This window comes from Stegostoma tigrinum, chromosome 1 (genome assembly GCF_030684315.1).
Source record: "Stegostoma tigrinum isolate sSteTig4 chromosome 1, sSteTig4.hap1, whole genome shotgun sequence".
NCBI classification, from domain to species: domain Eukaryota; kingdom Metazoa; phylum Chordata; class Chondrichthyes; order Orectolobiformes; family Stegostomatidae; genus Stegostoma; species Stegostoma tigrinum.
In genome coordinates, this window is record NC_081354.1 from 162,712,315 (window position 1) to 163,000,672 (window position 288,358).

Below are 288,358 nucleotides of genomic sequence, written 5' to 3' on the forward strand. Positions count from 1 at the left end.
ATCAACACTTCAGGATTCCAGAGAGGAGCCGACACACATCTGTTATTTAAAGTACGATATCTGTCTATCTGGACACTGAGCTTAAACTCCAAAAAATTAACCTTAAAGTCTGCATTACTTACATCGTCTTCTAGAGGAAGTGAACTCCACATGCATTTTGTTTGAGGGGCGGAGGTTTTTTTTTATAAACCAGAAATTATGATTCAGTATAGTGTTAACAACTCACCTATTCCTGAACGAACAAGTCTCAACCTTGCAGGTAAACAGAAGATAGTTTAACATCACAATTAATTTTTAAAAAGTCAGTGCTTTTTTATGTTAATTGTGTCTACAAAGATTGGGCAGTACACCTGGTGAGAAGCAGGATCATTGATAACAGGATAATAACATCTCTTGCTCACTGACTCACCATGATTCACATTGCATTCTTTTTGCAACAGCCAGTTGAATGGAGAAGTTTAGAAAAGAATACATTAGTCCTCATTCATAAACTACTTGTTCAAATTCAGTATAATGAAATGTGAGGCTGGATGAACACAGCAGGCCCAGCAGCATCTCAGGAGCACAAAAGCTGACGTTTCGGGCCTAGACCCTTCATCAGAGACGGGGATGGGGTGAGGGTTCTGGAATAAATAGGGAGAGAGGGGGAGGCGGACCGAAGATGGAGAGAAAAGAAGATAGGTGGAGAGGAGAGTATAGGTGGGGAGGTAGGGAGGGGATAGGTCAGCCCAAGGAAGACGGACAGGTCAAGGTGGTGGGATGAGGTTGGTAGGTAGGAGATGGGGGTGCGGCTTGCGGTGGGAGGAAGGGATGGGTGAGAGGAAGAACAGGTTAGGGAGGCAGAGACAGCTTGGACTGGTTTTGGGATGCAGTGGGTGGAGGGGAAGAGCTGGGCTGGTTGTGTGGTGCAGTGGGGGGAGGGGACGAACTGGGCTGGTTTTGGGATGCGGTGCGGGAAGGGGAGATTTTGAAGCTGGTGAAGTCCACATTGATACCATTGGGCTGCAGGGTTCCCAAGCAGAATATGAATTGCTGTTCCTGCAAACTTCGGGTGGCACTGCAGGAGGCCCATGATGGACATGTCATCAAGAGAATGGGAGGGGGAGTGGAAATGGTTTGCGACTGGGAGGTGCAGTTGTTTATTGTGAACCGACCGGAGGTGTTCTGCAAAGCGGTCCCCAAGCCTCCGCTTGGTTTCCCCAATGTAGAGGAAGCCACACCGGGTACAGTGGATGCAGTATACCACATTGGCAGATGTGCAGGTGAACCTCTGCTTAATGTGGAAAGTCATCTTGGGGCCTGGGATAGGGGTGAGGGAGTAGGTGTGGGGGCAAGTGTAGCATTTCCTGCGGTTGCAGGGGAAGGTGCCGGGTGTTGTGGGGTTGGAGGAGTGTGTGGAGCGAACAAGGGAGTCACGGAGAGAGTTGTCTCTTCGGAAGGCAGACAGGGGTGGGATGGAAAAATGTCTTGGGTGGTGGGGTCGGATTGTAGATGGCAGAAGTGTCGGAGGATGATGCGTTGTATCCGGAGGTTGGTGGGGTGGTGTGTGAGAACGAGGGGGATCCTCTTTGGGCGGTTGTGGCGGTGGCGGGGGCAGGGTGTGAGGGATGTGTTGCGGGAAATGTGGGAGACGCAGTCAAGGGCATTCTCGACCACTGTGGGGGGAAAGTTGCGGTCCTTGAAGAACTTGGACATCTGGGATGTGTGGGAGTGGAATGCCTCATCGTGGGAGCAGATGCGGCGGAGGCGGAGGACTTGGGAATAGGGGATGGAATTTTTGCAGGAGGGTGGGTGGGAGGAGGTGTATTCTAGGTAGCTGTGGGAGTCGGTGGGCTTGAAATGGACATCAGTTACAAGCTGGTTGCCTGAGATGGAGACTGAGAGGTTCAAATTCAGTACCAACATCACTGCAACCAAAGAACAGATTGGTAAAACCCTATTACCTACCTACTTGCTCCTTTGTGTTTAAGGTGGAGCTATTAAATAGGTCATCTTTCATCCCAGCTGGAACAAAGATGAATGCATAGCCAAGTCGGAAAATAGCAGATAACAAGGTGTAGAGCTGAATGAAGACAACAAGCCAAGCAGCATCCATGGAGCAGGAAGGCTGACGTTTTGGGTCTAGATCCTTCATTTTCCGAAGAAGAGTCTAGGCCCGAAATGTCAGCTTCCCTGCTCCTCTGATGCTGCTTGGCCTGCTGTGTTCATCAGCTCTACACCTTGTTATCTCAGCTTCTCCATCATCTGCAGTTTCTACTATCTCTGAAACAATCATAATGGCACTTTGTTTTAAAATACCAATCATAGAATGTTGAGTCCTATTGAATCTGTACTGTCAAAGACACACTATGTCGACACTAAATCCACTTTTCCATAGCTGTTATGACACTTGAAGTGCTTGTCTGGTACCTTTTAAAGGTTGTGAGGTTGCCTGTATCAACTACCCTCCCAGGCAGTGTGTTCCAGACCCCCACCAATCTCTGGGTGAAAGAGGGTTTCTCTAAATCTCCTCCAAACATCTTGTCTTTCACCTTAAAATTATGCCCCCTTGTTATTGACCCTTCAACTAAAGGGAACAGATACTTTATATTCACCCTGTCGACGCGCTTCATAATTTTATACACCTCTATCACGTCATGGTCAAAAGGACTCCCAGTCGTCACAACTGTGACTGTTGTTTGCAACATTGTGAGTATATTCAAAACAGCTTATCCCTTGTTGGTAGTGAAACATATTGTTCCAAGAAACTGGATGAAAGCATTCTACAAATAATCTCCTGATGACCTGTACAATTTGTTTTGGTCCTAGTCTCTGAAAATTGAAGTCCTCTTCATTATTACATTGTCCTTTTGACAAGGTTGGGCTTTTTTTTTGTTTCAAGTCGTTAGGCCTATAATGTACATCTGCCATTTTCTGACCATTGCTATTTCTAATCTCCATCTGTATGGTTTCTACTTTCTGATAGTCTTGAGACAGTTGTGAGAATCTTGAATACAACAGCAGGAAAATACTGTTGAGGCAGAGTGAAGTTTTGGTCAGATTGCACTTGGAATATGGTGAGTAGTTTTGTTTCTAAAGAAGGATGTGCTGGCCTTGGAGTATGTCCAGAGGGCGCTCATAATGGTGATCCTTGGTCTGAAAGGCATCTCATAACAGGAGTGTTTGAGGACTCTGGGTCTGCATTTGATGGAGTTTAGAAGGATAAGGGGGGAAATCCCATTGAAACTGCCAGGATATGGAGACGCATAGAGAGTGTGGATATGGAGAAGATGTTTCCACTAGGAGCAGAGACTATGATCTGAAAGCACAGCCTCAGAGTGATGAATTGGGACTTCACAACCTTCTGCAGCAAAGTCACTGAGCATATTTAATGCAGAGACGGATAGGTTCTTCATTAGTAAGGGATAAAAGGGTTACGATGAGAAGTCAGGAGAATGTGGTTAAGAAATGAATCAGGAACAATCGAAAGGCAGACAGCAGACTCAATGGATCAAATGGCCAAATTCTATGCCTGTATATAATGGTCTTTTTTGTTATCCTTTCATACCAGGTTATGACCCCTCTTTTTACATTTGGCCTGTCTTTTCTAAATATGTTCCTGGGCTGTATTGCCTCCAACCATGGTCACCATCCCATCGTATGTCAGTAATCCTGATACATCAAATTAGTTTCTAGGTATTCATGGTTCTATCTTATTGTAAATGCCTTTTGTGTGTAGATAATAGGCTTTTAGCTTTTTTTAAGAAAGTACTATTTTATGTTAACTCAATTTACTGATGCAGTATTACCACTAAACTTTGGCTCATCCTGTTACACTTTGTTACATTCATACAAGTCTTCAGCATCTAAACAGGTCCTTTGGCCCAACTTGCCCATGTCACCCAGTTTTCAATTTAAACTAGTCACATTTGGCTGCATTTGGTCCATACGTATCCCATCCATGTACCTGTCTAACACTACCCGAGTTTCACAGCAGCAACTTTGCCTTGATTTGAGCATTTAGATCTCAACTTCCACTTTGTTTGATTTCTCCAATTCCACCAACACCCCTACCACCGCGCACTCCCCCCCCCACAAAGAATTGGTGTAGTACCCTATCCACACTTTTGATTTTGAAATTTGTCAGGACAACTAGATTAAATGCAGCCCAAACCAAAGCAGCAGTTGTCTCTTCCCCATTATTGGTGCAAATAGCTGATGCATCAAAATCCCTACTTCCCACCATTTTGAGGAATGCATTTGATTCTCTAGATTGTTTGCCTTGTTGTATTTAGCACGACTCAAGATGTTTAACTCTGCTTTAAGTTGTACCTTGTGTGCTCAAACTCTCTCAGCAGAACATCGTTCTAGTTTTCAAAAGCATAAGTTGTTGGAAAAGCTCAGCAGGCCTGGCAGCATGTGAAGAAAATAAAATCAGAGTTAATGTTAACTCTGAACATTTTTTCTTCACAGATGCTGCCAGGCCGGCTGAGCTCTTCCAGCAACTTTTGTTTTTGTTCCTGATTTACAGCATCCGGAGTTCTTTTGGATTTTAAAAAAAATCATTTCTAGGTTTACCAGGGGACTTGATGCATGTAGAAACTAGACTAGATTCCTGTTCTCCCACTTCAAATATCTTTTCAGTCATGAATATCTTTAATTTGGGAAGGCAACATTAACCTTAATTGGCCACTTGGTTGAAAAGCTGGCTACACTGTTCCCAATGATGATCACATTCCATTACATTGTCACAGAGATGTACAGCATGGAAACAGACCCTTCAGTCCAAATCATCCATGCCGACCAGATATCCTAAATTAATCTAGTCCCATTTGCTAGCATTTGCCCCAATCTCTCTAAAACCTTCCTATTCATATATCCATCCAGAAACCTTTTAATTGTTATGAGTACCAGCCTCCATCACTTCCTCGAGTGATCTCTTCCAGACATACACCTCCCTCTGCACGAAGAAGTTGCCTCTTAGTTCCCTTTTAAAGTTTTCCCCTCTCATCTTAAACTTATGCCCTCCCCTAGCAAGGAGAAAAGACCATCTCCCACTTGAATGGCTACCTGTACACTGGTGCTGTAGTCAGCTTCCACATCCATCGTACAGTCTCTTCTCATTTAAACACGTGATCTGGATGTGAATGTACAAGGCATGACGAGTAAGTTTGCAGATAATCCAAAATTTGGAGATATCGCCACAATAGTGAAGTTTATCAAAAATTAGAGGGATCTTGATCAGATGGGGAAGTTGGCTGAGGATTGGCAAATGCAATTCAATACAGATAACTATGAAATGTCACACTTTAGAAAGTCAAACCAAGGTAGGACTTATACATAAATTGTAAGGTCCTGAGGAGTGTTGTGGAACAGAGACATCTAGGAGTACAAGTAGATAGTTTGTTGAAATCAGGGTTATAGGGAGTTAGGGTGGTGGAGAAGGCATTTATCACGCTGGCCTTCATCTGTCGAGGCACTGAGTATAGGAGTTGGGATGTTATGTTACAGTTTTAGAAGCTGTTCGTGAGGCTGCACTTGGAGTATTGTGTACAGTTTTGGTCAGCCTGTTACAGGAAAGACATAGTTAAACTGGAAAGTGTGCAAAGAGATTTATGAGGATGTTGCCAGGACTAGTACACCTGAGTTTATAGGGAAAAGGTTGGCCAGGATAGGACTTTATTCCTTGGGATGTAGGAGAATGAGGGGTGACCTTAATGAGGTGCATAAAATCATGAGGGGCATTGATAGGACGAATGCAGTCTTTTTTCCTAGGGATGGGAAACTGAAAACTAGAGGGCATTGGTTTAAGATGAAAGGGGATTGATTTAAGAAGGACCTGACGGGCAACTTCTTCATGCTGAGTGGTGGGTGTATGGAACGGGCCGCTAAAGTAAGTGGTTGAGGCAGGTACAACAGTAACATTTGAACATCATTTGGATAGGTGCATGGCTGGGAAGGGTTTAGAGGGGTATGGACCAAATGTGGGCAGCTGCTCAGCATGGACCAGTTTGAGCTGAAGGGATTGTTTCCATGCTGTGTTACTCTATCACTCTCAGTAGCAACTGCCTCAGACAGCTTGGCCAAAGTAAAGGGCAAAACACCTCCATTCACTATCTAAGAAACAGATAGTCTCTTGAGCCTGACACAATGCGATCACAGCTCAGAGCACACATTCCTGATCACAGAATTACCTGTATGCTAATCAATAACCTAAGCTCAGTTGTAGGTAGATTTCTGATCTCATACCAACCTTAGCCAATTGAATACAAAATTGGCTGGAAGGTAGCAAATAGAGGGTGGTAGTAGAGGCTTGTTTTTCCAACTGGAGACCCATGACCAGTGGTATGCCACAAGGCTGGATGATGTGTCCACTGCTTTTTGTCATTTATATAAATGATTTTGATGCAAATGCAGGAGATGTAGTTATTAAGTTTGCAGTTGGTATCAAAATTGGTAGTGTACTGGACAGTGAAGATGATTTAATATGACAACCAAGGAATGGTAGATGGAGTTTAATTTAGATATGTGAGGTGTTGCATTTTGGTCGGACAAATGAGGGCAGGGCTTGCACACTTAATGGTGAGCGCTAGGGGCTATTGTCAAAAAGGAGACCTAGCAGTACTGGTGCATAGTTCCTTCAAAGTGGAGTTGCAGATAGACAGAGTGGTTGAAGGTGATGTCTGGTACACTTGCCTTCACTGGTCAGTGCATGGAGTATCGGAGTTTAGATTTCATCTTGCAGCTGCACAGGATATCGGTGAGGACATTTTCAGAACACTATGTTCAATCCCTGTCTCTCTGCTATAGGCAAGGCGTTGTTAATCTTGAAAGGGTTCAGAAAAGATTTACAAGGATGCCACCATCTTCCATTTCTCAAAGTTTCATCAACTCTCAGTGGACCCAACTTGGTTATCCTTTCCTCACATGGCAGCCCCTTAAATCCAGCAATCAAAATCATGAACCTCTCTAAGCTATGCTATGTCTTAAATAAGATAAACAAAATTGTAAATTGTAAAAGTAAATAAAATTTCCACAGTCCCGGAGGACCATCTGCTATCTTATTAGAGAGATTCCTGGTGGAGAGTTTAACCTGAGGATCAGCATGCCTTAGGCAAAGGCCCAGGTTCGAGAGACAGGACCTTCATGATGACTTCAGGTGCAGGGTTGAACCTGCACTGTTGGGGTCACTCTGCAATGCTAACTAGCTGTCCGGTCAATTGAGCTAACCAACCCTCAAATAGCATTTCTTTTGTAGTCTCACTAATGCCCTATACAGCTGCAGAAAGACATTTCTACTTGTATTCTTCATTCTCCCCTATAATAAAAGCTGACATTCTACTTTGTCTTCCTGATGATTTGCTGCTCCTTAATACTAACTTAATGATACATGATCAAGGGCATCCAGATTCCCTTGTACTATAGTATTTTGTAGTCTCCGCTTAAATGGTTTCAGTAATCGTCCCATCCAAGTAGATAACATTACATTTCTCACATTCTACTCCATCTGTTTCAAAGGTTTTGCACTTGCTTAACCTGCCAACAGCCTTTTGAAGACTACCTATACCTCAAATTTACCTTCTCATCAGTTTTTGCACCTCTGGCAAATTTGGCTACATATACTCTGTCCCCTCATCCAAGTCAATAGAATACTTTAGAAATATTCCAGTAGTTACAATTTGCCAATTTAGAATTGACCCATTTATCCCATCCATTTCCAAATTTGCCAATCCTCTACCAATGCTGTTATAATCTCTCAAGCTGTTCACTTGTGTAGTGACTTCTTTTTAAAATGTGGCACCTTATCAAAGACCTTTGGAAAGGTGAATCCTAATACTTGCCTATCTCGCAGTTATGCCATCTGTTCCTGACCACTGATACCTAGAGAAATGTCTGGGCAATGCTTCCATACCCACATTCCCAAATTCCCTGATGGCACCGTGTCTGGGGCTTGAACCCTATCTCAACAATTCACAGCTAAAGTGGGTTGAGCTGTAGGCAGAGAATGGAGATTTTCTGTTCTATTGCAATGCTGTCTGAAAAATTGCCCATGCTGCAGCCATGGCATACCATCTACCCTGTCACATCAAATGTGATTTATCTATTTGTTAACTTAGTGGAGCAATATCAATTTAGTTTCCTAGCTTGGAGTCATGGAATAAAAAGCAAGACCTCCTGCCTGCCCTGCACCAAATTCCCACAAGTTTCTGATTTAGCAATTTTTTCCCGAAGCATTCCTTTTTTAAAAACTCTCCACACAAGTAAGAATTCTTTCTTGCAAGTCTGGTTTTCTACAGCATTGAATACATCCTGCACAGTCCTCAGGCAAGTGAGCAAATTTGTCCTAGGATTCTGTCTGTGATTAATCAGGAGGCCCTCATATGAATTTTACAGACTCTAATTACTTTCCTCTAGTAAGAATACAGAAGTGTTTACCAACTACTTCAATAGAAAATGTATAATTTTCACTATTTCACACGTAATTGAAATCAATGAATCAAAGAAAAACTTAAGATTTGCTTGCTTGCTGAAATTACCCAAAAACAAATTGCAGAACATTTCCATTGGCCAAAACAGAGTGATGCCCTCTTTGCTTCCACTTCTCATCCATGCCACCATTCTGATAAATCTTTTCTGCACCCTTCAAAGGCCACTAAATCTTTCCCTAAAAGTGGTTCTAAAATTAGACAAAATACTCCACAAGTTCATCGAGGTTCAATAAAACGTCCTAGCTTCTATACTCTATGCTTCTATAAAAAGCAACGATCGTGTGTATACTTAAAGCATCCTGAACTTTCCCTGCCACCTTAGAAGTGTGCGCGCAAAATGTGCAAAACTTCCAAAGTATCTATTCCTGCAAAAGTTTTGTTGAGTACCATTAGTTTATATTGCCTTTCTAATTCTTCCCTTCAAAATGCATCACTTCATTTTTCTTCATATTGTTTTCTGCCCTATAACTGTCTACAAGAACTATGAGCAAACCTTTCAGCTCGCTGAGATTGCTCAGTCAATTAATACAATCATAGCTGATCTTTAGACTTTACATCCAGTTTTCTGCTCACTTTCTTCTTGGTTTCTCTGTGAATCTGTGCCCCACCCTGAAGTTCTAGATTCCCCAAAAGGGGAGAACGGCTGCTCAGTGTCAACCATATCCATTCATTTCAGAATCGTATGTTTTAACGAGATCAAATCTCATTCTTCTAAATTTCAGAGAATATTGGTCAAATTTATTCAGCAACATACGGTCATACTAGAAACAACTTAGTCAATCTTTGCTGTACTGCCTGCAATACAAGTGTGCCATTCCTGAAATGTAGAGATCAAAACTACACACTGCAGTTCAACAGGATCTGACCAAAAAAAGCTGAGACCCGAGGAAATTTTTTATTCTTGTACTCTATTCTCCTTGCAATAAACACTAACATGATTTTTGCCCTAAATGTTTGCTGAACCTGAAGCCACTGTCTCCTTGTAAAATGCATCCAAGTCACTCTGAACAAGAACGTTCACAAATTTCATACTTTTTAAAAATATTCTTGTTTCATTTTTCATAACTAAGTTAATGACCTCATACTTTACCTTAATGTGGTTCATTTGTCACACATTGCCCACTCACTGCTGTCTTGTAATCCCTGGTAATCATCCTCAGTTTATATTCTTGATAAGCTTCGCGGGCTCAACAAATCCAGACACACTTCTCTCTGCCTCTTTATCCAATTATGAATGTAATCTGTATATAGCTGAGATCTCATCACTGATCCTGTGCCACTCCTCTAATCACAGACTGCCAATTTGAAAATGTCCAATGTGCTTCTTGCCTGTTAAGTAATCCTTGACCCACTTCACGTGCCTTCATTGTATAACACCTACGACTGTCTTTTGGAAATCTATCCCATCTGTTAGTATGGAATCCTGAAGTCAAGTCGTACCCTTGCTATTTACTGCATTTCTTAGTCTGTAGATTTTGAAATGTGTACATAACAACAAGCCCTGGCCATTTATTATTAACAAGAGACAATCCTTGTACCAACATGTAGGGGGCATACCTTTATGGTTGAGTTTGCTCTCAGCCACAAAAGTAACATCGACATTTAAATGATGGGCTGCAAATCTAAGTAAGCAAATTTTTAATACAAAATTTCAAAAAAATAAAATCTTGAGGTGCACAGTGGAAAAAAAAAGCATACAGCAGCTTCAGTACGTAATGTCCCATCAATAAGACCATGAACTCAAGACACTTAGTTGTTGTCTGATTGCTTAGATTTAAACATTTATAAACCAGTTTAGAGATATTATAGTATATATTCAAGCTTAGCTGAATCAAGTGAACTTCAAATAAAATCCCAATAGTACCAATTTTGTAAAAGTCTAATTATCACAACAGTTTCAACACTAGGCTAAGTTCAAACATGTTAAATATAATGGGTGAAATTTGGTCTATTCAGTACATCGGACAGAACTCAGAGCTTAGTTTTTTGATAGCGGCTGACAACTTGAACATGTTTTACACTTCTGGCAAAAACCAATTTCACCCATAAGATCTTTCAGGGGAAACTCTTCTGGGCACATCAAATTAAGAATTGGCATTGTGCAAGCAGGAGGGACCCCCAAATGGGACTACTCTTTATTCTCGCATTCAAAGAAGTTTTCTGAAGGAACTCACTGTTACTTAGCAGCTGAAGAAACCTAAACAAGTAAAGTTTATTGCCTATCATGCTCATCGCTGTCCAATTTGTGCAAAAGGATCAGAAAGAGTTGTTAAACCTCATTTACTTATCTAGTGAACCTGACACCCGTTTTAGGCATCAAAATTGGTTCTCGATGCAAAATGTAATACCTGCTTTACATAAACTTCACCTCATAACATTTCTCTGAAAATTTACCTTTTAACTTCACAAGAAATAAAATATTTTCACCGATCAAACTGAAGTTACTGCAAACATAACTGCTTATGGCCTAAACTCAGTCACAAACCATTTTCAAATCCTGAGCAAAATCATACTGGAGTTATTCAATGCATCACCATGATTTAGCTGAGCATAAATTTTCTGTCCAATATCTATGAATAGTCAGCAATATAGTTATATTTGTCACATCGACAATGAATGCATATTTGATAGGAAGTACACACCCATTGTCATCTTAAGTTTGCATAAACAGTTACGTCTTCAGTTTCAAAAAAATCTGGTAGCCTGGCCAAGTGATAAAATATTGACTTTGAAAACCAGGCGTAGTTTACTTTTGGAGGCAAAAATCCTAACACTGCTAAAACCAATATTGTATAACAGGAGCTACTTGGTTGCTTTTATTCCAAAAATTAATTCCCTGTAATTGTATTGGCATCAATTCACTTAAAACAGGAGTCAAAAATTTGAAAAACTCTTCTTAAACAGCTTATTCAGTCTACTCTTATCTTGAAAATTCAAAACTGTTTTCAGTTCAGGATCCTGCTTTATACGGTTAGGGGTAAATTCTAAACACTATTATTTTCAGCCGACTAATGCATGCAGCACTTAATTCAGTCTCCCACAGTACTCCAATCACTATTAGTTGCTTCACGCTGCAAGTATAAACATCTTTTTTCAACAGTACAATTATTTTCTGCACTAAAACTAACTGTACACAGTTAGACTATTACAAGTACACAAAATTGTTAACGGTACCTCTCACAACCATCCAGAAAAGAAAAGCACCGTCCTGAGTATTTCCATAGGGGTGGATAATTAAACCAATCAATGTTGTTGGCTGAAAAGTGCACCATGGAATTGAAATCATAAGCCAGTTATTAATTTATGACTACTTTTGACAGGCTTGATTCCGAACAAAAAATAACTGCGCTATCAGATATTGTGGATAGAAAACAATTTGACCAATATGGACCCAAACAACAAAATAATCTAAGAGAGATGCTGTTCAACCTTGGAATGTTGCTTTAGATTAGTCATCTTCCTTACTGTCTAGGCAGACACTGTAGGTGGGAAAAGTTATGCTCCCTAACATAGATTACATGAATTGGCAGTTGTGGATCTTCGGTTTTGGCTTTGGCAACTGATATTTTGTGCTAAGTGAATTTGAATTGCCAGTGTCCCAAACCTCATCCAGAAAATTCAAATAAAAAAGTTTTACAGAATAGCACACTCTGATCTAAGCAATAATACAATGTGACAGCAACAGTGGAATAGTGTATAGAGTCAATGAGATGAAAAGTCATTCATCATTCAGTGATCCACCATATTTGGTTTTCATCTCACAACCTGCCAATGAATTTCATTTGTTGTCGTTAGAGAAAATCTCAAGCTGGCAGTCATGCAACACTAGTAAATTTGGTAGCTTTTCTGCTGCATAGTGGCTACTCTTAGACCCTTGAGAGAGTTACAAAAGTAGTTTGGGAATACACAGTACAAAAGTTAAGAAAAGTAGAGGCTAAACTCTACGAGCAGCTCTTAAAGGGTACAACACAATGATCTATAAACTGAGTTTCTTTCTCATAGGATGTTGCAACAACAAAAGTTGAGAAAGCTCTGAGAATCTCCAACTGGTGAATTTAAAAAAACAACAAAAAACAAACACTACTCTAAATTATTTTCAATTAAGGTGAACACGGTTCACAGGTTGGGACATAACTGATTAAACAAAATTCGCTATTATTACAATTGGTTTAAATAACTTGCCTGACCAGAGTTTTTCCAGTAAAATACCTACAATTTGCTGCATTTACTGGTTACAGTAATACAGTTTCAATCCCTGCAGCCACACAACTAAACAGTTCAAACAGCCCTGAACAGAAGGTATTTCAAAACACTAAACGAGTGATTATCTATGCACTGCAAAGAAGACCAGCAGAGTTACAAAAGATACTGAACTATTAATGTAAACTACACTAAGGCATACAAACACAATGAAGAGCAACTAATAGTGTCATTTTTTTCAGTATCGTATTTCTAACACTTTTAATGACTGATAAATGCTATTATTTTTTACTTTCACTTTGTATTTTGGTCTTTTAAATCTATCTCCTATTTTCAATATTTTATAGGAGGGACAGTTTCATGAAAGATTCCCAGTGTTGATATAATGCTGTGTAGTTTTGCTGTCCTGGATACTGTGAATTCTGGAGTCACAGTCTTGAATTATCAGTGCAGATGCAGTTAAGAACTGCTGGAGATGGCTCAGCAGAATCAAGAGTGCCTTTCCCTGCAAACAGTCCTTTGTATGACAAGTTGTGTTGAGTGCTTGTGATAGTATTCATCAATTAACATCAATTCCCAATAACGTCTACAGTTCAAGTAATTCACTGTGCTTTTTCAATTGGCGTATGATTGGTGGTTTTGGGATTCTTGGACTCTAACTTCACTGTCTCATTCTGAGAAGGATTGGTCTCCGGATTTTTGCATCGTTCCAGAGGTTCTGCCATGTTGCAGTGGTCATGTTCGCAGCAGCAAGCACGTCCATCAGTTGTGGACTTGAACATTGTTCCTCCCTCATGATCCTTGCAGAAAGAGTTAGGGCAGAATTGACAAAAAACTACAGAAGGTTTTCCACAGACATCACAGTGGTGCCACGGGCACTCCCATTTTCCTGAAACAACAGTAAATGATTAATTAGTAATGGTGCAACATAAAAAAATTTCTTGCTTAGTGTATTTCAATATTGTTTAAATAACTCAAGTAACTTGAATATCCATCCCACACTACTGGTCATTTCAAAGCAGAATTAAATATTTACTACCAAGAAAAATGCTTTTCCAATATAATACTTTTTTGATAAGAAGGGAACAGAGACAACTAAATTTATCTGTCCAACAGAAAAGTATTGCCACTGATGTAGATAGAAATCATTTTAGAACTCCAACAAGAAGGTTGCCAAAGGGGAAGAATCATCAAGAGAAAACAAAAATAGATCTGAAACAGAGAAGGAATGCCATACATCTGGCTAGTGAGAAACCTGCCTTTCTTAGGCAGTTATCAGGGAAAAAATAATTTTCCTGTAAACGAATTGCATGTCTGAAAGGATAAAAACAACTATATTTCTGTAATATTTCTCCAGAAATGTTAAAAGGAGATCCTGGAGGAAATTGGTGAAGTGTGCATAATATCAGGAATAACTAGACATTCGAAAGGCACTAATTGTCTGAAAACTGGACAATACTATGCCCATATTTGAAAAAAGAAAATTAAAACTGAGGCAACCACAGACCAACTGAGCATTCAACCTTAAAATCTAAACTATTAAGCCCATAAACAGGGAGAAATGTAGTTTCAGAAAGGGAGGTTTCTGTGCCAAGTATTTTATTGTATGAGGCACTGGATAAAAGTTTATTATGTAAAACAAAGTGAAAAGTCATGGATTTCCATGAATTCCTTTGCTATGGATATGAAATTTCATTGAAAAAAAAGGCAACAACATCCAATTGTTCAAGGTACTGCATTTATTAGGTGGTGTGGGAAGCCTTCAAAGTATGAAGTTGAAAAGTAAACTGAAAAGTAAAAACAGGATAAGCAAGTACTCCATGAATGATGTTGAGTCAAGATAAGGTTGAAGGAGACTTGGGTATCAGCAGACTTAGTGCCCAACAATGCAGAGTAGCAGCAATCAATAATTCTGCAAGAATGTTGAAATATACTGACAAAACAGTGTAATGCCAGGCAAAAGCAACCATGGCCGCCTGTGTAAAGTTCTGGTAGGTTCATTCCTTGAATAGTATGTCCATTTCTTATTACTGGGAGACCAAACGGTATTCAAGTGATGGAAGAAATGTGGAGAAGAGCAACATGGCTGATCATATGAAAGGGTATTTTTTTCTTTATGCTTGATTGGAATGTGGGCTGGAATTTGCTGCCAGTCTCTAATTGCTCTTTATTAAAAATTCATTCATTTGTGGGTGGTGCTGGCTGGCCAGTATTTATTACCTGCCCCTAGTTGCCCTTGAGATGGAGGTGGTGTGCTGCCAACTCGAATGTGCTGTAGATTGACCCATAATGCCCTTAGGGAGGGATTTCCAGATTTTGACCAAGCAACGGTGAAGGAACAGCAAAATATTTCAAAATCAGGAGGAGATCAGAAATCACATGACACCAGATCATAGTCCAACAGGTTTTTTCAAAAACACAAACTTTGACAGCCATGCTCCTCCTTCAGGTGTTAGAGAGAGATGGAATCAGACACAGAATTTATAAGCAAGGGTTCAAAGAGTCACATCACTGATGAGGAAGTATTAAACAAATCTAAGGTGTTATTAAATTTTTATTCAATTAGAAGATTTTAACTGATTAATATTTAAAAGCATTTTAGGTTTGTTTAATACAACCTCATCAGTGATGTGACCCTTTGATCTTATGAATTCTGCATCTGAGTCCACCTGTCTCCGCCAACACATAAAAGGCAAGAAATGGGAGTGAGATCACAATCTGAAGGTATTGAATTGAATATTAAGTCCATAAGATTGTAAAGTGCCTAGTATGAAGATGATATGTTGTCCCTCCAGTTTGTGCTGCTATCCGCTGGAGACTGTTTACAGTTTTGTAATCCACTGGGTCCTTTCCAGAATCAAGGAAATGTTGGATGGTATGGTTAAAGAGATTTATGTTATGAAGACTAGAAACACATAACTTTGCAAGGAGGCATCAAAAGACGCTCAAATGTAGCTATACATTATTAAAATGATCACGAAAAGGCAAAGTTTAAAGGCAGGTTTAAATTGCCTTGGATAGGTATGAATGATCTAAGTAGTAGATTTAATAGTGGTTCAAAGTCTGAGACAAGTCGGAGATTGTCTGCATGTAAGTTGTGACACAGCAACCTGATGGTGTAGAACTATTCAGTCTCGTCAAAAATATTTTATTTTCCACCCTTACATTATTGTTCCTGAGTAAAGGAATCACTCCTAGTACATAACATCTGCCTCCAGCTACCTATTTAAGGCTCCATTTTGTACATTCTCTCTACTGTCAAGCAAGACCAACAAGAGATTTCGTTATATTTCTGGTTTGCAACGTGAGAACATCTTTTGTCATTTTAAAAATACCTGTAACACTCCCATGACCTTATCTGAAATGCAACAGGATACATGAATTTTATGTAGTTAACTAATTTCAAGAATGAAGGCTTGAAATAACAAAGGCCATTCAGCCCTATGTCATTCTCTCACGAGTTGGAGTTGGTCTTCTAAAAGGTTATGCACTTGGGTTCGGAAGAAGAATCCAGCAGTACTATCATGTCTATAATCTTGAATCTACTTCAGATGTCTCACCTATTAAACAATCACTCTCGGGAATACTTTATGTTTATACACCATTTTGTGAGAAAAGCTTTCTAATCTCTAATATTAAATCAGGCTTGTGAACTGCCCACTTAATTTGGCTGCAGAAACAATTATGAAGTTTGCATACTTTTGGGAGTTAGTCAAAACTTCGGTCTAATATTCCACATTAAAGATCAGTGAACTGACTGGAAGTGCCACTAATTCCAACTGAAATATCAAAGCATTGGATGTTGTCACACTGAACATGAATAGCAGTGGGTCAATTAAACAGTTGACTTGGGAAGGAAATGATCACCACCTTCTTGTGAGCAGAGGACAGCAGAAGTCTGAAAGTTTTGTAATCATGCTCAAACAGAAATGCTGAGTGGATGAGGCTACTACCATCGGAGATGCCAATCTCCAGCGAGTGTGATTCACTACATGCAATATTTAAAAAAGGTCGAGGGTATTAAAAATAGCAAAGGCTTTGTATTGCAATTTTCAAGACTTAAAAGGTATGTGTGCTTTTAGCCAAGCTTTAATCTGGTACTGCAGGCAAGATGGGAGTGAGAACTCGTGACATCAGACAGCTATTAACTTAAAATGGCCTCTTGGAGCCCCTGTAAGACTAAAGCTAATGAAAACGAAGGAAAATGTTCCATTATAACAGAGTGTGAGACTGGATGAACACAGCAGGCCAAGCAGCATCTCAGGAGCACAAAAGCTGATGTTTTGGGCCGAGACCCTTCATCAGAGAGGATGTTGTTTGGAGTCATGCATAGCAAAGCAAGATGGTTGTCCTTGTTGGAGGCCAATCATTTTAGTCCCAGGGCATTGCTGCAGATATCCTTACGACATTGTTCCAGGCTCAACTATCCTTAGCTATTTCATCAATGACTTTCCCTCCCTCGTGAGGTCAGATGTGGGATGTGGTATTGCGTCCCATTCAGAACTCCTGAAATAACAAAGCAGCCTGTGATCACGTGCAACCAGAAATGCAACACATTGCAGAACTGCCAGCCAATGATCATCTTCAGCAAGAAGAATCTAACCACCTGCCTGTGACAATCAATCACACTACTATCACTGAATTTGCCACAGTCCACAGCATGAGAGCAGAAACTTAAATGGGTAAGCTAGGGGAGGCAATGGTCGAGTCATATTATCGCTGGACTGTTAATCCACAGACCCAGATAATGTCTGGGGTCTTGGGTTCGAATCCTACCGTGGCAGATGCTGGAACTTGAATTCAATAATTTTAAAAAAGTCTGGAATTAAGCATCTAATGTTGACCATGAATTCATTGTTGATTGACAGGGGAAAAATCCATCTGGTACATGACTGTCCTTTCGGAAAGGAAAATGTCATCTTTGCCTAGTCTGGCCAACATGTGAATACACAACCACAAGATGGTTGACTCTTAACAGCCTTCTGGCTAATTAGAGATGGGCAATAAATGCTGCCGAGCCTGTGAAACCCTCATCCCATGAATGAATAAATAATGAGTTAAATGCTGTGGCTACAAGAGAAGGTCAGAGGCTGACATTTCTGAACTAGGTGATTCAACCTGCTAATATATATAAAGCAGAAGAGTGAGATGGAATACTTCCACTTGGCCAGCTGAGTGGAGTGTCAAAAGCACTCAAAAAGTTCAACACCATTTACAACAAAGCCTGTCTTATCTATGCCCCATTCACTCCTTAAACATGCACTCTCTCCACCACCGTAGGTTTGAACAAAGAAAATTACAGCATAGGAAGAGGCCCTTCGGCCCTCCAAGTCTGCACTGATCGAGATCCTCTGTCTAACCTGTCATCTATTTTCTAAAGGTCTGTGTCCATTTGCTCCCCGCCCATCCATGTACCTGTCCTGATATATCTTAAAAGATGCTAACGTGTCTGTGTCTACCACCTCCGCTGTCAACGCGTTCCAGGCACCTATCACCCTCTGCGTAAAGAGCTTTCCATGCATATCTCGCTTAAACTTTCCTCCTCTCACTCTGAACTCATCACCCCTAGTAATTGAGTCCCCCACTCTGGGAAAAAGCTTCTTGCTATCCACCCTGTCTATACTCCTCATGAGTTTGTAGGCCTCTATCAGATTCCCCCTCAACCTCCATCTTTTTAATGATAATAATCCTAATCTACTCAACCTCTCTTCATTAGGTAGAGCCCTTCATACCAGGCAACATCCTGGTGAACCTCCTCTGCAAAAGCGTCCACATCCTTTAGGTAACGTGGCAACCAGAACTGGACACAGTACTCCAAATGTGGCCGAACCAAAGTCCCATACAACTGTAACATGACCTGCCAACTCTTGTACTCAATACCCCGTCCGATGAAGGAAAGCATGCCATATGCCTTCTTGGCCACCCTCTTGACCTGAGTTGGCACCTTCAAGGAACCATGGACCTGAACACCCAGATCTCTCTGTTCATCAATGTTCCCGAGGACTTTTCCATTTACTGTATAGTTCGCCCTTGAACTAGATCTTCCAAATTGCATCTCCTCACATTTGCCTGGATTGAACTCCATCTGCCATTTATCTGCCCAACTCTCCAGCCAATTTATATTCTGCTGTAATCTGACAGTTCCCTTCACTATCTGCTACTCCACCAATCTTAGTGTCATCTGTAAACTTGCTGATCAGGCCACCTACACCTTCTTCCAGATCATTTACGTATATCACAAACAACAGTGGTCCCAGCACAGATCCCTGTGGAACACCACTAGTCACAGGTCTCCAACTTGAGAAACTCCCTCCTATTACTACTCTGTCTCCTGTTGCCTAGCCAGTTTTTTTATCCATCTAGCTAGCACACTCTGACCTCATGTGGCTTCACTTTCTCCATCAGCCTGCCATGGGGAACCTTATCAAACGCCTTACTGAAGTCCATGTATATGACATCTGCAACCTTTCCCTCAATCAACTTTGTCACGTCCTCAAAGAATTCTACTAAGTTGGTAAGACGTGACCTTCCCTGCACAAAACCAGGTTGCCCATCACTGATAAGCCCATTTTCTTCCAAATGGGAATAGATCCTATCCCTCAGTATCCTCTCCAGTAGCTTCCCAACCACTGACATCAGGCTCACTGGTTGATAATTATCTGGACTATCCTTGCTACACTTCTGAAACAAGGGGACAACATTAGCAAGTCTCCAGTCCTCCCGGACCTCACCCACGTCTAAGAATGCTGCAAAGATATCTGTTAAGGTGCCGGCTACTTCCTCTCTCGCTTCCCTCGAACCTGGGATAGATCCCATCCGGACCTGGGGACTTGTCCACCTTAATGTCTTTTAGGATACTCAACACTTCCTCCTTCCTTATGTCAACTTGACCTAGAGTAAGCAAACATCTATCCCTAACCTCAACATCCGTCATGTCCCTCTCCTTGGTGAATACTGATGCAAAGTACTTGTTAAGAATGTCACCTATCTTCTCTGACTCAGCACATAACTTTCCTTCTTTCCCCTTAAGTGGGTCAATCCTTTCTCTAGTTACCCTCTTGCTCTTTATATATGAATAAAAGGCTTTGGGATTTTCCTTAACCACGTTTGCCAGCAATATCTCATGTCCTCTCTTAGCCCTCTTAATCCCTCCTTTCTACATTCCCCAGTTCCTGCGGAATCTTGGTATAGTTGGCCTTTCCCCAGTTTAGAACTCTTCCTTTAGGACCACTCCCATCCTTGTCCATGAATATTGTAAAACTCACGGAACTGTGGTCGCTATTTCCAAAGTAGTCCCCTACTGAAACTTCAGCCAACTGGCCGGGTTCATTCCCCAATACCAGGTCCAGTATGGCCCTTTCCCGAGTTGGACTATATACATACTGCTCTAGAAAACCCTCCTGGACACACCTTATAAATTCTGCTCCATCTTGACCCCTAACACTGAGTGAATCCCAGTCAATGGTGGGAAAATTAAAATCTCCCATCACCACCATCCTGTTTCTCCTATACCTTTCCATTATCTGTTTACATATTTGTACCTCTATCTCACGCTCGCTGTTGAAAGGCCTGTAGTACAGCCCCAGCATTGTTACTGCATCCTTCCTATTTCTGAGTTCTACCCATATTGCCTCACTGCTTGAGTCCTCCATGATGCCCTCCTTCAGCACAGCTGTGATATCATCTTTGACCAGTACTGCAACTCCTCCACCCCTTTTACCTCCCTCTCTATCCTGCCTGAAGCAGCAATATCCTGGGACAACTAGTTGCCAATCATGCCCTTCTCTCAACCAAGTCTCAGTCATAGCAATAACATCATACTTCCAGGTAATGATCCAAGCCCTAAGCTCACCTGCCTTATCTACTACACTTCTCTCATTAAAACAAATGCACCTCAGACCACCTGTCCCTTTGTGTTCATCATCTGCTCCCCGACTTCTATTCCCTTTAGTCATAGTGACTCCATTATCTAGTTCCCTACAGGCTGTCATTACTACCTCTTTTCTGTCCAATATTTGGTTCCCATCCCCCTGCCACGTTAGTTTAAACCCTCCCCCACAGCATTAGCAAAAGCACCCCCAAGGACATTGGTTCCACTCCAGCCCATGTGCAGACCGTCCAATTTGTAATAGTCGCACCTTCTCCAGAACCGGTTCCAATGTCCCAAAAATCTGAACCCCTCCTGCACCATCTCTCAAGCCACGCATTCATCTTGACTATTCTTTCATTTCTGTACTGACTAGCACGTGGCACTGGTAGCTATCCATAGGTTTAGTGAATAGTGTCTTCAAGGTGCACTGCAGTAATTTGCCAACACACCTCCCACTCCCCAAACCTTTGTAACTTAACTGAACAATAGCAGCAGGTGCATGAGAATACCACATCCAAGGCACATACCATCCTGACGGGGAAATAAACCTTTCCTTCATTGTCCCTGGGACAAAAATCCTGGAATTCCCTCCCTTGCAGCACTGTTGGTGTCGCTTTCTGGGATGGAATTTTGTGGATCAAGACAGCAGCTCACCACTATCTTCTGAGGAGCAACTGGGGTCAGGCAATAAAAGCCCAAACAATGCCCATAATCTGTGAATGAATGAAGAAGCTTGGATTCCTCACCTGAGTTTTGTGAACTAATTGTTTCCCCTCTAAAAGCAAGAAATAAACTTACTTCAAACTAAGTAATTTGCTGAGAAGAGACAAAGGAAACAGATTAGCACGAAGACTTGAAATTAGTCAAACTCTCAAAAGTTTCAGTTACCAAATGGAGGTTTTGTAAGACTGAGGCAGGATAGATGATATGACTTTGAACAAGTTTTTCTATCACAAAGTACAAGTTCTCCACCATCTCTGCACCGGAAGCATTCATCCTCATGCTCTTTTTTGCCATCACCCTTAGATTTCCGTTTCCGTATTTTCTTCCTCCCCCTTTTTCCTTTGTCATCGGAACCATTACTTGCATTCTGTAAAATTAAAAATTAGTGTTAGATAACATCTTGGGTCTTATTTTCTTGAAAAAACTGAATGCAACAATTTCTAAGTGCTTGTATATACAATTTATATAATTGTTATTTCCATTAATATTTGGCTAATCACTTTCATTACAACAGTAGCATACCATTTCTGTAAAAAAAAAACTGACTTACACACCCAGAATAATTTAAAATCTGGGGTGAAGGCTCCTTTTATTGCTAATTCTATTGGATTAAATGGACTTTTCTTTTCTATTCATTTGTGGGACGTGGGCATCACAGGCTGGCCAGCATTTCTTGCCCATCCCAAGTTGCCATTTGTTCCTCTAAAGGTTCTATACTGGCAAATAAAAGTAGTCAAATATAGTCTTCAAGAAGAATGAATGAGGTGTACTTAACAAATAAATAAAAACGGAAGAGAAACAAGGGTAACAATTATTGAATGCAACATTGAATTGGGCAGTATCATGACCAAGATGAAGACATGAAAGCACCTCCAAATAATAGAAATGCACTTTTGTACAAAATATTCCAAACTGAGGCCTCAGAAGTATTAGCCACTAACTGCAGGTAATGAAAGCTCATCACATCCTATTATTTCAAGCTGCATTAACATCAGCTGTCAGTTCAAGTGAAGAACCTTGCCCACACATGCAAATCACATCATTATGCCATACTGTGCGCGCGGCTGGTACAGTATATTGCTGAAGGAAGGGATTCATTCAGAGTATTCCCACTGACCTTACACATATTAATGCAGTGTTTTGACTCAACTTGTGACACGCTGGGAATATTGCATTAAAATGTTGATTTTATTATATAAAGTCTAGAATAAACTTCCAACCTTGCCAAACTTTATGGCATCTGTACGTTATTGCAATACGTTAACAGTCAGAGAGGTACAGCACAGAAACAGACCCTTCAGTCCAACTCATCCATGCTGGCCAGATATCCGAAATAAATCTAGTCGCATTTGCCGGCATTTGGCCCATATCCCTCCAAACCCTTCCTTATTCATATGCCCATCCAGGTGACTTTCAAATGTAACTGTGCCACTTTCCCTGGCAGCTCATTCCATATCCACACCACCCTCTACGTGAAAAAGTTGCCATTAAGGCCTGTTTAAATTTTTCCCCTCTCACCTCAAACTGATGCCATCTAGTTTTGGACTCCCCCACCACCGGGAAGAAACCTTGTCTATTTACCCTATAAAAGCCATGAAAGGCATGGATAAACATCTGTAAGGTCACCCCTCAACCTCTGACACTCCAGGAAAAATATTCCCAGCCTATTCAGCCTCCAATCCTGGCAACATCCTTGTAAATCTTTTCTGAACCCTTTTAAATTTCACAACATTCTTCCAATGGGATGGAGACCAGAACTGCAATCTGTACTCCAAACGTAGCCTAACCAATGTCCTGAACTGTCATAACATGACCTCCTGATTCCTATACTCAACGTACTGACCAATAAAGGCAAGTATACCAAATGCTGCCTTCACTATCCTGTCTACATGGGACTCCCCTTTCAAAGAACTAAGAACCTGCACTCTAAGGTCTCTTTTCACAACAACAGTTCCTAGGATCTTATGGCTAAGTGTATAAGTCCTGCCCTGAATTGCCTTTCCAAAATGCAGTACCTCACATTTGTTCGAATTAAATTCCATCTGTCACTCCTTGACCCATTGGTCTATCTGATCAAGATCCTGTTATACACTGTAGTAACATTCTTCGCCGTCCACTACAGTTCCAATTTTAGTGACAACCGCAAGCTTACTCTCCATACCTCCTATGTTCACATCCGAATCATTTGTGTAAATGACAAAAAGCAGTGGAACCTGCACCAATTCTTGAGGATCACCACTGGCCACAGGCCTTCAGTCTGAAAAGCATTCTGTTTTCTTCCTTTGAACCAGTTCTGTATCCAAATAGCTTGTTCTCGCCGTATTCCATGTGATCTAAACTTGCTAACCAGTCTACCATGAAGAACATTGTCGAATACATTACTCAAGTCCAAATCGATCATATCCACTGCTCTACCTTCAATCCTATTCATAACTTCTTCAAAAAAATCGCAATCAAGTTAGTGAGACACAATTTCCCATGCACAAAGCCATGTTACGATCCCTAATCAGTGCTTGCCTTTCCAAATACATGTAAATCCTGTCCCTCATGATTCCCTCCAACCATTTACCCACCACTGATATCAGGCTCACTGGTCTATAGTTCCCTGGCTTTTCTTTACTACCTTTCTTAAATGGTGACACCACGTTAGCCAACCCTCAACCTTCTGGCAACTCACCAGTGGCGACTGACGATACAAATATCTCAGCATGGGGCCCAGCAATCACTTCCCTAGCTTCCCACAGAGTTCTAGGGTATACCTGATCAGGTCCTGAGGATTCAGCCTGGAACCTTCAGCTGACATGCAATTGTTCATTGTAACCTATTACTGATATCCCAACTAATTCTAAAATAGACAGTACAACATAAGAAAAAGAAAATACCTTGTGATTGATGGATTGTTTGCATATCATATGGCTGCATTTCTGCGCATGTGGTACAATTAAACAGGTTTCAAACTGCTGAATGTTGAAGATATGCGTGTGTAAATGGCAATTTCATTACATCCATTTGGCTACATTTAAGTTTATTTAAAATTGCAGCAAGTGGTAATTTCCGAAGTCCAAGTAAAACAGCTTTAGCAGAACCAAAACATCCTCAAATTCAATAGTATGTTGATTAACAACCATGGGTAGTACCACAATGAACAATAGATAAAAACAAATGAATCCCTTTTACTACCAACGTAGCTGTAATTTTTCATGTTCCCGTGCAGACTAATTTCTCTCTACTGCAAAGCATGTGGATAAGCCATACTATCAGCATGCGAAAGATGCCTAAAATTAGTATTTTGGACAGCTAAGACTGAACATCAAGAAGTACAGATAAAATGCAGTCACTATTTATATATAGGATATATAGCAGCTAATATAACGTTACCAGAACATGATAATTTTCTCCAACTCCCAAATGTTCAGCTTTGGCAGTAAAACTTGGATAAATAACATTATATCACACAACTTATTCCTGGATGCTACAAATAATCATACCTTGGGTCTGACCCCGAGGAATCCACTGCAATTTGGTGCCCCACACCTACAGATGGTCTTCTCATTGCCAAGACAGTCAAGATTGTAATTGAAGGTCAGCTCAGTCCCTGAGGTTAAAAATAGTATTGCATTACACACATGTACCTGCCTTTTACGAATTAGCAACATTATACTGCCAATACGTGTAGTGTAAAGGTGTTTTGCCAAGGAAATGCTTAAAACATCATAGGCAAAATCAAATTAATGTGGATGCTGGAAATTTGGAATAAAAGAAGTGGCAAAATCCTGGAGAAACTCAGCAGGTCTGGCAGCTTCTGTGGTGAGAAACAGAGTCAATGTTTCAAGTTGCATGACTTTGGAACATTGAAGAAATACTCACATTGGACTCCAAAGTACATAGGATTAGGGTAGTGTGCTGACACGGATAGAGAACTGGCTGGCAGACACGATACAAAGAGTAGCAATAAACAAGTTGTTTTTTGAGTGGCAGCCAGGACTAATAGAATATCATAGGAATCAGTGCTTGGACCTCAGCTATTCATAATTAGTGTTAATGATTTGCACGAGGGAGCTAAATGTAATATCTCAAAGTTTGCAGATGGCACAAAGCTGAGTGGACTGTAAGAAAGACGCAGAGATGTTTCAGTGTGATTCAGACATGTTGAGTGAGTGGGCAAACTCATGGCAGATGAAACATATGTGGATAAACATAAATACCCACTTCAGCAGCAAGAACAGCAATAGTTTGGTAAAGGGAGACATGTAACAAGACTTTGGTATCCTCACAGTCACTTCAAGTATGCATGTGCAGCAGGTGGCAAATGCAGCAAATAGTATGTTTGCCTTCAAAGTGACAAGATTCAAGTCCAGGACTGGGAATGTCTCGCTGTACTCAAAAGGGTCATGGTGGGACCACACCCAGAGTATTGTTTGAAGTTTTGGTCTCCTTCTCCGAAGGAGGCTGTTCTACGTATGGAAAGAGCCACATTGAACTTTTGACACTGATTCCTTGGAGGTCAGGACTGAGATATGAAGTGGTTAGCCTTTGGAATACTCTGCCACAGAAATCTGTTAAGGTCAAAAGATTGAATGTTTTCAAAGAGGAGTAAGATATCATTCTTAGGGCTAAAAGGATCGAAGTGCATGAGGAGAAAACAGGAACAGGGTAATGAGTTAAATGATCAGCCATAATCATGAAGAATAGCAGAGCAAGCTCGAAGAGTTCAATGGCCAACTTCTGCTTCTACTTTCGATAGTCTAAGTTTCTCCAGCATTTTGTTTATATTCATAAAATATCACAATCTAAGCAGACAACTTTTAATTTCTGTTCAACTTGCGTCCTTCTTACAGTCCACCCAGCTTTGTGCCATCTGCAATCTTTGAGATATTACATTTAGCTCCCTCACGCAAATCATTAACACTTACTATGAATAGCTAAGGTCCAAGCACTGATTCCTATGATATTCTATTAGTCCTGGCTGCCACTCAAAAAACAACTTGTTTATTGCTACTCTTTGTATCGTGTCTGCCAGCCAGTTCTCTATCCGTGTCAGCACACTACCCTAATCCTATGTACTTTGGAGTCCAATGCGAGTATTTCTTCAATGTTCCAAAGGTCATGTACCTTGAAACACTGACTCTGTTTCTCACCACAGAAGCTGCCAGGCCTGCTGGGTTTCTCCAGCACCCATCTTTTACATGGTGTGCCCTACTGTAATCAACAAAACAATGTAATATCTTCATTCAACTTTGGGCAAAGTCAACCACTAATATTTTCTTCAACTGCTGCCTACCCTTACAGGGTTACCATGAAAATATTTCAATAGAGGCAAGCGTGAGATGTTACAAGTTGGTAGGAAGCTATAATGTGTGGAAAAGAATCCAGTTGAGGTACAGAAGTAAAAGGTTTTATGGCTATAAAATATTAAAGTAGTGATGCAGGTTAATAAAATTATAGAAAAAGAAAACCAAATAGGTTAATTTATAATAGCACAGAATTGAGAAGCAGATTCTAGTTATACTGAACAATTCTGTTCTCCATATTGTGGAAAGGACATACTGAGAACGTGCAAAAAAGATTTACAATGACAACTGGGTCATGAAAAAGACTGCAAGCTAATAAATTTCACAAACAATTCAGGAGAAGCTGCCTTACCCAAAAGAGTAATAAGGCTGTGAAACTCACTAAAAAGGAAGCTCACGAGGGACACAAATACTGAAACTGTCTAGATGAGGCCAAATGGCCTATGTGCACTGTAAATAAATTAAAATTACACTTATTTGTATCAGTTTAAGGTTAGAATGGTCAATGTTATTTTGTAAATTTCAGCACTTCCCCATACCTGCTGGGATATCACAAAGAGAAAACAACCCAACTCGCGTGTCTCCATTCACTGTCCATTTCTGTGTTTCACAATTGGGCTGACAACTGTGGTTCATAAATCGACAATAATTGCCTTTAGGCCCAGCATCAATTATTCTATCCTGAAATAGATAACATTCAAAGAAATAAATGTCTGGCAGGATTGGAAAATATTGGCAGATGTACTCAAAAGTCTGTTTATTGACAGAGAGACGAGCAACGCTATAGAATAAAAAGAACAGTGTATAAAAATAAAAAAGAACAAAATAACCTCAAAACATTAGCATAGTCCAAACATGTAGTGAAACATTTTCAAAGGAATGCAATTAATCAGCCAAACAGTCATGTTACTAATCATGAAGACAAACACATTCCACTTTTTCCAGTCATGTTTAAATTGGACAGTAATCCAAATAAATTTATTCAAGGATTATTAATCTGCCTCAGCTATGAACCAAGAGAATGGCAGATTGGTATCTCCAACTCCATTTGCTAATCTGTGTCTCAGATCCCTCCATATCCTTCCCTAATAAAAGTCCATTCATAGTGCTGATAATTTTCAACTGATCCAGCGCTCCCAGCATTTTTGGGTTAACCTGTGTGTGAAAATCTGCTTCAAGATTTCAGAGTGGCTTGACTCTACTTGTGACCTGTGACTTTTTTTCAGTTGATTGCTCATCACAGGAAACAGTTTCTTTGAAAACACAGTAAATGTATCAGAGGAAAAGACTCACATCAAAGCACTATTTTCACATGAAATATGAAACCAAGGCTCTATCTCATCAACTGGACGTAAAGACTACATGACAATTTTTTGATGAGCAGAGGAGTTATTCGTACCGTTTTGACCAATAGCTCTCCCTGAACTGACATCTCTGAAAAAAAAAATGAACTGGTTATATTTCCTTACATCACAGCAGTGTCGACACTTTAACAATACTTGATTAAGAGTAAAGCATTTTGGGTTGTTTGGAAGTCACGACATGTGCTGAAAGGTTTGGGTCCTTTCTGGAATTGAGTACAAGACACAGGCAAGATTTATACAACCTGCAGCATGACTCAAACTTTAAATTTATGTCAAAGTCATCGCAGGATCAGCACTTTCACACAACAATGAGAAGATGCTCTATCACATCAGTCCCATTTCTGATGTGACAACACCACTGGAGCAACCTTATTAGAATGGATGATCTGGTCTTGATCATTTCATTATTTGTAAGATATTGCACTGTGCAAATTGGCCAGTCTACACCAAAAAAGTGATTGTAACATTTGCAATATACCTCAATTATCAAGCTTGGGATCTGACAGAAACATTGTACGCAAAGAAATCTTTTTTGCACTTTTATGTTATTATTTTTTAAACTCCCTAATGGGACATGGACGTTAATGGCTGGCTAGCATTTAGCGCTTGTTCCTAGCTGTCCTTGAGAAGGTGATGGTGAGCTGCCTTCTTGAACCATCTATGTGCTCTGGGAAGGCCCACAATTCTGTGTGCATGCATGTGTGTGGAATTTCAAGATTCTGACTCAGCCACAGTGAGGGAACAGTGATCTTTTTCCAAGTCAGGATGCTGAATGTCTTGGAGGAGAACTTGCAGGTGGTGATGTTTCCATATATCTGCTGCCTTTGGACTTCTGAGTTGGCAGATGCTATTTAAGGATGTTTGGTGAATTTCTGGTAGATTGTACATACTGCTGCTACTGAGTGCTGAGAGTGAAATAAGTGGGCGCTTGTGGTGCCAATCAAGCAGACTTTGTCCTGGATGGTGTCAAGCTTCTTGAACGTTATTCGCGCTACATTCATACAGACATGCGACAGTATTCCATTTCACTCCTAACTTGTGCCTTGTAAATGGAGGACAGACTTCAGGGAATCAGGAGGAGAGTTACTTGCCACAGCACTCCTAGCCTCTGACTGCTTTTGCAGCCACTGTATTTGTGTAGCGAGTCCTGCTGAGTTTCTGGTCAATGGTAACTCCCAGGATGTTGACAGCAAAGTTCAGCGACAGTAACATTACAATTTCAGGGGGTGGTGGTTAGATTGTCTTTATTAGAGATAGCCATTACATAGCATTTATGTGACATGGATACTTCTTGCCACTTGTCAACCCAAGCCTGGTTATTATCCAAATCTTATTGCATTTGAACATGGGACTGCTTCCGTGTAAGGAGTTGCAAAAAGTCTAAACATTGTACAATCATCAGTTAACAACCCCAGTTCTAACCTTACAGTGAAGGCAAGGTCATTGGCAAAGCAACTGAAGATGGTTGGGCTAGTTAACGAGTTAAAGGCAATTCTGTGTGGGAATTGAATTTCAGCTAGGAAGGAAAAAAAGACCACGCTGCTGTAAAATTTGCTTCCATTCTCCACTCAGCAACACATTTTGACTATAATTTGTGCAAACAACTTGTGAATTCTATCAGGCCAAGAGTGATAGTTCGTTGAAGTCTATCGGTAATTTATTTTTTCACACATCCAATCATACAGAAAAGACAATAGAAGTAGTCACAACGCCAGAGTGCAAGAACCAACAATACAGGAGAAGATCTAAAAGGTCAATAAATAGCAGAGCAAGAGATGGCAAGTAAAATCTGTTTGCAGATTCACATTATTGCTGCTAGCACATGCATCAGCTCAGAAATACAAATGCAACAAAACTTATGCCACTAGTACATCTGGTAACAGGCATTTTTATTTCAGATGGCGAAACAAGTGCAGCCAGAAACAGAACAAGAATTAAAAACATTAATTCTTTTTTCTTAAAAATGGTCTTTTGGTACTTGCAATCTGCCACCTAGATTCATGATGTGGAGGTGCTGGTGAGGGACTGAGATGGACAAGGTCAGAAGTCACACAACACCAGATTAAAGTCCAACAGGTTTGTCTGAAATCACAAGCTTTCTAAGCACTGTTACTTCGTCAAGTGTTGCATATTAAATGGAACCAGTATTTGCAGTGCATGTCGGCAGTTCCATTTTAAGGTTCTTTGTGCCAGGTCTAACATGGAGTCATAGTCTCAATTACTACCATTTCAAAGTAGGCTTTCCCATTCTTACTGACCCTTAAGTTTATACATCACCACCAGGACCCTACAACATGAAGCTGCTTTCACTTCGAACAAGATCTTTCTGCAACTTGGTGCATATCTCCTAATGTTCAGGAATCACACATGGAGCTGGAAAAGTCAGCAGCAAATCCAAAAGGTAAATAGAGAGGGTGAACAGTTTAAGATTTTAATTTATTCTAAAACAGACACTTACTAATGTATCACTGCGAAGTGATTGAACTTACAGAGTACTGTATTTGAATATCCTCTTTTCCTCCAATGGGAAATATCCCACAGAACATAACTACAGCTTTAATATTAGCTGCAATGGGAGAATTCAATTAATTTTAACATTATTTTATTTGAAGTTGAACTTTTCAGAAACACGTCATCATGAAATGGTCTTAGTGAATAGCAAATAAAAGAGTACTTCAAATAATAATCGTATTTAAATGAATAACACTCAAACCTTTCTTTCCATTCCCCTTCAAAATGGGAATAAAAGATGTAATGAGTTAATCAGTGCAAGATTTAATTTTTACCTTATCAATTGTTAGCATGTAGAAGTTGGCAATGTTGTGCTCCTGGGCAAAGCGGATTCTTGCTCGGCACTCATCTTCATCGATTACCTCTCCCACGTACTCGTTAACAAATGTTCCCTGAACCAGACAAAATGTACAAAGTGGACAATGGAAACTCCTGCATCACTAAGCTTGTCAGATTTCTTTTTATTCTATTTCTGCTCTCTCACTAAAGTGGTGGATTGGAATCGCAACACAGAAGTTAATCTGATGTTTTACTGCTGCCTGACATAGTAGTTTGTCAACGAACTTGACAACTGCATTGTTTCAGGTTCATGCTATTTATTCCAACCATCACTTGTGCATGTACAACATTTTATTAAGCTAAGTGAACATAATTTTAATTGTGCTGTAAAGATCTTCGCTGTACAGTTAAACTGCAAAGTGATTATCATTCAGGTGTATAATGCTTAGATGCCATGACACAAGGACCACCACATGTGGGAGGCAGTGACGTGAACAGTCTTGCCACTGGACTAGTAATCCATGTCCCCATTAATCCAGTTTTCTTCTGCAAAGACCTCAGAGTTCCATTCACAGTGGTGACTTCTGAAACTAGAAACTGACGCTGGGAACAATACTGGCATGCTGATTAGCATGTAAGAAACCCCTGAGCAGCCGAGCAGCCTCATACATTAGGAGGAATATTTCTATCTATCTGGAGACCCAAGCTAATAATCTGGGAACATGTGACTGAATCCCACCTTGGCAGACATGAATCATGAAAATCTGGAATTAAAATTTGGTCTAATAGCAAATGTTGCTGTAAAAACTATTTGGTTCACTAATGTCCTTTTGGGAGAAAATTGGTCATTCTTATTTGGTTTGGCTTGCACGTGATTCCACACCCACTGCAAAGTGATTGATTCTGAAGTGCCCTGTGAAACGGCCCTAGCAACGTAGACAGTTCAAGCAGGGATCAGCAATAAATGTTGGCCCAGACAGCAATGCCTACATTCCTGGAACTAATTTTTTTAAAAAAATGGTACGTGAGTAAATAAATCCCACAAAATAATACTTGGGAAACTTAGTGTAATCCAGATACTGCAGAAGCTTATTATTCTGTTGTTAGGAGAAAATAACTACTGTAGTTAAAGTTTTCAAATTTGTTGGTTTTTAGTGTTGCTGCTTCAAAACTGGACCATTCCCGTGGAAACTAAATGAAAGCAGAATGTGCCATGAGGGCTACTTCAATGAATATCACAGATGAACGTGTTCACTATATTCTCACACAACTGAGAAATACAATTTTGTGATGTATTTGGATAATACGAGTCTTCAAAAGAGACAATTAAACATTGACAACTTCTACAATCACTACACCAAAGCCTGGAATTCTCTTGTTTTAACTTGTACTAACCCTCTTCAGTATCAGGGATACACTGCTCCAAGTAGGGTCTGATTCCTATAGTTTGGTAAATGACAGGCTTTCTGAAAGTTGGGAACTCTTAAAAAATTGGAATGAACAAAGCTTCCTCTTTATTAATTTCAAACCAATCTATTGAAATGACTTTTCAGTTTTTAACTGCTCATCATACCTCATCCTTGACCCTTCCTTGCATTTCTGCATACCTATTAGAAGTATTTCCATTTCAGTTACAGGACAAAAGCTTTGTTTTTAAAAGAACCTTTGTTCTATGAGAAGGAGCTTTTCTTGTCCAAGTACATTCTATCATTGGCACATCTATGGAGAGAAAAAGTTAACTTTTCCTAGTTACCATCAGTTCTGGAGAAGGGTCATTGAATCCGAAACGTTAACCCTGCTTTTTCTCCAGTTACTGCCACAGCAGTTGAGTTTTTCCAGGTATTTGCATTTATGATTTTCAGCATCTGTAGTTCTTTTGTTATTTTGTTTTGTATTCTTTGATGTTCTATACTGACACTAGCTGCAAACTAATACAGGCTTAGCCTTGATTTGTCCAATATGTACACAATTGAGCCACACACTGAGTCACCTTCAGTTAAATACTTTAACATACAAAAATGAGTACAAATGCAAGAGTAACGTACTTTTTTAATGTCAGTCTTTGAAATTAGGCCCCAGCCCTTTCCGGCAGTCTTGACTACCTGTGATTCAGGATACTGACGTTTGGTAAAACATTGGTTTTGGCATCGCACACCAGCAGGACACACAGCTGGATGACATTCATACATTAACATTCTGTTCAGGCACTCCGAATCCAAGCCACAAGGATGATCATCAGTAGGTTTACAGTTGCACCTCGAGATTTCCGAAATATCAGCTGTGTAAATCTGTGCTTTGCCATAAGGTTTATTGACCTTTTCAAAAAGCAGAACTTGATTAAAACTCCAAACCTAAACAAAACTGGTCAATTAATATGCCATAATTCATACTCTATTCTTCAGGCAGGCAGTATATATATGATTTCTAGTCTTTTGGAGGGCCACAGGCTGGAGAAAGTTTTTTTTGTCTAAGAATAGTTATTTAAAAATGACAGAATAAGCTAAATGATGGATCAGCATGTCTACTTTGGTTTTGTATAAAGCAACCAGCTTGAAAAGCTACAATTTCTCACAAAGCCAGGAAAGGTTGGACCAATAATCGATCAAGTTCAAAATGCTTCATATATTCATATTGTGGATAAATAGAGTTACAAATGGAAGTTGTACCGCAAGTATCAAGATTAAAACTTCACAAATTGAACTGCTTTTTATTCAACACTTCCTGATGATTTGATGGAACACACAGGCAGTGCTTGACTTGCGAACAGGCTCTGTTCTTGGGTTCATTTACAAGTCAATCTGTACACAAGTTGGAACACAATGCAGGACAATATAAAGTAGCTATTCATAAGTTCGCAAAATGATTGTATGTTGGATCATTTAAATTACACATTGAACGGGTTTATGTTCCTAAGAATGAGCATTTTTAAGTTCAACAATTGTAAATTAGGGACTCACTGTGTGTATAGATTGAAGCAGCAAGGGAGAAGCAAATAACGTAACACAGAAACATAGAAAATAGGAAAAGGAGTAAGCCATTCAGCCCTGCTCATGATGACATTCAATGTCATCATGGCTGATCATCCAACTTGGAATCAAATGGCAAAACTAAAAATGGTACTGTTAGCCCTCAGAACTAGGTCTCATTGGAATAAATAGCCTGTGGCTAGAAAGAGAGAATAATTCAATCAGTGATAATGGGAACTCAGTGTCAACTTGTATCCTACAGAAAAGATTCTGTAGGAACAAGGCTGTGTTTTCAGGGCAATCTTTAGTCACTACAATATACCCTTTAAACGATTAGACCATACAACTTTGCGTGAACTTTCTATACTTGATCCTGATTTTATTATTCAATATATTTTCTCCATTTTAGAAAAACCATCAACTCAAATATTTCAATAAAATTAATTTGACAGGTGGCCAAAAATGTAATAAATATTTTGTAAAAGTTTTAAGGTCAATATTTCATCTGTGTTAAGTCAATTTCAGAAGGACCAGCAGATTACAAAGAACAAAGAACGGTACAGCACAGAAACAGTCCCCTTGGCTCAACAAGACTGTGCCGACACGAGGCCTTTCTCATCTAAAAACCTTTTGTCTCTACGTGGTCCACATGCTTCTATTCCCTGCCTAGTCATATATCTGTCAAGATGCCTCTTCAATGCATTACTATTATTGTCCCCTCCACTACCTCCTACGCCAACACATTCTAGGTACTTTACAACCCTTTATGTATAAAACTTGCCCCTCACATCTCTTTAAACTAACCCCCTTTCATTGTAAACCTATGTCCCTTAGTAAGTGACATTACTACCCTTGGAAAAGGATGCTGACTTTCCGTGCCTCTCAAATTTGAAAACATCAATTAAGTCATCCTTTGTCCTTTGACGTTCAAGTGAAAACAAAAAAAGTTTCACCAATCTCTCCTCATAGCTATTATCCTCCAAACCAGGCAACATCCTGTTAAATCGTTTCTGCAGCCTCTCCAATGCCTCCACATCCTTCCGATAGTGTAATGACCAGAACTATACACAATATTCCAAACGTGGCCAAACTAAAAGTTCTAATTAGCTGCAACATGACTTGTCAATTTTTTCATGCTTTTTGCCCTGACTAAACATGCCGAATGCCTTCTTGACCACCTTGTCCACTGGATTTACAATTCCAGGGAATTTGGGACCTATATGCCGAGATCCCTCTGTATAATAATACTATTAAGGATATCGCTATTTACTGTACACTTCCCAAAATGCATCTTTTCACACTTCTCCCAAATAAACGCTACCTTGCTATCCTCCATCCAAGTCTACAGCCTACCTATACTCTGCTGTATCCTCTGGCAATCTTCTTGACTATCCACAGCTCCCTGAATCTTTGTGTCATTTGCAAACTTATCAGGCCAACTACATTCTTGTCCAAGATAAAGAAAGTGTGGAGCTGGATGAACACAGCAGGCCAAGCAACATCTCAGGGGCACAAAAGCTGGCATTTCGGGCCGAGACCCTTCTTCAGAAAAGGGGGATGGGGAGAGGATTCTGTAAATAAATAGTGAGAGAGGGAGAGGCGAACTGAAGATGGTTAGAGGAGAAGACAGGTGGAGAGGAAAGTACGGGTGGTGAGGTAGGGAGGGGATAAGTCAGTCTGGGAAGGATGGACAGGTCAAGGGGGTGGGATGAGGTTAGTAGGTAGGAAATGGAGGTGCGGCTTGAGGTGGGAGGAAGGGATGGGTGAGAGGAAGAACAGGTTAGGGAGGTGGGGATGAGCTAGGCTGGATTTGGGATGCAGTGGGGGGAGGGGAGATTTTGAAACTGGTGAAATCCACATTGTTACCATTGGGCTGCAGGGTTCCCAAGCGGAATATGAGTTGCTGTTCCTGCAACCTACCGGTGGCATCATTATGGCACTGCAGGAGGCCCATGATGGGCATGTCTTCTAAGGAATGGGAGGGGGAGTTGAAATGCTTTGTGACTGGGAGGTGCAGTTGTTCATTGCGAACTGAGCGTAGGTGTTCTGCAAAGTGGTCCCCAAGCCTCCGTTTGGTTTCCCCAATGTAGAGGGAGCCACATTGGCTACAGCGGATGCAGTATACCACACTGGCAGATGTGCAGGTTAACATCTGCTTAATATGGAAAGTCATCTTGGGGCCTGGGAGGGGGGTGAGGGAGGTGGTGTAGGGGCAAGTGTAGCACTTCCTACAGCTGCAGGGGAAAGTGCCGGGTGTGGTGGGGTTGGAGGGGAGTGTGGAGTGGACACAGGAATCGCGGAGAGAGTGGTGTCTCCAGAAGGCAGACAAGAGTGGGTTGGAAAAATGTCTTTAGTGGTGGGGTCGGTATGTAGATGGCGGAAGTGTCGGAGGATGATGTGTTGTATCCGGAGGTTGGTTGGGTGGTATGTGAGGAGTAGGGGGAAATTCTCTTTTGGCACTTATTGCGGGGGGCAGGGTGTGAGGGATTAGTTGCAGGATATGTGGGAGACACGGTCGAGGCTGTTCTTGACTACTGCATGGGCAAGTTGTGGTCCTTGAAAAATGAGGACATCTGGGATGTACGGGAGTGGAATGCCTCATCCTGGGAGCAGATGCGGCAGAGGCGAAAGAATTGGGAATAGGGGATGGAATTTTTGCAGGAAGGTAGGTGGGAGGTGGTGTATTCCAGGCAGCTGTGGGAGTCGGTGGGCTTTAAATGGACATCGGTTTCTAGGTGGTTGCCTGAGATGGAGACAGAGTGATCCAGGAAGATGAGGGATGTGTTGGAGATGGTCCAGGTCAACTTGAGATTGGGATGGAAGGTGTTGGTGAAGTGGGTGAACTGTTCGAGCTCCTCTTGGGAGCAAGAGGCGGCGCCGATACAGTCATCAACGTAATAGAGGAAGAGGTGGTGTTTAGGGCCACTGTAGGTGCAAAAGACGGACTGTTCCACATAACCAACAAAGAGGCAAGCACAGCTTAGGCCCATGCGGGTGCCCATGGCCACCCCCTTTGTCTGTGCCCACGGGTCCTAGTCTCCCCACCTAACGGAAACAACTTCCCCGTGTCCACACTTTCTAAGCCATGCATTATCTTGTAAGTTTCTATTAGATCTCGCCTCAACCTTCTAAACTCTAACGAATACAATCCCAGGATCCTCAGCCATTCATCGTACGTTAGGCCTACCACCCCCCTTGTCTGGGAAATGGGAGGAATCGAAAGAGAAGCTTTTGAGGGTGAGGACGAGTTCGGCTATGCGGATGAGGGTGTCAGTGGAGGGAGCTGGTTGGGTCTGCGGGACAGGAAGAAACGGAGGGCCTTTACGCCATCTGCATGGGGAATGCAGGTGTATAGGGACTGGACGTCCATGGTGAAAATGAGGTGTCGGGGACTGGGGAATTCTCCAAATTATGTACCTAATGTTACAAACAGAGGTCCCAGCACTGATCCCAATCGAACACCACTGGTCATGACTAACAAATTCTGGCCCTGTCACCATCAAAAGCTCTAACTCTACAGTTTAAAGCTGGTCAATACTTGTAAAGTTACACCCCATTTCTGAAGAAGTATTTTCAGTGCTTCTTGAGCAATCTTGGCATGATAAACTTGATCAGAAAGAAGGCCCATTGCCTCCTTGGTGCCTACAACCTCCAGCACTAACGGAAACAACTTCCCGGTGTCCACACTTTCTAAGCCATGCATTATCTTGTAAGTTTCTATTAGATCTTGCCTCAACCTTCTAAACTCTAATGAATACAATCCCAGGATCCTCAGCCATTCATCGTACGTTAGGCCTACCACTCCAGGGATCATCTGTGTGAATCTCCGCTGGACACACTCCAGTGCCAGTATGTCCTTCCTGAGGTGTGGGGCCCAAAATCAGACACAGTATTCTAAATGGGGCCAAACTAGAGCTTTATAAAGTCTCAGAAGTACATCGCTACTTTTATATTCCAACCCCCTTGAGCTAAGTGACAACATTACATTCACTTTCTTAATCATGGACTCAACCTGCAAGTTAACTTTTAGAGATTCCTGGACTAGCACTCCCAGATCCCTTTGTACTTCAGCTTTATGAATTTTTTCACTGTTTCGAAAATAGTCCATGCTTGTATTCTTTTTTCCAAAGTGAAATTCAACGTGAGCAAATGCGAGGTCTTGCATCAACCATTTCCTGAACCAATCTCCTAAACTGTCTAAATCTTTCTGCAGCCTTCCCACCTTCTCAGTACCACCTGCTTGTCCACCTAACCTCGCATCATCGGCAAACTTCGCCTGAATGCCCCCAGTCCCTTCATCCCGATCATTTTATATACAAAGTGAACAGCTGCTGCCCCAACACTGAACCCTGCCGGACACCACTTTTCACTGGGTGCCATTCCGAAAAAGAGCTTTTTATCCCAACTCTCTGCCTTCTGTCGGACAGCCAATCCTCAATCCATGCCTGTAGCTCACCTCGAATACCATGTGCCCTCACCTTCCTCAGCAACCTCCCGTGAGGCACCTTATCAAAGGCCTTTTGGAAGTCTAGATAGATAACTGGGTTTCCCTGGTCTAACCTACTTGCTACCTCTTCAATCAAAGAATTCTAACAGGTTTGTCAAGCACGAAATAAGTTTTAAGTGGCTGAAATATGTTTGTGTTGATAAATGCACATACATGGAATTATACTTTAGTACAAACATTCTTGTAGAAGGCAGAGAGCAAGAATACTGAAACAGGTTCGAATTCACACCTACCTTTATGTGTTTATATGGCGGAGGCTTTCTACCATTACGCTCGTTCTCCTGAGCTTCTCTCGTCTCCCGCTCAGCCTTGAGATCCTGAAAGCGTTCTGCCGCCTCATCTAAAGCTGAAGTGATTATGATAAACATAGACCGTATATCAGAAGATGCAGTTGCAAAATGAATATCTGTTTTGGTCAAATAATAGACTTACATTAAAACAACAAATTGACAATTGTTAGTTTAGGTGTTCCTTTGCATTTTTAATCTTGTGTTGTGAAAAGTAGATTACTCTTTCAAACTGGTATGAATCCCTGGGCTCACCAGAGGGATTTAACATTAAATAAGCAGTGCATGAAGTCTTTTTCATAGATGATTGTGAAGAAAGCTGTTGTGAAAATCACTTGTGGTATTGCACTGGCTTTTAGAACCCAGAGCACTTCTACAGTTGGGTGTACAGAACTTTTGCCTGTGTTTTCATAATAGTCTTTAGTTAAGACAGATACATCAATCAGTGCTGATGGTCAAACAATTCCACTGCGAATTGGCACAAAAAGGCGGTTCATTGACATATGATGTAAAGGTTGTGGAAGAGTTCACAGTTTCTTTGAAGCAAAAAGTTACAACATCCCATCCTTTACATTAACCGTAGAATGACCCTATTGATGGTGTCTAACCAGAGTGCTTCAAGCACCTTCTATTTTCAGTCCAGTCCCTTGCAATCTCTATCACAGTGTCAGTTTATAGAACCCTCTTTTACACAAACAGTCTAACAAAATACAGGCATTTCAATAATCAAAGACATTTGTTTACATGACCACTGCAACAATCTAGACTCAGTAAGAACAATCACATCTGAGTATATTCTTCCAGTTAAGATTTACCTATTTAAGTCACCCAGGTTACTTATGTAATGAAAAGGAACACTGATTTAACACAGTGGATGCCCATTCCAATAAAGTTCAATATCTTTACAAGTAGTAAAGATACCAGGTAGTTGTATTGGACGTGCCCAGAGACATTCCACACGTAGCATATGGTTTGAAGAGGCTTTGTCACATCTCAGTGGGCTGGAGCACTGGAAATCAAGTCCTGATATTTCAGGAATTGTCTCAAAAGTTAATCAAGGCATGCAAAAGCTGCCCAATTTAACTGTTTATATTCAGGTGAACAGAAAGCGTGGACCTACTTGGAAATGTAACAGGATTAATAATTAAGGAAGTAATACCAGCACATTTGAAAAATCAAACTAATCAAGCAGCGTCAACACGGTTTTACAAAAGGGAAATTGAGCTTGTTTGACTTAGACTTTTTAAGAGGAAATGTCAAACAGAGTAAATAGAGGGGAACCAGCAGACGTGTTGTTTTTGGACTACCAGAAGGCATTGAATAAGGTACCTCAAAAGGTTAAGTCTAAGGTAAGAGTCCACTGTGTTGGACACAGTACATTGGCACGGATTAGCTAACAGGAGTGGAGATAAGGGATTCTTTTTCCGGATGGAGACCCAAGACCAGTAGGGTTCCACAGGGATCAGTGCTGGACCACAACTGTTTAAAACATACACTAATGACTTGGAGGAAAAAAGTGAATACATCAAACTTACAGATGACACAGAAATAAGTAGACAGGCAAGTTGTGAGAGGGATACAAACAGTTTTACATAGACATATTTTGATAGGTTAAATAATTGGGGAAATGGTTGACAAATGGTGTATAATATAGGAAAATGTGAACTTGTTCATTCTGGAAGGCTAGAAGAAATTTCAACCCATCTTTATGCCTTATCCAAAGATGTTATTCCCAGAGTTTAGACTCAGTCAGGGGAAACATCTGACTAACATCAAACAAGAATCTTATAAGCTTCATTAAAGTCACCTCTCATTCTTCAAAACTCTGGAGAATACGGAAGCAATCTGCTCAACTTCGCCTTGTTAAACAAGCCAGCCCTCTAGGGATCAATCTGGTCAATCTCCGTTGCAAGCTTCCTACGGCAAGAGTATCGCTCACCAAAACTGTTCACAGTATTTCAGCTGAAGTCTCACCACAGCTCCATACCTGCAGCAAGGTATCTTTACCTTTGTACTCGAATCTCTTTACAACGAAGGCTAACATACACCATTTGGCTTTGTAACTTCTGGCTGTACCAGGATGCTACCTTTTAGGGTTCCCGTGAAAAAGGACACCCAGGACCCACCCTCTGAACACCCAAATTTCCCAACTTCTAACTGTTGAAGAATTTACAGCCTGCTCTCTTTTGTACCGATTCACCATTTCATCTTCATATTCCAGTTGGTTCATCGTAAAACTGTAAGATATAGGAGCAGAATTAAGCTTTTTGTAGAATTCCTACAGTGTGGAAACAGGCCCTTCAGCCCAACAAGTCCACACTGAGCCTTAGAGCATTCCAGTCAGACCCATCCCAATATAACCCTCCCTAATCTACACATCCCTGAATGCTACAGGCAATTTAGCATGGCCAACCCACTACACATCTTTGGATTGTGGGAGGAAACCGGAACATCCAGAGGAAACCCATGCAAACACGGGGAGAATATGCAAAATCCAAACAGACAGTCACCTGAGACTAGAATCGAACCTGGGTCCCTGGTGCTGTGATGCGGCAGTAAGCACTGTGCCACTGTGCCGCAAACTAGGCCACTGAGTTTGCTCCATCATTCAATCATAGCTGATATGTTTCACAACCCCTTCTCCTGCCTTCTCCCTCTATCCCTTGATCCCCTTACTCATCAAGAACCTATCTCTGACTTAAATACACTCAATAACATGGTCTCCACAGCTTTCTGTGGCAATGTGTTCCATAGATTCACCACCCTCTAACTGAAGAAATTCCTCCTCATCTCAGTTCTTTGCTCTAAGGTTGAGAGGTCAGGTATGACTTTCTTCTACCAGTGAAACTATCTTCTCCATGTCAACTCTACTGAAGCAAAGGGGAGACAATAGTCTAGTAGTATTATTGCTGGGCTGTTAAACCAGAGAACATAGATGATTTTCTGGGGACCTGGGTTTGAATCCTGCCACAGCAAATGGTTGAATTTGAATTCAATAAATATCTGGAATTAGGGCGGCGCAATGGCTCAGTGGTTAGCACTATTGTCTCACAGCACCAAGGACCAAGGTTCGATTCCAGCCTCGGGCAACTGTCTGTGTGAAGTTTGCAAGTCTCCCTGTGTCTGCACGGGTTTCCTCCCGCAGTCCAGCCATGTGTAGGATAGTTGGATTGGCCATGCTAAATTGCCCATAGCGTTTAAGGGTGTGTTGATTAGGGTTATAGGGGGATGAGTCTGGGCGGGATACTCCGAGGGTCAGTGTGGGCTCGTTGGGCTGAAGGGCCTGTTACCACACTGTAGGGATTCTATTAAAAAATTCTGTAAGAGTCTAATGATGACCATGAATCCACTGTTGACTGTCAGGAAAAACCCACCTGGTTCACTAATGTCCTTTAGGGAAAGAAACTACCACCCTTACCTGGTCTGGGTGACATGTGACTCCAGACCCACAGCAATGTGGTTGATCCTGAACTGCCCTCTACGCAATCAGAGATGGACAATAAATACTGCCTAGCCAGCAATACCCTCACCTCGTGAACGAATAAAAAAAACTTCAAGATTTCTTGCATTTTTCTCGTAAATTGCATGGGAATGTCTGTTCATCAACAAATTAGGAAATACAACATGCGCATATACAGTCCACAAATTCAAGTCGTTTATACAGATTCTTGCAGTATACAATAGAAGGGAAGCAAAGGCCTTGTTCCTTTTTCACTGGACTAGAAATCCAGAGGCCCAGGTAATATTCTGAGGACCTGGGTTCAGATCCCATCATGCCAGTGGAATTTGAAATCCATAAAAAAAATCTGGAAATTAAAGTTTAATAATGACCATGAAACCATTGTCAATTGTTTAAAAGGCCCATCTGGTTCATTTATGTCCTTGAGGGAAGGAAACTGCCATCTTTAGCTCGTCTACCAAAAGTAGCCATTTGATCCAAATGCTCGACCCATTGCAAGGTGGTTGACACTCAACTGCCCACTGAAATGGCTTTGCAAGCCATTCAATTGGACCAATAGTTACAAAGGGGGGAAAAAGGGGAATAAAACTGGATGGACCACCTGGCATCAACACAGATACTGGAAATGATCCTAACCTTTCTTTGTTCTCAATTCTGCCTCTTCCTTAAAAATAGTCTGCAGAATTCACACAAAAGAGGTGGCCTATCTAAAATCTTTCGAATTCTGAATTTTGAAAGATAACCATCAATGCATCAACGAACATTTGAGTTATCTTTTCAACATTCTGGGATGAAATTCGTCTGGTCCAGGGTAGTTATTAATCTTCAATCCAGTTAACATTTCAGGTACAACTTCTTTACTAATGCTGATTTATTTGAGTTCTTCAGTTTCACAAGCCCCTTGGTTGCCTAGTATGTTGCAGAGTTTTTTTCTGTATCTTCTTGTGTGAAGACAGTTGACAAGTAACTGATTAGGTTATCTACCATCTCCCCATCTCCACTGCTGTCCTCACCTGATAACAGGCCCATTTTCATCCCAGTGGGCTTTGGCACATACCTAAGAAGCTTTTATAGTCCACCTTTATGTTTTTTGCTTGTTTGTATTTTTTACTTCTCCAAGTTATTTTACTGGTTTCTAAATTACTCCTAATCCTCAGGTGGAACATTTTCTGTAATTCTTAAAGCCTCTTCCTTTGCTCTAATGCAATATCAAAGTTTGTTTTTGTTAACCATGGTCGATTCCCTTTGAGATTTTGAGCCTTCGAAGAAAATATATATTTGTTGTACACTTCTTTCATTATTAGTCACTGCCTGTCCACCAGCAAATCTTTGTGTGTATGTTCTCAATTCATCAGTGTCAACTTGCCCCTCAAACCTCACAATCTCCTTTCTTCAGATTTAAAACCTTAGTTTCATCATGAACAAAATTGCAATCAAAAACTTATTGTGAACTTCTATCATACCATGGTTACTATTTTCCAGAGGCTCTTTTACAGCAAGATTACCAATCAGCCCTTTCTCATGGCATAACATTAAAATCAAAAACCACTAAAATTCCTCGCTGGTTGCTGAATATACTGCTCCAGAAATCCATCTTATACAGGCTCCAGGAATTCAAATGCCACAATACAAATATTTCACTTTTACAGTAGTACCTTTTCTAAAAGCTTTGCTGAGGCTTTTGATTTTATTGTCTTTGCTTCCCCTATCACCTTCCATATAAGGAAATACGCGTGCCTGATGGGTCCAAAAGTAGTCATTTGATCCAAAGAAGTGAACTGGAAACTCGCCAATCTCATGCTTCATATTTTGAATATTTGTCGGAATGTTTCTTGGGTGACAAATCTCTGCAGGCCACCACCTGTGTTCGAACGAAAATAAAACCAGATTATTGCAACAAGTAATTTCAGTGTCATGAAATATGGAAGTAACATGAAAATAGATCCCAAATTATACTGTAAATATTCAATCCTATTCTCTGAAAATGATTAATCACTGTGAATTATACTCTAAGGAACATAAACGAAAACACAGCTGACAGGCTAAATTCAGTGAGTAGGTTTAATCAAATAGAGAAGGGTAGCCCTGGAAAAGGAGAAAATTAACTTCATCTTTGTATTTTGGATACATCAAAAAGGGAAAAGAAAGCTATTAAATATACCTGGGTGAAAACTGACAAGAGTAATAACAAAGGAATCATTGAGTCTTAGATTATCCAAGAATAACTTGGGAGAGGCATCACTTTATTCTTCATTTGAACGAACGAAGGAAATGCACGTGAATGGGAATGAAACCATCTTCGGCATCATTGTGCAAGAGTGAAGGAGAATACTTAAGCACTGAAACAAAATAGTACGTTTTTGTATTGAGAATATCCTGCTAAGTCTATCAAGTAATCACTCAGTACTTGCAAAGCAGAACATAAGGAACACAAATTAATATTACAAAGACAGAGCAAAGCTGCAAAATAAATGAGAAAGTCTAACAAGATGAGACAAAACCAGAAATAGGCTGCAATGAGCTGGAGGAAAGCCGACAAAAAATATGAGGGGGAAAAAAGCTATTTAAGTTCTTTTACCCCAGTTTTCACATTGGTGTTGGTTACTGTCATAAGACCATTAAAGAAAAGTTAATGGAGATGACCAAAGAGTAATAGCATCAAAGAAGCTAAACAATTTAAAAAAAAAACACAAATCACAAACACCAACACACAAATCACAAGTCCCAGATGATTTATTTTTGAGCCATTCAAGGGAAGCTACAAAACAACTAATGCTCCAATTACCTCTTCTATAATTAGCAGAAAATAAGATTTCTGAACAAACATTTGATTAATCGACAAAAAGCTGCAAATGCTATTTTCAGAAATGATTCGCTGGGATATTTCAAAACCTTGACACAAAGCTATGATTCCAATTAATTACTTGGATGTTGGGACTGAACCTATTAATAGTTTGTTAATGACACCAAGATTGGTAGGATTTGTGAAAGTGGCATAAATTGTCTTCAAAGGGATATGGTTAGATTCAGTGGGTAGGTAAAAATTCAGGGGAGTATAATTTGGGAAAATGTGAACTTTTCTACTTTGGCTGGAAGAATTAAAAAAAAACAACAGACTATTGAATTAAGGAGAGATTGTAGAACTCTGTGGTAGACAGAAGTCTGGGTATCCAGGGTGATGAATCACAATTGCATTTATGGCAAGGCAAACAACACATAAATGCAGGAATGTTTTGTTAGAGTTACAGGGGTAATGATGGGACCACATCTGGAGTGCTAGTCTAGTTTTGGAAGGAAATATACAATTATATTTGCAGCTGAGAGAAGGTTCACTCATTTGATTCCTGGCAAAGCGGTGGGGGGGGGGGGGGAGAGAGAGAGAGAGAGAGAGAGGAGGGGGTCTCTTATGAAGAAAGGTCAAGTCAGTTAGGTCTGTAACTGGAGTTTAGGAGAATGAGAAATGACCTTACTGAAACACTGAAGTACAGAGTGAGCCTGTCAAGGTGAATGCTGCAAGGGTGTTTCCCATGAGAGAAGGATCTAGAACTAGGCAACACAATTAAAGTACAGAATAGGAGAACGACTGAGATATTCTTGATTAACAAAGAGGTCACAGAGTCTCAAGGAAAAGTAGCAAAGTGGAATTTAAGCCACAAATCAGATTCGTCATGATCCAAATGAATGACAGAATTGGCTCAAAGATCAAAATGGTCAATTTTAGCTTCTTTCTCACACATTCATATGGTTAGCAAGTTAGGCCAGGGGTTAGCTGAGACAATAGGAGGTTCAGTATGCAGTGTAAAGTACTTTAGGAAGGGAGATAAAAAGAATAGGCAGGTAGCAGAAATAGTGACCGATAAAGCATACAGTTTTCTCGACATTATTATAGGGGAAAGAGTACAAAAGCAAGGAAACTACATTAAATCTGAATAGAACACTACAGTGGTTTCATGTTCAGATGATACACTTCAAAAAAAAAAGGGGAAGGTGTTAGCTCAGAAAGATTTGCCAAAAATGGATCCAACAAGGAGAAATGTCAGTTGCACAGAAAAGGTGAAAAGGCTGCACTGTTTAATTTGTAGAAGAGCAAGTTGTGATGAGATGACAGGAGATGTACAAAATAATGAGGGCTGGACAAAGCAGACAGAGGTAAAATGCTTCCTATTGGTGGAAGGTGGTGGGGCAGCTCCAAGAAACAATTATTTGTGATGGAATTAGTGGTCCTATAGCAAAAGGCAAGCGAGTAAGGAGGAAGTGTGAATTTCTAAACAGAGCGATTATGCTTCACTAACTTGCACCACGGTGCCCCATGCAAGCGCTACAAGGACCAACTGAAGCAACAGCTGTTTCAGGCCGGCATCACCTCAACAGAATGGCAAAACCTGGCCTCTGACGGGACGTATGGCGGAAGAAAACTACGACAGCGACGGAGCAGTTCGAATGTTCGAAGAGAGCAGCTGCAGAGGACAGGCAGAAACGCAGGAAGGAGCCCTCATCTCAAGCCCCGCTGTCTGGAGCATTCCCCTGCCCGCACTGCCCCAGGATCTGCAAGTCCAAATTAGGACTCTACAGCCACCAACAGTTGTGCCAACGAAATCGCTGACGAATGTCTTCCCAACTGATCTTCGCAAGCGAAGAATCTGCCTGATGATGATGATGAAGTTGCTAGTTTTTAGAAGAGGTAACTGAAAGGCTCACTGAGGGCAACTGTGTTGATGTACATGTGCATTAGAAGGTGTTTGATACAGTGCCACACAACAGAATTGTGAGGAAAGTACTACATATAAAACATAGTAGCAAAAGCATGAGTGATAGGCAAAAAGAAATGATCAATAGAGTGTTCGAGAGGAGTTCTCCAGGATTGGTATTGGAACACTTGCTTTTCCTGATATATTAATGATCTGGACCTTGATGAGCAGGAAAATTTCAAAGTGTCGCTCATGAGATGAAATTTGGAAAAATCGTAAACAGCAAAGAATGGTGTGGAACTCCAAAAGGGCATGGACATGCTAGCACAGTGGGAGGATAGGTGACAGATGAAGTTTATGTAGAAAAGTATGAGGTGATGTACAATGACAGGAAGGCCACTGAAAAACAAAATAAAATTAGAGTGGGACAATTATCAAGATGATGCAGGAGCAGAAGTATGAAGATTCACAGATGCACAGATCACTGAACTGGTAGGACAAGTGGAAAGGGTAGTTAATAAAGCATACAGTGTCCTCAGGTTTCTTCATGGGGCACAGAATACAAGAGCAAGGAGGTCACGTTGAAATTGTACAAGACTCATTTGACCTCAACTGGAGTGTTTTGTGCACTTATGGGTGCCACATTGTAGAAGCTAGTCATGAAAGTTAGGTTGCATGAGGTCCAGGGAAAGTGAACTAATTGGATTATAAAATTACGAAGGGCGGAGATAGGCTATATTCATACATCCTTTCTCCTGGGGATGGGAAATTGGAAACTAGAGGGCATAGGTTTGGGAGAGAGGGAAAAGATTTAAGGACCTGTGGGGCAACTTCTTCATGCAGAGTGGTGCGTACATGGAATGGGCTGCCAGAGAAATTAGTTGAGGCAGGTACAATAGCTTTTTAAATGTTACATTTGGGTAGGTGAATGGATGGGAGGGGTTGAGAGGGATGTTGATCAAATGTGGGCACCATGGTCAGTATGAACCAGTCTGGGCTGAAAGGCCTGTTTCCATGCTATGTTACTCTATGACTCAAATATGTTAGCACAGATAGAGACAATGCAGAAATGATTTACAATAACGGATCCAAGAATGAGAAACTTCAGTTATGAGGATAGATTGAGGAGGTTGGGACTGTTCTCCTTGGAGAGAAGGTGGTTGAGAGGAGATTTGATAGAAGTTTTCAAAATCATAAGCGGGTTAGATAGAGTAGGTAGTGAGAAGCTGTACCTGCTCATAAAGAGAATAAGAACAAGAAGGTATATATTTAAAGTGATGTGCAAATGAAGCAAGGATGATCAGTGAAAAAAGCTTCTTTCAAACAGCAAGTAATTTAGAATGCACTGCCCTGAAATGTGGCAGGCACAGATTCAGCTAAGACATTAAAAAGAGCATTGGATGTTTAGCTGGCCAGACACATTGAATAAGGATAAGTGGAAAAAAAGCAGGAGATTGACACCAGGGTAATGATGTTCGTTTGAAGAACCAGTAGAGGCACGATGGGAAAACAGCCTTCCATGTCGTACAAATTCTGCGATTGTGTGAAGTCGGAATGGTGAAAGAACTGAAGAACATTTTATAGGTGGTCATGTTCCTATGCACCTGTTGCCCTTGTCCATCCAGACTGTAAAAGTTGTAGTTTAGAAGATGAAATCACAGGAACCTTGTGAGTTACTGCAGTTCATCTTATATATGGTACACATTACTGCCATTGTGTATAGGTGCAAAGAAAATTCAGGTTAAAGGTGGCAGATGATATGCCAATCATGTAGGCTACATTGCCTTGAACGGTCAAGCTTCTTCACTGTTGGAGGAATTGCACTCACGCAGACAGAGAATATTCCATTATACTCCTGACTTTTGCCTTGTAGACAGTAGGTAGGCATTTTTTTGGGGGTGGGGGGGGGGGGGGGGGGAAAGAAGGGCACATTCTCAACACAGAATTTGATGTACATTTGATGGGAGGATGGCTAAATACCATAAATGAGGTCCAGGTAGATAAAACCATGAAAAGCAAAATCTTCTCTCATTTTATAAACAGGTAAAGAGTGCAAGTGAAAAGAGATTTTCTATGTTTATACAATGAGACTATTAGGTCGGAATACCATACTGTTTTGAGCATCCAGTTATTGCAAGGGCATTAAAGATGGAAAGCAAAGTAAGATAATGCCAGGGCAAATCTTTAGATACTAAGTCTAATTCTAGGAGACAGTAAAGGAGAGACTTAATTGACTTTAAAAAAAATCAAGGACTTTGACAAATGAACAGGAAAAGATGATTTCTATTCACTCTGATTTGGAAGCTGTTCATAAGAAATCCATTCAAAATTTCAGAAATAGTAGGAACTGCCGATGCTGGAGAATCTGAGATAACACGGTGTGAAGCTGGATGAACTCAGTAGGCCAAGCAGCATCAGAGGAGCAGGAAAGCTTGACGTTTTCAGGTTGGGATCTTTCTTCAGAAATGGGGGAGGGGAAGGGGGTTCTGAAATAAATAGGGAGACGGGGGAGGCAGATAGAAGATGGATAGAGAAAAATATAGGGTGAAAGGAGACAGACCGGTCAAACAGGCGGGGTGAGAGCCAGTGAAGATGAGTGTAGTTGGGGAGTTAGGGAGGGGATAGGCCAGTCCAGGGAGGACAGACAGGTCTGGGGAGGGGGAGGCAGGATGAGGTTAGTGGGTAGGGGATGGGGGTGGGGTTTGAGGTGGGAGGAATGGTTAGGGAGGCGGGGACTGGTTTTGTGATGAGGTCGGGGGAGGGGGGGGGGATTTTGAAGCTAGTGAAGTCTACATTGATAGCCTTGGGCTGCAGGGTTCCCAAGTGAGATATGAGATGCTGTTCCTGCATCTTTCGGGTGGCATTATTGTGACACTGCAGGAGGCCCAGGATGGACATGTCATCCGAGGAGTTGGGAAGGAATTGAAATGGTTCACGACTGGGAGGTGTAGTTGTTTGTTGCGAACTGAGCGTAGGGGTTCTGCAAAGCGGTCTCCAAGCCTCCATTTGGGTTTTTTTTAAGGTTGGGGAGGAAGGTGTTAGTGAAGTGGATGAACTGTTTGAACTCCTCGCGGGAACATGAGGTGGCGCCAAAACAGTCATCAATGTAACGGAGGAAGAGATGTGGGATAGGGCCAGTGTAGCTTTGGAAGAGGGATTGTTCCACGTACTCTACAAAGAGGCAGGCATAGCTTGGGCCCATGCAGGAACCCATGGCTACCCGCTTTGTCTGTAGGAAGTGGGAGGAATTAAAGGAGGAGAAGTTGTTGAGGGTGAAGACGAGTTCGAATAAGCAGAAGTTTTTAAGGTTGGGGTAGAAGGTGTTAATCAAATAGAGGCTTGGGGACCGTTTTGTGGAACACCTATGGTCAGTTCGCAACAAACAACTACAGCTCCCAGTCGCAAACCATTTCAATTCCCGCCCCCCGGACTCCTCCGATGACATGTCCATCCTGGGCCTCCTGCATTGCCACAATGATGCCACCCAAAAGATGCAGGAAAAGCATCTCATATTTCATTTGGAAACCCTGCAGCCCAAGGGTATCAATGTGGACTTCACAAGCTTCAAAATCTCCCCTCCCGCAACCGCATCCCAAAACCAGCCCAGCTAGCCCCCGCCTCCCTAACCATTCCTCCCACCTCACGCTCCACCCCGATCCCCTACCCACTAACCTCATCCCGCACCCACTGACTTGTTTGTCCTCCCTGGACTGACCTATCCCCTCCCTCACTCCCCACCTACACTCACCTTCACTAACCCTGCCTCTTTGACCTGTCTGTGTCCTCTCATCCTGGCTTCTCCTCAATCCATGTTCTATCCGCCTCTCCCTGTCTCCCTATTTATTCCAGAATCCCCTTCCCCTCCCCCATTTCTGAAGAAGGGTCCCGACCCGAAACGTCAAGCTTTCCTGCTCCTCTGATGCTGCTTGGCCTGCTGTGTTCATCCAGCTTTACAATGTGTTATCTCACTTAAAATTTCATATGGTTTTACTAAGATTTTCTCTCGTGGCCCTTTAATTTTTCTTTGTCATTCACAGGATGTGGGTGTCACTCATTTGGTCAACATTTATTCCCCTATTCCTGGCTGTCCTTGAGAAAGTAGTGGTGAACTGCATTTTTCAACCACCACAATCCATGGGATTGAGCTACACTCTCAAAGCTGTTAGGAACATTAGACACAGGAACAAGAGCAGTCCATCTAACCTATCAATCAAGTTTACTCTGACATTCAATACGATCACGAGTGATCAAACACTGCAATGCTGTTTAACCGCCTAATTCCCATAATCCTTTAGACCAACAATAACCGTCACACCCAAGAGAATTCCAATGATTCACAACTGTCTGAGCAAAAAGAATTCTCATCTACATCTTAAATGGCATCAGTGTTACATTGTGCCACCTTATTCTAGACTGGTCATGCCCAATCATAGAAACACCTTATCTGCAGTAACCCTGTCAATCCCTTTGAATATTTTGTAGGTTTAAATTAAATAGTTTCTTTCTTTGAAACTGTAGAGAATACTAGCCCACTTTGCTTCACCCTCTCTTTGCAGGAGTCCTGCCATCCTGGAAAGAAGACCGTTAAATCTTTGCTTCACTTCCTCTACAAAGAAGCAGTGCCAGAAATTTAACCCCGAGATACAGGAGAAATGTAGATATAGTTCCAGCTTAGCATGGTGTATGGCTTTGAAGGAACTTACATGGTCTGGTACACTTATCCTGATAAATGTTAGTGGTCATGCTTTGGAAAATGCGCCAAAAGAGCCTTGATGAGACGCTTCTGTGCATCTCGTAGATACACTGACACCATTGCAATGGAACAGGATGATACTCTGAGAAATGCTACCTGTTACTGCTGTACTAGCAATACAACCATAAATACAAATTGCTATTTTAAACTAGTATGTTTTATCAAAAATTGTTATTCCCTGGCTTGTATCAGTAGCTGCCACAATGGGTAACAAGTTGCCACTCCAATATCCTAACATCACTGTGGTTTGGGCGACCACAAAGCAAATGTTTTGAATGTCTTCCATTTCAAGTAAGTAGTTTCATTCCCAGGTTTAGGAATGGGGCGAGGTGAAGGCCCAATGAAAGAAAACATTTCTCTGCAATTCTTCGTGCTGAACAGTGTGTCAGAAATCTCTGGACTCAGATAACTCAAAACAGTTCGTAAGAATAGTTTCTCCCACAATACATCTAGAAGACGCAGCACCCAATTTACCTTATACTACAGAACAATTTTGTATTTCAAATTTCTTTCCAGCTTGGAAGTTCCATTAATTGTTCCATGCAATGCACTGATGTTAAAAATAAGATGAAAAACATATTTCTTAAAACATGCAAAATGTAAAACGACTTCTTTACTTGCACTGACCTGTAGCTGCCCAGTTTGACCCAGATAATGTCTTTGTAGCGTGGCTTCTTGCCTGCTTTGCAATCATTGCAATACCAACTTCCCTCTGGCATATCAATGTTGAGGCATTCTGGATGAAATGCTGCAGGGCAGGACTCACAGCACAAAAGGCTCCCCCCTACAAGAAATGAGCTAAAGTTAACATGGAAACAATTTTTATAGAAATTCACACTGTGTTTAAAATAAATAAAGGTGCAATTATATTGCATCTCATTAAAAATTTTAGACACTTGAAGAAGTTCAGTGAATGCTGGAGTCTGATAATGGGCATCATTAGTTGAGGACTGATTTGAAATTACTGATAAAGATTAACTGTCGAAAGGATCACAAGGAAACTGGTATTTCTCTAGAAAGAGAAAGAAAATATTTAACTGAAACTTCCTCTTCAGTTTTGATTACTTTATGCTTGGAGAATGTCAGGCAGACAAATGAAGAGTCTCAAAAAATCAGACTTCATCTTTATTTGCAACTACTAATACATAAACTTGTCCTGCAGCACTGAATATAGCTGATGACACTGAGTCAGGTAATACTTGTATAGAAATAAGCCAAGATCCCAGTACAGCCTAGAGGCAATTCATGTGCAACTTAGCTTATTCATAACCATCTTTAGCTGAACTGAACAAGGGATGCACAACTGAGCAGATACCTGTTCAATAGTCTGCCAGTTATCAGGAACAACATTCCAGTTAATGTGTTAATGAAAATGTTTGATGGTTTGTATGTTGCTAAATAAGGAGCACAACTCCAGGAAACAGATTATCAAGAAACAACACAAAAACAATGCGTAAATTAGTTACTGAAGTTTGGTAAGAACATGCAGCTAGTGACATCAAAGCAAGTGAAAAGAAGTTAACATTGGCGAGTGCGCAGGACTAACTGTAAATAAAAGCAAACTAAGATGATTTTCAGAAAATTTCCATTAAAAGCAAGAAAAAGGTGAAAGAATATACATCATTTAAAAGGCATTGTGTAAAGTGCAATAAATAGGAAAGCTTATAATACCTAGCCCCTGTGAAATAACAAAGTGTTGAAGTGTGGGGGGCAGACAGAGGGGGAGGGAGCGAGCAGGAGTGGGGTAGGGAGCGAGAGGCGGGGAGGGGAGCGAGCGAGAGGCGGGGAGGGGAGCGAGCGAGAGGCGGGGAGGGGAGCGAGCGAGAGGCGGGGAGGGGAGCGAGCGAGAGGCGGGGAGGGGAGCGAGCGAGAGGCGGGGAGGGGAGCGAGCGAGAGGCGGGGAGGGGAGCGAGCGAGAGGCGGGGAGGGGAGCGAGCGAGAGGCGGGGAGGGGAGCGAGCGAGAGGCGGGGAGGGGAGCGAGCGAGAGGCGGGGAGGGGAGCGAGCGAGAGGCGGGGAGGGGAGCGAGCGAGAGGCGGGGAGGGGAGCGAGCGAGAGGCGGGGGGGAGCGAGGGGAGGGGAGGGAGGGAGGGAGGGAGGGAGAGGGAGGGAGGGAGAGGGAGGGAGGGAGGGAGAGGGAGGGAGGGGAGGGAGGGAGTGAGCGAGCGAGCGAGAGGGAGGGAGCGAGAGAGAGGGAGCGAGAGAGCGAGAGGGAGGGAGGGAGGGAGAGGGAGGGAGGGAGGGAGGGAGGGAGTGAGCGAGAGAGAGGGAGGGAGCGAGAGAGAGGGAGGAAGGGAGGGAGGGAGGGAGCGAGAGAGAGGGAGGGAGCGAGAACGAGGGCGAGGGGGGGGGTGGAGAGAGACAAAGAAAGAGAATTGTTCAGTAGCTAAAATAATAAATTTTTCAATGAAGAAAATGAATCTCAAACTAACCTCGTGAACACACAAAGCACCAGCTAACATTGACATGAGCGTGATGACTGTAACCCTTTTTTGGAACAAAATGGTTGCTGCAAATAATACTGTTGGCTGTCAGTATCACAGACCCTGCTGCAATACAGGTCTCCCCTCCATGATAAGCCACAGGACAGCGGACACATCGCATCATTCGCCCTGCTAACAGAGAGGGTTTAGTGTCACCCTTTGAATAAAACTGGACAGTTTCTCAAAGCTCCCTCTCCAAATTTTCAATAAATTCAAACACATTTTAAAACAGATTCTGATCAAAAGATGTGACCTGAAAGTACAATGGCATTTAGCCAACGGAAACCCTTTACTCCCATGAACAGTATGTTTGAATGTTACCAATAAATCCTGTGTTCCCTAGAATTTTAAGCAACATAACTGAATATTTCTACCTTCAAATATTTCAAGAGATAAACGGAAACATACTTCATATTTAAAGTTGGCTGAAAAGATTTACATTGAAAACATTTTGCATAAATGCACATGTTTAGAAAATCAGTTTTTCATAGTTTCAGTTGGAAGACATTTGAAACAAAAAACAATCACTAGATTGTTCACCAGGTTGGTTTTGCAATTGATTCTTCAGTTAGATATTTATTTATCACAGACTCGAAGAATCTTCACGGTCATGAAGCTGGTGAACGCTAAAGACCATAAAGACAGGAGAAGTCAACTATTCAGTCCATCAAATCTGCTCCACCGTTCAATTAGATCTTGGCTGGTCTGATAACCCTGAATTCCATTTTCCTGCCTTTCCCCAGAACTCTTAATTCCCAACTGATTAAAATATCAACCTCAGCCTTGACTACATTTAACAACCCAGCTTGAACAGCACCCTGTGATAAAGAATACAGGTCAATACTGCTTTTTGCATTTGATTAATTGTATAGTGAAATGATACCAGAATTTCTTCAATTTAAAAAGCTACTTGATTGCATTTAAATGAAGGCCATTTTTCCCCAAATGTTTCAAAATTCTAGGGAATGCAGCTTTAAGTTGTAACAGATTTGCAGAATTGTACATCTACAGACAATATAAGACAGTAAGAACTGCCGACGTTGAAGTCAGAAATAACAAAGTGGAGGCGGGAGGAACACAGCAGGACAGGCAGCATCGGGAGGAGCAGGAAAGTTCATCCAACCCCTAACATCAACTTTCCTGCTCCTCTGATGTTGCCTAGATGCTGTGCTCCTCCAGGTCCACATTGTTATACAGACAATATGACTTGGCTTTCATGCTATTATTCCTACTTCCCTCAAGAAAAACTTGACAAAAAGTAAAGATAACGAAGATGCACAATTTGTTTCTAATTTACCTACTTTTCATACATTTGTCAAAACAAATCTTTGTAAGGTTTTGCAGTATTATAATTTAGTCATTATGCATCAAACCCCAAAAATGAGCTTGGTAACTCTTCAAATGATCTGGATGTAAACATCGGTGGTAAGATTAATAAGTCTGCAGACGACACCAAAATTGGAGGTGTAGTGGGCAATGAAGGAGGTTACTTCAGGGTACAATGGGATCTTGTTTAACTGGATCAATGGGCCAAGGAGTGGCAGATGGAATTTAGTTTAGATAAATGTGATGTTCTGCATTTTGGAAAAGTAAATCAGGGCAGGACTTATACACTTAATAGTAATGTTCTGGGGAGTGCTGCTGAACGAAGAGATCTTGGAGTGCAGGTTCAGAGTTCCTTGAATGTGGAATCCCAGGTAGACGGCCATTTGGTATGCTTGCTTTTATTGGTCAGAGCATTGTGTATGTGTGTTGGGAGGTCATGTTGTGGCTGTACAGGACATTGGTTAGGTCACTTTTGGGATACTGCATGCAATTCTGGTCTCTCTGCTATTGGAAGGATGTTGTGAAACTTGAAAAGGGTTCAGAGAAGATTTACAATGACATTGAAAAGTTGGAGGGTTTCAGCTATGCAGACAGGCTGAATAGGCTAGGGCTATTTTCCCTGGAACGTTTGAGGCTGAGGGGTGACCTTAATGAGATTTATAAAATCATGAGGGGCATGGATAGGGAAAATAGACAAGGTCTTTTGTCCCGGGTATGGGAGTCTAAAACTAGAAGTTTAAGGTCATAGGGGAATGATTTAAAAGGAACCAAAGGGCAACTTTTCCATGCAGAGCATGGTGCGTATATGGAATGAGCTGCCAGAGGAAGTGGTGGAGGCTGGTACAATTACAACATTTAAAAGTCATCGGGATGGGAATATGAATAGGAAGCGTTTAGAGGGATCTGGGCCAAGTGTTGGCAATTGGGACTATATTTATTTAGGGAATCTGGTCAACATGGACGAGTAGAACCAAAGGCTCTGTTTCCATGCTGTATATCTCAATGACTCTACGACCCAATTCAAACGCCTTTTTAAAATGACCTAGTGGCTTTCACCCTTACAACTTGTTTGATGTAGCTCAGTACATAACTCCACATGCAATTCACTGCTAGGGCTTCACATCAAAATCTGAAATATGCTCTACATCAAACTTGTGTTAACCAGCACCTTATGAAACAGCAATCATGATTAAACCATCAAAATATGATATAGTTCAAATACCAGAAAGTTTACTGTATTATTTCAATCTCTGTGATGTCTGAGGATTTAGTTGAGGGTGAGAGTGAGAAGGCTCAGTGCCAGTAAGTTTTACTTCAGGCAAAGTTGCATCATTATTTAAACCATTTATATGATAAATATACGTTTGATCACATGGTCCTCGATCAACTGGCACATTCCTGGTTCCATAGCTACTGGTTAGTAAAGTTTGCTGCGTTTAAAAAGTACAACCATCCACGTCCTGTTGAAAACCACGGTATTTTAGGGATTCTGACAAGAAAATGGCCAATAGTGTGGGTGAAACTAATATCCAACACTGAAATTTCCAGAAAGGAAAAGACACGGGCAGTCTGCAAAATGCAATAAAATAGGTGGCAACTAATGAAAGAAAAAGGTTGAGTTTTCTTTGCTTTTTAAGCTGGAGACTGTAAAATATCTACAAACGTCCCTCAGGCTAATTCCTAAATTCTAGTCCACTGGTAAAGAAATTGGACCTCCTCATATGAACCAGATGACTTATAGAGTATTCACCTCTTTGAGGGAGCTCTGTAATAATCTTGACAAATGACAACAACCAGCTGAACTCATCAAGAGATACTTCCTTTGAAAAAGACATCCTTCTTCAGTAGGCTCAGAGAGACTGCCTTCCTTAGCCAAGGATACACTTAATTTTCTTTGGCCTGTATTTTTTCCTCCTGTGTGCATGCACAAATGCTGAGTGATTTATGTCACTTGGACTCTGGGTGAGTGTTTAAATAACGTATAGTTGTTTTCAGCTCATAAACATACAGGATGAAAAATGACTGCCATGACATACCCAGAAGGTTGCAACATTTGAAATAAGTATCCTATTTTCAATTTCAGTCTTCCTCATCACTTTATCTGTCAAGTACCCATTCAATTTCTTCCTGCATGTGCTGATCTTGCCTGCATCCCTGAGCAGTCAGATTCCAATACTCACTTGAAGTCTAGTGACACTCCACTCTGTGCACCACAGAAACACCAACTGATCTTGAATCCAGGCACTCCATCTGCACAAAATCTCTCCAATGTTTCACCTCATTTCTCTGTCCCTTAGCCAATTAATTTTTTAAATACTTGTCAGCATCATGACATTAACTAGGTAAGAAATAAAAATATTAGTCAGTGGGAGTTCCCTCACTTTCTAGTTTACTATTTGTGACAGAACATTCTGGCCCCAATTCTGGCCATAAACTCTTAACTTGCCACACTTCTTCATACATGAACAAGCCTCATTAAAATAACCTAATTAACTGTGTATATATTTTGCATATATTTGTATATGTGAGAACATATGAATGCATTCATTTCTAAGAACATAACTTAGAATATGAGAAGACCATTATATTATACTCAGATGGTCGCAACATTTCAGATAACATACAAACTTAATCCTCATCATTTCACCTGCAAGGTATCCAGTGAATTTCCTCCTGTGCATCACCTTCTAGAGAACGGCAATTTAAATACAACCCATCTGTTCACATTCTGAGATCAAGACTGTATCATTTTGCTATGCTGGCAAATGCCACTATACTGCAGCTTAATGATCTCTTTATAACCCTCAAGAACTTGATTACTCAATAAGGTTAACTGAATATATTTAGTTTCTACAGCTTCTCCTCTAGCGTAGATACTTAATCAGGGTAATGTCAGTTCTCTTTTGGTATATCCAGTCCAATGCCAAGTTGTCAACAATGGGATACTGTGTCTTAAATCAAAGGGAATTCTTTATCCTTTCAATATGTATCAGTGAACTTAATACTTACTCTTTAGTTCTTAATTTCAAACAATTTACCTACAATGATAGTTACGATCCTGATGCACTCTTACAATTAATTTTACTTTTGGAAACCCACCATCCTGTAGCTTTCATACCCTTTAAATTTAAGAATCAATCAATGAACTGATGAAAGTTTTCGTACATTTCAAAAACAAAGAACGATAAAACTGTTAATATTGATTAAAAAGCAAGTTTTGAAAGTACACTGAAGAACTTACCTGACTCAGACTCCCATATAGACAATTACATATCAGTTTTAAAGCACAACTCCAACATGACATCTAAAGCCTATTTAAATTTTAAACAACATATGCACAAAACTACTTAAATGCATTTACACCTATCCTACTGAGTTTGCACCTTTTGTTATCCTGGGGTTAGAGGGGTTTGTGGCATGGCAGCTGATACAAGCATGCAGTGGGCATCGAAATCTCTTGTTTTCAAATACAGTTGGTGGGTACTTTCTCACACACTCCTCATGGTAGAATTTGCCACACAGAGGAACATTACAACGTTTAACATCAGGCCCCTTCTTCTTACACACAAAACATGAGTGAACGCCTGCACAAAATAAAGAAATAAAAAAAAACTAATAATCAAAATTCAATCATTTTTTCAAGTTCAATAATACAATATGGATGTGATAATAATAAATTTAAAAATCTAACACTCCTTTAAAAATATTAAATCATACATTAAATCATAGTCTATTGCCGCTTTCATATTATATGACTGTCTTTGGTCATCTTAGTACACGCAGTCTTGACCTGCTGCAGCCAATTGCTGTATATAGATCCATGGTGTTTGAATTCCAGAATTTTGACTGTATTTCAGTGAAAGAACGACTGTAGTTCCACGTCAGGATAGTTGTAGGTGTTGGTCCTATGACTCTGCTATATTTGTCCTAGGTTATAGAGATTGCAAGTTTGGGACTTGCTATAGAAAGAACTGAGTCTTGTAGATGATACACTCTGTTACTATGGCACTAGAGGCAGAGGGAGTGAATGGTTCAAACACAAATTGGCTGCTTTGACCTTAATTGTTTCAAACTTCTTTAGTCATGTTGGAGCTGCACCTATCGATGCAATTCAGCAAACCCACAAAAACCATCTAGAAGGACAAGGGCAGCAGATACGTGGGAACACCATCACTAATCACCATCCTAATTTGGAAATATATGGCCACTGGTGCTGGGACAAAATTCTGGAATTCCCCCCTTCCCTAACGACATTGTGGGTCAACCTAAATGATCCAGAATGCAGCAGTTCAAAGTCACAGCTCATCACCACCTTTCAAGGGCAATTAGAAACTGGCAATAAATGCTGGACAGCTACATTCCTACAAGTGAATTAAAAAAAACTTCTACCACCTAGAAGGGCAAGGGTGATAGAACACCATCTGTGTGTTTTCGTGTAAGACACACATGATACAATTTTCACTTGGAAATAATATTGCTGTTCCTTCATCAAAATCCTAACATACATTTGGACACCAGCAAGTGTCCCTACATGCAAAGGGCCAACCAGCTTCTCCACTGTAATTGGGAATAAGCAATAAAGCTGAAGCACAAAGGGTCGTGGAAGTCCAACTTCAGGATTCTCTTAAAGTTAACACACATGTTCAGCTGGCAGATAGGACGGCAAATGCAATGTTCGCATTTCAAGAGATCACAAATACAAGAACAGGGATGTACTGCTGGGGTTGTATAATAAACTGGTCAGACGACACTTGGAATATGCAGCAGCTGAGGACTCTGAAGGATTCATGGGGGAGAGGAGGGGGGTGCGCGGGGATTGGAATCTGATTGAAAGTGGATGTGAATTTGCTCGCTGAGCTGGAAGGTCAGTTTTCAGACGTTTCGTCACGATTCTAGGTAACATCATCAGTGAGCCTCCGACGAAGCGCTGGTGTTATGTCCTGCTTTCTATTTATCTGGTTAGGTTTCCTTGGGTTGGTGATGTCATTTCCTGTTCTTTTTCTCAGGGGATGGTAGATTGGCTCCAAATCAATGTGTTTGTTGATGGAGTTCCGGTTGGAATGCCAAAGACATTTCCGAAATGACTGCCAGACTACTCGGACCCTTGGCATCAGGGTAGCCCACAAACCCACCAACACACTAAAACAGCAGCTAATGAACTTAAAAGACCCTATACAGACAACAAATAAAACAAACGTCATCTACAAAATACCTTGCAAAAACTGTGACAAACACTACATTGGACAAACTGGCAGGAAGCTAGCCACCAGGATACATGAACATCAACTAGCCACAAAACGACATGACCCACTATCACTCGTATCCTTACATACAGGTAAGGAAGGACACCACTTTGATTGGGACAACACATCCATCCTTGGACAAGCCAAACAGAGACATGCACGAGCATTCCTAGAAGCATGGCATTCCAACCGGAACTCCATCAACAAACACATTGGCTCCAAATCAATCTACCATCCCCTGAGAAAAAGAACAGGAAATGACATCACCAACCCAAGGAAACCTAACCAGATAAATAGAAAGCGGGACATAACACCAGCGCTTCGTCGGAGGCTCACTGATGATGTTACCTAGAATGGTGACGAAACGTCTGAAAACTGACCTTCCAGCTCAGCGAGCAAACTCACATCCAGAACCTCAACCTGAGATACAAATCTTCTCAAAACTGATTGAAAGTTACAGAATACTGAGAGGCCTGGATGGACTGGACATGAAGATGGTGTTTCCATTAGCAAGACAGGTTAGGGCCTGAGTGCAGTCTCAAAGTGAAGAAAAAAAAGAGGAATTTCTTCAGGTAGAGGGTGATTAAATCGGTGTAACTCATTGACACAGAGACCTAGTTATTAAGTGTATTTAGGATAGAGGTAGGTAGATTCTGAATTAGTTAGGGGATTAGTGGTTACATGAGGAAAGATTTAAAAACGAAAGGATCTCAGGGTTACTTTTTTTCACATGGAAGGTGGTTTGCTTATGGAACAAGCTGCCAGAGGAAGTGATGCAGACAGACACATTGTAACATTTAAAAGACATCTAGATGGGTGTATGAATAGGAAGGGTTTCGAGGGATATGGGCCAAATAACAGCAAATGGGATTAGATTAATTTAGGCTATCTGATCGACATGGATGAGTTGGACCCAAGGGTCTGTTTCTGTGCTGTAAATCCTTATAATAATAGAAACTCAAGCTCTTATGCTTCATGTGATAGGTGAGAAGGTAAAAGAAAAGACTGCTGTTAAATTTAAGAAAAACAAATAATCTACGATGAAGATAATGCTGAATTTTTTTAAAAAAAAAGTCACTTTATGGCAAAATCCAGCTCTTCAACACTCCAAAGCTTACATCATCTTGTTGCTCTACTTTGTTCGCAATGATTATTGAACTATATCCTTTTTAAACGAACAGTTGTCTGTGTTGAAATAAAAATCATTTTGGCAAAGTAAGCTTGGCTGCGAAGTGTGTATTATTGAAGAAATGAAATGAGGTGGCAATTATGCAGCATGAAGCATTTTGAATAATAATGCATGTAGAAGATTCAAGCCAAGTGTATTTACAAAACTGAAAACTACTACTTGAACCATAAGCAGAATAAACTACTAATTCTAACAAAAAAGATGAAAAGCAGGAGAAATTCAGCAGGTTTGGTAGCATCTGCGCAAGGAGGAATAGAATTAATGTCTCAAAAAATCAAGAAGATTCTTATTCAGAACTGAACTTCAGATCTTAACAGTCATTTTGGAATTGCAATATTAACGCTACTTCTCTCCCCATATATGCGGCTAGAGTCAGAATTTCTCCAGCATTCTACACATTTGTTTCAGATTTCCAGCATCGGCGGTATTAATTTTATTAAACTGCTAACAGTTCTATTTTAGCAAGTGTATAAGAACACAATCAAACTGAATAACATTCCCATGGATGTCAAGACTTAGTCAACCATTTTACTCATTTTATTTTTAAATAAAGCTAGTTGTGATTGTTTGGATTTTGAGGCACATTTTAGAAGTAATTTGAATTGAAGTGCACAGATTTAAGTTTAAAATCCAAAGACAATAGTGCTGTCAACCTCACAATTCATTTTAAAAAGGGACCGGCTTCAACAGGATAAATGAAAATACATTACCTGATGTGCATTCTCTGCACATAAATTTGCCTTGAGGGAACTTAGACAGCCCAAGACAAGCCAAGTGGAACGTCCCACAACACTGTCCTTCACAAAGGAGCAGTTCACCGGAGTTCTCGCACATCTATAAACAAAAGAAAAGTCATGCATCAGCCTGTGAAAAAAAGGTTACCAAATGATCGAAAATGTTTATTTTGAAATACAAAGCCTCAAATTTTGCAAAAGTTTAGTTCTGACTGAAATGTGTATTGTATACTGCTCCTAAATTATTCAAATGTTGATACAGAAAATACACGAACGTCACTGAGAAATGAAAAGATCACTTTCTCTAGACTGCATCTCAGTGGCAGAATCACTTAAGGATTTTAAAAAAAATTGTATAGACCAAGAAGAAAGACAGATTGCTCACCTTTAGGTGCTGTATTCCTCATTCTTCAAATGAAGATTTGAAGTCCTCCACATACCTTGGGAGAGGTTCAGCATACCAACAGGAAAATCACTAGGGACGCCTGTCCCTTTAAGGGACTCAGCCAGAAACACACAACCGCCCCCTTCCCGTGCCCAAATATAGTAACCCCACGTGGCAATCTTCAGTTCTTTTCAACAAGAGAAGACAAGGCAGAAGAGGATAAGCAAGGAGACCAACAAGGAATCCATTGCCCTCTCATTGTTCAAACAGCTAAGAAACTTACTTATTGATGTTAATAAGTGTTGATCGTTTGAGGTGAATTCACATCGTTGTTTTTACAAATAATGTCCCACAAATTTAAACACATGTCACACAAGCTTAACAAGTGCATACACCCAAAGCTAATGAGCTCAAACTTGACTACATGATTATGCAAAAGACTAATTCTGATATGTGGAGATTAATTTAGAAAGTGGTACATTACTTCAGTATGCTGAAGGGAAGTAAGCCACTTCACATTATATTTAATTTTCCTTCACACACTATAGATGTTTCTTGTCAAAGACTGACTCCAGAAAAAGGAGGCATATTAAAATCCTTGACACAGGCACAGTTATCCCAAACAAACAGAACATCCTTATCATAAAGTGCAAATGGCATTTGGTAAATATGTAACAATCACTCAACATTGTTTCCTTGTGATATCATTCAGTGCAATGTGCATAAACCAGCCAATATAACAGCAATTACTTGTGTGAGATGCTGCTTAACAAAGAAATCCAGAAGTTTAGATTGTTTCTGCTCCATGATTGAAATGACTTGGTTAACATTCTTCATTTGTAATTTAATGTGGGAGGAAATGCGCTTTTAAGCTATATACAAGTAGTGTTGTGTTCAATCCACATTAAATGTAGAAACCGATATGCCACACACTGTAGACGAACATACAGAAAGTGTACTTTAATTCTGCAAGAACCACACTGTGAAGTATCTTCAAACTCTTCAGATATTAGATCATCACGAGTGAAGGTACCCATATCACTATCTAAATATAAAAAAAATTAAAACGCACACAAATAGGGAGCCAGTTTCTTTATTCGTAAGTCAAGCACATAAGAAAAATATCCAGCGATCAATAGTTTTTATCACAAGTCAGAAAGACAGATGGAATGCAGTCACATCTGCAGTACTCATGATTTTATATTTTCTTTCTTGCTCATGAAATAAATTGATCACGTGACCGAACAGCTCTATTTCTTTGTACTGTATGCATACTTGAAGTTCGTCTCACCTGACAAACTCCTTCTTTCTTAGCTGTACCATTGCCGCCTCGCTCTCCTTGGGATTTTTTGGATGAAACAGATGAAGCCTCTGTTGGAGTTTCATCTGCACTTTCATCTGCTGACTCCAGCTGTCCATCAAATGATGTCTGAACACAAGGGGCAAAACACAAAATTATATTTTAGTATAATTAGCCATAATGATGTAGCAACCTAAAGTGACATTCACCTACCAAAATTACCATTTATTACAAATCTACAAGAACAGTATCAAATGACCAGCTGAGGTCATGTTAATATTGGAGAATTTATGCAATTGCAATGCATTTCCAAAGTTTCAGTATACAAGCATAAAAGATTAAAAATTATTTAATTCAGCAGATTAACAGGCAGCACAAGAGAAAATAGGTGCTGACAACATAAAATACTGCTTACAAAGAATACATGCAGTCCTCAAAAAGATTGAGCTTGAAGCAAGTGATTGAAGATACTTTCCTCAACAGAAATGTGTACAACAGTAGCTTTTTCACAACATCGGGTTTTTGAAAAGTTATCAATGGTCTCCTACCAAGCTAACCATTTGAATGTCTAGTCAGGTACAATGTATGTGAAACACCTTATCATAACTTGTGCATGGAACTCAATTTAAGGCAAGTCAGTAAGCTTTCTAAAGCGGCTTCTGTTGATTAGATAGCAAATGAAATATCCATGTAAGCTAAAATGACTGAAGTATTAATGAAACAAAGCAACCAAGTTTGTTAAAGGCTCAAGTGCACATGTGAAATGGAATGGTCTTATGGGTCCCACATGAATTCGGAATCTTACAAAATCAAATTCCATTTTCTTGCAAACATCCCTTCACGACTGAAATAGTGACAGAAGAAATCAATGCGATTTAGCTAGAATATTTTGCACTGACATATCACAACAATACATTGATTAATACTTAAAGCAATAAACCCATCAAAGCTAAACAGACACTTTAAAGCAGAGCTTTGCCATCATAATGTACTTTCAAATAAGTTAATTTGAATACGGATTAAACAAGCAATTTAAAAGAAGTAAAATGGTTTCAAGTCGGCAACTCAGTGGTAATATCTGTCAACAAAATAAAATAAAACCTGGATAATGTGTGGAATCATTTACTACAATTCCCATTTTCTGCACTCTAAGTTTGGAATAATTTTTTTCTAAATTGGGATGTTATGCAAAAAGCAGTCATGATAAAAACACCCAAAAGCAGACAGGTCTGATAATCTGTTACAACAGAAAAATTAGCAAATCATACTTGTACCAGTTCACCATCACCAAAGGGAACGAATGTATGTCTCGTCAGCAAAGCCTATATTTGCTGAACAATACAGAAAACAAAAAACAAAATCACCCTTCATTTATTTTAGAACATAGAACATTACAGCACAGTGCAAGCCTTCGGCCCTTAATGTTGTGCCGACCTGTCATACCGATCTCAAGCCCATCTAACCTACACTATTCGATGTACGTCCATATGCTTATCCGATGACGACTTAAACGTACCTAAGGTTGGCGAATCTACTACTGTTGCAGGCAAAGCGTTCCATTCCCTTACTACTCTCTGAGTAAAGAAACTACCTCTGACATCTGTCCTATATCTTTCACCCCTCAATTTGAAGCTATGCCTCCTCGTGCTCGCCGTCATCATCCCAGGAAAAAGGCTCTCCCTATCCAACCCTCTGATTATTTTATATGTTTCAATTAAGTCAATTTAGTTACTCCCCATGATCATAATACCTCTTTTCATACAACCATCTATTCCTTCAAAAAAATGTCAATTTGATAATTCCAGATGTTAACCTTCTTCATTAAATTGTTTTCCCTAAACTAACTATTAATTTTTCTTGCAATCATTTTTATTAATACCCTTGTTGCAACCTCCAGTAGCACTTCATAATCCTAAAGATTTCGATCAAATCATCCCTTAATCTATCAACTCTACTGATGCAAGTCTCAGTTTTGAAAACCTCTCTTCAGCCTTGTACCATCTCCTTGATGCTACACAAAGTTCACACACTGTTAACACAGCAGGTAGCCAGAATACTACAAAATTTCAACTGGGGCAAACTAAGGTTTTGCACAGATTAAAAGGTTTAGCATTGCACTCTCCTACAAACTGAATCAAGTGCTTATTCCATTTGTATTTTTATGAGTTCCTTTCCTTGAGCTTTCATTCTTCCTCAATATCATCTCGCATCTTGACATCTACAGATGCATCTCCTGCCCCCTTTCACTCAAAATGTGGTTCTTGCAGTTTGTTTTTAAAAAAGCTGTAGCTTCAGAATAATCTGAACGTTCATCACACTTTCTCCAAATATCTTCCTTTTACTCATCCCCCAATGCAGGTATTGATTCCCTTCCAGAAGCCCGAAATTTCTGCCAAACAGCTAATCCTGTCTGGGCCTATAAATGCCAACAAAGTTGTGAATGCAGTAAACACACAGGAAATAGAACAGATGACAACAAAAAGAGTTTCAGGAGCAAGAGACAGTTGACGGGAGAACTGCTAAAGCCTTTAATGATCTGCCTCATTAGTAATATGCTGTGTGGAACTGTACAGCAGCAATCTATTAGGCTAGTACCATATCAGAGCAAACTGATACTTATTAGTAATTGAGTGCAGCCTTCAAAATGTCTGTCTGCCGGTAAATACTGTACAGTCCCATTTCCACAGTTTCGAATGCTTGTTCGCTCAGTCACTTTTCTCTTTTGTTATGGAGACGCATGACCGAAATCAGTTCAGTCACTGTTTTCCTTTCAAAATTACCTCATTTTCTGTAAATACAGTTAAAGGAGATGGATTCTTGCTGACAGCTGGTATCAGATTTTCTGCTGTTGATGCTCTGTTTCGCTTTTTCAGTGGTTTACATGCATCAGAAAGTTTGCTTATATCTGAAAAAGTGCATGAAAATAACATTTGATACAATGGTTTATTGTAGAAATGTTTTACGTAGAACATAGAACAGTACAGCACGGTACAGGCCTTTTGGCCCATGATGTGCTGACTATCATCCACATGCCTATCCAAGAGTCGCTTAAATGTCTCTTATGTATCCGAGTCCACTACCACAGCCAGCAGTGCATTCCACACACCCACCATTCTTTGTGAAAAGAACCTACCTTTGACATCTCCCCAAACCTTCCTCCAATCACCTTTAAATTGTGTCCCCTCATAATAGTCATTTCAGCCCTGGGGAAAAGTCTCTGGTTATCCACTCTATCTACACCTCTCATCCTTTTTTGCACCAATGAGAAAAAAAGCCCTACTTTTCCTCATAAGGCCTGCCCTCCATTTCAGGTAGCACCCTGGCAAATCTCCTCTACACCCTCTCTAAAGCTTCCACATCCTTCCTATAAATGAGGTGACCAGAACGGAAAACAATATTACAAGTGTGGTCTAACCGGGGTTTTATAGAGCTGCAACATAACCTCGTGGCTCTTAAATTCAATTCCCTTGCCAATGACAGCCAACACACCATACACCTTCTTTAGAAGCCTATCAACTTGGGTAGCAACTTTGAGGGATCTCTGGACGTGGACCCCAAGATCCCTTTGTTCCTCCACACTGCCAAGAATCCTGCCATTAACCCTGTATTCCTAATTCAGATTCGAACTTTAAGATGAATCACATCACACTTCTGTGGGTTGAATCCCATCTGCTACTTCTTTGCCCAGCTCTGCATCCTGTCAATGTCCCGTTGCAACCTACAACAGCCCTTGACACTTCCCACAAGTCCACCAACCTTTGTGTCATTGACTAACATACTAACCCATCCTTCCATTTCCTCATCCAAGTCACTTATAAAGATCACAAAAAGAGGTGTCCCAGAACAGATCCCTGCACAAAACCACTGGTCACCGAGCTCCAGGTTGAATATTTTCCATCTACTACCACCCTCTGTCTTCTATTGGACAGTCAATTCTGTATTCAGACAGCTAAATTTCCCTAGGTCCTATGCCTACTTTCTGAGTGAGCCTACCATGAGGAACCTTATCAAATGCCTTGCTAAAATCCACATCCACTGCTCTACCTTCATTAATGTGTTTTGTCGCATCCTCAAAGAATTCAATAAGGCTTGTGAGGCATGACCTGCCCCTCACAAAGCCATGCTGACTATTTCTAATCAAACTGTGCTTTTCCAAATAATCATAAATACTCTCGGAATCCTCACGAATAACTTACCCACCAAATATAACCCCATGGTGAAGCCTCTTCTGAGGATGCCTACCTTGAAGAAGTTGCCCTCCTCCCTCTGGAAAAACCTCAGTGGGTCTCTCTCCCACTGCAGCCCTCTTGCACTTGTCAGTCTCCTCTCCATCTTTCTTTTCCTTTATCCGGTCTTTTATCCACCTCCCCTTCTCTCCCTATTTATTTCAGAATCCCCTTCCCCTCCCCCATTTCTGAAGAAGGGTCTAGACCTGAAACGTCAGCTTTCCTGCTCCTCTGATGCTGCTTGGCCTGCTGTGTTCATCCATCTCTACACCTTGTTATCACACAAGACAGACTGACTGGTCTATAATTCCTAGGATTATCCTTATTCCCTTTCTTGAACAGGGAATGATATTTTCCACCCTCCAATCATCTGGAAGTACTCCAATGGACAAGAGGTCGCAAAGATCATCGCCAAAGGGGCAGCAATCCCTTCTCTCACTTCCCATCGTAACCTTGGGTATAGCCTATCTGGCCCAGGGGGCTTATGTATCCTCGTGTTTTTCAAAATTTCTAGCACAGCCTCCTTCCTAAAATCGTCCTGTTCGAACACATCAGCCTGTTTCACGCTGTCCTCACAAACTACAAGGTCTCTCTCACTGGTGAATACCAAAGAAACCTATTCATTAAGGACCTCCCCAACTTCTGACTCAATGCATAAGTTTCATCCACTACCCCTGATTGGCCCCTGGCAATCCTCATGTTCCTCACGTAAGTATAGAACGCCTTAGGGTTTTCCATGATCCTACTTGCCAGACCCCTTTCTAGCTCTCCTCAGTCCATTCTTCAGTTCCTTCCTGGCTACCTTGTAACGCTCTGGAGCCTTGTCCAATCCTTGCATCCTCAAACTTAAGTAGGCTTCCTTCTTCCTCTTGACTGGATGTTCCACATGTCTTGTCATCCAAAGGTTCCTTCACCTTACCACCCCTTCCTTGCCTCAGTGGAACAGACCTAGCCAGTGCTCCCTGAGCAACCTCCACATTTCTGACATGCATTTCCCTGAGAACATCTGTTCCCAATTTATGTTCTGCAGTTCTTGCGTAATAGCATTGTAATTCCCCCTCCCCCAATTAAATATTTTCCCATACCACCTGCTCCTATCCCTCTCCATGGTTATAGTAAAAGTCAGGAAGTTGTGATCACTATCACTGAAATGGTCTCCCATAAAGATCTGACACCTGGCCAGGATCGTTACCAAGCACTAAATCCAACATGCCCTCCCCTCGAGTTGGTCTATCTACATATCAACTCAGGAATCCTTCCTGGACACACCTGACAAAATCTACTCCATCCAAACTGTCTGCACTAAGGAGGTTGCAGTCGAAATTAGCGAAGTTGATCTGCCTCCCAATCTGTTCCTCTTACTATGGCAGGGTCTACAGAAAACTCCCAATGAAGTGATGGCTCCTTTCCTGTTTGATTTCCACCCGTACTGACTCAGTAGACAAATCCTCCTTAACAACCTCCCTTTCAGCAGCTGTGATACCATCCCTGTTTAACAATACCAGTCCCTCATCACTTTTACCTCCCACACAACATCCAACTGCCATACTTGCCCGTGTTATCCAAGTCTCTGTAATGGCCACAACATAATAGCTCAAAGTACTGATCCATGCTCTAAGCTCATCACCCTTATTCCTGACACCACTTACATAAAAATAGACATACTTCAATCTGTCACACTGACTACAACTTTGCCCTATCAACTGTCTATTTTTCCTCAAAGACTCTTTGCATGCTGTATTTGCCTGTGCACCAGCTCCCCATCCTCTGATCTGTAGCTCGGGTTCCCATCCCCCTGCCAAACTAATTTACCCCCTCCCAATGAGCTCTAGCAAACCTCCTGCCCAGTATATTGGTGCCCCTCCAGCTCAGGTGCAACCATTCCTCTTGTACAGGTCCCACCTTCCTCAAAGTATCCCAATGATCCACATATCTGAAGCCCTCCTCCCTACACCAGCTCTGTAGCCACGTGTTTAGCTGCACTTGCGCTCTATTCCTAGCCTCATCAACCTGTGGCACTGATAATAATCCTGAGATTACTGCTCTGCTTGTCCTGCCTTTTAGCTTCCAACCTAACACGCTATATTCACTTTTCAGTTCCTCAACTCTTTTCCTAGCTATGTCATTGGTACTGATGTGTACCACAACTTCTGGTTGCTCACCCTCCCCCTTAAGAATTCCGTCGACTCCCTGACCCTGGCACCCAGGAGGCTCACTAGGAGTCTCAGTCACGATCACAGAATCTCCTATCTGTTCCCCTAGACAGTGAATCTCCTATCACTATGGCTGTCCCATTCTCCCCCATTCCCTTTTGAGCCATGGTTTTGCAAGCACAACTTCACCATTTCAGGGTATGAATTAAAATTCATATTAAAATTGGGTCATCAAATGACTCCTGACTAACAGAATTAAACTGGAAGTTAAATCTTTACCTGACTGGCTGTTTCGGGATGCATTAGTAACATAAGATGTTTCTTCAGCTTCAACACCATCACCTCCACATGCCTCTGCCTGATCAGCATCGTTTAACTCATACTGTCCATAAAAGATAAAAATCAGTATTAAATACTCCAGCATCAAAGAAGAACATTTGAATACACTTACTTCTTAGGGCAGTATGGCAGCTCGGAGGGTTGGTGCGGGCTTGTTGGGCTGAAGGGCCTGTTTTCACTTTGTAGGGATTCTATGATTTTAATGAGGTGCACAAGATTTAGTACAATCCTCAAAACGTAGCAAGTTGAACTGTCACACAGAATATACAAATTCTACTGCACAATTATAGGTCGTCCATGTTAATAACGTTTCGAGCGTTCAGATATAGATGCAAACTTGAGAGGGGAGGAACTGGCTCTCAAACAAAATAATTTAGCAAAAGTTCCCCAATCATATCACTTCATTTGAATTTTATGAAAATCATAAACGGCAAAATTATTGAGAACTGGCAACCAAATCAAAGCACTTGAATGACCATTCAATCTCATTCACCTCTTCACGTGACATGAAAAAAAAATAGTGCAGACATTTTTGGCAAATCAATTTTTTTGTTCAGTATGCTTGGGTTGGCTGACAATTTCAAACCCACTAACTCCCATAACTACCTGAAATACACTTCCTCTTAACCACCTGCAAAAATGTTACCTCGAAAGTCCAATTATATCCTCCCCCACAACCCGCCTCATTGCACCCGCTCCCAGGATGTGTCGTCGCACTCCAGGACATCCCAGATAGTCTCTACTTTAGGGACCATAATTTCTCCCCCCTCTGTAATTAAGGATGCCCTCAACTGCATCTCCTCCATTTCTCGCACTTGTGCCCTCAAATCCCTCCCACCAACATCAAGGATAGAGTCCCCTTTGTCCTCATGTACCACTCCATCAACCTCCAGATCAGAGAATCATATCACAGAATCCCTACAGTGTGGAAATAGGCCCTTTGGCCCACAAATCCACACCAAGCCACTGAAGAGCATCCCACCCACAGCCATCAACCTACCCAGTTTCCCTGTGGCTCACCTAATTTACACATCCCTGAACACAATGGGCAATTTAGCATGGACAAACCACCTAGCCTGCACATCTTTGGACTGTGCAAGGAAACCACAGCACTCGGCAAAAAACCCACACAGGGAGAACGTGCAAACTCCACACAGTCGGCCGAGGTGGGAATTGAACCTGGATCCCTGGTACTGTGAGGTGAGCAGTGCTAACCACCAAGCCACTGTCTTGCCCCTAAAACACCATCCTTCAACATTTCCGCAGGAACCATTCGTTCTGCGGCTCCCCGTCAGCTCTACACTCCCCAAATCCTCCACTATACCTGCTATCTATCTCTGCAACTGCAAGAGGTGCAACATCTGCCCCACACCTCCCCTCTCAACTTCTGTTCAAGGCCCAAAACAATCGTTCTAGATCCAGCAGAGATTCACTTGCACTTCATGCAACCTTACCTATCGTTTCCATTGCTCCCAGTGTGGTCTTGTCTATACCGGGGAGACCAAACGCCGACTCAGGGACCAGCTCGTTGAATATCTGCACTCTGCACAAAACAACCTGACCTTCCAAATGCCAACCATTTTAAACCCCTTGCCACTCACCTTACAACATGGTCATACATGGTCTCCTCCCATGTCAGAATGAGGCCAAATGTAAACTTGAACAACACACTGGCTTCACTAGCTTCAAAATCCCTCCACCCCCAGTCTCATTCCACGTCCAGACCTCCCCCCTCCTGACCTGTCCTTACTTGTCCATCTTTCTATTGACATATCTGCTCCACCCTGTCCACGGACTAATCACAATAACCCCTTACCTGCATCCATCTATCACCACCTCTCCTGCCGTTCCCCCAGCCCCAGCCTCCTGCCTCTATTTATTTCTGAGTTCTCCTACTCCTCCCCAGTCCTGACAGAGGGTTCTGGCCCGAAACATTGACTTTCCTGCTCCTTGGTGCTGCCTGACCTGCTGTGTTTTTCCAGCCTCACACCTACAGACAATACAAACAGTGCTGGCAGTGGCACACATTTGAGAAGCTGCGTTATGTGCTGTGAACTGGAATGAGGGAAGAAAACTTAACTCTGCCCTGTAATTTAAATCGGAAGTGCACTTTTCAATTTTCAGGGTTCATTCTGTATTTTAGGAATCAAACTTAACAAAAGAAAACCGGCCGCAAGCATCAGTTATAGGTGCTGATGCAACAGAAGATACAAAAAAATTGAAAGAAATAAGCACAGCTTCCCCTCACTCAAACTACATTCAATTTATTCCCATTTTCACAACCTACCTTGATGCTTTCTGAATTCAAGGTCAGCAATAAATACAATCCATGTTTTATGTTGTAGGGATAACTTTTGAAAAATTGAGTCTCATAGATGGACAAATCCCAAGAAAAGAGAACCGAGGGAGATCAGGCAGTAGCCATTAAGCAACAGTGAACTTTGGTTTTAAAAATTCAACACTACAGGGAAGAGTGAGAGAGGACCAGTTTTTTTGTGGGGGGGGGGGTGAGTCAGTCAATCAATTATACATTGGAAATCAAGACAAAAATCAAAGAAAGGAAGAACTTTCTGGATGTTACATTCTTGTAAGTTACAAGAAATTTCAGCGAACACCTGCTCGAAACACTTGACGAAAGCGGGAAGGAAATTTCAACTCAGGGGCATAAGGTGGAGTTTTAATTTGTTCTCGAGTACAAGTCATGTAGGAAAACCTCAGACCTGAGCACAATGTTCAGGCTTTGCGGGTCTGGATTTTATGGAGGGCATGAGTTATTCAGAGAAGAAGTAGTGCTCTACACAAATCTAAAAAACGTTTCTTGGAAGGAACAATAGTATTTGGTGATAGATTAAGACAAATAAAAACAGAAGTTGCCTCAGTTGCTGGCAAACAATATTTTTCAGTTGAAGTTTAGGCCCAATGAAAATGAAGGATGTGAAGAATGGAACACTTAAGCATAAGTTCATGCACAGGATGGAATTTTAATCATACAACAGCAAGTAAAATCAAGTACTAGGTAAAACAGGTGTCCAATGAGCTTGCAACAGGTTTCCATGGAACAAATTAAGTACAAAATTACCTGAGTTTCCGACACCACGAGCATTCTCAGATCAAATCTCAAATGTCAGCATGAATTTATGCACAGAAAGTCATGTCTGACAAATTTTTTAGAGTTTTCCCAAGGAGTAACCAAAAGGGACAGATGAGGGAAGGGCAGTGGATGCTATCTATATGAATTTTAGTAAGGCCTTTGACATGGCCCCACATGGCAGGCTAGTCATGAAGGTTAGGTTGTATGGGATCAAGGGAAAACTAGCTAACTGGATTCAAAATTGTCATGATGGTAGAAGGTTGTTTCTCCTACTAGAGGCCTGTGACTAATAGTATGCCACAGGGGTCGGTGCTGGGACCTTGGTTATTTGTTATATACATAAATTACCTGGATGTGAATGAGCATGGCATGATTCCTAAATTTGTGGATGATATAAAATTAGGAGGTATTGTTGGTAGCGAGGAAGGTTATCAAAAATCACATAGGGATCTTGATCAGAGGGACACATGGGCTGAGGATTGGCAAATGCAATTCAACAGATAAGTGTGAGGTATTGCACATCGGAAAGTCAAACCAAGGTAGCATTTATATTGTAAATGGTAAGGTTCTGAGGAGTGTTGTGGAACAGAGGGACCTGGGAGTACAAGTGTATAGTTTGTTGAACCCAGGATCACAGATGTGGTGATCATGACAAGTGGTGAAGAAGACATTTAGTATGCTGGCCCTCACTGGTCAAAGCATTGGTATAGGAGTTACAATGTTATGGCACAGTTGGAAACGTTGATGAGGCCGCACTTGGAGTATTGTGTTCAGTTTTGGTCACCCTCTTATAGGAAAGACTCAGTTAAACTGGAAAGTGTGCAAACAAGACTTACAAGGATGTTGCCAAGTTTAGTCGGCCTCAGTCAAAGATAGAGGTTGGCTGGGGTAGGAATTTATTCCTTGCAATGTAGGAGAATGAGGGGTGACCTTATTGAGGTGTATAAAATCATGAGGGACATAGACAGGATTAGATTAGATTCCCTACTGTGTGGAAACAGACCCTTCGGCCCAACAAGTCCACACTGCGCCTTAAAGCATCCCACCCAGATCCATCCCCCTACAACCCACACACCCCGAAACACTATGGGCAATTTAGCATGGCCAATCCACCTAACCTGCACATCTTTGGACTGAGGGAGGAAACCGGAGCGCCTGGAGGAAACCCACGCAGACACGAGGAGAATGTGCAAACTCCACACAGACAGTTGCCCGAGGTGGGAATTGAACCTGGGTCTCTGGTGCTGTGAGGCTGCAGTGCTAACCACTGAGCCAACATGTCGCCTGTAAGTTAGTTGCCCATAGGATGAATATATACAGTCTTTTTCTCAAGGATGGGGATTTGAAAACTGGAGGGCACAGGTTTAAGGTGAGAGGGGATAGATTTAAAAGAACTTGAGGGGCAACTTCAGAGGATGGTGTGTAAACTGAATCGGCTGCCAGACAATGTACTTGAGGCAAGTACAGTAGCAACATTTAAAAAACATTTGGACAGGGACATGGATGGGAAGAGTTTCAAAGGGATATGGACCGAAAGCAGGCAATCAGAGCTTGCTGAGTGGGCACCATGGTCAGCATGGACCAGTTTGGGCTGAAGAGCCTGTTTCCACGCTGTATTACGCTATGATTCCATCAGTTGTGGGAAAGACAATTAATGACAATCAAATTCCTTCTAACTTACCTCAACGTTAGGAATTCTACTCTACTAAACTAGCATTTCATTCAATATCCATGACAGGTATCCAGTGGTCTCAAACTAATAGCAAATTCCTGACAAATGAGTGAAGGTTCAAGCTATGGAACCTTGAATGAAACAGCTCAAAAACAGGACGACATTTTCAAAGATCTGCTCAAACACAGATTTAATCAGATTGAGTTGGCTATCATTTTAACGCTCCAGTCCTGCTGTTTTTAGTTTTGGAGTCTGTGTGCTCAGTTTGAAAATCTATCAACGTAAGGTTATACAGTTATTTTTATTTACCATGCTCAGCAAGAGAAAAACCACATTATACCAATTTACCAGATGAACGATTAGCTGTTGGATTCTTTTGCTGCATCTACCAGAGGGATCCTTACTAATTACTTTTCAGACAATTTGGGATCTGCTTAAACTCTGCAGGTTGATAAGTCTGATCTAAGAATGCAGAAGCGCAAAGAATACCAGCATGTCAAAATAGGCATCACCGCTGCACATTTATTTATTTGTAACCTTTTACTTTTCTGAAATGGACTCTGCAAAATGCACATTCTGCACGAGAATTTTTGCAGGTTAAGTGTAAACGAGAGAACCTTTTCATCTATGTAGTAATTTCGTTTCAATCTCTTGCTGGTGCCAATTCGGTCTGGGGAGTCCTCCCTGTAATCGATTATTTTTCTTGATAGTCTTCTTTGCCTAGTTGATTCTGAACTAACTGTGAAGAAAACAAAGAACAGGTAACAACCAGTTACATACCAATTTCTTCCTAAGTGGAAGTGAAGGGAACAATCCCTAATTCACATTTCAGTATAACTTGCAATTCTTGGGAGTATTCCAATGACAGAGCTGCCATATTTTTGGATAATCTATTAAGCTAGATGCCCTGTGCACATGTTCAGGCAAATCTAAAAAAACTCCATAATATTAATCCAACAGTAAAATTCACCTGGTGTCCTGTTCATCATTTTTCCATTTTGACAGGCCATTAGCCAGTGCAAAACATTGAAATGGTTTAGAAATTCAAATGACCATCTGCTATATATATCAGCTTACTTTAAAACAAATTAGTTGTTGCTTTTACTCGTACAAATCAAGCAGTTCATTGACTGCATGTTGAGGATGATATAAACTATTTCCTCACTTGAAATAGACTGAATGAGCAAGTCATCTAAATAGGGTGGTGAAGTATCTGATTTTGGGTGCAATCCTGACTTGTCATGTATCAATCACCTTTGAATGTAATAACTTCCAACCAAAACAGACCTGCACTTCAACTTCCATGAATAGCAAATCTGCCTTCAGCGACACAATATAATTGGTTATGGGCTAGACCAAGCCTCCCCAAATTACATGATGATAGCCTGGGCCCCAACTATTTTAATTTTGCTGTTTTTATAGGGAAGTGAAAGGTGTTGCATTCCAGATGCAATTCCATTGGTCAAACTATCAGGCCTGTAGCAAAATACACTTTACAGTCTTACACTATAGTTAAAATACAAATAATTTTTTTTTCTTTATTCCTTCACAGGATGAGAGCTTCGCTGGCAAGGCAGCATTTATTGCCCATCCCTAATTGCCTAGAAGCCAGTCAAGAATCAACCACTTTGCTGTGGGTCTGAAGTCACATATAGGCCAGGCCAGATAAGGACGGCAATTTCCTTCCCTACAGGACATTCATGAACTAGATGGGTTTTTCCTCCTCAATTGACAATGGATTCATGATCATCATTGGACTGTTAATTCCAAATATTTATTGAATTCAAATTCCACCATCTGCCATAGCGGGATTCAAACCTGGGTCCCTAGAACATTATCTGGGTCTCTGGATTAACGGTATTAACAGATAATATCACTACACAATCACCTCCCTTGAGGGAAGAATCTTCTACAAAGAATTGGAATAACTTAACTATGTTGGAAAACTTAACAGAATAATAGATTATTTAATGACTAAAACAATGGCTGTTCCAAGACTGTAGCATCCCAATAACACACTCTTGGCAGCGGCAGTTTGAGTAAAATAGATGGTCCTAAATGCAACCTTTCTCTGGTCCAGGAGAAAAGAACATGAAGAAAATTGAGACAACTTAAGGGTTTTTCTGTAGTGTGACAAAATGTAGTGCAACTTCCTCACCCCAATACCTACTGAAAACTAAAACAAAATCTGTGGGAGATTTACCCCAGCTCTTCATGCTGTTGCTATTGCTCCAACTTCTTAAAAAAGCCTCTCAAGCAGTTTACTTTGTTCATATCAAACAGACCGCTCAGTGCCTCTGTCTCAACCTCTTTACAGAAAGAAAAGAGCAAAATACATGTCTTAAAGCCATAGCATCATCAGACTTTGTAGCCCCAATTTTCATGCAAACAATTTAAGTGCAGTTCATCTGACTGACTCTTAGAAAGATTTTCACCAGGAATTTGGCACTTAAACAATAGTGGGGAAAACGTCCTTGCACGTCTACCTTCTAAAGAGAATTCAGGATCTCATACATTTCAATCAAATCATCCCTAACTCATTTAAACTCCAGCAGTAACAAGCCTAGATTGTCCAACTTACTGTTATAAGACAAGCCATTCATACCAGGTATCAATCTAGTAAATAAAAACCAAAAGATGCTGTAAATCAGGAACAAAAACAGAAGTTTTGGAAAAGCTCAGCAGGTCTAGCAAAATCTGTGAAGAAAAATCAGAGTTAATGATTCGGATCTGGTGACCCTTTCATAAAAGCCAAAAGAACTCCAGATGCTGTAAATCAGGAACAAAAACAAAGTTGCTGGAAAAGCTCAGCAGGTCTGGCAGCACCTGTGGAGGAGAAAACAGAGTTAACGTTTCAGGTCCGGTGAACCTGCCACACATCCTTCCATTAAGTGTTCAATTCCCATCAATCTCCTAGATTACATGCCATATCTACACGCCAACTTGGCGACTCACACACCAGAACACCAAAATTCCCTTGGATCTCAAAATTCTGCATCTGTTCTACATGATTTTTCATTTTTCCTGCCAAATGAACATTACATTTTCCCAATCTTATACTCCGTCTGCCAGATTATTGCACAATCACTCAACCTATCTAGGTCTGTCGGCTACCTCCATATTTCTTCTTTGTAACATACTATCTCGCATATCTTGGAGTTATCTGTCTTCGCTCCCCTCATCCAAATCATGAATGTTAAATGTGAACCAGAGAGAGGGCTCCACCAGTCACATACTTCTCATTCAGAATAACTTCTGTTGTGTTGTGTGGCACTATCACAGTGCTCAATGGGAGAAACTTCAAACAGATCTAACAATTCAGTTCAGATTGAAAATCTATGAAGTGATGTGGGACATTGACAGCAGCAAAAGTATGCTCCGGCACAACTACAGCGTCTGCCTCATGGCCTGGCAAAGCCCGCACACGATGACAGCAGTGGAGGTGGAGGAGGTGGTGGCCCCCAGTAGTATTACCGCTGGAGTATTAATTCAGAGATGCAGACAATGTACTGGGTCCCAATTTCAAATCCTTCCATGGCAGACAATGGAATTTAAATTCAATTTTAAAAACATTTAATTAAGAGGCTAATGATGACCGTGAATCCATTGTTGATTGTTGGAAAAATCTACCAGATTCACTCATGTTCTTCAGGGAAGGAAACTGCCATCCTTACCTGGTATGGCATACACCCAACTCTAGACTCTCAGTAATATGGTTGACTTTAAACTGCCTTCTGGGCAATTAGGGATGGGCAAGAAGTGCCACCTAGCCAGTGACACCCTCATCCTAAGAATAAATTTTGAATAATGCATCTGTTATTATCAAGCTAGGGGATCAACCCTGGTTCAATGGAGTGTACAAAAAGGCATGTCAGTAGCACCAGGCATGCCTGAAAATGAGATATCAAGCTGGTGAAGCCATCAAACAGGGCTACTTGCACACCAAACAAGGAGGAAGTGACAGATCAAGCTAAACAAACAATCTCACAATCAACCGATCAAGATCTAAGCTCTGCAGTCTCGTCACATCCAGTTGTGAATGGTGGTGGGCAATTAAACAACTCATTGGACAAGGCGGCTCCACAAATTTCCCATCCTCCATGATGCAGGAGCTCAGCACATCAGCACAAAAGATAAAGCCGGAGTATTTACAGCAATCTTCGGCCAGAATTGCCCAGTGGATTATCCATACTGGCCTTCTCCAGCAGTCCCCAGCATTATAGATGCCAGCCTTCAGCCAATTTGATTCACTCCACGTGGTATCAAGAGTTGGAGACACTGGATACCACAAAGGCTACAGGCTGTGACATTCAGGCAAAAATATCGAAAACTTGTGCTCCAGAACTTGCCACTCCCTTAGCCAAGCTGTTCCAGTACAGTTAACAACACTGACATCTACCTGGCAATGTGGAAAAGTGCCTAGGTATGAACTGTAAATAAAAAACAGGACAAATCCTACTCGGCCAAATACCACCCCATCAGTCTACTCTCGGTCTTCAGAAAAGTGACGGAACATGTCATCAACAGTGCTCAGCAATAACCTGTTCAATGATGCCCACTTTGGGTTCCACCGGGGAACTCAGCTCCTGAGTCCATTTCAGCTTTGGCTCAAATCATGAACAGAAGAACTGAATTTCAGAGGTGAGATGAGAGTAACAGCCCTTGACATTAAGTCATTTGACTGAGTGCCGCATTAAGGAGCCACAGTGGAATCAATGGGGCTCGCAGGCAAACTCTCTGCTGGTTGGAGTCACAGCTGACACTTAGGAAGTCGGTGGCGGTTGCTGGAAGTCAGTCATCTCAGCTCCAGGCCATCTCTGCAGGAGTTCCTCAGGATACTATCCTAGACCCATCCATCTTCAGCTGCTTCATCAATGGCTTTCCCTCCATCATAGGGTCAGAATGGGGATGTTCACTCATGATTGCACAATGTTCCATGCCACTCGCAACTCCTCAGATACTGAAGCAGTCCATGTTCAAACGCAACAAGATCTGGACAGTATCAAAGCTTGGGCTGAAAAGTGGCAAGTAACAACTGCACCACATAAATGTCAGGCTATGACCATCACCAATAAGAGACACCCTAACTACCGCCCCTCAACTTTCAATGGTGTTACCATCACTGAATCCCCTACTATCAACATCCATAGGGTTATGTGAGACCAGAAACTCAACTGGGTTCAACACAAACAGTGGCTACAATAACAGGTCAGAAGCTAGGAATACTGTGGCAACTAACTCACCTTCTGATACTTAAAGCCTGTCCAGCATCTACATGGCACAAGTCAGCAGTGTGATGACCGATGTTATATACAAGATTCCCTGCACAGACTGTGACAAACACTACATCAGACAAACGAGAAGGAAATTAACAAGGGTTCACGAACTCCAATTGGCTACAAAAAGACCTGACCAATACTAACTCATGTCTATCCACATGGATAAGGAGAACCACCAATTTGATTGCGACAACAAGGCAAAAGACAGGCACGGGAGTTCCTAGAAGCCTGGTACTCCACGAAGAAAGCCATCAACAAACACACAGAGCTCAACCCCACTTACACTCCATTGTGAAGGAAAACTGGAAGGGAGGTAATCCAGCTCAACGGACACCAGAGGTAAAGTGTGGAGTTGGATGAACACAGCAGGCCAAGCAGCATCTTAGGAACATAAAAGCTGACGTTTCGGGCCTAGACCCGTCATCAGAAAAGGGGAAAGGGGAGAGGGTTGTGAAAAAAATTGGGAGGGGGGGGGATGCGGACTGAAGATGGATAGAGGAGAATATAGGTGGAGAGGAGACAGACAAGTTAAAGGGGTGGGGATGGAGCCTGTAGAAGTGAGTATAGGTGGGAAGGTAGGGAGGGGATAGGTCAGTTCGGGGAGGACGGACAGGTCAAGGGGGCGGGATGAGATTAGGAGGAAGGTAATGGAAGTGCAGCTTGAGGTGAGTGGAGGGGATAGGTGAGAGGAAGAACAGGTTAGGGAGGCGGGCACGAGCTGGGCTGGTTGTGGGATGCAGTGGGGGGAGGGGAGATTTTGAAGCTAGTGAAATCCACATTGATACCATTGGGCTGCAGGGTTCCTAAGTGGAACATGAGTTGCTGTTCCTGCAACCTTCGGGTGGCATCGTTGAGGCACTGTAGGAGGCCCAGGATGGACATGTTATCTAAGGAATGCGAGGGGGAGTTGAAATGGTTCGCGGCTGGGAGGTGCAGTCGTTTGTTGCGAACCGAGCATAGGTGTTCTGCAAAGCGGTCCCCAAGCCTCCGCTTGGTTTCACCAATGTAGAGGAGGCCACAACAAGTACTGCAGATGCACTATACCACATTGGCAGATGTGCAGGTAAACATTTTCTTGATGTGGAAAGTCATCTTGGGGCCTGGGATGTGGGTGAGGTGGTGGTGTGGGGACAAGTGTAGCACTTCCTGCGGTTGCAGGGAAAAGTGCTGGGTGTGGTGGCGTAGGATGGGAGGATGGAGCGGACAAGGGAGTCCCGGAGAGAGTGGTCTTTCCAGAAGGCAGGCAAGGGTGGGGATGGAAAAATGTCTTTGGTGGTGGGGTTGGATTGTAGATGGCGTAAGTGTCAGAGGATGATGCGTTGTATTCGGAGGTTGGTGGGGTGATGTGTGATCATGAGGGGGATTCTCTTTTGGCCGTTATTGCGGGACGGGGTGTGAAGGATGAGTTATGGGAAATGCGGGATACACAGTCGAGTGCATTCTCGACCACTGCGGGGGGGGGTGTTGCGGTCCTTGAAGAACAAGGACAGCTGGGATGTATGGGAGTGGAATGCCTCATCCAACGAGTTTGAATACCAGGCAGGAAAACATAACGCTGCTTCATTGGAGGCTGCACTGATGTTGTTACACAGCAGGGTAATGAAGCATCTGCAGAACAACAAACAGCCAGCTTGGCGAACCAACCATCCACAACCTGAGCTACAAATCTAGTCCAAAACGTTAGAAACGTGGTTGACTCTGAACTGCACTCTGGGCATTACGGATGAGCAATAAATGCTGCCTTGCTAACGACAACCTCATCCCACGAATGGGGGAGAAAACCCCCCCTCCCCGCCCAACAAAGGGTAACGAAGGGTGGGCAATAAATGCAGGCCAGCCAACAACACCTACATCCCACAAAATGAATTTTTAAAAAATCCTGCCAATCCGACAGAACCATTTATTCATTTGCTTCCTGCCAACCAACCAATTAACTATCCATTTTAATAAGCTCTACCCAACACGTGGGTTTTTAATTTCTTTTCATGTGCTACCTTATCAAATGATCTCTGGACATTCAAGTGTATTGCACTTACAGGCTCCTCTATCCCATCGCACGTTAGTCTTTCAAAAAACTCCAATAAACTGGTTAACACGATTTGCCTTTGACAAGATCATACTAAATCTTCCTGATTACGTGGAGTTTCTTGAAGTGTGCATTTAATGTGCATTTAAATGATTGACTCAAACATCTTCACCGTGACAAATGCCAAGCTAACTAACCTATAGTTTCCTGCCTCTCTTCTTTAAAAGGGGAAAAAAAAAATCTGAAAATACCAGCAAAAGCAAAAACACTGAAATAGTCTATATTTACACCCAATAAGTCACCTTCTGGAAAATACTCTTTCCTGGGAGTTACAGTCCCAAGTCAAGAACATTGAGCTCAATTTAGACTATATGGCTTGGGCCATAGTTTCTTTATCCAACATTTTTCCAGCAAATGGTATAGCTCCTCTAAACTGACTGTTGTCCGAGTTAAGAGCAATATGTCCCACAGCAAATACCAGACAGGAGCGCAAGCAGTCCTGCATGTAACTGCAGAGCAGGAAGAAAAAGAGAGAAGACAACTAAAAAGTTTCATGCACTAAGTCCAGTGAAAATACCACTAGGTCATCACCTCCCCTACCTGACAGCATTCCTACAACTGAACAAGCAACTAATATGATCAAGCAAAATATCAGCCAGTTATAAATTATAAAATTATTTTCATTATGCTGGCAAGTCTAGACAGGAAGTTCAACATTAGCTTTAAAACTTTCAACATAGTTGACAATCACATGCAAATCAAATAACTGTAGCAAGTGTATCCTTTGACCTACCACTAGATCTAGTTGTTCTTTTTGGAGATTCGTGTAGAATTTTGCATCTGGCTGGCCCAGGAGAACTAGCTGAAAAATCTATTGGAACAGTATGAGAGAAGAAAAATATACTGGTTTGAATACAAACATTCTGAACTCATACTTCAAGCTATTTGTTACCAACTTCCCACCATGATTAGCACCCAGTCACTTTTTACAGTGCAGAAAAAACCTTTCAGACAACAAGTAAAGCCATTAGTATGAGTAGGGTGCAGAGAGAAGAATAACTGAACTTTCATATGATATTTGTGTGCAGTAAATATCATCTTTAGGCTGCCAGCATACCCTTTTGGAGAGCTAACATAGAATTGCAGATACGATCCAGGACCTTTACATTGGGGTTGGTGTCAAGTGATATTTGGGCTCAATAACTGGAAGAGATTATGCAGTGTTTGCACACAAAACCTTTGCAGTTGTCCAACCTATCAGTAGTAGTCTGGACAGCAAAGAAATCAAGGCCTGCTTTCACAAGTGGAAGCCACAGAGTGCTAAGAGGCTGGGTTGGTAAGTATATTCAAGAAGGTAAGGGAAAGGTAGGCAAGTAGAGCTGAGGATTATCAGAGCAGCCACGATTTCTGAGCAGCAGAACAGATTTGCAACTTTTTTTTTTAAAATAAAAAGGAAAGAAACAGGAGTAGGTCATTCAACAGGATCATGGCAAGTATACCTCATGTCTATTTTCCTGCCCTTTCCCCTTGTGATACTAGGCCAGTTGACATGCTAAGAACGGTGGATGGAAACATGCATTTCCTTTGCACAAGTTGCACCAAGCCATGGTGACTTTTTGCAGTGAAGTCTGGATTAACGTTTTACATTTCACCCTGTTATTTTGATTATTGGCAATGGTGTTGAAGCCTTGAGACAGGCTTTCTGCCCAGTTCACCTCAGCAACTGGCAGCCACTTCAGCTCTTCCACAGTCATCTGGGCAACTCCCAAACCAATCAATACCCCAAAACCACCACCTTATATTTGAAGCAGTGCCCATCTCTTGCAGTGTAAGACCTCAGAGTTCAACTGATAGTTTACACTTACCTGAACTCAAAACAGGAGATTTATGTTCAGTTACGGGGGTTACGAGAGAGAACTTGGTATTGTAACGTGCTCGCTGTTTATCACTAAGCATAGCCCACTGAGATTCCAGCAGCTCTTCAATTTCCTCAGCAGAAGCATCTGGATGCTCCTCAGCCAGCTGCAAATGTAAAAGCAATTCAGAATATTTTATTCTGGATTGTAAACAATACAATCTTGATTGATAAAGATGATTTATGCCGATTACCCAAATAATGCAGAAACAAAAACATTTCTGGAAGTTTGAACAGTACAAATATACTTGTAAAATATCATTTGCAGGTAACATGTTGTTTCTAATCAATGCAGGGAACCAGAGTTTCACATGTGCTGCACAGTAATGACATTTCTCCATGAATTAACAGCCTTGATTTTAAAATACATTGGACAGGTAAAATGAACACCAGGCAGCAGCACACAGAGCTATAAACCAACCCATCAGCTGGTGAACAGCACCAGACCCAATAATACAGATGTATAAACAAAGTACAGAACAGGAGCCAAATTACTCAAAACAGAAAGGTTGAAGATGCCACTTCAAGTATGCATTGTCCCCAACAAAAGAGAAAGAATAAATTCAGACAGAAAGAAAGAAATTAACTGTGGTTTTCACTGCAGATCACCGAGCAAGAATCTTGGTGTAAAATACAGGTATCAGATTTATCTGTGATGACAGCCACTGTGAATCACTGTCTAGAATAGTGCCCAAGGAACAGTCACACTAGTAGTAATAACTAAATTTCTCAGCCTGTTTTGACGAGTAGAGAGAGAGAGAGAATTGGGAAAAGAAATCTATCTTGTAAGGTTAACCAGCCATCATAAAAGCCAAACTAAAATGGTAATTTCTTTGCTGACATCTTCAGTTTGCAATCTAAAGAACGGCAAGAATTAACATGAGGGACAGGAGGCATACAGCATGAATAAACACTACACTCAAAGCAATAGCATTAAGGACTCATTTCAGAAAAACACAAATCTTAGAAGTTTAGTGCTCAAGGAGAGGGAAGGTCAGCTGAGATTTTGTCATTTTACAAATATTTGCAGATCTTAGATTTGGAACTGAGGGTCAGATTTTTAACTTTCTCTCTAAACCAATTAATTTACACAAACCGAGCATCATATTTTTGGGAATTTAAAATTCATTTATATCAAACAACAGATTCATGCCTAAAAATTAAAAAGGATTTAACTTGATGATTTGGATTAATTAATTGTACAGCATTAAGCCAACCTCAGCTGATAAAAATGCTGGGGTACAGTTTAGAAGCACAACAGACTTAAAAAAACAAAACATAAAATATTCATAAAGCCTAAAACATACATTTAACTGCACCAAAGATCGAGGAAAACACAAAAGTTTCATTCTTAATTAATTCACCCAAATGTAATAAACCAAAGAATGAAAATACCTACTAGCTCTTGCTGCGTTGAGCTATCACTTTATTGTATAATATATGGAACAGCATAAACAGAAAAGATCATATACACAACCTTTCTTCATGATGAACTGAAGTTATGGAGAGCAATGGGAAACACAGACTAATTGTGCAATATTTATTTAGTTTCGTCTGTTATGGGATGAAGATATTGCTGGCAAGGTCAGCATTTGTTGCCCATTCCTAAGTGTCCTTCAACTAAGTGGCATGCTTTGCCATTTCAAAGAGTGAGCCAGAGGGTCTGGAGTCACTTGGAAGTCAGACCAATTAAGGACAGTAGATTTTCTTCCCTAAAGGGCATGAGTGAACCAGACTGGTATTTATCACAATTGACAGTGGTAACATGCTAGCTGTTAGACTTTACTTTAAAACAATTTTTTTGTGGAATGAATACCACGGTGGGATTCAAACCCATATTCTCAGAAGGCTAGTCTGGACCTTTGGAATACAAGTTGCATGTCATTATTAGTACACCACCGGCTCCACTTTAGTTTGATCATTTTGCTTAGAGTTTTGGATGAAAAAAGATGACTCTCTCAAAACATTGTCTAATTTCCCAGGGGAGGCAAGATTTCATTAAAATTGATTCGAATTGCAAAAACCATCTGATCCATCAAAATGTCATATCCTGAATTCCCAGACCTCCAACACCCAGCAATAAATCTACTGCAACAGTTAAACCCATTGGCCCATATCTCTCAATGTTAAAGACTTGCAACTATATAGTGTCTTTCACTACATCAGAATGCCCCACATGCTTTACAGTCAGTGGAGTATTTCTGAACTGAATTCTGACGACTGATGTCCGGCAAACTGACCTGTCGTTCCTGGTCTTGTTTCCCGCCTTACTTGAGGATTAGTGCTACAGTCACTGAAGTACGGAAAACATTTGTAGGAGTTGCTATGGGCCTCCAACAGTGGTGTTTAGATGGCAAATCCCACTAAATAGGAAATTACAGAAGCATGCAACAAGGGTAATACAGTAATCACAGATTATTTTAATCTGGAGATATGAGGCAAGCTACACTTGCAAAAACACTGACAGATGAGCTCCTGGAATGTGTGTAAATGTGTTTTGAAGACCAGTATGTTGAGGAACGAATGATGGAAACGGTTATCTTATATTTGGTTTCATTCACTGAGAAAAGGTTTATTATTGTTCTTCTTGAGTGTGGTCCTTTAGGAAAAGGAAACCATGACGTGATAGAATTCTTCACTGGGATAGAAAGTGAATAGCTCAATCTGAAGCCAAGAGATCAGTACTGGGGCTGCAACTGCCTACAATTCATATTAACTTAGAGGAACAAGGTCAACATACCGTAGCCAAACCAATCAAAAAGTGAAAAGTCAGGTTGCAAAATGGATGCAAACAGTTTACAGAGATATGCTGATAGGTTAAGTGAGTGGGCAAAAAGTTGGTAAATGGAACATACATGTGGGAAAATGCAAAGTTGTTTATTTTGGAAGAGAGGAAAAAAGAATAGGGGGAAGCAGTGGTCTGATAGTATTATCACTAAACTATTACTTCAGAGACTCTGGTAATGACTTGGAAAGAGGGGAACAGGAACGGGGACGGGGGATGTTGCATTTTGATCAAGGGTAGTTTCACAGCAGTTGTCAGAGATGAAATAACTGAGAGATCATCTAGTGAGGTTTTGTGAGTGGAGCTAAGAAATAAGAATGGGATGGTGATGTTATAGGGATTGTACTATAGGCCCCAAATAGTCAAAGGTAATTAGAAGAACAGAATGGAGGAAGGGTGGGGTGACTTGCAGGAGCAATAGGGTTATCGTAGCTGGTATCTGAATTTTCCTAACACAGACTGGGACTGTCATAGTGTTAAGGGCTCAGATGGGGTGGAAATGGTGAAGGGTGTAAAACAAAGTTTCCTATGGAGGGTCCTATGCAGGAAGGGGCAAAACTCAATATACTCTTGGGAAATAGGACAGAACAGGTGACTGAGATGACAGTGGGGGACCAGTGACCACAGTTCTATTAATTTTAAAATAGTATGGGAAAGGACAAAACTGGTCTGCAGGTTCAAGTTCTAAACTGGGGCAAGACAAATTTTGATGGAATTAGATAGTACCTTGCACGGGTTGACTGCAGTAGTTTGCAGGCAAAGGGACCTCAGGCAAGTGGGAGACCTTTAGAAGTGTGATAGCTAGAGTTCAAGGTCTCTCTGCTCCCGTTGAGGGGGAAGGGCAAGGTTGGCAGGAGTAGGGAATCCCAGGTGACGAGAGACATTGAGACTGTGATCAGAAAACAAGGAGGCTTGGCTCAAGTACAGGGAATCCCTGGAGGTATTTCGGGGACACAGGACTTTACTGAAGGAGGAAATCAGGAAGGCGAAAAATGGGCACAAGATAGTTTTGGCTGAGAAGATTAGGGTGAAACCATACAGATTCTTTCAGTATATTAATGGAAAAAGAATAACGAGAGAGAGAAGACGACCCCTCAAGGACCAAAATGGACATCTATGTGTGGAACTCCAGGAGATGGGAGAGGTCGTCAATTAATGTTTTTCCTCTGCATTTGCTGGGGAGGAACACATGAAGACTTGGGAACTTGTCAATTTAGTGGCCATATCTTGGGGACACTCCATATCACAGTAAAGATGGCGTTAAAAGTACCTCAATGTATGAAGGTGGATAAGTCTACTAGTCTTGACCAGACATATCCAAGAACCCTGTAAGAGGGTGGAGAAGAATTTGTGGGGGCCCTGGCTAATATATTTGCATCATCGTTAGCCACAGATGACTGGAGCGGAGTGAATGTTGTGCCCTTATTCAAGGAGGGCTGCAAAGAAAAACCTGGGAATTCTCGGCCAGTATGCTTAACACTTGTGGTAGATAAGTTACTTGAGAAAGTTGATTACGAATAGTCAGCATGGCTTTGTGCATGGGGGATCATGCCTCGCAAACTTGTTAAGAGTTTGTTTAAGAGGAGACCAGGAAGGTTGATGACAGCAAGGCAGTAGACGTGGTCTATATGGGTTTCAGTTAGGCTTTTGGGATGGTTCCACATGGTAGGCTGCTCTGGAAGGTTACATTGCATGCAGTTCAGGGACAGCTGCCAAATTGGATACACAATTGGCTTGATGGTAGGAAGCAATAAGTAATAGTGGAGGGATGCTTGTCAAACTGGAGGAGGCCTGTGACTAGTGGTGCCGCCTCAGGGGTCAGTGCTGGATCCATTCCTGTTTATTATCTAAATCAATGATTTAAGAGTCTACAGTAGATTCATAGCATGATACGGCATGGAAACAGATCCTTCAGCCCAAACTGGTCCATGCCGATAGTGGTGCCCACTCATCTAGTTCCAACTGCCCGCATTTTGTCCATATTCACCGAAACCCTTCCTTTCCATGTACCTATCCAAATGTTTTTCAAAAGTTGATATTGTACCTGCCTCGACCACTTTCTCTGGCAGCCCATTCCATACATGCACCGCTCTCTGTGTGGAAAAAGTTGCCCCTCGGGTCCTTCTTACATCTTTCCCCGCTCACCTTACACCTATGCCGTCTAGTTTTCAATTCCCCATCCATGGGAAAAAGGCTATATGCATTCATCCTGCCTATGTCCCTCATGATTTTATACACCTCAATAACATCACCCCTCATTCTCTTACATTCCAAGGAATAAAGTCCTATCCTGGCCAAGCTCACCCTATAACTCAGGTGTACAGGTTCTGGCAACATCCTCATAAATCTTCATTACATATTTTCCAGTTTAATTATGTCTTTCCTACAAGAGGGTGACCAAAACTGTTCACAATACTCCAAGCGTGGCCTCACCAACGACTCCTACAACTGTAACATAACATCCCAACTCCTGTACTCAATGCTTCAACTGATGAAGACCAGCATGCTAAATAGCTTCTTCACCACCCTGTCTACCTGTGACACCACTTTCAACAAACTATCTACTTGTAATCCTATGTCTCTCTGTTCTACAGCACTCCTCAAGACCTTACCATTTACTGATAAGTCCTACCTTGGTTTGACTTTCCAAAGTGCAATACCTCACACTTATCAGTGTTGAAATGCATTTATCAATCATCAGTCCGCTTACCTGTCTGATCAAGATCCCTCTAACTTTTGATAACCTTCCTCACTGTCAATGATACCTCCTACTTATGCATCAACCACAAACTTAGAGATCATGCATTGTACGTTCACATCCAGATCATTTATGTAAATAACAAATAACACAGGTCCCAGCACTGGCCCCTGTGGCACACCATCAGTCACAGACCTCCAATCCAGGAAACAACCTTCAACTATCATCCTCTTGAGGCTGGTACAATAGTGGTGCAGAGGTGAATAGAGAAGATGTTTCCATTGCTACGCAAGACTAGGGCCCAAGGTCACAGCTGTGGTGGTGGTGGTGGTAGTGATGGTTGGTTGGTGGTGGGGGTGGTGGGTGGTGAGGAGAGCGGGCAGAAGGACGACCTTTACAGCTGAGGTAAGAAGGAATTTCTTCAGCTCAAGGGTGATGACTTTGTGGAATTCACTGTTGCAGAGGGCTGTGGAGGCCAAGTATATTTGAGACAGAGATAGACATGCACTTGATTAATAAGGGGATCTATGCTAATGGGAGAAGCAGGGGAATGGAGTTGGACAATATAAGCTTATATAAGGTATAATAAGGTTAAGGATCAGGCTTGGTGGTTCAAATTGCCTAATTGTGCCCCTATTAGTTATGATCATCTATGACATTCCACCCACGCTTGCAATTTTAAATGCAACCGGTTAATCCTAATATTAACCAAATAGAAGCAACTTTTTACTGTAGTTTCTTTTTACCATTAAAAAGGAATGAGGTGCACTGCATCATCCATGTTACAAACTGAAACAAAATTTTGTACAATGAACAATCATTGTCAGGTCAAGTGACATCAGGAAGCATATTTTTGCAAAATACAACTTAGCTTTCTGATTGAAATTAACTTTTCGGGTAACAGCGTTTTCTTCACAATTCACCATATTTGTTGGTGCAGGCTTTAATCAAAGTGTGAAATATCATATATTTTGCCACTGCTTATCTACCTTTCACTGTCAATGCAGAAGTTTGCTCTAGAATTCAATGAGAAACCAGTTTGCACACAGTTATATAACTTCAGTTGCCAAGCAAGTTTTTAAAACACAAACCTCATCTCGGTGTTTCTGACAAAAAGCCATGAACTGAGCGAAGGCAGTGTCACATTTTCTTGTCCGCTGAGAGGAGGCTCCTTGTTTTCTCTTGGCCACAGGGGAACCAGCACCACTCTCAGAGTCTGATGATCTACAAGATGTCCTGTCAATTGACTGACTTGCAGCAGAATCATCAATACAATCTACAGTCCTATTTACACAGTGCCTTGTTGGGGTCTTCGGTTCAAACGGCTTTGAACATTGCCTTTTATTTTGTGCACTGTTGTTTCTTTTCCTCCGTCCTTTACTGTCAGCAAGATTTTCCTTGATACTTGGAAATGCTTCAGTTGGCCATTTTCGATCCTCTACAACTTCAACTGGAACCCCAGCTTCCTTTGCAACCTGAGGTGGTAGTAGTGGCCGATCATGATCGTAAACAAAGGTGTATTTAGCTTTTCGATCCTCAAGGGTCATTGTCAGTGCTTCTTTCGCTTGAGCGATCCCGACATCCCACTGACCACGGATTTTGGCAGGAATTGGTTTTAGGATCTAAAAAACAAGAGTTATTTCATTCTCAAAAGACATGCCATATTATCACATGACAAATAATTTCTTCAGATCTACTAGGGTGAAATGTGCACCTCTCAACTTAAATATGTTAACACTTTAACATGAATGATTATGCATTTAATTTCACAGCCATCTCTATGGAATTCAAAGTGCATATTTCAACACTAATTAAATATTACAGCAATAAACACACTGCAGCAAGAAAGGTGAGCATTTTCAACAATTAAAACAGAAAATTGTGGTGAATTATGTTTCAGACAAGACCAAAATGAGATATTTATAAAAAGAAGTTTAACACCAATTCTGGGCATTGTAACCAAGTTTGATCAATTATCCAGACTGGGTAATGTTAACAATCATTTCTTAAACTGCCAGTCAAGATAGGGACAAAAGGCTATACCAGTTAATGCTGCACTGGAGTTAAGACAAACAAACTCAGTGCTGGAAGCAAGGCAAAAAAGAACTGAGGAACATTAAAACACGAGGAATAAAGTTTGTTAAGAATTAATGCCCAATTCAGGAGATTAGATTTTCGTAAACAAGTTTTGTGCATAGTACAGTAAAGACGCATATTCAGAACGCAATTTAAAATATGTTCGAAAACAGAAATTGCTGGAAAAGCTCAACAGGTCTGACAATATCTGTGAAGAAAAATATCGGAGTTAAGTTTTCAGGTCCAGTGACCCTTCTTCAGAACCGTGAGGAGACCCGAAACGTTAACTCTTTGATGTTTTTCTTCATGGATGCTGCCAGACTGCTGAGATTTTCCAGCAACTTCTGTTTATGTTCCTGATTTACAGCATCCACAGTTCTTTCGTTTTTAAAATATGCTCAAAGGGATTTTCTACCTTATTTTTCTCTGCCTTGGAACTTGCATGTTTGGCACTTTCTTGGATTAACTCGTCGTACTGCTGAAAATTTTCAAAAGGTATCATGCTCTTTTCGAAGATCCAGGCCCTTTCTGGAGCTTCTCCAAAAAACTGGACATGGTATTGGCGACAAATGGCCCTATTCAGACCTGTTCAAGAAACAGAAATAGTTGTTTGCAAATTTTTCGGCAATAATACACAAGATTCAAGAATACAAAACTAACAAAATTATTTCTTACTGTATCATTGCGAGTCTTTGATTTCTAACAATATCCAAAATTACTGCACAATGCCATCATGAAAGCAACACTAACATTAAGAAACTTTGAATTTCTACAGCACTGTGATGCAAGCTGTGTATGATTTGTTTATAAAGTGCCATAACTTATGAATTTGATCCCATACAAGTGTGTCGTTTTGAAAAAATCAGGCATACCAGTGGTTTCTGTACTTATGAACTGTTATTATACACTGTTCTGCACAGATAGTAGCAACTGCTGATGCTGGAGAATCTGAGATAACACGGTGTGAAGCTGGATGAACACAGCAGGCGAAGCGGCATCACAGGAGCAGGGAACTTGCCTGCTCCTCTGATGCTGCTTGGCCTGCTGTGTTCATCCAGCTTCACACCTTGTTATATACTGTTCTGCATTGTGTTCTGACTAGTTTCCAACTGAAGTGAGAACAGGCTCAAGAATGGAACCAATTTGCAAGTCTGGGACTGACCATGTAATAGGTTAAGTTGAAAAGGAGGGACTATTTTATACATCGTGAGAAGAGAAGGCCGAACGATTGGCCATCATGAGCATGGAGGTGCAGCAAGAACAGTCAGTGGTGAATCCTAGCTCTCAGATCAGTCTGGTCGTGCGTTAACATGAATACGCAGAAATTAGCAGTCTTCATGACCCCATTTATCCCTGAAACAAGTGAAATATGCATATAGATCTCTTTTAATTACATAAAATTGGATTTTGCATCTAACATACATAGCTTATACTATGCACAAATGCAACACATTGTGAGCCCAATTGATAATTTTAAATTTGTTTCCACTGTGATTTGCAGTCTGGCTTGTGGGGTAAAAAAAATCTTAAAGAGTAGAATTGGCTCCAAATATGACATACTATTGAGGTTTGCAAGTATGAGTTGGTTCAGCAGGTGCCTGTGAATAATTTGATGCAGTTCACCAGTCATTAGCTGTCAGCCTTCATACCAGTCACCACACCATCATGAAAACTCATAATATGTCTTATTTGTGTAGCAAGCAAAATATTTTTCTGGTAGCATCTTGTTAGTACAGAAAGCCAAATGTGGGTTTACTGCAAAGCAGTAGCATGAGACAAACAGCTTCACCTGTCTAAATTTTTGGTTACCATCTCCTGACAGTGGAGCCAGGTTTAGACATAACACCATTCAGGGGCTAAAAGGTGATGAATGTGTAAAACCAGAGAAAGACATTTGCGCAGGACCCAGTCATTACACAGAATAGTTTTGATGCAGCCTCTAAGAGAATCAAGCCAACATAATTAGGACCTCATTAATGAGGTGGTCAATAGGATTGCTCTTGTATGACATGGAAGTGTGAACATCCCAATGAGTATACTGACCAGAGAATATTGGTTTTCAGAAGCTCGCAAGACAGGAAGCTATTGACAGATTTCTCAACTATTATGTTGAGGAAAGGTAGTTCAAGATCAGTGAATAAGGAAGACATTAACACTGTTTTCATTTCAGAAGAAACTAGGAGGAGCATGTTTTCTTAAAATTTAGTTCATAAGGACAGCAGTATTAAGTTTAGAAACAAATTAAGCTTCTCTCCCAGGAGTAGCTCAGAGGACAAATCACTTGGAAGAGTTTAGTTTACAAAACTCAAATGAGAATTTGGTCAGAAATCTGCAGACCTGACGATTTCAGATCATGGATTTGTGAAAAGTTCATGTTGCAGACCTAAAGGACTCAATCAATTGTCTGCATAGTCCATAGCACCACGACACAGTAAACCATTCAAAAGGAAGGAGAAAACAGAAATGTAGTTTTAACCCGGTACAGTATGGTCAGGGGAACAGCCTGTCCTCTGCGGTCAGAATCGAAACGCTGTGTTGTCTGCCAGGTGTATGGGTTTAGAATCTCTCTTCTGGGCTGCAGAGGAACTTGGAGTGAGGGGGATAAGATCCATGCAGGTGCCAAGCGAATAGGCAGAAAGTGTAAAGAGGTTCTGCTGGGAAATATGAGCAGCTAGGGGCTAAATTAAAAAGCAGAACTGGAAATAAAAATAGTCCCTGGATTACTACCTGAGCCACAGCAAAGTCGCTTAAAGTTAATAAGATTAAAGAGGTAAATGCACAGCTCAAAAGATTCATGTCAGAGAAGTGGATTCAAATTCATGGGACACTGGCACCGGTACTGGGAAAGGGGGACACTGTTCTGATGGGTCAACCTCCACCTCAATCATGCTGGTACCAGAGTCCTGGTACATTGTAAACAGTAGTCAGGGCTTTAAAATAACAGCAGAGCTTTGAGGGAGTAATGAAGGAAACTGCGACCCCCCGTGCAGAAATATTTGCGTCATCTATAAATATGGGTGAGGTACACTGGAGGGTGGCCAATCTTGTGCCTTTGTTTAAGGAAGGTTGGAAGGAGAAACTAAGGAACCTTACACCTGCAAGTCTGACTTCAGTTGTGGGTAAATTGTTGGAGATTATTATAAAAAAAGATAGAATTTATCAACATTTAGAGAGGCAAAAACTTATTAGGGATAGTCAGCATGGTTTTGTGAGGAAGACCATGTGTCACAAACTTGATTGAGTTTTTTGAGAAAGTTACTCAAGAGATTGATGATGGCAGAGCAGGACACTTCGTTTATTTGGATTTAAGTAAAGCCTTTGACAAGGTTCTGCATGGTAGAGTGGGGGAGTGGGTGAGAGGAGTGGAGAGGTTGAGGCGATTGTTTGTGGGCTACACGGTGGGTCAGTGGTTAGCATTGCAGCTTCACTGCACCAGGGACCCAGGTTAGACTCCAGCCTCGGGTAACTGTCTGCACATTCTTCCCTGTCTGCGAGGGTTTCCTCTGGGTGCTCCGGTTTCCTCCCACAGTCCAAAAACGTGCAGGCTAGGTGGATCGGCCCTGCTAAATTGCCCATAGTGTTCAGGGGTGAGTGGGTTATAGGGGGATGGGTCTGGGTGGGATGCTTCAAGGGGCGGTGTGGACTTGTTGGGCCGAAGGGCCTGTTTTCACACTGTAGGGAATCTAATCTCGATGGCAGTTGGAGATGAAGAGGTCGAGAGCAGCTAAGAGGCCTTGGGGTGGTGTCCAGGAGGAGGACTTGTGTTGGGGGCAGGTGAAGGGGTCAGTGGAGGGAGAGTTAGGCTCACAGTTAGAGAAGTAAGCCACGGAGGTGAAGGCCACGGAAAAACCGCTCGATATCCAAATGTGACTGGTATTCATTAAATGTGTGGGTGGAGGGGGACAAAGGTGAGCCCCTTATTAAGGACTGGCTGTTCGTCCTCAGTCAGGGGGAGGTCTGGGGTAATGATGAAAACTCGGAAGGGTTCAGCGTGGCTGTTGGCTGTGGACGGAGCGACGTTGGTGTCGGCTGTGGACGGGGTTCCGTTGGCAGCAGCTGTGGACGGGGTTGCGTCTGTGTCCGTGATGGGCAAAGCGGTGTTGGCGGCGGGCGGGGTAGGCAGCGGCAGTAGCGATGACGGTAATGTCTGTGGTGTTGGTTGCGGAGGTGGAAGTGGTGGCAACGGCAGTTCACTGTCCCGGAAGTGGTGTACCCGGTGGTGGCGGATGTGATGTCATCTGTGGGTTCTCCGGCAGTGGCCTCATGGCCAATGGCGGTGGGTACAATGTGGGGGAGGTGCAGGGTCAGGCTCGGGATTTGAGAGATGGAGGAATCCCATTTTGGGTGGCAGGGACCAGTGAGTGTTTTGTAATTACGGTTTTTAATGTCCAATAAAGCTGAGTAGAACCGAGTGTTCTGGTTGTGGATCCTACGGAAAATAAAAAAACAGGAGAGGTCCTTAGCAGGTCTGGGAGAGGGAGGCTCTGAGCTGGGGTAGGCTAGATTGCAGTGCCTGGAGATACCAGCGCATTGCTGCGAATGTGTTTCAGGACTCGCAGGGAGAAATGTTTCTGAAGGGTCTTCAAGTTCTGGATGTAGATATGGTCACGGTTAGGACCAAACTGGGAAGGCCTGAACGTGGACTGTAGTCCATTGGGAATGATCTGGTTCCGTAGACAGGTGCTGAGGGAGGTGATGTGGCTGTCATACCTGGTTTGCTTCAGGACATGGTCCAGCAGTTTCAAGACTGAAGATATTACAAGGGAGTTGCAGTGGGAGAGAGATCCCCTGAGGTTTGTCCGGAGGGAGGAGGGTAACTCCTTCAGGTTAGGCATCCCTGGAAGAGGCTTCGCAGTGAAGTTAAAACTGTATCGGAGATAATGGGAACTGCAGATGGAGAATCCAAGAAGACAAAGTATGGAGCTGGATGAACACAGCAGGCCAAGCAGCATCTTAGGAGTGAACACAGGATTCAGGGTGAGCTTGCCAACTGGACATATAATTAGCTGAGCAGGAGACAGACCGTGGTGGTGGAGGATTGCTTTTCGGACTGGAGGCTATTCACCAGCAGTATTCCTCAGGGATCGGTTCTCGATCCTTTTTTGTTTGTCATTTATATAATTAATATGTATGAGAATATAGAAGGCATGGTTAATAAGTTTACTGACATCAATATTTGTGACATATTAGATAATGAAGAAGGGTTTTCTAAGATTAAAAAGGGATTTTGATCAAACGGATCAAAGGGCTTAAAAATGGTAGATAAAGTTCAATTTGAATACATGCAAGGTAATACATTTTGGTACAACAAATAAGGCTAAGGCTTATACAATTTATTGCAGGCATGATGTGAAGGTGCCAGTGCTGCACTGGGATGGACAAAGTCAGAAATCACAGACACCAGGTTATAGCCCAACAGATTTTGCTGGAATCACAAGCTTTCGGAACATATCCCATTTGTCAGGTGAACTGTGAGAGAAATAGACAGAATACAGAATTTATTGGCAGAGAGATCAAAAGACTAAATAAGTGATATAAGTGGAGTGCCGGATCACCTGAAATGGCTTATTATTCGGCGCTCCATTCACTGGCAGGACAGGCCCAGCAGAGGTAGCGGCACAATTGTATACAGTCGACTGGGTATTGCTCTCCGAGTCCTGAACATTGACTTTGGGCCCCGTGAAGTCTCGTGGCTTCAGGCAAAACATCGACATAATTACTACGTATTGTCCTCCCTCAGTTGATCAATCACCTTCAATCCTTTGAGGAAGCACTGAGGATGGCAAGGACACAAAAGGTACTCTGGATGGGGGATTTCAATGACCACAAACAGTGGCTCGGCAGAAGTACTACTGATCAGGCTTGTCAAGTCCCAAAAGACTTAGTTGCTGGACGTGGCCTGTGGCAGGTGGTGAGGGAACCGACCAGAGGCAAAAACCTACTTGACTTCATCCTTACCAATGTGCCAGCTGCAGACATGTATCCACGGCAGTATTGGTAAAAGTGACCATTGCACAGTCCTTGTGGAGATGAAGTCCTACCTTCACTTTAAGCATACCCTCGTCTGTGTTGTGTGGCACAATCATCATGTTAAATAGGACAGACTTTGAATAGATCCAGCAACTCAACACTGAGCATCCATGAGACGCTGTGGGCCATCAACAGCAGCTGAAATGTACTCCAGAACACGGTATGTAATCTCATGGTGCAGCACATCCCCCACTCAACCATGACCATCAAGCCAGGGCATCAACTCTGGTTCAATGGAGAGTGCAGGAAGGCATGCCAGGAAAAGCACCAGGCATAACTAAAAATGAAGGGTCAACCTGGTGGAGCCAAACAGGATACTTGCATGCCAAACAACAGAAGCAACAAGTGACAGACGGAGCTAAGCGATCCCATAACCAACCTATCAAAACTAAGCTCTGCAGACCTGCCACATCCAGCTGTAAATGATACTGGTCAATTAAAAACTCACTGAAGGAGGAGGGTCCACAAATATCCCCATCCTCAATGATGGAAGAGCCCAGTACATCAGTGCAAATTATAAGGCTGAAGTATTCACAGCAATCTTCAGCCACAAGTGGTAAATGGATAATCCATCTCAGCGTCCTCTAGTGGTCCCCAGCATTACAGAGACCAGTCTTTAGCCAATTTGATTCACTCCTCGTTAAAGAGGGAGGCAGGCAGAAAATTATAGGCCAGTTAACCAGATCTTCGTCATTGCTAAGATTAGAGCTCATTACGAAGGATGAGATTGCAGGAATACTTGGAAGTACATGGTAAAATAGGGCTACGTCTTCATCATGCCTTCAAGGGAAGTCATGCCAGCCAAAGTGTTTATCGAGGAAATCTCAACTTCAGTGGATGAAGGGGAACAAGTAGAAGCGATGTATTTGGACTTCCAGAAGGCGTTTGAAAAGGTACCTCACGAAATATGTGGAATTTTAGAATTCAAAACATATGCAATTAACAATGTACATATGGCCATGACCATTGCCCATTGTCATAAAACCCATTTGGTTCATGAATGTCTTTCAGGGAAGGAAATGTGCCAACTTCACCCGGTCTGGCCTACATGTGATCACACAGCAATTTGGTTGACTCTCAACTGCCCCTGGAAGCCACTCAACTGCAACATCGCTGCGATGTCTGAGCAAAAGAACGAAACAGATTGGCCACCTGGCACTGATCTTGGTACCAGAAACGAAAACTATTAAATCAGCCCTGCAAAGTCTTGTTACTCACATGTGGGGGCTATTGCCAAAATCGGGCGAGCTGTCTCAGACTAATCAAGAGCCAGCATGACACAGTCATACTCTCAAAAAGTAGGGCAAATCCACCATTGGGAATCAGGCTAAACACTCCATTTGGAGTCATATCCCCCACACAGGAAGATAGTCATGACTGTTGACAGTTGCCTCAGCTCCAGCAGATCTCAACAGGAGTACTTCAGGATGATGTCTAGGTTTCATTGTATCTTTGGCTTTTTCATCAATAACCTCCCCCCAGTCACAAGGTCAGAAGTGGCAATGATTGCGCAGCGTTCAGCACCATTCACTACTTCTCAGATACTGAAACAGTCCATGTTCAAATGCAACATTTGGACAATATCCAGACTTGGGCTGACAAGTGGCAAGTAACACACAAATGCCATGCAATGGCCATCTCGAAAAGATGCAAACTAACCACCACCTCTTAACATTCAATGCTGTTACCATCAATGAATCTCCTAGTATCAACATCCTGGGGGTTACCACTGACTTGAAACTCAGCACATAAACAGTGGCTACAAAACCAGATCAGAAGTTAGGAATATTGCAGGCTGTAATTTGCTTCCTGACTCCACAAAGCCTGTCTCAGCTGCAATGCATAATTCACTTGCCTGGATGGGTGCAGCTCCAGCAACACAAGAGTTTCACACCATCCAGGACAAAGCAGCCCACTTGATTGGGACCACATTCATCAGCATCCACTCCTCCCATCACCGATGCTTAGTAGCAGCAATGTACACTATCCGTAAGAATCACAGCAGAAATTCTCCAACAATCTTTAGATAGCACCTTCCAGACCATGACCACTTCCACCCAGAAGTACAAAAGCAGCAGATACATGGAAACATCACCACATGCATGGCACTCCAAGCCACTCATCATCTTGACTTGGAAATACATTGCTGTTTGTTCACTGTTGCTGGGTCAACATCCTGGAATTCCTTCTTGCTCTTTTTGAACTAAGCCTGTCATGAGGTCAGGAGGTGAGTGGCCTTGGCAGCACCTAAATTAGGCATTATTGAGCATGTTATTGCTGAGCAGCTGTGAGTTGATAGCTTTGTTGTTGACACCTCCAATCACTTTACTGATGATCGAGAGTAGACCAATGGGGCAGTAACTGGCCAGGTTGGATTTGTCCTGCTTTTTGTGCACAGGACATTCCTGGGTCATTTTCCATACTGTCTGGTAGATGAGTGTTGTAACTGCACTGGAAGAACTTCACTGGGAAAGCAGGAAGTTCTGGAGCACAGGCCTTCAGTACTATTGCCACAAGGTTGTCAGTGCCCATAGGTTTTCCAATATCTAATGCCTCCCAACAATTTCTTGCTGTCATGTGAAGTAAATTTTAATTGCTGAAGACTGGTATCTGAAATGCTGGTGACCACTGAAGGAGGCTACCACTTGGCACCTGTTGCTGAAGGCTGCTGTGAAAGTTTCAGCCTTATTTTTTGCACTGATGTGCTGGGCTCTTCTGTCATTGAGGATGGGGATATTTGTGGAGCCTTCTCCTCCAGTGAGCTGTTTAATTGTCCATTAAAGACTTAATACGACACGACTGCAGAGCTCAGATCTGATCAGTTGTGGGCTTGCTTAGCTCTCTCACTTGCTGATTATGTTCTTTCGCATGCAAATAGTCCTGTTTGGTCACTTCACCAGGTTGACACCTGACTTTTAGACACGCCTGGTGATGCTCCCAGCATACCTTCCTGCACTCTTCATTGCTCCAGGACTGATCCACTCGCTTGATTGAAATGGTTAAGTGAAGGATATGCTGCTGTTGATGGTTCACAGCACCTCATGGATGCCCAGTCTTGAGTTGCTGGATCTATTCAAAGTCTGTCCTATTTGGCATGGTGATTGTGTCACATGACACGATCAAGGGTATGCTCAACTTGACGGTGGACTTCATCTCCACAAGGATTGTGCAGTCATCATTCTTACCGATATTGTCATGGACAGATATGTCTGCAGCTGGCAGACTGGTAAGGATGAGGTCAAGTATTTTATTTTCCCTCTTCTTGGTTCCCTCACCACCTGCCACAGGCCTAAACTGGTAGCTACGTCCCTTAGGACTTGACCAGCATGATCAGTAGCCACTCAAATCTCCCATCCAGTGTATATTTTGCACCCCTGCCACCGTCACAGCTTCCTTTAAGTGTTGTTCAATATGGAGGAGTACTAATTCATCAGATGAGGGAAGATGGTACATGGTAATCCGCAGGTTTCCTTGCCAATGTTAGACCTGAAACCATGAGACTTCATGGGGGTCTGGAGTCAAGGTGGGGAACTTACAGGGCAATTCCCATCTGACTGTTTATCACTGTTCTGCCCCCTGTGCTCGGTCTGACCTATCAGTGGGGCAGGTCATGTCCAGGGATGACGATGATGACGACGACGACGTCTGGGGCATTATCCGTGAACTACGATTTCGGGAGAATGACTGTGTCATGCTGCAAAGAAAGCTTGCCCAATTTTGACATTAGCCCCCAAATGTTGATAAGGAGGACTTTGCAGGTTCGGCAAGACTATTTCACCATGATCCTTTTTGCGACCAATGTTGATGCTCTGGTCAATCCAGTTTCTTTTATTCATTGTGACTTTGTAGAGATTGATACACTGCATAGCTTGCTCACCTTTTCAAAGAGCAACTGGGAGTCAACCAGATTGGCTCTCAAGCCATGTGAGGGCCACATCATACGAGAATGGCAAATTTCCTTCGCTGAAGGACTTCAGTGAGCCAGGTGCCCTTTTTCCAACATTTGACAATAGTTTCATGATCATCAGTAGATTCTTAATTGCATTTGTTTTTCACTAATCTCAAATGCCACCATCTGCCAAGATTCAAACCCGGGTCCCCCGAGCATTCGCTGTGTTTCTGGATGAGTAGCCTAGCAACAATACCACTCGGCCACTGACTCCTATAATAACTTATAAAATATCTTGCAATTCTTCTGAACTTTACCCACCAATGTATTTTTTGGGTGTCATGTGCTCTCTTTGCTCTCCTACTTGTTTTCTTAAGTTCCTTCCTGCACCATATATAAGGGTCTCCCTGATCTGCTCCCTCTACATTTGCTACAGGGTTATCCTTACCTTCTTATCAGCTGCCTAAATATTACTTGAAATCCTAAGTTCTCTGGGGTGGCACAGTGGCTCAGCAGTTAGCACCACTGCCTCACAGCACCAGGCCCTGGCTTTGATTCCACTCTTGGGCAACCATCTATGTGGAGTTTGTGCATTCTCTGGATGTTCCAGTTTTTCTTCCACAGTCCAAAGATGTGCATGTTGGATGGGTTGGCCATACTAATTTGTCCATAGTGTTCAAGGATGTGTAGGTTCGGTGGATTAGGCAAGACTTAGGATGCATTGGATGGGGAAGGAAACTGCAGGGGCTGGACACAATTGAAATGTGGAGCTTGTTCAAGGAACAGCTACTGTGCGATGAACGGTCTAGGCCCGAAACGTCAGCTTTTGTGCTCCTAAGATGCTGCTTGGCCTGCTGTGTTCATCCAGCTCCACACTTGGCTATCTCGGATTCTCCAACATCTGCAGTTCCCATTATCTCTGACAGCTACTGTGTGTCCTTGATAAGTATGTACCTGTCAGGCAGGGAGGAAGTGGTTGAGCAAGGGAAACGTGGTTTACTGAAGAAGTTGAATTTCTTGTCAAGAGGAAGAGGGAGGCTTACGTAAAGATGAGGCGTGAAGGCTCAGTTAGGGTGCTTGAGAGATGCAAATTAGCCAGGGAGGACCTAAAGAGAGAGCCAAGAAGAGCCAGGAGGGGGCATGAGAAGTCTTTGGCAGGTAGGATCAAGGAAAACCCTAAAGCTTTCTATAGGTATGTCAGGAATAAAAGAATGACTAGAGTAAGAATAGGGTCAGTCAAGGACAGTAGTGGGAAGTTGTGCGTGGAGTCCGAATAGATAGTAAAGGCGCTAAATGAATATTTTTTGTGGTAGTATCCAGAGATTACAACCTTGGGGGTTGTGCTTTGTAATCTACTACTCGTTTTTTGCCTTCATGATGCAAGACCTCACTCTTCACTCTACCTAAAGCATTGAGCACCTTGACTTTAACACATGACACTTCTACCTTGAGGATGTCCTGCACCCTTGTCCCAGGGAGGCACTTCACCACCCCAACATCAAATCTGCAGCCACAGCAACACCTGTCCGCACCTTAACTACCGAGTCACATACTGCTGTTGCCCTTGGGCTTTTGCTCCTCCTTGTTTATGCAATTGAGCCATCTGTGGTGCTGTGTTCCCCAGTGAAACACTCACTGTCATCATTTTCCAACATCTACAAATGGTCATTTTATGTCCTCTGGGGTTTTCCTGTTTACCTCACCGCTTTTCCTCTGCCTTAAATGATGCCCATGCACTATGAGATTTTAAAATAGAAACAAGATAAAAATCTTAAGTCCTAGGTTAGTGCAAGGCTGACACGTCAACTGTGGCTGGTTTGACACTGAAATAAGAATTACTATCTAGTGCTTATTGAAATTAAACAACCAGCAACAGACAAGTGGTACTATTTTAGGGTCCATTTTATGAAAAAGAATTATGATAATTGGACTCGTTAATTTACAGTAAAAGTAAACTTGTATCAATCCAAATCTCCGAAGTATTACAATAATGACAAGTCTAGAACAATGCAGAGTTGGAAACAAATCAAAGAGTCATTTAAAATACTTCGCCCTCTACATTAGAACCACAACCTGTGGTAGATTTACGAGCAAGAGTTATGCTTACATAAAAATGCACAAGTACTTAGATTAGGAAGTTCATTCTCAGCAGTGTGGATGTTGCAAGCAAGGTCAGCATTTATTACCCTTCCCAAATATCCTTTGAGAAATGGATAGTGAACCATCTTGTTGAATCATTGCAGTACATGTAATGAAGGCACTCCTGCAAGATGTTAAGCTGCGCGATCCAGTATTTACAAAAACAAGGGAAGTGTCAGTGGATATACAGGAATATGACATTACGGTTACAATTGGGTCAACCTATACATTGCAAGTGACAAAGCAGATTCAAGGGCTGAAAGGCCCACTGTTCCTCATTATTGAGTTCGTGCAGTTGGAGTCATTGTATTGTTCTGAGAGATTATGGCTGATTTGTTTCAATCACAGATCACAGAATCCCTACAATATGGAAACAGGCCCTTCAGCCCTACAAGTCCATGCCTCTTAACAGATAGATTTTGACTTCATAAAAATCTGGAATCAAGAGTCTCATGATGACCATGGTCCCCTGCTGATTGTTGGAAAATTCTACGTGGCTCACTGATGTCCTTTAGGGAAGGAAACGGCTGCTCTTGCCTGAGCTCAACTACACATGAATCCAGACCCACAGCAATGTGGTTGATGCTTAACTGCACTGCAACAGAGATGGGCGACAACTGTTGGCCACCCTCATCCATGAATAAATGAGTTAAAAAAATTCTTCTACCTTGACTTTGCATCCTTTTATCCTCATGTCTATTAATTTCAGATTTGCAATTATTAACAGACCTAGAATTCACATTTTACATAATCAATTCTACATTTCTCCCATCCTTTGTATCAATTCGTACTATTCAATTTCTGTCTTGAATATTTTGATTTTATTTTTAATTTTATGGCCGTGGTATCTTGAGTCTTGATAAAGTTTCTTTCCATCTACTCTTTCAGTTCTGTTCAAAATCCTAAAACCCTTAGTCCTTAACCTCTGTTAAGCCTTTTTGTGTGACCTTAATGGAATCCTTAACAGTTTGGTGGCTCTGCAATCCATTCCTTCGGATATTGGTCTACACTTTTTGAGATGCAGTCCCAGAACTGCACACACTAGTCCAGATGTCAGGGCTTTGTTGAGTAGAGTCAAAACTCGCTCTTTCATGCATTCTTGCCCGTTTGTTAAAAAGGCTAATACACGATGAACCCTTTTGATTACATTTTGTATACGACTGCTACTCTTTACTGCGCATGGAACCTACAACTCTTTGAATATCCTTTTGCCACCACTTCATCAATGGAGTAACTGAACACCTTGAAAACTTTCAGTGCATTAGAGAGAGCCAGTATGGATTTGTGTCAAGCCTGGCAAGCACAGAATTTTTTTTGAAGTTGTCTTGAAGGTAGTGGAAAGGGTAATGTTGATAGCTGTTGTTTATATGGATTCCCAGAAGGCTTCTGATAAACAGCCTTTCATGAACTATCAGGTCGCCCTTCAACTTCCGACATTTAAATTTGTCTAATCTCTGTGTGGCTCATACCCTCCAAACCAGGCAACATCATGGTAAATGACGTAACCAGAAATATACACAATATTCCAAAGGCGGCCTAAGAAAATACTGTACAGGTTGTTTACTCAAGTAAACACACTCCTTGCTGTGGGTCATGAACTATTTTCTTAAACATCCGCCACTGTTCTTCAACTATCTTTTCTGCTAAGCTTCTTTCTCAGTCCACTCCATCTCTCCCCTCATCCTTATGTGATTAGGCTCATTTAAGAAGATCCATGGAAATGAAGACAAATTACTGACAAAAACTGGGAAATTGGTTCAGTGACAAGAAAGTAGCAAAAATAGGCACATCCTCAAATTGGCAAGATGGGTATTTGGCCCTCAATTATTAACATTATTTATTAACAACCTGGATAATGGCACAGAAAGTTATATATCCAAATTTGCTGATGACACCAAGCTAGGCAGAATAGGATATCCTTTTCTAATTTTATGCAAAGTGAATGGGCAATTATGGCAAATGGATTTCAATGTAATTAAGTGACAGGTTATCTATTTTGGATGATGGATGGAAGTATAAAGACACAAGTTATGCTGCAGTTTGAACCTCACCAAATACTGAGAGCAGCTCAGGCTACCACACCTTAGGACGGATATATTGGCCTTGTAGACCAATGTTGTGTCTGCTCCAAGAATGAAACCAAGGTCAAATCAGTGGTTATGAGGAGACACTATATAAATTAGGCTTATTTTCTCGATAATTTTGAGGGTTAAACAGGTCCACAATTTGCTTGAAGTGGCAACAGAAGTGGAGAATGGTGTCAAGGTGGTGCATGGTATACTTGCCTCCATTCGTTGGGGCATAGAATATCGGAAAGTACAGTACTTTCTTAGGCCGCCTTTGGAATATTGCGTACATTTCTGGTTGCCTCATTAATCATGATGTTGCCTGGTTTGGAGGGTATTAGCCACACAGAGATTAGACAAATTTAAATGACGGAAGTTGAAGGGCAACCTGATAATTCATAAAGTTATGAGGGGCATGGGTTGAATGGATAGTCAGAGTCATTTTCCCAGGGTAAAATGTAAATTACTAGGAGACATAGTTTTAAGGTAAAAGGGGGAAAAATTTAAACAATTAAATTTTTTAATGTAGAGGGTGCTAAGTGCCTACAGTGTACTGCCAGAGGTGGTTAAAAGCAGATATAACTACTAAGTTTAAGCAGCATCTTGACAGAAACCTAAATATAGGCAAGGAACAGAGGGATACACAGTATAGATGCCGAAGGTTTTTAGTTTACAAAGACATGATGTGTCAGTGTAGGCTTGGTGGGCCAGAGGGCCTGCTCCTGTACTGGTTCTTTGTCATTTGTTATGGGTGCTCTGATGGAAGTCCTCAAGGTGATAAAAAGGAAAACTCCTTGGTTTTGGATGGGCAGTATCACCTTCCTAGAATCCATCTTCCACACTGGTTGCTCTCAGTTATGAACTACTTGCTTAAACATCTGCCGTTGTTCTTCAACTATCTTTTCTGCTATGCTCCTTTCTCAGTCCACTCCATCTCTCCCCTTATCCTTATGTAATTAGTCTCATTTAAGTTTCTGGCACAGTTGTTTCTGACTCAAGCTTCTCACCAAACTGAAACTTTATTTCTACAACATAAAGGTTACTGTTTCCTGGGGAATCTTACTCCAAGATCATTTCATAAACTTGTCTAATAACACATGAGAATCATAACAGTCTGAAAAGAAGTGGCCGAGATAGTTCAAGTTCAAGTTCTCCAAAAAATCCTTAAATTCTGGGAAGGTGCCATCATATTGTGAAGTAGCCCACATATCACCTTGATTCAATAAAAGGAGAAACTTAGAAAGTAGGGATCTAGAGGCTAGTTAGCTGAACATCTAGGTATTATGCTGGAAGATAGTATAACAGGACTCTAACTAAAGTTCAACATGCTTTCGTGAAAGTGAAATTGCATTTAATAAAGCTGTCTGGAAGATCAACATTCTGTGAACAAAGGGGACCCAGTGGATATACTGTACTTAGATTTCCAGAAGGCATTTAATAAGTCATCACAAAGGTTACTGTGGAAAATAAAACCTCCCGGAGGAGTGGGTTAAAAATTTAGCAAGGATACGAAACTCACAAGCTAATAGGAAACAACAGGCAAAAACGACTGATATGGTAGTTGTCAAAATGTTGAGTGGAATGTCACCTGGATCAGTACTAGGACTCAAAATTTCTACTAAATAAAAACCAAAAGAAAAGTGGATGCTGTGAATCAGGAACAAAAACAGGTGCTGCTGGAAATACTCAGTAGGTTTGGCAGCATCTGTGAAGAAAAGAAATCAGTTAACATTTTGGGTCCAGTGAATGAAGCAAGGTTCTGAGGAAGGGTCACCAGGCCAGAAACATTAACTCTGATTATTTTCTTCACAGATGCTGCCAGACCTGCTAAATATTTCTAGCGACTTCTGTTTTTGTTCTTGAAATTTTCACAATTTACAAATAAATGACTTGGATGAAGGAACAGAATACATGGCTACCAAATTTGCTGACAAGACAAAACTAGGTAGCAAAGTAAGCCGCTTGAATGATACAAGGTGGCTGAAAAAGGTATACAGATTCATTAAATAGGCAAAGATCTGGCAAATAGATTATAATATGGAGAAACGGAAAATGATCTATTTCGCTAAGAATAAAAATAACCACCTTATCTAAATGGAGAGAGACACTGCAGAGCTTCAGGATGCACAGGAATCTGGATTTCTTAGCACATTCATTGTAAAAAGGTTACAAGGCAAGTAACAAGCCCTTATAATGCCTCATAGAAAGTTACTGTTTATTGGAAGAGGAATTGATCATTCTTCAATTATACAAGACATCCTGAAACCACATCAGGATTAACGAGTACTGTTATCCTTACTGAAAGAAGAAAGTAAGTGTATTGGCAGCAGTTCAGAATGTTTATTACACTCATACCTGGAAGGTGTTTCATGAGGAAAGCTTGGATGTGCATCTGTTAGAGTTTAAAAGTAAGAAACTTGATTGGAAAATAGAGGACACAAAGGGTTTTGATCGGGTACACATGAAAATGATGTTACTTTTTGTAGGAGAATCTGGAACTCAGAATCGCTATCTAAAACTAAAATATCACCAATTTAAGGCAGTTTTTTTTCCCCTCAGAGGGTTGAGTCTTTGTGACTCTTCCTGAAAAGGCAATGGAATTATAATCTTGCAATTTTTTTTCAGACAAGGTGGTAAACAGATTCTTGCCAAGTAAGGAGTAAAGTGTCATCAGTAGGCAGGATTCGGAAGTGATCAGATGAGACATCACCTCACTGAATGGTAGAGCAGGTTCAAGGGTCTCAGCGGCCAATTCTTGATCCAAATTTTATGCATTTGTACATTTTCCGCCACCCACCCTGATCTGTAGCTCTTGAACAGGTGGACAATAAATTTATTACTTCACTCATTTCAAGTTTTCCTGGTTTGAACAGCTGACGAAATGCGCCTCTGCTGACAGGTTTAAAATTCTTTTCTACCTTCCTCCTCTCCTTCCTGACTCCACATGCAACATTCTTCATCTCACTAATCTCTTTGCAATAGCCTTGCCCCCACCCCTCATCTGCACCTGCCTTTGTTCCATTTCTACCTTCTAAACTTAAAACTGCCCCTATTCTCACTTGCATTCAATCCCAGTTATCCGGAAGATAGATTGTATTGGTTGATTAGCTTTCAAAAATCTATATAATCAACACTGGCCAAAAAATTTGACAGGAAGAGTATGACAAAACTGGAAGGGTAACATTCGCTGGAAAGATCAACGCAGAAGGAGGATGAAGCAGTCTGGGTACTAACTTGAACGTACTAAGTGTCACTAAGTACTAGGAAAGATCTTTAAACAAAAAAAAAAATCAGGAACTAACTGCAGGCTCATTTTATGGGAGTCAAACAAACAAATGCGTTGAATGTCTAGAAATGGTCAAGGATTGCAATTGTGCTATAGGCTTGGGAAACGAAAAATATGAAGAGATACGAGGGCAACAGAGAAAAACAAATTTTAAATTTAACCTGTTATTGTTTTAAATACCTTTTACTCTTGTGTGGGTATTCAACAGGGGATCTGAAGAAACCATGCAAGCCCACCAAGGATAGCCAGATACTTTGGACCACACCATATCCCCTACATGATATTTCACTGGGACATCCTTGTCCTTGGTTGCTTCGCATTTGGCTCCTTCATTGTCTTGATCTTCTTTAGGCTGTTGATATAAATTCATAGATGTACCAGAGTGAACTTAAACAGTTTTTGTCTTAAACCATGCAAAAATTATTACAGCCAGCTTTGACAAATTTCTACAACTAATTTCAAAGTATTGATGCATCAGTTTATACTTAAAGTGATTCACGGATTTTATATCTTTGGTGTCCAAAACAATGGAGTGGAATTAAATACAGTCAAGCTGAAATTGCAAAGTTTGCCTCCATGGTGGGTAACATAAATCGTTTAAAAATACAAAGTAAAAAAAAAATCACACGAGAGATCCTTTCATGAAACAAATCTATCAATGGTGCAATCTGTTCTCATTAATTTTCTCCTTCTCTTTGTATTCCCCTGTCCCGCAGTCAAATACACACATTAGATAAAATGAATTGTCCTGTGGCATAAATGGACAAATACAGAATTATTCTGGAGTTCGCCTGGATTACAGTTCAGAATTTAATTATTTCAACAGCAACTGCCTTCAGATTACACGACTGAGACAAAGACAGATTGCACAAGATCTGTGAAAGGAGTAGACTCAAATGAACTGAACAGCCCTTTTTTTTCCAATGCCCTCTCACAATTTAAAAGGCCATAGAAACTTATTTCGCCTCATTTGTAAATCAGCCAGATTGCTATCTTGGTTGTTATTTTGCCATATAATGATTCAGGCTGGAATTGCAAAGTTTTCAAAAGACACAGATGCAAATTAATATTGCATTAGCCAACACCTCCTGATCTGTGGCACTGTAAAATCACTATCGACACCGTACTATCCATTTAGAGCAAATAAATACTTTGACCGCCAACAGCTCTAAAACATAATTAAGATGTAACGGAAACAAAATTAAGGTTTAGTCAGGACATTTTTGGCCACTTAATATTCACCTCCCTGGCCCTCCTCCAAACGCATGAAGCCTCATTTTTCTTATGTTTCTTGTTGTTCTCCCTATCACAAGATATCAAGTCAGTCTTCCCCAATACAGATCTGATTGGCATTTACAACCTTACTGAACCTGAAGAATTAAGGCTGATTGTTTTACGTGCTGCAAAAGGCAGTAACAGCACTGAGTAATATCAGGTGGGTGTGACGGCAAGAGTGCAGATGATAAGCAGAACAGAAATTGGTCTGAATTCAATGTTGGCAATATGGTCATGACTTTCATGCTCTTTGGCCAAGATACTGAAATAAATATCTCTTGCTGCTTGCTGTTTACATTTAAAAAAACTCAATGGTAATTTAGCATAAGCATAGTTATATTTTACTGACAGGAATGAATACAAGCATTGATGTTTCAGCTTTCCTTAGTTTTAGTAACAGAGTTTTCTTCTTGGATCACACAGAAATTACAGAGTTCAGACAGCCACCATCACCTCATCCCGTGTTGAAGAATTCTACAGGTGCTTTGATTTATCAACAAGCAAAGCAGCTAGTGTAAATGCATTTCCTACTTTTTTTTTCAATGGAAGTAGAAAGATTTGATTTTTACGTATAGATTTCCAAAATGGATTAACGCTGAAAGGATATCAATTTCTCTTACGCACTGGATTTTAATTTACCTCACTGGCTTCAATCACTTCAGAGTTTAAAGCTCATCTAATGCCGACTTTGGTATCACCGTTCTTCGCCATAAAAATCCATGCAGTTCACTTATGACCTTTGGGGGAGCAAGTATGCCATCTTTACCCGGTCTGGCCCACATTTCACTTCAGGGTCACAGCAAATGTGACTGACCTGCAAGTGCCAATTTGGGATGGACATTTAGATAGGCAGGGATGCCCACATCCTAAGCAAACAAAGTAGAAGAAAAAAAAAGTGGAAGGAAGATTTCAAAGGAAGCAAAGAATCCAACTCTTTGATTTCTATATAATAATTCCCATCTGCATCATTGAAAAGCAGAAGTGAAATGCATCAAGACAAAGTAGAAGGGATAGAAATTGACAAGTGACAATTTTGAGCATACGAAAAAGACAATGAATTTACCAAATTATACTTGCAAGTAGATTCTCTCTCGCAAAACAGAAACACAACAGGCTAAACAAATAATCAATTAATAACTGTTAAAGGGATTCTGAATTTGGAAATGCAACTATTTGTGTTATATCCAATATTCCAAGCTTCACAGAGGCTTGTCAAAGAAATCACGTCTATTTGCTTACGAGATGAAGACCTGAGATAGATATCTTTGTCGGTATTTTCAAAAGGTATCTACTGGCAAAATAACACCAGCAATAACAGGGAATGACTGATTTTAATGCATGACACAGATCTTTTATAATGTTATGTTCCTTTTGTTAGTAAACAATGTTGATTCTGAACAAACTGGGCCAAGCAGCAGAGAAGCAGGAAAGTTGGCGTTTCAGGTTGGGACCCTTCTGCATTTCTGAAGAAGGGTCTCGACCAGAAACATCAACCTTCCTGCTCCTCTGATGCTACGTGGCCTGCCGTGTCCATCCAGCTTCGCACCTTGTTATCTCAGATTATCCAGCATCGGCAGTTCCTACTATCTCTTGATTCTGAACAACATTAGATCAGCACACAATTTGTATTCCTCTCACAAAGTGGCTATGTTAAATAAATGGGACAAGAAGAATGCTCGTAGCCAAAATTAAGATGCAATTCACTTTTAATCATAAAAAATTACTAAGTTGTTAACTGAGAATATAATACTGCCAGAGTTCTCACTTACATTGTTAATTTCAGGTGGCTTGTTGTCAGTGGCTACAAGAACAGCAAGCCCTTACCTCCGTGGAAATCGAAGAGAAGAAAAAAAAAAATCAGAAAGCAAATTTAAGGAGGAAATCTTATAGAAACAAATACTACAAAAAACCCTCAAAGATCTGCAGCTGCCGGAAATCAGCAAGAAAAATCAGAAACTGTTGGAAAAACTCGGGTCAGGTAACATCTCAGGAGAGAAAGCTTGGTCAAATTTTTAGGTTCAGCCTTCTTCAGAACTGACTGTAGCTAGGAAAAGGTTGATATAGATGCTCGAGAAGGGTGGGGGGGTGGGTGGGGAGAAATAAATGATCGGTGGAGATGGAGCTCAGAAACAGAAAAGCATTTGGGCATACAAAAAAAAAAAGAGTGGGCAAAGGTCAGTCTGCGAGAAGGAATAGTAGCCAATAGGGATCGTTAGTGGCAGCAGTCCATATGATAAGGCCTGGGGTGTGGGTAATGGGATATGTTACATGAGAAAAGATGCTCAGGCCCTAAAATGAGTGAACTCAATACTGAATCCAAAAGGTCACAGGGTTCCCCAGCTGAAAATGAGGTGTTGCTCTTCTAATTTGTGCCCAAGTTCACCAGAGCACTGTAGCAAGCCAGGGACAAATATCGTGGCTAGGAAACACAGTTGGGTGTTGAAATGGCAGGCAACTGGAAGCTCTGAGTCAATTTTCAGACTGAAATAAATACTTCACTGGGTGCTCAAAATCCTCTAAGTAGCTCTGCACTTTCACTTGATCAGACTTCATTTTGCGTCAGGAGAAAATTTAAACAATGCAGTGATAGATCCCAAAACAGATCAAGATAATGGATCAGAAGGAATGCACACAGACATTCAGAAAAATCATTACCAAAATGAAAATATGACCAACTTGATTGAAAACTGTTCATCAGTTTTACAATTACAATGGTTAAAAGACATTGAGATAAGTACATGAATAGGGAAGGTTTGAAGGGATATGGACTAGGAACAGGCAGGTAGGGCTAGTTCAGTTTGGGATTATGTTCAGAATGGACTGGTTGGATTGAAGGGTTTGTTCCCAGGCTCTACGACTATGACAAACTCCTCTCGTTCAAATCTCATACTTTTGTAATGCTACACTTTTAATCCTGTTTAATAGTACAAACACTCTGTTCTGTGAAGGACTGAGTAAGTTGAGGTGACCAGCCTTCAAATAAAAAGATGGCTCCAACAGCCTATTGAAATGACAAGGTGTAGAGCTAGATGTACACAACAGGCTAAACAGTATCAGAGGAGCAGGAAGGCTGACGTTTCAGGCCTAGACCTTTCTGAAGAGGAGACTAAGCCCAAAATGTCAGCCTTCCTGCTCCTCTGATGCTGCTTGGCCTGTGTTCATCCAGCTCTACACCTTGTTATCTCAGATGCTCCAGCATCTCAAGTTCCTACTATTTCCAACAGCTTATTCCTGTCTTTTATGCCTCTTAATAATGGATTAGAGCAGAACTTGTAAATATAATCACAATTTCTGGCCATAGCAAAAATCACGAAACAAACGAAGAATGAAAATAGGAAATTTTTTTATATGCGGGTATGGTATTGAATATGTTTTAGTGTACTGTCACTTGGACTCCTGTTTGGGATACTCATCATATTACAGATTTCCCCAAAGCAGTAGTTGTTTTCAGTGTACAATAGACCAACCTTTGTACAAGTACACGTATGGATAACCATGTACACTGGTCGTAAGTTGTCAATGCAGCTTTTTAAAATATATCACAAAATGAGACATTTAATGCCGACACATCTACAATATTCAACTTAATTACATATGTTAATGCATCACACTGTCTCTTATTTAGTTAAGTATCCTCAATAGTCAAAGTTTTCCAAGATATAAAAGGTACGAGTCAACTTTTGACATTTCTGAAGAAGTCTTGGCCAAGGCTGTTCTGCCACAATTCTTTACTGTAAAATCACCATTGACAAAACCATGAGTTTAGTAAGATGCACAAATCTGTCATAACATTAACAAACCAAACCTGAACTTTTAATTTAAAAATATCCCCTGTAACCTGGAAGTCATCCAAAATTGTGCACTTTTGTCTTCTGATTTATACCATGTTCATCACCTGTACGCCAAGAAGTGACTCCTGGCGAAGCAATGACTCAATTTTAAAATTATCATCCTTAAAATTCTCATCCTTTGAAGTCTCTTTCCAACTCTGTCATCTCCTCCAGGACCATAACCTTTATTGTACTCTTCAAATGTGTCCTCAATTTTAACTGTGCCTTCACCTACCCAGATCATCATCTCTGGATTCCTCCCCTAAATATCTCACTTCCACCTCCCTGTGCTCCCTTCAAGACACAATCATTGACTTTTCCAGTATGGAAGGAGGTCGTTCAACCCACTGTGTCTGTGCTGGCTTTCAAAAGAGCTACCCAACTAGTCCCACTCTCTAGCCCTATCTCCATAGCCATCTAACTTCATCCTGTTCAAATATATATCCAGCTGGATTTTGAAACTTCCTATGGAACCCACCTCCACCACTCTCCGAAACAGTGCATTCCAAATCTCTCCACATCCCACTCCAAGCTCTTTGACTGACAATCTTGAAATTGTGAACCCTAGTTACTGACAAACCAATTAGTGGAAATACAATATCTTCTTTACCCTGCTGTCAAAGTTATTTATAATTTTCAATACCTCAACAAGGTCATGTCTTGATCTTATCTGCTCCAAGGAAAATAAGGCCAATTTCCCTTCTTTCAGTTCTGATGAAAAGTCAGTGACCTGAAACATTATCCATTTCTCTCTAAGAGATGCTGCCTGAACCAGTGTATGGCTCCAATACTGAAAAACCAAAACAAAAATCTGTATTCAAACCCTGACCAAAGCAATAGCTCTGTTTCTGCTTTAGCCAAGCTGAGGCATCAAGCTCGGACATTTAGTCAAATTCTACTACCCACTAGAGAAGCCGTATATCGGAGATGAACTAACCAGGTTAGAATTTGACACTGCCATCATATGGCTAAAAGCAATGTGGGTTTGGTCAGTAACTTGCTGAGTTAACAACTCACGCACTTTTTAGTAACAAGATTTTGACCAGATTGAGAAAAAAAAAAAGTGTCTGCACGGCTTGCAAGACCAGTATTTATTTCATATAGCGAACTGCTTATTCAAAGCTGGTGCTGTTGGTCTTTCTTCAACTGCTACAACCAATAAAGTGAAATATTTGAAAGCAGCGAATTCCAGGATTGCTGTTTCTTCATTGCTGGATGACAATCTAATTCCAAAACAGAATATGGAAAGACTTGGAGGGGAATCCAAACATGGTTGTACGTCCCTCTACTACTGCACTTCCAGGAGAAAGTGGTCACAGGTTTGGAAAATTCTGTGGAAGGAAGCTTGGATAGTCACTGCTGTGCATTTTATAGATGGTGGGTACTGCAGCACTAGGGATCAAGGGACAGAACTTTTCAAGTGGTTTGGGATGCCAATGGTCTGGATGCGTCAAGCTATATTCATCCAGGCAATTCAAGTATAATTTCAGACAAGATGTTGAAATAATCTTGGAACCAAAACTTCATTCAAAAACAGGACAATTACTCCCTTTTTCTTCCTCCTTCCTAGTTTTGCTCTGTTTTCTTTGTGTTCTTTTCTTTACACTGGAGAGTGGCAGGTGAAGGAGGCAGCCACGTGAGGCAGCAATAGCAGGACAAGCTGGGCACTGCTCCACCCCAGCCTGGGTCTCCCGTCAAGCAACGAGCAGGTCCTAGGCTTACTTCTCTGGTCCTAACCCATCGGTGGGCTGAGGCTCCAGAGTCACAGCTAGGCCCAGGCACCTGAAGGAGCACAAGCATCAGCAAAAGGGATGAACAGTGCATCAGCGGCAGCACCTGAAGAAGTGTCAGATGGGGAAAAGGAGGCTTCTCCCAGCCCAGAGCTGAGGTGGCTTCCAGTGGCCTGGTGTGGTGGTCTTGGCCAGGCATAATGGTTTTCTACAGCAGAGGCTTCCAGCCCAATATTCCAGAGCATGGTGTGGTGGTCTCATTCCACTGTGGCACTCATCCTGGCTGTGTCTTCAGGATATTCCATCATTGCTTAAATTGGCTTCACCTGGGCCCAGGAGCCTTTAACCAAACTGTGATGGAAATTTTTTTTAAAGGTTTGACTTCTGTCACTAAAATAGGTGCAGTGATGTGGCAACTTATACATTTTTTCACTATTTTTCATGTAAAAGTACACGGGACAACGAATTTCTATTCTATTCCCAACAATCACAGTGATTTTTTGCATTCTGTAATTGGAAAGTAGGTATTTTCTTAGCAGAACAGCAGTACCTCTACTTTTAAGCCAAAGTAAATTCCATTAATACCTTGCATACAGCAAATAAATTGACTTTTTATGTCAACGTTTGAAAAAGAAATCTGTGCTTCAACTTTCTAATAGACAAACTCCAATTTATAATACCTATAATTTTAGTTTGACATTATGTAATTACAGCCACGGCACCTGACAAAAACCTAGAGCTTCTATCTTAGCTGTTCTCCGCTTAGTCCTGTGGCAATAATTTGCAAGAACTGCCCTTCAAAATTTATGCTAGACTTTGTGTTCTCAGCTCTTCTGTTGTTGAAACCTTCATCCATGCCTTTGCTTTCTTTAGGCTTGATTTGTCCTGTACACACCTGACTCTTCCCCTGCACTTAATTCTCCACAAACTTGTGGTCTTTTCCTTAAGTTGTAACAACATAGCATTCACTGACTGCACTGATTTCCAATAAAGCAATGCTTTGATTTTAAAGTTTCGTCTTCATTTTCAAATCATTTAGAATCTTGAAAATGGGTATCTCTGAAGTCTTCACCAAATATCACAACTTTTGTGGATATCTAACCTTGGGTACCCCCAAATTTAACTGTGCCACCACCAATGGCTTTACCTTTCGTTCCCAGACTACAAGCTCTGGAATTTCATCCATTTCTATCACTGTCTTCCTCTTTAAAATTTTATTTATTCATAGAATGTGGCCATTGCTAGCTAGGGTTCATGTTTATTGTTTGTTCCAAAAAATTTACTTTGGGCACTCGTTAATATGATATCTCATCCAATCAGCTCTTACTCAATGGATCTATCTTCACATGTGCCTTGGATTCATTTTTGGTTTTGCTACGCTTCAGAAAGAGCCTTGGGACATTAGCTTACATTGAAAACACAACAGTAACACAACTGATTTTGTTAAAGAAAATCCTGAAGAACTGCAGATGCTGGAAATCAGAAACAAAATGGATACTGTCTGAAAAATTGAGCACATCTAGCAACATCTGCGTGGAGAAAAGCATCTCAGCATTTTAGATCCAATGGCCTTTCTTTAGCACGGATTTTCTTCAAATTTATTTTTAGAATACAATTTAGCATCTGGATTCATTCACTTGTGGCCTCCTATGCTTCACCATGTTAGATCTACAAAGTAAGAGTCACAATTTGCTATCTTCCACAATGTACAATAGTAGCCAAAGTCAGTATTCCAGACTATGTCTTCTTCCCATGGCAATTGTTCACGTTCTGCACATAACAACCCGGTTTTAGAACAAAGTAATCACCCATCAATTCCAGATGAACTGTAATAAGAAGTGAAAGTTGCCATAGTCCCAAAGGACCATAAGCTGTGCTCTCATTACAAAGATGTCCGGTGGTGATTTAACTCGAGTCACCATGCCCCAGGTGAGGGAAGACATTGAGAAGACAAGGTCTTCATCGTAGCCTCAAGACAATATAGGAAAACTACCCACAGTGATCAGTCTGATCACTTGACAATGATTAAACTTTGGTAAATCATAACCTTGGAAGTCTTTTTTTTGTATCACTATCAAGTTAGTTTAAAAAGAAAAACACAATTCCTTTCAAATGCCTTTGCAAAGTTTTCAAAAAAAAAGTGCCAACAAGCTTCTATTCAACAAACTCTGAAAATCACACAATACTTCTACATATATAATGCAATCAAGTTGATCAGCAGGCAATAAATCATCCCTCGACCAATATCAAGAAAATTAATTATTTGGTTGTAACCTCACTGTCGTTTATGGGGCCCCCTTCTGCGTACAGTTGTTTTTGCACTTCGCCCATTAGAACACTATTATCCCAAAGCACTTATAAGACCATAAGACACAGGAGCAGAAATTAGGTCATTCGGCCCATCTGGTCTGCTCCGCCATTCAATCATGGCTGATAAGTTCCTCAAACCCATTCTCCCGCTCTCTCCCCGTAACCCTTGATCCCCTTGATAATCAAGAAGCTACCTATCTCAGTCTTAAATGTACTCAATGGCCTGGCCGCCACAGCCTTCTGTAGCAGTGAATTCCATAGATTCACCACTCCATGGCTGAAGAAGTTTCTCCTCAATTCTGTTCTAAAAAGTCTTCCCTTTACTCAAAGGCTGTGCCCTTGGGTCCTAGTCTCTCCTACCAATGAAGCATCCTCCCAACATCCACTCTGTCCGGGCCATTCAGTATTCTGCAAGTTTCAATTAAATCTCCCCCTCATCCTTCTAAACTCCAAACAGTATCGGCCCAGAGTCCTCAAAAGTTCCTCATATGTTAAGCTTTTCATTCCTGAGACCATTCTTGTGAACCTCCTCTGAACCCGTTCCGCTACATCCTTCCTGAGGTATGGGGCCCAAAACTGCACACAACACTCCATATGTGGCCTGGCAATTACTGAAGTGATAGAAGGTGCGATATCATGTCTTTCTTTTTATTGTGTTGGATACACTGAAGTACCAGAAAAAAAATGCCCGATTAAATCAAGCTAGGTTATAATTCCTGATCAATATCCATCGACTCTTACTGGCAATGTGTGTGCATACAACATGCGTTTGCCCATCAAAACTTAACCACCTACACTAAAACACAAGTAACTACCTGAAGTGAGAAAGCAAAAAAACTTCTTCTGCTAAACCACACATCAAAAGTTCAATGTCTCAAGAAGGATGTGGAATACAGGAAGAATATACGTGGAATTCAATCGCAAAATCGAATTATTGCAGTGACGAAGGAGGCCTTAATATGCTGTTTCTTTGCAAGAACAAATCAGCAAGTCCAAGTTGGGACATCTGTCCTTGAAGCTGTGCAATTATTTCTCACTGGGTCTTCTTCCAATGTTCCTTTGAAACTGAAAAAAACATGAATTCACCACAACATAACAGCAGACATTGAGAATGTAATATAAGTTTAAACAAAGTGAATTTAACTCACAAAAGACTACGAGCACAGATTGCATGTTGATAGTTTCCAACTGAAAGCTCCATGGTTTGCAACATCTCACTTTTTTCACTCAGTGTACAAAGGAATTTCTTGTTGTCTTGCAAGAATTGTACAAAACGCAGAGGAATGGGATAATTGTACAAAATGCGGAGGAATGGGATAATTGTACAAAATGCAGAGGAATGGAATTGTGGGAGATATAGCAGTTTGGATCAGAAATTGGCTTGCTGAAAGAAGACAGAGGGTGGTAGTTGATGGGAAATGTTCATCCTGGAGACCAGTTACTAGTGGTGTACCACAAGGGTCGGTCTTGGGTCCACTGCTGTTTGTCATTTTTATAAATGACCTGGATGAGGGTATAGAAGGATGGGTTAGTAAATTTGCAGGCGACATTAAGGTCGGTGGAGTTGTGGATAGTGACGAAGGATGCTGTAGGTTGCAGAGAGACATAGGTAAGCTGCAGAGCTGGGCTGAGAGGTGGCAAATGGAGTTTAATGCGGACAAGTGTGAGGTGATGCACCTTAGTAGGAGTAACCGGAATGCAAAGTACTGGGCTAATTGTAGGATTCTTGGTAGTGTAGATGAGTAGAGAGATCTCGGTGTCCATGTACACAGATCCTTGAAAGTTGCCACCCAGGTTGACAGCGCTGTTAAGAAGGCATACAGTGTTTTAGCTTTTATTAATAGAGGGATCAAGTTCCAGGACCAAAAGGTTATGCTGCAGCTGTACAAAACTCTGGTGCAGCCGCACTTGGAGTATGGCGTACAGTTCTGGTCACCGCATTATAAGAAGGATGTGGAAGCTTCGGAAAGAGTGCAGAGGAGATTAACTAGGATGTTGCCTGGTATGGAGGGAAGGTCTTACGAGGAAAGGCTGAGGGACTTGAGGCAGTTTTTGTTAGAGAGAAGAAGGTTGAGAGGTGACTTAATTGAGACATATAAAATAATCAGAGGGTTAGATAGGGTGGATAGGGAGAGCCTTTTTCCTAGGATGGTGACGGCGAGCACGAGCAGGCATAGCTTTAAATTGAGGGGTGAGAGATATAGGACAGATGTCAGAGGTAGTTTCTTTACTCAGAGAGTAGTAAGGGAATGGAATGCTTTGCCTGCAACGGTAGTAGATTCGCCAACTTTGGGTACATTTAAGTAGTCATCGGACAGGCATATGTATGTAAATGGAATAGTGTAGGTTAGATGGGCTTGAGATCGGTATGACAGGTTGGCACAACATCGAAGGCCGAAGGGCCTGTACTGTGCTGTAATGTTCTATGTTCTAACTAATCAGCTGAAATTTGGTCAATGGTGTAAGGTGCCAAACGCAAAAGAGAAACTGGCAAGCAAACTTAAGTGGCACTGGACCCTTTCTTGTCTCATGACATCAGATTCATTACGGGCAAGGAAACCTGGCGTTGACAATCATGTATCTTTCCCTTCCCAACCCCACCCCCTCATCTGATTAACCAGTTCTGCTTTGTACTGAGCACCACTTAGAGTGCGGCAAGGGTGCCGAAAATACTTGTTGTGGGAGACTTCAATGGGCATCAAGGATGGCTCAGAAACACCATGACTAACCAGGTCGAACTGAGTCCTACATGAACTAGTTGCTGGACTGGACCTGCTGCAAGTGCTGGAGGAACCCAAAGGGAAAAACATAATTAACTTCAAATACATCAATCGGCCTACTGCAGATGCAGCTGTCCATAACAATTTCATTAAAAGTGTGCACTAACGGCCACCTTGTGGAGCCTGGTAGAGGTAGAGTCCCTGCCCTGGATCAGGGCAGGCTGTGTCCTACCTACGCCAGAGAGGTATCATAACATCTTTTTGTTTTAAAGAGAATTCCTACAGTGTGGAAACATGCCCTTTGGCCCAACAAGTCCAGACTGACCCTCACAGCATCCTATCCAGACCTATCCCCTATAACCCACCTAACCTACTCATCCCTGAACACAATGGGCAATTTTAGCATGGCCAATCCACGTGGACTGCACATCTTTGGTTTCACCAACATAGATCCATCAGGTCTGAACTGGCTTTTGACCTCAGTTCTTGAACACAGAACATAGAACAATACAGTGCAGAATAGGCCCTTCAGCCCTTGATGTTGCACCGACCTGTGAACTAATCTAAGCCCATCCCCCTGCACTATCCCATCATCATCCATGAGCTTATCCAAGGGCTGTTTAAATGCCACTAATGTGCCTGAGTTAACTACATCAGCAGGCAGGGCATTCCACGCCCTTACCACTCTCCGAGGAAAGAATCTGCTTCTGACACCTGTCTTAAATCTATCACCCCTCAACTTGTAGCTATGCCCCCTTGTACAAACTCATGTCATCATCCTCGGAAAACGACTCTCACTGTCCACCCGATCAAATGCTCTGATCAACTTGAATGTCTCTATTAAATTCCCTCTTAGGACCTCACTGTCACAGGAGAGGCTATCTATGTCCTCCCTACGCTAATCCTCCTCTTTACTAGAACTACCCCTCAGTTTCCCATCTCCCTTCTGAGCTAGTTTAAATCCACTCGAATAGCACTCGCAAATTTCCCACCCAGGATATTAGTGCCCCTCTGGTTCAAGTGGAGGCCGTCCTGTCTGTAGAGGTCCCACCTTCCCCAGAATGAGCCCCAATTGCCCATGTACCTGAAGCCCTCCCTCCTGCACCATCCCTGCAGCCACGTGTTCAGCTGAAATCTCTCCCAGTTCTTTGCCTCGTTATCACTCGGCACGGGTAACAAACCAGAGATAACCACTCTGTTTGCTCTAGCTCTCAGCTTCCACCCCAGCTCCCTGAAAACCTGCCTGACATCCCTATCCCTCTTTCTACCTATGTCGTTGGTGCCTATGTGGACCATGACTTGGGGCTGGTCACCCTCTTCCTTCAGGACCCCAGAGATACGATCCGAGACATCACGGACCCTGGCATTTGTGAGGCAACCGTGAGCCTCTTTCGTTCCCAACAAACCTTCCATCGGTCCCTCTAACTACTGAGTCCCCAATGACCAACACTCTCTTCCTATCCCCCCTTCCCTTCTGTGCAAGAGGGACAGACTCTATGCCAGAGACCTGTACCCCAGTGCCCCTGGTAGGTCATTTCCCCGCAACAGTATCCAAAGCGGTATACTTGTTTTTCAGGGGAATGACCACAGGGGATCCCTGTACTGACTGCTTTTTCCCCCTTCTAACGTTACCCAGCTTTCTTCATGCTTAGGAATAACTACTTCCCTGTAACTCTTGTCTATCACTGACTCTGCCTCCCGAATGATCCGAAGTTCATCCAGCTCCCGTTCTTGAATGTTCTTGAAAAGAGTAGACAAACTATATCTCTTGCATAGACTGCAGCCTTTTCCACTACCATACTCACAGTTTGAGTTGACTCCTAGGAGATTACAGCTCAGTTTGTAGTGCATTTGCTTGTTTTTAGGGCTTGTACGTTTCCTTGGCAATTGATCAGGTGTGTAATTCCAGGGTGCGTCACTCCAGATAGTCATTGAATTTGCACCTGCAGTCATTTTGGTTTTTATCAGTTCTCTTTTTAATAATATAATCTATTGACATTGAATTCTGATATATTTATGGGGGGTTAAACTCTATTGACATGACTGAATCACAAGGTCAGCAATAGGAATGTTCACCAAGTGTATAATTCTGAGCACTATTTGAAACTCTGCAGATACTGATGCAGTCCCCGTCCAAATGCAGCCAGATGTGGACAATATCCAGATTTGGGCTTTGGGTGACTTTTATGTCTCACAAGTGCCAGGAAATGATCATCACTGACAAGGCAGGGTTTTAACCATCACGCATGGACACAAAATAGCATTACTTTCAGTAGCTCCCCACAGCCTGCTCACCATCTACAAGGCATAAGCAGCAAAATGGAATACATGCCACTTGCCTAGATGGGAATCGCACAAACAACACTCAACAAGCCACACACCATCTAGGCTAACCCAAAGATGTCCCAGCCAGCACCTTTCAAACACATGACTACTTCTTTCTCAAAGGAGAAAGGCAACAGATGCGTGAAAACACCACCAGCAGCAAACTGCACTCCAAGCACCGAGTCACCCTTACCCGGAAATATAAAGCTGTTCCTTCGCTGCCGTTTTGCCAAAAACCTGGCACTTCCATCCTAACTGCACTGGTGTGAACTCAAACCAAATGGATTGCAACAGTTCAAGAAGTCAACTCACCACCACTCCTCCAAGGCAATTAGGAATGGACAATAAGTGCTGGCACAGCTGATACCACATACCCTGAATAATAGAAAAAAGCTTCATGCCAAAAATGTGTGTCAAAATAACAAACTGCAAGAACTTGCAAAAATTCAAACAAGCTGATGAAAGACTGGAAACATCAAGATAATGGATATTTCCAATGAAATGCTCTAAATCATGAGCACAATTCTGTATGAAATCTCAGTACAAAAGGCAGTAATTTGGCCTGCCACATGCATGCTTCGTCTCTGCAGAAGTAATTGAACTAGTGTGCACTCTCTTGACCTTTCCCCCAAGCCCTAGGAACTCTTTCCTATTGTGTCAGAACAAGATTTAGTTATAACTGTCAATCTTGAGCAGTGCTTTCCAAACCTTACCCACTTGCTTCAGCAAATTATGACAACTCTTGTTACAAGTGGGAGGCAGTGGCAATGTGACCAGTAACTCTCTTCATCAGACAGTTCTTCCACACCTCATATCTGGCTCATGAATCTTCTCTGGACTACCCCAATGCCATATATCCATCTTTACTCAAATTAGGGGTCCAAGCTATTCAATGTTCCAACCGCAGTCTAAGTAGTGTCTTGTGTCGTTTTAGTCAAACTTCACGACGTTTATGCTCCACTCTCTTTGGAATAAAGGCCAACATTCCGTTTGCCTTAATTAGTAACTGCTGAACGTAGGTGCAAGCAGTTTGTGATTCACGGATAAAAACTCCAAAATCTGTCTGCCATAACTATCTGCAGTTGATCTTCAATTAACTAATATTCAACTCCTCTATTTTTCCTGCCGTAAAGTGCAAAACCTCGTATTTGCCTATACAATATTCCGTCTTCCAAGGATTTTCCCATTCACTTAGCCTATCTTTGTCCCTCTGCAGACTGGGTCATCCTTACCACTTGACTTCCCACCAAATTTGTGTGATCTGCAAACTTGGCTGCAGTACATTCGCCTTTCTCATTCAAATCACTGATTTATGTTGTGGCCCAGCAAAGATCCATTTCACATTGCTGCAAAAAAAACCTAAAATATATTCAAGCACAAAGTGAAGTACGATGCTGGAATTCTGAAATTTAAAACTGAAAATACTGAGCAAGTCAGATAACATCCGTCGACAGAGAAGCAGTTAACATTTCAAATCAGTTACTCGAGAAAAGGAAAAGGTAACAGACCTGAAATATAAACTGCTTATCTCTCCACAAATATTGCCAATTTGGCTGAGTATTTCTGTAATTGTTTTTAAGATCAGTGTACAATTGCACTTAAAATTAAAGCCAAAAAATAACAAGTTGAGGTCACAAAGCTTGCTCATCAAGCAGTATCCATGCATAACAGCCACATGGCATTTAATATGATTTCATAAGGGATGAATGTCCTTAGACTTGGAAATAATCTCAACGGCTTAGAAGAAAGTTGAGAAGTAGGGAACAGAAATAAGCCTAATCATAGTACAACAGAACAGAGGGAGGTCATTCGGCCTAGCATGCCAATATCTGTTCTTTGCATTGAGCAGTACAATTCATCCTATTCTGCTGCTCTTTCCAAAAGCATTTTGTTTCTCTTTTTCAAAAATGCATTCCATCACTTTTAAAAGCCTTCTCCCATAACCTTTAATCCACTAACCAATCAAGAACCTCTCTCTCATTACACTCAATGACTTGGCCTCCACAGCCTTCTGTGGCAATGAGTTCCACAGATTCACCACTCTCTGGCTGAAGAAATTCCTCCTCATCTCAACAACCTGATGTGTTGAAAAGAAAATATTCACGTGTCACCTTTGATTCTTTTGCCTATCAGTATAATTCTTACACCCGCCTTCCCTGGAAAACAATTCTCCTTATTTACTCCAAGTTGTTCATTTTGAACTTTTCAAATTGATTCTTAACCTTCCCATTCTTGTGTTAGCCATTTAGCACTGCTGCCTCACACCGCCAGGAACCCAGGCTCGATTCCAGCCTTGGGCAACTGTCTGTGGGGTGTCTGCATGCTCTCCCCTTCTCTGCGTGAATTTCCTCCGGGTGCTCCGGTTTCCTCCCATAGTCCAAAGGTGTGCGGGTTAGATGGATTGGCCATGCTAAATTGCCCGTAGTGTTCAGGGAGGTGTAGATGAGGTGGGTTACAGGGGGACGGGTCTGGGTGGGATGCCATGAGGTTCAACGCGGAGTTGTTAGGACTAAGGGCCTATTTCGATACTGTAGGGATTCTATGATTACTGGTAGCTTCAGTAAACTTATGTGGCCTCTGGAGCCTTGACAGTGGTTTCTAAAGCATGGTACCCAGAACAATGCTCCAGTGGCCTAACAAACTCTTCCTAAAACATTTTGTGTAATTTCCTTGTTTTCACGTGCTGTTTCCCCAATTATAAAAGTCACAAATCCCCTGTGCTGTTTTCTCACCAACAGCTTTTCCAACTTAAATTGTTACCTTCACAAGTGTGTATACAAACATCTCTCTTCTTGTGCCACTCTAGTATTTAGTTTGTATTGCGGCTCTTAATTATTCCTACAAAAACATTACTTCACACTTACCTACGATTACTTTCATCTGACAAACGTCTAGCCATAAATGGTATTACTCTGAGTGACAGACTAAAACAATTAGTGTCCCCAGGGTTCATTCTTACAGTCTCAGCTTTGCACTATTTTTATTAATAACTTACATGGAAGAAATGACTGAACCTGGAGATGACACTCGTCAACAGGCAACATTTTAAATCTAAAAGTGAGATCAAACAGATTAACTGCTCAATCTGGCAACTGCAAAGTCACCAAATAGGCATAAAAGATGAACTGTAGATGAATAGAGATCTGAATTTCCACAATCATGAAGCAGTACTGGACACGTACAAAGTGTTCATTAGTACTTATTTCAAACGATGGACTACGAAGCAGTCTTTTGGTTTAAAGGGTGGCCAGACCTAATCTGGAATAGCGAGTTCTGTTTTGGGCACTGCACCTCAGGAAGGGATTTTTTGCGAGGATGCAACACCGATTTACCTAATCAGACTAGATTTCAAGAGTCAAAATTCACGTAGGCCGCACAGCTCATAATCTTTTGATTACCATAAGACGTAGGATTGGAAGTAAGGCTATTCGGCCCATCAAGTCCACTCCGCCATTTAAATCATGGCTGATGGGCATTTCAACTCCACTTCCCTGCATTCTCCCTGTAGCCCTTGATTCCTTATGAGATCAAGAATTTGTCGATCTCTGTCTTGAAGGCATCCAACGTCCTGGCCTCCACTGCACTCCGTGGCAATGAATTCCCCAAGCCCACCACTCTCTGGCTGAAGAAATGTCATCTCATTTCAGTTTTAAATTTACCCCCTCTAATTTTAAGGCTGTGCCCACAGGTCCGAGACTCCACGCCTAACGGAAACAACTTCCTAGCGTCCAGCCCTTCTAAACCATACATTATCTTCTAAGTTTCTATTAGATCTCCACTCAACCTTCTAAACTCTCATGAGTACAATCCCAGGATCCTTAGCTGTTCATCGTACGCTAAACCTACAATTCCAGGGATCATCCGTGTGAATCGCCGCTGGACACGCTCCAGGGCTAGTATGTCCTTCCTGAGGTGTGGGGCCAAAAACTGGACACAGTATTCTAAATGGGGCCTAACTAGAGCTTTATAAAGCCTCAGAAGCACATCGCTGCTTTTATATTCCAACCCTCGAGATAAACGACAACATTACATTCGCTTTCTTAATTACGGGCTCTACCTGCATATTAAGCTTTAGAGAATCCTGGACCAACACTCCCAGATCCCTTTGTACTTCTGCTTTGCGAATTTTCTCACAATTTAGAAAATAGTCCATGCCGGTATTCTTTTTTCCAAAGTGCAAAACCTCACGTTTACTCTCATTGAATTTCATCAGCCATTTCCCGAACTGCTCTCCTAAACTGTCTAAATCTTTCTGCAGCTTCCCCACCTCCTCAGTACTACCTGCCTGTCCACCTATCTTCGTATCATCGGCAAATTTCGCCAGAACGCCCCCAGTCCCTTCATCCAGATCATTAATATATAAGGTGAACAGCTGCAGTCCCAACACTGAACCCTGTGGGACACCACTCGTCACTGGTTGCCATTCCGAAAAACAGCCTTTTATCCCAACTCTCTGCCTTCTGTCAGACTGCCAATCCTCAATTACAGCACACATCAAGGTGGAATTTCATTGAAACATTCTTGATCATAAAAGTATGTGATGGATTGAGAAAACATTATTTCCTCTCATGTCTGAAACTGATGACTAGCCTCCAACAACCACAACCATCTTCGTTTGCACCAGATGCGACTCCAACTGGCAAAGAATTTCTATCAATTCTCATAGACTCTAGCTTGGCTAGGACTTCTAAATGCCAAGTTTGGTCAAACACGGCTTTGATGGCAAAGACAGTCATTCTCTCGTCAACTCTGGAATTCAGCTCTTTTCTCCATGAGAATGCCAAGACTGTATGAGGTCAGAAACAGACTGACCCTAACGGAATCCAAACTGAATATCAGACAGCAGGTTATTGCTGAGCAAGTATTGCTTGGCAACAATGTTGATGGCACCTTCGATCACTTTGATGATCATCAACAGTAGACTGATGGGGCAGTAATTGGATAGGCTAGATATCTTGCTTTTTTGAGTTTGGACGTATCTGGGCAATTTTCCACATTGTCAGGTAGGTTCCAGTGTTGTAGACCATAGAGTCGCTACAGTGTGGAAACAGGCCCTTGGCCCAACAAGTCCACACCGACCCTCAGAGCATCCCACCCAGACCCATTCTACGATAACCCACCTAATCTATACATCTCTGAATATCACGGACAATTTAGCAAGGCCAATCCACTTAACTTGCATATCTTTGGACTGTAGGAGGAGACTAGTGCACCCGGCAGAAACCCATGCAGACATGGGGAGAAGGCTCCCCACAGAGAGTCGCCCAAGGCTGGAATCAAACCCAGGTCCTTGGCGCCGTGAGGCAGCAGTGCTAACCACTGAGCCACTGTGCCACCCTCTTGAAGACATACTGAAATTTCACAGAATTCATAGAATCCCGACAGTGTGGAAACAGGCCCTTCAGCCCAACAAGTCCACACCGACCCTCAGGCCATCCCACCCAACCTCATCTCCCTATAACCCCTCTAATCTACACATCCCTGAACACTACAGACAATTCAGCATGACCACTCCACCTAGCCTGCACATCTTTGGATTGTGCAGCACCAGGAGGAAACCCACATAGACATGGGGAGAATGTGCAAACTTCATACAAACAGTTGCCAGAGGTTGGAATTGAGCCTGGATCCCTGGTGGTGTGAGGCAACTGTGCTAACCACTGAGCCACCATGTTGCCCAACATGTGAAGTAACTTGTAATTTTTAAACCTATCTCCTTTCTCCTGTCTGGTCTTCCTTAATTGCCTGAGTACTTAGTGCATGAATGACATAGTGAAGCAACTCCCTCATATTTTTGAATAATATTTTGAATAATGTTAATTAGTAATGTCTCTGATTTAATCTCAAGGCTTTTGCTGTGGATTTTCCCCAAAAATTGGAATCAGGAAAACATGGTTTGGACAATTTATTTTGCTCCAGCTGATTAAGGGTCTAGAGTAAAAAGTGATAGGAGTAAATCAAACAAAACCTTGCTATCTCAGGCTTAGGAGGGAAATACAATCATAATTTAAATTCTCCTTATTCCCCTTTCATCTGTGAAAGCTATGTATGGCTCCAAATCCACAGCAACATGGTTGATTCCAATTGTGTTAAAGGACAATTATGAATGAAAACAGGTACCACTCGATCAGAAAATGAAAAAATTATCAACATTTTGCTTCTGGTCACAATTCAGCAAACTGTGTTGGAAATCTCATGTGAGCACCTAGAGTAAAAAAATTCAAGATTAATTCAAGTTCCCTGTCTGATTAGTTGAGCACAATCTGCACTTTTCCAAATCTGTGCGGCTGTCTTAATGAACTTAAATCTTTCCAATGCCTTACTCACAAATGATGTGAAATTAACAAGTCTGTACTTGTCAACTATCCAATGCTCGCCTCTTGCTCATATTTGTGGAAGGTTATAGCAAGTTCTCCTATTGTCTCCACCGTGATTTCCTTTTGCAACTTAAGTCCAGAGCAGTCAACTTCTCTTCTAAGCATAGTCGGACCTAACTCATAATGGATGATATAATGATTGGTGGAATTGCAGACAATGAGGAGGATTGTCAAAGGATTCAGCAGGATATAGGTCAGTTGGAGGCACAAACTGAAAAATGGCAGATGGAGTTTAATCTGGGAAAATGTGAGGTGATGCAACTTGGAAAGTCAAGTACAGGTCGAAATTATACAGTGAACGGTAGAACCCGTAGGAGTATTGATATACAGCGGGATCTGGGAGTGCAGGTCTACAGATCACCTAAGATGGCAGTGCAGGCAGGCTAGTTAGTTTAAAAAAAACACCTATGGTATGCTTGCGTTCATTGGAAGGGGCACTAGGCAAGGAATGCTGCGGCTTTATAGAATTTTAGTTAGGCCACACTGGGATATTATGTAAAGTTCTGGTCACCACACTACCAGAAGGATGTGGATGCTTTGGAGGGGGTACAAAAAAGGTTTAGCAGGATGTTGCTTGGTATGGGGGATTTCAGCCATGAAGAAAGGATAGATAGACTAGGCTGCTTCCACTGGAATGCAGGAGCTTGAGGGTCGACTTGATTGGAATTTCAAAGATTGTGAAGGGCATAGATAAAGTGGAAAGAATAAGACATTTTTCCATGGGTGGAAGGGTCAAGTATTGAGGTGACAATGATTCTTAGATTGTTTTTGGGCGGGGGAGGTGGCAGCGCTATAGATGCAGTTGAAAAGACATGTGCAAGGCACGTTTTTCCACACAGAGTGGTGAGTGCCTGGAACGCACGGCCAGTGGTTGGTGGAAGTAGACACGATAGCAGCACTCAAGAAACACCTTGACAAATACATGAATAGGAAGGAATAGAGGAGTATGGATCCTGCAAGCAGAGAAATTTTTTGTATGGAAGAGCCAAATGTGTTTGCATAGGCGCAGACGGCTGAAGGGCCTATTCCTGTGCTGTATTGTTCTTTTGTTCATAACCCTACCAGTAAAAATTGACCCTAGCAGTTTTCAGTCTATCAATTACCGCTACCCATTTTTTCAGATTCCTCTTTCTTAAGCATAAATGAAAAGCATTCAAATATTCTAGCACTACCCTGCACCTCTAAGCACGTTTCAAATTCTATGCTCCTTACAGGATCCACCACACATCTTATCATAACTTATAGCATATACACCAGTTGAAGACTTTTTGGTCTCCTTTTATGCATACATTCTACTTTCATTCTTTCTTCACAGTCATACTTTCTGATCCAACTGTTATTTCAACATGCTGTATTTGGCCTGATATGCATCATACGCTTTTTTTTCCCCAGTTATTTCCTATAACTCCCCCATCACCCAAGGAGCAATGGGTTTGATTATCTGATCTTTTGCCCTTTCTCCATGTACCTAGCCTGTATCTGAAGCATTTCTTCTTTCAAAATGATCCATTCTTCTGTTAAAGACTTCACTGTTAGTTTCTGGCTCCATTTTAGGTGCAGGCAATTTAGGCGTGAAAACCCAAAAGTATTTCTATCCTCAATTGCTATTAGAAATCTGGAATCCTTCCCCCAAAGGCTTCTTAAGACTGAGTTAATTAAACTATTTAAAGACTGCTTAACTTTAAAGTTTAACAGAAAAGTATTGAAGATTGGAACAGTAAACAAAAAATTCTGGTTTAGAATTTACGAACACACAAGAGGCAAGACCTTATCCAAATACATAACATTAATTTATAATAGAATGTTTTTCCTTCTATGCAAAACAAGCAAGAGATTGGTACAATACTTTTAAAAAAACTGCTCCAGGAATATCAAAGGAAGCAAGATGAAGTTTCTGTGACATTTTGATTTTGAAAATGGTTTCAAAATGATACTCCATTTTAAAAGGAACGACGAGAAAACTTAAACAATTTGCTGGTAAAGCTCAGCAGGTCTGGCAGCATTTGAAGAAAAATCAGAGTTAATGTTTTGGGTCTGGTAACCCTTCCTTAGAAGCTTATCCTGGTAAATCTATGCAAATTCAACATCTCATGCACAATTATTTAAAAATTTTCATGTGTCAAACAATGGGAATTTTAGGTAGCTGTTTGTAATACGGAACTTTGAACATTGTGCTAAAATACATTTGTAAGAATACGAATTCAAGGTGAAAAACCAAAAGTTTGTACTGCAGAAGGGGAGGTTGGCAAGAGAACCAATTTGGGGAGGTATCCACTGATGCTGAATGACAGTTAATTGCCAAGTATCTGCCTTAGAATTTTAAAACATGCACGTTGATTCTGATTGCTCAGAGACAAGCTATGTTGAATGAATCAGTGACTGGCTGCTGCTAATTTCATTCAGTAAAAAGGCACAGTGTATTTATGTTCTTTATTTGTCTTTAAACTGAGCCCTAAGTATCCGTGTACTTCACTGTCAATACATTCAAGTGAACAACACTTGAACCCAACAGGCAAGGCTAAATTGGTTGTCAGCACAGAAAGTAGAACATTTACAACACAGGAAGAGGACATTTAACATACTGTGTTCACGGTGGTGAAATAAACTAGCCGCCAACTTGAATCACGCTTACAAGCTTGCTGTCTGGACTTTGCAAGTTACAGCACTTCAGGTTCAGTCCCAGGTTCATTTTAAATCAGTTGAGCATTTCGACCTCAACCACCAAACTGAGCAGGGAATTCAATTCATCCATTCACATCAGAGTGAAAACATTTTTTCCTCATGCTTTTTCCAAACTTTCCACAAATTATGTTCATTCTGCACACCCTGATAATTGGGTCTCTCCAAGAGAGAAAGCAGTCTTCCCTATCTGTTCTAGCCAAGCCTTTGATTATTTTGTGCACCTTAAGTTGCCCCTCAGCCACCTTTATGTTCAGAAAAACAACTCAAGCTGACATAATCTTTTCTCATATAATTTTCAAACTTTGGAAACATTCATGACAATCTCTCATTTCTTTCTCCACATCAATTATGTCCTTCCTGTAATGTGGTGACCAAAACTATATATTATGCTCCAACCGTGGCCTGACTAGTACCCGCTATAAATCCAGCATTACATTTCGGTCTACGCATTCAATAACTTGCCAAGCATCCTCCTTTACTACCTTGTCTATCTTCCTGGTCACCTTCAAGAACCTGTTGACATACACTGAGTGACTTACTTCCTTCATTCTTCTCATTACCCTCATATGCATATTCCCTTGTTTTGTCTGTCTTCTCCAAAAGCATTATCTCACATCGCCATACTGAATTCCATTTGCCTCTTTTCTGTCAACACAGGGTGCACAGTGGTTAGCACTGCTGCACCCCAGCACCAGGGACCTGGGTTCAATTCCACCCTCGGACAACTGTCTGTGTGGATTTTCACATTCTTCCAGAGTCTGTGTGGGTTTCCTCCCAAAGTCCAAAGATGTGCAGGCTAGATGGATTGGCCATGCTAAATTGCCTGCAGTGTTTGGGGATGTGTAGATTAGGTGGGTAGAAGGAGGATGGGTCTGGGGGTTGCTCTGATGGTCGGTGTGGACTTATTGGGCTGAGGGCCTGTTTTCACACTGCATGAATTCTATAATCTACGATCAGTTCAACCATTGATATCTTGTGGCAGCTGACAGCTATCCTCTTTACTGTCAATTCATCAGTCAACTTTTGAATTGTCAGAAAATTTCCTAATCATGACTCCAACGTGTAAATCATTCATATATACCACAAAATACAAGGGAACCAAAACTGAGCCCAGAAGAACACCAGTTGAAAATGACCTTTTGTTCTCCATTTCAGCATCAGGTTTGTACAGTGAACAAATAGCGCTGGCCTCACTTAGAGGCTGCTGACAAGGCAAGTCTTAGAGCACATATAACAGTTGGAATCCTAACATATATACTTGCACATGTCGCTAAGTTTGTGGAAGACAGTTGCAGGAGAACCCCTGGCCAATATCTCAACTTGAATATAGAGCTATCCTGATCCCATCCACTCTCCATGTAGATCATGCAAATAAATGAATAGCCCTAAGGTGGTCACACTTTGCCCTAGAAGTATCCAGTCTAACTGAAGAGTAAAGCAAGGCATTTCAGAAGTTTGAACAGGTGAAATCTGCTGTTTCATGCTACAACTACGTAAAAGCTGAACTACTAGGGATCCTAACAGGCCGCTGCTGTCTGTATCAAGCCAAATAATCTATCAATAAGATGAGTCATAGGATATACATTTCAGTGCGAGTGAAATACCAGGTAAATAGGCCTTCCATGACGAAGGCCAGCAGAAAGTGTTGAAAGATCTTCAGTTATTCACAACAAGCAAGGTACCAACATACCCATCAGCCTGCACTGCAAAGCTCTGCAACAGTGTCCAATATTAGATGCGATTCTGCAACTGGACATCATTTGCCAGATAATCTTGAGCATGCAACGAATCGAGTTGACAGTCCATTTCATACTATCAGTGAGGTTGAACTATGACACAATTACACATACTGGGAACTACTTAAATTCCTGCTGAGGACCTTGCTCTTTAGAGACAGAAAGAATCTGTATACTCACTGTGATAATGGGAACTGCAGATGCTGCAGAATCCAAGATAATAAAATGTGAGGCTGGATGAACACAGCAGGCCCAGCAGCATCTCAGGAGCATAAAAGCTGACGTTTCGGGCCTAGACCCTTCATCAGAGAGGGGATGGGGTGAGCGTTCTGGAATAAATAGGGAGAGAGAGGGAGGCGGACCGAAGATGGAGAGAAAAGAAGATAGGTGGTACAAGAGAGTTGCAATGGGAGAGAGATTCCCCGAGGTTGGTCCGGAGGGTAACTTCTTCAGGTCAGGCATCCCTGGAAGAGGCTTCGCAGTGAGGTTAAAATTGTATCAGTGCATCTGCAGTTCCCATTATCACTGATACAATTTTAACCTCACTGCGAAGCCTCTTCCAGGGATGCCTAACCTGAAGAAGTTACCCTCCTCAGGGAATCTCTCTCCCATTGCAGCTCTCTTGTAATCTCTTTGGCCTTGAAACTGCTCGACCATGTCCTGAAGCAAACCAGGTACCACAGCCACATCACCTTCCTCAGCACCTGCCTCACCTCCATCTCCTACCTACTAACCTCATCTCACCTCCTTGACCTGTCTGTCTTCCCTGGACTGACCTATCCCCTCCCTACCTCCCCACCTATACTCTCCTCTCCACCTATCTTCTTTTCTCTCCATCTTCGGTCCGCCTCCCCCTCTCTCCCTATTTATTCCAGAACCCTCACCCCATCCCCCTCTCTGATGAAGGGTCTAGGCCCGAAACGTCAGCTTTTGTGCTCCTGAGATGCTGCTGGGCCTGCTGTGTTCATCCAGCCTCACGTTTCATTATCTTGTATACTCACTCTGACTGTTTCAACTCAACAACGCATGTGGCAGACATTTGCTAGTTCACTTCTCAGTCTAACCAATACAGTCATCCTGCCTGGTTTAAAATTTAAACAAGCAAAGGAGTTAAGTGGTAGTCAACATTAAAAGAGACATGCTCTATGATAATGTTGCTACTCCAGCCCACTCGCCAACCAGTTAGCTTTCCTCATAGTGGATAAAAGTCAACAGTTCCCTTGAATTGGTATTCTTGCAAACTGTTCTGCTAAATACAAGACAAAAATATTCCTTGACATGTGCCTTTTTCCAGCATGCAGGAGAATTCTCTCAAACAACATAAGAGAACCTGGTGTCAAACATCTAACAGGACAACAAAGGAATTCTTATGCTGCCAGTGACAAAAAAAATAAAACAGACCTGTGATGCCATTTAGAAAGACAAAAGCAGTTATTAGAGATATAAAAATGGATTGCATGCATTGTTACTTTTTCCACTTTTTAGTCTGTCATGATACACGGGCATTGTTGGCAAGTACACTACTTGCTCCCGATCCTTAATCGGCCTTGAAATGAGGAGCTTACTAGGCCATTTCAGAGGGCAGTTAAGAGTCATTCACAGTGCTGTGGGCCAAGAGTAGCATGCAGGCTGGACTGCTAAGGATGGTAGATTTCCTTGCTTAAAAGGATTAAACCAGCTGGCGACTAATAGAACAACTGACAATGATTTCAAGACTACCATTACAGAGACCATCTTCCAGTTGCAGAATTGTTTCAATTTAAATTTCACCAGCTGATGTGATAAGAGTTTGAATCCATGCCCCTGGACCATTCACCTAAACATCTGGATTATGAATGCAGTGATAGTGACAAGCACATCCTCCTTAATGACAACAACATAGCAACAAAGTAAGCTGCTGTCACGTCAATCCAACGAATTATCCTGCACCATGAAAAACATCTAAGGGAGATTTATGAAATCTGAACAAAAGCCTTCAATTCAATATGTAAAAGAAATTATGGAAATCAGTGGACAGGCAGTCCCTAGGTTGCAAAACAGGTTCCATTCTGGAGACCATACACAAATCAATTTGAACACAAGTCAGAACACAATGCAAGACAACAGAGAGGAACCATTCATAAATACTGGAATTGCTCATACATGGGATATTTAAAATTACATCCCTGCATGAGCCCACATTTTTAAGCTCAAGTGTTGGTAAATCAGGGATCTACTTTGAGATGTTAATGGGATAACATCCATTAATTTTTATGCTCCTTATCTTCTGGCACAGGAATATGTAGAAACTGTTCTAAACTTCTTGCCCAAATAGGATTGGGTGGGAAACATTTGTAAAGGTGTCAGACTTCTGTGATTCTGTAAAGGGGTGAAATTTCTGTAAAGGTATGAAAGTTCTGTCTCTACTGAAGTGGCCAGGTCAGTGACCTTTTGCTCAAGCCAGACACTTCGATGGCTTGAAATCGCATCCTGTCGTTATCAGTCACTTTGTGAAAGATCAATGCTGTGTCCTGTTCTCTTTATGTTTCAAGTGTAGTAATTGTTTTATGTATCAGCCAATTCATAGAGTATAAAAAGCAGGGACTGTCCGCTGTTCCGGGGGGGTTGTGGGGTGGGGCGGGGGAAAGAGTGGAGAAATTGCTTATGGAACTCAGCACTCTGTGCCAGGTTGAGTACAGCGATCCTCCACAGCTTGTACTTGCTTGATAATAAAGGATTGTGTTTTTGTAGCCAGGTCAGTGTCTTGCTATTGTATCAAGTTCATGAGGGTCTCCGAAAAACAAACTTAACAGCTTTGTTGTGTCTAAACAAAGCTTATGCTTAACTACTCTTCAGATGGTAACATGCGCTACAAACACGGTCCTTCTTCGGGCAAAACTTTTTTTAAAAAAAATCACCTCATAGCTTCCAATAAGTTTAAAATCAGAGATAACTCGCAATAAATCGCTTATATAATGTCCACAAAAATTATAGACACTCACCTTTACATGTTCTTCAGGAGAAATAGATGTCTTTGACGCAAACTTAACTTGAGCCAGACTTTGCTCAAGTAGAGCATCATACTTTACACTTCGCTTCCTTTTTCTTTTTTCTCTATCTTTTCCTTTGTCTTCTTCCTTTTCTTCTTCTTCCTGCTGTGCAGACTCGGGGTCACCTATCTGCAGATCTCCACAAAGTGAGGATTCAAAAAGTGGTTTTCCATTCAAGTAAGTTTTAGTAATCCTCAACTTAATCTCTGGAGAGCCACTCTTTTTAGGCGTTGTTCGGGGTGGTGTTTTGTTTCCTCTGTTTTCTGTGGAGCATTCAACTGGAGACACAGCATGCTGGGATGGTGAATCTTGAACTACATCTGATGCGCTGGAATCTCCATTTAACACAAGAGAAGTCAAATCCTTTAATTTGTCTGATGATCTGTAAGCAGAAGTTGCATCATGTCCATTTAATCGGTGTATCACACCATCCTGAAGAGCAGCTGATAACGGGGTGACAGCTTTGTCAGTTAGCACTGAGCGCTCAGAAGCCACGTCACCGTTTTGACTCTTCTTATTAGTCATACTAAGGATCTCAGGAACTTGTTTCATAGTTATGGGATTAAGTAACTCATGTGCCAGTGGCCGGGAACTCCCCATCATACTCTGTGGGTGCCGGTATGGTTGAGCCATGTCGTTCCAAAGTTAGCAGTCACAAAGAGCTTTAGGTAGGGAAAAGAAGAGATGATCTGATTAGAAAAAAAGCATTTCGGCAATCAAGGAAATTGCAGAGTAATATCATGAAGTTAAATACCTGGAAGTGTAATGTCAGCAAAACAATTGAGTATAAGAAAAGGGCCTGGACAATGTCATTTGGCCCTTTTACTTGCTCTGCAACATAATTAGATGTCTGGCCTTCTACTTGAACTCTACTTTCTCACCAGATCCTTACACTGTTTGAGTTCCTCAAAATCCAATAATTCAATTGCCCCAAATCTTGAAAATATTAATTGAGTGGGCAGCCAAAGGTTTTCTAAAAGAATTCCCAAAATTCATAACTTTCCCGTGAAACAATTACTCTCCATCTCACAATTAAATGTCTAACTCCTTACCTGGCAATTCCCCTAATTTTTAACTGCTCAGAGAAAACTACTTTCAACTTTGCCTGGCAAATTGTCTACGTACATTTTATAAATAATTTCAAAAGGAGATTACTTCTCATTCTTGTAAAATCAGAGAATATAGGCCCATTCTGCTTAATCTCTTTAAGCATACTCCTCTCATTCCAGCACAGCAATGAGAGAAACTTTGCTGCAACTCGTCAAAGACAATTACATCCTCTCTTAAGAATGACTAAGCAAGTCTCACCAAATGCCCTCCATAGCTGCAGTAAGGCTTCCTTGTTCTTATACTCCAAAGATCTTGGAATAACAGCTTGGGAATTATTTGGTATCTAATTGATGACATTACCTGCGAGTTAACTTTTATAATTTATGTATAAAGGGCCCACAAATCCTTCTGTGTACTATCATTTACGTCTAACATTTCAAAAATATTTTACCTTTCAATTCTTCAAAATAAGTGAATAGTTTCATGCTTTCCCAAATCATGCTCAAGCCTCTTGCTTATGGATTACTTGCCCACATAGCATTAAGAGGGAGCAAACTTGGCTACATTACACTTGGTTCCCTTATCTAAAGCATTACAATAGATTGCAACTGCTGAGGTCCAAGCACTGTCCCCAGCTGCTCTTCAAGTCACACAGCACAGAAACAGACATGTTGGTTCAACTTGTCCATGCCAACCATGTTTGCGAAACTAAACTAGTCCCATTTAACTGTGTTTGGCCTGTATCCCTCTCAACTTTTCCTAATCATGTACCTGTCCAAATGTCTTTTCAATTCAATTTGTAATTGTATCTGAATCTACCACTTCCCTGGCAGTTCATTCCACATATGAGCATATTCCACATATGTGTGAAAAGGTTGCCCCTCAGATCCCTTATAAATCTTTTTGCTCTCACCTTAAAACATATGCCCTCTAGTTTTGGGCTCCCCTACTCTGGGCAAAAGAACTTGGCTGTTCACCCTATCCATTTCCCTCATAATTTTATAAACCTCTAAGGTTACCCCTCAACCTCCTGACAAAGTCTCAGCCTATCCAGCCTCTCCTTATAACGCAAACCTCACCAATACCATCAACATCCTAGTAAATCTTTCTGAACACTCTCCATTTTAATAATACTCTTCCTGTAGCAGGACAACCAGAACTGTACACAGTAGTCCAAAAATGGTCTCATCAAATGTCATGTACAACCACAACATGATGTCCTAACTGCTACACTCAGTGGTCCAAGCAATAAAGGCAAGCATGCTAAATGCCTTCACCACTCTGTCCACTTGTGAAGCAACCTTCAAAGAACAATGTATCTGAATCCTTCAGTGTCTCTGATCGACAACACCACCTTTTATATTCCTGTCTATTATGCCTGAAACATCTAAACATGCAATGGCGAGCTGCCAGTCCTGCCCTTCTTTCAGCCAAGTTTCTGTAACGGCTGCAACATTGTAGTCCCATCTACCAATCCAAGCTCTAAACTTATCTGCTTTACCTGTAATACTCCTTGCAATAAAATGAACACACTTCAGACTGCTAGTCTCACTTAAACTGGCCCTGCCTGTTCTTCCGATTAGACTTATTTGATTTAATCCCTCTCTTCTATTCAAACTCTCCACTTGGTGACCCCACATCCTGGATGCTCCTGCCTTCAGTCCAGACAGAAAGTTAAAGAGCTCTTATCGATACCACTGAAAGATCCAGAAAAGACTTACTAGGGTGTTGCTGGGTCTGGAGGGTTTGCATTAAAAGGAGAATGCAGCTGGGACATTTTTCACCAGAGCATAAGAAGTTTTATAAAGCTTAGGGGTTTATAAAATCATGAGGGGTATAGATAAAGTGAACAACCAATAGATAAAGTGAATGGCCATCACAGCAGAATTCTGGGAGACTGCCACAGTTATCACAACTGTGGAGGAGATCTCTGCAGGACACCCTCTGCAAAATGGCATTGAAGAGCATTGAATCACAGGGCAACTGACAGTCATCACAATGGACCTCTGGGAGATATTGCCACAGTCATCATGACTGTATAGCAGGTCAGAGATAACCTGGTGTCAAGATGTGGTTAAACTTGAAAATTACATTGGTGTTTCCCACCTACCCTCTCTCCTTTGTCCAAAAAAAATTCTGAGGATAACTGGCAAGGGTCTAGGCCCGAAACATCAGCTTTCCCGCTCCTCGGCCTGCTGTGTTCATCCTTGTTATCTAAGATAAAGGAGTACAAGGGAGCTGCCATTAAGAGAGTGGGCCGGTGTTACAATGGAAGTGTGAAAGCCTTTGCTGGAGTGGTTTTGGTGTGAGGAGGCTGAGCAGAGATACAGATAAGGGCTTAAACTTTGCTTTCAGTGTAGAGAGAAAGAGTGAGGATGGCAGTTAGGACACAGACAATGCTCCTCTTGTAGATGTGGGAGATCAGGGAGACCTGAAGTGGCTACACCTGAGAGAACTGCATCTGGCTGCAGCTCCTCACAGACTGTACAGGAGAGTTGGAGCTGGGTGCACTCAGGATCATCTGGGGCGCAGACAGCACCATTGATAAGAACAATAGTGAAGTGGTCACTCCTAAGTGCAGGCTACATGTAACTGGGTGCCCACCAGAAGAGGTAAGGCAGATATTGAAGGACTCGCCACAGGGGAACACTGCAGCAACAAAAACTGATGAGGGAGGAAGGAGAAAGACCTTTGAGGAGTTAGTAGCAGCAATCTAGTCAATGGCGCTGTGGCCGGCTCTGAGGATCAGACAGAACAAAGACTCAGACGGACAGACAGGAGATTCTGGGGCTGCAACAGTAGACACTAGGATGGTGTGTTGCCTCCTGGATGCCAGGGTCAAGGATGGAGCTGAGCAACTGCAGAAGAATCTGAAGGGGGAAAGGTGTCGAGCCAGTTGTCACTGTCTACTTTTGTCATTTGTACCGATGTACACAAAGGGATGGGGTCCTGCTCAATGAGTATAGGGAGTTAGGTAAGAAGGTAAAAAGCAGAATCTCAAGCGTAGAGATCTCTGGATAATTCCTACTGCCACATGTTATTGAGGATTGAAATATAAACGATACGCCAGATGAATGTGTGGATCAGGAGCCGGTGTAAGGGGTGGGGTTTTCAGTCCTTGGATCATTGGGATCCCTTCTGGGATAGGGGTGACCTATATAAGAGGGATGGTTTGCACTTGAAACTGAGGAATTCCAATATCTTTACGGGGAGATTTGCTAGTGTCACCTGGGAAGGTTTAAACTAGTTTGGTGGGGGAGTGGGACTGAATGAGAGAGGGGTCATCGAGAAGTCAGGGGAAAATACACTAGACATTGAGGGCAAGTTTATTTTTCAGTATACCCGGGAGCACAGTAAAACAGCAAAAAGGCTTCTGGTTTAAAGTGCACTTATTTCAATGCACAAGGCCTGACTGGAAAGGCAGATGAGCTCCAAGCAACGGGTTGGCTCTGTGGACTGGGTATTATTAGCCAAAACTGAAACATGGCTGAGAGGGGGGGTAGGGTTGAGAGAAGGGCAGGCTGGCAGCTCAATGTTCTAGGATACAGAATCTACAGACATAACAGAAGTACAAGCAAATCTGGGGACGGGGAGAAGAGTTGCCCTTTTGATAAGGGAGGCCATAACAACAGTGCTTAGAGAGGATATTCTTAAGAGGTCATCAAATGACGCCATGTGGTTACAACTTAAAAACCAGATGGTCATTCTGTTGGGACTGTCTTCTACACTTCCAAATAGCCAGCAGGTACTAGAGGAGCAGATGCGTAGAGAGTCTGCAGATACCTGTACAAATAATAGAGTAGTACTAGTCGGAGATCTTGATTTCCCGTGTATTGGCTGGGCGACACAGAGTGTAAAAGGGCGAATGGGGTGGAATTTGTCAAATGTGTCCATGAAAGTTTCCGAAATCATTCCGCAGAGGGCCCTATTCGGGAGTGTGCAACACTGGACTACCTCTTACAAGACTAGGTCAGGCAAGTGACTGAAATCTCAATTGGAGAGCACTTTAAATCCAGCGACAGTTATGGAAAAAGATAGAACAGATCCGCAGGCTAAGGTGCTGAACTGGAGCAGGGCCAATTTTGGGGCTATTAGACCTAGCAGTGGTTGATTGGGTGAGTCTGTTTGAAGGAAAATGAACGATTGGGAAATGGCAGGCTTTTAAAAGTGTGATATCAAGAGTCAAGGGACAATATATGTCTATAATAGGGTGAAAACAAAAGCTGACAGGGTTAGGGATATTGAGGCTCTGGTCAGGAATTGAGATGTGTGAGGTTTTGTGCTTTGAAAAGTCAAACCAAAGTAGGACTTATCCAGTAAAATGGGAAGGTCCCGAGGAATGTTGCGAAACAGAGGGACCATGGAGTACAAGAATATTGTTCGTTGAAAGCAGTGTCCACAGGTGGACAGGGTGGTGAAGGCATTTAGCATGCTGGCCGTCATCTGTCGAGGCACTGAATACATGAGTTGGGATGTTGTTACAGTTGTAGAAGTCATTGGTGAGGCCACACTTGGCAGTATTGTGTACAGTTTTGGTCACCCTGTTATAGGAAAGACAGTTAAACTGGAAAGTGTGCAAAGAAGATTTGAGGATGTTGCCAGGACTAGTGGTCCTGAGTTATAAGGAAAGGTTAGCCAGAACAGGACTTTATTCCTTGGAACGTAGGAGAATGAGGGGTGATCTTATTGAGGTGTATTAAATCATGAGGGGCATAGGTAAGATGAATGCATATATTCTTTGACCCAGGGATAGGGAAGTGGAAATTGGATAGCATACATTTAAGGTGGGAGGGGACAGATTTAAAAAGAATCAGAGGGGCAAGTACTTCTCGCAGAGTGGTGTGTAAATAGAATGAACTTTCACAGGAAGTTGTTGAAGCAGGTACAATACTGACATTTAAACAACATGTGGATGGTACATGGGTGGGAAGGATTTAGGGGGATATGGGCCAAATTACAGGCAACTGGTATTGACTGGGCACCACTGTCAGCATGAACCAGTTTGGGCTAAAGTGCTTGTTTCAATGTTGTATTATTCTATGACCCTGCTGCACTAGTTTAACTCCTCCCTAATGGCACAAACAAACTTTCCTGCAAGAATTTGCTGTCCTTCCAGTTTAGATGCAACCCATCCGCCTTGTACAGGTGCCACTTGACCTGGAAGAGAGTTCCGGATGACCCAGATATCTCAATACCTCCCTTCTAAGCCATCTCTTCAGCCACACATTCAACTGTATTTTCCTATTTCTGGAATGTACCAGTGTATACAATCCTACAAGTCCTGCTTTTTGACTTCCTACCTAACTCCCTAAATTGCTTATGCAGAACTTCATCACTTTCTGCTTGTGGCATAGAGATTAATATCGACCATGACCTCTGTCTGCTCAGCCTTCTCCTTCAGGGGTTCCTAAACATGTTCAAAGACATCTTTGAACCTGGCATGTGGGAGCCAATACACCATCCTGGTGTTTCACTTGTGACCACAAATGCCAATCTGTGCTCCAGTACTATAGAGTCCCTTATCACTTGCACTGGCCTATACGTTGACCTTCCCTGCTCTACAACAGAACCAATGATGGTGTCACTGATCTGGCTGTTGCAATTGTTTGTCCGAGAGGACACCCCCATTTATTTAGTGATCACAACTCAACAATATGGTTAACCAAAAACCTTTCAATTATTTATTTTGCTTTCTTAACTAGCATGAAAATATCTATATATTTACAAAAGCTAATCTTTGATATTTATATCAGTTTGAGCTTCAAAAACAGACTCTTGCAGGCTGAATAACTTTTTTGGAATTATTTGTTTTTTTCTCCAATATATAGGTGGAATCAGTCAACTAATTTCAGCTCAACAACTGTTGGATCTGCTGTGATGACCGCCAGTCAAGCTCCTCAGCAAACAAGCATGCAGCAATAGCTGAATTAGCTTATCTCTTGAGCTCTCCGCCAACCATTAGTAATGCATCTAGCACAAGCAGGTAAAATGCAATGCTTAGCTGGCACTTTAGAACATAGACTGTCTAACTCAAAAAGATGCTCTAATGAAGGGTCTAGGCCCAAAACGTCAGCTTTTGTGCTCCTGGGATGCTGTTGGGCCTGCTGTGTTCATGAAGCCTCACATTTTATTAACTCAAAAAGAAATGTTACATGCAGTGCTGTTATAGGCTTGGAAATTTGACTAAAGTCTCAGGGTGAAAATCTGATCCTGCGAATCATCCTGCAAGCAACAACATTCAGCCAAGATTCACTGGAAACATTTTTTTGCTTTTTCTCTCCAGGACTGTACTGCCCCTTTTAAGTGGGTTTGAGGATTACTTTAAAAGGATATTTCAAGATCTAATTTTCTTTTAAAGATTATTAAAAGTATTTCAGGAGAGCCAGAACTGCCACATCCCATATTTTGTTACAACTGTAAAAAAGTTTGCAATGTAATCTCTTTTTATTTTAAAATGCTGTTGGCTGTGGTATCGACATGTAGGTAGAGCCCTTCTTGTTCTTTGAAAGAAGTTGCATCTTGTCAAAAAATGTAGGCTGTATCTGTCACCTGAATGGGGAAAAGGCAGGAGGTTAGGTTATCAGAGGGCATATGGCTACACAGTCTGTTCAAGACTATCATTCTTTGACCGTATGGTACTGTATTTCAGTGGCATTAGTGGACTGGCATCTTGTATTGCACATTGGGCAGCATGGTTGCTCCATGGGTAGCAACGCTGCTTCACAGCATCAGGGACCCAGGTTCGATTCCACCCTCGGGCAACTGTGTGTGTAGTTTGCACATTCTTCCTGTGCCTGCTTGGGTTTCTGCTGCGTCCTTTGGTTTCCTGCCACAGTCCAAAGATGTACAAGTATAGGTGGATTGGCCATGCTAAATAACCCATGGTGTTCAGGGATGTGTAGCTTAGGTTTGTTATCTGTTAGAAATGCAGGGGTGGGGTCCAAGTAGGATGTCCTTCAGAGGGTCGGCATGGAATTGTGGGTCGCATAACACGTTCCCACACTGAGGGGATTCTATGAACCACCTAGGACCCTACCATTAACTGTATAAGTCCTGCCCTTGTTTGTTTACCAAAATGCAATACTGAAAATTTAATTTGGATAAATACCATCTGCCACTCCTCAGCCAATTAATCAAGAATCCTCTGTAATCGTAGATAACCTTCTGCGCTGTCCACTTTTGGCATGGTGTCATCTGCAAGCTTACTAACCCTGCCTCCTAAATTCTTATTCAAATTGTTTACATAAACGACAAACAACAGTGGACCCAGCACCGATCCTCGAGAAACACTGCTACTCACAGGCCTCCAGTCTGATCACAAACAAATTCCACTCGCACGCTGTCTCCTTCCTTTAAGCTAATTTTGTTTCCCATTGGCAAGCTGTCCCTGAATCCCATGTGATCTAACTTTACCAATTAGCCTACCATGTGACAACTAGCCAACGGTTTCACTTAAGTCCATACAAACAACATCTACTGCTTGCCCTCATTGATCATTTTGGTTACATCCTTAAAAAAATCCATCAAGTGTGAGAGATAATGGGAACTGCAGATGCTGGAGAATCTGAGATAACAACATGTGGACCTGGATGAACACAGCAGACCAATTTTTTTGGCCTGCTGTGTTCATCCAGCTCCACACTTTGTTACATCAAGTGTGAGACATGATTTCTGACGTAAAAAGCTGTGTTGATGATCCCTGGTCAGTCCTTGCCTCTCCAAATACAAGTAAATCTTCTCTCAGAATCTTCAACAACTTACCACCACTGATGTCAGACTCATCAGTCTCAAGTTCTCAGGCTTCTTCTTCCAGCTCTTCTTAAAGGCACAACATTAGCCATCCTACAGTCTTCGGTATGTTACCCTTGACTATAGATGATACAAATATTTCAGCTAGAGGCCCTGCAATTTCATCCCTAACTTCCCACAGTGTCCTTGCATACACCTGATCAGATGCCAGAGATTTACCCACTTAGGTTTTTTAAGATCTCCAGCACCTCCTAGTCTGTTATGTGGACTGTCTAAGACATCAAAACCACATCTTGTTTTTTTCTTACACTCAACCAGTGAAAATGATGCATTTATTTCAAAATTTTTTTCTGCCTGTAAATCAAAGCTAATAACAGCTTATCTCATGAAGCCAACTTGGGGTGACGACCTTTTATGTGACATGTTATTGCATGCTTTCAGAAACTCCAACAACCACTGGTTCTCCCTTGCCTGTCTTTCTAGTTTTATTCTCAAAAATCTCCACACAGAGCCAGAGAAATGATACAGCACACAAAGAACCTTTTAGCTCATCTCCTCTCTGTCAACCCAGATGCACCGAGATGCCCTTTCTAATCCCATCTTCCTGCACACAGCCCTGCAGCTTACAGCACTTGAGTGCGCAGATCCAGTACTTTCTGGAAGCGTTTAGGGTCTCTGCCTCCACTATCACCTCAGGCAGGAAATTCCAGGCACCAACTAGTCTCTGTAAAAATGTTTTGCCTCATGTCTGTTTTAATCCTTCTTCCACTTGCTTTGAATCAATGAAACCCTGGTTTTGGAATTCCCAGCCAAGGAAAATAGGTTCTTCTGTCTGCAGCCCTCACGATTTTATATACCTCAAATCATGTCACCCCGAGTCTTCTCAGCTTCGGGCCCAGCCTCTCCAATCTCTCCTCGTAGCTACAATTCTCCATCCCTGGCACTGTTCCAGTAAATCTTCTCTGCACTCACTCCAGACCAATTTCATCCTTCCTATAATGTGGCAACCAGAACTTCAGACATTACTGGATCTCACCAGTATCTTAAACAATTTCACCACAGTATCCCTACTTTTAGATTCTGTATCTCTACCAGTGAACAAGAGCATTCCAAATGCTCTCTAGACAACCTTACCTACCTGTACTGCTATCTTTAGAAGCCTGTGCACTTTCATGCCAAAATCTCTCACTTCTTCAACCCGAATGCGTATTCACATTTGTTTTCGCTTTCACTGTTTGACTTCCCTAAATGCATTACCACAAATTTACCAGAATTGAACTCCACCTGCCACTTTCCTGCCCTCTCCACCAACCTACTTAGATCATTTATCATCCTCTACACTACCCTTTACAGAATCAATATTTGTGTTGCCTGCAAATTTCCAAATTGTGTCCCCTACTTTCAAGTCCAAATTATTAATGTTTCAAAAAAACAGCAGGGATCTCAACACTGAGCTCTACAGGACACCACTTAAAACAGCTTTTCATCCATAAGGGACATCAGCTTTTAAACAAGACTTCCAGTTCATAAAATTGTTAAGTCTGACAATTTACAACCATTTTTATAGATGCCCTGTTAACACTCACTCAAATTCTATCAATTGTCCTCTTTGCTTGCCTTCATGAACAACAGGGTTACACTTCTTTCTTCTAATTGACAGTGACCATTTGTAAGATCCAGAGAATTCAGGAAGATGAAAATCAACACAGCCACCATCTCAGATGTTGCCTCTTTAAAATCGTGGAGTACAAGTTATCAGGTCCAGGGCATTTGTTGACTTTGAGTCCTATTCATTTTTCCAGCACTTTTCCATGCTAATACTAATTACTTCTAAACTCTCACTGTCACTGAGCCCTTGGTTCTCCCCAATTCAGTATTTTATGCCTTTATTCTTAAAAAAACCCAAAATATTTGTTTAACATCTCTCCTATCTCCTTATTTGTAACAGAGATTTCTTGTCTCTGTCTCCAAGAAACTCACATGACAAAAAGTAAGTAATTTTTGAAATATTCAAATTTGATTCAAAAGATTTTAGGATTCTCATTAGTATGCTTAATTGTTTTCTCTCTCCAGCAATTTCTTGGTCATTTTTGATGATTTTTTAGTATCACCCCAGTTTTCAAGTTTACTAATAATAATTTTTGTAAATCATGGTAACACCCTTGTTTTAATCCAGTTGTAAACCTCTCTAATTAACAATAAAACGTGGTATGGCTTTGGCTATTTCTATTCAAAGGAACGTATATTCACTAAGGTCATTTCAGTCTTTTAGTCAATGTGCTGCTGAGACTTTTACAAGATTTCCAACAAAAATACATATGAACACATTAAAACTGTACATAACGCGCTTTTACACAAAAAGCCATGGACTAACAACCTTTATTGCTCAATGAACAAATACATTTATCCAATAAGGTACATGCTCATAGAGTCTAACAAGGTTTCAAGCTACACTGTTGTCAACAGATTTAAAAATATAACTGAGGTGTTAAAATGGCTTCAGAAATTCTAGACCAAGAAAGACTTTATGTTAACTCATGATCCTGATTGCCAAACAACCAACGTCCAGTTAACAGGATGCAAGTTGATTGCAGGTGAAGGCATATTGTGCTGCCAGGACAGTATGATACCCTGATGGTCAATTTAAAAAAAAGTGAACATTTATTATCTTATACCATACTTCATTCCACCTATATAAGAAAATAACCCGATGTTACAAAGAGTCACTTTAGAAGTGCATCACGGCTAGACTGCTATCCATCAAAATATAACTCAGCATGTGATATCTTAGGGAGACCATGGGTAATAAAACATCAATCCTAAACCTCTACCCTCATCTTGCATCAGACTTTCCTTCAAAATTTCCTTTCCTCCAAAAGAGAGGGGTTGGCACAGAAAAGGGGTCTTGGAGAAGGCAAAAGCTACACAAAATATTTTGTTCTGTATTTTTCTGGATTCTCCTTTATGATCTTATTGTGCAACAGCAACAAAGGCAGCATCAATACATTCAACAGGGTAAGTGAAAGGTAATTGTCTTTTTCTGTATAAAAGTGCTGACTTCATGTAGCACCATGCACACCAAAATGGCTCAGGCTTCAAACCCACCATGTGGCAGTAAATTATTTCTTGATCTATACTATTGGTGAGCATTATAGTAAGGTAATCAGATCAGAAGTCAATTTGTTGTAAACTCAGATCCCAAAATAATCTACAGCTATGTAGTATTGTGTTGTGTACTTGTTACTATGCGGAAAACATTTTAGCAGCCAATTTGTCAAAAACAAGGCCCCACAAAATTGTAATGTAATAATAAAGATGATTCTGTTACAGAAATGTTGTCCGAGATATTCGAATATTACAAGGAGCCCAGGCAAAACGCCACATCTTTTTCATAATAGTGCTACGAGATCAGTTACATCCACCTGAGGGGCAAAAAGATCTTTGTTTAAAGTGCCATCTGAAAGACAGCCTCATATCTGTGCTTAAGAATCTTGATCACATTCTCAACATTTCAAAAATAACTTCTCTGTGGCAACTTGAGTATGCAGTATCCCAATATCAACAGAAGACTTATCAAATTTTGCTGCCGCACGCTAATTCAAGAACAGCCTAGGAGATCAGCAAATATTATAAAATTACGTTAGTCCATTCTAGTCTTTTTCTACAATCAATGTTTGCTGACTTTTAAGTCTAAAAGTGCTTGATTTGTAACAGATAAGTAGAGACGACCAAAGCACAACCATGGCTAATAATATAATCTCACCACAATGTAGATAAATTTTCTGTCTTTTAGAAAACCTATCATATTCATATACAGAAGACATGGTTACTAAGTTTGTGGACGAACACCAAAATTAGTGGTATGCTGGACAGTGAAGGAGGCTAAGATTACAAAGTGATCTTGATCAAATGGGTCATGCTGAAGCATGTTAATTTGGATAAATGCTTGGCATTGCATTTTGGAACAAACAAAAAGCCAGGACTGATGCAAGTAAAAGTCAGGCCTTGTTTTAGAACAGAGGGAGACCTAGGAGTTCAGGTACATAAATCTTTTAAGTTTGCATCACACATAGATAAGGTGGTTAAGAAGGCAATTAGCACGCTTGTCCTCATTGCTCAGACCTTTGAATATAGGAGTCAGGATGTCGTGTTGAGGTTATACAAGACATTGGTCTTTTGGAGTACCATGTCCATTCTGGTTGTCCTGTTAAAGTAAGGATATCATTAAGGTGGAGAGGGTTCAAAAGAGATTTACCAGGATGTTGCCAGGGATAAAGGGTTTGAGTTAGAAGGACAGGTTGGATAAAAACTGAAAGAACTGCATGTGCTGTAAGTCAGGAACAAAAACAGAAGTCATCGGACCCGAACCGTTAACTCTGACTTTTTTTTCCCTTCTCAGATACTGCCAGAAGAGCTGAGCTATTCCAGCATCTTCTATTTTTGTTCCGGAATAGGCTGGAACTTTTCTCACTGGAACTTAGAAGGTTGAGGGGTGACTTAGAGGGTCTTAAAATCATGAGAGATAAAGACAAAGTGAATGGCAGCCGTCCTCTTCCTGCGACGGGGGATTTCAAGACTGCAGCCATATTTTTCCGGTGGCAGGAGAAAGATTTAAAACAGACACTATGGTCTTTTAAAAAAAAACAGACTGGTTCATGTGTGGAGTGAATTTCCAGAGGAAGAGGTGGATGTGGGTAGTTAGAATGTTTATAAAACATTGGGATAAGTACACTAACAAGACATATTCGGAGGGATATAGGCCAAGCGCAAACAAGTGGGATTAGTTTAGTTTGGGATTATGGTTGGCATGGACTGGTTGGGTCGAAAGGTCAGTTTCTGTGCTGTATGACTGTATGGCTCTTCAAAACCAAAACTTAAGATCCATCTGTTAGTTCTAGGGCTCTAGCACATTTTCAGTCACATTCAAAATGCAATTTACTTCCTCAAACTTAATTCTGTAATTTACAAGTACCATTTTTACTTCAGCAACTATTACCATGTTACAGGTCAATCTATTTCATGTGTGATTTAAATATTACTTTATTGTATAATGCAACACTATTGCTAAGAGCCAAATGTTCAATGTTCAAGGTTCAAAGGTCTAATTTCAAACTTCAATCTAGAAAACAAAATAGCTATCCTAGATGGGAAGATGTTTATCTAAACAACTGCGGACTAACAGAACCAACGGTTCAGAAAATTCTACTGTTTATAAACTAAACTGAAATGCTTGATTAGATCACGTTAAATTATAAAGTTCACTTAAGAGCCATAACAGAGAATTTCATCAATATTCAAGTATAATACCATAAAATAAAAGCAATCTCGACGTATTTTTCATTCATTCAAAACATGACGACATTATGCTGAAATTATCGCTCCATTCAAAGGGACTTTACCCAGTCATTTAATGTGTCCACTACTGTGGTGATTAATTTGGACCAGAAACATGCTTTTTATTCAGAACTGGAACACCATCCTAAACAATGACACAGTAAATCAGCTTGTAGAAATTAAATCAGCAACTTCGGCTAACCCCTCAATTCTGAGATGATCAGAGTTTTTTTTAATAGTAAAACAATAATCAATTTCACTAATGTCAAAACAGGAACTAACAAGTAATGCTGTATTGCGACAATACTATTAAAACTGTTCCGATTCATATACAGAATCACCCGTATTAACTGAAGATTCCGAAGTATTTTTTCGTGCAATCGTTCTCCCACCATTTTTACCATGAGGGATTAGCAACTTGCATCGAACACAGTTGTGTTAATTGTACTCAACAGCCAACACGTAACAAATACAACCGAAGTACTGCGTTGACAAAAAAGGATTTTTTTTACATTTCAGTGGTCCATTCCCTGCAGGTCTCCTGCTGGATGGAGCACATCTTACTTTTTTTGCAAAGAAATTGTGCCACAGTTTTGCAAATTCTCCACTGCATCTAAAACAAACCAGCACTGGTTGCTTTAAAACAAAACGAAAACACCTGTTGCAAAACTGAAATCAATTTTAAAACATCTCGGAAAAAATCAGCACGAAATTAAAAGACCAATCATAAAAATTTAACAAACATGGCTGCCCTCCATACATCCAGCAGGCAGCAGCAATGCAGATCCAACCTCACAGCAGCTTCTTTTAAAAAAAACAGCGCTCACCGTGCTTACAGACATCTACAATTATTAAATCACTCCAAGACTGCAAGGAGATATTAGACACTCGATCATTTAAATAGAAGATATACATACCCAAAAGACCTGTGTGGAAGTTAGAAATGTAAGGGGGAGGGGATAAAAGATATATTAAAATAACAAATTAATTCCCCGTTCAAGAGTGGCCAGCTTCTGATTGGACTACAAGAAGGGCCTAGTTCTCGCTCTAAGTCAGTGGCACCTTTTTTATTCAGCCTTTTTCTTTTCTCTTCTTCTCCCCGTTCCTTCTTTCCCTCTGGAACCGCTATGCGGTTTACTCTTGACATATTTTTTCAAAACTTAAAAAAAGGGGGAAATGGGAAAGCGATGAGATTGAAGGACAGGTAGATGCAGACAACTGAAGAAAAGCAGCGAACCTGTGAACCGGCGCATCTTTCCGAGCCGGAGAAGATACTGTATTTTGAATGAATACGGTCGGTCGGTCAGTCAGTCTTCGCTAACGGACTGATTGACTGACTGACTGACTCCCTCATCATTATTATTATCATCATCATCCTCCTCCTTCTTCTTCGTCCACCACCACCAGAACCACAGCGCGAAAACTCTCGCTTCCCATTGGTCGCGGCCGGCTCCAAGATGGGCGGGGGCAAGAGGAGAGGCAGCGCGAGGGAAAAAAACCGGGTTTTCTCTCATTTAATATCGCAGCATTCGATCCATATCTTTCATTCCTCTCCGCCTTTCTATTTAAAATTTGTAAATAAAGAAAGGGCCTTCATCCTTATTTCGTACTCTGAGGGGTTTCCGCGACCACCACCCCATCCAAAAAACTCGAACGTTGGATGCGCGTGACGTCACAGCCTCGGAAGCTCTTTTCATAAAAAATTGAGAAGTTTCAAAACATTTTTTACACGCGATCCCGGGCTTGAGAGTGACAATGTGTGTGTCTATCTATTGATGTTGAGAGGGAATTGCGGAGAAGAACCGCTGACCCTCCCATCTCTCCCCCACCCCCCGCCATGTCTTGCCGCGCGCTCGCGCGATTCCCGCTCACCATCAATCCCAACCGAACTTGTCTTTGAAAAGACAAGCAGATAGCTAGGTTTCCGCGAGGACCCACGTGACTAGGCCACTGTCGATTTTTTTTCACCATCCCGTCCGTCTTCAGAAGGTTCGCCGCCGGGCGGCTCAAGCGCCGCGCGCCATTTACGAAGGGCTAACCAATAAGCTGCCGTGCTGTCGTCTTCAGGGTTCGGAAGGGACGGGGCAGGGTTGGACCGGCCCCGTGTTACCGGGTAGAATGACGTGTGGAGCAGTCTTTTTTTTTGATTGGTGGCTGTTCCTGCGGCCAGAACCCGTGTTGTTGGAGCGGCGTGAGGATGAGGGGAGGGTTTACTTTTGGCGACGTCGCAGTGCAGCCCCTGTCGTCCGGTTGGCCTGCACGCCGGAGGAGGACGGATGTGGAAATCGGACTGGTGTTTTTAACACACAGGGAGGAAACCGCTTGGAAGGAGCAAGTGCCGTGGTGACGGATGACTCATTGAAGCGTGCGTTGACCTTTTATCTTTTTTTACACACCGAATGCTTACTTCCTTTGAGAAGAAGTCTACAGCTTTCGCTCCGACATTTTGTTTTCTGGTTGACGGGTGCCCGGGAGCGAAACGAAAATGACCTTCATGTTGTTCAGGAGCTGCCGGTCACCGGTATGGAAGACGCCCAACGTGGTGTGCCGAGGGATGCGGAAAGGTACGTGCCTTAGATAAACATCGAGTGAGAGGCGTTCAGACAAATGCTAGCAATGTTAATAACGTGAGCTGCATCCATCCACCCACCCCCTCCCCGACGGTACCGGTCATCGATGCAGATCAATCTCGTTTTCCATGAAACATAGCGTTCTTGTGTCCGTGGAAAAGAAGAACTTAGGAAAGGCGGGCGGACTTATTTCAGTGTAGTAGGCCCGAGTTTCAATGATCAAATATCAACCGTTAACACTTCGAGTGCCTCCTTAATTGAAACGCTGCCCGCCTGGGCCCAGGAACCTCGATTCTCTTTTTTTCCTCTTTCATTCTCGTATGATTTGAGGGCGGTCACTGTTGCTATGGTGTTGCTGCCCTTTTCAAAGGCGTCCCTTACAAGTCAAAATGTGTATTTAATGTATGAGTTACTTGTTTATTTATTAAAACAAAACCTCTGAGTGACCTAACATTTATATTCGATTAGACATCCGTGTTTACTGATCGATTTGTAGAAATTGAGTCTTTCCAGCTAAATTAGATTTCGGGGTGCAAGTATCCCCATTAAATGATTCGCATTCTTTTGGGTAAATACCTTTACGATATTGCGGATGCTGAAACTCTGAAATAAATGAAAACACAAAACGTTGGAAAGACTCGGATCGGCCAGTCTCTGTGTACATACGAACAGTTTAACACTTCGGCACGATGTCCTTTGGCCGCAGCTGTGAAGTGTTAAACGTACATAACGCGTTTTTAACTATAAAGATGTGTAGCATTGGAGGAACAAGGCAGAAAAGTTGACGTTTCCGGCCGGGACCCTCCTTCAGCAATGGAGAGGGAATGGAGTTCAGAAATAGAGGAGGGCTGGTGCTAGGGAAGGTAGGTGGGATGGTGATATCCGAGTGCAGGCAGGGAATCGAGTCAGTCATCTAGACTCGAAACGTTAGATTGCTCTCTCTGATAATAAAATGTGAGGCTGGATGAACACAGCAGGCCAAGCAGCATCTCAGGAGATTGCTCTCTCTCTTTTCTCTCTGCAAGTATGTTGCCTGACCCGCTGTGATCTCTACTGGTTGTTTTCAGTAGAGAGTCAGGGACTTGTTCGGCTGCTAAAGCTTTAAACTCTGGAACAGTTGTGTATGCCTACTTCCGCAACAGTATTAGTAGCTGGTATTTTTGAACAGTTTTTGGGAGGAAATTAAGAACGTTGTCTTGATAAATAACTGAATATGTCATTTAACTAATGTAGTTAAATTAGAATAATGGTTTGGGATAATTTTAAATTGATCTATGTCCTGGATTCACCAATATTTGTTCTTACTGGTATATGCTGCAGCTACGTAATGATCTTTCCTGAAAGAGTTGCAAAGGGTTATGAATGCCCAAGGTTACCTTTTACTGAATCTCTGATGCATTTCTGTACCAACACTTGGGGGAGGCAGTGGCCTAATGGTATTATCAGAGATAATGGGAACTGCAGATGCTGGAGATTCCAAGATAATAAAATGTGAGGCTGGATGAACACAGCAGGCCAAGCAGCATCTCAGGAGCACAAAAGCTGACGTTTCGCGCCTAGACCCTTCATCAGATGAAGGGTCTAGGCCCGAAACGTCAGCTTTTGTGCTCCTGAGATGCTGCTTGGCCTGCTGTGTTCATCCAGCCTCACATTTTATTATAATGGTATTATCACTCGACTGTGAATCCAGAGACTCACGTTAACTTCTGGGGGACCCAGGTTCAAATCATGTCATGGAACATGGTGGACTTTGTTAATTTCCAGAGTTTTTCTAAATTGGATTCACAGTCATCATTAGATTGAATTCAGTGTCGATTGTCAGAAAAACCCATCTGGGTCACTCATGTTCTTTAGTTAGCTGGTCTGGCATACATCCAGACCCACAGTAATGTGGTTGACTCTGGGCAATTAGGGATGGGCTATGAATGCTGCCTAGCCAGCGATGCCTTCATCTGATGAATGAATCAAGGAAAAGAAAATGCAATGCACTTTTTACAAATTGGAGGTTTGGGCAAGCTGGGCTGCTGCATAGCAACTGAGTTAGCTACTTGACCTACAGTGGAATTAAGAGTTCAGGCCACGATTATGTCTACCATGATTTTGCAGAATGTTGTAACGTGTTTGAAGCGGGAAAAAGGCTAACTCCCCTATAATCATTTGCTTGAATGTATAACAAATGTAAAAACGTGGAATAATTATTTTCATTGTTAGGTTTATCTTTGAATTTTACTTGGATTCATAGTTCCTGTGATAACTTCTTTGTGTCATAAAACAAAGAACTGCTGATGCTGGAGATCTGAAACAAAACAGAAATTGCAGGAGAACGCTCTGCATGTGGCAGCATTTGTGGGAAGAAAGTTCTGAAGAAGAGCCACTGGACTTGAAATGGTAACTTGTGATGTGAATAAGCTCAGCAATTAGAGGGCAGACAGTTGAAATTCTTGTGGTGCAGAGATACTGCCCCTAACTGTGAGCCAGGACTCCAGGGCTCAAGTTTCACTTGCTCCAGAGGTGCGTGTTTGAACTTGTTTGGCTGATATTTTCTGAAAGCATCACTAATGTGTTGTGCTGTTTTAGTGCACTGGTAGGATCTGGGCTAGGAGGTTCCTGCCTTACCTGCTCCAGAGGTGTGTAAGAATAGCTCTGAATGAGTTGGAGAAAACATCCAGACCAGTCTATTTAACTTTAGTGAGGAAGCTTCCAGAGACTGTTTTTCCATGAGACCATTAATTCTTTCCCAAAAAAACTATGAGGTGATTAGCAGAAGTTGGAATGAATTTCTAAAAGGCAATTTAACTAACCTGTGGAAATTTTTTGTCACGGTAACACAAAACATTGTGGAGGGTAATTTCATTGTGTGACCTGTACATTTCCAGAAGACATTTGATAGAGTGCAAAATTGGTTGAGTGATGGAAAGCATCGTGATGGTTTGTGGGAATATTTGTACTGCAGGTCCCACAGAGTGGTATCGTGGCCCCAGCTTTTCCAGATTTTTTTTTGTTCATGAATTAAATCTTGGTGTGCACAAGACAACTTCAAAATTTGTAGACAAAAGACATGTCGGAAGCATTGTAAATTATGAGGAGGACAGTGTCTATTTAAGAAGGATGTAGCTATGTTGTGACAAATGAACTTGAATGCAGACAAGTATGAGGTGATGCATTTTGGAGGGAAGAAAATGAAGACATGAGTAGAAGCAGGCCACTTGACCCAAGTCTGCCCTGTTAATCATTGAAATTGCAACTGATTTGATTATTCTCAACTCTACTTTCCTGCCCGTTTCCCCATAAACCCAGATTCCCTTGCTGATTCAAAATCTATATTTCCAGTCTTGATGATGTAGCCATTACACCTCCTGCAGTTAAGAATTCCACATGCTCTGGCTTCCGACACAGAAGCAATTTCTCCTCATCACGGTCTTAAATGGGTGACCGTCTTATTCAGATTATGATGTCTCATCTTAAGACTCTCTCCTATGAAGGGCAAGACCCTTTCAGTGTCATCCTTGTTAAGTGCTGTAAGAATCATCCATATTTCAGTGAGGTCTCATATCCTTCCATAATGTGCGATCAACTTGCTGAACCTTCTCCAAACTGGCAATGGAGTCAGTACATCTTTCCTTTGATAAGGGATCAGAACTGTTAACAGCATTCTGGGTGTGTTATGACTGATGCCATGTATAGTTTTAGCAAGATCTTCCTATTTTTAGACTTTAATCCCTTGGCAATCAAGGCCAGCATTGCATTTGCCTCCCATGTTAGCTGCTGAACTTGGATACTAGCTTTGTCATTTATGCACAATTATGAAATCCCTCTGACCCTCTGCTCTCTGCAGCCTATCTCTAATTATACAACATTCAGCTCCTTTATTCTTCCTGTCCAAGTGCATTACTCGCATTTACCCACATTATGTTCTGTCTGCACAGTTTTTGCCCATTCTGTCCTGCGCAGACTCTGTCCTCACCACTTGCCTTCACACGTATTTCTGTAACTTGCAACTTTTGCTGTCATACATTCACTCCCCTCATTGGTCTACAATTTGTATCGATAACTTCAATGTGGCCCCACCACCAATTCTTGTGGCACTCCGCTAGTAACAGGTTGCCATCCAGAAAATGCACTTGTTATCCCAACTTTGTCTTTTAGTCTGACAGTCTGTGTTAATATACAACCCAAAATGCCATGGGCTCTTGTATTACTAAGTAATCTTGTGTGCAATACTTTTGGCATTTGGACATAGCGTGCAATGTCAGGGTTACAGTTCTAAAAAAGGGGTAGAAACAGAGGGACCTGAGCGTATTTGTGTGCATATCGTTAAGGAAAGAGCAAGTAGTGAAACATACAGTATCTTGTGAGAGCCAGGAGTTGATTTGTTAGACACCAGCTGATGTCTGTGTGTTACTAGGTGCCATTTTAAGAGAAAGATCTGTGTGCAGAAGAAGTTTACAAGAATGGCTGCAAGGATGGGAAGCTTGAGGTATGATGCTGGATTGGAGAGGCTGGAATTGGTCTCCATGGAGAGAAGGCTGAGAAGAGGTGATAAAATTTTCAAAATTAAACAAAGAACATTTGAAAGGTTGCGGCAACCATTTACCACATTGGCCCCAGAGATCAGCATTTTATCTGTAAGACTGAAGCTGGTGTTGCTGTCCTTGGAACAAAGGAATGTGATGGGAAATTATAAAGAGGTGTGGAAGGTTATTAAGGATTGGTTAAAATAGCCAAAGATAAGTTGTCCCATGGGCAGCATGATGGCTCAGTGCTTAGCACTGCTGCATCTGCATCAGCGTCAGAGACCTGGGTTCACTTCCAGTCTTGGGCATTTACCCGTGTGGAGTTTGCACTTTCACCTGTTATCTGCATGGCTTTCAGCTGGGTGATTTGGTTTCCTTCCACAGTCCAAAGATGTGGAGGCTAGGTGGATTAGCCATGGTAAAATGAGAAGTTGCCCGGATAGCGTACAGTTGTAGTTTGGATGCATTTTTGGAGAGTCAGTGCAGACTCATTGAGCAAAGTGACCTCTTTGTGCACAATCAGGATTTTATCATTAGCTGATGGCACTAGAGCTAGGATACATGGTTATATGATTTTGGGTAAACTGTGTAGCAAAGGTTAAGACCATAAGAGATAGGAGCAGAATTAGGCCATCAGCCCATAGAGTCTGCTCCACCATTCAACCATGGCTGATTATTTTTCTTTAACACCATTCTCTTGCCTGCTGCCTGTATTCCATGATCCCGTTATGAATCACAACCTATCTATTTGTCTTAAATACACTCAATGATTTGGCCTCCACAGCCTTTTGTGGCAATGAGTTCCACAGATTCGCCACCCTGTGGCTGAAGAAATTCCTCCTCATCTCAGCTCTAAAGAGTTGTCCTTCACTCTGAGGTTGTGCCTCGAGTCATATTCTCTCTCTCTGGTGGGAGTATCTTCTCTACATTCTATCCAGGCCTTGAAGTATTCTGCAAGTTTCAGTCAGATGCCCCCCCATTGTTCTTCTAAACTCCATTGAGTACAGACCCAAATTTCTTAACTTCTCCTCGTGATAAGCCATTCATTATTGCAGTAATTCTTGTAAATGTCCTCTGGAACCCCTCCAGTAGCACATCCTTACTTAGGTATGGGCCCAAAGCTGGCCCAAGTGATTTATCTCTGTTCAGGTCTTTTAGGTATGCTACCACCAAGACTAACATTGACTGCAAATATCACTGACAGGCACCACAATTTCTTCCCTAGCTTGCCACAATGTCTTGGGATAGACCTGATCAGGTGCTGGGGATTTATTTACCTTTATGCATTTTAAGACTTCCAACACTTGCTTTTCTGTAATGTAGACTCTTTTCAAGACATTATTATTTATTTCCTTAAGTTCCCTAGTTCTGAAGAAGGGTCACCAGACCTAAAATGTTGACTTTTTTCCTTCACTGACGCTGCCAAACCTGCTGAGCTTTTCCAGAAACTTCTGTTTTTATTCCTGACATCGACTTTGCCTGAAGGGCCATCAACTTGGTGAAAGAAGCTTTTTGGTCTGCCTCAAACTGATTAGTCTTCCACTGTAATGAGTTGACCTCTGTAGACTGCTGCAGATTGGCACATTCCAAGATCCAGGGCTGAAGATTGGGGCACCTGCCACCAAGGCCCTGTGAGGTCTTTCTGCTTAAGTTTAGTGAAGGTCTGTTCAGTTGTTAGACACTTTTGGTGCATTAAAATGAACCTAAATAGTTTCTTACGTAAGTAGCAAATACTTATGCTTTGCAACCGTAGAGAAGCTCTGAGCACTGTCAAAATTTTAATGTTAGGTTTCCCTACAAAACTTTACAGAACTGTTTTAGAGCATTTGTACATACATATTTTTATGAATAAAGTATATTTTTGAAATGAGTTTAGAAGAATGGAAGTAATTTCATTGCCAGTTCCTCAAATAAATTCTTCAAGGGCTAGACTATAAATTCGGACAGGCTGTTTCCCTTGGCTGACAGTGAGGAACTCTGGGATCGGGGTGCAGTCTCAAAGCAATTATTGGGAATGAAATGAGCAATGTGTTGTTAAAACTGTCTTTTTGCTTTTTTACTTCTTAAAAGTATGTACTGAACAGAACTATTTTGGAACGAAAGGGTGGTTGCATGTTGGAAAGTCAGAGATTTCATACCTTTTGTGAAGCCTATTGATGTAGCCTTGGGTTCCAGTGATGTGCAGATGAATTAAAATGGAGGGATAGTTTGCAAATGAAGCTATTGGCTTGTGGACCAGGGGCCAGTTATTTATACAAAGGTCCTCTGCCAGCCAACAGCAAGGTAATTGGTTGTCATGTAGCTCAACAGCTTATGCTGCGAATAAGACAGGGACAACTAAAAAATATTAAATGTTAAAAATTAAATACGTGAAAAGGAAGAGAGGTCTCGAAGCGAGCATAAACCCCTCAAAATGAAGCTAGGGAGATGGTTTTGGAGAACAATAAAATGGCAGAGGAGGTAAACACATATTTTGCCACAGTCTTTAATGTGGCAAACACTTTGAACATCCCATGAATACTAAATATGGGGCAGTAGTTAAGTGCCATCACTAGAGAAGTCCTATTAGACAAACTAATGGGGGTAAAGGCAGATAACTCCCCTGGCCCTATGATTTGCATTCTAGAATCCTAAAAGAGGTATTTACAGAGATAATGGATGCTTTGAATGTCATTTTTCAAAACTTGTTGCTTCCTGGAAGAGTACCAGAGGACTTAGGCATCACAGTAGCATTTTCTATGTTCAAAGGGGGAAGACACAAAAATGGGTGACTAATTGGCTGATTGGCCTCACATCAGTTGTTGGGAAAAGTTGGAATAAATTATTATGGAAGTAATAGCAGCACATTTTGAAAGTCATAATTTAATCAAGCAAAGTCAGCGTGGCTTCTCAAAACTGTGATTGCGTGTGCCTGACTTAAGAGCGTTTTATGGATCTGTCAACTAACGTAGAGGGGGACCAGTGGTTGTGTTGAATTTGGACCTCCAGAAGGCGTTTGACAAATGCTTCCCAAAAGGCTAAGTCGTAAAATAATCCAAGATGACAAGGGTCTTTTCCCTAGGGTGGGGAAGTTCAAAACTGTGTTTTTAAGGTGAGAGGAGTAAGATTGTAGAAGGACACCAGGATCAACTGATTTTACATAGCGGTTTGTGTGTGGAATGAACTGCCAAAGAAAGTGGTGGATGCCATTTGGATAAGCACGTGAACAGAAAAGTTTTGGAAGGACGTGGGCCAAGTATAGGCCGATGGGACCAATTTAGTTTGAGTACGTGGCCGGCGTGGACTGGTGGCACCAAAGGGTCTGTTTGCACAGCAGGTAATTAGGGAAAATGCATGAAAGCGGACATTAAGCATGTCTGACCCACCACTGAATAAGTGAATGATGGAGCAAGCTTGAGGGGCTGAATGGCCTAGTCTTGTTGTTATTTCTTACAGTCACTCTCAAATCCTCGTTTTTCATTCCAATTCTCTTGCATCTCCCACAAATCTAGGGACAACTGTAAGATTATGACAAGCCTTTCTGTTATTTCCACCCCTAATTTCTTTAGTCACTTGAGGTACAAGCTGCCTGGGGTGAGATTACGTATCTGCCCTTGGGAATTTCTTATTTTATGCCTTTGGGATGTTTACAACTAGCAAGGGAGCTTCTTGAGTTGGCCTGAAGGTGTTGAGTCAAGTCACGATGTCAGAGACTGGAATCAAACTGACTGGTTCCTTTCCCTGAAGTAAATTAATGAAACAGGTGGATTTTATGGCAATTAGTCCTGTAGTTTCCATGAGTGCTAGGCCTGACAGCAGGAAAAACATTATAACAAGTTTGCTGAATTCATTTTCATCACCTGGCATGGATGTGAAACACTGAGAATCCAAGATAACAAAGTGTGAAGCTGAAAGAACACAGCAGGCCAAGCAGCATCTCAGGAGCACAAAAGCTGACGTTTCGGGCGTAGACCCTTCATCAGAGGCTCTCTGATGAAGGGTCTAGGCCCGAAACGTCAGCTTTTGTGCTCCTGAGATGCTGCTTGGCCTGCTGTGTTCATCCAGCTTCACACTTTGTTATCTTGGATTCTCCAGCATCTGCAGTTCCCATTAACTATGAGAAGGCAGTTCTTCCAGTACTGTAACTAATTAGCTTTCATACTTCGTTAAGGACATTTTCTCTGTTAGCTTAAATATCCAGACAGAATAACATTACAAAAGCAATATTTTTCAAGGCTACTAAGAGGTTTTAATTTTTAAAGCAACAAACTTGATGTTTTATGATGTCATGTCACATAAGGAAGCTTTTGTGAGATCACAGTGGTATTTCCACTGTGCGTAGTGAAGCCTCAGATTAAACCTTATTTCTAGTTTAAACTTAATTTGATCAGGATCTTGATCAATCAACGTTATGTAAGATTGCTAAGTTTAGCGGTGTGTTTGGTGTAGCTCTAATATTACTAATTATAGTAATACCTACTTATTATTTGAATATATTTGCTAGACAGATTTTAAGCATTCTGGCTGCAAGAAAAAAATCGCTCAAAATCAATGATCGAAGAATAATTTTTAGTTACCGCATGGTACAAAAAGGTCAGGAATTCTCCAGAGCTCATGAGATGATACAATCACAAGTCACTGCTGTTAGGCGTTCATAAGAAATCTTGCTACATTTGTAATTAACTCATTAACCTATCGAACACTATAGATAAACAATCAATTTAATTTAGGTTTTTTCATAAACTGTTTTTGGGGCAGTAGAATAACACTGCATGAGTGGAAAACTGCCAGGCAAGGTCTTCCACAATTTCCATCCACTGCTATTTTTACGAGATAGAAACACCAGCTATTATTGCAGAAGTTGAACTTTAAAACTGAAGATGTACACCTATGATATTGAGATGTAAAAAAAATTAATGGGATATCGTCCCTGATGTTTTCTAGCAACTTGAACTTTTGCAGTAGACGAACAATGCCCTTAGTGAGTGAATTTGAGAATTTTGACTAAGCAAGATTCAGGATGGTGTGTGATTTGGAAGTGAGCTTGCAAATGGTGGCATTTTCACCTGTCTGCTGTCTTTGTGTTTCTGGATCGTAGTTGTGGGTTTGGATGGTGTTGTCTCAGGAGCCTTGGTGAATTTATGCGGTACACACTGCTACTGCTAAATGTAGTTGGAGGGACTGAATGTTTGGGGATATGCTAGTTATGCATTTGGCTTTGTTCTGGGTGGTGTCGAGCTTCGTTTGTGATACTGGCACTGCATGCTTTCTGGCATTGGGAAATATTTCGTCACATTTACTGACTGCTGGCTTTGAAGAATCAGAAAGTGAGTTAATCACCTGAAGCATCCCAAATCTCTGACCTGCTGTTGTGACCACAGGATTTAAATGGATGGCCTTGTTCAATTTCTAGTTAGTGGCATCCTTCAGGATGTTGTTCGTGGATAATTCTTCAATGGCCAGGTAAATGAACAAATTAGTGGGACACAAATCTTGTGTCTTCTAGCTGAAGTATTTATGCAAATACATGAATGCACAGCTGACCCCCCCCCCCCCCCCCCCCCCGATTCAGCCTAAACTATGGGTTAAGTACGTGGATGATACTTTCATGATTATTAAGCAAAGTTAGAAGAAACACAGCACCTTATTAACAGCATATTCACCAGGGAAGAGGAGAACAAAATCAACTCCTAATTGTAGACATCATGGTGGAATGAACAGGAACAGTGTGTACAGAAAGATTACACACACACACCAAATCCTGAATTACAACATTAACCACCCCAGCGTCCACAAGCACAGCTGTGTCAAGACTGTTTAAACAAGTGATACCACTCTGCAACACCCTAGAGCTACGCAAAAAGAGGGGAACATCTATACAAACAATGGGTATCCTAACAGCTTCATCTGCTGATGCCTGTTAAATGAACAATGCCAATAAGACATTTTACGCCCAACATGCTGGTCACCCTACCCCTATATTCGAAGCATATTGGAACTGACTACAAGACTTCTACGATCTCTTAGGATAACGATAGCACACAAACTAACGGTCACACTTTGCCAACTACTCTCAAAGACAAAAGACCGTATAATCCACAATGAGCAGGGCAAATGTGATATACAATACATAGGACACACAAGAAGGAAACTTGCCACCAGGATACACTGACACCAACTCTCAGCAAAATGTCATGACCAACTCCCCCTCACTTCTATTCACTCCGACAAAGAAGGACATCGGTTTAACTTCGGCACATAACAATACTCGGACATGCAAAACAAAGACAAACATGACAACTCCCTGATGAAGGGCCTAGGCCCGAAACGTCCGCTTTTGTGCTCCTGAGATGCTGCTTGGCCTGCTGTGTTCATCGAGCTTCACACTTTATTATCTGAGAACTCCTGGAAGCCTGTTTTTCAATCACAGATACCATAAACAAACATTTCAAGATAGACCCCATCTTTATATCACTGTGGAGCTAAACCGGAAACAACTACCCACCACAACAGACCTGACCATATAAATTCAGAATGGAACAGAAAAATAGTGCTTCAACAGAAGTTAGACAGCACTGAAGATGTCACCTAGAAGGGGGCCGAACCAACAATTCCAGTAGGGGATTCTATTATGATGTCCCTGAAGGTCAGAGGATGAAGGCTCATTTTTCCTGTTTCTCTTGTTCTTACTTGGAACTTAGTTGGCGCAAATTGTCCAGGCTTTGTTCCGTTTGGACAATGTCTGTCTGTTTTTGCAGAGTTGCAAATGATGCTGAATATGTAATCATTTGCAAGCATCCCCACTTCAGACCTCTAGAGTCTAGGTTGTTGCGAGATTTGGACTGGACAGCCCTGGGGTACTACCTTGAGGAGCAAATGCAGATATCTCCTGGAGCTGAGATGTCTGACCACCAACAACTGTGACCACCTTCCTTTGTGTGAGAAGTGATTCCAAGGGAGACTTTAATTCACTTGGCTCTAGTTTCTCGAGGTGCCTTGATAGCTCACTCAGCCAAATGCAGTGTTGATATCGAAGTCACCACTCTGAACTCACCTTTGGGGCTCATCTCTTCTCCGTGTTTGAACCATGGTTGTAATGAGATTAGGAATTGGATGTCTGTGGCAGAACCCAAACTGAGTCAGTGGGTTTTTGTTGCACAAGTGTTGCTTGATAGCACTGTCAATAACATGTTCTATTACCTGACAGATGATGGAGAATATATCATAGAATCCCTATAGTGTGGAAACAGGCCCTTCAGCCCAGCAAGCCCATGTAGACAGGTGAGGTTATAATTATTTGTATCTGAGATGTACCTGGGTAATGTTCACATTTTCGGCTCCTTTCCCCTAATTGTGTGTGTGACCTCCTAAGCAGCTGCATGATCAAGCAGCTTAGAGGCGACATTGATTTTCGGGTAGGTGTCAGAGTTGTAACAGTATTGGAACAGCGTGCCAAGTTCTGGAGCACCTGATAGCGAGAATGTTACCCCATAGCCTGTGCAGTATTCAGGGCCTGCAGCCGTTTCTTATATCAGATGGAGTGAATAAAATTAAGACCATAAGACATAGGAGCAGAAGTGGGCTGTTCAGCACATTGAGTCTGCTCTGCCATTTAGTAAGAACATGGCTGATCTGATGATCCAGTACTCTGTCCTGCTTTTTCCACGTAACCCTTGATTTCCATACTGATTTGCGTCTGTGAAGCTGGAGGCCTCTGGCAGAGGTGAAGGTGGCTCTGTTTATCCATTGTTGATTTATTCTTAAGTGATCCTAAATGGGACTAATTTGTACCACAGTTTGTTTTCCAAGGTAACCTGGATATCTCAGCAGGTCTGGCAGCATCTGTGGAGAGGAAGCAGCATTAACTGATGAAGGGTCACTGGACCCAAAATATTAACTGATTTCTCCCCAAAGATGCTGCCAGACCTGCTGAGCTTTTCCAGCAACTTCTGTTATTGTTTCTGATTTCCAGCATCCGCGGTTCTTTTGGTTTTTATTCACGTGGATTTCTTTTGGATCTTGGAATTGTCCCAAGATGATGGAATCCTTTGCTGGCAAACCCAAACCCGCCGTACTTCCAAAATGTGATTTGTACCAGGCCCAGGATCAGGCCCACCAGTGGGTTATCTTGTCTGCTTGATTTTATATACACTGGGTCACTAGACTTATGGAATGCGTGTGGCATGTGATCCACAACTTACAAAATGGCCACCTCAGACAAGGAAGTAGACTTGTAGATCTAGCACTGTACATAAAGCAAGTGGCTTAAACAGATTTTGATGTCCGCATGCAACTGTCTATCTTAAGCTCCAGTAAACTGATTAAATATGCAGGTCCCAATAAATACATTTCATGGTGCTTGTGGATTGAAACACCATTTCAGCTAATGTATTGCCTATTATACCCATTGTAGAAATTACAATATTATTTCATCTTTCACATTTGTAAGTGGGATGAATTTTTGAGCAAAATTGTGTATTTGAGGCGTGTAGTCAATTAGTAAAGAAATTTTTGTGACAAGATGTGCTGGTTTTATTGAGAATTTAAGTGTCTCTTGTTAAATGTACCTGATCATATTTGAAGTTTTAGGAAATATGTAGCCCTTCAAAACCAGCGAAGCCTCACTTGCCGTATATTTTTTGAAACCGTGTTACTGCTAACAAAGGTCTACGTTTAACTTGATAGCTGTTCTGTCATCACTCTAAGACAGTTGAAAAAATGAAGATGAAAAGTCGTCATGTTTTGCCTTGACAGTTCTAGAGCTTTACCTCACTGATATATGACAAGACATCTTGCCATGCATCTATTTTAAGTTAATTGGATGTAACCATTTGCTGACATACTTATCTCTTGGGTTTTAATTCCACCTCGAATGAAGCGCAGACATAAGCTTTATTTTCACCTGTAATTGACATCATATCTAGGCTAGACCGTAACCTTCTGCAGCATCTATTTCACGCACATTTGTGGCACAGTTATTCGTCAGATGGGGGAAAATGAACAGAAACAGAATCTCTTCTGGTATTGTGGAATGAAGATGTCCAAATGTTTTGTTACCTTCCTTGATCAGGAACCTAAAATTTACTGCTGTCCTTCTACTTCATCACAAACTTCTTCCCTATTGTTGTAATGTGTGGTTAATGAATTTGCTGTTTTTTTGGAAAGATAAATTCTGCTGGCCTTGTACAAATTCTGTAGCTTAGTTGAACCAAGGAATGTATGTATGCCCTATTTATCCTTTTATTTGCTTTTGTTTTTGTAGCTTGTCTTGGTGAAGTTGCCTGTCTCAAGTGTACAGCACTGAGGTTAACCAATCACAGGTAAGATAACTAGTTATTGTCAGACGGTTGCGGTTTTCTACAAGAATGCAAACCAGCAAAACTACTTCACGTTGAGTGTATATTTTCCAAGTTAACCTTGTTCATTTCATGGAGATATTCTTTAAAACAATATTGTTTGGATACAGGCCAATACTCCCTCAACCTTTAAATGTTTCATAGTGTGTTGGAAATGGAGTGATTATTTTGGCTGGATTGTTCACTATTCTAAATTATCTGAAACCGTTCAACTGGTACTGAAAATTAATTGTCTTCATTCTCCCATTTCAAATATTCGTCCAGTTTTCCTTTCACCTTTCCATACCGTTGACCTTTCAGGCAGTCCGTTCCACATGTTCACTACTTGAGGAAAATAGTTCAAGTTTAAACTGTATGCACTTTTTCCCCAGACTTGAGCTTCTGCCCTTTGTTTGTAGTTTTCGTGACAGTCTTGAACTTAATATTTATTGCAGTTCCTGAACATAGATTACTTAAGTTTTGCTGAGACAGCAAGAACCGTAGATGCTGGAGGAACACGACAGACCAGGTAACATCAGGAACAGGAAAGCTGGTGTTTCAGGTTGGAATCCTTCTTCAGAAAAAGAAAGGTCCTGACCCGAAATGCCAGCTTTCCTGTCCCTCTGATGCTGCCTGGCCTTCTGTTTCTCCAGCTGCACACTTGGTATAACAGAAGTTTCACTTGCCGTGTCAAATGGTCTGAAAATTGCTTTGTTTCAATTAATCAGAGTTGTACGGCATGGAAGTAGGCCCTTTGGTCCAACTTGTCTGCTGAACAGGTAGTCTACATTAATCTAGTCCCATTTAGCAGCATTTGGCCTGTATCTGTCCAAACCCTTCCTATTCATATACCCATTTAGATGCCTAGGTGCCTTTAAATATTGTAACCTTAAGTTTGCTTGTTTATTTCTAAGGTGTTTTTAGTACATAAAGTCTTTCTATTAATTATGTGTAGGGTGAGTGGCGTTCATTTTCATCCATCAAGGATGAGAGAATTTATTTTTGAGCCATTGTTGGGCATAATTACATGACAAGATAAACTGTCGATCAGACACTGAGAAAGTACTGTCTGAATTTGTAGCTGGATGCTAATGTTCCTGGGTTCAGGACTGAAACCCTAAACTAGTTCGTTCTAAAGAGAGATTAGGCCAAGAAATCTATGAATTGCAATTTTTCATAATTTTTTAAAAACATGTTACTGTCACTTTCTGGTTAATAAGTAGTTATTTTGAATATAATACTACTGGGCGTCAGTGAGCACTGTTGGCTGGATGGCTGGTTTGTGATGCAGAGTGATGCCAACAGTGTGAGTTCAATTCCTACATTGGCTGAGGACTCCTTCTCAACCTCTGCACTTGTGTGGTGATTCTCCATTAAACCTACACGTTTCTTGAATGAGAGCGCGTCCCTATGGTCTGCTAAGACTGTAGTGACTTTATCTTTACTCAAATTGCTTTGTTCATTTCAACCTATTAAACTGTGGCTCATCCATGAGTAAAGCCAATTTGAATTTATTTAATGCTCATTGTTCCGTCACTGATAGACTAAATCTATAGTAACATGCATGAGAAACCAGTTCCCTGCTTTTGAAGGCACATGCCATTGGTGGACAACAGTATTGCAACTGCTGGGCTTGCAGTCACCCTTATTGGTGTTTTAGTATTCTTTTTCGTAATGGGAAATATTGCTGCTAATGCCCATTGAGACCATGTTCTGTCCAAGCATGCACTTTCTCCAACATTTTTCACTAGATAATTATTGGGTTCAGATACATAAGCAGTTTTACAAACACTGGTTTGGCAAATCAAAGAGTCGTTCTCTCCTTTATCTTCCCTGGCAGAGCTCAGTGTATGTTGATGAACCTGAGAGTTCAGTTGCCATGTTCCTGATCTTTAATATGCTGCTTGCACCTATGAGTACTTGACTGATAGTGTTGTAACAACTTTTACTGTATCATGCCACTTCAATGTCAAAAACATATCCAAATGTCTTAATCGGTTTGAAAGATCCTGTTTTACAGTCATCTCTGCCTATGTACTCCATCTTAATGAGAATCAGAATGAAAACACATAGTTGTTTGCACAGTATAGTCTTCCAGTTCCAAAGTTCAACTTTTGACTTGATATAAAAAGTCAGCGATTTTTTTTTTTCCCCGCCCCTTCCCCCCCATCCCACAAAAATTGTTCTTGTCAAGTCCCCCAATAATTGAAAACACCTTTGTAACTGAAACATTAAAAAAGTCAAGATTATAATCAGAAGAACAAGTAAATTAACATGCATGTTAAGAGCAGAAATAACTTCTATCAACTTTTTCAAGATGCATCTTCTTCTAATTTGAAGGTATTTTTTAAGCACGAATGGTCTTCTAAAACTGTCATTTCTGCCTTACAGTAAGCAATTCAACAAAATATTATGTACAGAGGTATATTTATCTTCCATATCTAACTACTTTGGATAATTTGCCCTAAATTCTTTCAGGTGACATTGGTCTTCAATGTTTTCATTTGTGTAATATGGATTAAGTAAATTTCATAGGTACATTTTAATATTTTGTGCATAATAATGCCATTGGATTTATTTTAGAAACATGTAGAAATACATGTTAGTAATGCATCTTAAGCAGTTTGTAAGATCAGATTTGAGTGTTTTGGCGTTTATGTAATTTTTATCAAGTGTCTACTCTTTTTTGTTATGTTTCCCACATGTTTTTTTTTGTCAAAGTCAATATTTAGTTCTAAGAGTTGGATTGAATTTAACCTATTTGTGACTAAACTAAACTTAAATGACTCTAATGCACAACGTTCTTAAGTTGATGGAAGTTATATCTGTCTCAGACAAAAAACCTGAAGAGAAGTGTCTATTTTGCGTGTCTCTTTGAAGTCAGCATTAGTGGAAGCAAATAGCAATGACTTAGGGGGCAATTAGCAAGTTCAACACAGGGTAAAAAGAAAATACACATATTCCTTTTACGACATCTTGCTGTCATTGTCATTTTCAGTGAAACAACTGGCATATTTCGTTTCACTGATGAGAAATAGTGTATGGCTACTACTTGTTCTGGGAGGGCGTTATATAGTTGGAATTAGAAAAGCTCAAATGAAAACCATTCTATCCGGGTGTTTGCAAGGGTGGTTCAGTTTCTTCCACTCTTTTACCCATAGCTGTGAAAATATTTCCTCTTCAGATAATTACCCAATTTTCATTAGAAAGCCACAATTGCCTGAAACTTTGGAAACCATTTCAGTGATTTCCAGATCCTAACCACCAGGTCACCAGACCCTAAATGTTTGGTTTCTTTTTCCTTCCTAGATGCTGCCAGACTTCTCCAGCAACTTTTTGTTTTTGTTCCTAACCCCACAATATGGCTATAGCCCTGATGAGGGAAAGTGGCACGAGTGTAGCTGATAGGGTATTTTTTATGGTATGGATCTGTAAAGGCTTCATCTGTAATGTATGATTCAATGATGATACATAAGGTAGGTTTTTCTCTGCCACCTTTTTGCTTTTGTCCCTTTCGCATTATGTTGATGCTCTTCTGAGATGGTCAACAGTGCAGCTAGTCAGAGTCTCCGTGCATGCTGATCACATCATGGGCTCATTGACCTCTGCTTCCAGATGCCTCTTCAGAGTGTGCACAGCAGAAAGGAAAATTTGAGTGAATGTTGACTCCAAGCCCAGCACTTGGGCAAGATTGGTTGACCAGATGTAAACAGCAGGATGCCACAGAGTTTGGTACTTGGGCCCCAGCTAGTTACAATCTAGACTAACAACTTGGCTGCAGGGATTGAAGGTCCAAAGAAAATGACTCAGTAAAGCAATTGGGAAAGTAAGTTGCCATGAAGAAATAAGAAATTTACAAATGGATATGGATTAGTTTGGTTTGGGAGAAAGAGCTTAACATGGATAAGTGAGGTTATTTGTTTTGGTCAGAAGAAGAATAACTTATTATTTGAATGGAAAGAAACCAGGGTGCTTTGCACAGAGGAATTAGAGGTCCTTTTGCGTGAATCACAGAAAATGTGCATACAGGTATAGCAGGTAATTAGGAAGGCAAATGGAATTCTGGCATTAATTGCCAGAAAAACAGTAAAGAATTAAGCAATTGTATAAGGTAGTAGTGAGACTACAGCTGGTGTATTGTGTACAATTTTATTTGCGTTACTTGAGGAGGAATGTTGAATTGGAGGCAATTCAGAGGAAGGTCACGAAGTTGGTTCCAGAAATACGGTGTTTGTCCTGCGAAGAGAAATTGAGCAGTTTAGGACAAAGATACTGGATTATAATGAGACCACAAGGTGTAGAGCTGAATGAACACAGCAGGCCAAGCAGCATCAGAGGAGCAGGGAGGCTGACGGTTCGGGCCTAGACCCTCCTCCAGAAAATGAATCAGATTTTCTGAAGAGGGGTCTAGGCCCGAAACGTAAGCCTTTCTGCTCTCTGCTGCTTGGCCTGCTGTGTTCATTCAGCTCTACACCTTGTGGTCTCAGATTCACCAGCATCTGCAGTTCCTACTATTTCTGGATTATAATGAGAGAAAGTTTTTATATCACATATACCCAGCTGAAGTATATAAGATGCAAATGGGGATTGACAAAGTAGATGAGAGGATTTTTTCCTCTTCTGGGGCAATCAAGAATGAGAAGTTATAGCCTACCCATAGACTGTCTCCAAATGGTTGCCTAAATCTGAAGAGCCCTTGGCCCTCCCTTCTGGCAGGAACAGTTTTTTTTTCCTTTTTACTGTATTCAGACCCATCATGATTTTGAGATCCTCTGTCAAATATCCTGTCAAATTTCTTGAAGGTGAAGAGTTTTACTATGTTTTCCAGGTTTGATCCTTCAACCACCCTTTATGAGGACCAAAAGAACTGCAGATACTGTAAATCAGGAACAAAAAAGTTGCTGGAAAAGCTCAGCAGCTCTGGCAGCATCTGAGGGGGAGAAAACAGAGTAAACGTTTTGGGTCCAAAACTCTGTTCTGAGGAAGGGTCACTAGACCTGAAACGTTTACTCTGTTTTCTCCTTCACAGATGCTGCCAGATCCGGTGAACTTTCCCAGCAACCTTGTTTTTGTTCCTTTTATTATGAAGACTTACTTAAAGAATGTGATTTCTGAATGGTTTGGATTTCTAACTTAAACATTATGTCTCCCAACCTAAACTTCTCCCCTTACAAGTAGAAAATACTTCTAAATCACCTTCAGAATCATAAAATATTTAATCATATTGCCCAACCCTTAATATTTCAGGGAATAATAGCTGACTTTGTAACCTCTTCTCACAGTTTAACCCTTGGACCCTTGCTAATACTCTGGTTAATCTGTGTCTGATTCATTACAGGATGATAATCCCTTTTTATAACTTTGTTCTCCAGACCTGTAGTGTTCTAGATTTGGGCTAACCATGCACTTTGCATATATGTGACAAAACTTCCACTGTCCTCTTCACTTCTTCACTAATAACCTATTTCATGTTTTTCTTGTTATACTACGATAGACATTTACAGGTTTATTTATTGAACTTAGACCAGAATTTTAAATTTTAAATGAGTTCTAATTTTAGAGGTGCAATTGTGTGTGTGCAAATGAATCACCACGGCCATTTTTGCATTCAAAACCAATACCTTGTTTCCAGAAACTGCAATACTTTGTTTTGTCTACATTTGGTTTATGAACAATGAATTCCTGCAAGTTTAGTTTGCAAAACACCATTGATAGATGGAACGATTACTTAATTGCATATATAAAATTGACAATACCTTTTAATATTTGCCATTGGCGATCTTTACTAATGGCTTTGTGTTAGGCTTTCCAAGGCACTCATGAATCAAGTGAATGGTTGAAAGATTAATTTTGTGAGGCTTCACCAGACACCTCAAAGCTAAGATTATCTACAACTACCTAGCCAAGTCAATAGTTATATTTCAGCTCTATTACATGAAGTCTAAACTAACGGTTGCTTCTTGAGAAACTTATTAGATAGCTTCGAGAAGTTTTTAAGTTTGTACACAAAAAAATGATTATCTCCTACACGAGTTACTTCCTCAAAAGTTCACTTCTTAGTTTTTGACATGATCTGCTCTTCACAAATCCGTGTTCTCTCATTGTGTAGAGCTCAAATTATCAGGGGTTTACCATTTTGCTCTCCTTTGATTCCAACAACATTGACACAACAGAAAGCAGATTCAGAGATCTCTCTCCCACTGCAACACTCTCTTGCCCTCCGGACAAACCTCAGGGGATCTCTCTCCCGCTGCAACTTTCTTGTCCTATCCATCTATCTTCTCTATCCATCTTCGATCCACCTCCCCCTCTCGCCCTATTTATTTCAGTACCCTCTCCCCATCCCCCTTTTCTGATGAAGGGCCAGGTTTGAAAAGTCAGCTTTTGTGCTCCTCTGATGCTGCTTGGCCTGCTGTGTTCATCCAGCTCCACACTTTGTTACCTCTAATTGTCTATGTTATCTTGGTTTCTCTGCGTCCATAATGACCTGCCCATTTTGTGCAGCTTTGCCATCTTTACTCCTCTTTCTTTCCAGCAGTGTTTTCTCCATGGCCTTGCTTTCTTGTGCTTGAGTTCTCTCCACCTTACCAAGTTTTTATGATGCTATTTGTCATCTTTGAGTGATTTGCAGAGGAAACTGTCACGTGACTTATTTCGGTGTTGAGCAGGTTGCATTATGTAGTTCTAACAGTTAAGCTTCAGTAAGTCCAGCATAAAATATATTCCACCTTGATGCCAATCTACGTATAGCTGTTCTGATGAAGGGTCACTCAACCTCGAACATTCACTCAGATTTGTCTCCGCAGATGCTACCAGACCTGCTGAGCTTTTCCAGTTATTTCTGTTATAGCTGTTTTAGACTGTATTACCTTTTGCTAGACTTCAAATCAGGATTTATCCACAAGAATGCAAGTGGTTTAATGCAGCAAATTATCTGATTTGCTATGTTTCATAAATTTGAAGTTTTAAAATAATTCTTTGATTTTTTTTCAGAAATGTTTGTTTCAGAAGTTGCAGCACAGTGTCTACAATCAACAATCCTTTGCACTTAAAAGATCATTATAATAATTGGACAAAAGGGCCAAAACGTATGTACTGTAGTGTGGTGGGTGCTCCTCTACCATGCACTTCTACCGAAATGAGTTTTATTGGAACCCGTTGCATTCCGGTAAGATGGTGGCATTCTACACGTCACCTATATGATGATTCCAAGGTAGAAAAATCTCTGAAGTCTTTAAAGGATAAGAATAAGCGACTGGAAGAAGGTGGCCCTGTGTATAGTCCAGTAGAACCTGAAGTCCGCAAGTCCCTTGGTCAGAAGATTGTAGATGAAGTAAAACACTATTATCATGGCTTCAGATTGTTGTGGATTGACACAAAAATAGCAGGCAGAATGCTTTGGCGGATCCTTAATGGATATACTCTTTCAAGGAGAGAGCATAGGCAGGTAAGTTAGCTGAAAATTGTGGACAACTTTCTAGATTTGAATTCTGAGGGTTAGCAGACTTTTCAGTTTTATCAGAAACTTAATAAGTCTTGCCGCATTCATTCCAAATGAAGATGATCATTGACTAATTATCCTTCATAGATAGGAGAGAGGAAAAACTGCTGAATGCATACTCTGAGTTCCGTCTCTGCCACCCATCTCTTTCTCAAATGTAATTTGCCGTAAATTCTCCTCCCCTTTTTCAAATCTACAAAAGATTTTTATTTTACTAATTCCTTTTTGAGTGATTACTCACCGTATTGTTGTGAACCAATATCAGCCCCCACTATGTGATTATGTGAAATGCTGCATGAGAGTTTGGGAAATTCTGAGGCCAAGAGTTAAAACCCACAATTACAGCTGGTGAGATTCAAATATAATTAGCAAATCTATAATGTATGTTTTGAAAGGAGGGGGGGAAAAAAAAGCTAGTTGTACAAATGGTGACCATGCAGCAGTCATCTATTTTCATAAAAATCCAACTGGCTTACTCATGACTTGTTTAAAAGAAGAAAATATGCCATGCTTAACTGCAATAGCCTGTCAAGACAATTGATTGAAATGCAATTGGTGGTGGACAACAAATGCTGGTCTTACTGCTGAAGCCTACAACCCGTGAAAAACTAAAAAGAAAATGGCCTCCCCTGTCTATAGTCACTGCAAGTTTTGAAGTTTGGTTCCTTTTTAAAACATCTTCCTTGGGTCTCAAATATAATGAAGTTGCTGTGTTGGTCTTATCTCCAGTCTGATGCTGTTCAGCATTTGCCTGGGCTGTTGACATGCTGATTTCACCCCCCCCCCCCCCCGCCAATTTCAGGTGTATTATGAGACAGTTTGACCCTTAGTTGAGCCGACTTGCAAACAGCAGGGTAACTTCACAGAATTATTACATTTATCAGAGTGAGGGATTCATCATGGCAGTCTTTGTATCTCTCCCTTTCTACTTACATCCTCTGTTCCCTTTTCTCCCTTGCTTAACCTCTTCAAGGATTTATGTTATTGAGGGCTTTGAGCATGTGTTCTTAGTCACTCCCTGTTAGAATGATCAGCTTTAATGTGATGTTGATCACAGTACAGGCAAGAGTGCCAGTACACTTCCATTGCTGGGCATGGCCATGATCATGACCACAGAAGTACGCAGTACAGAGGGAAGGCATTGGCTGGCCACATTTGTGCCAACTATCGGAAGAACTGTCCAATTACTTGTACTCCACTTCAGACACAGCTCAAAATATATTCCTGTAAGTATTTATCTAAATAGTTTAGACTTTGCTGTGAGTTTTGTTTAGGCTAAAACATCATTATTATAAAGCCTTGCAAAACTTTCAAGTAGATTCTCCATTTCCTTTTGAAAGACCTAAGGGTACTTGCATAAGGGTGTAAGGATCTAACAGTTACCCTTAACATTCAATGACGTTACCATAATTGAATGTCCCAAATCAACATAGTCTTATCAATGGCAGGAACTAAACTGGATCAGCCATCTAAATGTGGCTATAAGTTCAGCTCAGAGGTTAAGAATTCTGCAGCAAGTAGCCCACCTCCCGATTCCCCAATCCAGCAAGTCACAAGTCAGGCGTGTGATGGCAGATTCACCAGTTGCCTGGGTGAAAACAGCTTCATCAACATTTTGAACTTGACACCATACAGGACAAAGCAACTTGTTGGCTGGCACCCTGCCCACAATCTTCAATGTTTGCACCTTCACCATTGACACAGTGGCAGTGGTATGTACCATTTGCAAGGTGCAATGCAATTACCAAGGCTCCAGAAACATAGCCACTGCCACAGAGAAGAGTAAAGATAGCAGACGTGGGAACACCACCACATGCGAGTATGCTTTCAAGTCTTGTACCATTGTGACTTGAGACTATATATTGTTGTTCCTACACTTGCTAGGGCGAGATCCTAGAGCTCCATTCACAAGAACACTTTCAGTGCCCCTATGCCCCAAGGCCTCATTTTTGATTAGATTAGATTAGATTCCCTACAGTGTTGAAACAGGCCCTTCGGCCCAACAAGTCCATACCGTCCACTGGGGGGTCCCACCCAGACCCATTCCCCCTATAACCCACGCACCCCTGAACACCCCGGGCAATTTTAGCATGGCCAATCCACCTAACCTGCACATGTCTGGACTATGGGAGGAAGCCAGAGCACCCGGAGAAAACCCACGCAGACACAGGGACAATGTGCAAACTCCGCGTAGACAGTTGCCCGAGGCTGGAATCGAACCATGTCCCTGGCGCAGTGAAGCTGCAGTGCTAGCCACTGTGCCACCCCAAGAATGCAGCTTGCCACCACCTTGTGTGCGGCATTTGAGGAAGGGTAGTGAATGCTGGCTTGGACAGCACTCCCCACATTCCATGACACGCAAAAAGAAAAAGGTGTAGGGAGAAAGGAGCTGCAACTAGTTTGGAGGTCAAAGGGCTTGCAAGAGTGGTAGCCATGACTGGTTTTCTTGAGAGGCATTTTATTGCCATGCTTTCTGGTCTCTGTGAACCAATATGACCTTGCTCTTGATGCTTATCTTCCCTTGATTAATGCTAGAATCCAAGTTGAATGCAATTGCCTTATCATTGGACATGGAATTTAAAAGCTAATTTACTAGGGACAGTAATTTGAATTCCAGTACAGAAATTAGTAGAATTTAAATTCCATTTTAAGTTAAATGCCATTCTCAAAAATGAAGCCATGAACCTAATATTGTTGTAAAAACCCACTAACATCCTTTTTAGAAAGGAAATTTGTTGTCCTGGCTGGCCTCCATTTCTCTCCATACTTGTAATAATGCGGTTGCCTTTCAGCTGCCCTTTGAAGTAGTCTAGCAATTCATTCAGTTGTTCCACACTATTACGGAAACATCAGAAAGGAACCAAATTGGATGAACCACCTGGTATTTGACAAAGGGAAATATTTTTATTCACTCGTGCATAGGCATCACTGGTTGACCAGCATTTATTGTTCATCCCTAGCGTGCCTTGAACTGAGTGGCTTGCAAGGCATTTCAGAGGGCTGTTGAGAGTCAATCACATTACTGTGGGTCTACAGTCACATTGGGACCAGGCCAATTGAGGATGGCAAATCTCCTTCCCTGAAGGACGTAGATGAACCAGATGACATCTGGTTCTCTCAATAGACTATGGTTCATTGTGTCTGAAATTCAGCATTTGTATCCATGTTATAAGCAAGGCCCTAACGATGTCAGGAGTGGAGTGGTCATAGTTGAACTCAAATGGGACCTCACTGAGCAAAGTAAGAAAGTAAGTATTAAGTTGAGTAAGTAGGAAAGATTGTTGCACAATCCTGTCTTCACAGTGACCATGCCATCAATCATGTGTCACTACTACTGTGCAAAATGGTCTTCTATTCAGATTAGATCGAACAGCTTAGAGGTTGAGCAGGGAGGTTACACTGGGACTGTGTAACATGTTGATTAGGCCACAGCAGTATTGTGTGCTTTTCTGGAATCCTCATGATAGGAGAGATATTATTGCAGTGAAGAGGATGTGGAGGAAATTTGCCAGAATGTTGCCTGGGCTCGAAAGTTTGAGGGGAGATTGGACAGATTGGAGTTGTTTTCTTTGGAGTAGAGAAGACTGAGGGAGGACATAATTGATACATACACATTTGGGAAGGGCCAAGATAGAATCATAGAATCCCTACAGTGTGGAAACAGGCCATTCAGCCCAACAGGTTCATACTGACACTTCAGTGTATCCTACCCAAACTCATCCCACCCAACTTATCGCCGTAACCCATGGCTAATCTATTTAACCTATATATCACTGAACACAACGGGGTAATTTAGCATGGACAGTCCACCTAACCCGCACATCTTTGGACGTTGGGTAGGAACTGGAGCACCCAGAGGAAACCTGCACAGACACAGGGCTTCTGAGAGAAGCGATTTTTCTTCCTAACTCCCTAACCCTTGTTCACCATCTGCATGGCATAGGTAAGCATAATGGCGTACTTGTAGCGTGGGTGAGTGCTGCTCCATCCAAACGATGAAAACCTAGCAGTATGCTTATTGGATGCCCATCCATTAGGCTAAACATCCATTCCATCCAGCCCCAACACACAGTGGCAGCAGAGTGTTAGAAGTGTGCTGTAGCTCACCAAGAATCCTTCAGTGGCTTGCAAACTCACAATATCCACCATTAGAACACAATTATCCCAAAGCACTTTATAAGACCATAAGACATACTTAGGACAAGGGCAGCAGCTGCAGTTAAACACTACCACATGCAAGTTCTCCTCCTAGCCCCTCCCACTGTCTTGACTTGGAATTATGGTGAGTACTGGCATTCCTTTGCTGTTGTAAAATCAAAATATTGTTAAAGCCTTCGGGGGTTTGCCTCCACCAGATGGACTAGTTCAAGAAGGCTGTACCACCAACTTGAGGGCAGTTAGTGATAAGTAAATATGTAGACATTTCCAATGGTACTCTCCCCATCCCAGGAAAAATAAATTTAACAATTACCACAACTTCATAACCAAAGAACAGGAAAGCACAATTTCACCTGTCAAATGTATCCTAACATTGAGATAGCTACTGATCTGCAATCCAAATCCCTTTTTTCACCATTGACTTACATCCTTGGATTATTTATATCTGATTAAATTATGTATTTCCATCTGTTTTGCAATAACAATTGATTAAGCATGTTTGTGGAAGTCAGTTCAAAACATCAAACACCCTTTGCATGTAAAATTCTTTGCCTTTGCTGCAGCCACACCCTTGAAGTAGAATTCATGTTTGCCTTTTTCCGGAGTTGCCAAGCAGTGAAAATTCCAGTGCAATAGGTGTCACATTTTTCCCAAAGCATAACATTGCAATCTGAAATACTTCAATATGTCTTCAATAATTAGAAAACACATTCCATGGAAAGCATGCAGCCCAAAGGGTTCTACAGTTTCTAGTCTCTAGGTATACAAGAACTGGGGTAGCAAATTTTCCCTTTGGCATTTCTGCAGTGACCGCCACAAGCTTTCATCCTTCCCTCAGCGTGTAGCGAACTTTAGTCTCTGATACTCAATTGAGAATAATTTCTTACTTTGGAAGATAAGCAACTTATGGGCAGACTGAATGTCTTTCAGATGGTCCTCCAGGCATTGTTGATATTTATTTCAGTGGGTATCTTTGAAAATGGCCACAGAATGCAATGTCTCATGTCATGTAGTTGCGTGGGATGGACTTACACAAAAACTACATTTCGATTACCTTGTGAAACTGGAAAATTTATTTTGAACTTGCTACTTGTGCAAGATTTGTATTTTGTGCGTTAGTGTCAGTAATATCGCAGTGAAATGGTAGCCATGAGCTCCACAGTGAAGCTTTAACATTTCTGACCAATTTATGAAGCCAAAATCATAATCATTTATCGTTGATTGATTGCTTGAGTAATCTTGTCGAGGATCCCACACAAGTATCAAGTTGTTTCTTGTCAGCGCATTATCGACGTAGTCTGGTTTGTGCAATCCACCATCTGGAAATTCAGTAATTTATGTTGTAATTTCTGTGCTTAAGTTAATGCACAAATCAAAATTCTCTCTAACTCCAGCATGTTCTGTGCCATGAGTTTGTGTATGACCAGTTTTGCTTCGGGCCTGATCATGAGTATAATGAGAGTTTCTGATGAGGAAGAGAACAATGATGAAAGCTAATGTGTTATGTCACTGCTTACCAGAAGGTCTTGTTAAAATGTGATATTCTAGTCAGAATATCCTTTTGTTTTGATTATCTTAGGCTCAGCATTTTATTTTGAAAGAATGAATTAAAAACTATGTAGAATGTTCTGAGTAACTTGCCTATACATGGGTAAATGTGTTTTTAATTTTTTACTAGAGAGCAAGTCTTTAGATTTTTGGATGAAACCTTTGCAGAAGCAGTGATTTCCTAAGTAGATTAAGTCATCTTTGCAATTCATTCCAACACAAACCTGACTACAGATATGAGGCTATTGTGCTGTAGTTTCCTCTTTTCACACTCCCTCCTTTCTCCTGTGTCAATTTGCTTGTTACAATCTGCCAGGACTGTTGCTAAATCTAGTGAATTTTGGGAAATTATCATCAGCATATATCCTAAGTTGCAGTGTTTTGCTTTTCCAAGCCAGGGACCAACCCTGCCTCAGTGAAGAGTGCAGGAAGCCATCCCAGGAGCAGCACCAGATCCACTTGAAAATGAGGTGTCTTTGTAGTGAGCTATGATAGCTATATGTCATGCTTCATTTTATTCCATGTATACCCAACATGGAAACAGTGATAGGACAAACCAAGCCAACAAACAATGGATGAGATCTAAGTTTTGCAGTTCTGCCAGGTACAGTAATGAATGGTGGTGAAAAACGTGAGCAACCAATGCTAGTAGTGCTATTGCTGGATTGTTAATTTGGAGAGCCAGGTAATGTTCTGGAAACCTGGGCTTGAATCCTGTCACAGTAGATAGAATTTGATGCCAATCAGCACAATAGTTAAGTGGTGAGGTCACAGTAATTTACTGTATGTGTTAAAGACTTGGGTGCGAGGTTGTTTCCCCTTGAGAGTGTCCAGATCCAGAGGGTGTAAGGTGTTGCAGATTGAGAAGAATTTTGTTCCGAGAGTAGTGAATCTGAGATTGTTTACTGCAGACAGCTGTTAACGCTGGGCCATTAAGTATATTTAAGAATGGGACAGGCAGATTTTCAATAGTAAGAGAATCTTGACTATGGGGGAAAAGACAGGCAAGTGGGATTGAAGATCATCAGATCAGTCCTGATCTCTCAAATGGCAGGGAAGACTTGATGGACTGAATGGCCTACCTTTCTCTCAGTGGGAAAAGACACAGTATTATCTTTTGGAAATGAGTTGAACAATTTCTTGGAGGGAATTTTCAAGTGCCAATGAAAAGTCAAGGGAGTGGGACTGATTTAAATAGCTAGAGCAGAGAACTGGTGTTGACCTAATGGGCTGTGTCACTTATGCTTTCATGCTACAAGCATTGGTTCATATTATATTGTTGGATACTTCTGAATTACCTGTCCAGTAACTTTACACTGTCATGTCCTCTTTGTCCTGATACAGTCCACCAGTTCAAAGTTTAATCAACCAAATCTGCTTATCACTGTTGTCAATTGTCAAAAATTAAGTCAAATTGAAGGAACTGCTTTTGAATTTCAATTTTTTTAATCTCCTAACAGTTTCTGAGGACATGTGCTGACCTCTTCCGCCTGGTGCCCTTCCTGGTTTTCATCATTGTTCCATTCATGGAGTTTCTTCTTCCTGTTGTTCTTAAACTTTTCCCTAACATGCTTCCTTCAACCTTTGAGACCAAGTCAAAGAAGGTGAGTATGAATTCGGACTGTTTTAGCATGCACTGTAATATCTCCAGTCTGGAATTCCCAGGACTGAAGTCACTTCCCGATTTTTGGATATTTCTGGATTAATGATATGTCATTAGAATGTCTAATAACCAGTATGTGAACCAGAACAAAACATGGACATAAATATTTGGATGAAGCCGAAAGCATTATTAAAGCACATTAAAAAAAATTCATTCCTTTATCTACTAAATATTTGATTCCGCTCTCCAAGTGTTCTAATATGATATTGTGATATGCATGGGTGTACTTTAAAATGCAAAATGCTTCCATACTGGTGTATCCCAACTATAGATTTTGTCCCTGGAGAGTTCATAGTATATTTGAATGTTAAAGCAATACTTGTCAAATTTTGTTTGTTAACTGCTCAAGTTGAACGATGTTTGGTTTAATCCCAATTGTTAAGAACCTCCAGCACTTTTTGTCTGAAAATTCTGCAAGTATATTGACTTGTAGTTTAATGTGTTTTTCAAAATATAAGACAAGTGTCATCTGGATTCAGAAGTTCAAGCTTTGGTCTAAATTCTGCTCTTTTTGTGCCATTGGAACTAGAAATGAAGGTTTAAAAATAAGCCTTCAGGCATTTTCAATTGGTTTCACTTAATCAGGTTTAGTATGTGCACCAAATGCAAAAACTGCTGCACTTGTACTCTAATTTTTTTAAAAGACCATTAATAAAACACTTTTTAAATAGATTAACAGCAATCAAAATGGAACATGTTTACAAACCAAAATTTGACTTTCAGTGGAACTTGATTTAAAGAAAAAATTGCCCTCAAATAATCAAAACATTGATTTCTTCCTTGAACCTGTAAAGTTTTTTTTAAAAATATTTTCTCCTCTCTGAAATGCTAATCACATGTGAGCCTAGATTGACAAGTTAATGGCCTAATACTTGATCACTGGGCTGTGATAGCTATCCCTTTGTTCCCTTCCCTGCTCTGATTCACCTCAAGTTTCAACTTTTTACCAAGTTGACAAGTTAATTAAGTTTGTTCAGTTTAGATTGAATATCTTGTTAATCTCTGTAGAGCTCATCTATGTGAATAAAGTCACTGAACGGGTTCCCAGTTTTGTCTAATTTGTTCGATTTATAAATATTCACTATTTTCTGCTGCCATCCCTACATTAACCATTTTCCTCCATTATAGGGTAAAAGTTGGAATAATATTTGGGGCTACATTTTATCACTGGTACATGGGTGAAGAGGCAAAAGCCAGCAAAACAGGCTGACTTGAACTTGAGTAGAAAAATTAATTGCTGAAACCTGTCAAACAGCCTATAAAATTGTGCTGGACATGAATACTGAAAATTTGTATTTTTTTTGACGCATCTAATGTGCTTGAAAGCTAAAGGATATTCATTTTTCTTTAGGAAGAAAGGTTGAAAAAAGAGCTGAGAGTGAAACTTGAAATGGCAAAATTTCTTCAAGATACAATTGAAGAGATTGCCCTAAGAAATAAAGCAGCTAAGGGTGATGTCACAAAAGACTTTTCTACATTCTTCCAGAAGGTAATATTTAGACTTGAGTTGCACATTTGGATTGTTGCCAATATTAAATGCACAAGTGAAAATGACAGTTGTCTAATTTTTATTTTTAGTACTGACTTTGTCTCTTTTACTTTTCTTAAACATCTGCTTTAGTTCTGAGATAGCCGACTGCGATTGATCTCAATCACTTTGAATTAGTGCTAATTCTTTTGATTTAGTAACCACTAATTGTTACAAAGTACAAATATGTATTTGCATCTACAGGACAGTATCTGATAACTTGGTGCTTTTGCTGCTTATACTTGCTCTGGAGAATGGTAATTGAGGGCTATTGATGTCCTTGGACTTAGCTCTGCCTTATTCATTGGCTGCGGGAGTGAGACAGTTGGGAGAAATACAAGAGCTAATATTTCCTGCTTTGGTGGATTCACATTTGATTATTTTTAAACTGTGGAAGCACTTGTTTGGAGGGAAATCAAGTTCATCCAAGTAGATTGAAACAAATTTAATTATTCCTCATCTGTGACACTTAGTTCCTCTTACAAGCAGCTTGTTTTTACCTGTAGTTTCTGGCATAAAGTTGAAGAAGCACTCATTACTTGTTGAAAGTGGTAACATTGCAATGCTTTTGCGCATCACCCAACTGGTTATAAATCATGCTCAAGCAGCAGACATGTACTGCAAACAATTTGCACCCATGTGGTCCGATACGTATAAGTACTCCCTTGACACAAGGATGGTGCATGCTCATGCCAAGAATGAATCATGGAATCTTTGAATGCAGGGAGGCTGTCATGCTCCACCTACCACGTGGTTCTGGTCTGGTCATACAGAAACTTTTTGCTCTTTATTGCCTGTCATAGGCATATCAGAAGGGTTTACAACTAAGTAATTGATCTGTTCAGTTGTGTTACCCCACACCTTTCATAGCCATCAAATTCTGAGGCGGGACTTGAATCTGGCTGCCTCAAGGCCCATTGCATTTCTTACTCTACCGGTTGAATGTTCCTCCTGCAGAATGTTGGAGGTAAGGGTCACCACTAGTGTCCCTGCTGACTACATCTGTGGGAAGTGCACCCAACTCCAGCTCCTTGAAAACCGCGTTAGGGAACTGGAACTGGAGCTGGAGCTGGATGAACTTCGGATCATTCGGGAGGCAGAGGGGGTTTTTGAGACGAGTTACAGCGAGTTAGCCACTCCTCAGGTACAAGAAAAGGGCAGATGGGTTACAGTCAGGGGACGGAAAGTGAACCAACAGGCAGTGCAGGGATCCCCCGTGGCCATTCCCTTCAACAATAAGTATACCGTTTTGGATGCTGCTGGGGGGGGAACGACTTACCAGGGGAAAGCAGTGGGGCACAGGTCTCTGGCACAGAGTCCGTCCCTGCTGCTCAGAAGGGAAGGGGGAAGAAGAGCAGAGCAGTAGTCGTTGGGGACTCCATAGTTCGGGGGATAGATAGGAGGTTCTGTGGGGATGAGAGAGACTCACGGTTGGTGTGTTGCTTCCCAGGTGCCAGGGTGCATGATGTCTCTGATCGTGTTTTTGGGATCCTTAAGGGGGAGGGGGAGCAGCCCCAAGTCGTGGTCCACATTGGCACCAATGACATAGGTAGGAAGAGAGAAGGGGATTTAAGGCAGAAATTCAGGGAGCTAGGGTGGAAGCTGAGAGCTAGGATGAACAGTGTTGTTGTCTCTGGTTTGTTGCCCATGCCACGTGCTAGGGAGAGAGAGGAGTTGAACACGTGGCTTCAAGGATGGTGCAGGAGGGAAGGTTTTGGATTCTTGGATAATTGAGGCTCTTTGGGGTAGGTGGGACCTCTACAAGCAAGATGGTCTTCACCTGAACCAGAGGGGTACCGATATCCTGGGGGGGGAAGTTTGTTTAGGCTATTCGGGTGGGTTTAAACTATTTCAGCAGGGGGATGATTGTAGTTGATTGAAATTGTAGTTCGAGTATAGAAAAGGTTTAGAGTAGGGTGGTCCGAAATAAAGTTTCAGGGGACGCAGGATGGCACCGGCAAGCAAGAAGTTGGTTTGAAGCGTGTCTACTTCAATGCCAGGAGCGTCTGGAATAAGGTGGGTGATCTTGCAGCATGGGTTAGTACCTGGGTCTTCGATGTTGTGGCCATTTCGGAGACATGGATAGAGCAGGGACAGGAATGGTTGTTGCAGGTCCCGGGATTTAGATGTTTCGGTAAGAACAGAGAAGATGGTAAAAGGGGAGGAGGTGTGGCATTGTTGGTCAAGGACCGTATTACTGTTGCAGAAAAGATGTTGGGGGACTCATCAACTGAGGTAGTATGGGCTGAGGTTAGAAACAGGAAAGGAGAGGTCACCCTGTTGGGAGTTTTCTATAGGCCTCCGAATAGTTCCAGCGATGTAGAGGAAAGGATAGCAAAGATGATTTTCGATAGGACTGAGAGAGACAGGGTAGTTGTCATGGGGGACTTCAACTTTCCAGATATTGACTGGGAACACTATAGTTCCAGTACTATATGATGGGTCAGTTTTTGTCCAGTGTGTGCAGGAGGGCTTCCTGACACAGTATGTAGATAGGCCAACAAGGGGCGAAGCCACATTAGATTTGGTACTGGGTAATGAGCCCAGCCGGGTGTTAGATTTGGAAGTAGGTGAGCACTTTGGTGATAGCGGTCACAATTCTGTTATGTTTACTTTAGTGATGGAAAGGAATAGGTGTATACCACTGGGCAAGAGTTATAGCTGGGGGAAAGGCAATTACGATGAGATTAGGCAAGCTTTAGGGAGCATAGAATGGGGAAGGAAACTGCAGGGGATGGGCACATTAGAAATGTGGAGCTTATTCAAGGAAAAGCTCCTGTGTGTCCTAGATAAGTATGTACCTGTCAGGCTAGGAGGAAGCTGTAGAGCGTGGGAGCCGTGGTTCACGAAGGAGGTGGAATCTCTGGCCAAGAGGAAGAAGAAGGCTTGTGTTAGGATGAGATGTGCGGGCTCAGTTAGGGTGCTTGAGGGCTACGAGGTAGCCAGGAAAGACCTAAAGAGAGAGCTCGGAAGAGCCAGGAGGAGACATGAGAATTTGTTGGCGGATAGGATCAGGGTAAACCCTGAGGCTTTCTATAGGTATTTAAGGAATAAAAGAATGACGAAAGTAAGATTAGGGCCAATCAAGGATAGTAGTGGTAAGTTGTGTGTGGAATCAGATGAGATAGGGGAAGTGCTAAATGAATATTTTTCAACAGTATTCACTCTAGAAAATGACAATGTTGTCGAGGAGAATACTGAGATACAGGCTAGTAGACTAGGTGGGATTGAGTTTCACAAGGAAGAGGTATTCGAAATCCTACAGAGTGTGAAGATAGATAAGTCCCCTTGGCCGGATGGGATTTATCCTAGGATCCTCTGGGAAGCCAGGGAGGAGATTGCCGAGCCTTTGGCATTGATCTTTAACTCGTCATTGTGTACAGGAATAGTGCCAGATGACTGGAGGATAGCAAATGTGGTTTCCCTGTTCAAGAAGGGGAGTAGAGACAACCCTGGTAATTATAGACCAGTGAGCCTTACCTCAGTTGTTGGTAAGGTGTTGGAAAAGGTTATAAGGGATAGGATTTATAATCCTCTAGAAAAGAATAAATTGATGAGGGATAGTCAGCACAGTTTTGTGAAGGGTAGGTCATGCCTCGCAAATCTTATTGAGTTCTTTGAGAAGGTGACCAAACAGGTAGATGAGAGTAAACCGGTTGATGTGGTGTATATGGATTTCAGCAAGGTGTTCGGTAAGGTTCCCCACAATAGGCTATTGTACAAAATGCGGAGGGATGGAATTGTGGGAGATATAGCAGTTTGGATCGGAAATTGGCTTGCTGAAAGAAGACAGAGGGTGGTAGTCGATGGGAAATGTTCATCCTGGAGACCAGTTACTAGTGGTGTACCGCAAGGGTCGGTGTTGGGTCCACTGCTGTTTGTCATTTTTTATAAATGATCTGGATGAGGGCGTAGAAGGATGGGTTAGTAAATTTGCAGGCGACACTAAGGTCGGTGGAGTTGTGGATAGTGACGAAGGATGCTGTAGGTTGCAGAGAGACAATGGTAAGCTGCAGAGCTGGGCTGAGAGGTGGCAAATGGAGTTTAATGCAGACAAGTGTGAGGTGATGCACTCTGGTAGGAGTAACCAGAAGGCAAAGTACAGGGCTAATGGTAAGATTCTTAGTAGTGCAGATGAGCAGAGAGATCTCGGTGTCCATGTACACAGATCCTTGAAAGTTGCCACCCAGGTTGACAGGGCTGTTGAGAAGGCATACAGTGTTTTAGCTTTTATTAATAGTGGAATCGAGTTCCGGAACCAAGAGGTTATGGTGAAGCTGTACAAAACTCTGGTGCAACCACACTTGGAGTATTGTGTACAGTTCTGGTCGCCGCATTATAAGAAGGATGTGGAAGCTTTGGAAAGGGTGCAGAGGAGATTTACTAGGATGTTGCCTGGTATGGAGAGAAGGTCTTAGGAAAGGCTGAGGGACTTGAGGCTGTTTTCGTTAGAGAGAAGGTAGTTGAGAGGTGACTTAACTGAAACATATAAAAAATAATCAGACGGTTAGATAGGGTGGATAGGGAGAGCCTTTTTCCTAGGATGGTGACGGTGAGCACGAGGGGGCGTAGCTTTAAATTGAGGGGTGAAAGATGCAGGACAGATGTCAGAGGTGGTTTCTTTACTCAGAGTAGTAAGGGAATGGAACGCTTTGCCTGCAATGGTAGTAGATTCGCCAACTTTGGGTACATGTAAGACATCATTGGATAAGCATACGGACGTACATGGAATAGTGTAGGTTAGATGGGCTTGAGATCGGTATGACAGGTCAGCACAACATCGAGGGCCGAAGGGCCTGTACTGTGCTGTAATGTTCTGTATGTTCTACCATTGTGGTTAATGTAATGATTTGGATTGTGTTGAGAATAATGGTGGGCAATTAAATAAGTAACTGATCAAAAGCCTTATGAATTCTATCCACCAAAATTCTGGTGGACCCTAGGATGTAGATGTTTACTAATCAACCAGTCTGGAAATGTTGGGGTCTGAAACAGGTGGGACTTGTGAGCTCTCCTAGCTACCATTGTGCCTCAGGAGCTTTCTGGCATCGCATGTAACAAACAAGGATATCGGTTTCTAGGTGGTTGCCGACTGCCCCCCAAGCAGTGGTCGAAAACTCCCCTGACCGCATTTTCCGCAACTCATCCCTCACACCCCGTCCCTGCAATAACAACCAAAAAAAATCCCCCTCATCCTCACGTACCACCCCACCAACCTCCGGATCCAATGCATCATCCTCTGATGCTTCCGCCAGCTGCAGTCTGACCCCAGCACCAAAGACATTATTCCCTCCCCACCCTTGTCTGCTTTCTGGAGGGACCACTCTCTGTGACTCCCTTGTCTGCTCCACACTCCCCTCCAGCCCCACCACACCTGGCACTTTTCCCTGCTACCGCAGAAAGTGCTGCACCTGCCCCTTGACCACCTCCCTCACCCCCATCCCAGACTCCAAGAAGACTTCCCTCATCATCATGATGTTCACCTGCACATCTGCTAATGTGGTATACTGCATCTGCTGTACCCTTTGTGGCCTCCTTTACATCAGGGAAACCAAGTGGAGGCTTGGGGACCGTTTTGCAGAACACCTAGGCTCGGTTTGCAATAAACAACTGCACCTCCCAGTCTTGAACCATTTCAACTCCCCCTCCCAATCATCAGGCGACATGCCCATCCTGGGCCTCCTGCAGTGCCACAACGATGCCAACCAAAGGTTGCAGGAATGGCAACTGATTTTCCACTTTGATACCATTGGCTGCAGGGTTCCTAAGTGGATTTCACAAGCTTCAAAGTCTCCCCTATCGCTACTGCATCCCAAAACCAGCCAAACTCGTACCTGCCTCCTTAACCCGTTCTTCCTTTTCACCTATTCGCGCCCCCCCCACCTCAAACTGCACCTCCATTTCCTACCTACTGACTTTATCCCATCCCCTTGACCTGTCCGTCCTCCCTATCTCTGCACCTGTACTCATCTTTTACTGGCTCCATCCCCGCACCTTTAACTTGTCTGTCTCCTCTCCACCTATCTTCTCCTCTGTCCATCTTTGATCTGCCTCCCCCTCTCTCCCTATTTATTTCAGAACCCCCTTCCCCTCCCCTATTTCTGATGAAGGGTTGAGGCCCGAAACATCACCTTTCCTGCTCCTAAGATGCTGTTTGGCCTGCTGTATTCACCCAGCTCTACACCTTATGTTCTGAGGTATTGGCACCTGTTTTCAACTGCGTGTGGCAAGTGGATGAGCCATGATCATCGAAAAAACTGATGATCTCAAAAGTCAAATAAAACAACTTTATTTGTTCCTTTTGTTTCAAGAAGCGCCTGCATGTGCAGGTTACAACAAAAATAATTGGACGACAAACATCTTGGTTATAATGCTGAAGACTTATTTTCTTGAACTGTAACCACATCATGAAACGAACTACTTCACTGACTTCCGGATATTTTTCAACAACTGTTAAAGAATTTTATAGCAAATCTTGAACTAGCTGAGAGTGAGGGCGCTACAACTGCACTGCAAGAGTCGTTAACACTGGTATCAGCCTCATGAATTGGATTATTATATAAATCTTCTGTCACAATCTGCTGAAACACTACCCTGTTAGTCAATCACCTACTAAGTGATGGAAGACATATAGACAATGCTTCCGAGTGGGACTTACTCTCCAATATCTTGCACCATGACCACTCAGCTCCGGATCTCATTCCAGCCTTGGCTGAAGTTTGGACAAGAGAGATTAATTTGGTGAGGTGAAGTTGACTGCATAAAGGTGGCATTTGACAGTGGCATGAAGAAGCCCTAATAAAATTGACGTGGGAATTGATTCAGCAGTAGAGTGTTGAGTAGATGGATGCTGTCCATTAGCTGGGATCCTCTGTATGCAAAGAAGGATTGCCCTCTTATACGTAGACTGTCAGCTCAGCCCCTAACATTGCTACAAGTTTGCCTCTTGACAGTGCCCTGGACTCAGCCATCTTCAGGTGCTTCTTTCCAACCTACAACTGGAAACGGAAATGTTGGCAGCGGATAATAGTGTTTAGTATCTTTTACAACACCAGGTGCTGAAGCATATTGGTGATATCGTAGCTACAGGAGCAGGTGAGGGGCTGGCTTTCGTTGTCTTCTCAAAGACACAAGTCAGGAATATGATGGAGTACATCACTAGTGTGATGCAATTGAAGATGTTGCAGAGGAGATTTACCTGCATGCTACCTGGGCTAGACAGTTTTTAGTTAGATTGCTTAGACTGCGGTTGTTTTCCTTGAAGCACCAGATATTATTAAGATGTATATAATTGAGGGACATAGACAGGAAGGAATGTTTCCCTTTGGAGGGTCAATGACTGGAACATAGGTTTAAGTTAAAGACAGGAGATTCAGAGGGAATTGTGAGGAGATCTTTTTCTATCAAGAGAGTGAACTCACTGCATGCAAGGGTTGTAGAGGCAGAAATCCTAATAACATTCAAGTAGTATTTAGATGTGCACTTGTAATGCTAAGGCATATGAGAATCTGGGCCAGGTGATGCAATGTGGAGGTAGAATAGTTCGTTTGTTGTCTTTGACTGGCACTTGGCCTAATGTGCCAGAGGACCTTATTAATGTTGTAGACATCTGACTTGAACATTGTCATCTGCAGTACATTTTTTCAAAAACTTTACAAGGACCCTTCAACAGCACTTGTGAAATCTATGATCTTTTACAGTCTGGAAAAAGCAAGACAGTAGGCAGCAGGTTCTTGAGAACGTTTAGCTATCCAAGCTCCATTCCAACGTGCCCAGCAACCTCACTTAAAATGATATTGCTATTCCTTCAATATTTGAGTCACAATTTTGGATTACCTGCCTAAAGGTGCCAAACGTACCACCTTCACATGGTAATGTCTCTGGACATGTCATCCAGAACCCCAGGCCAGTACTCTGGCAATAAGACCATAAGACATAGGAGTGGAAGTAAGGCCGTTTGGCCCATCAGGTCCACTCCGCCATTTAGATCATGGCTGATGGGCATTTCAACTCCAGTTCCCTGCACTCTCCCCATAGCCCTTGATTCCATGTGAGATCAAGAATTTGTTTATCTCTGCCTTGAAGGCATCTAATGTCCCGGCCTCCACTGCACTCTGGCAATGTATTCCACAAGCCCACCACTCTCTCGCTGAAGAAATGTCGTTTCATTTCCGTTTTAAATTTACCCCCTCTAATTTTAAGGCTGTGCCCACGGGTCCTAGTCTCCCCGCCTAACAGTAACAGCTTCCCAGCATCCACCCCTTCCGAGCCATCCATTATCTTGTAAGTTTCTGTTAGATCTCCCCTCAACCTTCTAAACTCTCATGAGTACAATCCCAGGATCCTTAGCCGTTCATGGTACGTTAAACCTACCATTCCAGGGGTCATCCGTGTGAATCTCCACTGGATGCGTTCCAGGGCTAGTATGTCCTTCGAGGTGTGGGGCCCAAAATTGGACACAATGTGGGTACAAACCCCCATGTGGCAGATGGTGAAATTTGAATACAGTAAATAATGAGTTTTAAAAGAAAGTTATCTGGCAACCATTTCATTCATGTCTTCAAGGGAAGGAAATCTGTCATCCTTACCTGGTCTGGTCTACATGTAATTCCCAGACCCATAACATTATGGCTGACTCTTAACTGCCCTCTCTAAAGTGAGCCAAGCAAGCACTTAAGGTCATTTCGAAATGCTTTGGTACTGCAGCATGAGGTGAATTTCGCAAAGCCATCAGAGAGCTCCTATTCTGTTAATTAGAACAGAAGTTTGAGCACTTGTGAATGGAAACCAGCTGAAAATGTCAAAGCAGCGTGTAAGGTATGCCGCCCTATGACATTATCTGAGAGAAAATGCAGGTGTTGAAGATGAGAAATTTTTCCAAATGCTGAAAATGTACAGCATCATTGCTGTAAATGCACGCCATGGGGAAATCAACCTAGATTTGGTCCTGTCAAGATGGTGTCATAGTCAGCAGTTGCCATTATTCCACTTTTTTTAGCAACTTTTATTTTCTCTTCAAGTACACATGTAGATATGGAAATCAGGACATTGCTGTCAACTAATCTGACGTAGGTTGTCAAGATCCCTTTTCTCAAAAAGAATTAATTCCTTTGAATAAAAATCAAAAGAACTGGAGATGCTGTAAATCTGGTTTTAAAGGCCCCCGGACCCGAAACGTTAACTGTTTTCTCCTCCACAGATGCTGCCAGACTTGCTGAGCTTTTCCAGCAACTTTGTTTTTGTTCCTTAATTCCTTCAAACCTTGTTTTCTGTCAATGACGATGCTTCTTTGGAAGACAGATCAGGTTTATAGTTAGCCTTTAAATTGTGTAGATGTTTAAAAAGATAATTTGTTTCTGTTTAGGTTCGAGATTCTGGAGAGCGACCGAGCAATGAGGAGATCATGCGTTTTTCTAAACTGTTTGAGGATGAGTTAACTCTGGATAACTTAACTCGACCTCAGCTTGTTGCACTTTGCAAATTGTTGGAGCTGCAGTCAATAGGAACCAATAATTTTCTACGGTTTCAACTGATTATGAAGCTGCGCAGCATTCGTGCAGATGACCAGGTAACATTTGTACAGTGCAAAGAAAAAAAAATGTCAGACCAAAGATGGTCCACTGATATTGAGTACTTTAATTTCTCAAAATATGCTGTCTCAATCCTACAGCTCATTAAATCAGTGAGCACTTAATTTGTTAGTTTGAATTTACTTAGCTGATCCCTGTAAAACTTCAGGGTTCGCTTCCACTTATGGCAGGAGGTGACAGAGTGAATCTGAAGGCTTAATCAGTATGATAGTAATAAGACCCATTCCAGAAGTAAGGATGATTTCAAAAGTTTCACAGTGCTATCAACTTTATCCGAAAAATTATAAAATCAGTGATTCATTTCTTAGCTGTGTTGGAATGCTAGTTTGTGATGCTGGCTGACTGAACGCAGGTCTCTCGTTCTATTTTGCTGTTTGAAGTTCTTCTGTCTTCAATATTTCTTCCTTGTACAACAAACCAGAAGAACCAGGCTGCCTTAACTCAATTACTGCTACGTGAAGTAGCATGATCAGAGACACACTGAACTCTATTATTAGTGCATGATTGGTTTCTTTCGAAGTAGTAGTCGTCAAAGTGGCATCATTTTTTGCTCTTTGGTTCCCTCTGATGATAATTCATGAAACTACCCCTTCTTTGTGTTTTTTTTTCTGTAAATTTTAAGATATGTCATTATTTCAGGGTAGGGTGTGCTAAACTATGCATGTAAAAGACATACTATGATGTGAGCCTGCTTATTCAGGCTCTAAAAGGCTGCAATTTCTTGTTCTCTGATATAAAGCTAAGTGCAGGAGAGCTTCTCTCCCCAGAGCAAACACTGAAGTGAGTCAAGAGGTGTGTAAGTATCCTACAGTGGTGACCATTAAACAGAATTCATTTTAATTCCTCACTTATTTAATCAATCAAAATTAACCATAATTTATAAAACTGAACTTTATCAATAGACTCCTGTATGTCAGCTTCACCTTCATGAACTTCTCCTGAAATGTGAGGGATTCAAGTAGTCCAGCATCCAGACTTTATTTGACAGAACAGTCATATTTCTATGTTCTCAATTTTGATATAACTGATATTTTCAAACATTTGAGTGTTGATTGGAGGATTTACTTTCTGCATATCTCTCCTCTACTCCTAAGTCCTTACTTGGGGTACCATCAATTCCAGTAAATATCTTAAATTAATAAGATAGATTGAAAACACAATATTAGCAGGAGTCTGAGATAATAGGAACTGCAGATGCTGGAGAATCCAAGATAATAAAGTGTGAAGCTGGATGAACAGATTAGGCCAAGCAGCATCTCAGGACCACAAAAGCTTTTGTGCTCCTGAGATGCTGCTTGGCCTGCTGTGTTCATCCAGCTTCACACTTTAGCAGGAGTCAGTTGTTCGGTAGCATCTGCAGAGTGAGTGAGTGTTAATGGTTCAAGTTGATGAACTTTATTCTAACCCCGTTACCCACTCAGCCCTTTCACTGTCCTTGTGTTGATTTAGCTTTATGTTGCTGTTCAGTTAGATTTATTTTGCTTGTTTATGGATTGTTTGTTTAAACTGGAGAATATCAATTTCTTTTGCCTACAGTTGATTGCAGCAGAAGGAGTAACTACACTGAATGTAAATGAGCTGCAGGCAGCTTGCCGGACCCGGGGTATGAGAGCATTAGGGGTGACTGAAGCACGCTTACAAGAGCAACTTAAGCAAGTAGGCAAATGCAAGTTGTTATTTTTAATTCGAAGTAATGATGTGATGCTTGTAATCCGAGACTGTTGTGGAAAAGTAACCAAAAATTAGCAATGTGAAATTTCTCTAATCATGGACTCCACCCTCTCAATTATACTCCTTTTTCCTGAAGGGAAATACTATACACTGATCCTCAATAGTAACTGAGCAAATGTCCAGAGTGTTTTTCTTCTGTGCACTTGCACCAGTTACCTACAGCACAATTTTCATAAAGAAGGAAGTTACCATGATCCTAGAAACTACAAATAAATGAAGAGACCTACTACTAAAATTAAAGAAGGCTGTGAGGATCATGAGAGTAATAAAGAAGCTAAAGGGAAGTAAGGTAATTGAGTGCAATTAACAAAAGCTAACTGAAACTTGAGAAAAAAGTTTTGATAAAACATCAAACACGTGTTTGGCAAATTCACTCAGAAATAATTCTTTAAAATTAGATTATCTTCAAAAGGAGATAAGCCCCTTCCTTGCTATGCCTATTCAAAATTGAACTGTAGGTCAAAAGGTTCACTTGAGAAATTAATGGGACAGAGAGCTCTGAAAATATCTTAAAACTAACCTACTATGTTTTGATTCTCAATCTTCACTTTTTAAATTTGGCACCCACATAGAATGTTGTAAAATTTCATATGTGTCAATCATGCAGACACAATTTTCTAACTATTTTAAAAACTATCAGGCTTCTGTAAATAAAAATGAATTTGAGCATACACAAAAAAATCGCCTTTTTATTGTGAAAGAAGGAAGTAAATGTTGAAGCCATACAATTCAGAATTGTGGCATAAGAAATTAGACACAATGCATTAATTGTTGCATTTCTACTCTTTAATATTGGACCCTTTCAAGTAACTCATTGAGAAATGTACTAAATAATACTCAGGTTTATTATGTTTAAAATGTTCCTGTGTTCCACCTAAATACTGCTGTCTTTTACTTGCAGTGGTTGGAGCTACATTTGAACCAGCAGATTCCAACGTCGCTTTTGCTTTTGTCCAGGGCTATGTTCCTTCCAGATACCCTTTCACCGGCTGATCAGCTTACAACAACTCTACAGACATTGCCAGATAGCGTGGTAAGTAGTTTGCCCAAGTTAGAACTGCACATTTAAGCAGTTATTCAATACTACGTCTTCAAGTAGTCGTTGACTGTTTTTGTGCTTACAATGAGTTGGGTTTTATTAAATTATAAATATCATATTGTGTTGTTCTGCTTTAAACTTTTATTAAAGCAGCATTGATGATACAGTCTACCATCCAATGCACCTAAGTTTTTATATATGTGGGTATTCAAGGAGCTTTTGGTATTTAAACAGTAACAAAACAGTTAGAAGTGTGAACCTTGAAAGATTCAAATACCTTGCCATTATTCCCTACGATCAGTTCTTCAAAGCAGCTGAGTGAAAATGAGCACTTGACTGAGCCCTGAGTAGCAGTCATCAGTGAAATTAGTAAGCTTTATTTATTCAAGCCGGAGAGGGTAGTGGAGTCGGCCTCATTAAGGGCATTTAAGCAGCTGTTAGATAGACATATGAATGATAGTATAAGGTAGCAGTGGAGGTTAGATAGACCTTGGGTTTTGGGTGCAAGTTCCGCACAACATCATGGGCTGAAGGGCATGTTCTGTGCTGTACTGTTGTATGTTCTATGTACACCTCCAGCAGAGTTTGACTGTGGACCTACACCCTGACTTTTGTGTCCTCACCCTGTGTCAAAATGTTTTTAATATTGCGAATAGGAGACATTAGAAGTTGAAGTTGTCATCTTGCATTCATCACAATTATGATGCAAGAAACAATGGTGGGCAGGTGAGGAGAGGAAAGAGAATTTCATACAGGATGAGACTATTGTTTGAATTGCACTAGAAATCAAATTAAGATCATTAGCTGGACGTACAGTGTGATGCTTTTGCATTTGCTAGAATCCACATAGCTAGGTACTCAGGACTCTGTCAGCGAAAGAAATTTGCGTAGGTGTTGCACCATTTCCTAAAAAAAATGCATGGAGATGGTGCATCTCCATGGCACTGCCATGGATCGTCATAATCTACTGGCCAAGCCGGGCCTGAAAATTAAGATGGCTCATTGTTCTTGCTGTATCTCCATGCCAATGATGCCCAAACAATCAGCACCCTTTTGTCTCATGCTGTACGAAATGGTATCTGTCCTTTCAATTTTGTTTCATGTGTCTGAGTGCATCTTAACACAGTGCCCTGCTCAAGTGCCCATTTGTTTTTCCTGGGCGTGCTGGAGTGTTCCAGTGAAGCGCAGCGCAAACTAGAGGAACAACATCTCATCGTCTTGCTTCTACGCTTTGCAGCCTTCTGGACGTAATATTGAGTTTCTTCCCTCTCTTTTAGCTTGTTACGTTCTGTTAATCATGAACTCTCCTCAACTTATCCCCCATTCGAGTAGGATTGTCTATCCTTTCAAGTCTAGCAGGAGACACACCATTGTTCTGCCATTCTCACATTCTGATTATTTAATCTGAGCAATCAACATCTGTTCTCCACCAGCACCCTATACCCACTATCCCCATACTACCCTCCCCCCAAACTATAAGCATAAATGCTGTCCCTTCCACACTTCACTTCAGCTCTGAGTCATCTAGACTTGAAACTTTAGCTTGCTGTCTATCCATGGATGCTGTTTCACCTGTTGTGATCTCCAGCATTATTGTTTTTTAGTACAGATTCAAGCATCTGCAGTAACTTGCTTCCTCATCAGAGTAATTTGGTTCATGCTTAATTGTGCTCTGTAATGGTCTATTAAGGATGTACTAAGAAATGATGGCCTTGTCTTTTGAAGTCTATGTCCATTTGATTAATAAAAAAAAACTTTAGATGCTTCTCATTGTTCCCAATGAATTTCAACATGTTCCACTTCCATCCATTCTCCCCCCCCCCCCCCCCCCCCCCCAAAACCCGGTAATGACTGCCAATTTCATTGGTCTGTCAATGTAGTGCTGAAGTTAGATTTCATTTGTCTGTCCATGTAGTCCTGAAGTTAGTTGCTGCCCTCCTGACTGTGTCTTTTTATTAAGGCCTGAGCTTTTGTCATCACCATGCTTGCACATTGTTCCTTCTTCATGAAGTCCAAGTCATTTAATACTGTAGATGCAAGTGTGTAATTTCAAATTACAAACCTGCAGCCCCAATTGTCTAGAAGATGGAAAAGGACTATAAACAAAAGGGAACACCGCCACCAGCAAGTTCCTCTTCCCAGCCCCACACTGTCATGAATTTGAACTACCACCATTTGTTCACAGCTGGGTAAAATTTCCTCGAGCTCCCTCTTGAACAGCATCTTGCCTGACCACCTTTTAACTACCCCTCTCCAATGGATTCCAGCAGTTCAAGAAGGCAACTCACCTGCCCTCTCAGGCAGTTAGGGAATGGCAGTGAACACTGGCTTAGTCAGTGGTGCCAGTGTCTGCAGACAAGTAAGGAAGACTTAAAAACAGACCTTTTGAGGCGTTGCAAATTGCTCCAGAACTGGTGGTTGATCTATACATTACTTGTAAAATAAAAGCCAAAAGAACTGCAGATGCTGTAAATCAGGAACAAAAACAGGAGTTGCTGGAGAAGCTCAGCAGGTTGGACAGCATTCAGTGAAGAAAAAAAATCAGTGTTAACATTTTGGATCAGAACTGAGGAAGGGTCGCCGGATGTGAAATGTTAACTCGAACTTTGCTGATGCTGCCATTCCTGCTGAGCTTTTCCAATGATTCCTGTTGTTGTTATAAATTACTTGTTCAGCCTGTGGGATAAATAAAACTTGAACTGGATCTTCTGGCTCAGAGATAGGGACATTACCACTATAACTCCAGAGCCTTAATTGTTAATTTTAGATATCTTTAATCAGCCTGCTCAGTCATGTTATGACATACCTTTGGAGGAGGTGGGGCCTGAACTCGAGCCTCCTGGCCTAGAGAAATATTGAGTACAACGGTGAGCCAGCTGTTTGTCATTTTGAAATGTTATCATGATTCTGCACTGTGTGTGTGAGAGATATACAGACACACACATTTTTAAAATGTGTTTGGGTATATATTATGCATATTATCTCCATCTCAGTCGGAGGTAGGGTCTTTACTCAGACAGTGATAGTGGTGTGGAATGCATTGCTAGAGAGGGTAGTGGAGTCGGCCTCATTAGGGGCATTTAAGCAGCGATTACATGGATGATAGTATAAGTTAGCGGTGGAGGTCAGATAGACCTTGGGTTTCAGGCAAAGGTTTGGCACAACATTGTGGGCTGAAGGCCCTGTATTGTTCTATGTTGTATGTTCTGCGTTTTACCTCTATATATCATTAAGAACGCTACCCTGATTCCTGACTCTTAGAGGCAGTACTATGTGCTTGCACGGAGTCTGCAAAATATTTGTTCATCACTCTGCTTTCTGTTCATTTAGTGAATTTTACACCCAGGCAGCTGATGCTGCTTTAGTCCTGTTGGATTATTTGAATGTTGTTTCAAAATCCTTGCATTGTACTAAGTGTTATTGTAGCATATGAAACATCTTGCTGATTGGTCCAACTTGTTTTGTCAAAATGCATTTGGATTTTGTATTTAAGCCTTATTATAGTTGTATTTTAGTCATTGCAGTGGAAGAATTGTTCATTCCAATCTGCAGATGAATTGGAGTAACTTCCATGCTCCTGAGTATTGAGCTATTCATCTGTTACTACTCTAAGTTAATTTCTATGACTAGATTTAAAATGTTTGAGTTCCTCCTTCTGCAATATTTTGTGTGTAGATATTGTGCTGATTTTGATTTTATTTTTACTCTTTCATCAATTTTAGTTTGGAACTAGGAACAGGAATTGAGGTGAATGTGATTTGTGGACTTGTGAAACAGCTTGTGGTAAAAGGAAAGGAACAGATCATGTGAGCTTTTGTTTGTTTGAGGGGCCAGGCCGAAGGGTTAAATGCATGCTGAGTCTTGATTAACCATGACTCCAGGAAAAGTATTGTATTTAAAGCAGCAGAAGTTGGGTTATTTACAAAATCCGTACCTAGGAATTGGTTCCAGCAGGTCTGAAAAAGACCTTGTAATGAAGCAAATGGCAAATGTTGAATGACAATTGAGGCCTTGGGAAAAGACAGTCAGGCTCAGAGTGGAACCAGAGCTGCGGTTGTTTTTTTAATAAACTTTTTTTTCTGGGAGAAGATTTTGGCTGTTGCTGACACAGCATGAAGAGTCGAAAGCTCTCTGCCTAATCTCCCTGATAGTAAAATGTGAGGCTGGATGAACACAGCAGGCCAAGCAGCATCTCAGGAGCACAAAAGCTGACGTTTCGGGCCTAGACCCTTCATCAGAGAGCTCTCTGATGAAGGGTCTAGGCCCGAAACGTCAGCTTTTGTGCTCCTGAGATGCTGCTTGGCCTGCTGTGTTCATCCAGCCTCACATTTTATTATCTTGGAATTCTCCAGCATCTGCAGTTCCCATTATCTCTGCCTAATCTCTCTTACCAGCTTTCAGAAGCCAAAAGCTGGGCTAGATGTATGTGCCTTTAGCTGATTGAACTGAAAAGGTGACCTGATGTTTCCAAAAAAAGCGACCAAGCAACAGATGTTTTGGGCTTAAAGTAAAGAAATGAATTAGATTACATTGTTTGATTTTATTTTCTGTCTGCTAAAGTTGTTCTCTTGTGGTGCAGTGATAGTGACTCTGCCCTAGAGATAATGGGAACTGCAGATGCTGGAGAATCCAAGATAATAAAATCTGAGGCTGGATGAACACAGCAGGCCAAGCAGCATCTCAGGAGCACAAAAGCTGACGTTTCGGGCCTAGACCCTTCATCAGAGAGGGGGATGGGGTGAGGGTTCTGGAATAAATAGGGAGAGAGGGGGAGGCGGACCGAAGATGGAGAGAAAAGAAGATAGGTGGAGAGGAGAGTGTAGGTGGGGAGGTAGGGAGGGGATAGGTCAGTCCAGGGAATACAGACAGGTCAAGGAGGTGGGATGAGGTTAGTCGGTAGGAGATGGGGGTGTGGCTTGGGGTGGGAGGAAGGGATGGGTGAGAGGAAGAACAGGTTAGGGAGGCAAAGACAGGTTGGACTGGTTTTGGGATGCAGTGGGTGGATGGGAAGAGCTGGGCTGGTTGTGTGGTGCAGTGGGGGGAGGGGACGAACTGGGCTGGTTTAGGGATACGGTGGGCGAGGGGGAGATTTTGAAGCTGGTGGAGTCCGCATTGATACCATTAGGCTGCGGGGTTCCCAAGCGGAATATGAGTTGCTGTTCCTGCAACCTTCGGGTGGCATCATTGTGGCACTGCAGGAGGCGCATGATGGACGTGTCATCTAAAGAATGGGAGGGGGAGTGGAAATGGTTTGCGACTGGGAGGTGCAGTTGTTTGTTGCGAACCGAGCGGAGATGTTCTGCAAAGCGGTCCCCAAGCCTCCGCTTGGTTTCCCCAATGTAGAGGAAGCCACACCGGGTACAGTGGATGCAGTATACCACATTGGCAGATGTGCATGTGAACCTCTGCTTAATGTGGAATGTCATCTTGGGGCCTGGGATAGGGGTGAGGGAGGAGGTGTGGGGGCAAGTGTAGCATTTCCTGCAGTTGCAGGGGAAGGTGCTGGGTGTGGTGGGGTTGGAGGGCAGTGTGGAGCGAACAAGGGAGTCACGGAGAGAGTGGTCTCTCCGGAAAGCAGACAAGGGTGGGGATGGAAAAGCGTCTTGGGTGGTGGGGTCGGATTGTAGATGGCGGAAGTGTCGGAGGATGATGCGTTGTATCCGGAGGTTGGTGGGGTGGTGTGTGAGAACGAGGGAGATCCTCTTTGGGCGGTTGTGGCGGGGGGGTGGGTGTGAGGGATGTGTTGCGGGAGACGCGGTCAAGGGTGTTCTCGATCGTTTTGGGGGGAAAGCTGCGGTCCTTGAAGAACTTGGACATTTGGGATGTGCGGGAGTGGAATGTCTTATCGTGGGAGCAGATGCGGTGGAGGCGGAGGAATTGGGAAGAGGGGATGGAATTTTTGCAGGAGGGTGGGTGGGAGGTGGTGTATTCTAGGTAGCTGTGGGAGTCGGTGGGCTTGAAATGGATATCGGTTAAAAGCTGGTTGCCTGAGATGGAGACTGAGAGATCCAGGAAGGTGAGGGATGTGCTGGAGATGGCCCAGGTGAACTGAAGGTTGGGGTGGAAGGTGTTGGTGAATTGGATGAACTGTTCGAGCTCCTCTGGGGAGCAAGAGGCGGCGCCGATACAGTCATCAATGTAATGGAGGAAGAGGTGGGGTTTGGGCCGGTGTAGGTGCGGAAGAGGGACTGTTCCACGTAACCTACAAGGAGGCAGGCATAGCTGGGGCCCATGCGGGTGCCCGTGGCCACCACCTTAATCTGTAGGGAGTGGGAGGAGTTGAAAGAGAAGTTGTTGAGGGTGAGGACGAGTTCGGCTAGGCGGATGAGGGTGTCGGTGGAGGGGGACTGGTCGGGCCTGCAGGACAGGAAGAAGTGGAGGGCCTTGAGGCCATCTGCATGCGGAATGCAGGTGTATAGGGACTGGACGTCCATGGTGAAAATGAGGTGTTGGGGGCCAGGGAATTGGACGTCCTATTCCCAATTCCTCCGCCTCTGCCACATCTGCTCCCACGATAAGACATTCCACTCCCGCACATGCCAGATGTCCAAGTTCTTCAAGGACCGCAGCTTTCCCCCCACAACGATCGAGAATGCCCTTGACCGCGTCTCCCGCATTTCCTGCAACACATCCCTCACACCCCGCCCCCGCCACAACCACCCAAAGAGGATCCCCCTCGTTCTCACACACCACCCCCACCAACCTCCGGATACAACGCATCATCCTTCAACACTTCCGCCATCTACAATCCGACCCCACCACCCAAGACGTTTTTCCATCCCCACCCTTGTCTGCTTTCCGGAGAGACCACTCTCTCCGTGACTCCCTTGTTCGCTCCACACTGCCCTCCAACCCCACCACACACCCGGCACCTTCCCCTGCAACCGCAGGAAATGCTACACTTGCCCCCACACCTCCTCGCTCACCCCTATCCCCGGCTCCAAGATGACATTCCACATTAAGCAGAGGTTCACCTGCACATCTGCCAATGTGGTATACTGCATCCACTGTACCCGGTGTGGCTTCCTCTACATTGGGGAAACCAAGCGGAGGCTCGGGGACCGCTTTGCAGAACATCTCCGCTGGGTTCGCAACAAACAACTGCACCTCCCAGTCGCAAACCATTTCCACTCCCCCTCCCATTCTTTTTAGATGACATGTCCATCATGGGCCTCCTGCAGTGCCACAGTGATGCCACCCGAAGGTTGCAGGAACAGCAACTCCTATTCCGCTTGGGAACCCTGCAGCCTAATGGTATCATTGTGGACTTCACCAGCTTCAAAATCTCCCCTTCCCCTACCGCATCCCTAAACCAGCCCAGTTCGTCCCGTCCCCCTACTGCACCACACAACCAGCCCAGCTCTTCCCCTCCACCCACTGCATCCCAAAACCAGTCCAACCTGTCTCTGCCTCCCTAACCTGTTCTTCCTCTCACCCATCCTTTCCTCCCACCCCAAGCCGCACCCCCATCTCCTACCGACTAACCTCATCCCACCTCTTTGACCTGTCCGTCTTCCCTGGGCTGACCTATCCCCTCCCTACCTCCCCACCTATACTCTCTCCACCTATCTTCTTTTCTCTCCATCTTCGGTCCGCCTCCCCCTCTCTCCCTATTTATTCCAGAACCCTCACCCCATCCCCTTTGTCTGATGAAGGGTCTAGGCCCGAAATGCCAGCTTTTGTGCTGCTGAGATGCTGCTTGGCCTGCTGTGTTCATCCAGCCTCACATTTTATTATCTGTGACTCTACCCTAGACTGGGAGGCCCAGGTTCAAGTCTCACCTGTTCTGTAGATGTAATAACAGATTGATTAGAAAAATAGGCTAAAGTTATTGTACATTTAATAAATAAAGCCACCTTCATTTACAAAACCAGTGCTTGGACTAAATTATTCTCAAAGTCTGAGCTACTGTATTCAAAAAAACTGTGGAGTAACAAATCAGAATCTTTGAAGGTCTTAATTTTACTGTGTTGTGAATACAGAGATAGAAAGGATGATTTGGTTCAGCTGTATGTCTCTGTCATAACAGTTTAAAGTAGTGGAATAAATTTTTGACCAAAGGTTTTCACTCACTCATCAGATACAGATGCAAAGCTGAGCAGTTGGGTCAGATAGGAGTGAGGGGACAAATTGGACTCAGTAGGGGAAGGGGAGAGGGAAGAGCTGAATTGTATGATATGCTTGAGAGGAAGGAAAGTTTGAGTGAATGGCTGGTGATAAGGATGTTCTGTTGGGCTGGCATGTGGTGGCCTGCCTGGAGGTTCCAGAGTCTGCAGAGGGAGGGAGTCAGATTGGGAAGGTGGTGTCAAGGGAAGGTGAGCTGCCTCAGTGTCTGAGGATGGAGGGAGAGGGGCTATTGAGTCTTCTGTTACCAGTGAATGTGCAAAGCTTGACTGATATCCAAAATGGGTGTAAAATAATCTTTCAGTACTTTATAAACAGATTTCAGTTATTGTGTTTTGAGCATTGTATTGTTGTATGTGGATCTTCAATTTCCGAGCTTCAGTTAAATTTAAATGCAGTATGTTACTTTATGAACTTAAATACAAATTTCGTGCACCACTCGGACATTTTGAGCTTGCTCCACCATTTGATAAGATTGTGGCTGATTTGATTGTGTCCGCAGGGTGGCTTCTGCTCTTTGATTCAGTGCTTTTCCAGTCGACTTCCCAGTATTCATAGCTTGAGAGATGTCAAGGCATTCAGTCTAATTTCATCCTTAAAAATATTTGCTGCCCTGTTTCCACTGCTGTCTTGGGAAAAAATTTCACAGATCAATGATGCTGTGAGGGAGAGTTGCTACTTTCCACTTCTAAGTGGGATACACCCTTATTAGTGGTGCTTTTGCTGACTACTGGAGTCACAGAAATTTTCAAAAGTTTGATTTTGTTTTTAGAATGTAGGCATCAGCCAAGTACAGGGTTTGTCACTAATTCCAGATTGCCTTTGAGAAGGATGGTGCATTGGGTTACTTTGAAAAATACTTTGAAGCACTGCCATGGTCCTTTGCTTCACGCATACGTAATCCAACAAAGTTGTGTGTATGGATTTTATTATGAATTTCCTGCTGTGACTGCATTGAATCCAGAAGTCACATTCATGATATAATACAAATGGACAGACTTGATGAAAATAAAAGTGGAGAAAAGGTAGAAATAAAATTTCTATCCTTTGGATGTTTAATGATTCGAATAATTTCACCTGTTTGAAGTGACACAAAGCATTTAGTTGCATTTCATGACATCAGAAATAATTCCTTGTCAAGGGAAGTGTTCAAACTTTGTTTGGCCATTCCCACCCTGAATGAATTTAGGTATTAATTTTCCACTTTAAGGAATGGTCTAGTTGTTACCTTGTGGAGAAGAATGAGATGGAATACTATTGTTCATATACAATCAAATGGAGAATGTGTTCAAACACTTCACAGTAATAAGATCACTTTGATATGGTGGTTGAAGTATTTTGTCATTCTATATAATCAGCTCAATAAATACTGTTAGAAAGGAAGTGAGTTAGTTTTCTTTGATTTATGGGAGCAAGGACTTCTGTCCAATTTGCTGGAGTTGATTTGATTAAATGATAGACCTTAGTCACGATAGAAGCATCGTGAGGCTGAAGGTGCTCATTTGGCACACAAAACTGCTTGGTGAGATCAAAATGAACTCTGGATGAAATGAAACATCAATCAGTAGGTAATTTCTCATGTGAAAGAGATGAACATGCTGTACAAGAATGCGCTACCCTTTTTCAGGCGTTTTGGTCAATTTGCTTTTTCTGTTCCTAGTGCAAGCACAATCTGAAGCACTTGAGAATTGCAAGAGGGGCGACCACTTGACTCCTTTCATTTGATATTCCAGGCAAAGGAAGCACAAGTCAAAGTAGCGGAGGTTGAATGTGTCAAAGTGGATAATAAAACTAAATTGGAAGCAACCTTGCAAGAAGAGGCAGCCATCAAGAAGGAGAACCAGGAGCGGGAGATGGAACGTATGGCAGAAGCTGCAGAAAAAGCTAAAGAAAGCTTACAGGTTGAAGCCAGGGTAAGTGTTAAATTTTTATAATCTGAACATGCTTTAGATTTAGCTTAATGTTGCGAGTGAGGACTTCCCAAGTTCTCAGCAATTCAAACTTGCCATCGCCTCCTGTGGGTGACCCAAGTTCTACAAATAGTGAGAAAATAGAAAATGTATAAATGAACACTAAATATAAAATCAGATGGTAAAAGCTTCTACAACAATGCAAAAAGATAAATTTCACAAATTGACTTGTGTATCACAGAGGCTGAAACGCCAGTGATTCCAATTGGAACTAAATAAGTGGCAGGAATGTTAAAACAAGCATTGTTTGTCTTCACAGAATATGATAGAAAAAAAATAGAAATAGTGGAGAGTCTAATGAGAGTGACGAGCTTTAGATAATCCGAATAAATTAATCCGTTGAGTTGAAGGGAATAGATGTGATGTTAGTCAAATGGGTTAGTTTGTCCTGGATGGTGTCTACCTCAGAGATAATGGGAACTGCAGATGCTGGAGATTCCAAGATAATAAAATGTGAGGCTGGATGAACACAGCAGGCCAAGCAGCATCTCAGGAGCACAAAAGCTGACGTTTCGGGCCTAGACCCTTGAAGAGTCTAGGCCCGAAACGTCAGCTTTTGTGCTCCTGAGATGCTGCTTGGCCTGCTGTGTTCATCCAGCCTCACATTTTATTATCTTGGTGTCTACCTCCTTGTGTTTTGCCAGCCCCATCCAGACATTTGGCAAGTATTCCAACAAACATATGAAACATGCCTTGCACCTTGCAGTTGTTGGATAGACAACTTCTTGTGGCAGAATTCATAGCCTCTGTCTGCCATTGTCGCTGGAATATTTATAAGGCTGAGAGTAAGTTAGCTTAGTTGGCTGTGCAGCTGGTTTGCAATGCAGAATGATGCCAACAGCATGTGCTCACTTTCTATTTCAGCTGTTGCTACCATGAAGGACTCACCTTCTCAACGTCTCCCCTTGCCTGAGGCTTGGTGACCCTCGCGTTAAACCACCGCTTGCCATCTCTTTTGACATAGTTGCTCACCCTTTGCTTTTCCCTTTACCTATTTATAAGTCTGGTTAAATGCAGTTCTTGGCCAAGGGTGTTAATGGTGGGGGATTCAGCAACCAGCATGCTATTCGCTGTCAACGTTGCCTGATTTTGGAGATGGTGTTTCCCTGGCACTTGTATTGACTGAATGCTAGTTGATACTATTAGCTGCAAGCTTAAATGTTATATCGGTCTTCAATGTGCAAATTACTTCAGTATCTGAGGAGTAGCAAATGATACTGAACAGGGTGTCAACCTCAACAACCATCCCCACATCTGACCTTGATGTGGAGAAGAACTTTGAAGCAGCTGGAGATAGTTTGGCCTTGGACACTACCCAGAAAAAAACTCCTGTAGTGACACTGTTCAGATGTGGTGATTGGCCTGTAATAAGTACAACCATGTTTCTTTGTGCTAGGTGTGGCTGCAACCAATGGAAAACTTTCCCTTAATTTCTATTGACATCAGCTTTAATAGGCTCCTTACTATCACATTTCGTAAATGCTGAGGCAGTCAATGTCACCTCAACTCTAGAATCCAGCTCTTCTTGTCTTTGCTTGAACCAAGACTATGCTGAGATCTGGAACTACTGGTAATAATGACTGAAGTGCATAATTACAAATGTTTAGTCTGCCATGAATGTAAGTACAAGTGTTCTTTCTCTTAATTCTTTGTCCCAGAAGGAAATTGAATCAGCAGTGGATCTGGAAGCAGCAGCTGTCAATGTCAAGCAAAGCCAGATTGCTGTTGATGCAGAACAGGAATTGGCTAAAGTAGACTTGACGATGCATTCGGAAACCTTGAAGGATACAGCCCCAGTATTAGAAGGAATCAAGGTATGTTTGAATGTCAGGGTCATTGATCTTCACTTACATTTGCTTTACTGCTGTTAATGGGGCAGGTTAACATAGTGTCCTGGTCACAATTTGGTTTGTGTTTTCCAATCTGAAATCTCTCGAGGTTTTGTTGGCATGAGCCCACGAAGCAAGTTTAACATGCAATTCCTTCAGTTCAGTTAATATTTTGAAACAAAAAATATGCCAACTACAACCACCAACTGTGTCATGAACGTCTCTGGGCTTAGATGCATAATTACTGATAGTACTTTTTATTGAGCTTAAGGTTTTCACTGTTCATTTTTTAGTGCACAGTTTACTGAGATGAGAAACTGCATTAGGCTTCTACTGTTGCTATTTACATGACTTTGAAAGGACCTTAATACCTTGTGAGAGTAGTATGAGTTTAACAAACATTTTTCTTAGTCATTCTTTTCTTTACCCAAGCTAGATTGTTAACCAGCCAAATCAGTTGACTGCAGTGTTTTAATTATAATTTAAGTAAGTAAAATACAAAGTATATGCTGTTTATTTTTCTGAAAACAAAACCTTACAAGGCAATCTAAGGCTTTTTTTAAACCACTTGGTCTGAGTTTTGGAATTAAGAGGCATTTGTTATTAGAGAACAAGTGTTACTGCTTAGTAATGCAGCAGCCAGGGCTAATGCTTGGTGGTAAGGGCACAAACTCTGGTGTAGCTGCTGCTGGAATTGAAATGTAATTAATAAATTTAGAATGAGCGCTAATTTTGTACTAGTGATGATGAAAGTCTGTCATTACTTTTAAAACCGATCGGGCCTACAAATGTCTTTGAGGAATGGAAACCTGCCAATATTTCGTGATCTAGACTACATGTGTTTCCACAATCTTGGCTATCAGCTTGGTAGACGGACAAGAGCCTGGAAGAACACAGCAGGCCAGGCAGCATCTGGAGGAGGGGAGCAGTCAGTATTTCTGGTATTACCCTCCTTCAGGACTCCAGCAGTGTGGCAGTGAGAAAGACTCATTGAGTTCAAGTTTGAGGGAATGGCAAACTTCTTCAAAGTGGGCATCCTTTGATGAGACTTTGCAGTGGTAAAACTTGGTAAGAGACAAAAAAGAACTGCAAATGCTGGAATCCAAGGTAGACAAATAGGAGGCTGGAAGAACGCAGCCGGCCAGGCAGCATCTGGATTAAAGAAGCAGTCAACATTTTGGGTATTACGCTTCTTCAGGACTGGCAGTGACTGTTCCTTTCCTCCAGATGCTGCCTGTCTATGTCTTTTCCAGTCTCTCTAGTTTTTCTACTTTGGATTCCTGCATTTGCATCTCTTTATCAGCTTTCTGCTTAAGTGACTTGTGAAATAGGCTGACAAATTGCTTGATTGTATTACACTGCTAGAGAAAACTCAAATAAAAATAAAAATGGGCAGATCAATTGGCATTGTTTTGGCAATCTGTTCATTTAATGTACCCTCACTACAATTCTGCTTAAAATTACCATGCTAACTTAGCCAGAATCAATCATGGATTGACCTTTAGATTCATTGTGGTAATGTTGTGGCTTTGAGAAGTTTATTTTTGTCCGGTTCGTTTCTTTTCTTGAAGAGAGATTGTAGGGTAGAGGTACAGAGCAGTCTATGAACATGACTAGAGTAAACAGCTTGTGAGACGTTGGTTTTATTTTAAGTTGGAACTGTGGAGGCAGCCTGGCTGTGTGTGCCCAGCTCTCTCAGACCAAGTTTTCTAGGTTTTTTTTTAAGCTTGTAGATTTAGCTTCAAGCAGTCATTGTTGTGGGCTTGAAGAGGTAGAAGCTATCTTTACCCTCACTGAGCTCCAGTTTGAAGCTGGGATTTCTCTCTGGTGGTTTACCTGTGGGAAGAATTTGTTTTTTTGAATTTGCCTTTTTGCCAAAGGGTATGTCTGTCGGATGTTACTGTATTGGAATAGTTGATGATAGTTACTGTATCTATTACTCTTTAAGTTTTCCTGTAAAATTATTCTAAATTTCTCTTTCTTTGGTTATGTTTTAATCACAATGTTTAAATTATGTTTTGCTTAATGTCGAGTAGCTTCCAGTCAAATTGCATCTGAACACAGCAGATTACATCTGCTTTTAAAATAAGGAAAAGATAAGGTGTAGGTTACCATTTTACAACATTTTGAGGGGGCATGATCTGGTCCATAACACAATGCAGAGATGAGCTGGAATAACATTAAACTTAATTTTAAAAAAGAATCTATTGCAGGACGTATTGTTTTTAAAAAAAAAAAGTTGCACTCACAAATAAAATGCCACTTAATGTATTTGTACTTGTTCAATTACATAATGCCTTTATAACCAAAAATATTTTCATTTGCGTGCAGTCCTTTTTCAGCAGCAGGCACTGGAGTCATCACCCCCTTCAAAGTCTAAAACCCCTTGGAAATGTCAAATTGAAATGACCAACACCTCATTTTGATAATAACCAGTTACGAGATTAGTCACTCAATCCAAAAGTGGAAACCCTCTGGCTTATGTCTAAGATGAATGAAATTACAAGCAATGAGTTTGTTTCAAAGATGTAAAAGGTAGAATTTTTAAGTCTCTTGACAGGTCCTCTTCACTACTTTGTTGTTTTAACAGTTACTTTTGAGCAGTTTGGACAGTTGAGCATTTCAATGAGCTTGACAATTCATAACTTTGTGCAATTTTTAATGCACATTCATGCATACTTATAACAATTCCAGAAGGCATCTTTGCCTTTTCCAAAGATGAGCTGTGACTGTAATCAAAGAGGCACCTTACCTCTCCATGTATTCGACCCAAAAAAAGCACAAGGTTGAGACCTGCTCTTACTAGATTGGCACTGCAGACTTTAAGTTTCACATTCCGCGGGTGCCGAAATCCAGCTTCAGTAGAGGCTGCCGATCATGCGAATGGTCAAGTGCTTTTAACATCCATACTGGCATGAAAGGCATCCAGATCACTTAAAAGTGAGGAAATTCCATACAAAGGGGTGGGAAATCATCTTCCATTTTTTTTTGCCACAATAGACAGGTTTTCCGTCATGGTGGAAACACTTTCCACAGTAATGCTACATAAATTGTTTCTCATCTGATGTCATATACATCTGTCAGTCAGAGCAAATGGCCTGCAAGTCCTCAATGTTGACCTTGGAGACTAGCCTTTGAAAGCCTCATGGCGTCCAGTCAAACATCAGCATGTAACTTTTTACTGATTTGTCATTTACTTGACCTCTCTCAGCTTATTAACCAAGATTGCTCCTTGATGAAAATTTTAGAACAAAACCTGATCTAAGAGATCTCATGAAGTTTAGATCGGATCAAAGCCCTGCTGCTTCCAGTATTTCCAGTGCAAGTAAATAACTAATTGAAGGTGACTCCAGAATAATGCTTGTCAAAGATGGCAGGGACCGTCTGACCAGTATCACATTGCTGTTTGTGGAAACTTCCTATGTTGCATTTTCTAATTCATGCAATGACTGCACTTCAGACATACTTAGTTGACTGTGAAGTGATTTGGGACTTCCAGTGGTCGTGGAAGATAATGTTTAAAAGCAAGTCTTTTTTTCTCACTGCTTTTATGTTATACAATACGATGGAATATTAGTGACAGCTTTTGTGATGCAGTAATGACCATTGCCTGAAAACACGTTGTGCTGAATTTGAAAAGATCAGTTCTGGATCCCTGCATCATATCCCATGCACAAAAAAGACAATAAATCCAACTTATCAAACTGTTTGATCAGCCTACTCTCAATCATCAACGCAGTGTTAGAAGCTGTTGTTGACAGTGCCGTTAAATGGCACTTATTCAAGAATAGCCTGCTTGCTGATACCCACTTTGGGTTTCGCTGTGACCACTCAGTCACTGATCTCCTTAAGACCTTGGTTCAAACATGGACAAAACCTGAATTCCCAACTGGAAGCGAGAGTGACTACACTTAATGCTAAGGCAATTTTGACTACGTAGTGTTAAGAAACCCTAGCAAAATTGGAGCCATTGTGAATTGAGGGGAAAGCTCACTATCGGTTTGAGTAATATGTAGCACAAAGGCAGATGCCTCCAAAAATTGATACCAACCATCTGTCATCAGACATCACTGTCAGAGTTCCTCCGCGGTACTGTCCTATTCTCAACCATTCATGAACCTTGCCTCCAATGTAAGAGCACAAGTTAGGATGTTTGCTGATTGCACGATATTCGATACAATTTGTAAGTCTTCAGAGATTGAAACAGCTTCTGTCTAAATGCAGAAAAACCTGCATAATATCAGGCTTGGGTGATACAGAGCAAGTAACGTCACGCTATAGAAGGGCCAGGTAATGACAGTTTCGAACAAGAGCGAACCCAATCACCTTGCCTTGACGTTAAAGATGTTACCATGGCTGAATCCTCCACTATCAACATTCTGATGGTTACTGTTGACCAGAAGTTGAACTAGGCCAACTGCATAGATGTATAAGAACTGAAAGAACTGCGATGCTAAAAATCAGAAATGAAAACAGAAATTGTTGGAAAAGCTCAGCAGGTCTGGCAGAATATGTGGAGAGAAAACAGAATTAATGTTTTGAGTTGAGTGACCCTTCCTCAGACCCTCAGTTCTCCGGGTTTGTTGCATAGATGTTGTGGTTGCAAAAGCAGATCAGAGACCGTGAATTTTGCAGCAATTAATTCTCTCAAGTACTCAGTCAGTCCACCAGTTTACAAGATACAATTCAGGAGTTTTGATGGAGTATTGTCTAATTGCTTGGATGAGTGCAGATCCAACAGCATTCTAAAAACTTGATGCCAGCGAGGACAAAGCAGCCTGCTTCATTGGCATCCACCTTTTGACATTCGCTGTCTTCCAGTGTGCTTTGGTTGCGAAATGTACCATCCATAAGATACACAGGAACAACTCATGCTGCTTAGGCAGCATCTTACAAACCAACTACCTGTACCAGCTAGAAATTCAAGAGCTGCAGAGGGGAACCCTACCACATACAAGTTCCTCTCTAAGCCCCACATCATCCTGACTTGGAACCATGTCGCTATTCTTCTATCAGGGGGTGAAAATCTGAAAGCCTACCTTGACCAGCACTTTTTTTTTCCCTCAAGAAGGGTCTAGACCTAAAACGTCAGCTTTCCTGCTCCTCTGCTGCTTGGCCTGCTGCGTTCATCCAGCTCTACACCTTGTTATATTTGACCAGCATTGAGTGTGTTTACACCACATAAACAGCAGCAGGCATTCAAGGCATCTCACCACAACTTTCTTGAGGTAATTCAAGATGGTTAGTGAATGCTGACCTGGCCATGGCTGCTCACGCCCTAGCAATTTTTTTTATTTTGATAAGTATGCATCACAACGAGAGGTTTAATTTACTGCTCCCATGTTCTGTGAACTGTCTTGATCCCCATATTGAACAAAACATATTGTTTTATTGGGGGCAGTTCGTAGAAGTTTTGAGAGTATGATCCTCAGAATGACGGATTGCCTTATGAGCACAGACTGAACAGGTTGGGACTGTACTTACTGGAGTTTAGAAAAATGAGAGGTGATCTCATTGAAACATAAGGGCCTTGACAAGGCAAATGCTGAGAGGATGTTTCTCTTAATGGGAGAATTTAGTATCAGAGAGCATAGTCTCTGAACAAAGAAGCACCAGTTTTGAGGTGAGGGATTTCATCTTTGAGAGTTGTTAGTCTTTGGAACTCATTGCTCTGGAAAGCTCAGGGGATAGAGTCCTTATGTAATATTTAAGGCTGAGATAGATTCTTGATCAGTCAGGGTTACGAGGAAAGTGAAAGTGATGAATGTCAAAATAGCATACTAAATGGTGGAGCAAGCTCAAGAGTTCACTTCCTGTTCCTATCTCTTATGGTCATTATCAGCTGCTGTGTCCAGGGGCATATAGTGCTCATGAGTATACAAAGCCCCTGTCTGTCACAGTTCATTTCAATGCCACATGTGTAAACCCATGGATGTTCAGAGGATGTAGGCTTGTCGAAGAGAGATAATTATTGCTCTGGTTGATGACAACTCTGTATCCCAGCCTGTTGCTCTCCTTCACTTTCAATTATTTCATGTATGCGCCAGGCAAGTCATTAAGTGCCTGGACAGGTCAACACAACTATTCTATGTCTGGACTGTGACCAAAAGGGGTGCATAAAAGCAACAGATCCTGTTTCTCAGTTGCTAGTGCCAAATGATGAATGAAGCTGTAGAAAGCTTTGTTTTGAGAGGGCTGTGTTTAACACACTGACGTTTACTCATAAATTGCACTGCAGATCGAAACAAAAGGAACCAAAATCCCCACAATGCTTTATTTAAAAGAATTCATGACTTTGAACAGTGAATTGTTATAAGTAAATACAAAACTTGTCTGAAAAGTTTGAACAATACTGAAGTTCTTAAATATTTAAAATTTTTACCATACATTTAAGTTAATTGAGTTTACTGTAATATTAAATACTGACCTGATTTGTTTGCAAGGTTATACCTTCGATCAATAATATACTTCCATGCTTTGAAACAATATTTAAATTAGCAGAAAAAGCATCACAAACTAAAAGCTTCGGTTGTATGGCATTCCTATTTGGCCATGTATTTTAGTTGTTTAGTTTGAGAAACAACAAAACACCGAAACTATAATAATAGACGTGCAAAATTTATTAGCATTGAGCATTTCAGCCACTTTTCTCATTTGTTTTTCCATGCTGTTGCAGTTTGAGAAATGGCAAAGATATATCTGCACATCAAGGTTGGGTGTAAACCTCTCTGTATTTTTGGTATTTTGGATAATGTATATGTGCAAATTTGTTTAAGTAAACCCCTTATGCCTAAATTATCTGTTTTCTAAAATTAATCTGCTGTTCATAATCTTAGCACTGGTCTTTTCCAGTCCAAAATACTGTGTAGATACTGCTGAGTAAATATCCTTACTATAGTTGTCTGCTGAAAGCTTCTTTGGTGCTACATCTAGAGATGCTAAACACCGTCTTGCTTATTTGTGTTCTTCATCAGTTCTGCCTCTTCAATGACATGGCTGACATGAGGAAATCTCTGGAGAGATTTGAGTACTGCATAACACAATGGGCAATAATTTAAAAAGCGATAGAATATTGGAATACAAAAAGATGCAAATTATGCTACAGTTATGTATGGCTGAGGTTAGACCTCATGTCAAATACTGCATACAGTTTTGGGCACTGCACTTTAGGAATGCTGTGGAATACTTGCTTCTCCTAATTGTTCTAGTAATCTCCCTCTTATGCTTTCTTGTTGCGTATTCACCCAAAGTTAATAAATCCCCCCCACCCCAACAATTTCCTTTCAATACGTTTTTGCAAACTTTCTCCACATCTCTGCAGCGGAAGTACCTTAATTTATTTGAGCCATTCTTCATGAGCCAGTTTTTGCTGTGAACAATATGCGTTGTTATTGACATGCCACAATCAGCCAGTAACATGGAGATTAAGGTGCAGTGCAAGTTACAGTTTCTGTAATTTGCCCCAACTGATGCCTCACACAATGACACATTGCCTTTTAGCTACTCAATTTTCTTACAACTGAATGCATTTGTATATAAATTGTCCAGTGATCTTGCTAGAAAAATGTTAAATCTTGTCATATGCTTGTCCTTACAGTAAATTAATTGTTAAAACATATGTCAAATGAAGTCTGGCCTGAAAAGGAGCAATTTAGTGTTTGTCTGATTCCTGCATATTATAAATTTGTTGAGATTTTGTTAGTGGTTTTTTTTCTCATTTCATTCTCATTTGGTGCTTTATTTATTTCTAATCCATTCATTTCAATTCTCTCCCCTTTGCATCTTGTTTAATTTTCAGTCCCCTTCAACAGTTAAGGAGGTATGCTACTTGGGCCCATTTTACCCAAGTCCCAGTTGCCTGATTGGCTTCACTGTTCATACTCTAAGTTATTTTTCTTTTAGGTTTTGAATTGAAGGACTCGGTAAAAGTCTATAATTGGCCTCGAGGCATTTTAATTCAACAAAACCATTAATATTTCAAACATAGAACTGTCCTAAAACTGTAAGTTATAATTCACTCTGATTCACTGCCTTACTTTTAGGGTGAAGAGATTACAAAGGAAGAAATAGATATGATTAGTGATGCTTGTACCAAGTTGAAGGAACAGAAGAAACTACTCACTAAAGAGAAGGAAGAGCTAGAGGAATTGAAGGGAGATGTACAAGAGTATAATGAGGTAAGAAAATATTTGATTTCATCAAAATTAAATATTCATATCTATTTGCTGAATTTATGTTGAGTTTTGCTTTACTTAAAGGAACATGAGTGTACAAATTAGAGCAGTTTCTGACTAGACTGGCCACTTCACAAAATGAAATGGAATAATCATTAAATTACCGAGGTCCACTGAGGTACTTTTGCCTCAAGCTTATAATGCTAAATTCATTGTAAACGTATCCCGGTCTTTGCTCAGTGTGCTGTGACATTGTTTTCCAAATGTCATTTGAATGACATGAATGTGTGACTTTAACTTTAGCAGTTTTGCCACAGGTGGCAGATTATGTCAAAGTGATTGTTCAGTGTTTCATTATTTTCCATTCCAGGATTTAGAAGAGATTAAGAAGGAATTTTCCAAAACTGGAAAGGAAACAACTGTAGAAGAGTCCAAAGCTAGCAAACTATTAACAAAGAGAGTAAACCGAATGATCGGCCGAATTGACACACTCATTGTTGAGTTGGAGAAAGGCAAAGAGGCGCTGGATGATCGACTGGATAGTGACGCGACATCCCACACTGGGTATTATGCCTCATAAATAGTTTATTTTACTTATGTTGGTAATGTAAAATACTTTCTATCTGAATTGTGGACCTAAAAGAAATTCTAATATTTCAATCTTTAGAGTCATAGAAATGTACCCTTCAGTCGAACTTGTCTATGCCAACTAGATATCCTAAATTAATCTACTTCCATTTACGGGCATTTAGTCCTGATCATCCTCAAACCCTACCTAATCATATTTGCGTACAGATGCCTTTTAAATGTTGCAATAGTACTGGCCCCCTCCACTTTCTCAGACAGTTCATTCCATACACACGCCACCTTCTACGTGAAAACATTGTCGCTGAGGTCCCTTTTAATTCTTTCCCCTTTACCTTAAACCCACACCCTCTCTAGTTTTGAACTCCCCTACCCTGGAGGGAAAAAACTTTTTTGACTATTCACCTTATGCATGCCTCTGTCATTTTATAAACATCTATAAGGTCACCCCTCAATCTCTGATGCTGTAGAGAAAATAGCCCCAGCCTATCCAGCCTCTGCCTTTAGCTCAAACCCTCCAACCATGGCAACACTCTCTTGTAAATGTTTCTGAATCCTTTCAGTTTTCACAATGCCTTTGCTATAGCAGGGAGACCAGAATTGAACACCCTCAGCAATGTCCTGTACAGTCACAACGTGACCTCCTAACTCCTGTACTGAATGCACTGACCAGTAAAGGTAAGAGTACCAAATGCCTCCTTCACTATCCTGTCTACCTGTGACTCTTTCAAGGAACTATGAACCTGTATTCCAAGGTCTCTTTGTTCGGCAACACTCCCCAGGACCTCACCATTTAGTGTTTAAGTCCTACCCTGATTTGTTCTACCAAAATGTAGCACATCCTGTTTTATCTAGATTAAACTTCACCTGATCGGGGTCCCGTTCTTCCTTCAAGGTAACATCCTTTGTTGTCGACTACACTTCCGATTTTGCCGTTATGTGCAAACATACTAACCGTACCTCCTATATTCACATCCAAATCATTTATATAAATTACAAAAAGCAGTGGGCACAGTACCGATCCTTGCAGCTCACCGCTGGTCACAGCCTTCTAGTCTGAAAAGCCACCTCCTTCACCAACCCCTGTCAAACCAATTTTGTATTCAAATGGCTTCTTCTCCCTGTATTCAGTGTGATCTAACATTGTTAAGTAATCTACTGTGCGGAAACTTGTTGAATGCCTTATTGAAGTCTGTATAGACAACGATCACCATTTTGCATTCTTTCTCATGCACAAAGCCATGTTGACTATCCCTAATCAGTCTTTGCCCTTCCAAATACATGTAAATCCTATCCCTCAGATTCCCTTACCCACCACTAACATCAGGCTCACTGGTCTATAGGTCCCTGGCTTTTCCTTACCACTTTTCATAAATAATGGCACCATGTTAGCCAACCTGCAGTCTTCTGACACTTCACCTCAATTATAGTAAGTCCACACCAGTCACCCTTGATCTTTTTTGTTGCAAGAAACTGTCTCCCTCCTCCCTGGAAAATATATACTGTTTTGGCCTCAACCACTTTTTGTGGTCATGAATTCCACAGGTTCACTACTCTCCTCAATCTGAAAAGGTTTACCCTTTATCCTCTTAAATATAACTTCTGGTTTTGGGCTCCCCTCGTCATCAAGAACGTGCTTCCTGCATCAAACCTGTCTAGTCCTCTTAGAATTTCGTAGGTTTCTATGACCCACCACCATCAGCATAAAACATCCTTGGGTAAGGAGGCACAGAGTATTCCAGATGTGGCCTCATCAAAGGCCTTACATTTGCAGTAAGACATCCATCTTCCTGTACTCTCGGTATTAAGGCCCATTTACAGTTTGTAGACTTTACTGCCTGCTGCATCTGCGAGCTTGCTTTCAGCAACTGGTGCACAAGAACACAAAGGTCTTGTTGAACATTCCCCTCTCTCAATTTGCAGCCATTCAAATAGTAATCTGCCTTTATATTTTTGCTACCTAATCTCACATTTATCCACAATTATTCATCTGAAAGAGTTGAAAGTGCTATTTCCAGGAATATTCTTCTAGTTTAATCTTTCTGAGCCATTCAAATTATGTTGGAAAACTGATGAAGTTTTGATTGAATGTAATATTAGTGCATTTTCAGACCAGTGATATCAATCAATAGAATTATGGCAGCTGCAAGTACAATGTCAGAATTGAACTGTTGAAAAATGATATAGCTTCATGTCCACTTTATGCTCTGATTTTTTTGGTGCATTTAAACAAATTATCCAGAGAGATGTTTTGTCCTCTAAATGTCTTGAGAATAGTAAAGCTTTTAAGCTGCACCTTAATTAAAATTTAGAAGCTTGCAGCACGATAAGTTATTTGGCATGTGTCTCCTGTGTTTTATGCTGCCAGTTGTCCTGTATCTTACCTTCAAACATCAGTTAGCTTTTTTGCTTTAAAAACATACAATTGTTTTTGCCTTAACTTGCTGTCACAACGTAATGGAATAACCAAGATTACAATTATGGAGAAGCTGGCTGTCTGCCTAAAAATAGAGAATTAATAGATTTTGAAATCAGTGAAAGGTTAGGATAGAGCACATCAAGAGAAATTATTTGCAGTGGCTGAAGTGTCAATAAAAGGAGGTTGCAACCTTAAGATTATTGGGAAATGGTGATATGGAGGTGCCAGTGTTGGACTGGAGTGGAAAAATCAGAAGTCGCACAAGACCAGGTTATTGTCCGATAGCTTTATATGAAAGCTTGAGCTTTCAAAGCACTGCTCCTTCATCAGGCAAACCTGTGGTTTGTGCTCTGAAACCTTGTGATTTCAAAAAGCTTTTAGACAATAACCTGGTGACGTGTGACTTCTGACATTGGAAAAAGAACCAGAGATGACATGGATTTGCAACACACTGCCAATTGTAACATAATTAAGTTGGTGATTTGACAGTTGCCTCAAAAAAGAAATTGGTTAAACATTCAAGAATTGCAAGGGTACAGAGCAAGAGCAGAGAAATAGAACTAAGTGAATTGTTTTTTAAAGGAGACTTGACAGTCAGTATGCTGCTCTATGATCGCATTCTCCGTACACTTACATACGATTTCAGGGTTGAAAATATGCTAAGTTGTTCCTTTCCAATTTGACATGCTAGCTTTAAAAATCAAATGTTGTTGCTTTCTCCTCCTATTGGGTGAAACCAGGTGCACCCCATTGATAGCAATGACCGCAAGCCATTGATTATCATAAAGTAACATTTTACACTTTCTGAGCCACAAACAGTTGTCTTATCATGCATTTCTGCCAGTACTTCAACATTATTCTCTGAATTAGCTATCAAACAAGTATGATACAACAGCTGACTAATCTGACACTTGAGAACAGCAAGCACCTTGAATAAATATTTTAAACACATTTGTAACACAATTAATTTTCATCAAAGCTTTTTGACCTAAAATGTAATGAAAAATCCACGAAGTTATTTGTTTAGATTGATGCTCAGCAATTAGGCTTTCATTTTGCCACAACTCCCAGCTTCTTTGCCACATTCCAATAAATTTCCACTGAGTGCTCACCAAGCTGTCAAAGAGATTATTTGCTGCTGTTGCCTTTCATCAGCACCAGTGTTGATAACTCTTCTGTTATGCACAGGTTTGGATGAACTCCAAGAATGCTCGCAGAATCCATGCAATCATATCAACTTTTTCATCAATGTCATTTGAAATGGCTGTGAAAGTCTTTGGTGTTTATTGTTCAAGTTCCCAACTCAATGATTCTTTAAGCAGTTCTATCTCTGGAGGAGTAAATTCGTGTTGCTTACCTAGGCATGCATTTTTCATGGAAATCTGCAAACAAAATCTCAACATCTGTCATTGAATGGGCAACCATGTAGTTCACCTTGATCAAAACATTATTTGTGGAAAGTTACTAGTAAATATTGCCACATTTCCTAATTGTGCAGATTTGAAATGTTTGTTTTTGCAACTTTCTCACAAAGGTTTGCTTTGCAATATTGTTTAATGTTATCTTTTGGCAGGGTTGCCTATTACATACAAATCAAACTCATGCTAATTTTAAATCTGAGATTTTTTTTTTAAGTGAAGGTGTTCAGGGCTATGGTCCAAAGGCAAGTTTCTGGATGTGAGTTTGCTTGCTGAGCTGGAAGGTTAGTTTTCAGACGTTTCGTCACCATTCTAGGTAACATCATCAGTGAGCCTCCGAAGTGCTGGTGTTATGTCCCGCTTTCTATTTATCTGTTTAGGTTTCCTTGGGTTGGTGATGTCATTTCCTGTTCTTTTTCTCAGAGGGTGGTAAATAGGCTCCAAATCCATGTGTTTGTTGATGGAGTTCCGGTTGGAATGCCATGCTTCTAGGAATTCTCGTGCATGTCTCTGTTTGGCTTGTCCTAGGATGGATGTGTTGTCCCAATCAAAGTGGTGTCCTTCCTCATCTGTATGCAAGGATACGAGTGATAGTGGGTCATGTCATTTTGTGGCTAGTTGATGTTCATGTATCCTGGTGGCTAGATTTCTGCCTGTTTGTCGAATGTAGTGTTACAGACAATAAGCAAAATGAACATCATCTACAAACATCCACTTCACCAACACCTTGCACCCCAACCTTCAGTTCACCTGGGCCATCTCCAGCACATCCCTCACCTTCCTGGACACCTCAGTCTCCATCTCAGGCAACCAGCTTGTAACTGATGTCCATTTCAAGCCCACCGACTCCCATAGCTACCTAGAACACACCTCCTCTCACCCAACATCCTGCAAAAATTCCATCCCCTATTCCCAATTCCTCCGCCTCCGCCGCATCTGCTCCCACGATGAGACATTCCACTCCCGCACATCCCAGATGTCCAAGTTCTTCAAGGACTGCAACTTTCCCCCCACAGTGATCAAGAACGCCCTTGACCGCGTCCCCCGTATTTCCCGCAACACATCCCTCACACACACACGCCGCCCCCCCCCTCACAACCGCCCAAAGAGGATCCCCCTCGTTCTCTCACACCACCCTACCAACCTCCGGATACAACGCATCATCCTCCGACACTTCCGCCATTTACAATCCGACCCCACCAGCCAAGACATTTTTCCATCCCCACCCCTGTCTGCTTTCCGGAGAGACCACTCTCTCCGTGACTCCCTTGTTCGCTCCACAATACCCTCCAACCCCACCACACCCGGAACCTTCCCCTGCAACCGCAGGAAATGCTACACTTGCCCCCACACCACCTCCCTCACCCCCATCCCAGGCCCCAAGATGACATTCCACATTAAGCAGAGGTTCACCTGCACATCTGCCAATGTGGTATACTGCATCCACTGTACCCGGTGTGGCCTCCTCTACATTGGGGAAACCAAGCGGAGGCTTGGAGACCGCTTTGCAGAACACCTCCGCTCAGTTCGCAACAAACAACTGCACCTCCCAGTTGCAAACCATTTCCACTCCCCCTCCCATTCTCGAGATGACATGTCCGTCATGGGCCTCCTGCAGTGCCACAATGATACCACCTGAAGGTTGCAGGAACAGCAACTCATATTCCGCCTGGGAACCCTGCAGCCTAATGGTATCAATGTGGACTTCACCAGTTTCAAAATCTCCCCTTCCCCTACTGCATCCCAAAACCAGCCCAGTTCGTCCCCTCCCCCCACAGCACCACACAACCAGCCCAGCTCTTCTCTCCCCCCCCCCGAAATGTCAGCTTTTGTGCTCCTGAGATGCTGCTTGGCCTGCTGTGTTCATCCAGCCTCACATTTTATCATCTACAAAATACCTTGCAAGAACTGTGACAAACACTACATTGGACAAACAGGCAGAAAGCTAGCCACCAGGATACATGAACATCAACTAGCCACAAAACGACATGACCCACTATCACTCGTATCCTTACATACAGATGATCCTTACATACCAAAATTTTTTCTGAAGGGTCCAGACCTGAAATGTCAGCTTTCCTGCCCCTCTGCTGCTTGTGCTGCTGTGTTCATCCAGTTCTACGCCTTGTTACCTCAGATTCTCCAGCATCTGCAGTTCCTATTATCTTTGAAGAAGTTAAAAATTAATATGTTGACTTTTTCTTGCAAGAAAACCACAGTACAGCAAGAAGAAAAAGGTGAACTTTTGACGTTCATAATCTAAGGAAGGGTGCACTATCTGTTTTGAAGATAGTACAGCAAAAATTTGCTGGTTTGCTTCCTGAAATTATAGGGTTTATCCTGCCAGAACGGACTGATATGAATTGGGTCAATGCTGTCCGAAATTTAGAATGTAAGAGGCGAATTCATTGAAGGATATAAGATTCTGAAAGGCTTAACGGGGAAAACATAGTTTGTTTCACTTGGGGAAATTGAGAGCAGAAGGGCACACTCAAAGTTAGGAACTGAGGGTTACAATATTAGCCCTGACCTCATTGAATAGCAAAGCAGACTCCTAAACCAGCCCAGCTCGTCCCCTCCCTGCACTGCATCCCAAAACCAGCCCAGCCTGTCTCTGCCTCCCTAACCTGTTCTTCCTCTCACCCATCCCTTCCTCCCACCTCAAGCCGCACCTCCATTTCCTACCTACTAACCTCATCCCGCCTCCTTGACTTGTCCGTCCTCCCCGGACTGACCTATCTCCTCCCCACCTATACTCTCCTCTCCACCTATCTTCTTTTCTCTCCATCTTCGGTCCACCTCCACCCCCCCCCCCCCGCCCCCACCCATCTCCCTATTTATTCCAGAACCCCCCCCTCCATCCCTCTCTCTGATGAAGAGGGGGGGATGGAGAGGGGGTTCTGGAAGCTTTTGTGCTCGTGAGATGCTGCTTGGCCTGCTCTGTTCATCCAGCTTCACACTTCGTTATCTTAAACATGTAATCTTGAGTTATCATTTAAAACTGAGATGAGAAATTCCTTCACTGGATCTTTTTGAATCCTCACTGCCAGAGGGTTGTGGATATTTTGTTGATCATATTTAAGATTGGCTAGGTTAATTCACTGAGATTAATATTTAAGGATAAGGTAACAGCTAAGAAAATTGAGCTGAATGAGAAGATCAGTCATGATTGTGTTGAATAGCAAGAAACGTCAAGGGGCCATGTGGTCCATCCTCCTTGTATGCTTTTATGTTTACAATGATTTTTAACAGTTGAGATTTTTCATTATGAAGGCTAAGCTGTTGGTCCAGGTTTCTATAAGTAAAGAAGGGAGTATAAATGTCCAGTTTCTGAAAGGAATACATTTGATGTCAATGACAATCGAAACCTGAATGTGATGTATGTAGTAATTAAATATGATTTAAAACAAATTGAAAAGTTTACTTTGAGGAGATTAATTGTGATTTTTGTTTTGTTCAGTCACTTAACGTCCTGATGTATTCGGCAATTATTCAAGACATCGGTCAAATGTAGCAAAATTGTGGTATTCATTCTATTAACAATGAGCGTTTTTGGCTGAGAACTCCATTTTAATTATATCAGATGGGCATTTGTGAGAATGTGGTCACCGAATGCAGGGTTAAAACTATTTGGGAAGTGCCTGAAAACATAACTACTTTAGCTTGGTGCATTGATTACTGTGTATGTGGTTGATTAGCTGCCTGGTTTGGCTATTGTGAACTAATTGGCATAAATTGTATTGCTATTTTAACCAAATCATTCATTGACAAAATTCAGCAAGGTCGTCATCAACCTATAAGTCTGTTTATAATATGTTTAACAGTTTTGTGATGTGGGTAAATGTAGTTTTAATGCTGTTTACGTTGTGTTTTCCGTGCTGTATAACTATGTCTCTATGCTCAAATCTAGTTTAAGACACAATTTTTAACACACTATTACTATTACTGAGGCAGTGCAATATCTCCAGATCGTGCAAGGTTACATCAATCTGGAGCCCATTGCATAAGTCACAAGTTCTAACATTGAAACCTTGTTTTACTAATTAGCCTTGTGTTGCTCACTGACAAGAAATCTTATTTTCAACTCTAATAAATCTGTCTCGTGATTGTTAGCTTGAGCAGCCAACTGATGCAATGTATGGTTTTCGTCCTGTCAAAAGTAATGAGAAGCATATACTTGGGTTAGAGTTCTTTCTCAACCTTTGTCGTGTGAGGGGTCATGTAGCAGAATAAGGAGACATTAATTTAAGACTGCAATGTGAAGGAATTTCTTCTTCCAGAAGGTGGTGATTGTCTATAAATTCTATATCCCAGAAGGTTATGGAGGCTAGATCACAAAGTATTTAAAGAGGAGGTAAATGTTTACAATATTTGAGTTGAGGCTTATGAGAAGCTGGATAAGGAAGAGGACTTGAGATATGGGGCAGATTAGCCATGGCCTTATAAGTGAAAGAGTGGATTTGAGGGGCTGAATGGCCTACTCCTGATCTTTGTATCTTGTATTCTTTCCTATCTTACATTTTATCTAGTTATTGCATAAGGTAAAATAAGCTCTTTTAAGAGGGGAAAAAAAAATCTGATCCAGGAGTGACAGTTCATATTGGGATTCATGGGAGTATCCTGTGTAGAAACCCCAAAGGCAGGAGAATGTAGATTCTTGATCACCAAGGGGATGAAAGATTATTGGGGATATGGAGTATTCTAGACTTAAGGTTAAATTCATATCATGGAGTGGGCTTGGCGCGAATTCTTGTACCTTGTTTGTGTGTTCATAAAATTGTTACCTTGTCATATCTGTATTCAGGAAAAAGAACCTAGTTAAAGTAGAAGTAGGTCATTCAGCTTATTGTGTCTGCTCCTCCACGTTCCTGCCCTTTCCCTATAATCCTTGATTCCCCTACTGATTCAAATCTGTCCATTTCAGCCTTGGATACACTTAATAATAACCAAGCCTCGATAGCCCTATACTGCAAATGATTCCTCAGATTCACTACCCTCAGAAGAAATTCCTGTTTGTATACCTCTAGCAAAACCTCCCTACTTTTATACTCCATGCCCTTGGAATTCATTTGCCTTCCCTGTAATCTGCTGAATTCAGATGCTAGCTTTTACTGATTAATTAATGAGGATATGCAAATCCCTCTGTTTTGTAGATTTTCTCCATTTAAATAATATTCATTTTCTCTATTCTTCTTTCCAAAATGCATAACTTCACACTTTCCCACAATATTTTCTATCTTGCAAGATTTTTCACCCGCTGTCTTAATCTGGCTATATCCCTTGACTGACTTTAATCCTCACCATTTGCCTTCCCGCTTATTTTTGTCATCCACAAATTAGGTTATAGTACATTGACTTTCCTCATCCTGATCATTAATATATAGTGCAAATAATTGTGGTTTCTGTGGCACTGTGTTAATTACAGTTTGCCATCCTGAAAATGCCCTCCTATTCTAGCTTTATCTTTTATTAGTTACTGGATCCTCTAGCCATGCTAATGTATTACTCCCAAAACCAAAGGTTCTTATTGTATTGAACAGCCTAATGAGTGGTGCTTTATCAAACACCTTCTGCAAATCCAATTTTTTTTTTATATCCACTGATTCCCTTTATTTATCCTGCTTATTACCTCAAAGAATTCTAATAAATTTATCTGGTGTAATTTCCCTGACATGAAGGCATGCAGAGTCTGCTTGACCATATTGTGTACCTCTAAATGCACTGCTGTTGCGTTCTTTATAATAGTCTCTAACGTTTTCTCAAGAACAGACATTAAGCCAACTGGCCTGTCATTGTGAGCTAACAAGGTGTCTAGGCCTGAAACGTCAGCCTTCCTGCTCCTCTGATGCTGCTTGGCCTGCTGTGTTCATCCAACTCTACACTTTGTTATGTAAGATTCTTCAGCATCTGCAGTTCCTGCTATCTGTGGCCTGTCATTGTGTTGTTTTCTATGCTTTCTTTTTTTTTAATAAGACATTCCAGTTGTAGTTTTCCAATTTTCTTGGACTATTCCAGAATCTAAGGAGTCTTGGAAGATTACTAACAGTGCAGTCATTATCACTGTAGCAATTTCCTTTAATTTCCTCAGGTGGATCCCACAGGTCGAGGGAACTTAAGTCTTTAGTCTCATTAGTTTCCCTTGTACCTCTTGTCTAGTGATGGTGTGTTCTACTGTGAAGAAATATGCAAAATATTTAGTCAACAATTCTGCCCATTTTTGGTTTCCCGTTATTATTTCTTTAGCCTCACTTCCCTAAGAGGCCTACGTTTATTTTGGCTTATCGCTTTGTGCATTTAAAGAAGCTGTCACTATTCATCTTAATGTTGCTTGAAGTTTCCCTTCAAAGTTTATCCTCTCCCTCTTTTTGTTTGTGTTTTTTTAATTTGGTTTGTAAACATCCCTAGTTCTCTGTCCTGTCCTTGTTACACTTACTTTTATTTCAATTTAATGCTATCCTTTACTTCCCTAATAAACCATTGTTAGCTATCTCCTTCCTAGAATCCTCGTTTTTTGAGATACACCTTTAATGTGTTGGAATCATTTTCTTAAATATCTGTTGTATTTGAACCATCTTTGCTGCTGAACCCCTTTCCCAGCCCACTGTAGCTAACTCTGACCTCTAATCCTTTTGTAATTACCCTTCTGTAGTCTTGGGATAGTTTAATTTATCAAATTAAATGATACATTTAGGCATGTTATTGTCACTGTTTCCTGGAGCTCTTTTGCACTGACATCATTAAACCAAATTTCAATGCACATCTTCAGATGTAAAATGGCCTGATACCTGTTGGATCTATGATACCTTGTTCTCGGAAAATTACCTGAATACCCGCTTTGAATGTTTCCTCATGGCTACCTATGCCAATTCAACTACCTGTCTCAATTTACGTGAAGATTAAACTCACCCATGATTAAAGTACTACCTGACTTGCATACTGTTGTTGTCTCCCGATCTCTCTCCTGCTCCACCATCTAGCTACTATTTTAATTTGGGGGATGGTGTGTTGGCAAGAGACAACTACTACAGTGTCATCTTCCTCTATTAGTTTCTTGCCTCCACCCATTTGGATTCTATGTCTCCTGATCCAAGATTATTTCCTGCTATTGCACTTATTCCATCCTGGACCAACAATGCTACCCCGCCACCCCTCTTCTGCTTATCCATGACAATGAAACCATTGTCAAATATGGGACCAACCCATCTGGTTCACTCCTTTTTGGGATAATAACTGCATTTCTTTTATGGATAGTAAATGAAGGCCTCATCAATGAAGCTCTCATTCCCATGAGCAAAAATAACAAGTCCTGGATTTTTAGTGCCTTTTAACCATATCTCCCTAATGACTATAAGATCTGTATTAATATGAATTTGTATCATTGATTTATTTTGTCTTGAATACTCTGTACAGACAAGTAAAGAGCTGGTAATCTTGCATTTTTAACCATTCTTCCCACTCCGACCATATTTTATTGTCTCTCTGTGTCTCTCTGTGTCTCTCTGTGTCTCTCTGTGTCTCTCTGTGTCTCTCTGTGTCTCTCTGTGTCTCTCTGTGTCTCTGTGTCTCTGTGTCTCTGTGTCTCTGTGTCTCTGTGTCTCTGTGTCTCTGTGTCTCTGTCTCTCTGTCTCTCTGTCTCTCTGTCTCTCTGTCTCTCTGTCTCTCTGTCTCTCTGTCTCTCTGTGTCTCTGTGTCTCTGTGTCTCTGTGTCTCTGTGTCTCTGTGTCTCTCTGTCTCTCTGTCTCTCTGTGTCTCTGTGTCTCTGTGTCTCTGTGTCTCTGTGTCTCTGTGTCTCTGTGTCTCTGTGTCTCTCTGTCTCTCTCTGTCTCTCTCTGTCTCTCTCTGTCTCTCTCTGTCTCTCTCTGTCTCTCTGTGTCTCTCTGTGTCTCTCTGTGTCTCTCTGTGTCTCTCTGTGTGTCTCTGTGTCTCTGTGTCTCTGTGTCTCTGTGTCTCTGTGTCTCTGTGTCTCTGTGTCTCTGTGTCTCTGTGTCTCTGTGTCTCTGTGTCTCTGTGTCTCTGTGTCTCTCTGTCTCTCTGTCTCTATTTAATTACAGTAGTTAAAGAACTGTAACTCACTCAATTATCGATTAGAAATTGATGTTAGGCTAGCTTCCACTTTGCAGTGTACATGATATTCTGGTCAAATGCATGTCAATATTTTTTCTAGAGACTCAATAGGATAATTTGCAAATCTGAAATTTTGGATTCTGCTGCATGGCCGCTTGTCCACTCTTCATGATAAGTTGCAATTAACTTTAATTTTTTCCTATATACAGTTTGTATTTCACCTTTAGGGAAAATATCATCAGCATCAACGAACTAATCAGTGCAATGAAGCAGATCCAGAATATCCCACAGCACAAATTACAGAAGATTGCTGAATCTCTGGATGAAAACAAGGATGGAAGAATTGATATCAATGATGTTATAAAAGTGAGTTTGAAATAAATTATAAAATGCAAACTTCTGATACTGTGCTAGACTTCAATAAAGTGGCCCTAGCAAACTTTAAGGAAACTGATTTAGTTTTGCAATTTTTTTTCCTCTTCCATCTCTTATAAGTTCAAACAATCATTTAACTGAAAAACTATTTAGCAGTCTGTAAGGTTTTGGAGTAGATCTGTAGCTCGGGTTGTGGCTGTTGAGGTTGGTTGGCTCGCCGAGCTGGATTGTTGATCCGCAGACATTTTGTTACTGTGCTTGGTGACATCCTCAGTGCAGCCTCTGATGTAACATCAGATGTGTTTTCCCGCCTGGTTTTTAAACTCTGGGGTCCATTGCTATGGATTGCCTCACTTGCAGGTTTCCTCCATAGTGGAATGTTTATGGGTTCGAGTTTAATGTGTTTATTAATAGCATGCTTCGTGCTGTGCCATGCTTCCTGGAATTCTCGTGCTTGTCTCTGCCTAGCCTGCCCCAGGATCTTGTGTTGCCCAGTCGGAGTTATGGCTCTCCTTGTACATGTGGATTGAGATGAATGCGTGTTGGTAGTGTCTTTTTGTAGCCAGTTGGTGTTCATGTACTGTTGTTGTTAGTTTCTTTCCTGTTTGTCGGATGTAGTGTTTCTCACATTGTCTGCAGGGGATCTTGTAGATGACGTTGGTCCTGTCCATGGTGGGGAGTGGGTCTAGTTAGGCCCCATTTAGAATACTGTGCCCAATTTTGGGCCCCACACCTCAGGAAGGACATACTAGCCCTGGAGCGTGTCCAGCGGAGATTCACACGGATGATCCCTGGAATGGTAGGTTTAACGTATGATGAACGGCTAAGGATCTTAGGATTGTACTTATTAGAGTTTAGAAGGTTGAGGGGAGATCTTATAGAAACTTCTAAGATAATGTATGGCTTAGAAGGGGTGGATGCTGGGAAGTTGTTTCCATTAGGTGGGGAGACTAGGACCCATGGACACAGCCTTAAAATTAGAGGGGGTAAATTTAAACGGAAATGAGAACATTTCTTCAGCCAGAGAGTGGTGGGCTTGTGGAATTCATTGCCATGGAGTGCAGTGGAGGCCGGGACGTTAGACGCCTTCAAGGCAGAGATCGACCAATTCTTGATCTCACATGGAATCAAGGGCTACGGGGAGAGTGCAGGGAAGTGAAGTTTTAATGCCCATCAGCCACTATTTAAATGGCGGAGTGGACTTGATGGGCCGATTGGCCTTACTTCCACTCCAATGTCTTATGGTCTTTAGTTCGGGTGAGCACTTGTCATAGGGTTGACATGGGCTTGTGTGCCACTCTGATGCCCAGCGGTTGTAGAAGCCTTGTGGTGAGTTCTGACGTGTTCCTGATGTAGCGGAGTGTGATGACTGAGTCGGGGCACATAGAATCTTTCTGATGTTGTTCCTGTAAGCATCTCCTCACCCAGTTCTTTGGATGTTCATTATCTTCGACCATTTGGAAGAAGTATTCCTCCTCCTCTTGGCGTAGCTCTGTGTTGCTGCAGTGTGTTGTTGCCCTTTTAAATAGTGTTCGCACGCGGTTTTGTTTGTGTGTGTTAGGGTGGCTACTATTAGAGTTCAATACCTGGTCTGTGTGTGCGCCTTTTTGGTGTACTTTCGTTTGCTGTTCCCCGTTTGTCTTGCGTTCTACCATGACGTCCAGGAATGGGAGTTGTTCGTTCTTCTGTCTGGTGAATTTTATTCCGGTGAGGGTGTTGTGTATGAGTTTGTGTGTCTGTTCTAATTTGGTCCATTTAATGATGACAAAGGTGTCGTCTACGTAGCGTATCCATTGTTTCGGTTGGATTTGCGGAAGGGCAGTCCATTCCAGTCTTTGCATCATTGCTTCTGCTATGAGTCCGGAGATAGGCGATCTCGTGGGTGTCCAGTTGATTTGCTTGTATGTTCGGCCGTCGAAGGTGAAGTGGGTGGCCAGGCATTGGTGCGGTAGTTTAAGCATGTTGTCCTTGGAGATGGTTTCACTGGGGTCGTGTTCAGGTAGTATCATTGTTTCCCTTGCTAGTGGTATGTCTATCGATGTGAATAGGGTGGTGACATCAAACGATATCACGGTCTCTTCGTCCTGTATCTTTGTGTCTTTGGAGTTGAGGAATTCTTCGGCTGAGTGGATGGAGTGGGATGATTTGTTGTCTAGGTGCTCGAGTCTTCTTTGTAGTTCTCTGGCTAATCTGTGCGATGGAGTGCCTGGCAGGGAGACAAGCCGGAAGTCGCCCTCAGACCCACAGTCTCCCTGCCAGGCACTCCATCGCACAGATTAGCCAGAGAACTACAAAGAAGACTCGAGCACCTAGACAACAAATCATCCCACTCCATCCACTCAGCCGAAGAATTCCTCCACTCCAAAGACACAAAGATACAGGACGAAGAGACCGTGATATCGTTTGATGTCATCACCCTATTCACATCGATAGACATACCACTGGCAAGGGAAACAATGATACTACCTGAACACGACCTCAGTGAAACCATCTCCAAGGACAACATGCTTAAACTACCGCACCAATGCCTGACCACCCACTTCACCTTCAACGGCCAAACATACGAGCAAATCAACAGGACACCCACAGGATCGCCTGACTCTGGATTCATAGCAGAAGCAGTGATGCAAAGACTGGAAAGGACTGCCCTTCTGCAAATCCAACCTAAACTATGGATATGCTACGTAGACGACACCTTTTGTCATCATTAAATGGACCAAATTAGAAGAGAGACACAAACTCATAAACGACACTCTCACCGGAATAACATTCACCAGAGAGCAGGAGAAGGACAAACAATTCCCATTCCTGGACATCATGGTAGAGCTCAAGACAAACGGGGAACTGCAAACAAAAGTACACTGAAAAGCCACACACACAGACCAGGTATTGAACGTCAATAGCAACCATCCCAACACACAAACAAAGCTGTGTGCGAACACTATTTAGAAGGGCAGCAACACGGAGCTATGCCAAGAGGAGGAGGAATACTTCTTCCAAGTGTTCAGGGATAATGAATATCCAAAGAACTGGGTCAGGAGATGCTTACAGGAACAGCATCAGAAAGATTCTACATGCCCCAACACACTCATCGCACTCCTTACGTCAGGAACAGTCAGAACTCACCACAAGACTTTTACGACCACTGGGCATCAGAGTGGCACACAAGCCCACATCAACCCTATGACAAATGCTCACCCGAACTAAAGACCCACTCCCCGCCATGGACGGGACCAATGTCATCTACAAGATCCCCTGCAGACAATGCGAGAAACACTATCAGACAAACAGGAAGGAAACTGACAACAGTACATGAACACCAACTGGCTACAAAAAGACACTATCAACACTCATTCATCTCAATCCACATGCACAAGGAGAGCCACGACTCTGACTGGGACCACACCAAGATACTGGGACAGGCTAGGCAGAGACAAGCACGAGAATGCCTGGAAGCGTGGCACTCCACGAAGCATGCTATTAATAAACACATTGATCTCGACCCCATAAACATTCCACTATGGAGGAAACCCGGAAGTGAGGCAACCCATAGCAACAGACTCCAGAGTTTAAAAATCAGGCGGGAAAACACACCAATGCTTCATCAGAGGCTATACTGAGGATGTTACCAAGCACAGTAACGAAACGTCTGCAGGACAACAAACCAGCTCAGTGAGCCAACCAACCTCAACACTATTTAGCAGTGTTCAGTAGAGGTCTGATATGTACAAAGGTAAACACATGAAACAGATTCAATTTTTCAGGTACGTAAATTTTTACATTGCTATCCAGTACGCTAATGGTGGCTAATATCTGACATCAGTTATGACTGCAATGGGCACCAATTGGGGATGCAGTTGCCTGGTGGTATTTTCACTGGACTGTTAATCCAGAGACCCAGATAATGTTCTGGGGACTTGGGTTTGAATCCCGCCACGCAAATGTTAGAATTTGAATTCAATAAATATCTTGAGTTAAGAATCGAATGACAATCATGAATCCATTGTTGATTGTCAGAAAAACCCATCTGGTTCAATAATCTTTAGAGAAGGAAAGTGCTATTCTTATCTGGCCTACACGTGACTCCAGACCTACAGCAATGTGATTGACTTGTAACTGCTAACTGGGTAATAAGGATGTGCAATAAATGCCGCCAAGCTAGCGATGCCCTCATCCCGTGAATGAATGAAGGAATCTGGAAACACTGCATCGCGTTCAATTCCATGAAATCAGGTGCAGAAAAGTAGTGTGCTATTGAAACCGTTCACTTGTGCGAGAGAGGATGAGGGAAAGCAATGAACATTAGATAACTGAGCATCACCTCCCCCACTTGCCCACCTCTTCTCTGCCACATCTCTCTTCCCCCTTCCTCATCTTTTTCTCACTCTGCCCTGTCTTGCGCTCCTCACCTTCACCCTTTTGTCCTCAATACCATCAACAGCTTTGCTCTCATTCATGCCGTTTTGTGTGAATTCTTCATAATCAAACTCCTTTTTACTATCTAATCTCTAAATCTGCCCTGTATTATACACTTGCACTTTTGGATACCATATATGCTTATTGTTATGTAAATATTGGATTTTATTCAACAAATGCAAGTTTTCATGGCCATCATAGTTTGTTAAATATTTCCGCTGTTTTTTCCCTCATTATTCTGTGTCGAAATATTTCTAATGTTTTAATTTCTGTGAAAACGTTACAATGTTCATTACATCATACTATATAAGGATTTGCAGTTTCATCAGTGCTATTCGTTGCTTGATTGAAATGCTGTTGTATGAATTCATGAGACAAAATGTACCAATTCTTGAACTTGGTTTATGGAGTCAAGATTGACTGTCGAAAGTTTAAAAAATAAAATGGTTTGTAGAACCATTGATTTTCTAACTTGTTTTGTGTCTGCAGGTGGTGAAGTTAATTGATAAAGAGGATATAGACATCTCTACCAGCCAGGTTGCAGAGATTTTAGAACTGTTGCGCAAGGAAGAGAAGGTTGTCGAACACCAAAAAGCAAAAGAAAAATCAGAGAAGGAACAAGTGGCAGAAGTCCAGAATTAAACAGCTTCATCTAATAAAACACTCATGATATCAAATTCATCTAACTTAGTTTCATTTTTGAAGTTTATTGTAAATATGCCAAGAGGAATCGAGCAGAGTGCTGCAGAGGAATTCTAGATTGTCTTGTGCTGCAGGAATGGAATAATGGTTTCTGTTATGCCAAGAATCCCACCATTCCAGAAGCTTGGAAACAATATGAAAGAAATGTTTGCTTGAAAATGCAGTTATGAAAAATGTTATTGTGATGTGACAAGCTCTAGAACTGTTTTTATAAATGAACAAAGCAACAGAAAAACATAGCCTCAGAGATGATCAGACTGTTCTCTAAAGTGCTTCCAAGTCAGTTTATGGGAATTGGTGTTACCGTACTACTTTGAAGTATTTGCATTACCACAAATCTATAATCCTGGACCACTTGATCTTGAAATCTTTCAATTAGGCTTATTTTCAAATCTCAATCTTGTCGTATCCAGTAAAACTGATTTCGATTAAACTCTAGGAGGTGCGCTATTAGTGAAATTAGATAAATGCATCAAACCAAAGAACATTTTTTAGCTCATTTTGGATGCACTAAATCCCTTTTGCATCTGGGTGGTTATTATGGTCCTTAAGGTGTCAAATCTGTCATATAGTGCATCTTATTTATAACAGGCATTTTTAATAAATACTATGGATGATAGACTACTTTGGTATTGTTTAGTCGTGCATCCCACCCAAACAGGTTATGCTTTACTCTGTTGTGTTTGTTTACATATGTGGATCAGATTTTAGGAATACACTCAGGTATTGCTAAGTTTATTTTTAAGTGGCTAAATTAAAAAGAGAAAGCTTGTCCCATCCTTCAGATTATATCCTTGTATTTATATTGTGGTGGTTGCAGCACTTGATATGTTTATCTGTGCAAGATTGTGCTATACTAATGGGTAATGATGTAGCTAATGAAATTTGAATGTTAGCTACACTTCCACCACAGAATATTTTAGTGTTCATTTGTCTTGCAATGGAAACAATGGATTCAGTGTGTGTAAAAAATTTTTTTCATAATTGGATCACGTTCAAAATAAACTTACACATGAACAAGATGGAAAAACCTGTGGATTGTACACAATTCTGGTTTCCATGTGATTCCAGATTAAGTGAAGTATATATTGATTCTTAAATATTTTTTCACTACTTGTACAAAACTAATGACAGGTCATTAATTATCTAACATTTGTGCATAATCTGTACTGTACTTGCACTGTTGGCTTGTATATGATTTATTTTATGTTCTCGTTTTAGATTTGCCATTGATTATTTAACTAAAGCTAGTATTAGTCTCACTGATCATAGTGACAAAGTGTATGCATGTTTTGATGGCATTTATCATGAAAGCTGCATATTTTGGGTTGTAATTGTTTTGGATTTTTTCTCCAAACCCAATTAGGAAAGTTAACTTTCATGGTTGTTTTAGTCCTTTTTATATATTTTCTGATTTTTGTTTTTGCATGACCTTAGCCTGCTTTCTGATTCTTCACTGAAACTTTCAAATTCAGATTTATTATTCTCGTCTAGTTATTTCTAATAAGGAACAATACACAGCATCAAACTGACTATTTAAGAATGAACTGTTTATGGTTTAGATGATTATGCTGTAGAAATAAGATCTGTAAAACTTTAATGATTTTCACCAGCTTCAGAGGTAACATCAGACCAGCTTATGTGTACATTAAACTCATCAGGCTGAGAAAGGACTCTCCCTAAATTTGTTTCTAACATTGAAATCAATTGGGTTGCGCAGTATGCTGCATCAAGAGTTTGCAATTTCTGCATCATTCTCAACAGCCCACTAGGTTCACACTTGCGAAATCATCATTAGTTTCCATAAAGTATTTTGTTGCAACACCAAATGTGGAGAAACCTTGGTTTGGAATTTTATTTCCTCCTCAAACCTGTTCTCAAGTCCCTGGACAGCCCTTCCAATTATTGTGTAATAATATCAGTGGATTGCAATACTTGGTGGTATACAGAATATTATCCTTTTTCACTTCAGGCCTGGATTCAAATCAAGCCAGAAATGATATGTTTGATAATGAATTTAATGCAACTTTAAATCATTATCTAACTGACGTTATAAACAAGATGTAGCTGGTGCAGAGAATGTAAAATGTCACAGCATTTAAATTACAGTTTGCTGCTTGGTGGTTTGGAGCTGAGTTAGAGAGAGTTTTTCTTTGCATTTGGCTGTATTATACCCAGAGTGGAGCTATCTAATTATGACACCCAGTAACATGAAATATGTTTTGATGGAGAACGATAGAAAGAAAAATTGAAAGTGACGGACATCTCACCTTTTAAAGAAAAGGCACAAGAAACTAGGCAGTCTGAAAATTTGAGAATGATATGATGGACTTCACTTAGTAACTGCAATAATTAATTTTCTCCTGTAGAGTAAAGTAGAAATACTAATCTTTCTACATACTGTTATGAAATTTAATGGGGAAAGTATTAATTTCACAGCCAAAATGATTTTTTTTGGCCTGTTGAAAATGTCCCTTTCTGAGGTGATGAACTGAGTGATAGTTATGGTATAAAATACTGAAATGTTGTATGTTTTAGGCTGTAGATCATTGTCTTAGTAAGTACAGGCTATGACCCTGCTTTAATAACTTTTTCCTGCTAAAACATGAATGTGTGCAGAAATGTTGCACTGATCTTTGGAAAATATAAAACATTTTTAGAAGTGTATGAAAACAATAGACTGGATTTGGAAGCAGTTAAGTTGAAAGAAATTCAGTATTTGTGTATAAAAATTGGAAAATGAATTAAAGTGCACAAAGATTTAAATCCTTACAAATCTTCCTTTATTTTTCTGACCATTATTCCATTTCTTCTCTTCTTCCCCCCCACCATCCCAACAATTCAATATTTCTTCTTCCAACCACCCAAGATTTCTCTGCCAACTGGCCAGAAACTAGCAACGATCTTAGAATTGAGTTTTTAAGAAAGTAACTGAGAAGGTTGAGGCCAGCGCGGTCACGTTGTTTACTTGGACTTTAGTAAAGCCTTTGACAAATTTCTGCATGGTGGATTAATTAGTAAAGTTAGACCACATGGAATTCAGGGTAAGCTTGCAAATTGGATACAAAATTGGCTTAATGGCAGGAGGTGAAGTGGTGTGTTTTTTAGGCAGGAGGCTGTTACCAACGGTGTTTTACAGGGATCAGTACTGGGTCCACTTCTGTCTGTCATTTATGGAAATGATTTGGATGACCATATAGAAGGCGTTGTTAGTAAGTTTGTGGATGGCACCACAATTTGTGGTATAGTGGACAGTGAAGCAGGTTGTCTAAGAGTATAAAGAAGGCCTTGATCAATTAGATCAATCTGCTGAGTAGCAGGTGGACTGCCATATGATGAAATGCAAGGTATTGTGTTTTGGTAAAGCAAGCAAAGACAGGTCTTGTATAATTTAAAATTGGGGCCTTGAGTATTGTTGTAGTGCAGAGACACCGAGGGGTTCAGGTACATAATTCTTTTGAGGTTTGCGCCACATAGAGACAGGGTGGTTAGGAATGCATTTAGCTCACTTGCCTTCATTGCTTAGACAGAGTATAGGAGTTGGGACATAATGTTATGGTTGTACAGGACATTGGTGTGGCCTTTTCTGGAGGACTGTTTTGGTAGCCTTGTTATAGGAAGGATACTTTTAAGCTGGAGAGGGCTCCAGGAGGATTCTGAGAAAGGATCACTTGACCCAAAATGTTAACTCCCAACTCCAATTCTGTCTGCAGATGCTGCCAGACCAGCTGAGCTTTCCCAGCAATTTGTTTTTGCCTCAAAAGATTTTTCAGGATGTTGTTGAGAATGGAGTGTTGAGTTATAAGGAGAGGGTTGGACAGGCTAGGATGCTTTTCAATGGAGCGTAGGATGTTGAGGGGTGACCTTTTTATTGAGGTTTATAAAATCATGAGTATAGATAAGATAAATGGCTGATGTCTTTTCCCTAGTTTAGGTGATTTCAAGACTGGGGGACATAGTTTAAGGTGCTGTGAAAGATTTAAATAAAGATGAGGGGCAAGTCTCTTTTTTTTACAGTGTGTGGGGAATGAACTTCCAGAAGTGGTGGTGAATACAGGTACAGTTGAAACATTTTATTTTAAAACACTGGATAAGCACATAAATAAGAAATGTTGGGAGGGATATGGGCCAAGCACAGGCAGATGGGTTTGAGCAGTTTAGTTTGAGATTATGAACAGCAGTTTAGTTTGAGATTATGGTTGGCATGAACTGGTTGGACTAACCGGTCTGTTTTTGTGCTGTATGGCTCTGGTGTCTCAAAACAGCTGTGCCATGAATGCTGTCTCACTCTGCGAACCCAATTACCATCATTTGAGGTAGTTGGTGTAGCAACAGTATTAAAACAGGTAAGCTTCAAGCAATATTACTAGTTCTGGATGATTATGGTATGCATTTAGATCAAGTGGCATATCAATTCTGATCAGGACACATCACCATTGTTGACATATGCAATTCAGTCTCTGCTACTCTGCTTTCAAAAGTGCCTCTCTGAAAAAGTTTTCAGTTGCAGGTTTGCTTCTGAATCATTGCATGTAGTAGTATATACATAATCTCGGATGCAATCTCCCTAACCTTGGAGACATTCTATTTCTCGAAGACATTCTCTAAGAACTGAGATCAACTGGGCAATAATGTATTAGAATATTAAAAACATAATGAGGAAGACCGCAACAAAATTTAAAAACAAATGGTATAGGAAAACTGCCTTGAATCTGGTCCAGTTCTGAGGAAGGACCATTGGACCCGAAAAGTTAACTGATTTTTTTTTTTCCTTCATAGATGCTGCCAGACCTGCTGAGTTTTTCCAGCAACTTTGTTTTACGTTCCTGATTTACAGCATCTGCAGTTATTTCAGTTTTTATTTGAATCTGGACAGATAAGGTACTGCATTTTCGTTAGAATCATGTGGCCACTTAATGGTTAGGAAATAGATACGCAAGCATAAAGTAATTGCCATATGTATGTGGACTATTGCCTTTGAATTGAGTAGCCTGCTAGGCCATGTTAGAAACTATTATTAATTAAGTTATGGCAGGGGCTTGGATAATGTCAAGGTAATTGGGCAGAGCTGATGACATTTTGTGGGAGGGAAATCACGTTTGTCCAACCTGTTGGAGTTCTTTAGGGATAAAGGGGGATGGGTGAATGTATTGTTTATGTTTTCCAAAGGCATTTCAGAAGGTGGCACATTTAAAGGTCATTGTAGGAAACATAAATACATGGGAACGCCACTGCTTATCAGCCTGACTTGGAATAATATTGCTGCTCCTTCAGTGTCATTGGGCCAGTCTTGGCACTTGCTTTTTAACAGCAGTAAGAGTCTATCTATAGCACATCAACTGCAAATTCTCAAGAAGGCAGCTTATCACCACCACCTTCTCAAGGGCAAATAGGAACTGGCAATAAATGTTGGCCCAGCCAGTGACGCCCCATGCCCAATGTGTGTATTTTTTTTTAAAAAATGCTCGTGGCATAGGAAGTGGCAGTTTGGCATGGAATAATTGTAGTCTGGTTAATAGGAAACAGTAGGAATAATTGTATCAGTGATAATGGGAACTGCAGATGCTGAAGAATCCATAAAACCTTCCATTCCCAGTAATATCTTGGTAAATTTCTTCTGAATGCTCTCCAGCTTGATAATATCCTTCCTATAACGGAGTGACCAGAACTGGACACAGTATTCCAGAAGAGACCTCACCAAACTCCTGTATAATCTCAATGTACTGTCCCAAATGCCGTACTCTAAGGACTGGGCATTTAAGGCAATCCAAACCAATGCCTTTTTAACCATCTTGTCTGTGATGCAAGTTTCGAAGTACCTGCACCCTTTTGTTGTACAACACCACCCAAGGCCCTACTGTTAATTGTGTAAGGCTTACCCTTGTTGTACCAAAATGCAATACCTCGTATTTATCCGGATTGAACTCCGTCTGCCAATTTTCGGCCCATTGACCCATTTGATCAAGATCTCTTTGTAATGTTAGAAAACCTTCACTCGACCATGCCTCCAATTTTTGTCATCTGCAAACTTACTAACCATGACTTCTGTATTCTCACCCAAGTCATTTATATAAATGACTAACAGCTGTTAGCTCACCAAGCTGGTTGTTCTTTGTGCAGATGTTTCATTACCCTTCTATGCAACATCGTCGGTGAGACTTCTAATTGAAGTAATAGTATTCTGTTTCCTTTCTGATTTATATGATCCTCTGGTATGATGGTCTTGTCATTTCCGGTTTTCTTGTTTCTGCAGCAGTCTATATATGGGGTCTGTTTGTGTTTGTTAATGGAGTCCCATGTTGAGAATGAGGCTTCCAGAAATTCCCTTGCATGCCTGGTTTCTCTTGTCCTGGTGTGGTCACTTTGTCCCAGTTGAACTGATGGCCCTCATTGTTGGTCTCTGTGTATTGAGACAAGTGAATATTGATTTTCTCTTTTTTTACTGCTGGCTAATGAGAAAGTCAAGAATTAGAGCCAAGTCTAGTGTTTCCTCTGAGAGAATATTCTGATTTTTAGTATTATGAAGTATACAACTAGAGATTCAGTCCTAAAATGACAAATCTCCCTAAAGATTTCAGGGTATGAGACAGAGGTGTATACTATTAATAAATGTGACCAGAAGAAGTGTTTTTAAAATTCATTCACCCGGTATGATTAGCACTGGCTAGACCAATGCTTATTATGCTTGAGAATGTGATGGTGAGCAGCTTCCTCAAATTACTGCAGTTCTTGTGGCGTAGAGGCACCTACAGTACTCTTACGAGGGAAGTGAGTGTGAAACAACTGCACGATGTAATTTCAAATTGGGATTCTGTGGGGTGGAGGGGAAGATTTTGGCACTGACATTCTCTTGCATGCACTGCTCGTCTTCTAGGTGGTAGGGGTCACACGTTGGGAGTGTAATGTTGAAGGAACCATGATGAGTTGCTGTTGTATATCTTGACGACAGTACAGTGTACTATGGAGCATTGGTGATAGGGTGCCAATTGAGCAGGCTGTTTTGACCTGGAAAGTATCAAACTTGACTGGAGCTTTCTTCACGCAGGCAAGCGGAGAGCATTCCATCGTGCTCCTGACTTGTGCCTTGTAAACAGTGAACAGGTATTTGGAAACAAGTGCGTTACTTCCTCTGTAGTCACAGTATGTACATTGCTGGTCCAATCAGTTCCTGGTAATTGGTAATTCCCCAGGATGTTAAGGGATGTGTTAATGGTAATGCCATAGAGTGTCAAGGTGAGGTGACTAGATTCTTTGGTTTGCAGTAGCAATTGCCTGGCACTTGCGATGTGCAAGTGTTTCTGTTGCTTATCACTCTAAACCTGGATGTTTTCTAACTTTTGCTAAATATGGATGGTGGCTGCTTCACCTGTCTGAGCTGTAATGTATAGTGCTGAACACTGCAACCGTTGGTGGACACCTTTTTACTTCTGATTTTGGATAATGTAATTAAGCAGCTGTAGGTGATTGGGCCTGGCATCCTAACAGTCCACAAAACTTCATGAGATTAATTTAATTGGGTATTGAGGAACTTTGTGATTCAGTAGGTTGGGCCTGTACTAATGGGAGCTTAGAATAAGAAATGAATGGTTTGAAAAATAGAAGATTCAGGGGCACTTGAGAGTAGATGCTGGGGTAATTCCCCGAGAGGGAGAGTCCAGGACCGGAGAGCATAATCAGAGGGGGGTTGACCACTTAAGGAATTTCTTTGGAGGCTGTTGCATCTGTGGAATTCTTAACTGTGCAAGTCCTGTTCGTCTTAACAAAAATCCAAATGGAGCGTACTGTAGAGGCTGGTTTGTAATGCGTATTCAGGTTTGAGAGAAACACATTTTTAATCAGTGAGGGAATCGGGTGTTATAGAGCAAAGCCAAGTGAGTGAGTGAAATTGATTTTGATTTATTATTATCACATGTACCTAGTACAGTGGAAGTTTTGTTCTGCATGGAGTATAGGCAGTTCATACCAGAGTGCATAAGGCTAATAGAAAGGAATGAGCAATACAATGTCACAACTGCGGGGAAGGCGCAAAGAGGTCAGCTTTAAATTTGAAAGGTCTCTTCAGAAGAATGAAAACAATGAGCACGGTGGCTCAGAGGTTAGCACTGCAGCCTCACAGCTCCAAGGACCCGGGTTCGATTCCAGGCTCTGGCGACTGTCTGTGTGGAGTTTGCGCGTTCTCCCCGTGTCTGCGTGGGTTTCCTCCGGGTGCTCCGGTTTCCTCCCACAGTCCGGGCATGTGCGGGCTGGGTGGGTTGGCCATGCTGAATTGCCCGTAGTGTTCAGGGGTGTGTGGTTTATAGGTGAATGGGTCTGGGTGGGATGTTTCAAGGGGCGGTGTGGACTTGTTGGGCTGAATGGCCTGTTTCCACACTGTAGGGAATCTAATCTAATCTAATCATAAAGTGTGAAGCTGGATGAACACAGCAGGCCAAGCAGCATCTCAGGAGCACAAAAGCTGACGTTTTGGGCCTAGACCCTTCATCAGAGAGACCCTTCACACTCTCTGATGAAGGGTCTAGGCCCGAAACGTCAGCTTTTGTTTTCCTGAGATGCTGCTTGGCCTGCTCTGTTCATCCAGCTTCACACTTTGTTATCTTTAGTGGGAATAATTGGTTCTTTTTCAGATTGGCAAGTTGTAATGATTGGTGTTGGGACCTCAACTGACTACAGTACATATACATGAATGACTTAGATGAAGGAATGGAAGGTACTATTGCCAATTTTGCTGACAACAAAAATGATGGGGAGGAAAGTAAGTTGTGCGGTGGTCATAAGGAAGTTATAAGAGATATATGTAGGTAAAATGAGCAGAGAAATATATGGAAAATGGAGTAAAATTTGGAAAAAAACAAAATTGCCCATTTTGTCAGGGGTAATAAAAGGTATGGTGTTATGAAGTTGGGTAGAGTATTTGTGAAGGGGAAGGCAGGAAATTAGAATTTGTTGATTTTTAAAAATCAGATCATTGGTGGGGGGGGGAAAAAGAGTGCCATGGTCACTTTTGAGTTTGTGCTTTACCAGCATAATACCTATCTTTATAAATGCAGGTGTACAGTGACCAAATGGAAATATGTTGTATTTTTAGGGTTCCCTCTCATCTTTCTCTGCTCTGAAGAAAACCCAATCTTATCTAGCTTCGCTTCTTGCTGAAATTCTGCATCCCCGGCAATGTCTGAGTGAAACGCCTCTGTACCCTATCCAGTGTGATCTATAGTGTGACAAACAGAACTGTGTTCAGTACTCCAGCTGTGGCATAATCAAAATTTTGTTCAGCTCCAACATAACCCATCTGCTGTTATAATTGATGCTATCCTGATATAGGCGGTTTGACTTTAAAACTCCCTTCCCAAAAAGGTGGTGGAGACGGAGTGCTTTAATATTTTAAAGGATATTGCAGATAGAGTCTTTTATTCTTTTACTTAACAAGACTACCGGCGGTTCTATAGTTCTGTGATACTTGTTCCTGTGCAACGTTGCATGAGAGAAAATTGCATGTAGAAAAACCGGGCCTATAGGGAAAGGAGGGTTAGGGGCTGACTAGCAAAAAAAAATCGCTCAAAAAGCCGTCAAAAGCCTAACCCAAAGGATGGCACAGTTTGAATAAAGGTTTAATTCATATGTCCTAATGAAATAAAATTAAATTTAATACCTTATCTTGGAAAATTTGTCAAGATGATTTGATGGGCAGGAAGTTTTGAGGTTGCTCTTGCTATTGCAGGGGCTGAGGCTTGTGGTGGGGTCGTTGTCATCATTATTTCTGGTTGCAGAGTTAGGGTGACAAATAGTTAATCTAGAAGTGCGTGGCTGAGTTTGATTGTCTCCTGACTCTTTACACAAACTATGTAAAGTTCTAGCTTCTCTTCTAGTGTTATAGCTTTTCTTTTATGTTCGCCACCAGCAATTTTATCACCAGGATGCTTCTTGCTAATGTTATTGTCACTTTGCCCTTGCATTTTTGTGGACAACAGGGCAAAACTTGCAAAAAATAACAAAAATCACAGAGTACTTTTATCCACATGTTCCCAGGACATCAACCTGGTCCCCTGGACTAAAGTGCCACAGCAACTGTGCATTCGTTGTTTAGTATCACTAGAGCTAATGTTGATTGGAAGAGGACACAGCACAGATAGAACTTTTCATTTGTTTATTTTAGGTTTGGAACCTAAAATACATTATATGAAAAATGTTAATATGGAAGATAAATACTTAAGGAATGGAAATTAAAAGGATATTGGGAAATTGAGTTATAGACAAAAGGCAGGAAAGTGGAGTTGAGAATTAACAGATCACCTATGACCTCATTGGAGAGTCACTGGGCTGAATATCCTACATCTGCCCCATATGTTATGAGAACCAAGTGAGCATATAGAATAAGACAACTACTAATGTGGAGTAGTGAACTCCTGTTTCTGTGTTGTAGGTTGGAATTCACTGGTACCCTCGGGGTAGCACTGTTGGGACAAAATGTGGGTTTTGATCCTCGGCTCCATTAGGCTGCTCCCAGGACCAATGCTCTGTTAAAGATGATCGCCTCCCTGTCTGAACTATTGCCTGAATCTCAGGGCTGGCCAATTGGCAATGTTGACAGAGGTGACTGGGGTGACCTGATTGAAGTCTTCAAAGTATTTAACAGGAAAATGGTGTAGATAAAGACAAACGATTTCCACTGCTTGAGGATTCTTAAAATTATAGGGAGCATAGTCTAAGAATATGGGCCTCACTGTTCAAAAGAGATATTAGCCAGCATTTCTTCACACAAAGGATGGTGGGCATTTGAAACTCTATTCCACCAGTGGCAGTATAAATTGGATCCATTGATTATTTTAAACCTGTGATAGATTTTGTTCAGCAAAAGTATTAAAGGTTACAAGCCAAAGGCAAGATGTATGGAGTTAGGCCACAGATGAGTCATGATCTCACTGAATGGTGGGGCCGGTTCAAGGGTCTGAATGGCCTACTCCTGTTCCTATGATGTTGCTAGATTAGCAATCCAAATGCCCGCACTAATACTCAACAGACAATTTAAAACTTCATCGTGACATTACAGATTTTTTAAATGAATTTATAATGAAAAATGGATTCCTTCAAGGGACAGCTTCAGTAAGCTGAGTAAAAAGGATTGTATTATATTTATGCTCTATAGTGACACCAATACCAGATGTGGAATCGGCTAACAGGATGGGAAGTATATTTGTGGTATATGTATTGAAAGGAGCTAAATTTGAGAGCTGAGTACAGGGGGACTGAAAAATTAAGCTATATGCAAGAGATTGTTGAGGTAAATGATCTCTGAAGCAAATAAGACCAAATTGGGGAGGGTGGAAGCCAAAACCAAAGACTGCAGTAGAAGAGAATACCACTCAGATAACAGCAGTGCCTGTCACATGCCATTATTGCTAGTAAATGAAGAATCACTGTGACCTAAATATATAACCACCTTAATTGAATCTGGTATTTCAACAAATGCTCAATGATGTATGTTAAACCTACAGGGTCAAGAGTCATTTTTTTTTCTAAAATTGAATTCGTTTGAGAAAAAGTTTGAAGCATTGAACTCACAGTTGAAATTAATCTTGATTTAGGTGAAGATATCCAAAATGTGTATTGCAGAAATATGTTGTAATTTAAATTCATGCATTCCAAATCCACTGCAACATCACATAATTGTAATTTGAGTTAAATCTTAAATTCAGAAAGTAATGACAACCAAAGTTAGGACAAAATGTTTAAAAATTAATTTCTCAAAGTATACACAGGGCCAGGAAAACCCTTGATTTGGATGTCAAATGTTTTCCTGCAATTTAGTTTGGGAAGATGTACCATGTCACACCCTTTAAAAGTAAAATTAAACTGAAGGTGGTGATTTTTTAGCTGAAAGAGAAATCATTTGCCTTTGTCTCCAGTAGATGGGGCAATGAAACAACAACTGCACTTATTGGATGGTTCATTCACCACCAACAATTTACATCAACAGATCATCCTAAGCATTAGAAACAGAAGTGAGCTTCTTTTTACTATTCTCTGGATTTTTACAAGAAAATGTGAACAGAGTGGTGTGACAGGAGATAAGTGTAATGCTTAATGGATATATGTTCCATATGAAAAGGCTGGAAGGCACTATAATTACATAGAACATAGAACAGTACAGCACAGAACAGGCCCTTCAGCCCACGATGTTGTGCCGACCATTGAACCTCATGTATGCACCCTCAAATTTCTGTGACCATATACATGTCCAGCAGTCTCTTAAATGTCCCCAATGACCTTGCTTCCACAACTGCTGCTGGCAACGCATTCCATGCTCTCACAACAATTGTTATATTAAAATATACTTGTTCATGAGGGACTTGGATATGGTGTTCATGTGTTCTCGTTAACATTGTAGGATTTTAAACTTGTATGTTCTTTATAATTATATGGAGGTGAACAAAGTTAGGATAGCTTGTTTTCAAGAATCCGAATTTGAAATAAGGAATGAGCGAGTCCTAAATCTTGGAGAAGATTCAGGAGCAGCTATTTGGTCAAAAAGACAATGATCTCTCTGTTAATCCAATTTTGTTTATGGGTTGCTTCACATCAAAAGCCTTTTCTCTTCTTTGAAATCTGGCCTTTTCTGGAGCTTATCAGTGCTCTCACTGAAACTAGAGAGAGAGATTTATGGATCTGCTACTTCAGGAGGCAGCAGTCCAGAAAACATTAGTGAATGAGAAATGGTCAGGACTGTCCATAGGATGTAAGACAGTCACATTTATTATTAGTCCCTGTTTATCCTGAGTGCATTATGTCAAATGTTTTGTGGGACTGGTGTCACAGTTGGATCAAACTAGATAAGAGTGATAAATATTTCATTTGAAAGATTAGTGCAAAGTTAAAGAAAAGTTGAATGAAATTCTATAAACTCCTATGAGGAGATTATTGGAGTTCACAATGCCTGGGCTGTTTGTCCACTGCTATAGCCACCACACTAATATATTGGTCCATCAAAACAAGAATAAAATTGTATTTGTGCACCATCTTTCCAATCAGCATCTAGCCTGAGATATTCACATGAAATTCTGTTCACCCTTCTACTGGCTTACATCAGCTTGCTATCTGGCAACACGTTGATTTTAAAATTCTCAGCCTGGTTTTTCAATTTCCTCCCAATCAATATCTATAATTTTTTTTTCACAAGAGAGCAGAAATTGCTGGAAAAGCTCAGCAGGTCTGGCAGCATCTGTGGAGAGAAATCGGCATTAACATTTGGGGTCGAGTGACCTTTCATTAGAACTGATGTTAGCTAGGAAAAAGTTGCTTTATGTGCAGAAGATAGGGTGGGGGAAGGTGGTAAGGAGTAAGTGAAAGATGGGTATAGAGCCCAAAGAGAGAGATGAACAGTTGGACAGACAAAGGAGTGGACAACAATCTGACTATGAGGGTGAATAGCTACTAATGGGGACTGTTACTGGCTATAATAATGTGTTGTTCGTAATAGCAGATTATGTGAGAACAAGGTCAGGGATGTGGGAGTTAGGGTAAGGAAATGGGAGATTTCAAATACTAAAGTTATTGAACTTGATATTGAATTCTGAAGGCTGCAGGGTCCCTGAGCAGAAAATGAGGTGCTGTTCTTCCAGCTTGTCCTGAGTTTCACTGGAAAACTGCAGAAAGCCTGAGATAGACATAATGGTGGGAGAACAGAATGGTGTAAAGATGTGACAGGCAACTGAAAGCTCAGGGCCTTTGTTGCTGACAGAAATTTTTCCCTTAATTCCACCCTCCTGAGCTCCGTCTTTAGTTGTGTGACCTTTTATTCACTTCCTCTTTTAGTCGCTTCACCAATAGGTAAAGAAAAATCCAAAACCACTTATGTATATTCAGGGCATGTGCGTAACGAGAGATGGTGACAGACACTAGCTTTAGGGATGTGGTTACACTACAGGTCCAGACAGGTGGGTGAATGCCAGGAGAAGCGGGCAGGTAGTGCAGGAGTCTGCTGTGGATATTCCCCTCTCTCACAGGCATACCATTATGGATACTGTTGGGAGGTATAGCCTCTCAGGTAACAGTACAAGCAGCAGCCAGGCCTGTGCCCACCACAACTGGTTCTGCTGTTGAGCAGGGTAGGGAAAAGTCCTGGTGAGCGATAGCAGTAAGTAGTTCAATAGTCAGGGGTGCAGAAAGGCATTTCTATGGCTGTGACTGAGACCCTAGGATGGTGTGTTGACTGCCTGGTGCCAGAGTCCTGGACATCTTGGAGCAGGTACAGGGCATCCTGAAACAGGAGGGAAAACAGGCAGAAGTCATTGTCCACATTGGCACTAATGACACAGGTAGGAAGTGGAAAGATGCCCTGCAAGGACGATCCAGGGAGTTAGGTAGGGAGCTAAAAAGCAGGACTACCAGGCTAATAATCTCAGGATTACTACCTGTACCGTGGGCTAGAGAGGCTAGGACCACAAAGAGTGCAGTTGAACAAACAGCTACAGAACTTGCATAGGAGGAAGGGCTTTGGATATATTGATCAGTGGGATTTCTTCTGGGGAATGTGGGACCTGTGCAGGAAGGACGGGTTGCACCTGAACTGGAGGGGCATCAATGTCCTGGGCGGAAGGTTTGCTAGAACTCTAGCCAGTGGGAGGGTTTAAACTAGTGTGGTAGTGGGGTGGGAACTGGAACAACAGACCAGTAAGTGCAGGGTCTGAGGACGAAAGTGAGACTGAGATATGAATAGCACAGAGAGAGAGCCGGCACACACAAGTCGTGGGGCTCAGAGGGACTGGAGGACTGGAATGCAATCGCTTCAATGCAAGAAGTATAGCAGGTAAATCAGATGAACTAAGAGCATGGATTACTGCATGGACTTATGATGTTATTGCCGTTGCAGAGACTCTGCTAAAGGAGGGACAGGACTGGCAGCTTAACATTCCTGGATATCACTGTTTCAAACAGGACAGAAAGGAAAACAAAAGGGGTGGTGAAGTTGCATTGCTAATTAGGGATCACATCACAGTTGTGTTGAGGGAGGACACTGCGGAGGGATCTTGCACTGAGGCATTATGGGCGGAGCTCAGGAATAGGAAGGGTGACATCACAACGTTGGGAGTTTTCTATTGACCTTCCAACTGCCCAGGGGAGACAGGGGATCTGATATGTAGTCAGCCACTGGAAAAGTGTGAAAAGAGCAGTGCAGTTGTGGTGGGTTACTTCAACTTTCCTCTTATTGACTGGGAATCCCTTAGAGCCAGAGGCGCGGATGGAGAGTAATTTGTTAGATGTTTCCAGGAGGGCTTTACGAGGCAGTATGCTGACAATCCAGTTAGAAAGGAGGCCGAGATAGCAAAGTGTGAAGCTGGATGAACACAGGCCAAGCAGCATCTTAGGAGCACAAAAGTTGATGTTTCGGGCCTAGACCCTTCATCAGAGAGGGGGATGGGGAGAGGGTTCTGGAATAAAGAGGGAGAGGCAGACCAAAGATGGATAGAGGAGAAGATGGGTGGGGAGGTAGGGAGGGGATATGTCAGCCCGGGGAGTGCGACAAGTCAAGGAGGTGGGATGAGGTTAGTAGGTGGGAAATGGAGGCGTGGCTTGAGGTGGGATGAGGGGATAGGTGAGAGGAAGAACAAGTTAGGGAGGCGGGGATGAGCTGGGCTGGTTTTGGGATGCAATGGGGGGAGGGGACGAGCTGGGCTGGTTTTGGGATGCAGTGGGGGGAGGGGACGAGCTGGGCTGGTTTTGGGATGCAGGGGGGGAAAGGGGTGATTTTGAAGCTTATGAAGTCCCCATTGATACCATTGGGCTGCAGGGTTTCCAAGTGGAATATGAGTTGCTGTTCCTGCAACCGTCGGGTGGCATCATTATGGCACTGCAGGAGGCCCAGAATGGACATGTCGTCTAAGGAATGGGAGGGGTTTGGTTAACTGGGCTTGGTTCTAGGGAATGATTCAGGACAGGTGTTCGATGTTTCAGTAGGAGATCAGTTTGGGCTCAGTGACCATAGCTCCATAAGATTGGGCAAGATCCAATTACACCCAAATTAGACAGTAACTGGAGAATGTGGATTGGGAGCAGTTATTTGAGGGTTAATCTATGTCTGGCATGTGGGAGCCTTTTAAAGACCAGTTGATTAAAATGCAGGACATGCACGTCTCTGCAAAACTAAAGAATAGGAATGGCAGGATTCAGGAACTATGGATGACAAGTGAAATTGTAAACTTGGTCAAAAGGATAACAGGAACATACAATAGGTCTAGGTAGCTACAAACTGATGAAACCTGGAGGAATACAGAGAAATTAGGAAGGAACTTAAATGCATAATTAGGAAGACTGAAAGGGGTCATGAAATATCTTTAGCAAACAGGATCAAGGAGAATCCCAAGACTTTTTATGCTTATGTTATGGAAAGGAGGGTAACAAGGGAAAGAGTAGGTCCCCTCAAGGTCAAAGGAGGGAAGTTATACATGGAGCCCAGATGTGGGAAAGATCCTTTAATATGTATTTTGTATCGGTCTTCACTGAGGAGAAGGACATGACTGATGTTGAGGTCTGTGATGAGTGTGTGAATACTCTAGAGAATGTCAATATATTACAGGATGAAATTTTGGGTATCTTAAATTTCAATGCAAGTCCCCAGAGCCAGATGGGATCTATCCAAGGTTACTGTAAGAAACAAGGGAAGAAAATTGAACTTTGCTTTGTAGCCTGTTATGTCGTGTAATCCTTGCTTCAAATGATAGGTATCTGTGTGGTTGGTCTGGGTCTAAGCTTGGTTTGATATTACCTCTTGGTGTCTAGGATGATCTTATAAAAGATATACCTGGATTTCCTGTGTAGGGCAGGGCACGCTGCTTCTGAACAGTGGAGCTGTCTAGAAGGGCGGTATGCCCTTAGAATCATAGAATCCCTACAGCGTGGAAGCAGGCCATTTGACCCATCGAGTCCACACTGACCTTCTGAAAAGGATCCCACCCACTCCCACACCCTTACCCTGTCCCTATAACGCTGCATTTCCCATGGTTAATCTACCTAACCTGCACATCTTTGGACTGTGGGAGGAAACTGGAGCACTTGGAGGAAACCCACGCAGACACGGGGAGAATGTACAAATTCCACACAGACAGTCGCCCGAGGCCGGAATTGAACCCAGGTCCCTGGTGATGTAAGACAGTGGTGCTAATGACTGAGCCACTTTGCTGCCCCAATCTACTGCTCCTACCCCAATTGGTGGGTCCTTTATTAATCAGAAGTGAGAAAGAAACAGGAAAGGCAGCAGAGGCAGGAGAGAACTGCACAGGAATGGGGACACTAAAATTCTGTGGCTGGTGATTTACCTGACTGCAAACTCAACTCCACTTCTGATGTGTTAGTACCCGCTACAGCCTGGGGCTTTACCTCTTCATTGAGACCTGTCAATGTGGCAATCAGCCTGCTATAATTTCTCAGCTTGCAAGATGGAATGTAATGTGGGAAAATATGATGTTATGCCCTTTGTCAAGAAAAATAGAAGAGCTAATTATTATGAAGTAAATCAAGTTATTTACATATAGCACAAGTTGAATGATTTTAAAACACAAGGTAAAAATGCAATTTCGTTTATCCCAACACTATAACTTCACAGTACTCAAAAACCAGGGAGAGCCGCTTCACTGTCACATCTATAAGCTTTCTTACCTGTTGCTTTTAATCCCTGATTTTAAGAACTTTATAGTCTTTTTCTTGATTATTCACACAATTTAGTTCACGCATCCTCTACTTTTAAGTAACCCCTTCAAGATTGAAGCAAACGTTTCAGAACTATCTTCTGAAGAAAGCTCACTGGATCAGAAACGTTGACTCTAATTTTTCTCCATAGATGCTGCCAGACCTGCTGAGCTTTTCCAGCAACTTCTGTTTTTGTTTTGGATTTCCAACATCCACATTTCTTTCAGCTTTAAAAGTTTTATTTTCAATATGTTATCTTATGCTCTGTCTATGCTGCCTCCAACACAATGTCTCTAATCTTATTAATTAGCCTAGTGTGTGCTACCTTATCAAACTCGTTTTGAAATCCAAACACATTGCATTCACTTCTCCTTTATCTATCCTGCTTGTTATCCTCTCAAATAATTCTCATAAATTACTTGAGGCTATGCTGACATTTTTTGATCAAGTTACGTATTTCCAAATGCTCTGCTATTACATCCTTTATAAAAACCATGTGTTCTGAGGAAGGGCCACTGGACCCGAAACGTTAACCCTGATTTTTTTTCTTCACAGATGCTGCCAGACATGCTGAGTTTTTCCAGCAACTTCTGTTTTTATTACGTCCTTCATAATAGACTCTGCACTTCTTCCCAATGTCAAACATTAAGTTGACTGACACATAATTTCTTGGGGTTTTTTTTTTGTCTTCCTCTCCTTAAATAAAGGTGTTACAATGCACTTGCATCTTCGACTAAGGCAGATAAGTCACCAGGACTTTGGCTTCTATGCAAGAGTTTTGTAGGAAGTGGCTGTAGAGATAGTGAAGGTATTGGTTGGTATGTTGCAGAACTCAATGGGTTGAAAAACTGACATCCCTGGATGATAGAAAGCAAGAAACTACAGGACAGTTAGCTGAATATCTGTCATCAAGAAAATGATTATACCTTTTTGATTGTGCCCAGATGATTGTGGTGAAGGAGAGAGGTTGTGTTTATGAGAGAGGCAGGCAGAATACTGAAGGAGCCTCAGTTCCCGAGCTTGTCTGACAGAGTTGAAATTCTTGCTTCCTGTGTGGATGAGAGTGGGAGCTGTAGGGAAGATGAGCAAACTGACCTTAGTACCATGGTACACGGACCCATTTAAAAAGAGGGGGAGAAATAAGAAATGTAGCTGTAATCAGAAACAGTGTGGTCAGGAGACTACATTCTCTGTGGTCAGGATTGAGAGTCCTGAAAGCTGTGTAGCCTGCCCGGTGCCCAGGTTCAGGATACCTCATCAGGGCTGCAGAAGAACCCAGAGTGGGAGGGAAACATCCAGTTGTCTTGGTCCGCGTGTGTCCCAGTGACATAGGTAGAAAGAGGTTCTGTTGAGGGAACGTGAGCAGATAGGGGCTAAATTGTTTATTACTTTTGTTCTGCAAAAAGCAGAAATTTGATAACAAGTACAATCACAAAGGTTTCGTAACTAAATGCACAAAGGCTTCAGAATAAAGATGAACTGGCAGAGCAAATTGTTGTAAATGAATGTGATCTCATTGCCACTTTGGAAACATAGTTAGGAGGAGGTCAAAACTGGGGGGCTTAGCATTCAAGGATATTTGACCTTTCAGAGAGACCAGAGAACTAGAAAAGGTTGTGAAGATAAAGTGAAGACAGTTGTGAGAGATGACGAGGGCTAGGTGATGCAGCAAGATAAAACAACGAGAAAGAAGAGATCGGTAGGAGTAGTGTGCAGACCATGGGGGACATTGGCCTAGTGATATTTATCGCTGGACTGTTAATCCAGAGACCAAGATAACATTCCAGGTTTCAATCCCACCATGACAGATGGTGGAATTTGAACTCAATAATGAAATATCTGGAATTAAGACTCTAGTGATAACCATGAATCCATTGTTGATTGTTAGATAAATGCACCTGGTTCATTAATGTCCCTCAGGGAAGGAAACTGCCATCTTTACCTGGTCTGGCCTACGTGTGACTCCAGACCCACAGCACTGTGGTTGACTCTCAACTGCCCTCTGAACAATAAGGGATGGGCAATAAATGCTGCCCAAAAGTGACACCCTCATCCTGTGAGTGATTAAAGAAAAAAAAAGGAGTGCATAAAAAAAAACAGGAGTAGGTTAAAAAAAGCAATACAGCAGTTATGGGTGACTTCAATCTTCGTGTTGACTGCGTCAATCAAATTGAAAGGGTAGCTATGACAAAAACGCCAGAGACTGCATTAGGGAAAGTTTCCTGGAGCAGTAGGCCATGGAGCCAACAGGGAATAGGCTATCCTGGATCTGTTGTATGGGTAATGAGGCAGGTATAATAAATGACCTCAAAGTAAAATATTCCCTAGGAATTGAATAGAATAATACAATAGAATTTAATATTCAGTTTGAGAGTGAGAATCCTGATTTGGAAACAGCTGTGTATAAATAAAGGAAATTACAATGAAATGAGGATTCAGTTAAGCTGGTGAACTGGGTGGACAGATCAGCAACAATGACAGTAAGCAAATAGTGGTGGATGTTTAAGGAAATAATTCATGGCTCTCAGCAAAACACATCCCAGTAAGGAGGAAAAATTCGAAGAGCGAGATAAACCAACCATGGCTAACCAAGTAACTTAAGGAGAATATCAGAGATAATGGGAACTGCAGATGCTGGAGAATCCAAGATAATAAAATGTGAGGCTGGATGAACACAGCAGGCCAAGCAGCTGCGTGGCCTGCTGTGTTCATCCAGCCTCACATTTTATTAACTTAAGGAGAGTGCTGAGTTGCAAACAAAATAGACATAAGGAAGTCAAAGTCAGTCAGAGCCCTGATGACTGGGATAAATTCAGAATTCAGCGAAGGAGAATTAAAAAGATAGTAAAGGCAGAGAAAATAAACTGAGGCCAAACGGGTGAGGGTGGAAGGTAGGATCGAGAGCTTGCAAGATGTCTAAGAGACAGACCATTGTACAGGAGCACAGCGTGTGAGTTTCCAACGTGGGGGTCTGAACACTCCTGCTGATGATGGGGTAAAATTGGAAGAGTTTGCATTGCTAAAAACATATTACTGGAAAAGAATGCAGAGACATGATGGGGTAGAAGGCCATAGAGGGGTTTGTAAAAATGAGGGTGAGACTTCAGGTAATACTGAACAAAAGGCTGAAACTCGACCTCTTTTATGTTAGGATTTATTCCTAGGATTTTCTTGACTTCTGTAACCCAGGAAGTTTTCAGCTACTGTGGAGGGATTTCTAATTCCGCCACCAGGAGGTGCCCTGGATTCAATTTTAAAACCAACATTCAAAAGTAAGTGGAGAAAACTAATGGGCCAAAAATTCCTGCCCATTTCATTTTGACAATATTTTGTGTTCTTAGCTATGGTGTTGCTCTGACACTGTTTTAGTTTCTAGATCTAAAATTAAAGAGCTGGAAAGGTACAACATTTAAATCTTGTTCAAGGAGACCCGTTCTGACGATGTTAAAATTCACTGCCTGAACTCAGCTGTATTGGAAATGTTAAGCTTTTTGTGATCAGGAATAACTGCTGGCAAGATTCATGTACTGATATTACTTTCTCCTTCATCCTGCACATCTAGCAGTTCCATCAAGTATCTGTCGCATTGTGCAGTTCACATTTTACAGAAACAATGTTGTACCCACACCATCTTTTCAAAACAAGCCATCGCTTCCAAGTCCCTCCTTTAGGTGCTCAATGTAAGACCTCAACATCATTCTAGTTTAACACCTCTATGTCTCCATAATCTATGGAAAATATCTTGAAGTATCTGGTTGAGTTCCAGTCAGTATCCTAGATAGTCAGTATTGTTTAAAAACCTGCCTGTGCCCATGCTTCACTCTGCCTCAGCAACCTTCTCTGGAAGTACATGTTTCTCTCTCTGGATGTTTCAGTCAATGTTCCTCTTCAAATCAGCATCATGAAGTCTGATTATCTGGCTATGTACAGCACTGACGTCTGTGGGACCTTCCAATGTGCAAATAAGTTGCCATTTTTCTCCTTCTTGACCACAGTAACACTTCAAAAGTGGCTGTGGAAAGTGTTGTATCATCACAAGTTTCTGCTTCCTGTTCTCTTGTCCCCTGGCTTCATTTGACACAGTCACAAGGATACTCTGCTCCAGTCCACCCTCAACAGAGTGTCTGCTCTCCCATGAAAACCGTTCCCCTCACACACCACCTCTACTTTAAGACATTGCCTTAGAAAATATTTTAAGATATTTCTTAATATTTTAAGAAATGTGTGGGGTGCTCCTTGAATTGCTCTGAAATCACAGAGATATCTTCCACTGACTGAGTAAGTCAGAGTTCACACCGGGTCTAGGCCCGAAACGTCAGCTTTTGTGCTCCTGAGATGCTGCTTGGCCTGCTGTGTTCATCCAGCCTCACATTTTATTAACCAGATTATGGTCCAACAGGTTTCTTTGAAATCACAAGCTTTCAAAGCCTTGCTCCTCCTTCAGAGCCTTGCTCCTTGTTCAGATGAAGTGAGAGGGAAGCACAGAAACATAGAATTTATAGGCAAAGGGATCAATGGGCAGAGAGATCAAAAGACCATACAAATGGTGTGAGTGGAGTGTTGAATAATAAGTCTCTACAGGTGTTCAAAAGTGTCAGATGGTGTGACTAAAGTGTCAAGCATCTGAATAACAAGTGAAGGGATGGTCTATGTACCAATTAAATGAGGCAGAGAGATAATTACAAAAAACTAAACATAAGGTGGTGCTAGCGACAAGCTAAATAACTGAAATAACATGATAGGTACAAGAGTTGTGTGCTGAGGGTCTAACCAAAATCACTTCTCCTGATGAAGGGGCTGTAGTCTGAAAGTTCATGATTTCAAATAAACCTGTTGAACTATAACCTAGTGTCGTGTGACTTCGACTTTGTCCATTCCAGTCCAACACCGGCACCTCCACATCATGGCAGAATAAGGTAAGCCATGCAGAAATTCACCCTGAGATACTTTGCATTTTATTTCAGATTGCTGCTTATTAATATTCATTGCAAACCTACCGACTCCCACAGCTACTTGGACTATACATCCTCACACCCCACTTCCAGTAAAGACTACATCCCATTCTCTCAATTCCTCTGTCTCTGTCACATATGTTCAGGTGAGACCAACTTCGACAAGGGAGCCTCCAAAATATCCGCACTCTTCCTCAACTGAGGATTCCCAGTTCTGTTGTTGACAGGGCATCTAATCGCGTCCGACCCATTTCCCGCACTTCCGCCCTTACCACTTCTCTTCCCTCCCGCAATAGCGATAGGGTCCTCCTTATCCTCACCTACCATCCTACCAGCATCCCAATCCAGAAGATCATCAGATGCCATTTCCGTCACCTCCAGCAAGATGCCACCATCAGACACATATTCCCCTCCCCTCCCTTGTCCGCCTTCTGTAGGGACTGTTCACTCTAGGACACCCTGGTCCACACTTCCTTCACCTCCAACACCTCCCCACAGTCCTACGGCACCTTCCCCTGTAACCGGTGAAGGTGCAACACCTGACCATTTACCTCCTCCCTCCCCAGTATCCAAGGGCCCAAACATACCTTCCAAGTGAAGCAACACTTCACCTGCACTTCCCAGAATCTAGTCTACTGCATTCGCTGCTCACAATGTGGTCTCCCCTACACTGGGGAAATGAAGCGTAACTTGGCGACCGATTCGCAGAGCATCTACATTCTGCTCACAAAAAAGACTCTGAACTACCTGTTGTCTGCCACTTCAATGCACCACCCTGCTCCCTGGCCAACATCTCTGTCTCTGGCTTTGCTACAGTGTTTCAGTGAAGCCTAGCGCAAGCTGGAGGAACAACACCACCTGTTCTGCTTGGGGACCCTACAGCCCTCCGGACACAATATTGAGTTCAATGATTTTCGGCCCTAAACTCTCCCATGTCCCAGCCCCCCACCCACCAGGCCTTGTTATCACATAGCCTGCCACTACACACCACCTGTTGTTAGTCACTAATAGTCTCCATTAACAACTACTTGCCCTCCCAGCCTGATCATTAACAACTCCTTTGTCTGTCCAACTGCCTTTCTCTCTGTTTACATCTCTGAATGGCTTGTAGGGTATTGGAGCGAGAGGGGGAGGATCCAGTTGTTATGGTCACGTTGGGCCTAACAACATGGGCAAGGCTAGGATTGAGGACCTCTTTGGGGATTATCAAGCACTCGGAATGAAATTAAGGAACAGGTCCTCGAGGGTCATAATCTCTGGATTACTGCCTGAACAACATGCAAATTGGTTTAGGGATAAGAAAATTAGGGAAGTGAACATGTGGCTAAAGGAGTGGTGTGCAAAGAAGGGTTCCACTTCATAGGGCATTGGCAGCAGTTTTGGAACCGGGGGGATCTGTGCCGATGGGATGGTCTCCACCTGAACCGATCTGGAACCAGTGTTCTAGCAAAAAGGATAAATAGGATGGTCACCAGGACTTTAAACTAGTCAGTCGGGGAAAAGGGAAAAACGACAAGGTGTAAATGAAAAGGTAAGCAGCAGGTTAGCAATATGTGCAGGAGGGTTTAAGTTCAAGCAGATTATGAAAGAAGCAAAAAGGAAGGATAACGCAGGAGATATTATTAGAGATGTTGCAAATCATGAGGGTAAGAAAGCTAGCACAAAGGCACTTTACCCGAATGCTTGTAGCATTTGTAACAAGGTTGATGAGTTAACGGCACAAATCATCATGAATGAATATGATTTGGTAGCCATTACTGAGACATGGTTACAGGATGGTCACGACTGGGAGTTAAATATCCAGAGGTAGCAAGCTATTTGGAGGGAAAGACAGGAAGGTAAGGGAGGTGGTGTAGCTCTGATATTCAAGGACGACACCCGGGCGCTGCTGAGAGATGATATAGGTTTTATGGGGAATGAGGTAGAATCCATTTGGGTGGAAATTAGAAATTCTAAGAGGAAAAAGTCACTGATAGGTGTAGTCTATAGGCCACCAAATAATAACATCACATTGGGGCAGGCAATAAACAAAGAAGTAACTAATATCTGTAAAAATGGTACGGCAATTATCACGGGGGATTTTAATCTACATGTTGATTGGTCGAACCAGCTCAGTCGGGGTAGCCTTTAGGAATTTATTGAGTGTATCTGTGATGGGTTTCTGGAACAGCATGTAATAATCGACCAGGGAGCAAGCTATCCTAGATTGATCCTGTGTAGTGAAACAGGAATAATTAATAATCTCATAGTTAGGGATCTTCTTGGAAGGGGTGATCACAGTATGGTTGAATTTAGAATATAGTTGGAGAGTGTGAAGATAAAATCCAATACCAGGGTCCTGTGCTTGAACAAGGGGGACTACAACAGAATGAGGGAGGGCTTGGCTAAAGTAGACTGAAAACAAAGATTTTATGGTGGGATAGCTGATGAGCAGTGGAGGATTTTCAAATCAATTTTTCAAAGTGCTCAGCAAAAGTATATTCCAGTGAAAAGGAAGGACTGTGAGAAAAAGGGTAATACATACAATTGACTGTACCTTCTAAGATCTGAAACAAGTCTTGCCAGCCTTAACAGTGGCTGTGCAATAAAGAAATTATGGGATACGGTGAGAGCACAGGTAAGTGGATCTGAGACCACAAATAGATCAGCCATGATCTTATTGAATGGCGGAGCAGGCTCGAAGGGCCGAATGTCCTACTCCTGCTCCTAGTTCTTATGTTCTTATGATATCACTGTCTTATGTTTTCTTAGAGACATCAGTGTCTCACAATCCGAAAGAGATATCACTCTCTCACAACCTGAAAAAATCACTCTCACACAATCTGATAGAGACATCACACTCTCACACAATCCAATAGAGACATCATTCTCACAATCCGGTAGAGACATCAGTCTTTCACTCTCCAATAGAGGCGTCACTCTCACATTCTGAGAGAGACATTGCTCTCACACAATCCCACAGAGACATCACACTCTCACACAATCTGATAGAGACACAACTCTCACACTGCACGGAAGAGATGTCACTCTCACACAATCTCATAGAGACATCACTCTCACATGACCCGATACAGGCATCACCACAATTTGATAGAGACATCATTCTCTCACTCTCCAGTAGAGTCATCACTTTTGCAATCAACAGAAACTGAACTGGATTAGCCACAGAAAGAAACTGGCTACAAGATCAGGTCAGAGGCTTGGTGTACTGCGGTGAGTAACTCATCTCCTGACTCCCTGAACCCTGCCCACCATCTACAAGGCACAAGTCAGGAGTGTGATTAAATACTCCCGCCTTGCCTGGATGAGTGCAGCTCCCACAACACTCAAGGAGCTTGGCACCATCCAGGACAAAGCAGCCCGCTTGATTAACACCTCATTCACAAGTACCCACTCCCTCCACCATCGAAGTACACACTGCTGCTGCTGAACCATCTACAAGATGCACTGCAGAAATTCACCAAAGATCTTCAGACAGCACCTTCCAAATCTATGGCCATCTCCTTCTAAAAGGACAAGAGCAGCAGATACATGGAAACAGCGATGGCAAGTTCCTGGCAAGTGAATTAGAAATATATCGCCGTTCCTTCACTATCGCTAGTTCTAAATTCCCTCCCTAATGGCATTGTGGGTCAACCCACAGCAGGTGACTACAAAGGTTCAAGGAAACAGCTAAAGTCCCAAGAATAATGGGAAAAAACTCTCCCAGTGCCATGTGCTGGTGAGTCTAGGAATCATAGACTCCCCATAGTGTGGAAGCAGCCATTCAGCAATTGAGTCCACACTGACCCTCTGAACAGCATCCCACCGAGACCTATCTGATCCCTATAACCCTACATTTAGCATGGTCAATCCACCTAGCCTGCACATCTTTGGACTGTGGGAGGAAACCCACGCAGACACGGGGAGAATGTGCAAACTCTATACAGACAATTGCCCGCAGGTGGGCGATCCTGAGGTTGAACAGAAACATTAATTAATTGACCACGTGGCTGGCCAATTGGTGTAGGAAGCAGGGCATCAGATTTCTGAGGAATAGGGTGGGTTCTGGGGCAGGTGATTTATACAACCTGTTTCAGATCTGCACAGCCACTATTACAACTGGCAGTGATAATGGGAACTGCAGATGCTGGAGAATCCAAGATAATAAAATGTGAGGCTGGATGAACACAGCAGGCCAAGCAGCATCTCAGGAGCACAAAAGCTGACGTTTCGGGCCTAGACCCTTCATCAGGGAGGGGAATGGGGAGGGGGTTCTGGAATAAATAGGGAGAGAGGGAGAGGCGGACCGAAGACGGAGAGAAAAGAAGATAGGTGGAGAGGAGAATATAGATGGGGAGGTAGGGAGGGGATAGGTCAGTCCAGGGAAGACGGACAGGTCAAGGAGGTGGGATGAGGTTAGTAGGTAGGAACTGGACGACCGGCTTGAGATGGGAGGAAGGGATGGGTGAGAGGAAGAGAGATAATGGGAACTGCAGATGCTGGAGATTCCAAGATAATAAAATGTGAGGCTGGATGAACACAGCGGGCCAAGCAGCATCTCAGGAGCACAAAAGCTGACGTTTCGGGCCTAGACCCTTCATCAGAGAGGGGGATGGGGGGAGGGTTCATCCCCTCCCCCCACTGCTACACACAACCAGCCCAGCTCTTCCCCCCCACCCACTGCATCCCAAAACCAGTCCAACCTGTCTCTGCCTCCCTAACAGGTTCTTCCTCTCACCCATCCCTTCCTCCCACCCCAAGCCGCACCCCCAGCTACCTACTAACCTCATCCCACCTCCTTGACCTGTCCGTCTTCCCTGGACTGACCTATCCCCTCCCTACCTCCCCACCTACACCCTCTCCACCTATCTTCTTTACTCTCCATCTTCAGTCCGCCTCCCCCTCTCTCCCCATTTATTCCAGTTCCCTCCCCCCATCCCCCTCTCTGATGAAGGGTCTAGGCCCGAAACGTCAGCTTTTGTGCTCCTGAGATGCTGCTTGGCCCGCTGTGTTCATCCAGCCTCACATTTTATTATCTGGGTGAGAGGAAGAACAGGTTAGGGAGGCAGAGACAGGCTGGGCTGGTTTTGGGATGCAGTGGGGGGAGGGGATGAGCTGGTTGTGTGATGCCGCGGGGGGAGGGGATGAACTGGGCTGGTTGTGGGATGCGGTGGGGGAAGGGGAGATTTTGAAACTGGTGAAGTCCACATTGATACCATATGGCTGCAGGGTTCCCAAGTGGAATATGAGTTGCTGTTCCTGCAACCTTCGTGTGGCATCCTTGTGGCACTGCAGGAGGCCCATGATGGACATGTCGTCTGAAGAATGGGAGGGGGAGTTAAAATGGTTCGCGACTGGGAGGTGCAGTTGTTTGTTGCGAACCGAGCGGAGATGTTCTGCAAAGCGGTCCCCAAGCCTCCGCTTGGTTTCCCCAATGTAGAGGAAGCCACACCGGGTACAATGGTTACAGTATACAACACTGGCAGATGTGCAGGTGAACCTCTGCTTAATACGGAAAGTCATCTTGGGGCCTGGGATAGGGGTGAGGGAGGAGGTGTGGGGGCAGGTGTAGCACTTCCTGCGGTTGCAGGGGAAGGTGCCGGGTGTGGTGGGGTTGGAGGGCGTCACGGAGAGAGTGGTCTCTCCGGAAGGCAGACAGGGGTGGGGATGGAAAAATGTCTTGGGTGGTGGGATTGGATTGTAGATGGCGGAAGTGTCGGAGGATGATGCGTTGTATCTGGAGGTTGGTGGGGTGGTGTGTGAGAACGAGGGGGATCCTCTTGGGGCGGTTGTGGGGTGTGAGGGATGTGTTACGGGAAATGCGGGAGACACGGTCAAGGGCGTTCTCGACCACTGCGGGGGGTGGAGGGAAGTTGCGGTCCTTGAAGAACTTGGACATCTGGGATGTGCGGGAGTAGAATGCCTCATCCTGGGAGCAGATGCGGCGGAGGCAGAGGAATTGGGAATAGGGGATGGAATTTTTGCAGGATGGTGGGTGGGAGGAGGTGTATTCTAGGTAGCTGTGGGAGTCGGTAGGCTTGAAATGGACATCAGTAACTAGCTGGTTGCCTGAGATGGAGACTGAGAGGTCCAGGAAGGTGAGGGATGTGTTGGAGATGTCCCAGATGAACTAGAGGTTGAGGTGGAAGGTGTTGGTGAAGTGGATGAACTGTTCGAGCTCCTCTGGGGAGCAAGAGGTGGCGCCGATACAGTCATCAATGTAATGGAGGAAGAGGTGGGGTTTGGGGCCTGTGTAGGTGCGGAAGAGGGACTGCACCACATAGCCTACAAAGATGCAGGCATAGCTGGGGCCCATGCGGGTGCCCATGGCCACACACTTTGTCTGTAGGAAGTGGGAGGAATCGAAAGAGAAGTTGTTGAGTGTGAGGACGAGTTCGGCTAGGCAGATGAGGGTGTTGGTGGAGGGGGACTGGTCGGGCCTGCGGGACAGGAAGAAGCGGAGGGCCTTGAGGCCATCTGCATGAGGAATACAGGTGTATAGGGACTGGACATCCGTGGTGAAATGAGGTGTAGGGGGCCAGGGAATTGAAAGTTCTGGAGGAGGTGAAGGGCGTGGGTGGTGTCACGGACGTAGGTAGGGAGTTCCTGGACCAAAGGGGAGAAAATGGATTCCAGATAGGTGGAGATGAGTTCGGTGGGGCAGGAGCAGGCTGAGACGATGGGTCGACCAGGGCAGGCAGGTTTGTGGATTTTGGGAAGGAGATAGAAATGGGCCGTGCGGGGTTGGGGATTAATAAGGTTGGAGGCTGTGGGTGGGAGGTCCCCTGAGGTGATGAGGTCATGAATGGTGTTGGAGATGATGGTTTGGTGCTCGGGGGTGGGGTCGTGATCAAGGGGGCGGTAGGAGGTGGTGTCGGAGAGTTGGCGTCTGGCCTCTGCGATGTAGAGGTCAGTGCGCCATACTACCACTGCGCCACCCTTGTCTACGGGTTTGATGGTGAGGTTGGGGTTGGAGCGGGGGGAGCAGAGGGCTGTCCGTTCTGCGGGGAAGAGGTTGGAGTGGGTGAGAGGGGTGGAGAGGTTGAGGCGGTTAATGTCTCTACGGCAGTTGGAGATGAAGAGGTTGAGGGAGGGTAGGAGGCCTGGGGGTGGTGTCCAGGAGGAGGACTTGTGTTGGAGGCGGGTGAAGGGGTCAGTGGAGGGAGGGTTAGGCTCCCGGTTGAAGAAGTACACTTGGAGGCGAAGACGGCGGAAAAACTGCTCTATGCCCAAACGTGACTGGTATTCGTTGATGTGTGGTTGTAGGGGGACAAAGATGAGCCCCTTGCTTAGGACTGACCGTTCGTCCTCAGTCAGTGGGAGGTCTGGGGGTATGGTGAAGATTCGGCAGGGCTCAGTGTGGCTGTCTCCTCTGGGGTTACTGGCTGTGGAGGTTGTGGGCGGAGCGATGAAGTCGTCGGCTGTGGGCGGGGTTCCGTCCGCCCAGCCTGTCTGTGCCTCCCTAACCTGTTCTTCCTCTCACCCATCCCTTCCTCCCACCCCAAGCCGCACCTCCATCTCCTGCCTACTAACCTCATCCCACCTCCTTGACCTGTCCGTCTTCCCTGGACTGACCTATCCCCTCCCCACCCCCCCACCTAGACTCTCCTCTCCACCTATCTTCTTTTCTCTTCATCTTCGGTCCGCCTCCCCCTCTCTCCCTATTTATTCCAGAACCCTCTCCCCATCCCCCTCTCTGATGAAGGGTCTAGGCCTGAAACGTCAGCTCATTAGAGCTGGCAGGATTTGTTTCAGATCTTAGAAGGTACAGTCAATTGTACCAGCTCAGAGTATTTTCACTACAAATAAGTAGCACAGCCTTCATTACCTTGAAATAGCCACAATCATCTGAAGCTGCATTCCTGAACCGATATTCTACCAATTCATGTCCTACTATGGGCAAGACAAACTGGCCATCTTTGTTCAACATAAGTTGTTTAAGGTGCAAACTAAAATGTAAGAGAAGGTGCACCGCCTGTAATTTTTTTCAGCATTAAAAGTGGCAATGTTCAAAGTGTATACACCAGAAAACAATTCTATATCTGAACCATTCTGATTTTTAAAAAATGTCTTTTCACATTAGAAAACATTTATGTTCAAACAGTGCGCGATCAGCAAGAACTCCTCGTTTTGCTCTGGGTGAAATGGGCTGATTGAATAACTGGTGGGAGGTGACCAAGAGAGCAGTTTACAGAGTCTTAATAAGCAGCAACAAAATCAAAGTTGCTGGAAAAGCTCAGCAGGTCTGGCAGCATCTGTGGAGGAGAAAACAGAGTTAACGTTTCGGGTCCAGTGACCCTTCCTCAGAGATGATGGCAGCTGGGAAAACGTCAGTATATATGCAGAAAATAGGGAGGTGGGTGACACAGGGAGTAACTGATAGGATAGAGCCCCCTGCCCCCTGGCACTGGGCAGGCAACACTCCGTGCGGGACTCCTGATCCGGCTTGCAAAGGATACTATCTATCCCCCTAACTATAGACTCCCCTATAACTACCACTTGTCTTTTTGCTCCCCCCTCTTGAATGGCCTTCTGCACCATGGTGCCATGGTGAGCTGGCTCATCCGCCCTGCAGCCCTTTTCCTCATCCACACAGGGAGCATGTATCTCATACCTGTTGGATAAGGTCAAAAGCTGATTCTCCTCCACTCCTGAGCTCAGGATCCCCCTGCCTGCCTCACTTGCAGTCACACCCGTTGTCCCTGATCACTAACTGAATTTGAATTACTTAATCTACCAGGTGTGACTGCCTCCTGACACAAAGCGTCCAGGTAACTCTCCCCCTCCTGCATGTGCCGCAGTGTTTGAAGCACAGATTCCAGATCATCAACTCTGAGCCAGACCCTCTATCAGAATGTGTGAGAATAAGATCTCATGCTCCTCTGCCACTCAACTGCCCATCTGACCAATCTGTTTATATCTTCCTGTAACCTAAGACCCTATTCCTCACTGCTACTTAGCATTAACTTTGTGTCATCAGGAAACTTACCGTCTCCCTCTCGTTCTCAACTCTATTGTTCATATTTGTCACAAGCAGTAAGGGACTCAGCACTGACCGCCGTGATATGCCAATGGATGCCGGCCTCCAGTCACGTGAGCAGCCTTCTACCACCACTTTCTGTTTCCTACCACTGTGCCAATTTTGGACATAACTTGTCAAGTTACCCTGGATCCCATGTGCTTTGATGTTATTCATCAGTCTCCCATGTGTGATGTGGTCAAAGACTTTGCTGAAATCCATACAAACTACATCAAACACACTACCGTCTTCAACACATTACACTATCCTCATCTACTCTTTAGCAGATTCTGTGAGAATGAAGATTTTGTTCGTGATGTCCCAATCAGATTGCTTGAGAATGACAGGGAAAAGGACAAGCAGTCTGGCCTATTGAGTGTGAACAGAAAGCCTTTACTTATAGGAACATAAATGATTGAAAAGGAAACACAGGAGAATTTTGGGGAAAAGATTGCTGAATCACTCTTTCGTACTGAGGGTGCATTTCTTTGATCAGAACTGTAACTTGAGGGTAGCTGCTGCCTACATTATACAGGCCCAAGCTGCTGTGAAACTGGCATGAACCTCCCCTGTGTACAAAGTGGAAAACTGTTTAGTCCCCATTTCAAGACAATAAAATGTGAGGCTGGATGAACACAGCAGGCCCAGCAGCATCTCAGGAGCACAAAAGCTGACGTTTCGGGCCTAGACCCTTCATCAGAGATGGGGATGGGGTGAGGGTTCTGGAATAAATAGGGAGAGAGGGGGAGGCGGACCGAAGATGGAGAGAAAAGAAGATAGGTGGAGAGGAGAGTATAGGTGGGGAGGTAGGGAGGGGATAGGTCAGTCCAGGGAAGACGGACAGGTCAAGGAGGTGGGATGAGGTTAGTAGGTAGGAACTGGACGACCGGCTTGAGATGGGAGGAAGGGATGGGTGAGAGGAAGAACAGGTTAGGGAGGCAGAGACAGGTTGGACTGGTTTTGGGATGCAGTGGGTGGAGGGGAAGAGCTGGGCTGGTTGTGTGGTGCAGTGGGGGGAGCGGACGAACTGGGCTGGTTTTGGGATGCGGTGGGGGAAGGGGAGATTTTGAAGCTGGTGAAGTCCACATTGATACCATTAGGCTGCAGGGTTCCCAAGCGGAATATGAGTTGCTGTTCCTGAAACCTTCGGGTGGCATCATTGTGGCACTGCAGGAGGCCCATGATGGACATATCATCTAAAGAATGGGAGGGGGAGTGGAAATGGTTTGCGACTGGGAGGTGCAGTTGTTTATTGCAGTTTCTCACTTGAACATATTCATAATAATAGCAGGCAAAGCACATAGGAGCTGTGTGATGTTCAAAAGAAAAGCAAGTTAAAGAGGAAGAGTGGTGTTCCTTGGGGCAACATTTTGGAAATCCATCATTAAACAGAATACAGTATCTACAGAATCCAGGGGCCAGTGTGAAAGGTAAAAAGAATAGCAAATAAGGTTCTGAAATTAACCGCTTTAATCATCATGTCTCTGGAATAAAAATACATCAAATTAAAGTGAAATTAAATGGAGCCTGAAATGGGATTAATGATTCAAAACCTCAAAGTGATGGATTCATTTTCATTAAAATTAGATTTTCTAATTAACAGGACATATCTTGCATATCACAATGTTCATTTCCACTCTATCCCCCCTCCCCTTCAAATGCTGCAGTGATCAAACCGCCTCATCCAACATTTCTTTGTGTGTAACTGACTGCAGTTGTCCCTGTCCACATCCTCCTGAGGGCCACTGGATACTTCAAGCAAACTTGTGTATTTCTAAGAAACATTTCATTTGTTGGACTTGAGAGACTGCTTGGCTTCTTGTGCTGATGAGAGGAATCTTATCTCCCACTTCTGACTGACTAAGCTGAGGGTTTTATTTCTGAAACCATTCAGTTCCTCTTATCTTCTCCTCCAATGAAGATATTGACTCTCTCGCCATAACGCATAAATTGTGTGAACTTTGGGCTGTGAATGTAGACAACATTGAGAGGTAGGGTTACAGGAATGGTGGATATCAGAATATGTATCAGACTAGTACTATCTAATAAGAGAGATAACACAGTGTGGAGCTGGAGGAACACAGCAGGCCAGGCAGCATCAGAGGAGCAGGAAAGTTGACATTTTGGCTTGGGACCCTTCTTCAGGGTGCAGGAGCATAGGTCAAATTTGTGCAGGGCTAGTGGCCTGCTGTGTTCCTCCAGCTCCACATTGTGTTATCTCTGATTCTAGCATCTGCAGCTCTTACTATCTCTGTAGTACTATCTAAAAGCTCCCTGTTATCTATCTATATAATAGTTCTCTTTCTCTTTCTTTCTATATCCATCCTTTTCTTTTTCTCCCTTCTTCTCTCTCCCTCTGCAGTAATTCTATTCCTGCATCTCCCCACCCCTTTTAACTACCTACCCCCCTACCTAAGGAGTCAGGTAGGAGCTGGGCCACAACCAGGGGCCATGTGGCCGGAGCTGAACATGCGGGTTGTGTCCTGCAGTGATGGTGAATCGAGTGTGGTTCGGAGCCACGGTGGTGAACAAGATTGGGGCCGGTGAGAGCGGGGCCAGTGAGACAGCTCACAGTGGGGAAGATAATAGGAACTGCAGATGCTGGAGAATCCAAGATAACAAGGTGTGGAGCTGGATGAACACAGCAGGCCAAGCAGCATCTCAGGAGCAGGAAAGCTGACATTTCAGGCCTAGACGCTTCATCAGTTTTTTTGCTGAAGGGTCCAGGCCCAAAACATCAGCTTTTCTGCTCCTAAGATGCTGCTTGGCCTGCTGTATTCATCCAGCTCCACACCTTGTATCTTAGCTCACAGTGGGTCACTGGCAACAGCCTGGTGTATGCTGAAAAGCCTGGCATGGGACTAGGCTGGGGGCATGGTGAGGGCTGGAAAGCCATGAGTTGGATAATGGTAGACAATGGAAAGGAAAGTTGGAACTCTCTTCAGCTTTCTTTTTTTTCCTTATCTTATTCTAAGTTAATGCGAATTGTGCCATGTGTGTTTGATGAAGGTACACTCTTTTCACTGTATTTTTACATTGAATACATGTGACAATAAATTATTCAATTCAATTCATGTTGTTACTCTGGGAGCAGAATGCAATTGAGGAGCAGAATGGCCTACTTCTGTTCTTTGAGTGCGTCATTGGCCAGTGGAGCACTGTATTACCCAAATTTCTACATTGTCATGTTTTTAGGACCCACTGGAACTGGAAGCAGATTGTGGGGCATCCCACAGCAGGAGGACTGCAGCTCAAGAAGGCAGCTCACCACCACCTTCTCAAGGGCAACCAGGGACGGGCAAGAAATACTGGCCAGCCGGTGATGCTCACATCTAACAAATGAATTTAAAGAAAAGGTGGTCAGACAAAAAAATGCTCTCACCAACCTGTGTGTTGGCTGCATGGATCAATCCATGATCATTTTTGGAGAGGTGGGACATGGGGAATGATTAAAATAACATGTCACTTTGAGAACCTGTTTGGGATAGTTAAGGGAGACTGAGTGGAATATTCACATTGGATTCCTGTATTTGTCAGACATCACGTTAACCATTTGGAGGCAGCCTTCCTCTTTTCCGGGGTGCAGGAGCATAGGTCAAATTTGTGCGGGGTTAGAGATCTGTCTCCCCCTCCACAGTCTCGCAGTTTTGTTCAGCTTTAAAGAGTTTGGAGAGAAGGTGCCTTCCTTTTGAGCTCTTTTACGACCTCTAGTTTTGAGAGCCCACCTGCTGTGTTCATCCAGCTCCACACCTTGTTAATTAAATGGTAAACTCTGGTCAGTGCAGGCCTCTGAGCTCTGTTTCAGTCTGATCGCAGAATGCAGAAACCTCTCCATGGTACGTCCACAATCTGAGCTGTACCATCCTTGAGCAGGGGCCAGAGAAAGACCATCTCTGCATCCTGGTGCTGATCTTAGTGAAGGTTATCTGGGCACCATTGACAACATGGGCGGTTTGGAAAGGGGATGGCAGTTGTGTGGAGAGAGATGGGTGAAATTATTAAGCATCTTATTTTAAATTCAAGTTGACCCTCATCTCTTCCCATCCATTTATGATACAGACATGAGTCCCGGATGTAATCAAAATCCAAGTCTTAGTTAAATGCACAGAATCATAGAATCCTTACAGTGTGGAAAGAGATCTTTTGGCCCATTGAGTCTGCACTAAGAAAGCACCCTACCTGCAACCAGCGCTGAATCTATTCCCTATAATCCCGCATTTACCTTGGCTAATCCAGTGCAATTGGTCTTTGCTGCCTGGGATACAGGGAACGGGAATCAGCCAGAGCTCCTGTTCATTGTTTAGTGCCTTGGACTGTGAAATTTGCCCTCATCATCTCACCAAAGTGACACTTTCTTGTGAGGGACAATAACTGTGTGTGTCAGCAGGAGGCACTATCACTCAATCAAGTTCCACTTACTGACGCTTGTAGCTGTGTTCATAAGATAAAATCAACAACAGGACATTTATCTGGCTCCCTTTCTCATTCATTGCTTACAGACACCGAAATGTGTATAGCTGTGCCCCCCATCATCACCTCAGCTCAGAAACAAAAATTGCTGGAAAAACTCAGCAGTTCTGACAGCATCTGTGGAGAGAAAGCAGGGTTAACATTTTGAGTCCAGTGATCCTTCTTCAAACCTGTTGAGTTTTTCCAGCAATTTTTGTTTCTGATTTCCAGCATTTGCATTGTTTTTACAATTTTTTTAGTGACCACCACAGCTCATTCAGCCAAGGTTAAGCTTTCAGCCTCAACTGATGTACCCATCGCAATCTCTGAACCAGCTATTTTTTCCTGAGATAGGATTCAATGGGCTGAATGTCCTTCTTTCTGCACCTCCGTCTTATGATCTTTGAGACATGCAATTATGTTTACATTGTCTCAATACTTGGAGTATGATGTGCCACAAATGTGGAGCTGGAGGAACACAGCAGGCCAGGCAGCATCAAAGGCGCAGGAAAATTGACATTTCGGGTCAGGGCCCTTCTTCAGAAATGGGGAGGGGGAAGGGAGCTGGGAAATAAATAGAATGGAGAGGGGGGCTTGGGGAAGGTAGGTGGGATGGTGACAGGTGAGTGCAGGTAGGGCGTAGTGGGGATTGGTCAGTGGGATGGATGGGGCGGATGGGTGGGACACCCTCCCCATTTCTAAGGAAGGGTCCCGACTCGAAACATCAACTTTCCTGCTCCTCTGATGCTGCCTGGCCTGCTGTGTTCATCCAGCTCCACACTGTATTATCTCTGACTCCAGCATGGACAGCTCTTATGATCTCTGTGTATGATGTGCCAGTTTTCTTTCAAACTAGTATGTATGATCTCCAATTTATTAATGGTAACAATTTTAAATTGCAAATACAACATACGTAGAACATAGAACAATATAGCACAACAACAGGCCCTTTGACACACCATGCCTGTGCTGGCCCTGATACCATTCTAATCTAACCCCACTGCCTAAACATGGTCCTGATCCCTCTATTCCACGCCTGTCATGTGTCTGTCTAAACCCTTATTAGATGTTGCTATGGTATCTGCTTCTACCCCTCCCCCGGCAGTGCATTCCAGGCACCTAATACCCACTGCATTTAAAAAAAAGTATCTCACACATCTCCTTTAAACTTTTCTCCTCTCACCTGAAACCTATGCCTCTTAGTATTTGACATTTCCTCCCTAGGAAATAGAATCTGGCTATCCACCCTATCCATGTCTCTCAATTTTATATGCTTCTATCAGGTCACCCCTCAGTCTTCAATGGTCTAGTGAAACAATTCAAACTGCTCCTTATAGACAATACAACACGGATACTGCAACATCCTGGAAAACCTCTTTGCACCCTCTCCAAAGCCTTTCAATAGTGTGGTGACTAAAACTGTGCACAATACTCCACGTGTGGCCGAACTAAAGTTTTATGCGACTGCAACATGACTTCTCATCTTTTATGCTCAATGTCCGACTCATGCCATATGCCTTCGTTACTACCATACCCACTTGTTGCCACTTTCAAGGAGCTGTGGACATGCATCCCAAGATCCTTCTGTGTATCAGGGATCCTGTCATTTACTGTATACTTTTCTGTTGCATTTCATTTCCCAAAATAGATCAATCGTCCAGATTAAACTCCATCTGCCTTTCCTTCGCCCACCTTTCCAACCTTTCTAAATCATGCTGTACCCTTTGACAATTTTCCTCACTATTCACAATTCCCTCAATTTTGGTGTCATCTGCAAACTAATGAATTGGGCCACCTACATTTTTATCCAAATAATTTGCAGATATTACAAACAAGAGGTCCCAGCACTGAACCTGCAGGAACACCGCTGGTCACAGATATCCAGTCAGAAAACACTCGTCCACAACTCCTCTATCTCCTCTTTAACAAGCGAATTTTGTATCCAACAACAACAACAACAAAAACAGAAGTTGCTGGAAAAGCTCAGCGTGTCTGGCAGCATCTGTGAAGGAAAAGATCAGAGTTAACGGTTTGGGTCTGGTGACTCTTCCACAGGACCCAAAACATCAACTCTGATTCTTTTCTTCACAGATGCTGCCAGACACGCTGAGCTTTTCCAGCAACTTCTGTTTTTGTTCCTGTTTTACAGCATCTGCAGTTCTTTTGGTTTCTAATTTTGTATCCAACTTGTTAACTCACCATGGATCCCATGTACTTAATCTTCTGGACCAACCTACCTTGTCAAATGCTTCAGTAACCGCTGTTTGTTACAGGGATACAATTGAAATATCAGAGATCTGTTTTTATTCCTGATTTGCAGCAGCAGCAGTTCTTTCGGCTTTTATCAGACTCAATATGTTACACTTGGCTCAAGCATCAAAAACATCCAGAACAATATAAAAATCCCAAGCATTAGCATCAGCAGCTGTACTTTATCGAAATCCAGCATGCGTGGGGATGATTATATTGAGCACATCATGTGCAATTTGTGATGTTTAACCAGGATTCTTTCAATGCCCTCATGTTCACAGAGAATAAATCTCCATCAAAATGAAATAATTAACCATCGAATCAATTATTAATCCAGCTGCAGTCTGTCTGCGGTTGGGTCATTGTAAAACAATCATTCTCCATACAGAGATAGTTGGAACTGCAGATGCTGGAGAATCTGAGATAACAAGGTCTCTTCTCCCCCTTGGTCCAGGAACTCCCCACCCATGTCTGTGACACCACCCACACCCTCCACCTCCTCCAAAACTTCCAACTCCCTGGTCCCCAACACCTCAGCTCTACCATGGACGTCCAGTCCCTATACATTTGCATTCCCCATGCAGATAGCCTAAAGGTCCTCTGCTTCTTCCTGTCCCACAGGCCCAACTAGTCCCCCTCCACTGATACCCTCATCTGCTTAGCTGAACTCATCTTCACCCTTAATAACTTCTCCTTCAATTCCTCCCACTTCCTCCAGACAAAAGGGGTGGCCATGGGTACCCGCATGGGCCCAATCTATGCCTGCCTCTTTGTAGGATACATGGGACAATCCGTCTTCCAAAGCTACACTGGCTGTATCCCCCACCTCTTCCTCCATTACATTGAACTGTATCAGCGCCGCCTCATGCTCCCACAGTTCACCCACTTCACCAACACCTTTCACCCCAACCTTAAGTTCACCTGGACCATCTCCGATACCTCTGCCTCCTTCCTGGACCTCTCTGTCTCCATCTCTGGCATCCACGTGGAAACCGATATCCATTTCAAGCCCACTGACTCCCACAGCTACCTAGAATACACCTCCTCTCACCTACCTTCCTGCAAACAGGCCATCCCCTATTCCCAATTCCTTTGCCTTTGCCGCATCTGCTCCTGAGATGAGGCATTCCACTCCCAGACATCCCAGATGTCCTTGTTTTTCAAGGGCCGCAATTTCCCCTCCTCACTGGTCAAAAACACTCTTGACCGTGTCTCTCACATTTCCCACAACTCATCCCTCACACCCTATATGCACAATAACAACCGAAACAGAATCCCCCTCGTCCTCACATACCACCCCATCAACCTCCGGATCCAATGCATCATCCTCCGATGCTTCTGCCATCTGCAATCCGATCCCACCACCAAAGACATTTTTCCCTCCCTACCCTTATCTGCTTTCCGGAGGGACCACTCTCTCCGTGACTCCTTTGTCCGCTCCACACTCCCCTCCAGCCCCACCACACCCAGCACTTTCCCCTGCAACCGCAGGAAGCGCTACACTTGCCCCCACATCTCCCCCCTCACCCCCATCCCAGGCCCTAAGAAGACCTTCCACATCAACCAGATGTTCACCTGCGCATCTGCCAATGTGGTATACTGCATCCGCTGGACCCGTTGTGGCCTCCTCTACATCGGGGAAACCAAGCGGAGGCTTGGGGACTGCTTTGTGGAACGCCTACACTCGGTTTGCAACAAACAACTGCACCTCCCAGTCGCGAACCATTACAACTCCCCCCCACCTCCCCTCCCCATCATTCCTTAGATGACATGTCCATCCTGGGCCTCCTGCAGTGCCACAATGATGCCACCCGAAGGCTGCAGGAGCAGCATCTCATATTTCGCTTGGGAACCCTGCAGCCCAATGGTATCAATGTGGACTTCACAAGCTTCATAATCTTCCTTGCCCCGACCGCATCCCAAAACCAGCCCAGCTCGTCCCCGACTCCCTAACCACTCCTCTCACCTCAAGTTCCATCCCCATCCCCATCTACCCACTAGCCTCATCCCATCTCCTGTCCATCCTCCCTGGACTGATCTATCCCCTCCCTACCTCCCCACCTACATTCACCTTTGCTGGCTTCAACCCTGACTCTTTGACCTGTCTGTCTCCTCTCCAGCTATCGTCTCCTTTATCCATCTTCTATCCATCTCCTCATCTCTCCCTATTTATTTCTGAAGAAGGGTCTTGACCCAAAACATCAGCCTTCCTGCTCCTCTGATGTTGCTTGGCCTGCTGTGTTCATCCAGCTCTACACCTTGTTATCTCACATTCTCCACACAGCATTGACAGGACAAACATTCTATTACTACTTTGAATCAACTCATTTTACTAATGCATCCAACTTATCTTTTACACATATAAGATGAGATTTATTAATTAAACAATAGATTATACTGTCAACCTTGGTCTCCATTTTGCACATTCCCTTTGTTATCGGGCGCTTCTCACTGATTCAATGTCAACCTCGACGCTGAGCTTACATTGAGAAAAGAACAAGGAGGCTAGAGATGCATCAGAGCCTATATGACACCCCGGTGTCAGGACATGAGCCCACCAATCATCTTTAGTGTTCATCCTGTCTCAAAACTTTGGTATCATTTATCATTACCAACATCCTGGAGGTTACTATTGAGCATAAACTAAACTGATCCAGCCACGTAAATATTGTGGCTGCAAGAGCAGGTCCACACTAGGAATTCTGAAATAAGTAACCCACTTTCTGTCTCCACTATCTGTCTGTCCACCACCTACAAGTCAACAGTGCGATGGAATCCTTTCAGTTGTTCCAGCGCAGGAGTCTGGGAGGAAGTGCGAGGGCAGCTTGGGAAGGTAAGCTTTTCGTAAGTCTTACCTTGCGTGACTGTGGGCTTTCATGGGACACGGGACGGCTGAGTAAGTGAGGTAGTATATTTGGGTGGTTGCTTTACCCGAAATACAACTTAGGTAGTGTCTCCCAGCTATCCTCCTCCTCTAGCCTAAAAAAAGGCTCTGAGCGCCGATTTGGTAAGTTACTAGGTTTTTTCAATAGCCTGTTTGGGAATTTAGAACAGTGGGAATAGATGTTAGGGCAGTTGCATCCTCCTCCTGTAGAATGTGGGAGGTAACGGTCACCTCTAGTGTTCCAACTGACTTCACCTGTGGGAAGTGCACCCAACTCCAGCTCTTCGGACACCGCGTTAGGGAACTGGAGCTGGGGCTGGATGAACTTCGGATCATTCAGGAGGCTGAGGGGATAATTGAGACGAGTTACAGGGAGGTAGTCACATCTCAGATACAGGAAACAGGTAGATGGGTTACAGTCAGGGGACCGAAAGGGAACAGGCAGACAGTGCAGGGATCCCCTGTGGCTGTTCCTCTCAATAACAGGTATGCCGTTTTGGGTACTGTTGCCGGGGGGATGACTCACCAGGGGTAAGCCATGGAGTACAGGTCTCTGGCACAGAATCTGTCCCTGTTGCTCAGAGAACATTAGTCATTGGGGACTCCACAGTTAGGGGGGCAGATAGGAGATTCTGTGGGAATGAGAGAGACTCACAGGTAGTGTGTTGCCTCCCAGGTGCCAGGGTCCGTGATGTCTCGGATAACAAAGTGTGGAGCTGGATGAACACAGCAGGCCAAGCAGTATCTTAGGAGCACAAAAGCTGACATTTCGGGCCTAGACCCTTCATCAGAAAAGTTTTCTGATGAAGGGTCTAGACCTGAAACGTTAGCTCCAAAGATGCTGCTTGGCCTGCTGTGTTCATCCAGCTCCACACTTTGTTATCTTGGATTCTCCAGCATCTGCAGTTCCCATTATCTCCGTGATGTCTCAGATCACGTTTTAGGGATCCTTAAGGGGAAGGGGGAACAGCCCCAAGTCGTGGTCCATATAGGCACCAACGACATAGGTAGGAAAAGGGGTGGCGGTGTAAGGCAGAAATTCAAGAAGCTAGGGTGGAAGCTTACAGCTTGAACAAGCAGAGTTGTTATCTCTGGTTTGTACCTGTGCCACGTGCTAGCGAGGTGAGGAATAGGGAGACAGAGCAGTTGAACATGTGGCTACAGGGATGGTGCAGTGGGGAGGGATTCAGATACCTGATCAAAGGATTAGATAGGGTGGACAGTGAGAGTCTTTTACTGAGGATGATGGCTTCAGCTTGTACAAGGGGGCTTAGCTACGAATTGAGGGGTGATAGATTTAAGACAGATGTCAGAGGCAGGTTCTTTACTCAGAGAGTGGTAAGGGCGTGGAATGCCCTGCCTGCCAATGTAGTTAACTTAGCCACATTAAGGGCATTTAAATAGTCCTTGGATAAGCATACGGATAATGATGGGATAGTGTAGGGGGAGGGGCTCAGATTAGTTCACAGGTCGGCGCAACATCGAGTGCCTAAGGGCCTGTTCTGCACTGTATTGTTCTATGTTCTATGTTTTATGGATAATTGGGACTCATTCTGGGCTAGGAGGGACCTCTACAAACGGGATGGTCTACATGTGAACCAGAGGGGTACCAGTATCCTGAGGGGAAATTTGCTACTGCTCTTCAGGAGGGTTTAAACTAATTCAGCAGGAGGATGGGAACCTGAATTGTAACTCAAGTGTCCAGGGGGTTGAGAGTAGTGAGGTCATGAATAAAATTTCAAGTTTGCAGGAGTGTACCGGCAGGCAGGAAGGTGGTTTGAAGTGTGTCTACTTCAACGCCAGGAGCGTCTGGAATAAGGTGGGCGAACTTGCAGCATGGGTTAGTACCTGGGACTTCGATGTTGTGGCCATTTCGGATACATGGATAGAGCAAGGATAGGAATAGTTGTTACAGGTTCCGGGGTTTAGATGTTTTAGTAAGAGCAGGGAAGGTGGTAAAAGAGGGGGAGGTGTGGCATTGTTAGTCAAGGACAGTATTACAGTGGCAGAAAGGACGTTTGATGAGGACTGGTCTACTGAGGTAGTACAGGCTGAGGTTAGAAACAGGAAAGGAGAGGTCACCCTGTTGGGAATTTTCTATCGGCCTCCGAAAAGTTCCAGAGATGTAGTGGAAAGGATTCCAAAGATGATTCTGGATCGGAGCAAAAGTAACAGGCTAGTTGTTATGGGGGCTTTAACTTTCCAAATATTCACTGGAAACACTATAGTTTGAGTACTTTAAGTGGGTCAGGTTTTGTCTGATGTGTGCAGGAAGGTTTCCTGACACAGTATGTAGATAGGCCAACAAGCGGCAAGGCCACATTGGATTTGGTACTGGGTAATGAACCAGGCCGGGTGTTAGATTTGGAGGGAGGTGAGCACTTAGGTGATAGTGACCACAATTCGGTTACGTTTACTTTAGTGATGGAAAGGGATAGGTGTATTCCACAGGGCAAGAGTTATAGCTGGGGGAAAGGCAATTCTGAGGTGATTAGGCAAGATTTAGGGAGCACAGGATGGGGAAGGAAACTGCAGGGCCTGGGCACAATTGAAATGTGGAGCTTGTTCAAGGAACAGCTACTGTGTGTCCTTGATAAGTATGTACCTGTCAGGTAGGGAGGAAGTGGTTGAGCGAGGGAACTGTGGTTTACTAAAGAAGTTAAATCTCTTGTCAAGCAGGAGAAGGAGGCTTATGTAAAGATGAGGCGTGAAGGCTCAGTTAGGGCGCTTGAGAGTTGCAAGTTAGCCAGGAAGGACCTAAACAGAGAGCTAAGAAGAGCCAGGAGGGGACATGAGAAGTCTTTGGCAGGTAGAATCAAGGAAAACCCTAAAGATTTCTATACGTATGTCAGGAATAAAAGAATGACTAGAAGGAGATTAGGGCCAGTCAAGGACAGTAGTGAGAGTTGTGCGTGGAGTCCAAAGGGATAGGAAAGACAAGAGATGAATATTTTTTGTCAGTATTCACAAAGGAAAAAGACAATGTTGTCGAGGAGAATACTGAGATACAGGCTATTAGGATAGATGGGATTGAGGTTCATAACAATTCTGGAAAGTGTGAAAATAGATAAGTCCCCTGGGCCGGATGGGATTTATCCTAGGATTCTCTGGGAAGCTCGGGAGGAGATGGCAGAGCCTTTGGCTTTGATCTTTATGTCGTCATTGTCTACAGGAATAGTGCCAAAATACTGGAGGATAGCAAATGTTGTCCCCTTGTTCAAGAAGGGGAGTAGAGACAACGCTGGTAATTATAGGCCAGTGATCCTTAATTCGGTTGTGGGTAAAGTGTTGGAGACGATTATAAGAGATAGGGTTTATAATAATCTAGAAAGGAATAATTTGATTAGGGATAGTCAACACGGTTTTGTTAAGGTTAGGTTGTACCTCACAAACCTTATTGAGTTCTTTGAGAAGGTGACCAAACAGGTGGATGAGGGTAAAGAGGTTGATGTGGTGTATATGGATTTCAGTTAAGCGTTTGATAAGGTTCCCCACGGTAGGCTATTGCAGAAAATATGGAAGCATGGGATTGAGGGTGATTTACCAGTTTGGATCAGAAATTGGCTAGCTGTAAGAAGACAGAGAGTGGTGGTTGATGGGAAATGTTCTTCCTGGAGTTCAGTTACTAGTGATGTTCCACAAGGATCTGTTTTGTGGCCACTGCTGTTTGTCATTTTTATAAATGACCTGGATGAGGGCGTAGAAGGATGGGTTAGTAAATTTGCGGATGACACTAAAGTCGGTGGAGTTGTGGATAGTGACGAAGGATGTTGCAGGTTACAGAGGGACATAAATAAGCTGCAGAGCTGGGCTGAGAGGTGGCAAATGGAGTTTAATGCAGAAAAGTGTGAGGTGATTCGCTTTGGAAGGAGTAACAGGAACACAGAGTACTGGACTAATGGTAAGATTCTTGGTAGTGTGGATGAGCAGAGAGATCTTGGTGTCCACATGCATAGATCCCTGAAAGTTGCCACCCAGGTTGATAGGGCTGTTAAGAAGGCGTACGGTGTGTTAGGTTTTATTGGTAGAGGGATTGAGTTTCAGAGCCATGAAATCATGTTGCAGCTGTACAAAACTCTGGTGCAGCCGCACTTGGAATATTGCATACAGTTCTGGTCACTGCATTATAGGATAGATGTGGAAGCATTGGAAAGGGTGCAGAGGAGATTTACCAGGATGTTACCTGGTATGGAGGGAAGGTCTTATGAGGAAAGGCTGAGGAACTTGAGGCTGTTTTCATTAGAGAGAAGAAGGTTAAGAGGTGACTTAACAGAGACATACAAGATGACCACAGAATTAGATAGGGTGGACAGTGAGAGCCTTTTTCCTAGGATGGAGATGGCTAGCACGATGGGACATAGCTTTAAATTGAGGGGTGATAGATATAGGACAGATGTCAGAGGTAGGTTCTTTACTCAGAGAGTAGTAAGGGCGTGGAATGCCCTGCCTGCAACAGAAGTAGACTCATCAACTTTAAGGGCATTTAAACGGTCATTGGACATGTGGATGATAATGGAATAGTGTAGGTTAGATGGGGCTTCAGATTGGTTTCACAGGTTGGCGCAACATCGAGGGCCGAAGGGCCTGTATTGCACGTTATGTTCTTTGTTCTATGTTCTTTGATAGTCCCCACCTGCCTGGTTGGGTATAGCTCCACTAACACTCAAGAAACTTGACAACATTCGGGATAAAGTGGCCCACACGATTGACACCACATTCACAATCTTCAACATCCATTCTGTCTACCACTGATGCTGCGTAGCAGCGGATTGTATAATCCACAATATTTACTACACAAATTAACCAAAGATCTTTAGCCGGCATCTGCCAAACTTGCAACCAATTCCGTCTAAAAGGACAAGGGCAGCAGATACATGGGAATACCACCCCCGAAAGATACCCTCCCATCATTTGACTATGAAATTATTCACTGTTCATTCCTTGTCGCTGGGTCAAAATGCTGGAACACCCTCCTTAACAGTATTGTGAGTCTACTTACATACATGGCCTGCAGCAGTTCTAGAAGGCAGCTCATCACCACCTTCTCATGGGCAATTAGGGACTGGCAATAAATGCTAATCCAGCTAGCGATGCTCACATCTCTGGAATGATTAATGACAAATGTAAATCATCTGCTGATGAAGGGTCCAGGCCAGAAACGTCAGCTTTTGTGCTCCTGAGATGCTGCTTGGCCTGCTGTGTTCATCCAGCTTCACAATTTGTTGTCTTAAATCATCTGCAACTTGGTCCACCAGCCCATTAGCCCTATAACCAATTCACGGAACAGAATTTATCCCAGGCCTGTATCTATGTAACACTTTTGACCTTGCCAATCATACTGAGATAAAGGTGTTTAAAACATGTTTTCAGTTTTGCAGTGTTTGAGTATTAGAGCTGTATGTAATTGCATTTTAGCACGGTTAATAGTCTGAGTCGAGTACCATAATGTAACTGTATACTCAGTCTGTTTCTTTAAACATGTCACTACTTCCTTCTCCCAAAACTGCTGCTTGCTGTCCACTCCCTTCCTTCAACTCTTGCTGTTTCCTGTTGCTTCCTCACTTGCTGCCCCTCTTCTGAGGCCTTACAGCAAGAGTGCTGGAGAGTGGGAGCAAATGGGAAGGTTGGCAGAAGAACTGCAAGCAGAAGGAGGTGTTGGAGGGACAGGTGGTGAGTGGGAAGACTGGGAGAAGAAGTGAGCTGGATAGCTGGGTGATGGGTGGGTGAGTAGGATCAGGAGAGGAGCAGCAAGCAAGAGGTTCGAGAGGGAGAAGCAGAAGGAGGATTTGATTCGATCCAAACTCATGGAGAGCTTTGTTCGATGGATTCAGGCTAAAACACTGAAACTGTTTTCATTGGCAGCTGTGTTGGTGACTAAAGGACACAGAAATAAAATAATTGGCAAAAGGACATTATCTGCCTTAGGGAAACATTTTCCACAATAATGAAAATGCATTCCTAAAATGAATTGGACTTCCAGAGCTGTCCCAGAGAGCCAGCATAGACATGATGGGCTGACCAACCTCCTTCTATCTGTATCATTCTAAGGTTCCAAATTTGCACCACTCTTTTCTCCATTATAACAAAGTTATTAAACTAATTTAAAAACTGTTAATATACTTCAGTAATTTTTCTGTCTGAGACTTTCATTCAATTACTAATTAACTTTGATGTAATTAGCTTATCAGTGCCATTTAATCTTTCATACATTTTGTCAAGAGCCAGTTCCCTATCTTCTCTCTGAGGCAGTAAAGCATAAAGCTCGCCAATATTTCATTTTGCCCATGTCAGAAAAGGTCCACTGGCACTATCCAAACAGGGCACAGCAATGTGAAAATTTTCTCCTTTCTCACTCTAGTGGGGAGCCAGGTTCACTGAAAGTAAGTGCCAGAGAATGAGACCTCTCTGTTACAGCTCCATCCCACCCTGCACTGCCTCTGTGTGTGTGACTGTGTTATAACACCATCCTAGCCTGCACCGCCTGTGTGTGTGTGACTGTGTTACAGCTCCATCCCAACCTGCACCGCCTGTGTGTGTGTGACTGTGTTACAGCTCCACCCCAGCCTGCACCGCCTGTGTGTGCGTGACTGTGTTACAGCTCCATCCCAGCCTGCACCGCCTGTGTGTGTGTGACTGTGTTCTAGCTCCATCCCAGCCTGCACTGTCTGTGTGTGTGTGACTGTGTTACAGCTCCATCCCAGCCTGCACCGCCTGTGTGTGCGTGACTGTGTTACAGCTCCACCCCAGCCTGCACCGCCTGTGTGTGTGTGACTGTGTTACAGCTCCACCCCAGTCTGCACCGCCTGTGTGTGCGTGACTGTGTTACAGCTCCACCCCAGCCTGCACCGCCTGTGTGTGCGTGACTGTGTTACAGCTCCATCCCAGCCTGCACCGCCTGTGTGTGCGTGACTGTGTTACAGCTCCACCCCAGCCTGCACCGCCTGTGTGTGTGTGACTGTGTTACAGCTCCACCCCAGCCTGCACCGCCTGTGTGTGCGTGACTGTGTTACAGCTCCACCCCAGCCTGCACCGCCTGTGTGTGTGTGACTGTGTTACAGCTCCATCCTAGCCTGCACCGCCTGTGTGTGTGTGACTGTGTTACAGCTCCATCCCAACCTGCACCGCCTGTGTGTGTGTGACTGTGTTACAGCTCCACCCCAGCCTGCACCGCCTGTGTGTGTGTGACTGTGTTACAGCTCCATCCCAACCAATACTGTCTCTGTGTGTGGGATTTCCTCACTGACAATCCAGATCAGTCAATTGATTACACTTTCTGGCACGAAGAGTTGAGGAGCTGAATATAAGTTACATGGAGAAAGACTGCAGTGAGCTGCAGAACAGAGTGATTTGGGAGTCCTTATCAATGAATCGGAAAATGCTAGAATCCAATTTCAGCAGGTAATGGGGAAGTAAATGGTAGCTGGCCATTATGTCAAAGAGAATGCTATAAAGCTACTGCGGAGAGAGGGCTTCAGATAATCTGGGTCCATGGGAATCTGTTCCATGGCAGCTGGGCCCTGTACAAAAAAGGATGGGCTGCCCCTAAACTGGAGGGGCACCAAGATCTTTGCAGGTTTGCTAGCGGCACTTGGGACAGTTTAAACCATATGGCAGAGAATGGGAACCTGAGCAGCAGGTCAGCATGTAGGGGTTAATATGATGAACAAGCAGGGCTAGTTTAATGAATAAGGCAGGAATATAAAAAGCGTTTTGAGTAAGGCAGGAGAGAGAAGCAATAAACAGATGCTGAAGGACAGGATAGTGTGTACAGCCATAATTAGATTTTGTTATACAAATGCAAGGAGTGGAAGGAACAAATTAAATGAGCAACAGGCGCCGAGTCAAATTGGCAACCATGATATAGTAGTTATTACATGGCATGACTACAAGATGGTCAGGACTGGTAACTGAACCTTCCCGGTGGTAAGGTTTGTAGGAGGGTTAGAGGAAGCAGCAGAGGGGGTGGAGTAAAATTACTGATTAGTTACAGAATCATTTCTGTGGTGAGGTAGGACATAATGAGGTGGAAGCAGCCAGTGGAGGCCTTATGGGTGGACGTGAGGAACCATAAAGGAACTAAAAACACAACTGGTGCCTCCTGCACTGCCACAATGATGCCACCCGAAGGTTGCAGGAACAGCAACTCATATTCCGCCTGGGAACCCTGCAGCCTAATGGTATCAATGTGGACTTCACCAGTTTCAAAATCTCCCCTTCCCCAACTGCATCCCAAAACCAGCCCAGTTCGTCCCCTCCCCCCACTGCACCACACAACCAGCCCAGCTCTTCCCCTCCGCCCACTGCATCCCAAAACCAGTCCAACCTGTCTCTGCCTCCCTAACCGGTTCTTCCTCTCACCCATCCCTTCCTCCCACCCCAAGCCGCACCCCCATCTACCTACTAACCTCATCCCACCTCCTTGACCTGTCCGTCTTCCCTGGACTGACCTATCCCCTCCCTACCTCCCCACCTATACTCTCCTCTCCACCTATCTTCTTTACTCTCCATCTTCGGTCCGCCTCCCCCTCTCTCCCTATTTATTCCAGTTCCCTCTTCCCATCCTCCTCTCTGATGAAGGGTCTAGGCCCGAAATGTCAGCTTTTGTGCTCCTGAGATGCTGCTTGGCCTGCTGTGTTCATCCAGCCTCACATTTTATCTTGGAATTCTCCAGCATCTGCAGTTCCCATTATCTCTGGTATCATATATAGACCACTTGGTCACAGCTCAGAAGTGCTATATTGTATAAGTACTGAAATCATACAACTATATAACTGAGGCAAAGTAGCATTAATGGGGATTTTAAACTTAATATATACTGGGAGAGACAGACAAGCAGCTACCAGAAAGGTTGTGAATTTCTAGAGAGTGTTCAGGATAGTTTCTTATGGCAATAAGGCTTGGATGTGACAAGGGAACAAGTAATATTGGATCAAGTTTTGAACGATGAGTCTGATTTAATTAGTCACCTAGTCACTCGTGAACATTTATCAAATATTGATCATAATATGATGGAGCTTCATGTAGTGTTTGTAAGAAATGAGCAAAGATTGGTACTAGAATTTTGGAATAAGTAAGGCAGACGGTAATGTGATAAGTTAGAGATTGTCCACAATAAACTGGGAAGCTCTGGTAAAGCAACCAAAGAACAGTGGATGGTGTTCAATGAAACATTTACTGCAGCAAGGTGGCCTAGTGGTTAGCACTGCTGCCTCACAGCACCAGGGACCCGGGTTCAATTCCAGCCTTGGGTGACTGTGAGGCATTTGCACATTCTCCCTGTGTCTGCATGTGTTTCCGCCAAGTGCTCTGGTTTCCTCCCACAGTCCAAAGATGTGTAAATTAGTTGGATTAGCCATGCTAAATTACCCATAGTGTCCAGGGATGTAGGTGGGTTAGCCATGGGAAGTGCAGGATTACATGGCTGGGTGATGGGCCTGGATGGTGTGCTCTTCAGAGAGTTGGTGTGGACACATTGGGTCAAATGGCCTGTTTCCACTCTGTAAGAATTCTATTCGGAATCAGTTTATATTGATAAGAAGGGGAAAATCTCCACCTGACAATAAAGAACTACCATAGACAACTCAAGAGTTGAGGGGCAGCGCAAAATTAAAAGGAAAAAATATAACTCAATAGATAATAGTCAATAGACAATAGGTGCTGGAGTAGGCCGTTTGGCCCTTTGAACCAGCACCACCATTCATTATGATCATGGCTGATCATCCACAATCAGTATCCTGTTCCTGTCTTATCCTCATAACCCTTAATTCCACTATCTTTAAGAGCTCTATCCATCTCTTTCTTGAAAGCATCCAGAGAGTTGGCCTTCAGTGCCTTCTGGGGCAGAGCATTCCTTATATCCACCACTCTCTGGGTGAAGAAGTTTTTCCTCAACTCTGTTCTAAATGGCCTACCCCTTATTTTTAAACTGTGTCCTCTGGTTCTGGACTCACCCATCAGCGGAAACATGCTTCCTGCCTCCAGAGTGTCCAATCCCTTAGTAATCTTATACGTCTCAATCAGATCCCCTCTCATCCTTCTAAACTCAAGTGTACACAAGCCCAGTCGCTCCAATCTTTCAACATATGATAGTCCCTCCATTCCAGGAATTGACCTCGGGAACCTACACTGCACTCCCTCAATAGCAAGAATGTCCTTCCCCAAATTTGGAGACCAAAACCGCACACAATACTCTAGGTGCGGTCTCACTAGGGCCCTCTACAGCTGCAGAAGGACCTCTTTGCTCCTATACTCAATTCCTCTTGTTACGAAGGCCAGCATGCCATTAGCTTTCTTCACTACCTGCTGTACCTGCATGCTTGCTTTCATTGACTGATGTACAAGAACACCTAGATCTCGTTGTACTTCCCCTTTACCTAACTTGACCCCATTGAGATAGTAATCTGCCTTCCTGTTCTTGCCACCAAAGTGTATAACCACACATTTATCCACATTAAACTGCATCTGCCATGCATCCATCCACTCAACTAGCCTGTCCAAGTCACCCTGTATTCTCATAACATCCTCCTCACATTTCAAACTGCCACCCAGCTTTGTGTCATCAGCAAATTTGCTAATATTACTTTTAATGCCTTCATCTATATCATTAATGTATATCGTAAACAGCTGCGGTCCCAGCACCGAACCTTGTGGTACCCCACTGTTCACTGCCTGCCATTCCGAAAGGGACCCGTTTATCACTACTCTTTGCTTCCTGTCAGCCAGCCAATTTTCAATCCAAGTCAGTATTTTGCCCCTAATACCACGTGCCCTAATTTTGTTCACCAATCTCCTATGCAGGACTTTATCAAAGGCTTTCTGAAAGTCCAGGTACACTACATCCACTGGTTCTCCCCTATCCATCTTCATAGATACATCCTCAAAAAATTCCAGAAGATTAGTCAAGCACGATTTCCCCTTCGTAAATCCATGCTGACTCTGACCTATTCTGCTACTGCTATCCAAATGAGTCGTAATTTCATCTTTTATAATTGACTCCAGCATCTTTCCCACCACTGACATCAGGCTAACCAGTCTATAATTTCCTGTATTCTCTCTCCCTCCTTTCTTGAAAAGTGGGACAACATTTGCCACCCTCCAATCCACAGGAACTGATCCTGAATCTATAGAACCTTGGAAAATGATTACCAATGCGTCCACAATTTCTAGAGCCACCTCCTTAAGTCCCGTGGGATGCAGACCATCAGATCACGGGGACTTATCGGCCTACAGACCTAACTGTCTATCCAACACCATTTCCTGCCCAATATAAATACCCTTCAGTTCGTCCATTACCCTAGGTCCTTCAGCCACTATTGCATCTGGGAGATTGCTTGTGTCTTCCCTAGTGAAGACAGATCCAAAGTACTTATTCAACTTTTCTGCCATTTCCATGTTCCCCATAATAAAGTCACCCATTTCCGACTTCAAGGGCCCAATTTTAGTCTTAACCTTTTTTTTTTCTTTTCACACACCTTAAAAAGCTTTTACTATCCTCCTTTATATTTTTGGCCAGTTTTCCTTCATAGCTCATTTTTTCTCTGTGTATTGCCTTTTTAGTTATCCGCTGTTGCTCTTTAAAAGCTTCCCAGTCCTCCGGCTTCCCACTCATCTTTGCTATGTTATACTTCTTCTCTTTTATCTTTATGCAGTCCTTAACTTCCCTCGTCAGCCACGGCCGCCCCTGCCTCCCCTTAGGATCTTTCTTCCTCTTTGGTATGAACTGATCCTGCACCTTCTGCATTATATCCAGAAATACCTGCCATTGTTGTTCCACTGCCATCCCTGTGAGGGTATTGTACCACTGAACTTCGGCCAGCTCCTCCCTCATAGCTCCATAGTTCCCTTTATTCAACTGCAATACTGACACTTCAGATTCTCCCTTCTCCCTCTCAACGTGCAGATTAAAACTTATCATATTATGGTCACTACCTCCTAATGGCTCCTTTACTTCGAGGTCCCTGATCAAATCCGGTTCATTGCACAACACCAGATCCAGAATTGCCTTCTCCCTGGTAGGGTCCAGTACAAGCTGTTCCCAGAATCCATCTCGGAGGCACTCCACAAACTCC

At 42.2% G+C, this 288,358-nt stretch overlaps 2 protein-coding genes across 7 annotated transcripts; one reads left to right on the forward strand and one right to left on the reverse strand.

Moving 5' to 3' along the window:
• Positions 1-10,089: 10,089 nt before the first annotated feature.
• Positions 10,090-154,711, reverse strand: nsd2 (nuclear receptor binding SET domain protein 2). Of its 3 annotated transcripts, none has more exons than XM_048529530.2 (23): positions 153,716-154,711; positions 137,663-138,372; positions 109,877-110,048; positions 92,702-92,871; positions 91,302-91,832; positions 84,678-84,834; positions 83,606-83,683; positions 76,125-76,246; positions 70,685-70,787; positions 66,807-66,931; positions 64,018-64,155; positions 62,318-62,441; positions 58,559-58,759; positions 53,799-53,978; positions 51,995-52,151; positions 43,582-43,787; positions 38,413-38,525; positions 32,752-33,021; positions 30,703-30,819; positions 27,092-27,233; positions 24,750-24,856; positions 21,427-21,628; positions 10,090-13,557 (listed from the first exon to the last, which is right to left on the reverse strand). In XM_048529530.2, exons 2-23 carry the CDS (start codon positions 138,341-138,343, stop codon positions 13,271-13,273), a joined length of 4,383 nt encoding a protein of 1,460 aa, XP_048385487.1. In that variant the 5' UTR covers positions 138,344-138,372; positions 153,716-154,711; the 3' UTR covers positions 10,090-13,270. The 3 variants fall into 3 exon arrangements, with proteins under 3 accessions (XP_048385487.1, XP_048385468.1, XP_048385476.1); XM_048529511.2 differs by having other exon boundaries at positions 53,799-53,981; XM_048529519.2 differs by lacking the exon at positions 153,716-154,711 and adding an exon at positions 153,081-153,610 and having other exon boundaries at positions 53,799-53,981.
• letm1 (leucine zipper-EF-hand containing transmembrane protein 1) lies at positions 153,951-237,845 on the forward strand. 4 transcript variants are annotated; one of them, XM_048529570.2, is made up of 14 exons: positions 153,951-154,407; positions 168,169-168,226; positions 175,235-175,688; positions 182,909-183,052; positions 184,463-184,600; positions 194,004-194,207; positions 195,766-195,885; positions 196,862-196,993; positions 206,857-207,036; positions 208,755-208,907; positions 216,965-217,099; positions 217,467-217,660; positions 229,810-229,948; positions 234,863-237,845. In XM_048529570.2, the coding sequence occupies exons 1-14, from the start codon at positions 154,329-154,331 to the stop codon at positions 235,013-235,015; spliced, it is 2,283 nt and encodes a 760-aa protein (XP_048385527.1). In that variant the 5' UTR covers positions 153,951-154,328; the 3' UTR covers positions 235,016-237,845. The 4 variants fall into 4 exon arrangements, with proteins under 4 accessions (XP_048385527.1, XP_048385509.1, XP_048385519.1 ...); XM_048529552.2 differs by having other exon boundaries at positions 153,952-154,407; positions 229,792-229,948; XM_048529562.2 differs by having other exon boundaries at positions 153,953-154,407; positions 208,752-208,907.
• The last annotated feature ends 50,513 nt before the right edge of the window (positions 237,846-288,358 follow it).

What these genes read in the sequence shown, in the direction of transcription:
- nsd2 (XM_048529511.2), bottom strand. Translation starts at nt 138,343, where the DNA reads ATGGCTCAACCATACCGGCACCCACAGAGTATGATGGGGAGTTCCCGG. An exon ending in CTCCTGAAGAACATGTAAAG is followed by an intron (nt 110,049 to 137,662) that starts GTGAGTGTCTAT and finishes TTATATCAACAG; the next exon opens with CCTAAAGAAGATCAAGACAA. An exon ending in AAGAACAACTAGATCTAGTG is followed by an intron (nt 76,247 to 83,605) that starts GTAGGTCAAAGG and finishes TTTTCTTCACAG; the next exon opens with TTAGTTCAGAATCAACTAGG.
- letm1 (XM_048529544.2), top strand. Translation starts at nt 154,329, where the DNA reads ATGACCTTCATGTTGTTCAGGAGCTGCCGGTCACCGGTATGGAAGACG. An exon ending in TACAAGAGCAACTTAAGCAA is followed by an intron (nt 195,886 to 196,861) that starts GTAGGCAAATGC and finishes TTTTACTTGCAG; the next exon opens with TGGTTGGAGCTACATTTGAA. An exon ending in AGACATTGCCAGATAGCGTG is followed by an intron (nt 196,994 to 206,856) that starts GTAAGTAGTTTG and finishes TTGATATTCCAG; the next exon opens with GCAAAGGAAGCACAAGTCAA.